At 36.7% G+C, this 288358-nt stretch overlaps 4 protein-coding genes and 1 pseudogene across 19 annotated transcripts in view; 3 read left to right on the top strand and 2 right to left on the bottom strand.

The window, feature by feature from the left end:
- MAML2 (mastermind like transcriptional coactivator 2) overlaps positions 1-58422 on the top strand; it is a 340384-nt gene extending 281962 nt beyond the window's left edge. The window contains exons 3-5 of one of the 2 annotated variants that reach the window (XM_019737545.3): positions 46343-46546; positions 51852-51963; positions 55033-58422. In XM_019737545.3, coding sequence (XP_019593104.3) covers positions 46343-46546; positions 51852-51963; positions 55033-56048 — 1332 coding nt within the window. In that variant the 3' untranslated portion in view covers positions 56049-58422. The remainder of the gene's footprint in view (positions 1-46342; positions 46547-51851; positions 51964-55032) is intronic. The other variant, XM_074335573.2, reaches the window with a different exon arrangement.
- Positions 58423-77010: 18588 nt separating this feature from the next.
- MTMR2 (myotubularin related protein 2) lies at positions 77011-173311 on the top strand. 6 transcript variants are annotated; one of them, XM_088791499.1, is made up of 18 exons: positions 78183-78283; positions 86615-86653; positions 87588-87658; positions 117327-117429; positions 132051-132122; positions 133464-133539; positions 138172-138266; positions 138427-138537; positions 140552-140653; positions 141645-141728; positions 149421-149570; positions 150252-150440; positions 158027-158212; positions 160892-161098; positions 165359-165451; positions 168658-168771; positions 170569-170745; positions 171645-173311. In XM_088791499.1, exons 5-18 carry the CDS (start codon positions 132099-132101, stop codon positions 171804-171806), a joined length of 1770 nt encoding a protein of 589 aa, XP_088647625.1. In that variant the 5' UTR covers positions 78183-78283; positions 86615-86653; positions 87588-87658; positions 117327-117429; positions 132051-132098; the 3' UTR covers positions 171807-173311. The 6 variants fall into 6 exon arrangements, with proteins under 6 accessions (XP_088647622.1, XP_088647623.1, XP_088647626.1 ...); XM_088791501.1 differs by lacking the exon at positions 86615-86653 and having other exon boundaries at positions 78053-78283; positions 132051-132127; XM_088791498.1 differs by lacking the exon at positions 86615-86653 and having other exon boundaries at positions 78145-78283.
- LOC109450335 (U2 small nuclear ribonucleoprotein B''-like) lies at positions 142115-143051 on the bottom strand (annotated as a pseudogene).
- Positions 173312-176997: 3686 nt separating the features above from the next.
- On the bottom strand, positions 176998-222576 carry CEP57 (centrosomal protein 57). 4 transcript variants are annotated; one of them, XM_074335581.2, is made up of 11 exons: positions 222538-222576; positions 208642-208798; positions 197123-197302; positions 196644-196765; positions 192466-192582; positions 191782-191859; positions 188912-189019; positions 188323-188400; positions 182228-182466; positions 181243-181387; positions 176998-179694 (listed from the first exon to the last, which is right to left on the bottom strand). In XM_074335581.2, the coding sequence occupies exons 2-11, from the start codon at positions 208760-208762 to the stop codon at positions 179461-179463; spliced, it is 1422 nt and encodes a 473-aa protein (XP_074191682.2). In that variant the 5' UTR covers positions 208763-208798; positions 222538-222576; the 3' UTR covers positions 176998-179460. The 4 variants fall into 4 exon arrangements, with proteins under 4 accessions (XP_074191682.2, XP_019593092.2, XP_074191681.2 ...); XM_019737533.3 differs by lacking the exon at positions 222538-222576 and adding an exon at positions 221810-222062; XM_074335580.2 differs by lacking the exon at positions 222538-222576 and adding an exon at positions 221447-221774.
- FAM76B (family with sequence similarity 76 member B) lies at positions 222552-242483 on the top strand. 7 transcript variants are annotated; one of them, XR_012497421.2, is made up of 12 exons: positions 222554-223177; positions 223570-223695; positions 224006-224070; positions 224960-225014; positions 226210-226365; positions 228059-228258; positions 230954-231001; positions 231183-231263; positions 231915-232050; positions 235307-235408; positions 239024-239147; positions 239853-242483. XR_012497421.2 is itself a non-coding variant. In XM_019737536.3 (11 exons), exons 1-11 carry the CDS (start codon positions 223091-223093, stop codon positions 239940-239942), a joined length of 1143 nt encoding a protein of 380 aa, XP_019593095.1. In that variant the 5' UTR covers positions 222557-223090; the 3' UTR covers positions 239943-242483. The 7 variants fall into 7 exon arrangements, 6 of the variants coding, with proteins under 6 accessions (XP_019593100.1, XP_019593099.1, XP_019593095.1 ...); XM_019737536.3 differs by lacking the exon at positions 239024-239147 and having other exon boundaries at positions 222557-223177; positions 231918-232050; XM_019737535.3 differs by lacking the exon at positions 239024-239147 and having other exon boundaries at positions 222558-223177.
- The last annotated feature ends 45875 nt before the right edge of the window (positions 242484-288358 follow it).

Raw genomic sequence — 288358 nt, forward strand, 5'->3', positions numbered from 1 at the left:
TAAAATCACTTATAGAATCCTTTCTTTGAGTGCTTCTCCTGGAAATCTTCTCTTCCTATTAGGATCATTTATTACGTGTCTTCCTACTCCTTTCAACTGGGAATTCCTAGAAAGAAAACACTCGGCCTTAGTCACTTCTGTAACACCATGATTGCTTCGCACAGTGTGTGTATATAATCATTGCCCTAAAATATTATTTCTTCCTTGAATTATTCAACCAGATATTCTATTGTCCATTTAGTTTTACTTGTTGTTTTAACCAGAGGACATTAACAGGGATTTCTCACTGATTGTGGTCTTCCTCTGATGGGAAAACTGTTATCATAAATGCAAATTACTTTGCCATCTGTGTGTAGCATACATTCCGGAATTTTTTCCCTTTATAGGGGAAAACCAGGTTTCCCACCATTAAATGACCATTAAAGTACATTTGGCAACCCTTGTAGCTCTTGCTCCATAATCCAGATGGCAAAGTTTTCTTCTCATCTCCACTGGAAGGATTTTATAAGGTTTCTTTATGTTGCTCCTTCTTTTCAAGTACTTTTCTATTCCTTGACAGAGGGGTTGGACCTTTTGCTTGGACCTCCCTGTCCGTACTCTCTGGTCATCGTGCTGATTCTGAGAGGAAGCCTGTTTTACTATTAATAGTTAGAACCCAAATCCATTTGCTAATGTATCTGATCTTTTGTGTTTCTGCTTGTCAAATGACATCAGTCTCAGTTGTCGCTCCTTCCCTCCCTAGGTTGATATGTAAGTAGAGTACTAAGCTAGCCAATCTAAGAAAAAGGTGGTGCTCTTCATGTGTGCCTCAGTGGACCTCGTCCTAAATTCAAGTCTGTACCTGGATTATGGAATGTTAAGAATTGACTGGTAATCAGCACAATATTAGTGAGGGTTTGATTCTGCTCTACAACATTGGGCAAATTAGATGGAGAACAGGTTTCACAGTGATGCCAACCTGAATTAAATATAAAAAGGTAGGATGGGGGCCAATGGTGAAGGACTTGGATTTTTAGGCTAAAGGTTTTGGACTTTAACCAGTAGGGAACCAGACGGGATTTTAACTAGAGAGTGACATGATTAGGTATGAGTTGGAGAAAGGTCATTCTGACGTCAGTGTGGAATACCAGTGGGGATCTATAGTCAGCTTAGGAGGCCAAAGCAGTAGTCCATGTGAATAGCGAGGGGGACCCAATGAGGGAAGACAATGGAAACTGAGAGGAGGAAGGATAGGCTTGATAGACCCTTCAGAAATAGATGGATGGGTCTTCTGCTCCTATTCCCTCGTCACTTACTCCTACTCCTTTGGCCTCCTCCCTGTTTCTCACACATTGGACACAGTCTTGCCTCATGAATGTTCTTACGGACTAAACCGCTCTTCCTTCAGGTTATCATGGCTCACCGCCTTAGATCCTTTAAATCTTTGCTTGAATATCCCCTTCTTAATGAGCCCTACCCTGATCAACTATTAAAAAACCCATATCCCCACCAAAAGACACGTATCCGAATGTTCACAGTAGCACTATTTACAGTAGCCAACAACTATAACAACTATAAAATATCCACATGCCCATCAACAATTGACAGGATAAAACGTGGTATATACCACACTGGAATATATTATACAGAAATCAGAATGAACAATTAACCTACAACAACCATGTATGCAATAACATGCATGAATCTCGTAAACATAATGCTGCAGGAAAAACAGGCTAATGAAAACATATATAATAAACAATTCCATTTATATAAACGTACGAAAACAGCCAACACTAAGCTTTGTTATTTGAAGTAAAGATAATGGTTACCTCTGGCAGGGGCGTCAGTTACTATGAGAGCATAAGGAGTGCTTCTAGGCTGCTGATAATATTTGGCTGTTTGTTTGTTTTTGTTTTTGTTTTTGTTTTTTGTTCTACATGCTGGTTACATGGCATCTATTCAGTGTGAGAAAATTCAGGGTAGTACGTTAATGATATGTGTCCTTTTCTATACATATATTATATTTCAATAAAAAGTTTGAAAATGCAGCCCTTCCCCTCAGATTACTCATTTCCCTCACTCCATTCTTCCCCCAGTACTTACCACTTTCTAATATGCATATGCTATCATTATAATGTTCATCACATTCTTTCCCCGTTAGAGTGCAAGTTCCATGAATGCAGGGATTTTTATGTTGTGTTCACTGAAGTATACCTGGCACATAATAGATAATAGAATGAATTTTCGAACCAGTAAAACATGAATAGAAAAGGCCAGACTCAAAGGTACAAGTGGAACCCTTCTTTGAGGACCAGCATTGCTTTGACAGTTGCTCTTTCCTAAGCATGGTGGATGGGCTGCTGGCCATGAGGTTGTGACAGTCTCTTTCCCATGCCTGTCTCAAGGCTACTTCTCAAGGCTACTTCTGCACCTTTAATGAAGGCTTTTTCTTATCCTGGACTATTTTATCCCATTTGTCCATGTCAGAAACCTTCCCATCTTCAAAGCCAAGCTCAAATGTCGTCTTTTTGATAAAGCCTTTTTTTAGCAACTTGAACCTAAATTCCACTACGTCCTTACTTTTACTTTTTTATGGTACTCTTAGAGAACTGGGTTTGTTTTTTTGTTTTTGTTTTTTTTGACATTCAATATTATTTTATATTAATTTCAGGTGTACAGCATAGTGGTTAGACGTATATAATTTAGAAGTGATCTCCCTGACTAGCCTAGAATCCACTTGGCACTATAGATAGTTATTACCATATTATTGACTCTATTCCCTATGCTTTACTTTACATCCCCATGACTATTTTGTAATTACCAATTTATACTTCTTAATCCCTTCTCCTTTTTCACCTCACTCCCCAACCCCTCTCTGATCTATCACCTCAATAAATCTAGTACTCATTTGACACCATACATAGTTATTACAATGTTATTGACTGTATACCTTATGCTATACCATACATCCCCATGACTACTTTGTAACAACAAGTTGGTACTTCTTAATCCCTTCCCTTTTTTTCACCTACTCCCCCAACCATCAAAACGTTCTCTGTATCTCTGAGTCTGTTTCTGCTTTGTTTATTTGTTCATTTTGTTCTTTAGACTGCATATGTAAGTGAAATTACATTGCATTTGTCTTTCTCGGTCTGACATACTTCACTCAGCACAATACCCTCCAGGTCCAGCCATGCCACTGCAGATGGCAAGAACCCATTCTTTTCCATGGCTGAGCAATATTTCGTTGCATATATGTATCTCCTACTCTTTATCCATTCATCCATTGACAGACACCCCGGCTGCCTCTACATCTTGGCCTTTGTAAGCAATGCTGCAATGAACATATGGATGCACACATCTCCTTGAAGTAGCGTTTTGGGTTTCTTTGGATAAATTCCCAGAAGTAGGATTACTGGGTCCTTCTTTGTCTTTTGTTATAGCCTTTGTTTTAAAGTCTATTTCATCTGATATAATTACTACTGCCTGTTTTTTTGTTTTGTTTTGTTTTTGTTTTTTCATTTTCATTTTCATAAAATATCTTTTCCCATGTCTTTACTTTAGTCTGTGTCTTTCAATCTGCAATGAGTCTCTTGTAGGCAGCATATGTAAGGGTCTTGTTTTCTTATCCATTCAGCCACCCTATCTTTTGACGGGAACATTTAATCCATTTACATTTAAAGTAATTATTAATAGATATGTAGTTATTGCCATCGTATTATTCATATTTTTTATTTTTTTTAATCCTAAAATCCCTCTAAGATTACTTGTAATATTGGTTTGGTGGTGATGAACTCCTTTAGGTTTTTCTTGTCTGGAAAGCTCTGTATCTTTGTCATTTGATTCTAAACGATAGCTTTGCTGGGTAGAGTAATCTTGGTCATAGTCCTTGCTTTACATCACTTTGAATATTTCATGTCAATCCCTTCTGGCCTGCAAAGTTTCTGTTGTGCTGTTCAGCTGACAGTCTTATGGGAGCTCCTTGCAGGTAAGTAACTGCTTTTCTCTTGGTGTTTTTAAGATTCTGTCTTTGTCCTTAACCTTTGGCATTTCAATTATGATTTGTGTTGGTGTGGAACTTTCTGGGTTCATCTTGTTTGGGACTCTCTGTGCTTTCTGGGCTTGTATGTCTATTTCTTTCCCCAGGTTAGGAAAGTTTTCAGTCATTTTTACTTCAAATAAGTTCTTAGTTCCTTGCTTTATCACTTTTCCTTCCTTAAACCCTCCTCATTTTTTTAGGATTCTTTGTTCTTTTTGATGTTCTGTTTGGGTGTTTTCTGCTACCTTATTTTCTAAATCATTGATTTGATCCTCTGCTTCATCTAACTATTATTTCTGCCCTCTAAAGTAGCCTTCATTTCAGTTATTGTGTTATTTCTGACTGGTAATTTTTATGTTTTCTATTTCCATTTTTATGTTTCCTCTCTGTTTGTTGAAGTTCTCCCAGCAATCAGTGAGCATCCTTACAACCAGTGTTTCGAACTCTGTGTCTGGTAGATTGCTGTCTCAATGTTCTTTAGTTATTTTTCTGGAACTTTGTTCTGTTCTTTTATTTGGGACATGTTTCTTTGTCTTTCCACTTTGGCTATCTCCCTGTGTTTGTTTCTATGTATTAAGTAGGGCTGTTATGTCTCCCAGTCTTAGTACAGTGGCCTTATGTAGTAGCTGTCCTGTAGGACCAGTGGCACAATCTCCCTGGTCACCAGAGCCAGGAGCTCTAGGTGTGTCCCTTGTGTTCCCTCCTGTTAGTTGAGCCTTGTTTGCTGTTTGCACATCAATAGGAGGTATTGATCCTCAGGTTGGTTGGTTGTGAGAATTGGCCATTACTACAGTGGAGGAGCTGTGGTCCAGGGGCTGACCCTGCAGATCAGGATTTGCCCTAGTAGGGCTGTAGTGCCTGTCCAGCCTGCCCTTTGGTTGTGCTGTGAATTGGTGGATGGCTGATGCTCTGTCTCGGTCTAAAGCTGGCCACCAGGAATGACAAGCCCAGGGTCTCCTGGGAGGGGCCCTGCCACAGGCCAAATTCAGTCACAGCCTGTGCCCTGCCTGGAGCCACCTGACATGAGCCACAAAGCAATACACAGATGGCCACCACTCATGCTGGGCTTAGAGGTGCCTCACAAGGCCCAGTCGTTAACTGAGACTTTCTGTGGCTTGTGCTGGGCTTAGGGCTTCTCAGTAAGAGGTACAGGACACACCAATGCCAGATGCTACTTATTTGGATTTTGTGAACCTTTGAGAGATTTTTAGGAAAGTCTGCAGCACGTGCAGACTACAGACTGTTTGTATGGAAAATCCACTCGAGGCGGGTTGGGTGTGCCCAAAAGTTGGATGGGTGATGTCTCAGGGAATCACTGGGGCAGAACAAACAATGTTTGCCAGGTTGATGGAGACACAGATAAGGCAGCTGCATGACTATGCATGCCAGGAAGGGGGAGGGCTTAACAAAGAAACAATGGCTTTTGCCAACTCCTGCCTCTAGGAGAAAACTACCCCTTCAGCCCTCACCCTGCAGCCAAACAATTCACTTTATCCCATATGTCCTGGGCACCTTTTGAGCTGCTTCCCCAGCACTGAAGCTCATAGGGAGTGAGTCCTTCAGCAAGTAAGTCTGTGTGCAGGCCCTTTAAGAGGAGCGTCTGGAACTGCAGCCCTCCATCCCACTCAACCACAATCCTCACTGATTTTCACAACCAGAAGTTACGAGGACTTCTCTTCCCAGCACAGGGATTCTGGGCTGGGAAGCCTGGGTGTGGGTCTGGGACCTTGTGCTCCTCCATATAGGGATGTCTGCAGCCAAGATGTCCCTTCTGAATTTTTACGGTCACACACAGGTGTGGCACCAGCCTGTTCCATGTCTCTGCCCTTCCTACCAGTCTCGAGGTGGCTTCTTCTGTATGTCCTCAGTTTTAACTAGACTTCAGGTAATTCTCAGTGATGGTTGTTTGGTAGTTTAATTGTAATTTTGATATGGTCACGAGAGGAGGAAAGCACAGCATTTACCTCCTCTGCCATCTTGACCTAATTGTTTTTATTCATTCGTTCATTCAACAAATAATTACTGAGCACCTATTTAGTGCCAAGTACTATTTTAAGTGCTGGAAATACAAGGTTGAATAAAATGAACATGTCTCTCATGGGACTATATTCCAGTAAGGTAAATAGACAATAAACTAATAAATAAATGCATATGTAAAATTATTTTGGGTGCTTTGAAAGAAATTAAGCAATATAAAAATTAGAGAGAGGTGGGGTGCTAATTTACATAAGTTATGAGGGAAGACTTCTCCATATTGACACACTGGAGGAGAGACCCAGATGAAGTAAAGAACTGAACTATGAGGAAGAGGGAACAGCAAATGCAAATGCCCTGTAGTAAGAGCAAGTTTGTATGTGAGTCTGTGTGAATTCCTCAGGACAGGTCTTATGACCTAGCACTCTGTTTTGGATAAAGAAAGTTCTGAGTGAATTTATTCAAGATTTAGTCATTTTTAAATCCATTTCATATTTTTCTTTGAATAAACATTCCTACAAAGTATCCAATACAGTATATCCCAAACTGAATACTGAATTATGCAATATCTAGTTCCAACACACACACATACAGAGAGAGAGAGAGAGAGAGAGAGAGAGAGAGAGAGAGAGAGAGAGAGAGAGTTCTGTGGCCAAATAAGCATAAAAAACACTGAAGATTCATAATGTATACCAATATAATATAGGTGTTGCTAAGTCTCACAGGAAAAAAAAACTATTTAATTCATTATTTTCTAATCTCTGTTTCCCAATGGAACACCTATTACTAATGCATAAGACACTAGAATTCCATAGAATTTAGTTTGGAATATGTTGTCTCAGATTCCTTCATTTTATATTAAGTACATGTTTATTAAATCCCCAATATTTATCTGATGGTTTCATAATTTTACAAATAAAAAATGGATACCAGAATATAGCAATGTTATTCTAATTATGGTAAAAGAACATGGATTTTCAACATTCCCTTTACTTAGTGTTAATATAATCCATATTTTCACAGCCCTACCCTGCCTACTTTTAACCTACATCTAGTGATGTTTTCTTTACACTGTTAACCAGGCTGTCTTTTGGGATATTTGGTCACTTTCAAGATTGGGAGTTAAAATATCAAGGGGCAAGTTTGTAAACCTTGAAATAAACAAAGAGTAGTCAAGAATATAGAAACAAGGCTCAGGATGCCCAGTGAGAGAGAAGTCCTGGGTGGTAACGTACATCCAGGCTCTGAGGATGAACTGTCTTTGAATACAGATCCTGGGAGAAAACATCCAGGGCATTCCTCACTCTGACTTCTGTGTATTTTTGGTCTCTTCCCCCTTTGCATGTCTACTGTGAATTGGCCTGCGGTAGATGACTGGTGACAGCCTTAAAACTCAAAAGTTCTAGTATAAATCTATGTTTCTTTTCTCCCTGATTGCAGACCTCTTTAAGTATGTATTGATTTTCCATGGTCACTAGCCAGCTCTAGATACATGCTTCAGTAACAAGACTAAATCTGCAAATAGATAGCAAATAAAGTTGTAGCCATCTTACATCTGTGCATGAGCGTGTTTGTCTCAAAACCATGTGTGTGTATGCAAGAAGGAGAGAAAGAGAGTGAGAGAGCAAAAGAAACCACCTGGACTTTTGGACAAGTTTAGCCAAAATCTTGTAGCCACTGGTAATTTTGAAAAGCAGAAAAGAGCGTTTATTCTTATTTTATTGTGGGTGTGGCATTTAGCTTTACAGATTTAAAGGCAGCAAGGAAATTGCAAAGCCAGAGGTTTTTCTGAGGCATTAGTTGCTGTGCAGAAAAACAAGCCAAAGTTTTGCTTGTGGGCAGAAGCATCCCAGAATGCATCTGGTGACTGGGCAGAAAGTAAGAGCTGGCAGGAGCCCAGGTGCATTGGCTCCCAGCTATAGCTCAGGAACAACCTAGGCGGTGTTCTCAGACTCGGATCGAATTTCCAAGATGGATCAGATTCAAAATTATCTGCTCGGCTTTCACTTATCTAAGATGGTGCTCCAAGTCTAGGATTACAGTCGTCTTCTGAACTGGAAATGGAGGATGGAGGGAGAAAACCCTCTGGTGTTTGTAAATACCACAATAGGTGTTTTTACCTTATTTAAATAGGCAGCAGGACACCTGGATGTTAGAAATGTACTGCTATTCCCAGAGAATTCAGGACAGTAAATTTGGGGTTAACAATTTTCAGGGTTTTATATCATTGCATCTGGACTCCAGAGTTATTTTTACAATGGAAATTCTTGGTTAAATTTCTAATTTTAAGTAGTTATGTGACTCAACATGTTCTTGAATTTTGAGACCTAATTTCCCTAATCATCAGCCAAATGGAAAAGAGATAATGCTAGCCTAAGAGTCACAATTTATCTCTATTTATCATCCTGTTGGGTACACCTGAAATCTTGTTTTCCGTGCCTAGTGCTTTCTTATCCTTCATTACAACTGTGACTGTGGTGGTGACCAGGCCAGTCTCAGGCGTTGTGAGTCAGGGATGGTTATTGTGCGCTCTGTGCTACCATATTCCTGCACAAACTAGTGCTAAAAATGTTTAAGGTGAATGAATGCTAAATCACTCCTAGTTGTGAGAGGAAAAAAGCTCTCCAGAGTGAACTGAAAGTGCTGTTCTGGCCCCAATTAAAACCTCAGGCTTACTGTCTTGTTTCTATGACCCTGTACTATAGACGGGATTATCTTAAACCCCACTTTTTTGTGTGTATAATGTCATTCTGGTGGTTGTAAAGCCACTCATTAGATGACGGATTTTCTGTTTGTCATCTGCCTGCTTTACTATAGAACCACACATGCAGCACCTCAGAGAAGTAGCTGTATTTTCCTCAAAATTCCAATTTAGTTACATAGAATATTGTGATAAAGTAAAAAAAAAAAATCTTCATTCAGTATTTTTTTTCACATATTCCCTATTTTGAAGGTCCAGCACACTTTTAGACCTTTATCATGTTTGCTCCCGGGAGCCACACTGAGAACGATATATTATAATCCTTAGTCCATAGATGCTGAACCTACAGACCAGAGACGTTACATAATACAACTTGCCCAAGTTCCCACGGTTGGAGTCAGAACTAGACCACAGGTCTTCTGAGACAATGTTTGGTTTCAGGGAACAGAAATCTCCTCAACCTCTCTTTAATAAAAGGAGATTTCCTGGATGGATACAGTGGAGTCTTCGAGAACCCACTGTTGGGAGAATACTGAGGTTCAAGAAAATGAAGAAGTTGCGGCAGGCGTCATCCTCTCTGTCTCTGTATGTCTCCCTTTCTGGGATCTCATAGTCTCTTCATTCTTTCCTCTGCATGGATCTTAGTTTCTTTGGCCCAGTAACTTCAGCCTGCATGGGGCTGTGGGTTACTATAATATCAGTTCTTACACCAGTGACTTCACAGGTTCAGGAGCCCACAACTGACGGACTCAGCCTCTCTGTCTTCCATAGAATCCACACTCTCAAAAAACAGGAATTTGATTGTTCTAGACAGAGCAGAGTGTTCCAAAAGAAAGTGTTGCAAGAAAATAATGAGCATGCCTGAAACATGCTACTTTTTAAATATATTCTATTTAAGAATTTTAAAAATCTGAATTATTTATACTTGCCTTAAAATAGCCTTCTTTCAGTGTAATTCTGTTTATTTTTCACATCCCTCCCTCTGAGGATGGTAAGCTTACCTTTTCTTGACCTATCTCACTCTTGCCTTGATTGCTTCTTTATAAGCTAACACGCAATTCTAAGATTCCAGTGTTTTTTTCTGTGTGGTAGTTATGCAAACTATTTTCCTTTCTTAGCAATTAAATTCCAATTCCATTTCCTTCAGGTAGCTTTCCATATTACCCAGTGATGATATGAGTCTGTCCTTAATTCCAGCCCCTTTGCATTTGAGGATGCTCAGGTCATTCAAACAAGCAGAGGTCCTTTTAATCTTTTAAACTGAACCTCACAGACACTCTGACATGGTCCCGTTTATAATCCAGGGCGTATATTGAAAGCCATGTGGTTAGAATAAGTGGGATCCAGAGCAAAAGCAACCAGCTCTATATGATCAAACAAATGACTTTGATCTCCTGATATGCCAACTAGACCAACATCTGACCTCAAATTCACAATGGATGGTCTGAGGCCGTGCACCTATTCTTTCCCTTAGACTATCTCTTTAAAATTTCTCATCATGCCTAAACTATTACGAATACTCAAAGTATCAGGAATAATTTTAACATAAGGCATTCCGGGCAGAACTTGAAAAGTTTCAGGACTTTTCTTTTTTATTACTTTTCTACTTCCACAAAGCCTTTTTGCATTAAATGAGAAGGAGGTTTATGGTCAGCTGATGAAATCACTTTTAATTAAATGGTTTAATAAATAACAAATGTTTTTATCAAAGTTTTAAACTAGAAGAAATTACACACACACACACACACACACACACACACACACACACACACACACACACACACAACATCAAAGTATTTGACCAACTGCCCTAGCTGGCAGTCTGTGCTGTTTTAGAAGGACTTAAACGACAAGGAGATAGAGGTCAGAGTCTCTGCTTCCTGATCTAGTATGTTAGTCATCAGATACAAAGTATAAAACCCTGGCTTTAAAAGTGTTCATTATGTTATTAAATATCCGTATGAGACCTAGTCCCTGTAGGCCACCTAAAGGACTAGGATGTTTGAGGAGTTGAACTATTTAACTGTAATTATAACAATTAAAACCTTATAAACTGCTTCAGATAAAATAGTCTCAATGCTTCCATTTAGTCTACTTTAAGAAAAATAGTTATAAGGAGCATTGCTCTTTCCCCAAAGAGATTAAAATTCAGGGATTGGCCAACAGTAGAGGGAGATAAGAATAAAAGGGAAGAAAAGATTTGCCTTAAAACCCTTTATAAAGTGTTTTTATTTTCATGCTTAACAAATGAAGCCTTCATCATCTTTGCTTCTGGGAACAGTTTCAAGCCTAAGAAACACAGTTGGAAACTTGCCGTGTTGCAGCCCATCCCCAGTTAGTCATTCCAACTGGATCCAAATCGAGTATCTCCGTTCCAAGAGTTCTCCGAAAAAGGCTCATGATAAGAGATGAAACCTGGCCAATGTAACCTGGAGGGCTGCACATTCACCCTCTGCCACCAGGTTTTCCAAAAAGTGGCCCAGGGTACACCTTCCTTCTCTTCAATGAGCTCTTTCACCAGACCACAGCTTTGCCCCCAGTAGGCCATTTCTCCACTGATGCACCATCTTTATACATATATATATATATATATATATATATATATATATATATATACATGTATGTGTGTGTGTGTATGTGAATATATGTATATATATATATATATATATATATATATATATATATACACACACACACACACACACACACACACACACACACAAACATAATCATAACCCCCCTGGAATCCTTTCATTCAATATTGATTCAAAAAGCATTTCTTGAGCATTTACAGGGCACCAAGTCCCGTGCAAGACTATGAATGTACAATTCCTGTCTTCAAAGAACTCAGTCTTTAAGGACTCATAGACCTGTAGCTATTACCTAAGTACAAATTGATTAATTTACTTATGAAACATTTTTATAGCACTCCTGCCAGGCATTTTAATGAGCAATATGGTGGATACAAGTAGGACATAGTTCTTTATTGTCTCGAACTTACAATCTAAAGGAGATAAAACATAGAGAAAGAACTACAATATAAGGTAGTGCATGGTGAGTGTAGAAATAGTTAGTAGATTTAATTGTCCCCAGGGCAGATTATGGTTGGAAACCAGCTTGGATACAAGGTAAAGGTGATAAGTACCAGGAAAAGGAATTTGAATGAATTATGAGCAGCAGCCACCTTGGGAGATTACCCTGTTATATCCCTTGCCATGTTAAGAAAAAAAAAGTTTTAAAGCATATATTATTTTTTTTACTTTAGAAGTAAACTAAAAATGTACATAATTTTGAAGGGAGCGTCCCCCCATTTAAAAAATTAAGTTATAATCTGCATACTATAAAGTTCACCTTTTTAGTGCATAGTTTCCCACGTTTTGATGAATTTATAGCCATTTCACTGCAATACAATCTATTAATAGGACGTTTTCATCACCCTGAGAAATTCCGATGTGTTCCTTTATGATCAACTCCCTCCAGCTCCGTCCTGCCAACTACTGGTCTGTTTTTTTATCCTTATACCATGTTTCCCCGATTATAAGACTGGGTCTTATATTAAGTTTTGTTCCAAAAGATGCATTTGGGCTTATGTTCAGGGGATGTCATCATGAAAAATCATGCTAGAACTTATTTTCTGGTTAGGTCTTATTTTCAGGGAAACACAGTAGTATTCTTATGTAGAATGTTGTAGAAATAAAATCAGACAGTATGTAGCCTTTTGCATCCGGTTTCTTTCACTTAGCATGGTGCATTTGAGAATCATCCATCATAGTTGTAAGTACCAATAGTTCATTCCTTTTCAGTGCTTAGTAAGTATTACAATGTATGAATGTATCACAGTTTATCCATTCATCAGATGAGGGACATTTTGGTTGTTTCCAATTTGGTTTTTGTGAGAACATGCATTTTTATTTCACTTGGGTAAATACTTAAGAGTAGGATTGTTGGGACATATGGTAAGTGTATGTTTAATTTTATAAGAATCTGCCAAACCTTTTTCCAAAAAGTTTTCCAACATGGCTGTGCCATCTTCTTTCCTGCCCTCAGTATTCGAGTGTTCTAGTTGTTTTCACATTCTAGCCAGGACTTGATCCCAGTCATTCTTAATCTGAGGAAATTTAAGACCATGGAGTGGTCTTAAATTTCAGGTGGAGAGATAACATCTCCCCATCTTGGCCCATTGGTATGCAAAGAGCTATGCAATTTCACACATAAATCAAGCAACTGGAATTTATTAGACACTCTGCCTGTGTTATTAAACACATACCCAAAGTATGCCAGGCACTGTGGGCATGCACAAAGAGCATCAAACTGAATCCTTTGATCCAATGAAGCTTTAGTCTACATTTTCCCAAGCTATAATCTGAGAAAAACTCTATGAAATGTTTTGGTTATCAAATATGTTAAAGAACCCTGCTTTCTGGAAATTAACAACTCACCTTAGCATATCAATAACTTTGAGATGTGTTGTAATACAGAAATTAGTTTAGTTCGTTTTTTCACCATCTCCCAAATTTACACAGCCATGGATTTTTTTTCAACAGAATAACTTTTTAAATTTCATGAACCCATTTCTCTTTAGCATAGTTTAAAAACACTAGTTTATAGTGTTATTTGAGAAAGAACACACACACACACACAACTATAAAATGGGGATAATAATACCTATCTGATAGGTTCTTATGAGGATTCAATGAGATGAAATATATAAAAGTATCTTTTCCAAGGCCTAATATTCACTAGAAGTCCATTAAAACAAAGTAAATTTGGGGAAAGAGAGGGAAGAAACATTACAAAGTGTAATATAGAAAAATTGTACCAATTTTTTGAGCACTTATTCATACCAGGCATTAAATCTTCATAGTAATCTTAGGAAATAGAGGTGCTACTATTGTCCCCAAGTGACAGAACGGTCCAGTCCAGAATTCAAACCGACATCCGGATGACTCTGAAGTAAACTCTTCTTAACCTTTACGTGTACCTCCTGTCTCAAGAGCAGGAGTGCTCTAGGGGTTCAGAAGAAGAAGGCAGGGGATACGTGAACCTTTCTTCATCCACCCTGATGTCAAGGATGGGAGTCAGTATCACTCAAAGTGACATGTGTAGAGTCACTGGCACCACCGCCTTTGGAGTCTTGATGTATCATTGTTTCCTGGCTCTATGTTCGCACCAAAGAAGCAGTGAAATTGCCCTTGCAAATTTTCCTGCCTGTGAGGCAGGCTTTAAGTGGAGTCCTGGCAGTTCTCTGTCAGGTCAACCATCTTTACTTTCCTCTGGAACAGGGCCACTGTGGAGCACTCAGTAAGACTTGAATGACCTCCTTCATCTCTAGAGCTTGAGTTTTAAGCTATTCTATCAGGTGGAAATTCAGCTGAAATTCTATGTGTGCACATGCCATGATGTAGAGAGGTAATTGTGTTTCCCTTTTGGATAGACAGTTGTCACAGAAACGTTTATTATATATTTGATTCTTTCCCCATGGGTTTTTAAGGGTATGACTCTCATATGACATTTTCCTTATATTTTTTCATGTATTTCTGGACTCTGTTCTATTTTGTTGGTCTTTTCAAAAGCTACTCCACATTGTTTAAATTACGATGGCTTATAAGTCATCACATACCTGGTAGAGTAATTCCCTCTATTTTATCTTTCTTTCTTTTCTCTTTTTCTCAGAAATATAGTAGTAGTTTTTGAACTTGTAACCTTGCGTATGAATTTTAGAGTATATGTAAAAATCAATTTGCAGCAGAGTAGTTTCTTGCAAACACAATATTTTGCGGTCCACCAACATACAAAATGAATACACCTGCAGCTCTACTTGACGTGGGATGGAGTCTCTGGGAGCGACCTTTAGGCCTTTCTTTCAGCCCCTGAATAAACCTTTTATTCACCAAATTTCTAAGGTAATCACTGAACATAGAAAGTAAGAATTTTAAGCCAGTCAATGACTAATGGTGCTGAGCCCGTGGAGAAAATAAGGTCATAGGAGAAAATGGGGAAACAGATCAGGTTGTTACATGTTAACCCAACCCATTTTTGAGAATTTTCCCTAGTACTGTCCTTGACCAAGATCCAATAATTGGGAAACTACATTATCTAGGTAATCTTCTCTAACAGTTGTTCACAGACTAGAATAGTTTTTCCTTAATTATGACTCATTTCAGAAACTGGAAAAATATTGGTCTCCCACATAGGTGTAGAATCCCTCTGAGACAGCAAACAACTAGAAACCTGGTAATGGTCCTTGGAAGACAGGCTAGTAGAATTTTTACCTTGTAAAAATCTCCCAGATCACGGTCCATCCCTATCAGAGAACTATTACCACACAATCAAGATGAGCATCAGTTAAAAGGTAATTTCCTGAAGCAGTCTCATGTGGAACAAATTGAAAATCCACAGTCCTTCAAGAAAGATTTTTTTCTTCATTACTTGATCTTTTAAAAAAAATTGTTTCACTCTTCACTTCCCTAGCAGATGTTGCAAATTTCAGAAACAGGCAGGGACCTTCAGATTGAAATGAAAAATGGATCCTCTTAAAAAAGTAAAATTCAGTTCAAAATGTTTAGAATATAATAAGTGGGGCCTAGGAAGTGTATACCTCTGATTTTGAGGATTTTCTTTCTATGTTATTCAGATGCCATAAATCTGGAAAAGAGCAACATTGCCCTGAATGTGATGAATAACATTTTGATAACCTTTCTTAAAAAACAAAATTGCCCATGTGTTGGGAATATATGAAAATTGTATGCTACTGTTGTTAAGATCTGGCAAATTATTATTATGTGTTTAAGGACTGGTAGGTTCAGTAAAAGATGCAGCAGTTCTACAAATTCTGTGCATGTGTTACATTTTACTCTGCCGTTTTGTTAAACCACGTAATTCTTTCTTGACTGTTCCTTTCTCCACTCTGACTCTATTTCCTAGATATCAAACTTTGCTGAGTTTTAATGTTCTTTTTGATAAGAAAAGAACTTATCACATACATGGTCTTTAATTATTCATCCTACAAATAGTCATTGAGTGCCTATTGTGTGCCACTTCGTGACCACTGAGAATATAGGAGTAAACAAGACAGTTAGAGGCTCTCGTGGAGTTTAAAGTTGATAGGAATTGATAGACAGTTAAGTCAATGGGGAGAAAGCATGATAAATGTCATGGTCAGAGACATTTAGGGCACACTATCAGGGGACCTAACCTAACCGTGGGGTCAGGAAGACCCTCCCCAGAGAAAGTGGTGTTTAAACTGTCCTTTGAAGGATGAAGAGGAATTAGCCAAGTACAGAAAAGAGGACAACTGGTAAAATGTTTATAAAAGAGAAAGGAAGAGTCCTTCAGGCAGAGAAAACAACATGTGCACAGATGCTAAGTGAAAGCATCTCTGTTTTAAGGGAGTAAATATATGAGTAAAAATTTTTATTTTTAAAACTTTCCAGAGCAAAGTATTAAATACTTGTCTCAATATGTGTACTCCATTTGTGTATATTTCCCCCTACATTTGGTCAAATAATAAATGCAAAGATGTGCAGATGGCTAGACATTATCGGTGCGTTGTTTATATATGAGTCCATTCATACAAAATGAAGAACAATGAATAAGAATGCACTGTGCTCCCTTTACCTTTGTAGTTCTGCCTTTGCCACCTGATGAGCTCCCAGGCCTCCTCTAAGACTCAGCGTATCATCTCCTCTAGAAGGGTTCCTTCCTAGGTCCTTCTTCCTCAGGTCTGAGGTTCACACCTCTCCTCTGTGGTCACACCGCACCCGGTTCTCACCTCTGTCGGAGCACTTTTCACGCTATGTGTATTTCCCAGCTTATCCCATGTTCAACTTTGAGCTCCTTATAGTTGAAGACAAGTATAAGGGAAAAAGAGGGACCCTGGAGTCAGAGAGACCTAAGTGGAAACCAAGCTCAGCCACATGCTGTGTAACCTTGATAAATTACTTAACTTCTTTGAGACTCAGCTTATTCATCTGTAGAATTGAGATAATAATGATATATACATTTTAGAGTTATTTTTCATATTAGAAAGTAATGTATGTGAAGTGCTTCACACAGTGACTAGCTTTAATAGCACTCTATAAAAATGTGTTGAATGAATGAATGAATGAATGAATGAATGAATGAATAAGAAAATGTGAGGTTTGTCCACAGGATTGTTTGTTCAGAGTTCCCTTTAGACTGTAGCCAATTCAGTGATCAGAGTCCCAGGTGCTCAATCCTGGGCATTGTCACCTTAGCCTTCAAACAGGTACTGATTAGATCAGCCTTTGCTCCTTCCCAAAGAGTCCAGCTTCTCGTGTTACCCCATGTAACTTCCAAACCCAGACTTCCAGCTTCCTGTACTTCTTGTACATAGAAGAGAAAACTTCCTACAGTGCTGTCCATTCAGTTTTTCACTTAGTTATCCAGTCATGAAACATTTGCTAAGTACCTACTATGTGTCAAGGACTGTGATAGATGTTAGTGGTATGATGGAGATTTGAATAAATGTTGTACATATGTATTTATTAGCCAGGATGCTAAACAAATGCATTGTGCATGATGGCTTTTTTCCCCATGGCCACCCTAGGACCATCTCAGCCCTTCCTCATGTTGTACCTTTTGTGCTCCCAAATCATTTCTCCTTTTCCTCTCTTCAACTAGATGTAAATATAAAAATAGTCTTAATACCCTGTTCAATTTTAGCTGTGTGTGCTGAACACACAAATGTCAAAATGAAGCTCTGTAGATGAGGATACATAAAAGATGAAGACTTATAGCTTCCGGCTTTGCTGGATGCTACTGACCATAGGAACCACTCCTGAAGGAAGAAGGGAGGGTTGGGTGTGTCTAGCCCACATGTATCATCTCAGCACATGAGAAGCTGATGCTCTTAGTGCTGTTGCTAAGAGGGTGAGAGACAGCTAAGATGATGGCCAAGGACCCGAGTCAAATGGAACTGTTGTCTCTCTTGGTTGGTGGATATGACTTCAGCTAACAGAGGATATTGACATTTTAGGCTTGTTTCATAGCCTACCTTATGCTTTTACTCAAAATGAGGAGCCACTTATCTTTTCATTCAGCAGACATTTATTGAGGGCCTGCATGTACACTGCTGACTAAAGTATAATTCCTCTCCTTTAGAGACATTTGGTCTAATGGGAGGTGAGGAGACTGATGAATGAACAAATAACCGTACAGTATCAGACGGTGGTTAAGAGCACGAGTCTTGGGGTTAGCCCTGCATTTGAAAGCAGTTAATTACTTGCAATCCAACTGGTGATAGTTACTCAACCTCTCTGAGCCAGTTTCCTTATCTATAAAATGGGGATAACAACCGTATTACCTTAGAAAACATTTTATTGAAGAGTCAACGAGATTATCTATGTACAATGCTTCTCATGGTGCCTGGAGCATTGTAAGTCCCCTATAAATGTCAGCTGGGGGTTGTTTGTTCTTTGTTTTTATGGTGGTTGTTATCAGAGACTGGAACAGAGTCTGGAACAGAGTGCTGGGGAACATTGAGGGAATGTGACCAATCTGACCTAAGCAAAGGTTTCCCAAGGTGGCTTCAGAGCTGTGTACTGAGGGCTGAGTAAGAGGTGAGCAGAGGAAGGCCATTCTAGGCCTCTAGAATAACATGTCCAAAGCCAGAGTCATGAAAATATTGGAACAATTCAGAGAACTATTCATGGCAGTTCTATAAGGTGAATGGATGAGAGTGGCCAAACATTAGACACAGGCTGGGGAGATACAGCTGCCATAGAAAATGGTTGGAAATTTACTCTATAATCAATAGGAAGCCAGGGGACATCTTCTAATTATTCCTTTTGGCTCTGCCGACCACCAAACTACTCAACAGGCTGACATGGACTTTAGCAATGTGTGTGTGTGTATCTGCATCCCGAAAAGGTATAAAAAATATGCTGTGAGGAAAATAGAAAAATTCAGTAATAGTAATAGCTAACATTTGTTTGAACTTTATGAAGGACAGAGAACTTTCATATACGCTATCTGTGTTAAATCTTATGATATCCCTGTGACTCGGCATTACTAAGATTTCAAGTTCATATAGAGGGAATTGAGGTTCAGAGAAGTTGGGCAACTTTTACAAGATCACACAAGTAGGAAGTAGACAAGTTGAGGCCATAAACCCATCTAACTCCAATCCCGGGCGCTTTGTAGAAATGACCTTCTCTACTCTGGCAACTCTTTCATGGTCAATCTAAATTTTGATTCCCTGAGTAATAACTCTTGTCTGTTAAAAAACAGATCTACCATCACTGCTTTGGTTCTCTAAAATACTACTGAAATCTCCTTTAAGCATCTTTTCCCTAGTCTTTCCTTCAACTATTTTGTGCCTTTGCTATCTGGATTTTCCATTTTTATGATCATCCTATATCTTAACTTTCTCCAAGCCTAGACAACCATTTAATTAATCTATCACTTTACTGCATGAGACTTATCTATTTTAAAGGTGATTCTGGCCTTATTCAGCAAAACTGCCTCTTGTCACTACCTCCTGTTAAAAGCACCTCATCTTAATAGCTTGACTTTTTCCACACCTTCCCTACTTTCTCCCTGTGCTTTCTTACCCTCTGCCTTAATGTTCTGTTTGCTCTAAGCCTGAAAATGTTTGGGCTGTGAAACAACTTGTGTAAGAAAAACCCACAGGTGGAAGGGCCTTGTAATGAATGGCCATCCTGGTGTTTCCAGGGCCTCTCATGAGAACTTATGGAGTCTGTCTGCATTTCCCTGATAGCCCCAAAGATCCCACTCCCACAGATGGGACATCACATGTGGCAGTGTGGTCCTGCTGTACTCTAGATCCCACATTCCACATCAGTCTTCTAACTAGCTGGGTGATCCAGGCTCCATTCTGGGGAGCCTTGCCCATTGCTAATGCCTGGCTACTGGGCAGCTGGCAAAGCTTCGGTATCTGTGGGGACTGTGCTGGAAAGGCAATGAGGCAAGGCTGGGCTTGGCAAGTGGGTGCACTGGGAATTAATGTAAGAGAAAGGAGTTCCTCCAGAAGCCTCAAAACTGTCCAGCAACAACGTATGCAAACAAGGGCTCCATCATATGGCAACAGTACCATCTGTAGCCTATCCCCTGGTACACCTGCCCACCACAACTACCAACCAGGAGGGGCAGCAATGTGGTTGGACTTCCCTGATTGAGGAGGATCAGTCAGTAGCATGATTAGCTGAATGTCCTTCCCGGGACAGTCTGTCCTGCCCCCCGCCCACCCCCACAGAGGTGCTTCATCCTATTCTGACTGGTTCTCCAGGACTTCCTGCCCCTAAACTCTCTTCCTTACAGAATCTTGCTTCAGCTCTGCATACCTCACTCACTTTTAAGATTCAGCTGATGCCTACTGGTCCAGTTCATCTGCCTGTCTGTTCTATCCTCATCACCATAACACCACCTTACATGAATAAAGCTCTCTACAGTAGGCTGAGTGCTTCCGCAAACATTCTGTTATGTGAACCTTACAAACCCCCTCTCAGCCTTGTTATGGGCCACATTAAAGACATGCTATTAGCATTATTTTACGCTTGAACAGATAGGCTCAGAGAGGTTAACTGATCCTTCTAAGGTCTCACAACTAGTCAATGGCACAGCTGGCACTTAAACCATTTTTTTTTTTTTTTATACTTTAAATCTTGTGTTCTTTCTTTTATAAATATTTACAGGAGCAGACAGACAGGGACAGTGAGAGTGGACAAAATCCAACAACTATCACATATATGCTTATAGGGCCAAGTGACCTGTTCAAACCAGCTCCCCAGCATCCTTCTCTATCCTCCCCGCCAGGCGAAAGACTAATCCTTCTAAACGCCCTCTGCTCTCTGTTTGCTACCTTAATCCCTAAGATCCCATCTGTTGTGTCTCTGGACACAAATACACATGGCCCATTAAACTATAGTGATTCAGGGAAGGATGAAAATTGCAGAAAACTGGGACAAAATTCATTGATTGTAACAGGGCAGGCATTGGGGTTTGGGGACAGATTCAGGACAACGGCTAGCCTTGGAGATCATTGTGACAGACAGAACACAGTGACAGCTAACTGGTGGGAATACCGTTATGTATTCAGCAAAATGAAATTCAACTGTGTCTTCAGGGTGCTCTGACTTATAGAAAGATCATGTGGAATGGACAACAGGAGCCATGACATAGATGGAAGAAAACAGACAGGGTGAGCTGGAGAGGTGATTCGGGCTCAGAAGCATTATCACGATGCCGGTATGGCAAGAGCAAGATAGTACCTCTCATCCTAGAGCATCTGTCGTCCTGGAGAGTCTGGACTTACAGAGACCGGAACCTAGTCACAGACACATGACAGGGCTCCTCCCAACAGAACCAGCTTCAAGGTGTGAATTTGGTCTCAGGAACACAGGCAAAGCCTATTGTCAGAACCAGAGACTTGGTTCAGGGCCATACATGAAACCCAACTTCGAAGGGAAGAAGGATGCTGGGTCTGGGAACAGGCAGGACCTAGCATCCCTCAGTTTGGGACATTACCCTCATAACATGTATTGATCAGAGTAGGTGAGGTTATGCTGCAGTAACAAATACCACCAAAATCTCAATGCCTAAAACACAAACTTTTATTTCTTATGCTATATGTCCATAGTGGGGGCAGGGAGATCTGTTCATCATAGCCATTTGGGACTAAGGGTGATGGAGCAGCCACCACTCTGAGCATTGCTGGTTGCTGTACCAGAGAGAAAAGAGAGAGTGCTCAAGGGTCTCTTGTTAGCAAATAAATTCTTAGCCAGAGAGTAACACATTCCTTCAGCTCACCACTCATTGGCCAGAGCTAATCACATGTTCCCCAAGGAGGCCAGGAAGTACAATCCTGCCACAGGCCCAGTAGTCGGAGAGCTGCAAACATTCATTGAGCAGCCCACAATGAGGCTTTGATGTGTTGGATTAACAATGGATTATAACTTTAACCTTATGAAATTAAAGACACCAGCTACAGAAGTCTGGAAAACATAGACTTCCATTTGTTTAAACAAATGTTTATCGATCACTGCTATGTGTGATGGCCCTGGATACAGTGGTGACCAGCTACAATTCTTCCTTCAAAGAGTGCCCAGTCTAATGGGGAAGAAAAACCCACACTGTGTGACAAAAGCTTCAATAAGAAGTAGCCCTGGATTCTATGGAAGCACATGTGAGAAGTGACTGATCTAGGCTGAGGGCTGGGGAGATGAGTTTAAGGAAATCTTCTATGTTTACAGAGAATGTGTGATCGAAAAATATGGTGAATGTTTAAATTTAAAAAAATTATTACAGTAAAAGACACGTTGCCATTAATCCCCTCAAAATACTCCCCTTCACTTTGAACACACTTATCCCATTGTTCTTGCCACTTTCTGAAGCAGTTCTGGAAGTCCTCTTTCGTGAGTGTCTTTACTTCATCCTCCATCATGACAACACTCCATGTCACACATCACTTCTGGTACAGCAATTTCTGTCAGATAAGAACATTACGGTGTGTCCTCATCTGCGTTATTCACCGGATCTGGCACACTGCGACTTCTGGCTCTTCCCCAAAGTCAAAATGACCATGAAAGGTAAATGTTTTGAATCAATTCAGGATATCGAGGCAACCCTGACAGGGCAACTAAAGACGCTTTTTTTTTTTTAAGTGAGGAGGATTAATGGCAATGTGTCTTTTATTGTAATAATTTTTTTTAAATTAAAAATTCACCGTATTTTTGAACACACCTCGTATAACTCTGCTCACTAAAACACACACACACACACACACACACACACACACACACACACACACACACCACAAAAGAAAATCCCTAGCATGAGAATCTGTCCTGTGTTCATTGTAGCATAGTTGTCTACCGCATTCAGACCAAGCTTCATTAGAGGAGAGCTTCTAGTTTTAGCCTTTAAAGTCTCGCTCTAGACTTCGGGTGACTTGAAGGTAACATAATTTGTAAAGGAGTAACAGTCTCTCTCTTTCTACTGACAAATTTCTCTCCCATAACCTCTGCCACTGAGACCTCAAATTCCTATTTCATCGACTTTTCTGGTTAGCACATAAAATATGCCTGTGAAGCTATAAACATTTTCTGAAAGCAGACATACAATAAATCCCTGCCATCTTAGTTTACAGTAAACTTTAGTATCCATTTAGCTTTCAGTCACCTGGCATACTCAGGGTATGGCCTGTGGGCCAGCAGCGTCAGAATCACTCGGGAGCTTATTAAAATGCAAAACCTCAGTGTCTCAGTACTGCCCCCACCCAAACACTTACTAAATAAGATGTTGCCTTTTAACAGGATCCCAAAGTGATTCATGTACACATTAAAGTTTGGAAAGTACTGACCCAGCTGAGAACAAGAGAAATTGACCATAAGACAGATTTTTTATATCAAAAAGGGAACTTTTATAAATCTGAGGCACGTGATCCTAGCGGGGAAGGCAAGTATGGCTTCGACCTCAGAAGAAAGCAGAGGGTACAGAGTCCTGTGCAGAAGGCTGGAGCTTAAGAAAAATGAGAATCTGATGGAAGGGAGGGAAAAACATAGCAGGAAAAGAGAGTTTTGAAGGCACACTTTGCCCTCACGGGTTTTGCTTAGAGAGGGTCCCAGGAATTATGTTGGCCTTTGTTGGAGTTTAGAAGTGAAGTAAGGGTTTAAAAGGTCTCTTCTCAGTTGCTCCTCCTTTTCTCCCTGCTAAATCTGTGCGCAAAACTGCGCCATCTAAAGGGGAGTTCATACTCCCCTTTACTGACTTGTACCTCCAACATTGACCATGTGGAGAGTGGATCCATAGACTGAAAGCTCTCCATAGCCTCATTAAATGGCACTTAACAACTGAATAGCATAAACTGCAGAACTGGGAGACTCCGAGCGACAACCGAAGTCTGTGCTATTGAGTCATAAATGTGGTGGGAAATTTATAAACTGGCAGCTGGGCTTTTTTATTGAATAAAAGTTTCATCCAAAATGGGCTACCACATACAATCACATCCTTCCAATAGTAGGGTCTTCTACATTTGACATATTCCCTCAGCTGTGCTGTTTCAGTAGCTTGTCAACCCACTCTTCACTGCCACGTGTCTGGTTTTACAGCTACATTATTATTACTATTCTTGTAGTTGTTGTTAGCCTTTTGCTGCTGAAGTAGCTGTAATGGGCAATTTAATTGTGTTGTTATAGGACACGGAAAGTTGAGTTACCTTAGCCCAAATAAAAGTTGATATGCCAGGAGTTGTATCTGAACTGAGTGAACAACTAATACTTTCCATAACATTTTTCCATAATGTGGCTATAACTATATTCAAAAACTTGTTTGTAATTTTTGGAGCACATCCAACAGTCATTTCCACCCAGAAGACCTCAAGTTAAAGCCAGTATATTTCTGTTGCAAAGGTATTAGAGACCAAACTCTATAGATATTATATTCAAAATAATTGCTATGATCAGGATGATAACTAAAGACTATCATTAGTACTATTACAATGTCACTACTAATACTTACTAGTACTGTTTTTTGCTATATAAGCAAAACCAATATACTAAACTATATATATACCTATATATGTATGTATATAGTATGTATAAAATGAAGCAGATAAAATAAGGATGAGTTTACATTATACGGCATTTGCCATTTTCCCTTAAGTTATTTTCATAAGCATGCAAACCTAGACAAACAAAAAACCTCCACATTCCCTCTGCTGCCTCTCCAGTTTTCTGCCCTCCTTTTCAGCAATACTTCTTGAAAAAGTTCTCAAAAAAATAACTTGACCCTCACTTCTCTTCTTATTCGATCCTGAACCCATTCCAGTCAGGTTTTTGTCTCTAGATTTCCAATGAAGTATCTCTTGTCAAAACCATCAGTTGTCTATTTCAATGGTCAATTCCCAACTCTCATCTCACATGACTTATCAGCAGCATTGAATCCGTTGATCACTCTCTTCTCCTTGACACCCTTTCTTGGCTTGGCCTTCAGGACACAAATTTCTCATGGTTCTTGGTCTCTTTTATTGGTTTCTTTTTCATCTACCAGACTTCTAAACAATGGAGTGCCTGGGTTCAGTCTTTGGATCTCTTCTTTTCTTCCTCTACACGCACTCCCTAGGTGAGAACATCCAAATTCATGGCTTTAAATATCTATTGTATGCTGACAACTCCCACATTTATATTTTCATCCTGGATCTGTCTCCTGAACACCAGACTCATATATCAAGTCGCCTACCTGACAGCTACACTTGGATGCGTTAAGCATGTCAACCTGGACAGACCCCAAGATAAATTCTTTATCTCCAAACCCCACCCACTCCCCTCAAAACCAAAAACAAAACAAAACTGTTTGTCTTACAGTCTTCCCCATCTCAGAAAATGGTAACTCGATACTTCCCTCTCCTCAGGCCAAAAATACTATGGTTGCCCTTGCTGCCTTTCTTTCTTTCTCATTCTATATCCAGTCCATTGGTTAATTTTATTGGTTCTGCCTTTGAGTCTATCTGGAATCCAGCCACTTCCCACTGCCACCACCCTGGTCCAAACCACTATCTCTCTCCTAAATTATTCCTATTACCTTCCTTACTGGTCTTCCTTCCCATACAAACTATTCACTACTGAGCTGACAGAGTGATCTTTAAAACATAAATCAGATCATGTCACTCCTCTGCTCAAAATCCTCTAATGCATTTTCATATCACTTAGAGTAAAAGTTCAAATTCTGAAAATCACATCCAAGGTCCTACAGGATCACCCCACCCCCACCACTCTTCCCTCTTTTTCTGCACTAGCCACATCAGTCTGCTCGCCATCTTTCAGACATACCTAACGTGCTGCCACCTCAAGACTTAAGGAATTTCAGGACTTGGAATTCCTCCAGATATCCCTTCACTTCCTTCAGGTCAAATGTCATCTTATCCTAGATCACCTTATGCACTCCAACCCACACCTCCAGCACATGCTATACTCCAGTCCCACTTTCTCATTTTTTATAGCACACATCACCATGTGATACATTATTTGTTCATATGTTCATTATCTGTCTTCCTACACCAAAATATCTGCTTAATGAGACTCAGGACTCTGTTTCATTTACTGCTGCAACCCTAGTGCATGACACAGTAGGAACTCAAAATATATTTTTTGAATGGAAGGTAGGAAGGAAGGAAGATATCATTGATGGCTTTGACAAGAGATACTTCATTGACAATCCAGTGACAAAAACCTGAGTGGAAGGGGTTCAAGATCGAATGAAAGAGAAGAAATGAGGGTCAGATGTTTTGGAGAACTTTGTGGGAGGGAGGGAGGGAAACCCAGTCTTAAAATCTTAGAGTGTGTTTCAGTTTTTAAGATTTCATTTAAATGCAATTTTAAAGAAATTGAGGGTTGCATCAACCAAGGCACACCTGTCCGTTCAAACTGGATTCGAATTCACAATTTACTAACTGAAGGGATATTGCACAATTTGGTTAATTTCTCTAAAAGCATCATTTTTCTTATTTATGAAATGGAAGAAATAGTAAGATATACCTTGAAAGACTGTTGTAAAGATTAAACAGAGTAATATCTTTAAATTGTTTATAATATGCCTCATACTTAGAAAGGCCTCAATACGTGTTGATTATTATTGTTATCATTACTGGTTACTCCTCATATATTTCATATTACTAAATTATTTTTTAAAGTTACTACATCTTAGTATTATTTTCAGAAGTCGTAAATTTTATATAGTTCCCATATATCACAAGAAAAGACAACTAGAAATATTTCACTGGTTCTTTCTACCCCCCACGTGGTTTTATTTTAGCTATTTAAACAAGTATTTTTCATAGAACTTTTGACTGTTATTCCTGTGTTTTCTGTCTTGTGTTCTAATCTGAAAGCATTCTAAATAAAAAGTTCAGTCTTTTTTTTCTTTTTCAGGATATTAACAGTGTATAGTGTAACGCCTGTTTTCTTTGTGTTTCTAAAGCCAGCTTCTAAAGCCATAATTCCAGACAAATGTAACTTAGAAGAGCATTCTGGGTATTGTACCTAAATGGACACAAGGAGCCCTCTATTTCCAAAAGCACTTGCAAAATATTATCAGAGTTAACTTACATTCCCACAATTAATGTTCTTCCTAGAATCTGAACATCTTTGCCAAGTAGGATGGTTCATGCTCCTTTCAAACTTGGGGCGGGGGAGATTCAACGCATCAGCGGGAATAAGGTGTAAGAGGCCAGGTGGAGGAGCATCGTATCCATCCGCGTCCTGAATCTGGGGCAGGTGGTAATTTGAGGATCTGATCCTCAGAGAACTTCCTGCTGCTGAGAGGAGCAGGATGGTCAGGAAGGCTGCCTGATCTCCAGCTTTTATTTTCTATTCGTTGTCTCCCGTCTCCTTCACTTTCTTGCTCTCTGCTACCTCCCAACATGAGCTCTCCCCATTCCCCCCACCCCAGTACAAGTAGTCAGTGTCTGTTCTCATGAATAGCCAGAGAGCAGTTCCAGATTCAGGTAATAAATTGAACTACAAGATTGCATTGAATGAAACCATCTAAGTCTGTCTACATAGACACGGAGACCCAATCTGAAGTGCTGATAAGAGCTGAGTGTTGAGGCCAGTCAGTTTAAGGGAAGATTAAGTTTTGAGGAAAAGGACTAGAATCCAGCTGATGACGTACTTAAAGGCAGTCCCAAATGCCATTTTTATGTGCATTTCCTAGGGAGGGACTGCCTTCCTTAACCTCCTTTGTTAAGGCTCTGGAAGCCACAGATGTGTGGTCTCTGATGTATACCTCTCCTGAAATTACGTTCTTTCATTTAAACTGCAATGATGTGAGAAATTAAATAATAATTGTAATAGTCACCAATATTAACTGAGCCTTGTTGATAAGAAGAACTCCATATGCCTTATCTCCTTTAATTTGTATATTCATGGTCTCTATTTCACTAATGAGAAAAACAGAGATCTGAAGACTTCAGTTACTTGCTCAGGATTTAAACTCAAATCTGTGTAAGTGCAACATCTGTATTCTTAACAACTATGCCATAATGCCCACAGAAAACTAACTTATTTTTCACTTCACTTTGATTATATCTTTCCTGTGGTATAAATAATTTGTACACATTTTGATATACATGGTTCGTAGCTAATCTGCTTCCCTGAATTGCCTTTTTGTGTTCTTAGCACTTTCATTTTATTGTTCTTGGCTTTTTCACATTTATTGTTTCAGCTCAGTAGAAAACATGTCTGCAGCTTCATGCTTTTATTTTAGACAGCTGGAGTACAGTGTTTACAAAATGCTTTTTACATATATTATCTCATATACTACACTGTCAATTAAGCATCATATTACTTTTACAGATGAGAAAACTAGAGTTCAAAAAAATGAAACAACTTACTCAATGTCGTATTACAACTGTATCAAATGCAGGCCCCATATCTCCAAATTCTATACTTGTTGTATTAGATTACATTGCCTCCTATTTCTATATTATACCAATAGTATATATTTATCATGGCTTTATAACAAATGCTCTGGCTGAATTAGTTCTGTATTATTTCTAATGGTTGGTATTATAGCAGGGCTCTGAAGTCAAAATGCCTGAGTTAGAATTTTGGCTCCATCGCTTACTATCTGGATGAATTATTTACCATCTCTAAATGTCATTTCTCTCACCTGTAAAATGGGGACAACAGGGCCTATCTTAAAAGGTTGTTAGAGTTGTGAAATGTGACCATGCATAAAGCATCCAGCATAGGGACTGATGCCTAGTGAGTTCCCAACATATGATCGTAATTATTGTTATTTATGGATAATAACTCCAATAGGCATGTATTGGAATTTCTTTGAGACTTACATACCTCATGATTTAGAAATTACTCTAATGTTCCATGCCATCTACACATAGTTTTAGAATCCCTTAACTTGCAATTGATTTAGATCTTGCCCTAAGACTTTGACATAAGCCCCCAAATGTTATAAGCTTAGCTTCTAATTGGAAAAAGAGTAAGGATAAGCAGACCACTTCAAGCCAAATACGGCGTTTTAAAAGTAAATTTGTGAGAAATGAAGTCAATTTTCCCTAACTTACATAGAACCAGCTAGAGAAGATTACTGTAAGTTGAGTTGAGTTAAAATATTCTGATTGGTTGGTGTATAAGTATATAGTCTAAGACCATCTCACACCCTGAAAGTTTTCCTCTGTCGTTCCTCATTGCTTTCCTTCACCGTTCAGAGTTCACTGTTTTAAATGTTGATTCCAGGAGGCTCCAGTTAAAAGATGTTCGTTTTCTGTATGGGTTTTCTAACAGGCTGCTTTGATCTTAACATGAGTCAACGACCATTATGTCACCCTTGTCACATACATTTGTGTGAGGAGCTTAGTTACCAATAATAAGGTGGTCTTTTTGTTTGTAGAATGTCGTTGTCATTTCCCTTTCCTTAGTGAATATAACTCAGTTTAAAGAAAGTACAGCAGTACACTAAAATGCTGAGTGTACCAGGAAAACTGCATAGTTCATATTTTGTGATTAAATTTTATGCTTTAGTTTTTGTATCGTAGACATACTTGTAAAATCTTCTACTTGAACAACTGGAGACTTGCCATTACTTAATTTTGACCAGTGTAAAATGAGCTTTCTTTTTAGAGGATTCTTTTTAGATATAAAGAATCCTTAGAGTTATCTCATGTTGTTTGTTGTTAGATGTGATGTTTGCTTTTGGAAAAACAATGGATTTGTTGTTAACGTATCAGACTTCCCATATAACTTTTTTGTTGTTATTTCCATTATCCGTTGCCCCTCACCTCCTAGAAATCGGTCTCATAGCTACTCTTCCCTCTTCACCTGACCTCCTAATTCACAGGTGACAAGGTTATCATCAGTGGTATTAACCATGATGAAAAAGAAAAAATTAGAACCTTCGAGTCAGTCTGTTAAAGTGAATGGCATCCAGCATATACCATTGCAGGACCAGCTAAGATAAAATGTACCTAGTCAAGTAATTAACAACACTCAAGAAAGAGGAGCATTGAATAAAATAATGACAATGTTAGTTAACATGACAACCCCCTTGCTTTGTGACACAGAATTATTTGAAAGAGCTTCTGAAAATATTTTTAGAGCTTGTCAAAGCACTGTGCTTTGTGAACATAGAAGCTTTTTTAATGTAGAAACAGTAGTGAAGGTATCTTATGTTCGTAGCACAGCTAAATTATATCAACTTATCATTGTGTTGCTTAAGGAAGCAAACAGATTTCAAAGATTTATTCTAGAAAACAGTGTTTAATCAATTTCTTATACTGTCTTTGAACATAATCTAGTAAGCAGATGTGGAGTTAACAGCTTATTATGTTCTCATTCCCTATATCCATTCAGAGTCTGCCAGGCTCAGAATAAAAGTCAAGACATGTGCACATAGAAGCTCTGTAGATGTTTGTAGCATTTGAAATTAAAATAGTGAGAAGGCTGCCTGGCTGTCCCTTCAGCCATGGCACAGTGGAGCACAGAGACAGGAAATATGCCAGACTGCCTCTGCAGGAGGCTGCTGAGAACACGTGCAGCAAGGAACAAGGAACTGCTTAATGATTAATCACTGTCAACCTTTGTTCTCGTTAAAGACTTGATTGTTGGACAAGGCTTGTAATGAGGGACTGTTTTGGTGTCTGTTGCTATGAGATTTTGTTCGCTGATCCTCAGTTGATGTAAGCCGCTGTTCCCTTTTTGCCCAAGTCCGATGACCTCAGTGAACATGCTCAAACAGCGCCTGCTAGTGGTGCTTTCAGAAGACGCTGGGGACATTCTGTTTTCCAAATGTTACTACGGGCCAAAATAGAGAACAGATATCCAAGGGTTTGGCTCTGCTGAATTTTGGCATATGAGATGTTAGGGGCGAAAAACAAAAGTTTGATAATAAAAGAAGTAGATAGATGTAGATTTTAAGATAGTAATGATATAAAGACCCTCGCCCAACCACACATACGCACATACACACAAACGCCTTTTCTTTTTTGGCAAACACAGATATTCAGAATTCAAAATGTAAAGATGTGTTACCATTTCTCCTGCCTTCTATAAATAAATTATTAAATTGTGTTTTGCAAACTAAATGCTTAACTACCAAACCATGTGAGAGGCTGAAGTGTGTTTTGGGTTGACATTTTCTTAGCGTAAAGGCTAAGAAAAAAAAAATACCACTTATTCTGTCATCATTTAGTTGGCTTATGGTCTTTTATGTAATCATTTTTGAATCTTTATTTTACTGCCATAAAAGATCAATGGAACATTTTAAAGGAGGAAAAAACACTATTTGAAATGAAAAACACTATTCTGGGTTGATGTGACCTTAAAGACTCTACAATTCTTATAAACATCGTTGCATCATTATTAAAATATATGCTTTGTGAAAGTGTTTAAAAATATAGAATAACTAAAACTGCTGGTGATATTCTCAAATTATACCTACTTCCCCAGCCCCCAGCCAAAAATATTTCTCTCTGACAAATAAAGCCTACTATAGTTTTTTTGATGTATATGTAAAGCAACTTTATTCTGGTTTATATCATATGTAACTATTTGGTTCAAAATATTATGTGTCCCTATTCTTGTCTCCTTTTTATTCCCTGTTCCTCTTAACTCATCCACAATGTAATCAGGGAAGTTGAGTAGGGACTGTTTGGACCTCCAGCAATCTAAAATGTGGCCTTTGTCGGCATCCTATACCCCTACCTAGTCTACAGGTAACTATGAATGTTCCTCTGATATCAGAACCAATCCTGTATAACTTAGAGACCTGCCTCTTCCAGAGTGTCCCCTACATGTAAAGGTAGGAAGGGACCTGGGAAAGGCCAGTTGATCTGCCCCTGCATCTCCCAGTAGATTTGCTCTAAATCCTCCCAAACAGGAACTCCAGTTTTTCATTTAAATCTCTAAATACCATGTTTCCCCGAAAACAAGACCTAGCCGGACAATCAGCTCTAATGCATCTTTTGGAGCAAAAATTAATATAAGACCTGATCTTATTTTACTATAATATAAAACTGGGTCTTTAATATAATATAATATAAATATACTGGGTCTTATATTAATTTTTGCTCCAAAAGATGCATTAGAGCTAATTGTCTGCCTAGGTCTTATTTTCGGGGAAACACGGTAGAAATCCTGTTTGTTTAGCAAAATGGTCACAACATATAACCCATAAACACTTCAATTTTCATAGTCTCGCCTGTATGTTTATATGTGTCCATGTGTAGTTAAATATATAGAATGTGAATTTTCTCTGACCACAATATTTATCTTTTGAAGTTACAGTGGGGAACTATCCTAAATTAAGACAGAAATCAGGACATTTACGATGATCATGGTAATTATAAGTGGTTTGCTCATTTAAGACATATTACAGTTTGCAGTAAGTAGATCGTCCCCAAAGCTACAAATTGTTCTTGATTCTAAGGACCCTCTAAGGAATAACTTTCAATAAGCTGTGCTTTATAAATCTTGGTAGGTCTGATTGTTTTTTTATCCTTGACCATAGATATCAACATTAAGGAATACTTGACCATTTTGTAAGGTAGATCCTTAGACAGATGTCCTTGGACAATATTTCTAGTAGCTAGCATAAAATCCTGGGGGGTAAAACATAAAAATAAATCACTCTCTATACAATGCTGTGAATTATTATTTGCATTTAAATAGAAATACTACAGCCTTCCTTTACTGTAATGGATGCTTACAGGTAAATTACCATGCTTTTCATGGCTTCCCTAAGAAGTGAAGGGACCATATATCAAATGTCCGTGTTGTTTTTCTTCTACCCTCTACAAACCAATGTAGTAGGAAGTACTCAAATTAGTTCCACTAATGTTAAATTTGACTGAAAGTTATTCACCACATACCAATAGTCTCTTTGATGTTTTATAAGTAATAATATAAATAAATTACTAAAATACACTATTTTATCCAGATTTGTTGCTTTTCCTCTAAAAATAGTGACCATACCACTTTCTTTTATGACCAAGGACCAGGTGAAATCCAAAGATTAATATCTTCTTGGTAGGGAAAGCTATAGCAGGGGATTTGAATGAATGGTATATTACCTGCAAGGAAACCACGGACCCAGCTGCCCAAAAAATAATTAAGGTAAAGAAAATGTGAGAGAAAACTATTCAGATTTGACTGAGAGGTGAAGGAAAAGTTGCAGCACTGGGGTGTAGAAGGGCTGCTGTGTGAAAAAGGCCATCGTCTGTATTAGGTGATAGATATTTCTTTTAAAAGAACTGTATTGTCTTTCCTTTCTTATGAACTGTGTAGCTCGTCAGTTCCTCATTGACATAACGTCTAACAATGTTTTTAAAGAGCTCAAAATACTTCAGCTTAATTCATGCTCAAAATATTTATTAACCATATTTCTAAAGTGGACTACTAAAGCTTTCCCAATACCTTCATGAAAGGAACTTTTTAAAAATGATGCTAGAATCTCAGTGGTGTCAAACACAGCTGTGTCTAAATGGAGAAAGCTCAAGTCAGGACCTGGCAAAGATTAGATAAATATGATGAACTTTGAAAAATACTCCTGGCACACAGGCCAGAGTATGCATGTGACTTGCCATGTCTGCATGCACTGAGTTGCAGTCCTTTCTTTTTCCCAAATAAATCATTTTTGGTGACAAAAAAAAAAAAAAAAAGATAAACTTCAATTAAAAATCTGTCATGTAAATCATGTTCTTGGATCAGATAATCAAGCTATGTCTTACTAATACCAAAACAACTTATTAATTCAGTTAACTTAGTTAAACAACTTTTTCAAGCCAATTATTTGGTAATATGGAGGCAAAGAAAATAGTTGACTGGTTTTAAGTTTCTGTGATTTTCAATGTTGTGGCATTTTACAAACTTGGCCCGAGTTCTGTTAAGTTTACGAACAAGCTAGACATTTTAAAAATTATTTTCATGTTGTTTTTTTTTTTCTTATGTGGATGGCTAGATAACAATATTTTCAAATTATAAAGGGAATCCAATTGGCTCAGGTTTAGTCACAGTTTTGATTTAAATATGTGGAAATGCTCAGATACATAGTAAATGAACTGTTATTTGGATGCAGCCAGCAGCTGAAGAGCTGTTGCAGTCCCAGATGTACACCCTTTTGTTAAAAAGTACCACATGGATCTGGAAAGTACAAAACAATGTAAACATCGGTCACTGTACATATATCCGTCTCCCTTCATGCATTCTCTCCTGATCAGCAGTTAGGAACATAAGCCACAAATGTTTACCCAATTGAAAAATCACTGGACAGTTATGTTCAAATCAAGAATCTGTTTCCAGTTACAAGAAACAGAATCCAGTACAATCAACCTACCCAAATTGTTGAGAAAAAAAAAAAGGTTGAAAGTTCACATAACTCTGTATGTGCTAAATTTAAGTTCAAGGTTTTAATTATAAGCAAAAAAACTTGTATAGTTTCCTGAATTCACAAATAATAATAAATATTCCCAGGTAAGGCACTTTATATGATACTTAATATTGATAGTTGTCATTTCACTGAAAATTTTTGATATACATGTTACTTTCTTAATAACACCTAACTAATTACAAATCATGTTATAAATTAAGTTTATCTGATTTTCATGTAATTACTTATTCATTATTTATTTAACAACAAATATGTACTAGTATCTATTTTATGCCAGGCTTATGTGTGGTAGTGGGGATATATAGATGAATAAAACAATCCAATCTTAAAGCAATAATAGTGTAGTAAGAGAAAATATACACGTAAATAAATAAATAATTGATCTATTCTATAACAAAGATAAATACAAGATATGATTGGGACTCAGGTAATTCCAGTCACCTATGTGGGACAGGTGCCAAGAAAGACCTCATTCTGAATTCTCTGTTCAGATGAATTAATGAAAAGAGTTAGCTTGTGAAGTCCAAGTTATACTAGAAATCCTTGTAGATGAAAAAGAAGTCTTAAAAAGTGGTTGCATCTAAAAATAATTTTGACTCTTTTCCATCTTGTAATTCCAAACAAACAGCAACAGAGAAGCTAAAATACTTGTGTGTGTGTGTGCGTGTGTGTGTGTGTGTGTGTGTGAAACATCCCTAATCTTATTACTAAACAGAGTTAATAAAAACAAAAACAAAAAATAGGTACTTCTTTCTAGACTCATAGTCATAAAGAAACAGCAGATTTGGTCATCATGGTACAGCTGATTTGATCAATGTAGACAGACAAGGTACTCAGACCCAATAAAGTTGACCTTCCTCATTCTTCTCTGTGGTAGGCTTTTCATTTAACATTATCGTTTTTCTTAAACACTATTTTGGTGCTCTGCAGATCAAAACATGTTTGTATAGTTTGCATAAATAAGATTGGGTAAATAACCTGATTTTCTGGGAATTGATCCAAGTGAAACCTCTAATCTTTGAAGTTCATCCCTTAGTGATTCTTAGGGAGAACTTAGTTTTTTTTGAAGTCCCCCTGAAGTATTTAGTGGCTTGCTTTGCTAATCCAAGAGCGACTTCAGGGCTACATTTAACAGAGAACAGATGGCTCCTTTTTTACTGTCCTTTGCGGTCATTATAATAATACATTCAAAAATAGCTAATCATGTCACATTAGAGTAGATGGACACATTTGACGATATTGACCACAGTCACTTTACTGTATCAGTGCATCTAGATTTCCATGTCTGTTAGACAACCTGCAACAACCCAGATATTTTCTCATTTCTCATAAGAGGAAATATGTCAGAATGTGTAAGCTACTTTGTAGGTTGATACATTTTGTGTATTTTAGTGAAAAATGATATTCAAAACAGAAAAGTTACCTCTAGCAAAACACTTTATAGATTTTTTTTTTTTACAGAATCAGGAAAAAAATACAGATCTTTTTACACCATCAGTTTAGAAAACTCAGATGTTATTAGCAAAGCAATATGGTTCTACATTGTGCCTTTCACTCTGAAGTACATGAACAGGTCCAGAATTCAGTTTAATACATTTTCCCAACATTTCCATCCACAAATCTCAATTTACTTACCTCAGTCACTTCAAAAAAAGATAACCCGTTTGATTCTCCACAGCCCACACCCAAACCTGAATGTACTTCTTGTTCATTATGGTGGCAAAACCACTGCATATCATTGTTGTTAAGTTGCATTTTAGAGAAAAAAATTCTAATTATTTCATCACAGTGGTACTTATTGTTAATTTGATTCAATAAAAATGGCATTTCAACTATTCTAGCATTAGAATGGAATTTAGAGATTATAATCTAACTTCTAGATCTTAAAATTGGAGAAAGTAAGGCCTGGAGAGGTTAAAAGAGAAGACTGCAAAATTAACAAGATTCACAGGTCACATGAAACAGATTCCTAGAAGAATTAATGAAATATTGTCATAGTGTATAAGTAAGAAGTAAAAATTGTCAAAGAAAATAGCAGTTTAAAATAAATGTTCACTTTTGTGCTTCCTGTAAGCCAGAAATTGCCACATATTTACCAATATAATCTTATTTAGGCCATATTACAATCATATGAGGAAGACACTATTATTTACCCCTTACTAGATAAGAAACTGAGGCAGAGAGACCTTTATAACTTGACCAAGAACAATTAGTAAGTTATGGAGGAAATATTTAAACCCCAGCATTCTGGCTGCAAAGGCTACATTTGTTATCATGATAGTATTTTGCTGTGAGACAGCACATGAGATATGTGAAAATTTTCTTAGATTTCCCACTTCTCTATCTTAAAGAAATAAGGTAAAAGCAGTCTATAAAATTTTTATTAAAGTGAAATTCTAGCATCAAAATTCCATATTGATATATTTTATTAATTTCCAAAGAAAAAAATCGTGTATTCTTTCCAAGGTATTAGAAGCCACTTGTGGGAATCAATTTTTTTTTTTTTAAATTCTAAATATTTGGACATCATTTTGATTTAAGAAACAACCGTTTAAAAGAGATTTCCTTCCTTTTTGAACCATGTTATCATTTATCCTTTCTCCATTACTACTTGTTTATTGGATAGCCTTCAGTTTTTATGAGAACAGAAAATGTTGATAATTTATCTCATCTAAAACTATACCTTCCAAACATTTCTAGAGGAAGGAATAGCACAATTTTAGGATATAAAACTGGTTCTTAATTTATGTCCCTTTACTGAAATAAATGTTTTTGTAAGGAGGAGTTATAAGCCTAATATAGTGGTACATACCAAAGGGAGAAGGGATGAATAGCAATACAATTTATAGAATAAACTTAAAGGATAGAATTACTCTTCAACACAATTTCCTAATCTTGTTTTAGTTGTGTAGTGATAATGCTTAACGATTGCTAAGTTCAAGTAACTGAGCACATCTCTAGTTAATTACATATTGTCATTTTATTGCTGGTATTATTATAAACACCATGCTATCTCCCTATCAGATTGATGATCATAATTTGTACAGAGGGTGCCAGAAAAAATGTATACACATTTTAAGAAAAGAAAAAACTATTAAAATTGTAATACTCAATATATACCAACAACAAAAGTTGAATACAAGTCACTGTCTTGGCCACTGCAAATAAAGCTGCAGTGAACATCAGAGCATATATATCTTTACAGATAAATGTTTTCAGATATTTTGAGTAGATACCCAGGAGAGGGTCATATGGTAATTCTATTCATAATTTTTTGAGGAACCTCCACACTGCCTTCCATAGCGGCTGCACCAGTCTGCATTCCCACCAGCAGTGTATGAGGATTCCTTTTTCTCCACAGCCTCTCCAACACTTGTTACTATTTGTCTTGCTGATGATAGCCATTCTGACTGGGGTGAGGTGATCTCTCTTTGTGGTTTTTATTTGCATTTCCCTGATAGCTAGTAAAATTGAGCATTTTTTCACATGAAAAAGAGAAATTTCTTAACCTCTATCTCCTCATCTTTAAAATGGGAATAATAGTTAAAACAGAATTATTATGGAAATTAAATGAGAAAATAAATGTCAAGCCTTCAACACATGGCCTGGTACACAGCTCTCAAAAAATAATAAGCATTAGTAGAAATTACACTCCAACTGTGTGCCTTCCAAGACAGACACATCACCATCATCATCGTCATCGTCATCATCTCTGTCATCACTCACCACTAACCCTTCCTTCCTAAAGCATCTTTATGCCATGAGCCCTTCTCAGGTAGCACACCCATAAAAGCAGCACTGGAGTTGACAATGTTGCTCGACCTTTGCCTTTCTCTTCTCTATTGGCTTTCCAGTTGCCTTTGAAAAGAGCTAGCATTTTCACCCTCTGTGCCTTGCAGCAGGAAGTTCTGTCCCCTTTTCTGCTTCAAACTGCTTCTTCATGTATGCATGTATTTTTTTATATAAGAAACATTTATGGAGAGTCCACTGTACCCTGGGAGTGTCATGATAAACATCCAGCCTTAAGCATTTATAATGAGTGATAGATATAAGCAAACAAACAACTGTGATACAGGGTGACAAATACTACCTCATGGACCAATCTGAGATGTTATGGAAGCACAGAAAAGGGGCGTTGAACAGCCTTGGGAGGTCAGAGAAGACTTCCTGAAAAACGAGCTGAGCCTAGAAACGTTGGGAGGGGTAGAGGAAGCATGTCCCAGGCAGAGAGGATGTGAGCATATGCAAAAATATGGAGAGGAGAAAGAGCTCTGTGAATTTGGAGAGTTGCAGGTAGTTTGATATCACTATAGTATAGAGTGAACAAAGAATGTGTTGACAGATGATGAGACTGGAGAAAGATCCAGAAGCCAGATCATGGAGAGACTTGATATACCATTCTTGGGAGTTAGAGCTTGATGTCAAAGTTAATGAGGAGCCATGGATGGTCTTAAGCTGGGACTGCAGTACAGAGGATATACCCAAGGTGAAATCATTTCATTATTTTCATAAACACCAACCTTTGAGGAGAGGGGTTAGAGTTCTGAGGTCTATGGAGGAATGGTCTGTGGATGTTTACAAAATTTATAAACTCCCTGAAAATGTAGCCAAAATTGTTACTTGTATGTGTACTTGAGGGGATGGGAAAAGAAACACAATGCAAAGATTTGTGAAATCCTCAAAAGTCACTGTTATCCGAAGGACAGTTTGAAACCATTGCTCTTGGGACAGAAAGCTAAAAGCTTACTTACAGAACAGAAATTTCAGGTCTGCCACAAAGAGCCCTTCTAACGTTGAAGAGCTTCTCTTTTGAGAAAAATTTCTCATTCCTTCCCCTGAGTTACCAAGCTCTTCCCACTCCACCCTGACCCACTGACGTTTTGTTCCTGGCCACTCTCCCACCTAAATGCTGCTTCCTCGCCCATGGAACTGTTCTTCTATGCCAACCCATAATAAGTGTCCACCCCAGAGACTAAGAATAGATGCAGTGTCCTGGTGAGTTGAAAATTAGGTAACATCTGAAGGAGAAACTCTACAGTGACTACAAAACTCATTCTAATCATTTGAACCAAACAGATTATAAAAATATGATCAGGGTTTCCTTGCAGCGTGGAGGAGAAGGTTCTGAGCAAGCAAAGAAAAATGCCCTATTAAATAGAAGAAAAAAGCAGCTACTCTTCATAATTGCAAAGGACAAAGAAAAAATACGAATCCAAATACATTATCCTGTGTTTGCAGGGTCCAGCTTTCAGCATCTCCCCTCCACCACCCATCACCGCCAACAAGCCAGTTCTATCAGACAAGCCACATTTCTCTCAAGCAGATTTTATTCCATTCATTTCTCCTTCGTATGTTTTCCTGGATTTTGATATGTGTTCATCTTATAGTTAGGTTTGTGACCTTGTGCGAGTCAATTCCTTAACTTTTCTAGGCAGTGTCTTCATCTGTGAAATAAAGTTGGATGAAAGATCTCTAAGTTGCTTTTCAGTGGCTGCTTATGTGTAATGGTGGCTGGAGTGAAAGGCTAATATACACAGATCTTGTGATAGATATTTCTTATTTCCAACTTGCCAGTTCTTCCAAGGATGCTGGGTTCTTTCTCTAAGGCATTTTATCAATTTAATGTAAGAAAGACCAAAGTACTTAGCATTACTTAGCTAGTACAGCCAAAAAGAGCAAGGGTCAGCAATATTTTTCCTTAAAGGACCAGGTGTAAATATTTTAGGCTTTGTGGGCCATAAGATCTCTGTCACAGCTATTCGATTCTGTTGTTATAGTGTAGCCACAGGCGATATGTAAATGAATATGTATGGTTATGTTCCAATAAAATTTTATTTACCCCCAAAGGTGGCAAGCTGGATTTGACCAGTCATATCATAGTTTACTAACCCTTGAAATAAAAGACTAGCAACCTGAGATAGCAGTGTTTTATCCCTCCAGTGTTCTTGTTTAAAAATTGTTTCCTGGATGATTTCCTGATAGTTGTTTCGTTGTCATTCTTGTTTGTGTCAAACAAGAACTGTTCCATTATTTTAGCCGCCCACAGCCACCTCACTATCCATGCCCCAAATAAATAACTTAAGTGGGTCTGCCAGCTTGTAGGGAGTCTGAAACAGTCAAGGCAACTTGTTTCTCAGACATAGAGATAAATAAATGGCTTCATAAGTAGACAGTTCAGAAGATGAATAGCCTGGAGAAACAGTTGAGCAGTTAGTTCACTGAAACAGAGAAAGAAGAGGAAAAGAAGGAAAGAGAGAAGGGGGAAAAAGAAAGATTGATTGAATAGCAAACCAGTTTGTGAGATCTACTGTACAAACTTGCCCAGCTGGGTACTTTATCTTGAATTTGTTTTGCAAATTGCAGATGCCTAGCTCTGGAAGCCAAGAAAAAGAAAGGGCAGTCATCCCATGCCAAAACACTCTCATGGATCCCAAGTTACTTCATTTTTGTGGGGAAAAAAAATCATTATATATCCCCCTTCTAAAATAAGTGAAGAGAAACAAAGAGCCATTTTAACCAGATGCCCAGAAGATAAATATTTTTTAGATTTTTTTTTTAGTAATAAAAGAACAATACCTGCCTGATAACTTTGCTTGCTTTGTGAAACTTACTGTGTCACTGATCAGCCCACAGAAATGCTTTCACAGTAAAACTGACCGAATTCAATGAGTCTTAATATTTCAACACACTTCAATGAAACCAGGAACATTTTTGTTTGCTGCTTCAGGACATGTCTTATTGGACTCCATTCTACCATTTGCTCAAATCAGGCCTGCTCAACAGAGCCCTTGTCGTCCATTAAAATGAAAGAAAGCGGTAATCCCAGCATTTTTAATTTACATTTTTTCAAAAAGATCTCTCACATATTGACCATGATTTACAGATAAAATTGAGACATTTTATCAAAAAGTAAGACCCAAGGACCAGGCCTATACTCTGGTGTTTATTTATTGAGATTTGCAAGATTTTCTTTATGCATACTGTTTCTTTAAATATTTATTCCTGAAATTTTTTAAAAAAGAGGGAATTGGTGAATTTGCTATTATGGCTAGAATAGTGGGGTTGATTTCTAATTTTTAAACTTGGACATTTTTTCAAAAGGACTTCAAACTGGCTTTAAGAGCAATATAGGTAATAACAGGGAGGACAAATAATTTGTCCTCTAATGGAAAGGGGTGTTTCTATGAAAGGATTCAAGTATTCCCTGAATTTTTTGTCAGGTTTTGTAAACATAGTTTGCAATCTTCTTGTGTTAGTACTTCATATGGTGATCCAAGGACACCATATTAAGTAAGCAAAGTGAAATATTTGGGAAGGCATTCTTTTATCATATTTTCCATACACTAAAACATGCGTCCAGCTTCCTATAAACATCAATCAACCTTACACACTGCCTCTTACTAGTTAATAAGCTTCAATTGCCTCCAGCTAAAAAGTTTGGTCATCATATGCCTGATTTACCAGTTGGTCTCCTAACATCCTTGAGACCATTCTGGAAGATAAATTTCCCATCAATAGTCCAGTTGGAAAACTTGAAAGTATAGACAACCTGTGGAGTACACACATACACACACTTACATAGATGTGAAAAGTTATAAGTGCATATTAAATGTAAATTTATATTAAATCTCAGGATGATAGGACCAGATGCCTATTTTGTAGATTAGCATCTAATACTATAATTTTATTGATAGAAGAAAAAAAAAAACCATACACACATAAAACGAAAGATCATTCAAGTTCATGATTTGAACCAGTTGTGTGGCTATTATTTGCTGCCAAATCAATATTTAACTCCAGTTTCTCTAGAAAACTGTGTTTTTTTAATTGTATAAAAGACTACATCAATGGAAATACTTAATTCATTCACAATCACACACACACACACACACACACACACACACACACACAGAGACACACACACACACAGACACACACACAGATGTGCCATTTTTACCATGACCTCCACGAGCTCTTGAGTGGTAAATGAGTATTGAGGGAAAAGCAGATGAATTCTATTAAATCAAGTTAGACATGGGCTCAGTTTAAGGCAAAGAATGAGGCTGAATATGGAAATCAAAGCCAACACATAGGAGCATATTCTTCTTTCAAAATATTTTATGTACTAAAGTTTGCACAACATCTTGGCAATGACAGCAAGACTGGGTAAGGAGATCTTTCGTGTTTCATAGCTAACATAGGGCAAAAAACCGTAGCAGCAGCCAAATACTAATTCAGTCATGAATTGAAAGAATGTGTATGGTAGAGTACATGGTAAGGCCCAGGGGCCAGAAGTTACAAGGTTTAAAAAATCTACAAAATTCCAAAAGGGAGCTTATCTCTTATTTTTACATCTTTTGGTATTGTGAAGGAATGAAACTAGAGTTAGCACACTCCATCTGTTTGATTAGAGAAAGAAAGAGATATAGTTACATTTTCTTGGCACACAGATCGTTTATAAATCTTAGAGGAGTGTGGTTTTCCAGATTTCACTGGAAATTATTTTGATGAAGTTTGCTAATTCTGCCAACATTAAGCACTCTTCTTTCTCTTCATTTCCCCCCTTTCTAAATACTTTTTTAACCTCTGAAAAATAGAAAACAGCCTAGCACATAGTAGATATTCAGTAAAATCTATCGAATTCTTCAATGGATGCCTGGGTGACTAGACGGAGCATGAAGAGATCTGGGTTTTAATTCTAAGGCTTGAGTAGGCCTAGCATACCACCTAATGGAAATTATTATGCATTACTTTTTACTGAATTAACTTTGAGTGCCTATGTGGGGAAAAGATGTGTGTTTCTTAGATTCCCAGGTAAACTATAAGCCAGAGATCATAAATCCAAATGCCTGCATAGGCCAAGCAGTAATAGAAAGGAGAAAAGTGGGTGGGTATAATGAAATAGGGAATAGTGTAGACGGTGGCCAACCGGAGAGCAGGAGGGCCAACCTGTACTGAAAACATGAGGGAGCCAAACACACTACAACCTGCAGTGTGCTTACAGCATAAGCTCCTTCACAGAGAGATTTGTTTCTAACCATCTCTATCATATACAGAAGAATACAAAAATCAGTAAATAAGAAAAATATTAATTGCTAAAATTTATCAAGCACCTACTAAGTGCCTGGAACTGTTCTCAGTTTATCTGGTCTAATTTTATGTCATTAATAGAATTAGCTCCATCTTACAAATGAGGAAATTAAGGCACACTATTTAGTAAATGTATATTGGCTGCTCTATTAATAAATAATTGGATATTAAGAAACAAAAAAAACAGCACAGCAAAGAATAAAGTATCAGCGCCCCGAGCTTAGCCCCTAACCCAATGAACAAAGCACACTCCAAAAAACAGTTCATCAGAGAATGACACTCAACTCATCTTCTGCCATCTCCAGGTAGGAGGATGGAGGTAATTCCCTGAGTCCACAGGTAGCTTGCGTTCTACAACATAACTGAGCCCACTACATTTCTGCTAGAGCTGACATGTAAAACAGCTTTCTGTGATTTGCAAGGCCTGTCTTCCTTGCTTCACAGCAAACAAACAGACTATTGCTCCTTTGTGTTGAAATAACTTTAACAATTATGAGCAGCTATCGTTTATTAAGTGCTTACTAGGTGCTAAATATTTGGGGCATTGCATTATTTCCTCTCATTCTCACTGGAACACTGTGGAGTCAGTACTGTTGTTCCCATTTTATAGATAAGGAAATTGAGGTTGGAGAAGGTGAATTAGCTTCTCCCAGATCACACAGCTAATAAGAGCCAGAACTGGGATATGAATGATGTCAGACCTATCTCCAGAGCTCATGGTCTTACCCACTGCGTGGCCATGCAAAGAAGGATGAAAAGAAAAATGGATTTAATTTTTCTACGTATGTTTGTCAACCGTATTTTTAAAACACAAAGTCTTCTTTTGACACAGTCTTGAACTAAACTCCAAATTATATCATAGAAAAGAGCAGACTATTTCTATTTGGGTAGAAATAGAGAGTGGAGGGCCAATCACTGCCTCCAATATATTCTCTCTCACCTTGAATTCTCCAATATCACTTCTGGGTGTCTTTACACTTTTCTGACCCCACCTCTTTCTCCCTGTCACGGGCTCTGCTTGCCTCTCATTAGTGTGGGTGGACCAAAAATTCAACACTCAATCCTCCATGTATTTCCTTCTCCATTTTCCCTCCAAGAGCAGTCAACTCACAGCTCTTCATCTGCCATTCTATTAATGACGCTTCTCTCCAGGCCCACACGCTGAGTGGCTTATAGGAGATGAGGGATGAAATCTTTCCCCAAAGCCATGATGGATTGAAAGTTGAAAGAAGTGACTGGACATACAGGGTGCAGATGTGCTAGAGGATGGTTCCTTTAAGCTGCTCAGAGGATGGACCTCTCTCAGAGATGGCCCTAATTATTTTTAACTGATGAAGACGACCACCCCCCTCCCAGGCTCCACACCCCTGCCCTTCTCCCCATCAAACTCCCTTCCACATGCCTGATTGAGGGTGCTCACCCCTGAGGGGAGTGCTCAATAAATATTTGGTTCATGGACAGATGGATTGCACAGGTTTAAAGTAGGAAAATCTTTTTCCTCAAAGCTTCTCATTTCAGCTGATAGATAATTAGAATATGGTGACCAAGAACTGGCGTTCTGGAGTTAGACTTGACTTCAAATCCTCCTCCACAACTTATCTCTATGTGATCTCTCTGAGCTGAGGTTTCGCATTTGCAAAATTGAGATGATGATGTTAGTTCTTGCTCATTGTTTTGTTAAGAGGAGTAAATGAGATAAATCACGTAAAGCGCTGAACACAGTGACTGGCCTATAATAGGCCTCAGTACATGGTCACCTTAAGAGTATTTTGTATCTCTTTGCTTTTGAGGCAGTTGGTGAGCTCTGTAGCCAGGGTTTATTAAAGCAAGGCCATGCTTCCTACATCCCCAGACTTTGAATTGGTGACTTTTTTTTTTTTTTTTTTTTTTTTTTTTTTTTAAACTCAGCACATAACTAAAGAAAGAGAAAGACATAAAAGGGAAAAGACTTTCTACAAACGGAGTACCTACTACTCCTTGTCAGGCATCATGAGAGTTTGCTTTATCTTTTTAATCTCTTGTAACCTCCAGTTGGGAAACAAGAGTTGGATTTTATTGCTGCCATATATCCAGTGTTTCTCAAAGAGCATCCTCTGGGCCAATGAGCATTAGAATCACCTGAGCAGGTACCTGATCTACAGCCTCAGAATTTCTGGAGCAAGGCCAGAGCATCTGCTTCCCAAATGAATATCAACAAAATGTGAAGATCTTTGGCTTAGTCCTTGTCTCATACTATAATCTAAAACGGGGTTCTGTATTTTCTTGTTCATGTTAAGTATGTAATTTTTTCCTTAATCAGAGGATGAATTCTCCAAGGTGAGGATGATGTTTTCTAGTTTTCTTGTAACCCCAACAGTGTACGACGGCTCAATCCAAAATACATCGTTGGGAATTAATGAAAATATTTGGCTGGGTTTAGCTTTCTGTCCTGCAGGGTCCTGACCTGGCAATGCCTAAAGATTGGTAGAGACTTCAAATTAGAATGGCAATTCACTAATACCCAATATTATTTAATACACAATGTGAGTTTTTAATCAATACTTTCTCATTGTCACTTGGTTGGGTGTTCTACTGATTAAGCGTTGAGAGTTTTGACTTAATGACCAGGAGACAAAATTAACAAGTCTCTGAAAAGTGAAGCCCCTTTCAAGTTTCCAAGTGTTGGTAAAGCAGAAATCACAGGCCTTCCTGCCTTATCATGGAAAGCTAAGCCCCTTCTGTTCCAACTGGTTATTCAAATTTTAAATACATGAATTGAAACCTAATTTTCATTGCAGGATTAGCAGTGGTATATGCTAACTTTAGGGAAAAGGAAGAATTTATTACTTGATGAAGTGTTTGTTCCTGAGCAATAAAGAGGTTTGCCATATGTTTTTATGGTAGTTTTCTTTGAGGTTCCATAAACGCCTTCTGGAATGTGGAGGTACCACCATCAGAGTAATATGGGAGCTTTCCCAGTGCCCTAATATCATTAACCCAGCTGCTTTGGTTGCTGTGATATGCAATTATTGCTTCTACACTTGAAAAGCAATTCTCTGATCTCCAAGCCATTAACCACGTTTGATCTTAACAAGATGAAAAATGTTCGGAATCTAAGCTTATGATCTTTATGCTACATTTTTCTTCTTTTAATTCACAGTAGCTCTCCCCCCACCCCACCTCTTTTTCTTCTTTAGGATCAACACTCTGTGGTAGGCCAGAACACAGGCCCCAGTCCAAGTCCCAACCCCTGCTCAAATCCAAACACTGGAAGTGGTTACATGAACTCACAGCCATCACTGTTGAATCAGCAACTGATGGGAAAGAAACAGACTCTACAGAGGCAGATCATGGAGCAGAAACAGCAACTTCTCCTCCAGCAGCAGATGCTGGTTGATGCGGTAAAACTTTGTCCTAATTTCTACTGCATGTACCTGTTGAGCCAACAGAGGGAGTTCATTATCTTCCATTTCCATATACTACCCTTTTCTCTGTGTCTACTTACACGACCACAACAAGATGTCCTGGCTGTCAGACAAGCTAGCGCTATGCATATGAAGTGCTGCAGGGAAAAACAAAGAGAAGAAAGACTTGATTTACCAGCTGCTGGACAGTTGGAATGCACAGCAACTCAGCTCACTAACCCTGCCCAGCCCAGGAATGTTTAGAACCACCAACATGGGCATTTGAATCAGGCCAAAGAAACCAGCCTTGTTCCGTAGCCCTGAGGGACAGAAATTGTGGACAGAACTCTAATCAATTCAAATCCAAATTGATTTTGGAGATAAAAGAGTTCTAAAAGCAGTTTTAAAAGCCAGCATGGAGTTTCAAAACTTAAGATTTGGCTTTCGAAGGAAAGCATTGCCGAACGGGGGATGTTTTTTAAGAAAATTAAAAATAATATTTCCCACTTTCATCATATCAAAGTGGCCTTAAGGAAAGGCAAGGCTGTTATTTCTTACACGTTACCCAAGCATTAACCTGCTTCAGTGTTCATCTGTTCGTTTCTGTATTCTCAGACATACTCATATACTCAACAACTGATCTAAACCCTTCCCACTTCCTAAGACCAAGTCCCAATCTCCAAGTTTCATTCTCTCACTTTGAACTACAGAGGTGCCAAAAAAATGTATTTTAAGTAAGGAAAAAAAACTATTAAAATTGTAATACTGTATACTGATAACAAAAGATGAACACAAGTCACGTTTGACTTCTGCAATTACAAGAGGTGCTCAATGTGGTTACCATCAGTGTCCAGACATTTCTGATTATGGCGAACTACTGCTTGAGCAATGTTCACCAAAGTGTCCACTTGTATACATTTTTTGGCACCCCTGGTATTTGGCCAAGTGAAAGAAGAAAGGGACTCAGTTAACCATTTCCAGGTTGGCAGAGCCAAGGTACACAGAAAAGAGAAAAGCAAAACAAAAAATGTTATACTCAAGAACCTTTGAGGTAAGAGTGAGAAATCTAGGGTGTGGTCAGCTGTATAGCCCATTCAGTAAATATTAATTTGCAATGGGAATACAGCCACAAACAAGTCACACCCTATTTTAGTCCTTAAGGAGCTTACAGCCCGCTGAGCACGGCAAATAAATAGGCAATTATAATGCATGTAATTAAGGGCTATGATGTGGGAACTACTACGGTAGAAATGGTTCCAGAGAGAAATTTCTATTTACTGAGTATCTGAAGGTGAAGGAGGAGATGAGGGGTGAAGAGCGGGAGCTGTATTTACAGCCAGAAGAACCAGCGTGTTCAAAGACTCAGAGACAAGAAAGTACACTGCATCTTACCTCAACTGAGGCCTAGAATGTGCGTAAAGATAGGGAAGTGATAGGCAAGGAGCCCAGAGATGACAGGCCAGAAGACAGAGCTTAAGAAATCAGAATGTACATTCTCTGAAACTCAGTGGAGAGGACGTTAAGGATTTTAAACAAGGAAGCACTAGATTCAGATTTGTATTATAATTAAGGTATAAACATAGTAAGGGAAAATGTAATGAAGGAAAGGATAAAATCCAGCCTGGAGAGATTGGTGATAGTCTCCCAGAGCAGGTAAAACTTGACTCTGATTTGAAGGACGGTAGGGCTCTGATGAATAGAGTATATGAGGTGAGGTCCACTATTCCAGGTGGAAGGTGATCCAGAAACCTACACGTGCAGCCTCTGCGTCTATTTGTTGGTTAGTTTGAGATTGTATCATAAAATATTTAATACATAATGAAAAGTGTACATAATAATATAACAATTTTCTTTTAAAATAACACATGGAATAAGTTTAGAGTCCAGAGCATATGCGAAGATATAGAAATAAATTTATTTCTTGAATAAACAATAGTTAGAAATAAAGTTATGGGTGACCTTGAATACTGCCCTAAGGTATAAGGTGTAGAGGAACAACTGACTGAGTCATAAAGTGACACATCTGATTTCTTCTATAAATCAGTTTTGAAAACCCCAGTTTTCTCACCCACTCCTTTCCTTTTTTTGATCCTCATAAACGAAATAGTTTAGAAACAAGGACAATAGAAGAGAAAAATGTGCAATCTAAGATTGACTTACTGGTTACACTGTCATTATTCCCATCACTATTACTAATTTTTTGATTAAAACATGCAGAGTTTGAATTTCTGGATTTTCAGTTCTGATTAAAAGGCAAGGGAACATTCCATGAGGGTCCTGTCCTGACATTGGCCTAATGCCTATTGGGCCCCAGTTAAGTCACCCCTGGGATAGGTGCAAAGGGCAGTGGCAGAAGCTGTGAGAGATGAATGAGAATGAGGCTGCCGTTTCTGTGATTTTCACAAACCATTCACTTCTCTTTGTTTGGGCACCATTGAGGGTACCCGAGCTTTTTAGCATATCCAGGAAGAAACAGTCTTTGATGCCACTTTACATTAGCATATGCTTTGTAGTCATTTGCAGTCAGTTGGCAAAGCCAGATAAGCACCTAAATGGAGACATTTTCTCACGAACGTGTGTTATCCTTAATCTCTATTACTCTCCCACCAATGAAGCACAAGGAGAGATGAGTAGTACTTATTACCATGGGCATCATAATTACCAATACGTTGTGTGCACCTACTATGTGCCAGGAACCATGCTGAGCTTTTACAGAATTAAAGGATTAAACCTTACAATAAGAGGATGAGGGAGGTCCGAGAATTGGCCACATTTCACATTTTGATATGGTGAAACTGAAGCAGGACAGGTAAGTGTAATAGAAGATTATCTCTGTATTAGGCTTTCAGGTCCAAGATATTTGGTTATCATGAGACATGAGTTGACAAGTTAAATTTCATGTTACACAGAAGTAATCTCAGGGATGCCTGTGAGTTTACACTTACATAGAATGGGAATATTGTTCTCTGGCAAATGAAGCAGTGTCCATTCAGTATTGGAGGCTGGTCTTTGCTACTCTTCAGCATGAATAAAAAGTCAATAACTAAATTAACTATACATAAAACTAAGTCCAGATTTGAAATCTAGTATAATGGGAAACCAGGGGCCTTATTATTCTCTCTCTCTCTCTGTCTCTCTCTGTCTCTCTGTCTCTCTCTCTGTCTCTCTCTCTGTCTCTCTCTCTCTCTCTCTCTCTCTCTCTCACACACACACACACACCACACACCATACATACATGAATCCTGTTTTCTTCAATATAAACAGCAGAAATACTTAATGACATCAGAAAAAATATTAAATGCTTTTGAAAAAAAGAAGATTTCAGGAAGTCCCATGCTTGGCATAAAAGTCAAAACTGTCAGCTTGCACAATAGTTTACAAGAGGAATGGTTGAACATAGCCACATTTGGGTTCATAGAACATCTCAAGCTGTTTCTTAAACATTTAGGGTTTGGGTGAAACCAAAGAGTTTTACCAACCACTTTTTCCCTTAATTTGTAAACCCATATTTAAAAGAAATGCAATCCATATGTTTCTGATTCATTTACACTTAGCTCATCAAAATTGTGCTTTATATGAATTACTTGATGCCCCCAAAATCCCTCTGAGTCTTTCAAGTTTTTTTTTTCCTTAGAAACAAGAATTTGATTTTGGTTTGTTGTTGTTTTAAGGCTGTCCCCCCCTCATAATAGATTTATTTTAGTTAGAAAGTTTGGAATTTAATGGGAAATTGAGAAATACATGGTTTAAGTGGGTTCTAAGTTAGGCAGCCCACATTTGGCTTCCATCTAATTTACCCATCTATCTATCCATGACAAGGTTTTCTTTTCTATTTATTGACTTTTCTATCATTAGATTGTTCCCCATCTACCTATGCCAATTATTTTTATCTTTGAAAACAGAGGTTGCTTCAGGGTGCATACAAGGTTGCAGTGAAGCAATTCTAAAAACTCCCTGATCCATGCTAAGAAAGAAAAGAGGCAGCCCCTGATGTCCAGAACTGATATGACTCTCCCAGCCAGGTCATTTTGTTCTCTGGTGGTCATAAGCAGTGTTACAGAATACCAACCTCAGCCAGGGTTACTCTGAGACCTTGATAAAGTGAGACAAAGTAAGGCCACTTCATAATTTTGTCTTAAAACAGACACAAAGTCACCATGCAACCCACAAAATACCCAAATCCCCACTCTTTTATTCAATGCTTGACAGCTTCTTCATTACTCAATTACAGAATCGACCTCAGTTTCTGACAGCTTACAATCTAGAACAAATCCTCATTTCTTTAGACCCTCCCTAACTCACCCAATCAAAGCCCAAATCCTGTCATCGCTTTTTTCTAACACACTCATTCTGAGACACCCGATGACCCCCCCCCAGTTGTGCATTTTTCCTCCCTGCAATGAGTAATAAACCTAACAGGTGTGTTCTGCTAGTCTTTGGCCTTGACAATACAAAGAGAATGTCCCTATTTCCTCTCTTAGCTCCCTAGGAACCTACTTGAAAGATCGATCTAAAGGTGGGTGATTCCAGAAGGAAGAAAAAAAGGGAGCCAGGGAAATTTCTGTTCTTTGAGAACAGGGCACAGAGAAACAGTGTGGCAAAGGGGCCCTTGAATTGTATGGCAGGAAAGAGCCTGAGTTTTTGACTCAGGATTTGGTTTCTGTGCTACCACTGTGTGATCCTAGGCAAGTTACTTAGCCTTGAGGAATCTTCCACTTCCTCATTTATGAAGTGGGAATAATTATACCTTCCCTCCCTTCAAAGGCTCTTTCTGAGGGGGAAAAATGAGATCATATGCATATAGTGCCCATACCAGAACCTGATAGGTTATCTCCTGACCTCTCCTATTTAGGGTTACCAGATTTAGCAAATAAAAATACAGAATGCTCAAGTGTCCTGTATTTTATCTGGAAATCCTACTCCTAGGCCTCTTATACTTCGTGGGACCAGAATTATATATAGGTTTACCAGAGCGTACCAGATGTGCTACAAAATAAAACTAGAACTCTCATCTCAAAAATCACAGAAATTTAGTCCCCACAGAAATCTAATTGCAAAACAAAGAATATCAGACCCAAAACACATGTTGAATTTTAAGAAGTAGAAACTACACGTCCATGCAGGAAGTTTGTTAACATGGAAAGAATTTGTCTCTGAATTAAGACTACTAAATAAGGTCTTTACTTCGCAGCTATGAATGAGAAATTGTTCTTGTATTCTTATATTTTTGAATAACACTATAAATTTTTACAAGTGAGAAAGTAACAATGCCATTGAATATGTTTTAATTTCTGTTTTCAAGGAGAAAATTGCTCCACAAGATCAGCTAAACAGACATTTGACAAGGCCACCCCCCGATTATAAAGACCAAAGAAGAAATGTGGGTAATATGCAGCCAACTCCTCAGTATTCTGGTAAGTGTTCTTAAAAATTAATAGAAATTATAAGTGTGGGAAGAAGAAAACTATTCAGGTTTTAATATTTCCCCCTTTCCCCATCTCATAATTAATTGTAACATCTTTCTTAGACTGCTTCTCTAGCTTCCATATAACTTTCAGATCAAGACCAAACTTGAATATTTTTAGTCTTCTCATCAGTTCCTGCTCAGTCTTGTCCCAGATTCACATAATTTCACTGCTTCAAAAAATGTTAAATATTTTCTAACTGCTAGGTTCAACCATTCTCCTCCCAAGACAGTGTATAGTAAGCAGACATTCTTTTCTGAGTTACATTTATAACTTGCATAAAGCCCAATCTTTTTATATCCAATCCCAAGGATTCTTTTATATGAATAGGCAAAGAGAAGGCTAGTTTGGTGGCTCTACCATGTTGTTGGGGATCAGGCTTCTTTTGTCTCTCTGCTCCACCTTCTTTAGCATGTAGCTTCCATCCTTAGGGTTGATTGTGTCTATATCTCCAGCTTTCATATCCATATTCCATAGGAAGATGGAAGAAGGGACAAGTAACATGACCTCCCAAATGCTCAGATACCATATTTTTTGCTTTTTTCTTTTTAATTTATTGTGGTAACGTTAGTTAATCATATTATATAAATCTCAGGTGTACAATATTATAATTCATTATCTGTGTACTCGATCGTGTGCCCACCACCAAAAGTCTAATTTCCTTCTGTTACCATATATTTGACCCCCTTTACCCAATTTGCCTATTCCCATCTCTCTTCCCCTCTCATAACCACCATTTTGTTGTCTATATCTATGAGTTTGCTGTTTTTGTTGTTGTTGTGAAGTACGTTTGTTACTTTTTTGTTTTATGTTCCACATATGAGCAAAATCATACAGTTTTTGTTCTTTTCCATTTGTCTTATTTCACTTAGCATAATACTCTCAAGAGCTCACCATGTGTTGCAAATGGCAATTTTCATCTTTTTTTGAATGAGTAGTATTCCATTGTGTGTGTGTGTGTACACATATGTAATATATGCAATTATAATTACATATATATATAATATTTTGGCTATTGTAAATAATGCTGTCATAAACATGAATCAGATTCTCTTTTGAAAGTAGGTTTCTTGGACTCGCATCTAATAACTTCTACCTGTAGCCAAAATTTATTCATATTGACTGCCCCCTCACCTCCCCCCCACCCCCCGCCCCAGCAACAAGGAAGTTTGGGAGATTTGGTTTTTCAGCTGGAAACATTGCTGCAAAATCATGGCTCTGTCTCTAAGGATGACAAGCAGGTTGGTTATTTGGTGGACACTAGAGTGTCTTCCACTGTGCATGCAGGCACAGTTCCCAAAGGGAAGGGTCCTCAGCATCGAGCTGCTGACCCCCAAGTGGGTAAGAATCGCTGCCCTAGAACCTTGTACTTCCTGTGTCTTTTGAGAATGAAGTAAGCAAGAAGCACACTACATCTCTTTATTATTTTTTATCTTAATCTCAATACAATAATAATCACTTGGCCCAGATGTTAATATGACAAATGATGTACGAAAAGCACTTGAACAATTTCTACCACATATTAGGAGCTTTTAAATAGTGATTGCAAATAGTGATCTTTACGGAAATTCTGTCTACTCCGGTTCTTTAAAAATGCTACTCTCCTCATAAAACTTCTCAGTGCATATTGTTAAAATAGAGGGCACCTCAAGGGAAATTGTTTTTAAAGCCTCTACATTTTTTTCCATGGCATTTTCATAGTTGTAAATTCCCTTCTCATGAAACCTTCAGATACCAAGATGATGTTGCTTAACTTCATGAGCAGTCTGTGAACTCTGACTTATTGTTCAAGTTTCTCTACCCTGACTCGGATTCTTCTTCATCAAATACTCACTGCTGTACACAGTACAGGGCCCTGCCCTAAGCCTGGAGACACAAGAGACTGCTCCTAACTTCAAGGGATATGGAGGCTAGTTGGGGACATATTTTAAAACAAATAGCAAGGCCTTCAGTCTTTCAGATTGTGTACCATGCTCCCTATCCTCAAGCAGTAAGGGATACACTGGGTTACAATTGCAGCCATGCTCTCCTCAGACATTACCCTTGTGATATTTGTATGTGTCTAGTTCTGTGTTTCTCAGTATCTCTGGCTCTCTAGGCTTCCTTGCCTCTCTTCAGGGAGAGCACTTCAAAAGAGTATCTTTCTCCAAGTTATATCTGTGCTTCAATCCCTCATTCATTCATTCATCTATTCATACATTCAATATCAATTGAATACCTACTTTGTACCATCTACTAGACTCGGAGAATGTGACAGTGAACAAAACAGGTAAAAATTCTTTCCCACAAGGAATTTATCATCCAGCAGTCACTTTTAAAAAACTATTTCTGGCATTTCATTTTTGGCTCTCAAGATGTCTTCCCATGATGCTTTAACCTTCCATGCCAGGAAGATGTCAATGTGCTGATTAATCACTCTCTGATGTGTGGAGCCTGTCAGTACAGCAGCCCATGATTGGATGGCCCCACATCCAATCACGTATTGGCAGGCATCAATGTGACTGGCAGGCACTTTGAGGCTCCATGGATTTCCCAATATAAAAGCTAAGTGCTAAATGAAAACTTCAAAGAGCAAATGCTACTGGAGAGAACAGGCTTGAATAACAGGGAAAGCTTAATGAAGGAGCTTGGACCTCGGCCTGAGCCTTAAAGAAAAGATAGTGTTCAGCGAGGCAAGAAGGGCCTCAGAGGAGAGGGAAATGGCACGAGCACAGGTAGCTCCTGGTGTGTGGATAACAATGGAATAGTAACTATAGCTCCTAGAGCAAGAGGCTTTTCATGTGGAAATAATCACTGGAGCATGGATTACAGTGAATTCCAGATGTTTAAAGAGATGGGAATTTACCATTTGGACACTGGAGCCACTCATGGCAGCTTCCTGAATAGGAATGATGCAGATGAAGAATTGGACATAATTTTCAAGGCCATAGGTTGAGTTTTGATATGTTATTGCAAAGTGCTATAAAAGAGGAGATAACCTACTGCTATGAACTAATATAATTATCTTCTTTTCCTTAGGTGGCTCATCAACAGTGAGTTTAAACTCTAACCAGACTTTGGCAAACCCAGTTTCAACACACACCATTTTAACTCCAAATTCCAGCCTTATGTCTACTTCCCACGGAACAAGAATGCCATCGTTATCCACAGCAGTTCAGAACCTAGGGATGTATGGAAATCTGCCTTGCAATCAACCTGGCACATACAGCGTCACTTCAGGAATGAATCAACTGACCCAACAGAGAAACCCAAACCAATTGATAGCAAATCAAAACAGCCCTCTAATGCCACGGCCACCTACCCTAGGGCCAAATGGTAATAATAACGTGGCCACTTTTGGAGCAGGACCTGTTGGCAATTCACAACAACTGAGACCAAATTTAACCCATAGTATGGCAAGCATGCCAGCACAGAGAACATCAAACATAATGATCACATCGAACACAACAGCACCCAACTGGGCCTCTCAAGAAGCAGCAACCAAACAGCAGGAAGCCCTGAAGTCCACAGGAGTCCGCTTCCCTACAGGTACACCGACAGCCTATACTCCAAACCAGTCATTGCAACAGGCAGTAGGTAGCCAGCAATTTCCCCAGAGGGCAGTGGCCCCTCCTAATCAGTTAACACCAGCACTGCAAATGAGACCCATGAATCAGATGGGCCAGACATTGAATGGACAAACCATGGGTCCACTCAGAAGTCTGAATCTCAGACCCACTCAGCTAAGCACACAGATTTTGCCTAATTTAAACCAGTCAGGAACAGGGTTGAATCAGTCGAGGACAGGCATAAGCCAGCCACCATCCCTGACACCGGGCAATTTTCCTTCACCCAACCAAAGTTCCAGGGCTTTTCAAGGAACTGACCACGGCAGTGACTTAGCTTTTGACTTTCTCAGCCAGCAGACTGATAACATGGGCCCTGCCCTAAACAGTGATGCTGATTTCATTGATTCTTTATTGAAGACAGAGCCTGGCAATGATGACTGGATGAAAGACATCAATCTTGATGAAATCTTGGGGAACAACTCCTAAAGGAGAAAAGGGAGACAGTTCACCCACTCCAGCACTAAAAGGCAGTATTTTACAAGGACTCTGGAAAGGCCCACGGTTGACTTTTAGTTGGACGACATGAAGATACCTTGGCTTAAAAATGGAAAGCAGAAAGTAACTGTAGTGGTGAACATTTTGGTCCAAATGCTTGTTTTAAATCTCAAACCTGAAAGCAAAACATTGGGATCACTTTTCCCTGTCTAAACTTCAGGACACAGTATCCAGTTTATCCAAACATAACTGTGATGTTGATGTGTAATTAGCTGTGTAAAATAGGCTTCCCAAGCTTCTTTTCTCCCTGAAAGGAAAGCTTTAGGACTTTTAGCTTGTTTAAACCCTATGTCATGCAGAGGTATTAGTTCCAAGCAACAAGCAACAAATTCCTTAATTTGCTCTCATAGATATAAGTGTGGTTTAATCTTTCTACTATGTCTTTTCATTTAGTTTCCCTGAAACGTTCAGGGTAGATTGAAATGTGATAAGTTTGTTTGGAGTAACCAAACAGTATCCTAAGTAACGAAAAGCCAGAGAACCTAGAGAACATCCAGTGGTTATAGAATTTCTTCCCCAGCCTCACCCCTCACTTTTTCAGTTTTCCCACATATCCTGTATTTCAGTAAGAGGCTGTGTCTAGGGATGAAACATGAATGCAGAGCTATCCAACTTTATTGGTTTCCACAAGCAATTTCTGAATCCATTTTCAAGTCCTAGATACAATCACGACCTGTCCGAATCATACTAAAATATTAGTGCACACGTGTCTGCATCAGACTTCACTATTTAAAAAAGAAAACACCCATTGAGCATTAGTATAAAGGAGATTTATTTGGCCACACATAACCTGGGGTGTTGCTTATTGTGATGGTACCTGCTGGTTAGTTCCCAAGCTGAGTGAAACTGAGCCTGGTTGTCCCTGATTATTTTGATGTCTAGAGACTGATTTGTAAGAAGAGGAAGTTTGGAGACCTAAAACTGAGATTAGAAAGTATCATGTTTTGGTTGGAGATAAGAAGCAAAAGATCAGGACCGGGGATGGCAGGTAGGTGTGGATACAAATCTATTTTGTAGGGTTTGAAGGAAAGCAGTACTGAGAGAGAACACTGCTCTTACTTGGACATATTATTTGGGTAAACGGCTAAGTAGAGTGTGATCTGTTAGTAGCAGTCTACGCATTCTTCTGTCCCTAGTGTGATGAATCATTGCCACATGCTGGATGGACCCTTCATATCCAGGTTTTCTCCCTCAGGGCTCAGTACTGTATCAAAGAACGAGTTTTGTTGAGTCATGTAATGTCAGTGCCCACAAACAGATCATCTGTAAAATGGGGAAGCTTTGTGCTGATTTGGGAAGGATGTAAAATATCACTATCATCTTCCCTATTACAGAGGAACACAGGTTATCTTCAGCCTTTTTAGTTATTATATCATATATACACACATATTCAATTATCAAATGTAATTTAACTGACGTCATTTAATAACTAAATCTTTAAGTATCTGTTCTTAAAAAGAACACATTTTGACAGTTCTGCAAAGCCTGCTCCCAATCTTTCAAATGTCTAGAAGCGCTCTCTTTTACATGATACCAACATCACTGGCCCAGAATCTTTTCTGTGCTAGGTTGTAAATACAAATGAATGACTTGTTTTGTAAACTTTTGTAAAGAATATTTTGGTAGAAATACTTAAAACATATTCTTTGGGTTATATTTATACATATGTGAAATAAATATACTATCAAAAGGTTATATTTTATACAAAAAGTAAATTGTTACCTTTTGTATGCTAATATACAAAGTTTTGTATAATACGATGGTTTATTTTTAGCTCTACACTCAATCCGGAGGTGGTCAAGTGGGAACTTTTAAAAACTATCAAGAGGCTTGTTAGACAAATTTATATTCTGAAACCTCAATAAGAAAGCATTCCAGGTTTCAATCCTTTCCTTTTACTTCACTCCCAGACTCTTTTTTAAACGCATAGTTCTTGTGTCTTGTTTGATTATTCTGCTGTGCACATTGTATTGGTCCTTGTTGCATGTGGTCTACTGTGTGTTTTCCCATTTTATGAAACAGCGTTTCTCCATGCAAAAAAATTAAGGAAAAATTATGTACATATAAACACGTTTATTTTATGGCTCCTCCATGTTACTGTATATATCTGCCAGCACGTCCCAGTTACACTCCCGTGATTCAGCTTATTTTTATCCTAACATAAATAGTATGTTTTGTAGTAGCTATCAAATTTAAGAGATAAAGCAATCAGAATGTTTGGATTTTCTTCTATCTTAATGTGAATTTCATAATTAATGTCTATTTATTCAGCTATTCATTAAAACACAGGATTCTTTGGAAAAAATGGTGTAGTCTATAGTTTCTGTTTTTTGGCAGCCTATTACCAAAGATGACGTAATTTTCCTGAAAGCTGAGATAATGACAATTTGATAGACCTATGTAGCCAAAACGTTATTATTTAACACTTAAAAGCTATTGGAATACAATCTCCCATTTATAGAAGTACCAGACTACTTAATTGTTGGCATTGTTTATCATTCTGACAATATTATAAAGGAGGTAGAAGTAATTTTTCTTTTTTTTAATTCAAAGACTAGAAAGCAATTTAAGCAAATAACTCATTCTTGGCTTCGTGTTAAGCCCAATGAAGATAAAGAACTGCTCTAAGTGAATGCACTAATATTACTTGCATTACTGTAACTGTACCCATAACTGTAAAGATTTCAATTTGTAAAACAAATATTTTGTATTGTGTGTAATTTCATGTGTTAAAAAAATAGTTAAAAAACATTCAGAAGTGGTTCTCTTGTATGAAATCATACTTTCAGTCACCAACTATATTGCTGCTACATCACAGAAAGTTCTGAGAACTATTAAGAGCGACGGGCAAATTTTCACTCTGGGAAGCTTCCAATACTAGTGACACTGATGTCTCATTTTAGGGTTCTTTAGTTCACTTAGAAAGTTTGTATTAAGATCCTGTACACATACCACCTAGTAAATACTGGAGAAATATTCTAATTCTCAGGCTTGTGGGCCTTTGCCTGGCCTGCTGTGTGGGACTTGGGCAGACAGGCTGAGTGAACACAGGGCCAGGTAAACACAGCCTCACCGAGTATATTTATACAGTTCTTTTTGAGGAGGTTGAGAGAAAGATGAGACTTTGTAGGAGGCAAGGGGAGCCATTCTAACCAAATGTTCTTGCTCCACTGTTGAAATATATTGCCAGAGTTTCATTGTCCCTTTCCTTTCCTGCAAAAAGGTGTGTGACATTATCCTTTTAATAGCGTTATTAATGAAGCAATAATAAAATTGACATTTTATATAGTCCCTGTCCAATGACTCTGGATGGTTGGATAATAAATAAAGTCAACATCAATAGAAATAAAAAAAATACAAATTAAGAGAAAGAAATATGCAATTCTAAAATTATCTGTGAATCCCATTTGTACCCAGACAGTAGACCTGAGAGAAGAAACGAAAGACTAAAAGTGAGTGGAAACAATGGAAAACAGCTCAGCTTCTCCCTACTCTGTGGTTGTTAAAGGCAGTTCAAATTCTTAAGTTTTCTCCACTGTGTCCATTTTATATCTCTGTAACTGTTTCCTCACCCAAAACTGAGGTTTTGGAGCTGAAATAGCTCTCCATTCCTTTCCAATTCTAAAACTGCAATTGATTTTTTTTTTTTTTTTACAAAGTGCAAAATTAACCAAAAAGACTCAGTGGCATCATTTTAAAAATAAATATCTTAACCTTTTGAAAATTTTCATACGGGCTGTCAACTTTATTTAACAAAGCAACCATACCTTTCAAAATTAAATCATATGAAAATGAGATTTCATCGCAAGTAGGCCAGAACTAGACAGACAAATAGAAAGACAATGCTGATGTAGATGCCCACTGACTTAATACAAATCAAATCCTGAGGATCAAAAGCTAGAATATGATATTAAATGGTCATTTTCCCTATGAGATCGTAGAATTTCATAAAGAAAATATTTGCCTACCAGGGAGGAGAAAAACTAATACTTTGAGTAGCACATTAATGAACTTCTGAGAGTTATAAATGATAGTGTGGCATCTTTTAAATATATTTCCTAAGTTCCTACAATAGACAAAGTACAGGTAGTACCCTAATATCAACTTCACTGACAACAACAACATTTTTAAAACCTAATGCTGTTATCCCTGACATGCATGCAGTAATAAAAAAGGGGGCTTTTGTTTGTTTATATAAATAGCATTTTAAGTTTCGTTTTTACCAAATTTAAGTCATCTTTAGCTCCAGGCTGTGCATGAATATACCGACACTTTTTATAATACTTAGGGATCATTCAGCAACACAGAGGGAGAAAGAATAATATATGAAAGAAGCTTTTCTATAGGATTCTTTCAGCAACAGGAAAGAAAGGGGGACGGGAGAAAGAAAGAAGGAAAAAAAACATGTCTCAAATAGGCTTAGAGAAAGGAATTTACTGGTTAACATGACTAAAAAGTTTAGGAGCTAGTTCTGGGATTGGGCACTGAATCGAGAGGCTCAACAAAGTCATCAAGCGTTGCTTCTTTTCTGTCTCTCCCCTTTGCTTCCCTGTGTCTTAACTCCATTCTCAGGCAGGCCCTTCTCTCATGGTGGCAAGATGATTGGTAGAAGTGCCAGACTTACATCCCCACAACTCCAAGTCCAGTGAATGCTTCCCTTTCAAAAGATACAACTTTGCACCTCAAAGGCTTTGATTAGCGCCTTTGCCCATCCCTGGACAGTCATTTTGGCCAGGGAGGTGCAGTGTTTGATTGGCCAGGTCTGAGTCAAAAGCCTATCCCTGAAGGGAGGGGTAATGTCAATACCACCAAACCCTGTGGACGGAGAGTGGGACAGTGGTGATGTCCAGAAGGAGGAGCAAGTTGCTATAGTCAGAAAGAAAGGGAGGAAGGGAGGAGAGAGAAAGGGAAGAAAACCACAGGTGTCTACTATGGTGTTTCTAACTATTTCCTTTCACATGTACTGTTTTTCCCATATTTTCAATTTCGAAACCTCACTATAATACAACTACATTCACCTCCTCCCTATAAAGAGGCAATCCAAATCTCACGTATTTCCTACATCCACCTTCTGGTCCAGCACATGTATGTGAGGTAAGCTCTTTTCTGCTAGGTCAAGATGAACAGCAATCTAAGCCCAAAAGATGTTTATCCATGCCCAACGAGTCCAAATGGAGAGAGAACAGGATAATGGTAATAAGAGTTCTATTTGGAAGAGAAACTAACATGTAGATCACATTCTTCTGAACAAGAACAATAAAGACTATTCTGCCTCTGAACATTCAAACCAGTGGCCAGGGGAGGAGAAACATTAAAAACTCCTCTCCTTCCTCAAGATGCATGCCAGTTGCATTTTGCAATCGGAATATTCACCCTTTCCTCAGGGTGTATATTACATGAAGTGCAAGGGGAAAGCTCAGGCAATCACACATCTCTCATATCCCAATCATATCTCCTGCTATGATTCCCATCTGTTTGACTCAGTGTGCAATAACTTTAGCTTAAAAATGAAAACTCAGCTTTTCAAAAAGTATCACTGAGTTCTAGTCAGGGAAACAAAAACCACTTCAAACAGCCCAAGTGTCAGAGAGACTTCAATGCAAAGAGTTGGTTACGCAGGTGATGAGCGAGCTGAGAAACCAAATAGGGGTTGGTGAGGCCATCCAGAGATAAGCAAAAACAGGAAGCCACTCCCACTCCCACGACAGAAGGACAAAAATACAAGAGGCCAAGGAACACTAAGCAGATGCTGCAACATTAGCTGACCTGTCCGGTAAGAGCTGGATCCATGAGGAGTTTCAGCTGCTAACGAAGATGCCACTTATAACAGAGAAGGAGGAGAAGGGACACAGTTCACCCCTCCTGTCTTCTTTCACTCTCTAGGTAGTGCATTCATTGGCTGAACTCAGTTGGACCTAGCTCACCCAGAAGGCTGAGAATATAACCTGGAGCATTACAGACCAGACCCGAAAAGGGCAATGAATAAATCTGCCAATAAGCAAGCCCAGGTCTGACACAATATGCTTGCAGGTTTCTGGACTCAGCCATCTTGGATTGCTGAGCTGGAGCAAAGGGCAGCTTTCTTAGCAAAGCCTGATCTTCCTTCTCTACTTTCAGATACACTAATTTCAGTCTAAATGTGTCTATTTCTTATGGAACCACATCTATTAGGAAACTGTTCAGCTGCAAGTAATTGAAACCTCAATTAATGGTGGTTTTTAAAAAGTTTTTTTTAAATATTTCATTGATTCTTAGAAACACATTTTTCAGTTTCTTATCTGTAACATTAGGTTGTCATTTACAATTGATGTGAAAAGAATGCATTGTATTATTGTATAATTGCCAGCATTTTGTTTTCTTTCTTAGTGGTATGTAGAATAATGATGTGTCTCACAGTCAAGGGCATCTGAGATTACATAAAATGCAGTATTCGTCTCATGCAAAAGGGGTCTGAGGCAGGCAGTCCTAACCTAGTGTGCAGTAGTCCAAAAAGGCTGTTAGGTACCCCGGCTATTTCCATCTGTCATGTCTGCCATGTGGAAGCAGAGAACTCTTTTTCATTCTTGTCACCTCAGCCTCAGGTCTATGTTCCAAGCTGAAAAATGAAAACAAAAAATTATGAAGGACAAAAAATGTTGTCCATAGCAAATCTTTATCTTTCATTTGGGAATGGTCACCCTACCCAAAGACTTATAAATACACTTTGTTAACCAAGACTGTGTCATGACCTTTCAGATCTTCAAGACAGGTGAGGTGTCAAGTACTCAGAGTTATACCCTCTAGAGGATGGCAAGGGAGTGAGCGGGTGGTTGGAAATGATGGTAAATAAAAGTATAAAGACATGGAAACGGGATAATGTGAAACAATAAACAACCTGAGTGCTTAGGAAAATAAAGGCAAGGGGGAGAGAGATTTTTTTTTTTATTTAAAGACATGAATAGGAATGAGAAACATAAATTCAAGATGTTGATTAATTTGAGGGAATATAGAGAAATGTGAATGTGAAGATGTACCAAAGAGACTTAAATTATGTTGTTTTCTAAGCTGGATGGAGACTACATGGTTGTTATATTTTAAAATGTTTTTTTGTATATCTGAAATAGACTATTAGAAATGAAAAGAAAGCTAAGTTAAATTACACATAAGTAAACAAATCATCATGAATGAGAAACAGCATAAGCAACAGATAGCAGAAGACCCAGACATTGGAAATAACAGACACATATAAATTACCTAGGTTTAAAATATTTTAAAAAATAAATATAAGCTTAGAAATATCAGCATGAATTGAATACTGTTCCTAGTGAACGGAGAATAAACAATCTTTTTAAGCATATTGATGAAAATTAATAACATTATATGCCGTAAGATAGCCTCATTAAATTTCAAAAGATCAGTATTATATTGACCACGTTCACCATTCACAATTCACTTGTTAGAAGTAAAATTTAAAAGATAGCTTGGAAAACTCCATTCACTTGGAAATTTAAAAATAAAAACTCATCTAAACAACTCATGGGTCAATGAAAAAACTAATAAAATATAGAAAATACTTATAAACAATAATAAACTATGTATGCTGCTTAAGAAGCTCTTTGAGAGAAATACATATATATTTATTTGTAATTTGTGTATTTGATATATTTCATAGTAAATAATTTTTAAATACTGTCAAATTAGGTATGTGAAAGACAGAAGGGGGATTGCAATCAACCAATCGATTATTAAGTACAAGGATTTTGTCCTCAGTTTGCTTTGCAAGTGTTTTAACATTTCATTCCATTTTAATGAAATCAGAATTTGAAATCATAGAAGATGCATTATGTATGTGATTCACACAAGAAAGACTTCAGAGACCTCCCATTAGCAAAACCATACCAAAAAGAAAGGCCTTGGTCCTAACATCAAAAGATTTATGCACAAAGGTACTTTATAAACTATAAATTAAAATGTTTAAATTTTATGTTTCAACTCAAAACATTTAATTTATGTATATTTATATGTATATAGTGTATCTATGTATACATTATACACATATATATCATTCTCTGTTTAATCCAATTTTATCTTCTTTCTTAAATTAATTGACAAGCTACCAGTTCTAATCACATCATATAAGAGGACATCTACTCTATTCAACATTAAGGAAATGAAATAAAGATCGTAATGAGTATAGGGCTTTATTTGGGAACTAATGGTGGTGAGGATAGAATGGCACAGAAGTTATATATGTTTGAAAAATAAGCTTGGTCCTTAACATTAATTTCGAAGAAAATATTTTAAAATATTAAGGAAGATTACCTCCAATATGAATGAATATAACATAAATAATCTTCAAAGTAGTTTTTTACTCATTACCCATTCATATACTAACTTGGAAGCAACATGTCACTTTTCAAAGCGCTGAAGAAAAAGTTAGTATATATGTAGAGAGAGAGAGAGAGATATAAACCTCATTTATATAAAATGTGCATCTCCATTTATATAATTCTGCCTTTCAACACTTATTGGAAAAATAGAAGATTATTCTACATCTGGTCTTTTGGATAAAGTTAGCCAGGAATTTTTGTTAATCTTTGGGGTGATCAGAGGTTTGAAGGATGTCTTAATCCTGCTCTGAGTGTGTCAAAGTAGATGTCTTTGTTCATTTCACAAAACCAAATAAGAGTGTTGTGAGGATTACATTTTGACAATTCAATCCAGATGACTACTTTATTATGGAAAAATATTCTCCATTCCTTATGTAATTCAGAAAGTATATTCATAGAGGAGGCATGATAGCTGCACTATAATACAGTTGCAAATATTAAAATTAAAGGTTATGAGAAGAAACACAGCTGTTAAAGGGCAGTGACTGAGTGAATTCATTTCACTGTTACATGTCTAAGATGATGTGGATTATTCAAGATTTTTTTCCAAAACTCCTTTCAAAGGCTCTCAGTTTAGCATTTCAAAGGTAGTGGATAATATCTGAAAAAACAAGTTTCACTCTTTCTAAATACAATAGTAATAGAGTTTGAAAGCTAAATATTCAAAGGCTTATAAAATAATGATACCAGGGAGTTCTGAATGTCATTGTGTGCACAGATGTCTCAGTTGGTGCATGAAATATTGCCATGCTTCATTGTAGTTTTTCTTTCTTGAAGTTATTTTCACTTACACAGTGACATAAGCTCTCTTTATGACAGAGTAAAAACTGATAATCTCCAAAAACAATGGGTAAAAGTTCTGATCTCCAAATTTAACTGACCCTAGATGTGAATTGTTAAACAAATAAAATGTTGCATATGTGTATTTATTTGCTTGTATTTAAAAATTCAAAACACGTCAAGGTATATTTCATTTCAGAGAAGTACGTGCCAACTATTTTAAGTTTTAAAGTTAAAACATGTGGTGCTCTAGTCACAAAGTCCAGGTTTGAAAAAGAAAATTCATTTAACTATTATTTTCCCCATGATAGGATGCTTCTCTTCCCATTGCAATATAAAGTCAGAGCTACTTTATGAATACTTCCCATTAGTCCTTTAGTAACACAATTGGATGCAAAAACTGCAGAGATGTTGTTAGAGAACTAGATTTCCCACCTCTGTATAGTTCTTTCTCTTGAAACTGTGCTTCCCAAAGTGTACTTCAAGAACTACTAGTTAGGGGCTTTGCAACATACAGTCAAACAGAGGATTTTCATTATTAAATTAGGTTAGAAAGTACTAGAATGCATTCTTAGACATATATAAGAGAAACTGGTATTTTGAAATATTTCTCTAGAAAACAAAACTCTTATTTTTAAAACTGGAGTTTCATAAATTTATTTGACCTTTTTCACATAACCCCAATTGATATCCTATGGTATGGTTTGGCAGATGCTGTCTTATGTAATTTAACCTAAGTGTATTCAGGCTGGCCTTTAAAAAAAAAAAAATTCATTTCTACAACATGCAAACATTGATATATTTGTATTTGCAGTGAAAAAATACTTGGTACATTATAGTTAATGAAAGCCTAACATTTTACTGGTTTCCATTCAAGATCAGCACCTGTCATTACAGAGATTATGTTTGTTTGCTTTGCCTGACTCAAGTGGTACAAAGACTAAAGAAGTTTGAGGAGCATCGTCTCACAATATGGGATACTTTTCAGGTAATAATGGTATAGCAAACTAAAGTTTTCAAGTGAGCGGGCCAGACTGAGGGAAATGACCTGACTTTTTAACTGTTTTGAAAGAATTTGGAGGCGCATACACTGATAGCTGTAGTTTAAAACAACTGCATTTGAGGCTCAAGGCATAAAACAGGGTAAGGGAATATTGGTCTGTGTTCTGAGGGTATTAGTCTAAGGAATCTTTGAGGAAACCTTGGGAGGACAAAAATAGGTGAGATTTTTCTAGACATTATATCTACTTTTGTTTGAAACCTCTGATTACCTTTTTAACTGTTAGTGCTGATTTATTATCCCTTTTTTAACTTATATGTTTTTTACTTCTTGATCAGCTCTGCCTAAAATCATTATTAAATTAGGTTAGAAAGTACTAGAATGCATTCTTAGACATATATAACAGAAATTGGTATTTTGAAATATTGGTGGTACATTCATGCCATTTCAGCCTGTTTTATTTTTTTCACTATTTCATCTTTCAGTCCTCTGCAATTACTTTGCTGTCTATATATCAATAATTCTTCATCTTTCTTTGTTTTTCTTTCCATTTTATTTTGTATATCTTATTTTATCATCTAAATGTATTGTTTCTAGTCTCTACTTTTACATTTTTCTTTTATATTGCTTAGTAAATGTTTTTAAAATTATTTTACCTTGCATCATGTTTTTACTGAGTGTGTTATACTTTATTTCTTACTTCTCTCTGCTCTTGAAACTTATTAAATGTCAAGCAACTGATATAAGGGAGGAAGCTGTTTATTCATATAAATAAGAAATCAAACACTCATTAACTGGGTCATAACTATATGAACATCAGAGAACTGTAAGAGTGAGGGATTGACATACTGTTTACTCTGTTGCAATGCCCTTCCTTCCTTTCCTTACCTGGCTGACTCATACATCTCAAGTTCATATCATCTCCTCCAAGAAGCCCCCCTAGATCCTTAAGTTGAGCTAATTATCCCTATTCAATGCTCCCAAAGGACCTGTACTTGTTTCTGATCATGTCACCCATTTTTATTTTAAAAATTATTGTAAGAAACAGTAATATAAAATAAGCTACTGCACTTATTACAAAAGTGCTATTGAGAATGTTGTTTTATACCCTTTATATAAAATTTCAGTGAGATATTTCTTATATAATTCAATGGTATAGAAAGGTTGTGTTCTGTGAAAAACTCATATGATTCTTCCTTTCTGATAATGAGAATAATATAACTGATTATGTGTTTTAATTTTTTATATAGCTGCAAGGAGGCTTAGTGTGAAATCTAAGGTTCTTTCATGGGAAACTTTTAACGTTCTTTTAAGATTCTTTTTTTCTCAGTCCTTTTTTAAAAATCTTTTTGTTTCAATTTCATGTATCTTTTGTAATAAGCTACCTCAAAACCTTTGTGGAAAAGGTAGGGCTTTGATACTTATAAAAATAAAATGTAGATGAAGAAGGCAATGATCCAGTGAATTCCTTTATTCCAGAGTAAACATGAATTATTAAGTCAAAATCCCTGATCTCTTTTTAGTTTTTTTGTTTTTGAAGTCAATTGCATCAGTTTAGACTTGTTTGAATATTTCTAATGAATCTGGTTTCAGTAAGGGATGAATCGATTACACTTGAAATTGTATTCCTAAGGTTTAATTACAGAGATTCAGCCCAGTGTACCTCGTCCTGAAAGCAACACTTCACAATTAACCTCCTTCCAAGTTGTTTGCACTCATCTCTTTTTTCCCCTCAATTTCCCTATGCAAGTTTCCTTTATGTAAATTTTGTTGACCTGGGAATATATATATAAATTTTCCACATTTTGAAACTCTAGCCCTGAAATGCCAGGACAGGAGACATATTTTGTTGGTGTTTCTTCTCCACCATTAAATTACTCCTAAGCATGTCACTGGTTTTTGTTACTTTGCTTTTCAATTAAAAAAAAAAATCAGTATTTAAGTCCTTCAGATTATATGAATAACAGTTAAAAACGTAGTATTGTGATGATAGAACCCAAGCTTTGAAATTTAGACACAAAGATTTGAAGATCTCTATTTTGATAATACAGAATGCTGTTAGTTTTGCACCTTTGTTGTACTGCACAGATGCTGTTTCTTGAATTATAGGGATATTATAAATCATGAATAATGTGAAAGCATTACAATAAATGAACATGCATTTTTAGAACTTAACCTAATGATGGACAGATTGCCTGGAAAGGGAAAAAATACAAACATATTCTGCCAAGAGAACATATTCTTCGGGATGTCCTCACTCACCCAAAACATTGTTGGCAGTAGATACCATTTTCCCTTGTGATTAGGTGCTGTTCTCACGAGCACTCTCAAATCAGATCAAGAATTTTCTTGGAGGCAGCTATGAGACATATTCATTCATTCAAACATATTTATTGTAAGAAACCCTTTGTACCAAGCACTCTTCTAAAAGCTTAGAACACATCAGTGGCAAAACCAACAAGGATCTTAGCTGCAGGTGACAGATAATAGATATATAAATATGTAAAGTATATGACAAGCAGAAGGTGATAAATGGTATGAAAAAAAAACCAGAAGAGAATAAGGGAGATATGAGTGCAGGGGGCATATGTGAAGTTTTAAATATTCAAGGTAGGCCCCGAGAAGGAGACATTTGAGCAAAAATTTGAAGGCAGTGCTAGAACTTTAATATTAGGATAGAAAAGTTGTAAGCAAAGATATGTCAAGATCATCTGGCTGTGACAAGGGAGAAAATAGCAAAATAACTTCTTTGACTCAATTTCATCTTCAATTCTGAATGTTTCAAAGTGATTGCAGTCCTAGGTAAAGACAAGTAGGTTTTTTATTAGTTTTCAGCCCAAAACCCAAACTTCATTTAAGGTCAAGGAGAGGCGATTGTCTCATATAACACTTCGGTTATCATGAGTTGGAGCAGAAATGCAGTAGGTGACCTTGAAAGTATAAGCAACTCCCACTACATAAGTGTGATGTACATTAGACACCCAACATTAGACACTGAAAACAGGTACCAAAGCTTGACAGTTCATACAACACTTTCCAGGAGATTCAATAACAATATATCAAGATGTAATCTCTTCCAGGACAAATTCATCCTTCCCAAGATGCCAGAAATCTTTTATCTGCTTCCCGATGCCTGAGGTAATATATCAGACAGTCATGAAAATGTCATGAATGTGAAAGTAATTTTAATGAATTGAAGAAGGAGGACATGTCCACAGATGTATAGTTTAGGAATTGTGATCAAACTGAGACAATTTAACTTCTTCAATGTAAAAGTGACAATTGCTAGATTAAATCACAATCATAGAAATCATATTAGCTGAAAATATGAGATCAATAGATTCAAACAGATTTTTAAAAAATGTTAGTTTAGTCTGTTGATTTAGTCAGCTACTTTAATCTGTTGATTTTAACATGTCCCCAAATCACTAGAAAAAAACTAGATGCTGGGGGGGGGGGGTCTTCAATCACAGCCAAAATTTCAGCAATTCTCAGTCCTTCTTTGGTCTGAACTATGCTGCATGTCTCTTTATCCTTTTAATGAATTACACAGAGAACTACCATTTGTAGAACACGTATAACGAGCCAGGTACCGTACTAGATGTTTTTACAGATATCATTTCACTTCTCACATTCTGATATGTTTGTGTATGTAGTTATGTGCATATAATACAGGAAGATGGGGGAAGAGAAGGAATGTTAGCTACATTTCACAGGAACTCAGAGATGACTGCTCTAACTTCACATACAGCAGAAGTATTACAGCGAAGATTCTACACAGGGTTTCTAACTCTATTAAGCCATCTGCTATTCAACAAAGGCCACTATGATAATTACTATTTATATTGCATTTTATTATTTACAAAAGTACATTCATATTTTATTTGATTATATCAAGACCTGAGATCATTCTAATTTCTTAATTTTCTTCAAAATTATCAGTCTATGGTATTATAACTTTGCAAACTCTGCAAAATACACTAAAGCCACATGCCTATCTTTTGTGTATAAACTTTCATAAACTACATTTAAATGATATGATGAATTCATTACACTTGCCTCTCTCTCATGAGGAAAGAGACTGCACTTTGTTTCTGAGTTTGACTACTGTAGTTCCTCATATAAGTACCTCATATAAGTGGAATCATACAGTATTTGTCTTTTTGTGATTGGTTCATTTAGCTTAATATCCTCAGGGTTCATCTATGTTGCAGCATTGACAGAATTCCCTTTCTTTCAAAGTTTAAATAATATTTCATTTTATACACACACACACACACACACACACACACACACACACACACACACGAGGTTGGACAATTAAGTTTGCGAACTCATCCTAGAAAACGTGCTACATACCTCATTGCTGAATATCACTATGATCACCTTTGAAGTACTCCCCTTGGAAGCTATGCACCGATGCCAGCATCTAGTCCACCCTTCAAACCAATTTTGAAACTTTTTCTGGAATGGCCATCAGAGCTGTCATTGTATGTATTACTCTTGATGTCCTGAATGTCATCAGAATGTCTTCCTTTCAATATTTCCTTTACCTTTGAGTAAAGAAAGAAATCATTGGGGGCCAGATCAGGTGAGTAGGGAAGGTGTTCCAATACAGTGATTTGTTTACTGGCTAAAAACTCCCTCACAGACAGTGCCCTGTGAGCTGGTGCATTGTTGCAATGCAAGAGCCATGAATGGTTGGTGAAAAGTTCAGGTCATTTTCGTGTAACTTTCACGCAGCCTCTTCAGCACTTCCAAATAGCAAACTTGGTTAACTGTTTGTCCAGTTGGTACAAATTCATAATGAATAATCCCTCGGATATCAAAAAAGGTTAGCAACATCATTGCAACAAGTTCATGAACTTAATTGTCAGACTTTGTACAATACACTCTCTGCTCTTTACAATATTAAATACTAAGAATGATTAGAGATTCGTGGTCTGACAATTAAATTTGCGAACATGTTGCAAAAATGTGGCTAACCTTTTTTGACATCAGAGAGATTATTCATTACAAAGTTGTACCAGCCATACAAACAGTTAACCAAATTTATTATTTGGAAGTGCTGAAAAGGCTGCATGAAAAAGTTAGTCTATCTGAACTTTTCACCTACAATTCATGGCTCTTGCATCACGACAATGCACCAGCTCAAATGGCACTGTCTGTGAAGGAGTTTTTAGCTAGTAAACAAATAACTGCATTGGAACACCCTCACTACTCACCCCCAATGACTTCTTTCTTTACCCGAAGATAAAGGCAATATTAAAAGGAAGACATTTTAATGACATTTAGGGCATCAAGGGTAATACAACCACAGCTCTGATGGCCATTCCAGAAAAAGTTACAAAATGGCTTTGAGGGGTGGACTAGGTGCTGGCGTCAGTGCATAGCTTCCCAAGGGGAGTACTTCGAAGGTGACCATAATGATATTCAGCAATGAGGTATGTAGTACTTTTTCTAAGATGAATTTTCAAACTCAGTTGTCTGACATCATACTTATAAGATTTTGCAGGCATATTATATCATTGCAATAGATTTGTGAAATGTAGCTTTCTTGGAAAAAATGTACAGATTGAAGTGATTTACTTAAGCATAATAGCATAATTTGCCAATCCTATTTGCTTCCTAGAAAGCTGAAGGAGGGTCATTAATTATATGGTGAGTTTTAGGGGACTTACAGAGTACAGAGAAATTTAACCAAGAAGCTTATAGAAGTATACTACGTATAGCAAAGGGAATTTTATTGTCAATCCTCAATGATCATTTAACTCATTGTTGTGAGAATTTCATGAATTATTCATGAAGAATTACAGCATAGTGATTAAGGAGCTAGGCATCAGAATTAAGTAGACCTAAACTCTACTTCCTATTCTGCTTCATGTAACCTTGGGATATTTAAACTTTCAGAACTTCCGAAATTTTTTCATCTATAAAATACAGATGGTAATAATAATAATAATAATAACTTAACAATAAGATTGCTTAGAATTCATGTTGAATCACTCACAAAAAAGAGAAAATTAGGAATTACATAGTCCCATTTACAATGAACCCTTGACAACTTTTATGCTCTAATTATATATAACTATACATATGCATTACAAACTCCACCAGAAAAATGTTGTAGTTTTTGCTTTAAATGGTCATATGTATTTGAAAGAAATTAAGGGGTAAAATAGTTCTTAATAATTACCCAGATAGTCCTTATTCTTATCTTCACCTTGAATGGCCGTGTTTCCTTTAGTATCATTTCTCTTTAGCCTGAAGAATTTTCTTTAGCATATCTTGTAGTGTGTGTCTGCTGGCAAGATTTTCTTTTAATTGTCCTTCATCTAAAAATGTTTTTATTTCACCATCATTTTTGAAGGATGTTTTTGTTATATATATATGTTATATATATATGTTATTATATACAGAGGGTGCCAAAAAAGTATACACATTTTAAGAAAGGAAAAAACTGTATTAAATTGTAATACTCAAGATATACCAATAATAAAAGATGAATCAAGTCATGTTTGACTTCTGTTGTTACAGGAGGTGCTCAAAGTGGTTACCATCAGCATCCAGACACTTCTGTTCACGGCAAACTACTGCTTGAGCAATGCTGACCAAAGTGTCCACTTGTATACAGCTTTTTGGCACCCCAGTATACATACATAGTTTGACTTGTTTTTTTAAAGCACTTTTAAAGATGTTCTAGGTTCTAGTGTTTTCTATCATCCATACTATCCACTGGGGAACCTGTAATCTTTAGAGTTATGGTTCCCTTATGTGTGATATGTTATTTTATTCTAGCTGCTTTTTAAGATTTTATGTTTGGTTTTAATTATGATGTGCCTAGGCATGACTTTCTTTGTATTTACCTTTTTTGTGCTTATTGAGCATCTTGAGTCTGTAAATTTATGTTGTGACCCAGTTTGGTGTTTTTGGCTATAATTTCATTAGTTTTTGCTGCCTAATTTTTTCTACTTCTTCTGGGACTCCAATTATATGTATATTGCTTTTGATATCGTTTTACATGTCCCTCATGCTATTAATTTTTTTTGTCCTTTTTTTCTTTTTCCTGTTAGAAATTTCTATTATCTTCAAGTTTTTGACATTTTTCTGTTAAATTCATTCTACCATTTGTCCCAGCCAGTCAATCTTTTTATTTCCGATATTGCATTTTTCCTAAAATTTCTATTTGGATCATTTTAATGTGTTTGATTCCTCTGCTGAGTTTTACTACGTTTTCATTGACTACAGTGTATTTCCTTTACTTCAATGAATGTGTCAGCTGCTTTAAAGTCATTGTCTGATAATTCCCATATCTGTATCATCTAGAACTTAGCCTCTCTTTATTTTTCCCTTTGAGAATGGGTCCCATTTCCTGGGTACTTTTTACATCAAGTAATTCTGAATTGTCTTTGGCATTATGAACATTGTTTTGTAATCTCTGGATTCTGTTTTACTCCACTGCAAAGTGTTGATACTTTCGTTTAGCAGGAAATTAATGTGGCTTGAAACAAACTGAAAATTTGTCTTGTGTGGTAACTGCTCAAATCTTACTTTAGTTCTTATACCTGGAAGAGTGCAAAAATATTCTACCTTTTTTAAAAATCTGAGTTACTTCCATTATGCATTTATGCTATTCAAATTGAATTAGGACGTAGCCAGAGATTGTCTGAGTTTATATATAGAGTTTGAGTTCCTCTCTCCAGTTTTCCTTTTCAGAATTCCAGTCTCATTCTCCAGCTTCTCTGGGCTCCCTTCTCTCAATTCCTCAGGCCAGAAAGATAGCAGGCTTTCTGTGTGAGTTTTTGCTGTCCTGCACTGCACCACAATTTTACTATCTATAGGTCGAAGCCACCAAAATGGGCAACTCACTGTGTTGCTCACTTCCTTCATGTTTTGACTCTGCCTGCTTCTGTTAACTCTCTTTACCCCTCAGGTAGTTATTTACTTATTTTTTTTTTTTTTTTTTGTCTAGAGTTTACAGTTGTTATCTGTGGAAAGATCAGTCTGTTAGGAGTTTACTCCTTCATACTAAAACTCTCCAAACTACTCAAAAAATTAAATTTGGAGATAGAAATAATTAATTACAAGAATTATGTAAGCCTGATCTTGCCAAGGATGTTTTCAGCATACACATTTTAAGAAAAGCAGAAGTAGGGGCCAGCCCGGTGGCTAAGGCGGTTAGAGCTCCATGCTCCTAACTCCGAAGGCTGCTGGTTCGATTCTCACATGGGCCAGTGGGCTCTCAACCACAAGGTTGCCAGTTCAACTACTCAAGTCCCGCAAGGGATGGTGGGCTCCACCCCCTGCGACTAAGATTGAACACAGCACCTTGAGCTGAGCTGCCTCCCGGATGGCTCAGTTGGTTGGAGCACGGGCTCTCAACCACAAGGTTGCCAGTTCAATTCCTCGAGTCCTGCAAGGGATGGTGGGCAGCGCCCCCTGCAATTAAAATTGAACACGACACCTTGAGCTGAGCTGCTGCTGAGCTCCGGAATGGCTCAGTTGGTTGGAGCGCATCCTTTCAACCACAAGGTTGCTGGTTTGACTCCTGCAAGGGATGGTGGGCTGTGCCCCCTGCAACTAGAAAACGGCAACTGGACCTGGAGCTGAGCTGCGCCCGGCACAACTAAGACTGAAAGGACAACAACTTGAAGTTGAATGGCACCCTCCACAACTAAGATTGAAAGGACAACAACTTGACTTGGAAAAAAGGCCTGGAAGTACACACTGTTCCCCAATAAAGTCCTGTTCCCCTTCCCCCCCACCAAAAAAAATACAGAATGTGAAAAATATTCCTCACATACATTTAAAAAAAAAAAAAAAAGCAGAAGTATCCTTCTACTTGTTCATTCATAACCCACCATTTACCATCTCAAAAGAGGTTTATTTCCATATTCTAATTAGATCATCTAATAAGATGCCCCAACCAGTGCCTATACACGAATTGTTTCCTTGACCATGATGAGATGAGGACAGAATAGAGAATACACGTTTGAAACTTTCATGCAACTTTTACAGAATGTTTTTGTCTGTTAAATATAAGAAAAAAAATTTGGCCTTTTATTTTGCATGCCTTGGTTTTTCTTAAACTTCATTTTCCAAGTCGTTAATTTTTCTTATATTAAAAAAAACCACATTGGTAGGTGATGGTTTGGAAATTAAAAACAAAACACTAGTTCTTCCCATACATAATTTGAGAAACACTGGTCTAGATTTCAAGTAAGAAAAATAACTTTGGGAAGTTCTCAAGTTAACCATTCAATAGGTGAGATAAGGAACTGTAATTTGATTACAGCAATAGTTCCTGAATGACCTGGATAGGCTAAAATGTTCTTTTAAAAGATGAGAAAACCGAGGCACAAAAAGTCCTAATCAAGTTGATTTCTCTTGGAGACAGATATATATATATATATATATATATATATTGCATAGCAGCCAGCATGTCAGAAAACAAATTCAGCACTACTTGAACTTTCAGCTGAGATTCAAGTATTCTTTCTTGTTCAATCTAAGAAGTTGCTTTCTTACCATTTAGTTTAGAAGTAGTAAGTTCAGAGAAGAACAAATAATAATAGTAACGAACCCATTTACTGAAAGCCTACTGTGCAACCAACTCTGTATAGTGAAAAACAACCCACTATGTATTTTTATTTCCATTTTAGAGATGAGAAAACTGAGTCTGGAGAAGCAACTTATTAAAAAATCATAGACAAGTAAGTAACCAAAGCAGGAGTGCAATTCAGATTTGTCTGATTCAAAAGTCTCTACACTTAATGTTATTGTTCTTTTATTAATTTGAAGATAGACATATACACAAATTACTACATCATTAGGCAGATGGTTTCAAGTGCTCTATTAATACAGTGCTAGAAATGAACTGGGTAGTAGGGAGTACATGGGTCTCCCATTCAAGGGATTTATCAGTCTTCACCAAGTTAGTTTCGAAAATCTGTCAAAGCACCAAGTGACAGTGAGTCAGCATTTTGGAAGGCAGGTAGGGATGGGGAAGCAATAAGCAAATTCTTTTATGAATCACTGTAGATGTTTATGCTGGTTAAGTGTTTCTGATTATATACTTGCTGTCTTTGCCTATTAGAGGAGAAGAGTACAGTTAAGGTCTCTTTAAAAATTGTAGAAATAAAAAACATTGGTTGCCATCCTGTTCTTGCCAAGCTGAAGAATAGAACAGAAAGGCTAAGCCTTTTGTGCTTAAATACATATTAAGTCATTTTAATAGGTTCTCTAGCTTATCTTGAACACAATGAGACTCGGTCGTTCTTTTGGGGAGTATACTTTCAAGTTAGTATTTCATTGGCCAAATACTTTAAGATTTTCTTAAAAACATCAGTTGTCAGTATAAATTAAATCTAGTTTAAATCAACACAATTCTATTTATCCTAGTAAGGGTTTTATTTTTTTTAAATATTTTTTTACAGAAATAATTTTTGTACATTTATAAATCTTACATGAGGTGATTTGAATTTAGTCTCAATCAGAAAAATTCCTTTATGGTATCCTCTCTACATCCTTCCTGTGTCCTCTGTAACAGAAAATTACCAGCAGAAGCATTTCCCCTTCACCCAGTTCCTGTTCTCTTATCACAATTCCATCCTTTCCCCTCCCTTCCTGCTGTACAGGGGAATTTGAGAGGGCAGGGATAAAGTGCTAAAAGTTTGCCCTCTATCCAACACCACCACATCTAATAGTGTATGTGTCTAATCCTTTTGCATATTTACCAGTTCCCTCCCCGTTTCCTCTTCCACACCTCTGTGTGTACAATGGGTTAATGCCAAAGTGCTTTCCTCCTACAGACGCTGGCAGACTGTGCAAACTTCAATCCAAGTGACAGCACTGAACATTTCAGCTTCTTTTCTCGTGCCCTTTGTACAATGCTGAGCCACGGGTGGAATGGGAATAGAATGATGAACACTATTTATTTTTTCCTGTTTGTCCTACACTTTCCCCATTACCGTTCCCATACCCATCTCTTCTGACTTCCTTGCCACCCTTCCTCTATCGTCCCCTCCTACAGGTACTCCTGTTGAAGTTGGGTTAGAAATTGTTTATCTACTTTAGTCCATTCCATCCTAGCAACCCTTGTGAAGTGGGTGGTAATCCTAACAGCTAACATTTCAGTGCTTACTATGTGCCAAGCATTGTTTTAACCATTTTACATGTACTAACCCATGTAATCTGTGAAGCTATTGTTCTTTTTATTTTACAGAAAAAGAAGCTGATGTTCAATGCCGTGGGTTACAACGCAAGAAACTGGCAGAGGCAGGATTTGAATGCATGCCTGACTGGCTCTAAAGCAGCCTTTAATCATTATTTAATTACTTACTCATTATTTCCAGCCACCAATCTGGTGAGCATTTTGCCATCTCATGGCTCCTATCCTCGTCCTTTACCTGCTTTTACTTCTCTTCCTCCCTTTCTAAGCTCCGCTCCCCCTCCCACGTCTTGTCTGCCCTTCATCTACCGTTCGCCCACATTTCTTTATTAGGATGTCCTCCCTCTCACTTTCCTTGACCTTCACATTCCTGTCTCAATTAGCACCGGACTTCAGATCCTTCTCGTTTCGTGAGCCCCTCGTAGCGAGTACTCCCTTACTCCTTATTTCCACAACTCCCCCTCCTTCCACAGGCTCTTCGTCCCTGCCGTCTCACCGGCCCGCTCACCCCGGTGCCCAGAGGCCGCGCGGGGACACCCGCCAGCGCCGCGCGCGGGGTCGGCGTCTGAGGGGCGCCGCGGGGTCCTCGGCTCCCCTGCAGCCCCCGGCGCGGTGCAGTCTGGGGGAACATGGCCGCTTCCGGTGTCGCTCTCGGGCCGGCGCTGGCCTGACTGCGGCCCCTGCCCGGCGTACTCCGCCCTCCGCTCCTCCCGCCCGGCAGCGCGGAGGTCGCTTCGGCCTTTTCCTCCCGCTGCCCCCGCCGCGCCATGGAGAAGAGCTCGAGCTGCGAGAGCCTCGACTCCCAGCCGGCGGCAGCACGGCCGCCCAGCGTGGATTCCCTGTCCAGGTAACCTGGACACCCAGGGCCCCGCCCAGCGCCCGAAGGGGATGCGAGGGGCCGGGACCCGCGCGATGCTGCCCCAAACTCGCGGACTCCGGTTCTCCGAGGCTGCGCCGGAATTCCTTCCCTGGGAGTTGGGATCCACTGCTTCCTCCCCGTCTGGGGCTGAGAGGCTGGGGCAAAGGAGGTGGAAACTTACTGCTTCTTCATCGCCTCTTCTACCTTTTGGACTGCGATCTAGTTTTATGCCCGGTTGATGTAGCCCCAGTTCATTACTGTCCTGATCTCTCATTTCCTCTCCAATCATTTTTTTAGACAGCCCTACCCCCTCTCCCATTTCCTCCCTCCCTTTCTCTCTATACGACTCTTTCCTCAACTATCCTCCAGTCTTTCTTCCGTTCGTGCTGATGTCTTTGGTTTTTGGATTCTTGCCCAAGCCTTTTCCTCTCTTTCATCACTTCTCTTCCTTATCTCTTTCACGATTTCCCCTACACTCTAACCCCCCAACTTTGCTTGAAAATGTAAACAAAAATGCCCACTGTGCTTCTCGTTGCTAAATCTTCCAGCTGAAAGTCATTATCTAGGAATCTAAGTAGTCCTCATCCCTGAGTGAATAGTTTTCTTCCTTCTTGGCTTACCGGTTCTGCAGGTTATTTCTCTTCTACCTGATGATTTTTTTTCCCCCTGTAATTTTGAGGACTTAGTATGCATCTTTGCAGAGAGTTGTTGTGAGTATTAACTGGACATGTTTTAGATGCAGTTTTTTCCTTTGGTTTTAACATAGTGATTTAAAATTTTGTGAAATAATAGGAGACCTGTATTTGTTATATAGCCACAATGAAATCAGGTTTTATTCCATTGAGAAATAGTCTAGTTGTTATTAGAGACTTATTAAACTGCTGTGTGAAAGCACACACAATTTTCATTTTTTCCCCTGAGTAAATTGAAGTTGCAATGCCTCCTTTGATTCATTTTGGACTCCGCTAAATATGAGTGATACTACCTTTTTTTTTTTCTATTGCTGTTCAGGACCTCATACGGAAATCATTAGCTGATGCCAGTATTCTAAATTAGATTCCATTCCTGTATACACCTGCCCATCCGTTTTTCGGAGTCTTTAACAAGCACAGTATAATCGTTGGTTTAATTGTCTTCTCTAACAGGCTATAAGCTACTTAAGGACAAGGACCATATCTTACTCAGCTTCATAGCTCCCAGCAGTTAACAGAGAGACCCTTCACGTCAGAGGTGCTTAAAAAATGTTTTGTTTTGTTTTGAATTTGTATATTGAATTGTCCAAGAGAAGAATTTTTCATTGTTCGATTATTGTGCTTTTGTTTCGGGTATTTTGTGAAATTTAGAAAGGTGAGGATTTACATACTCAGCTATAAAATCATTCAGAAAACAGATTGGAAAATTAGGATTTTATGGGAAAGTTACAAATGACAACTATGGTTCGGAATAGAATGTAAAGACAACCAGTGAGGCAACTGATGAGTAATCTCATCCAAGCCAGAAGATTTAGAACCACAGGAGGCAGCATAGTCTGTTAGAAAGAGGAAAGAACTGGAAGTCAGGAAAGTACAGGGCTCAGGTAGCTGCCGTGTTTCCCCCAAAATAAGACCGGGACTTATATTAACTTTTGCTTCAGAAGACGCATTAGGGCTTATGTTCAGGGGATGTCATCCTGAAAAATCATGCTAGGGCTTGCTTTCCGTTCTTGTTCCGGGAAACAAAGTATTTGTCCTGTTATCATGTAACCTTTCTAGTCCAGTTAAAATAAGGTGGTTGGTCTAGCAAACCTGTGAAGTCCTTTGGAACTCTAAAATTCTATCATTCTTTATTTTAATGATAATACCAAGATGAATGTGTTCTTATCAATTATTCTTATCATTCTTATCAATTACGAATGCATTCTTATCAAATATTCCCTTTACAAATAACCTTTGTTACAGATTTTTAAAATTACACTAAATAAATGTTTGTTATTGTAAATTATTGTACCTAATTGTGCCATTGAAGCACATTTATTTCCTAAAGATAAAAAAGCCCAGCAGTTGTAGTTAAAGTTTACATATCTCTTTTAACTTCTTAATAAAAAATTATGTTACTGACATAAGAACTTGAGAAAATTAAGAACTCCTTGAAAAAATTTTGACTATAGTATGTTAGCCTCATCCTCGCTGAACAAAAATATAACTATGACTTTACTTTCCACAGAAGAATGCCAGTTTTCATTCCTCTCCTCTAGGAAGGTAGAAAAATAACATTTACTGAATGTTTACTGTGTAGAATTCACCCCTGCTAAATTCTTTGATGTTTTTTAGTTCATGAATCATTACATCTGTTGGTGGCACGCTCTTTAATCAACGGTATAGAATAGCTGCATTGTAGTAGATACTTGTCAGGAAGCTTGTATTTAAACTGAATCTAGGCTAACAATCACAGGTGATTTTAATACACAAGCAGGGTGGACAACCATGGTTATACGGTAATAGCTGTGTTAAGTGGCTATCCAGATTGTTTTTACTTCTGTTAGCCTATGATTAAGCAAAATATTGATGTTTGAACTATATTATTTCAACTTTTTGCAGAATTATTGCCTTAAATTGTAGTTTATGCTTTCTGTTTTATTCAGTTAGAAAATTTTTAATTTCACATTTTTAGTTAAGAAATTGCCTTTTGAATTTGTTTTGATGTCTCCTGCAAAATAATAGTTAATGATACTGTTCAATGTGTTACAGATTACCTTTTTTTTTAATTAAAGTTTATTGGGGTGATAATTGTTAGTAAAGTTACATAGATTTCAGGTGTACAATTCTGTATCACATCATCTATAAATCACATTGTGTGTTCACCACCCCAGATTATCTTTTACACACTAGATTTACATAAATTTCTGCTGAGTTTAGCTCCAAGGAAAATTGTTTATGCGAAAAATTATGGATGTTTCCTATTTGTTTGAAAATGGAAACTGTGTACCTGCATCTTTCCTTCAGTTTAGCAAAAAGACGTCAGTCAGATTTGTAACTGAAGTTTAATTTCTTCAAGTACTTCTATTAGATTAATTCAGTTTAAATACCATATTATGTTTAAATGTGTTAATTTGTAAGATGTTTTACACCCTTCTGGGATGTATATAAATCTGAAAAATAATACAGTAACTCATCTGGTTGCCCATTGTTTTATGTTTTTGTTCTTTTAAATGACACACTTCATTGAAGTTGGATGACTGGCTGTTATGGGCTCTGTAGTTCACACTAAACGTTATATTGAATCTTGATGTATATAGTCATCTCGGACTTGCTTTTGCCTCTAGCTTTGCTTTCTAGGTCATCACAGGCCAGTTGCCTTTGGTCACAAAAGAACAATTTCATCCTTTATGTGATATCCAGATAGCAGTTTCCTAATCAGCTATATTTACGTCATCTTGCATCCGTAAAAAGAAAGTAATTTTCTTTGGTGAGTCCTGCTTGGTATTGCCCTGCTTCAGTGAGCTGTTCTGCAGCTCTTGCCCTGCTGTTTTTATTGTCCATTTTTCAACATGTCCAGCCCCACCGAGAGAGTTGTGAAAAAATTGATTTCAGCACAATGGTAACCTGGCTGTATTCCATAATTTTATTCCTGTTGGTCTGTCTCTGATTCTTGACATATCAAGTATGACTTACGCAGGATATAGATATTATAATACTGTAGGCTATATGTGATAGCTGTGGTAGGCCTGAGCCTCAGAATTGTTTACGTTACATAGCAGAATTGGACACTATATATTGGTATTCTGCTTTCTTAGTCTGGTACATTTTTCAGTTTGTACACTTATAAAATGTACTGCTTGAGTGGATTTCTTTGATTACTTCTTGCTATGCATTATCAGATGCTAATACAGCTGATTCTTGAACGACTGTGTGGGTCCACGTATATGTGGAATTTTTTCAATAAATACCTTGATTGTTTTTGATCTGTAGTTGGGAGTCCACGGATGCGGAGAACTGACTGTATGCATTGATCTACACCATTTTATATGGGGGACTTGAGCATCTGTGGATTCTGATATCCACCAGGGTTTCTGGAACCAATCTTCCACAGATACTGACGGACAACTCCGTTTTTGGGGAGTCAAAGGTTATTTGCAGATTTTTGATTGCATGAGTGTTGGTGCTCTAACATCCGCATTGTTTAAGGGTCAACTGTATATCTAATGCCAAATAGCTGCTCAGTGAACATTTGAATAAAAAAACGTTGACTAAATGTTCACTACTTTTCTTATTTGTTTCCACTCAAAAGATTGAAAAGGGTTTCCTTCTGTTGAATTTGTCCTGTAAACTTCAGGTTCAAGCTGGTTATTGTTGCATAAAGCCTCTTGATACCCTGAGCTGATTTTATTGGCTGCATGTATCTAGTCCTATATATCTTCATGATACTATGTTTCCTTAGCCTACCTGCTTTTTCATCTGCTACTCTTGATTATTTTGTTCTCTTTCTCTAATTTGTCATTCATTTTTATTTGATGTATTTCTTTCATCCTTTATATATCCGCTTGCTGTAGTTATGCTTGCACCACTTGTTTGTCTCAGATTATTTTGGTTTATCAGTTGATTTCTAGTTTATAAATTCATTAGCATTTATTTACATTTACATATTATTTTCATATTTACATTTAACTTAGATAAGAAATATCAAAGGGGAGATACACATAATATCCTAAAAAGGACATTTTTAAATGGCATGTCTTCCTTAAAATTATCATCATTTGAAAACAGCAAATCCTGGATTTCTGTTACCATGAAATCCAGGATTTGCTGTTTCCATGAATTTTGGTATTATTTATAGCCTGAAGAGGTAGAATAGATTTTAAGATGTCTAAAACATTTGGTTGTAAGGTCTCATCTCTAGTTTCAGCTTCAAGGTCACTTAGAGATCTGTTGGTAGGAAATGTGCTTTTGGGTTGTTTTTCCAGTAGCAGTGATGGATTTGTGTCCAATCACACATTCTTACATTTCCCTTGTGACTCTTGGCATGTCTTCTGAGGCAGCTGACCGAGATTAGTGGTAGAAACCATAGCTACAGAACAAAATGAAGCTAACAGGTTGAGCTTCCAACCTTGGCCTTATTAATAAACACCTTGCGTCAGACACTGAACAGATCGGTAGCCTAACAATTACTTACTTGGATTTCGTTATTCCAGGGCTCTCAAAGAACTTTAAAGTTTTGTAAGATAAGATCCAATATTACTTTGAACTAATAAGTAATTGTGGTGTAGATTATTTGAAAGAACATTTAAAGAGATTAGTTACTAATCAGAAGTATACAAGTAAATATTGAAGCTGAGATTGGGTTTCAGATGTATTTTCTTCTTCTCTCCTTATGCTGTCATCAGTAGTCTTCTATTAATGTAGAGCAGTAGTTCCCAGACCAGTAACATCAGCATCCCTTGGGAATTTGTTAAAAATAAAGATGCCCTGGTCCGACCTCAGATCTAACTGAATCAACACGTTTGGGGGTGGAGCCCCCAGTTTGTGTTTTAGCAGGCCCTCCAGGTGACCCTGATCCATGCTACAGTTTGAGAACCACTGCCTTAGATCTTTTACTAGTTGTTGCCTAGTAACTCCATCAATATTAGTTGAAATGGACTAAGCTAAGGTCTGTGTTAGAGCTGCTGTTAGTATAAGCCTATTACTTGAGAGCATTTTTGTTAAAATATTGACTGAAGTAGTGGAAGGTGAAAGTTATCTCTTGTGTCTGATTTTTAGGAAATTTCCTGAGATCTGTTCTTCTCAGCCATGAGTAACACAAATGAAGAATAAATGTTTTAGGCTATTTAAAAAAAAAAAATCATTAGGTGGGATACATTAGTGGTAACATGCATTTTTAAAAAGTGTTATAAAGAAGTAATTCAGGCTATAAAGCCTGGATTATGCCCAAGGGAAGGAAATAACCCAGATACAGATGTCCAGAAAGTAGTAAGTTTGTTTTGGAAACCTGCCAGCTTAGGGCTATTGTGTTCAGAATCACCATGGCCAAGGTTGCTTGTGATTCAGGAGCTAGCTGGTCAGTGGAAATTCTCTAGATTTTAGTATAGGATGTTTTCTCCTTTTAAGGAAATTAGTTTTGAGTAGATAAAGCATTTGCTATCTTTGTGCCTGTTGTATTCTTTAGTTAAATCACTGGATAGGATTAAAAACTATTGAGGGATGATAGTCAAGGATTGGCAGTGATTTTAAAAGCCTGCTTTCCACAGGGAGTCAGGTTAAAAATGGAACTACAAAAAAAAGAGAAAAGATTGGTGCAAGGCTATTAAAGGAACTAGAGAAGATTCCCTCTTAATGAAAATAATAACTTCAATTCCCTTTCCTGTAACTTTATTACACAGAACTAATTGTGCTTATCCCTCTTAATGTGTTTCTATATATGTACCCACATTGTCATCACTATAGACCTCTAATGAGCAAGCTTCATAATTCTTCCCCTGCTTAAGTACAACGTACCCACGGCAGTAATCACTGATGAATTTTCATTCTTTTAAAAACTCATACTGGATGTGATTAACTCTTGAGTTCATTAAATACTCTTTAGTCTATATTAAATAAGGGCTGATGCTATGTTTTCAATACAATAAAAATTAACTTTTAAAATATGTTTTAATCTGTAGACTTCCAAAAACGTAAATACTGATACTTGGAGAACTCTCCTTTCTTCTTTATTTTACTTTTTTAAATTAGAGTTTAGGTTTAGCAGATTATACCGTGTTTCCCCAAAAATAAGACCCGGTCTTCTATTAATTTTTGCTCCACATTAGGGCATATTTTTCAGGGGATGTCTTGTTTTTTTCATGTACAACAATCTACATTTATTCAAGTACAGTTATGTCATCTTCTTCTGCAACATAGTCATTACGTACTAAATGCGTCCATCTGGCTGACCATCTTAACTGGGACTTATTTTTGAGGAAGGTCTTATTTTCGGAGAAACATGGTAACAGAAAATCCAGGTTAACTGTGGCTTAAAATAGAGATCATTTTATTTTATTTTTCATGCATAAAATTCCCCAAATAGTCAATATTGATTTGATACAGTGGATCTGAAGTATCAAGGACACAGACTCTTTCTAACTTAATGTATCTTACCTTACATTCCAATGTTACCTCATGAACCAAAATTGCTGTTGGAGCTCCAACCATTGCATCTTCATTCTAGTCAAAAGGAAGGAGGAAGGGAAGAAGAAAGTCATGTTTTCTCTCTTTAAAGGATACTTTGTTGAAGTCTGGTGTAGTCTTTGGCCAGAACATGGTCCCATGGCCATACCTAGCCACAAAGGAGGCCCTGTAGGACATGTAGTCTCTTCTGGAATGCCATGTGCTGAGTTAAGAGTTGGAAGTTCTGTGTCTAAGAAATAGGAGAGACTGGGTATTGGAGATAATCAGCAACTTCTCCCATGGCATACAAATGAGTCATTTTGAAGCAAGGAAGACATTTTCCAGTTGAAGTCTACCATACTTCACTTAATGCCAGAGACATTCTTAGACTTGCAAATGCAATAACCAAAATAGAAAATAAATTGAAAGAGAGAAATGCTATATTATAGCAGACCAAAAAAGAATCGTATTTTGGAACACTCAAAACTCTGAGTGTTTTAACTTTTTACCTTTCTTTTTTTTTAATATTATCTTGGACCAAATTTTTCTGATCCTAATCTTGGATACATAAATTAAAAGGAACACATGTGTTAACGACTAGATCTATTCCTAGAACACGTATTAATTGCTAGATTAATTAGGTGAAAGGCAAGTAGAAATCAAATGAAGAATGAGCAACCAGGCTATTTCCTTTTTTATTTCACCTGAAGAGACCAAGGAATGGCATGGTAGGTAGAGTGGTGGTGATGAGAATGATGGCTTACATTGCTTACTCCTCTGCGGTTTGGTGTTCGTTTCCAGGCCATGTATCCATGTGTTTTATTTCCCCCAAGGATATTGCATCAGGTTCTACTTAAGTATTTTCTCTAATTTTAATTATAAAGGTTTGGTCTTCAGAAGGGAAATAAAGCTGGTCATTTTGGACCATGTTCATTAGCTTTTGCCAATATTTTGTGTTCGTTTCTATATCTTTGACCTAAACATTTGATTGAAAATTCAGAGAAATCAGTGTTTCATGCATTTTTGTGTCACCTAACAGACATATTAATATTTTAAGCATGTAGTGTCAAACCTGAGGCGTTTAATCATTTGGGAGTGAGTAGAAGAGGGTAGAGAAGTGTCTGCATCAGTACAGCATCATTCATCAGGCTCAGAGGGTTTGACAGGCATGAGTCACAAATATATACATCTCCTTTCTTCACAGAATTGCCTTCCTGATAACTGCAAGTGAGCAGTTGTTCAGGTAAGACTTTGTCAGGCGCTTGTACATTATTAGCAAACGGGTAACAACTTGGGCTGATGATAGGCTAGTGATCACAAGCCTTGATTTTCTTGAGCTGAGCCCAGATGCGTCTAGCACACTTCAAAAACAAGATTTTATATGATACAAAGGTCCTGTTACTGGTATTGGATAATATTCTTCAATTATGACCAAAGGCAATACCTAAAAATATAAACACCCGAGATAAGCTTTACTTTTCAAGTAGTACACAGTTGTAATTAATTAATAGTATTAATATTAATAGTCACAATAATAATAGAAATAATAGCTCTTAATATTTATTGAGTGCTTGCTATATGCTGGGCATAGTGCTGAATCCCGTAATATGCATTTTCTTATCTGATCCTCATAACTGTATAAAATAAACTATTATTGTTTCCATTTCACAGATGAGAAAACTGAAGATTAGGGTGTGCGGTTTAACATTTGAACCCAAGTCTGTTTAACTCCAGGGTCTCTGTGCTTTAGAGAACTGATCATACCTGAAGATCTGGTGCCCCAGGTCCAGGCCAGTACTTGGCAGAGGGCAGTCCCAGGGCAGGTTGATTGGGAGTGACAAGGAAATGAGTTTCCTTGACCGCTGCACTGCTGAGGGGAGAAGAATAAGGTACCCAAAACATTAGTGAGTTCAGAGTGGCCACATTGGAGAGAATTTTCTGTAACTTTGAATGCTTTTTTCTTCCCACAGAAAATAGGCTGATTTTTTTTCTTTGCTTGATGATTAAGAGGATAGTTTCAGATTTTCATTCAAAAGAAGCAAGTAAACGTGATGTCAAAGTCTCCTCCCACCCCTACCCTCCCTTCCCTACAGGATTTGCAGAGTAATTTTGAATACTTTATTATAGGGTTCCTTAAATATCTGAATTCCCCTAAGTTCCTTTGTGTTTGTTTACAGTTAATGTGTTAAGAGCCATTGACATTTGAAGATCATCAGAAGTGAAGATAAAACATCTCAAATATTATAATGTAAGTGAATGGGAAAATGGAAATAAAAAATGGACAAAGGTTAATATTGACAACAGTATTTCTGGAATCCATTATTACCCCAAATGAAATTTATGCACATGAGTAACCAGTTTAACTTCAAACTTTAGTCCCAATTCTAAGTCCCAGTCCTTAAAATTCTGTGTTGTTTTCTACCTGGGAAAGCAGTGACTAAGTTTTAGTCATCGGTAATTTTTCCATTAGAATTCTTTGGCTTTTGTGTACTGTTATTTTCCTTTTCCTCTTTAGTACTTTGCAGTTTGACAAGGGCTTATGCTGTATTTAAAATTGTATGTGTATAAAAAAAAAATATGTGTGTAGAGACAGGTCCTTGCTTTCCAGCTGCTGAGGTATGTTTTACCCAGTTTTAATTTTATTACTATTTTTTTGTATGTTTCTTAGTCAAAAATATGGCCAGTTAGCTACCTGGCCTCCTCCCTTCCTTCCCTTCTTTTATTATCCCTTCCTTCCTTCCTTCTTTCCGTCTCTTTCTTCCTCTCTGCAAATATTTGTTTAGCATCTACTATGTCTGCACATTATTCTAGACCTAGAATTCCTCAGACCTTGGCGCTAAAACAAATCATGTTATCTTTTCATATAGTTAAGGGCACTAGAGATCATTTAATGTGACTAGGACTTGTATTGTCCTCAAATGTGGCTGGGGATCACCTGCACATTTTAGTCACCTGTGGTGCTTTGTGAACATTCAGCTTCCTAGGTTCCAGCCCAGACATTTCTGAATCACTGAGCGTGGGTTCAAAAACCTTCACTTAAAATGAAAACCACTGATCCAGATACTTTTGAATTCTAGTCCAACTCTGTAAGTTTGTAGATGGGGGAACAGACCTAGAGAAGTTTAATATTATAACTTACCCAAAGGCACAATAAATGTTAGGCCAGGAAAGGTTGGTATTGTCTCTTCCAAAGTCACAGAGCTATTTAGTGCTAGAAGTGATCCCCGCACACCCAGTTCTAGATTTCACTAAGTCACATAGTCGTTTTTGTTGGGCCTGACAGCTTCACTGTGTACATATAAAATCATAACTAATCTACCACTGTTCCTCCCTCCCCAAAAAAGAAAAGTAACAAAAAGCACATACTGGTTATGTGCATGAAAAACATGGACTGTTTCTTCATCTTTAGTCAAATATGTAACTGATTCTGATTTTGAAATCATTGGGTGGAAAATAAAACACCTGGTAGTCCAGGGAGAGGAAAAACACCTTTTCTTTTTCCCTATGGCATTATCTGTACTTGGCCTTTATGTTTTATGCTTCTGAGAAGGAGGGATCTGATAACATTTTTTGAATGATGGTAGCCTGCATAGTGCTTTGCAAATAGATGCTCGGTAGACTGTGGTATGAACAGTATGTAGTATGAAAACATAGGTAGTATGAAAAATCCTTTTTTTCCTTTGGATTCTATAAGATAGTATTAGGAGTGATTTTATTTGCTTGGTATAGAATCTGATGCTTTATATACCAAGCCAGAGACCTTAAATCATTGAAGTTATTGTATATTTTTAATATGACACTGTTGTGGTTTATATTCACAATATTTCTGAGGGACTGAAATATTCTAAAGTATTTTCTGAACTGTAAGAGTCTGAATTACATTTGGAAGGTCAAAAAAAGGTGTGAATTGATTTTGGTATCATGTATATTTTATATTGTATTGTGTATAGTGTATTGATAGTTATTGAATTGTAACTTTACATTAGTAAATGTAGTTATCCAATTTTTTTTAAATATTCTATAATTCTGAAGTTTACTAGTGAGTGTAACTATAAAATGCAATTACCCAATTTTGTAGCTATTTTGGGATATGTCTTAATTGTAAGATTTTTAAAAAGTGACATTTTAAAAATCACTCATTTCTAATAAGTTTATTATATTTTGTAATTATAAATTTTCTATCCGTTAATTTTTTTAAAAATAATTTTCGTAACCACAGACTCAAAATCCTAAATATAATAGATCTAAAAAGGAACCTTATCTTTAGGTGTCTAATTCCTTCAGTTTTTATGTTGAGCACTAAAGTTAGGTGCTTGCCTAGGAGTGGAAGGTTTATGAATATTAAAATATAGTTGTGAACAATAACATTTATTGTTTTTCTATAATGATAGTGTAGAATGCTTTGAAAATTGTAGTGTCACAGAAATATAATGTGTTATGATTACTGCTGTGGGTTTGTGATTTAATTGAAAATGTTTATTATTGTTTAATTTAAAATCGGAAAGAAAAAGCATATGCTTGTCACTTGGTTTGTTCTCTTATTTCTAGTGACTGAGATTTTACTGAGTCTCCTTTAAGCACATGGTACTAGAATAGATACTTTGCAGGTTGCCAAAAGTTCTCTCACTGTGCTAATCCAATCCAGATTGTCCCTAACATACTCTGAATTACACAAAATACTCAGGATGATACTTCTATATTGGAAGCGTTCTGTCAGCAGTTTTCTAAGAAAAAAATGATTAATGAATGAATAAATGAATGTATTATTTGTCAATGTAATCTAATAGTAAACACATTTTAGTGTAGTTTTTATATAGTTACAAAGCTGTTTCACCTCCATCATCTCAGTTATTGCTCATAACAGCCCTGTGAGATAGGTCCTCAGTGGACAGTTGAGTAACTGAAGCTCAGAGAAGTGACACGATTGGCCAGTGTCCCCTGCTCGAGGGGGTGGAACTGGAACTTGGACTAAATGCCGTGCTGTTTCCACTGCTCAACATAAATTATAACATGGAAGTTTTGAAGCTTCATAGGGTATATTTTGCTATTTCAAAGGAATTCTAAATATTGGAAAATTGATGACAGGTTCATTTTGTTCAGCCAGGCTAATTATTCAGTGCATACTTCTTTTTAGAAGTCTGATGATTTTTGCTACTCTAAAAATACTTACAAGAGATGCAGATATCTTTTAGATAAAAGACTCATTCTCAGCATGACTACCAGTGTGTGCTGCCTAAAATTATTTGAGTATTTAAATGTTTAAAAGAGTATTGATTATAGTCTTTAGAAGTACACGGTCTGTAGAACTATATAAACTCAGAAAATATATAATACTGTGTGATATGATACAGCACAGTGTAGTGAAAAGTCTTGATTCTTTCTTACCCTGTTTCCCAGAGAATAAGACCTAATTGACCCATCAGCTCTAATGCGTCTTTTGGAGCAAAAATTAATATAAGACCCAGTATTATATTATATTAGACCTGGTATTACATTATATTATATTATATTATATTATATTATACCCGGTCTTGTATTAAAATAAGACTGGGTCTTATATTAATTTTTGCTGCAAAAGATGCATAAAGCTCATGGTCTGGCTAGATCTTAATTTCGGGTAAACATGATAGTCTAGGTTCTTTTGTTCTGAGTCTACTTCTTAACTATGAGTCTGGATTAGTCACTTGCTTTCTCTGAGCCCGATGCCCTTATCTAGAAAAAGGGTAAAATGATGTCTGCTGTCCCATCTTTACAGGATTGTTGTGAGACCTAAACATAATGATTGATGATGATGACAATAATTGAAAAAAATAGCTAACAGCTATGTAGTGTGGACCATGTGGCACTGTTTTATGTATTTTACACATGTTAATTTAAATTCTATTATTGTCATAGGAATAAATCTTATACCTGTGAGGTATTAGAATTATCTTTATCACCACTTTATAGATGAGGAAACTTAGACACAGAGCGTTTAAAGTAACTTCCTCAAGGTCACACAGGATGGCTGAACCAGAATTTACCACTAGGCAATCTCGCCCCAGAGTTGGTAACACGTGTGGAAGATAATGTGTATGAGAACACTTGTGGCATTTGTAAAGGACCACGATTAAAAGTATTAGTACTTTAAAAATTTCTTTAAAAGAGACATTTTCTTCATCCTTATTATACACATGCAGATAAAAGACAAAAACAAGCAAGAAAATAGTGTTTTTTTATGATTTATGATTTTCAACAACTAATCTGGTAAATAGTGAATAGTATTCAAAATTGTGAAGGGATTAATAACTGAATGATGCCAGTACTTAGATTTTTAACTTAACCTTTCCAGGCTAGAAGGAGAAAGAAATATTGAATGCTCTTTTTTCCTACTGAATGTTTTAACTTAGTGACTACAAAACAACACAAAATAACTGTGTTAACTTCATTTATATGATTTCAAGTTTATGCAGAAAAGTTATGTCTCATTACATTGAAGGGGGAGTAACCAATTAATAGTAATAATTAGTTTTGCTCTGGCTGCAAAAAACAAAAGTATCTATCTAGATAGCCTGAAGAATGGATATGTGACTTTCTCATTTTCATAATGAATTCAGATTTGCATGACGGGATGAGAAAATGAAATGTGAGGTCATTTATCAAGGCATGAATTCCCCATCTGTTTTCTGTGTTTGTTTGGGTAAAAGTGTTTGTTGAGCAAGTATTTACTGAATAGGTCAACTCCCCTCTTTTAGTGTTGTCTCTGACCTCATATTTCAATTTGTGATGGAAGTGTTTGTTTCTAAAATAAAATGCAATTTCAGAGTAGTGTGCTTTGAGCTCTAATGATCTGACCAATTTTTAATTTAGTATCACATTTTCTTATTTAAACTGATACATAAATAACTTTTCCCCTCTAGGCTACTTATGAATCCATATGAGATTTCATTTTAGCTTTTATCTGAAATTGAATCAGAGATTTTTTGAAGGCGTTCTGAGAAACTCTCTTAAGAGATGGCTGAAGGTGTTGTGATTAATTGCTGGGACTCAAGTTCCCTCCTCCTCTCTGGTTCTTACAGCATCCTTCACGGACACACTCATTTTGGTGAGGATACTTTGGATTTTACCTGTTTTATCTACTTATATTTCCAGATAAGATCTTTGAAGAAGCAATACTCTGGAGAAAAAGAAAAGACACATGTGAACCATTTCCTATACAACCTGTTTTTTCAGACTTGCTGTTGCATTACCAGATAATATGCCCTGACTTTTAGTTTGGGAAATGTAATTGATAGACCTGATATTAAACTAATACAAATTAAACTGTACCCAAGGTCACGTGTACTGTAGAACCTTGGGGTTTTCCAGACTAAGTGCCAACATGATCCAGCTGTCCCAGATCTCAAATCCCCTTTGTCTGAAGAATACAAAATGTAATCTCTCCTCTCTGTCCATCAGATGCCATGATGATAAGATCATTTATGCCATCTCTTTTATACTTTAGATTGGTTATGTTTAAAAATTCAGTCTTCTGGTGTAGCGTTTTTAAAAATAATTATAAGCTGTAAATTAATTTGTTTTGGGGAGTTTTCTATTTTGGCGATCCGGCGAATAGTCTTGACAATAAGTCTTTTGTGTCCCAAATGCTTTATACACACTACAGGCCTTTTATTACTTTTTTAAATAAAATTTTCAACAGAATGACTAATAGCGCGTGCACAGTGCTTATGACACTTAGTCCATTGTGCGAGTATTGAGAGCAAAATTTGCATTCCTAGAACACTTCTTCACAGTCAGAATACAGAGCACATTCTTTTAATGTTTTTGGGCAAACGTGCTATGTATGTGCTTAGGACACTACTTACAAGAGAGCGCTTTTTAAAAAGAACCTTTTTTTCCCCCATGGAATACTGAAGAAAAATTAAGTTGGCAGTAGGAGTGAAGCGGTTTACATAAGGCAAGTGATTTAGATCTTATTATAATGATGGTGGTCAGTAATGATTGTAAATCAAAGAAATGCAGCCTCTCCCAAGTCCTCTGGAGGCGTTTGTTCACCAGAATGTGAAAAGATAGGTCACTTCTTTCCAGACTGTTTTGATATAAGAGTGTCTAATGCTGGTATGTTTGTCTGTATCTCTAATTTTCGGAAATACTTTTTCACTTTTGCTAGAAATGTTTATTGGATTTTGAAATATGTGAGAAGTAAGAGGAATGTAAATATATTTATGACATCTGTTAGTGCTTGGATTTTATTTTTCTGTTCATTACTGTGAAATACCTCCAAGTATTAGTGTGGTTGATAATAAAGTCACGATAATTCCATTAACCATCCAGCAAATGAGCAGAGCCAGAGGGCGTCAATACTTTGCTAATGGTTACATTGAAAAATACTGGTGATGAAATTGGTTTTGTGATTGAAGCTTAGGGTGGGTGTTCTGCTTGAATATTCTAAGATATAGGCACCCCTGTGTTCACTGCAGCACTATTTACAATAGCAAAGGTATGGAAACAACCTAAGTGCCCATCAGTAGATGATTGGATAAAGAAGGTATCACATATATTACACACACACACACACACACACACACACACACACACACACACAGTGGAATATTACTCTGCCATAGAAAGTGAAATCTTACTATTTTCAACAACATGGATGGACTTAGAGGGTATTATGCTAAGTGAAATAAGTCAGACTGAGAAAGACAATTACCTAAAAAGACAAGAATCTAAAGAACAAAATAAATCCAAAACAGACTCATACCTACAGAGAACAAACTGATGGCTGCCAGATGGAAGAGGGGTTGTGGGGCTGGATGAAAAACGTAAAGGGATTAGGGAGTACAAATTGGTAGTTACAAATAGTCACGAGGATGTAAAGTATAGCATAGGGAATAAAAAAAAGTTACATAGGATGTGTGCCGGTACGTGTGTGAGGCTGTGTGTGTACGTGTGTAATATGTATATTTTTAAACCTTTTGTCCCTGATTTTTATACTTTGTATTACGTGATTCATCCATTAACTTTTTTTAAGTTTAAAAGTTTATATTCAGTTGTCAGATGAGGACATTTTATGTACAGATTTAAGTGAGAAGTACTTTTAGGGCCAAGTGCTTTGCTTCATTTTAATTTAATTTAACTAGTGGATTTCTTCTAAAAAGGAGACCTTTATTTGTGATAATCATCCTGTTTTCCCTTCTGAAAAGGGTCCTCTTGTATTTCCACAGTGCTATTTTATTTGTTGAACACTTTCTACCAGTTAAGTATTTAGCACTAATTACATTCTATAGATTATGCTTTTTGATCCTTATTACAGTCTTATATGGTGTCATTATTGTATAGGGAAGAATTTAGAGAGATTAAGTAACTTGCTTGAGTTATTATTTGCTGAATGGTGAATCCAAGTCTCTGTGACCCTAAAGCTCATGTTTCTGCCACTATGCACTTCTGTTTTTTGTGTTTACTTCTGAGTTTCCGTTGCATTGTTTACATCTCTTCATTCCCACACGGCATTATTATGAGATACTTACATAGTCAGCACCATCATTGGACTATAAGTCCCTTGAAGACAATGGATCTTTTTTCAGTTCTATCGCTAGTATGTAATACATTGATAATATTAGTAAATGTCTGTGGAAGAGAGGGCAGGGTATGAAAAAAGATTTAGGAAGTACCTACTCCCCAAGTGGAGGGGAAGCGTGAGAAGAGCAGAAGGGAATGTGACTGAGAGGATTTTTAGTTGGAGATAAGAGATTCTTCGTCTCCATCCTTCCAAGGCAACTGAGGGGCACTTTAAGGCCTGGGAGTATTTGAAGATGATAAGTGAACCCCAGTTATGTGTAAACAGATTTCTCTGCCTTTACGGCATTAACAGGAATGTTTGTAAGCTCAATAATATTGAGGCAAGAAGTACTTCTGTAGTAGGTACCAACGTTCCTTTGTTTAGACATAATTTTTCTAATTTGCAAGTTTTTAGCTTGATTAATTCTCAGGAATAAGTATAACTAAATAAATCTAACTGAAACAAAAAATAATAGAAAAGTGGACAGACTTTATCTTATTAAATTATACTATTATGAAGAGCATATAGAGTAATTCCTACCCCCTACCAATAATTTGTTTGTATATCTGTTCACCTAAAATACTACACTTTGAAATAGAACTTTTGAAACCAAAAGGGTGGAACATTGCTCTCAGGAATAGTGTAGCATAGGAAAAAGACATTCTGTGATAATAACAGCAGGCCAGTAAGTGTGTGGGAATGACTAAGAGATGATGGGATTTCTGTTTCAATCTTGTGGAAAGAAAACTGTCACTGGCTGAGATGGGGCAGCGCTTTTTAAAAGAAAAGTTTGGCTAGTGCTGTCCTATATTATGCCTTTCTTACTATAAACCTAAGTTCTGTTCTTTCATATGTATGTCTGTGTAGGTTCATTTGGTTATTTTGTGGAACCAGAAGTTAACATTTAAATGATATCGACTTGATTCTTTTTAATTAGGAATAAAGAGAATAATATAGTTTAGGGTAGAATCAGGAGTCAGTTAAAGAGGGGAATTATAGTGAGAGTGACTTTCCATTTACAGGGGCCATGGCTCTGCAAAGTTATAAATAAATGCGTTTGTGAATGTAAATTGTTTATATTCTCATATAATCTTTAACAGCTCTTCATAAGGGTTGATAATCAAAAGTTAGTACATTAGAATAGAATTGCAGTTTTACTCTGAGAAGTATTTAAAAAAATATTTATGTAACATTTGCTTCTTTTTTTTAATTTTATTGGGGAATATTGGGCAACAGTGTGTTTCTCCAGGGCCCATCAGCTCCAAGTCGTTGGACTTCAATCTAGTTGTGGAGGGCACAGCTCAGCTCCAAGTCCAGTTGCCATTTTCAATCTCTAGTTGCAGGGGGCACAGCCCACCATCCCATGCGAGAATTGAACCAGCAACCTTGTTGAGCACTCGTGCTCTAACCAACTGAGCCATCTGCCACCCTCTAAGAGGTTATTTTGAGCCTCTTGGGAAAAGGAGTCTATAACTGAATAAGTATAAAGAATAATTGATGTTATTAAAAAGAGTATTCCACCGTTAGATTTCGATCAGTTTTGTTGCTTTTGAGAAAATATTTTTATAACAATTTCATTAATTTCTAAATATGTTTATAATTTTATTTTGACATAACACACTTAACTAAAATGAATAAAGAGGGCAGGAATTATGTTTTACCTACCCTTGAGGTATTATGATTGTTTTTGTTTCAGAGTACACTTAACTATCCATTCTGAATCTTATCAATTACTGGCAGGTTATCCAAGGCCTAGGAATTTTTTGTGTATTTATGGCTTAGATATTTGAACTTTAGTGGGTTTTTTTGTACCTCCATTAAAGGATTTATAGAAACAGAAGGGAATTATAATTTAATTTTATTTCTTAGTAACAACTCTGATTAAAAATTTGGGCAGAAAAGTACCCATACCAAGTAAAAAGGAGAACAAAATTTCATAATATTGTAGCTGTGCGAAGCCCTTTTTTGGGGGAAAGTTTATGTAGTATAGCTAAGAAATATTGAAGGACAAGTCTTTGAATTACATTTTCAAATGGGACAGTAGTTTGTTTTTGTGTATGCAGTGTGTGTGTGTGTGTGTGTGTGGCGAAAAGTTGGGGGCATTTTGACTGTCAAGAGATGAAAGTGATATTAAAAATAGTAAATGCCAGTTTAGCAAATACTTCCTATACTTAGAACTGTAACCCTTCAATTCATTTGTGAGCCTAGAATTTTATGTCTGTACTCTGAATTATACAATCTTAACTTTGAACTTGAACATCATCCTTTATAGCATGTCCACCCCTCAAGTCTTCCGTATGACTTTAATGTCATCGTTGAATTGAATTCTTTGAATGTCATTGAATGTCATCATTCACAAAGCCCTCATTTCCTCAACACTTCCTGCTCCATTTTAGGGACCACTCTCATGATAAAAGGTCTTGGACATAGGAGGTGACCCATTTTGTAGCCTGTAATTAAATGGAATATGGATAACGGAGAAGGATTACTTGGTTTGGAATCATAGCTGTGTTTTTAAACTAAACATGTGTTGGGAAAAAAATTATTTTTGGTGGTGGGGGGTGCAGGACTTGGGAGGAGGTGGCCTTTAATGATTAAACCAGATACTATGGAAAGGCTATAATTTAATTTGAATAGTAATATCACAATTTAAGAAATCTTTACTGTTTGAAATTTCTTGGTGCAACTTATGAAACTAAGAGCCATTTAAAAAAGTGTGTTTGGACCATGAACCTGTGAATCTTTATATGTCATCTTTTCATTTGTGTGTCCAAATTTTATCCAATTTGGCTCTTGTCAGAAACGAGATGATGTGATTTTTTTTTTGACATTTTATGAATTTTCCATGTCTTTTTTTTAAATTTGATAATGTCAAATATTTCTTTGATGTTTTCCCTATAAATTAGTTATTCCTCTAAATTATTTTAATATAAATAGATCTGACCTACTGTTTTATTTCTGTTAATATTATGAACGTGTTGTAAATACTAACTTCTAAAGAGTTCTGATTTTTATTTGGGGACTTTTCTTGGTAAATAAGCATTTATTGAGTTTATTAATTTTACCAAACTAGAAAACATAAACTTGCTTGAAATCATTAGTAATTTTTTGCTGCGAAAGTGCTGAGGGGGACATATATCCAGGAACTCATCTAGGAGGGAGTGGTGTCACCTTACAAGGTCTTTCTGAGAAGATGTCTTATTCCTTAGATAGCCCCGTACATATTTGTTTTTGCTTTAAACTTAAATAATTTTCCACATTTATCACATATGAGTTGCAGGATACTGGCCCTTCCCCCCACTGTTATGTAAGTGTTTATAGATAAAAGAATTTTACACTTTAGACAGCATTTTCATATTATTTTCACTTGGTCTTTATAACTGCCCAGTGAGATAATAAGAGCAAGTGTTTTTATCCTCACTTTGTAATATAAAATTGACGCTAAATGACTTTCCCTGATTTATGAGACCTAATTTTTCTTTCTCTTCTCGTAGCTTAAACTTACATGTCCTGGTTGGCGTGGGAGAGTAGTTTGTCTATGTGTTAGTATTTGCCAGAGTGTCCATTGCATTGTTTTGTCAAGATGTTTTTAGTATGGTTATATATAACAGTCCACTATTAACGCTTAACTGTAGAAAATCTTTTTTGGTCATGAAATAAAATAATACACAGCATTTACCATGAAAACAGGAAGGATCTGTGTTTCTAACAATGCTTTAATAGTTAGAACTGGTTGCTAGAGGGGAAATACGAAATTTCTTTTTCTACAGGTTATTTTGTTTGCTTGTCTTGTTTTAAATGAATTGTATAAATTTTCTGTGGCAGAGATGATCTGATTATGGATGATTTAGCCCCTTGGTTCTGTAAGGATCAAGTTGTTAGAGTTGTTTACATCGTTTTGGTGTTTCTGTTTGTCAGGTAATGTGCTAAACTCTGCATTTATTATTTAATTTTTTATAACTATGTGAACTGCTTCTGGCATATGGTAAGCACTCAGTAATTCACTAAATGGAGGAGTCAGAAAATAAGTAAAACAAAAAGTATGTCAGATGGAAATCAATACTCTAGGAAAAATAAAGGAGGGAGTGACTAGAGAATGGGTTTGGAGTGGTTTGCAATTTTAAATAAAATGGCCAGGGAAATTCTCACTCAGAAGGCAAAGTTTGAGCAAAGAAGCTGGAGGAAGTGAAGGGAAAACAGGGAAATATTTGTGAGAAGAGAGTTACAGATATAGAAAACCAACGGTATAAAATAGTTCTTGAAGTGGAAACTTGTCTGGTGTGTTTGAGGCACCGGGAGGAGTCCTGTGTGGTTTAAGGGAGCAAAAGGGAGAATGGAAGGTGAGATCAGGGAGGCAGGCCATTTTAGGCCATTTTAAGGACGTTGGCTTTTATTTCGTGTGAGATGGGAAGGTAATGGAAGGCTTTTTGCAGACGAGTGACTACATCAGATGTTTGAAAAGGATGACTGGCTGCTGTGTAAAGAACAGAGTGGGATGCAGACGCATAGAGATTGGTTTATAAGCAATTGGAATCATCCAGGAGGGAGATTGTAGTGGTGGCTGAAGAGGAAGAGAGAAGTGGTTGGATGCGGGATATGTTTTGTAGGTGCAGCCAACAGGGTCTCTGACTGATCAAACATGTTGTGTAATAGAAGCTTCAAAGGTGACTCCAAAGTTTTTGGCCCAAGAAAGTTTAGAAGGATAGCATTACCGTTTACTAAGATGGTAGAGCTGGTTTCAGGAAGAAGAGCAGGAGTTTGGTTTAAGCATGTTAGACATCCACCTGGAGGTGTTAAATAAATAAATTGTTGGAATCTGGAATTCAGGAAAGAAGTCTGGGATAGCGCGATAAATTTGGGTTCATCAAGTTAAAGATGTTCCAGCTGAGATTATTAAGGAGGGGCGGTATACATAATAAAGATAAGGGGTTCAAGGCTAGAGAGTTCAGGGGTACTCCAGTGTTACTATGTTAAGAAGATGAGAAGCAGTCATTACAGGAGACCTGAGCGAAAGAGTGGCTAGTGACTAGTGAGGTACCCCTAAGAGTATGGGGTTTTGGAAGCCAGGGGTAGGAAGTGTTTCAAAGAGAAACTATGTCAAATGCTGCTCATAGATGAGGATTAAGTGTTGACGATTAAGTTTAGCAACATGGAAGTTCTTAATGACCTTGATGAAAGCATTTTTGCTGGTCTGATGCAAGTGGGTCCAAGAGAGAATGAGAGGTGAAGAACTGGAAGCAGTGAGCACACACATCTCTTTCAAGGGGTTTGGTTATATAAATAAGCTCAGAGAAATGAGCTGGTATTTGGAGAGATTAAATTGAGAGAAATAATAGCAGGTTTCGATGTTGGTTGGAATGATAGAGTAGAGAGGGAAAATTTTATGATGTAGGAACCAGAGGGAAGAACTGCTGGAGAGATTTTCTTGTGTAGATGACAAGAGATGAAGTTTAGTGGAAGAGCTGGCTTTAAATGGGAGTGTGGACGATTTCTAGAAGAATGGAAAAGTGTATGAACTAGGGAAATGTGGTGTGATTGCTGGCGTGTTAAGGGCCTAGTTGAAGTAAGTGATCGTGAATTCAGAATAAGTCTAGGCCATATGGGTGTGTTTCTCTCAAGACTATTCAACTATGTCGATGCGGGTCTGGAGTGGGCAGAGTTGGCTTTAACTAGCATTTGGGTGTTGCCAGGTAAGTATGATGAGGCAAGCAAGCACAAGGGACTGATTGTAATGATAGGCCATGGAATTTAATAAGTTGGGGAAAGAGAGAAGTGAGGATATAAAATAGTGAGAGACAATGAAAGGTAGTAGAACCTTGGAGATCTTGGTGGGATTGAGCAATTAAAGATGTTGGCTGGTGTACTAACGAGAATGAGCTGGTAGTCAGACAGTAGAATGTTTGAAATGTAAATTAAGGAGGGCTTACAGTTCATTGGTAATGCCAGTGTTTAGGAGATGGTCATGATTTGAGGCAGAGCAGAGGACAAGGTCATTGGAGCCGAGGAGGTCAAGGAGCTGAGAGGCCAGGGTGTTGGCTGCTCATTTATATGGATATTGAAATCATTAAGCATTCTGCCAGTTGTATTAATATTAGAAAGAATGATGGCGAACCTGCAGCAAATTCTTCAAAGAATGAGGGCAGAGACTTAGAGATTGGGAGATGACTTTACAGAGGGGTAGTAGGTAGTATAGTTTGAGGACATGAGATTGAATGCTTGGGGCTTTTAGAACCAAAAAGCAAGACTATCTGAAGAGTGGTTATGAGGAACAAGGTCCAATTTCCAGACTCAGTGGTTGGAGAGGGGTATAAGAGAAAATGAGGGCTTATTTTTCCATTTGAAAGACATGTAGGGAGAGCAGTGTCTTCAGGGAAAAACCAAGCTTTAGGTAGAGAAAAAGGTAAAGAGACCATTTAAGAGACGAGAGAGTAGAGGAAATTTTGCTGATGATGACCTTGAACTCCAGAAGCACAGTAGTTTGGGGGTGGGGGATGGTGAATATCAGATGGGATCAGAAGAGGGGTTAGCGTCTGGTAGTTCTGACTTCTGGGAACTGTTGAAAAGAGAGAGAAAGGGTGTAATGAAGTCAGTCCTTACTGTTTTTAAGTTGGAGTGTGGTGAGACTGTGAGTGTTGAGGGAGAGGTGAGGGGAGGTCCTGTAAGGTCACTCACAGTTTCGGGGTCTCCTCTTCACTTTTGCCAGTGGTGTTGGGGGGGAGGGTGTTGGGGAGAGATGGAGAGAGAGTCATACTCCTCCAGAGCACTTGGATTCTGATGTCCTTTCTTCTGCTGTTGGAGGCTGGGTGCTGGGAGGGAATGAGTGGTCTTGATTGGAACACAAGGAGCTGAATAAATGACCATTTATATGAGGTAGATCTTGTCATCTCCGTTTTATACATAAAGAAACTGAGACTCAGAGAGGTAGAACATCCTCCCCAAGGTCACATGGCTCTGAGTAGTGGAGTAAAAGAAAATGAAGTCGGCTTAAACAGTGACATAGCTGAGGAGTCAAGGACCGGTAACATTCTCTGAGGTATCAGGTAGTCATTAGAGCCTTAACTTCATTTACTTACAGATCCTACAACATCACTTGGATTCATACTGAATTCTAAATGGGGGGTTTAATTAACAATCCAGTCTTCTCATATAGAATGTATTCTTTGTGTTTGTTGTCCAGAAACTTTTTTAAAATCATAGGAAACAAGCCTAAATGTCCTGCTTGCTGGTAGTCCTATCCTTAACGCATGTCTAAATCCAGTTCAGCTTTATCTTCTCCAGGGACTATTCCCTAATTGTTCTCAACTGAACTTGATACGCATTCAGTGAGTTTATGTGCTAGAAGTATTGGTGTGTGTGTAGGTGCAGGCACCGCGTTCATGTGGGTCATCTCCCCACTTAGATAAGAAGCAGCCTGAGGGTATTTCTCCTTTTGATTCTTCACTCCCTGTCAGCAGCAACGTGATTTGGTCAGAAGGGACCTGCTTATGTAGCTGGCTCTACCACTAATGTGATACTCTGTTTCACACCATTCACTTCATTTCTCTGGGCTGTACTTTATTTGTAAATGAGGGAGCTTCACTAGAATGATCTCAGAAGTCCTTGACTTCTAAATGAATTATATAATCTATAATTCACTGACTGGCTGTTACCATAGTTGGGTAACTAATGCCTATGCTTGCATTTGAAAGGAACAATTTAGAAATGTTACTTGGTGTAATTCTAGTAACTTACCGTACAGCTTAGTGGCATTATAAGGTGTGGGCTGTCGTCGAGCAGGATCAGAGTGAGAAGCAGGGCTGGAGAGAGAAGACCCATGGTACTGCCGTACTAGCAAGTATTTGTCAATACTTGGGACTGAGAAGATTAAAGATGTGTTTGAAAATCATTTGCACAGAAGTGATAGCTGAAGCTGTGGGAGAGAGACTCAATACTAAGTACAGAGAAACTGAGTTTCAGGGAGAGAGACTGAGTACAGAGAACAGAGCTTTTAAGAGAATCTATATTTAGAGGGCAACTGGAAGAAAAGAACTAGAGAGGGAGAAAGTATAAAGAAAACCAGTAAATTTTAATGACAGCGGAAGTTTAGAGAGAAAAGAATCCCAAGAAGGAGGCAGTGAGAGTAGTAAACATTGCAGAGAGGTTAAGGAGGGCAAGAACTGAGAGAAAAGAACCCTGGATTTGTTCCTGACAAACCCAGAAAACAGTATGACATCCAGAAAACAGTATCAATATAGTAATTGTAATTGAAGGTAGATTTCAGTATGTGTTATTAATGATCCTGACATAGATTAGCAATTCACATTGAGTTCCTCCTAAATGTCCAGTGTGCGCGCATGCGCGCGCACACACACACACACACACACACACACACACATCCTCCCAGAGGAGACTGGATGGTACAGGATGAAGAGCACAAGAGGAAGGACTGACCTGGAACCTGAGAAGGGGCATGCCATTATCTAAGACAGAAATAACGAGTGGGTTTGGACGTAGATAAATACACTGAGAGCAGCAAGAGGTTGAGGCAGTCCGTGCCTCATCACCTCAGGTTTTTTTCATTCATATCAGATCACTGTTTGTAAAACATGGTATAGACTGTGTTGATATAATAATTGGTTTAACATCTTATCAATAAATCCATTAGATTTTTCTCTTATTTCCCTTGACTGCTCTGTAGCTCCCTACATACTGTTGGCTCCCTATTTTGAAACATTTTTCTTGGCTTTCACTAAATGTTGCTCATGATTTTTCCATCTCTCTGACCATTTTTTACTACACGTCCACCTCCAGTCTCTATTTTATGAAAATGAATATGGTTCCATGCAGTAAATCTCACTTCTCTTCTTGCTTCATCCTGTTCCGGGGCTACATGATTCAGTCCTATAGATTTAGCTGTCACCTAGCTATAACCTCTCCAGGGAATGTCAAAACTGGTACAGGTTTGTATTTCTGCTTACTTGATGAACACATCCACGGGGATATTTTGCAAGAACCTCAAATTCAACAATATTAAAATCTATTGCATATTTCAACAGACCCATTCAAACTTGTTTTCTTCTGTATTTCCTATCTTTGTCATTATGTGGCCTATTTCAATTGTCGGTTAAGTGACCTAATGCAATAACCTATTAACTAATCTAACTTCCTCTAGAATTTTCCCCCAAATCGATTCTCTGTAACTCCAGCAGAATATATAACACTTCTGCTCAGAAATGTTTGATGGCTTCCTGTTGCCTACAGAATAAAATCTAAACTCTTATCATGGTACCCAGGTTTCTTCATAGAACATAGATCAGCCTTTCTTTCCTCCACCCCTGCTGTGATCCACAAAGCCCAGTCATGTTAGTTTCCCCAAGAAATCTACTTACGCTCTTCTCTGTCTGGAATGTTTTCGCTCTTCCACTGTACCTTGAAATCCTACTAATAGGCCAGTGTCCATAAAAAATAACACCTCTTTGAAGTCTGAATCCCGCAGTATAATTTGAACAAGTATGAATCCAATCTTTCCCAGTCACATCCAATCTTTTCCTCTTCTATCCTCCTATGGTAGTTTTTAAACCACGCATAGCATTCATCACAGTCAGATTTGTAGATAGTTAAATAGGAGTTGGCCTCTCCCATGAGGCTGTAATTTGGGAACAGATTGAATATTGCTGTATCACATGTATCTTCACAGAGCCATTCATCTGACACAGAGTAAGCAGTAAATCAGCATTGCTTGAGTGAATGAGTGAATGAACGAACCAACGAATGAATGATCAAGTAAAATCTAAAATCCTTTGGCCTAGTAGTACATGGGGTGCTGCACGTTTCCCTGTGAATGCCTTGATGCCACCTCAGTCTTAAAAATTCCAAGATAGAGCCAGTCAGCTCCTCAAACTACCTGCTTTCCTTTGTTGCCGTCTGATTTGGCACACTGGTTTCTCAGTCAACAAGACTTGGGATCATAGCATACTTTGTCCCTGCTTTCCCTTTCTTATCCTGTCAAGCCAGTTGCCAAGTTCTATTGATTGAATCTCCAGTGTCCCTTGCATCCACTCCTATTTCATTGTTACTGCAAGTTTAAGCCCTACTTCTGATTTGAGGAGGTCATCTAATAGTTTCTTAACAGATTTCTTGCTTTTATCATGCATTCTTTGACCTATTGTTAAAATAATCCTCCTAAAACACAAAAACTTTGAGTACTTCTGATTGTGTGTTAAAAGTACCCTGTACTCCAACCAAAATGGTATACCTGTTGCAATAGTTTTAATATGCCCTGAATTTTCCACTTTTTTCCCCCATGCTGTTCATTTGCTTAGTGAAATTGTTGAGAAGGTATTGAACCTCTTCTATATTCTGGCTAACCTCAATCATCATCTCTTTCTCAAAATCTTTCTTAAGCCTGTAAATTAAAGTTGTATATGAACTTTTCAATTTTCAAAACTTTATTTTTCTGTCATTCATTTTTAATATTCTACATTGTGTTGTGTTTTTCGTGTATTCTGTTAAGTACGTAGGAGTGAACGCTCACTAGAGGCAGCAATCCTGTGTTAATTATTTATCTCTGTTTCTCTAGGAGTTCCTAGAACAGTAGTGTCTTGCATATAGTAGGTTTTCAAGAGTATTAGTTAAATTAAACTGAGATTATGGGGTAACTAAAATAATATGCTAGTGAAGGGAGATGAGAATTGATAGTGTCATAGCTGAGAAAAGACCGTTCTCTTTACAATCAGGTCATTAGTAATTATAGAAAGAGCCATTTCAGGAGATTGATAGAAGCAGAAGCGAGATTGTGAGGGATTAAGCAGCGAGTGGGTACTGAGGAAATGGAGCCAGTGAGGATAGACAGTTTGCTGTGAGGTGGAAGATGGCTAAACTCTTAAGAAATGGAACATGGCCTGCAGACTTGGAAAGAGCCTTGTGAAGGAAAACCACATGTAGTGTTTGAAAGAAAAATGAGTGTGCTGTCTGAAATGCAAGTGCCAAGTTTACGCCAAGTCATGTGTTTTCGTTTTTCACCTTGGCAGAGGAGAAGTACTCCAAATGAGTCAGGCCACTGTAGCTAATAATGAGTTCCAGTGTACTGAGGTCACAAGGTTAGAGTAAGTGTGCAAATCATAGACTACGGAGCCTTGTAAACAACCCTGTCGGGCATGGGAAAGGATCATTCATGTTCACGAGTCAGTTGAGTTTATATTCCTATGTCCCAGTTCAATCTGATGAAATTGTTTAGAGAGAAGAGTTACTGAGCCAGCCATGTGTATTTTTTCAGGGGAGTGGTCTCACCCCGTAATTATTACAGGTATGTTCTGAAATGTAAGACATTTGAAATTGAATCATTACTTAGCTAAATTAGAATATTTTTCAAATGTGTTTTAAAAGATGGATGTAGTTTCTGGTAAAATCACTTACTATGAAAGCAATGAAAATATTTAAAGAAATTGTGTCTTATATTTCTTGATAGGATGTCGTTCATATTTATCTATAAGCAGGGGTGTTGTATTTTCACAGTGATAGCCCAGAGCTCCTGAAATAAGTGTAGCTGTTGGATTTAATTTCCCTTTGACTTTATTGTGCACAAATATTCTCTTAAAGAAACACAATATTGGAATATTTCTATTTAGTCTTTGAGTCTTCATATTCAAGACTAAAGTGATTATCTAATTAGAAAGTATATAAGCACAAACACACACATACACATATACTTTTTGGACAGTTAGTTTAATTTTTCACTGTTTATATACTGTATGAGTATCACAGACGGTAGAACACTCGTTGCAGAAGCCCTCGACTGCGTGAGAACTAAAAGGGCAGGGCTCTGAACCTTAAAGCCCCTGACATTGAAGGCAATTCAGGGAATAGCTGTCCTGAGATTCTCAAGTAGGTATATGACCACCAAAAACCTAACCACTAAAATAGTGTAATTGTTACTTTTCCCAGGTAATGAAGCTGTAAAGGCCCATGGGGATTAAGTCACTTGGCCCAGGGTACTGCTGTTAGTAACTAGATAGGACTGAAAACCTGGTTTTTCAATTCCCAACTACTGCTTCTTTAACCATTCCAGTGGAAATAACAGATTCCAACCAATCGTTTAAGGATTATTTGTCATTCACTCAAGACAGTCTCTTTAAAGAAACGTTTTCAGCAGTGTGATAAGAACTTTTTAAATGAAAATGGGATACTATATATGGTATGTAAAATAATGTATACACAGTAACTCAAGAAGGAAAGTAAGACTTTCTGTATATCGTCCTTTACTCTCGTTGTGCCCCTCTGCCTCTCCTAAGTTTCTTTTTCATTTTGTCTTAGATGTTCTAGTTGTGGCCTCTGATGAATTTGATTAGAATAATCCATCTTTTGATCATTCATGCTTTCACTCATTAATTCAATAAATATTTCCATGCTAGGCCCTAGGAATAGAATGGTGAGCACAATTGACAATGGTTTCTTCCTTCTTAAAGTTTGTAGTCTTAGGGGACATAGACATTAATGAAACGATTGCAAAGAACTGTAAGAACAGACTTTGGCAAGTGGAAAGAATGAAAAGCGGAAAGTGCTGTGAGAGCAACTACTAGAGAAACTGGTCTGGAGCATCTGGTCACATTTCCCGAAAAAGCTGATGTTTCAGTTGAGAACTTAAGAAGTTTGGCAGAACCATGCTCCCTGCAGAGGGGCCAGCTTATTTCAGGATCTCCTAGAAGACCAGTGTGATTTGACTGAGGAGAGAGACATGCACAAGAGGAAGCTGGAGAAGGAGGCAGGGAGCAGCCCATACAGTGACCTGAGGCTATGCTAAGGTTGGAGCAGTGGGGAACCAGTGAAAATGGGAAATAAAAGTTATATTTAATATGAAAGAAAAAAGGGAGGGAGAAAGGAAAAATTTACATTTTTTTCATGGAAATTACTTTGTGCAATTAGAATATCTTATCAAGTTGGGGTAAACAGTTTTGGGAAATGCAGTTCTGAGGAAAACAAAAATAGACTGAATGTTCAGTTTCTACTCACAGTTTTCTTAGAGAAAGGTTATTTATGTAGTATGTATTTTTTTACAAACTGGATCTGGACAATGCAGGCTCTGGCTCTATCACTGCTAGTTGCGTGACCTTGGGCAAGTTTACTCAATATCTCTTTCTAGATTTCTTTCTTTAAATTTTTTATTGAATATTGGGGAACAGCATGTTTCTCCAAGGCCCATCACCCCGAAGTCGTTGTCCTTCAATCTAAATCTAGTTGTGGAGGGCGCAGCTCAGCTCCAAGTCCAGTTGCCATTTTCAATCTTTAGTTGCAGGGGACACAGCCCACCATCCCATGCGGGAATTGAACCAGCAACCTTGTGGTTGAGAGCTCGTGCTTTAACCAGCTGAGCCACCCCTCCGGAAGCTCAGCGGCAACTCATTGTCTTCAATCTAGTTGTGGAGGGTGCAGCTCACTGGCCCATGTGGGAATTGAACCAGCAGCCCTGTTGTTCAGAGCTCGTTCTCTAACCAACTGAGCCATCCGGTTGCCCCCTCTTTCTAGACCTCTTAAAGTTGTTCTCAAGAAATTGATAGAAAAACCCAGGGCCACCCATTTATTATTTATTAATCCCATTTATTATTTGATGATGTCAGAACTATAACCCAGGCCACTTGTATTTTAGTCCAGTGATATTTCCATCCTGTACCATTGCTTTTAAGACTGCTGCTTGTCAAACCTTGGTAGCTGAGTTCAAATGAATGCATGGAGGGTTCTTAAAATTACTAGTAGTATTTGTTTTCTTCTTTCTAGATTCTATTATTATATTTTTAGTTTTTTTAAACAAATTTTCAGGTGCATCCAAGAAAGAAGTGTACAATAAACCTCTGATTACCCAGTACCCCGATTCAACTGTTACCAAGAATTTATCACACTTTATCTTTTTTCCTGTTTTTGATTAACTATTTTGAAGCAAATCATATCCTTTCATTCCTACATCATTGCACATTTCTAAAAAATACGGATATTTCCTCACATAATCACAGCTGATAAAATTAGGTACAGTTCTTTTTTGTTATCTAATTCTCATTCATACCAAATTCCCCCAATTCTCAAAAAAAAAAAAAAAAAAAAAAAAAAAATCTCCGTATAGTTGATTTTAAAAAAAAAATCAGGATTCAAAGTCATATATTACATGTAGTTATGTCTCTTAAGCCTCTTAATTTAGAGCAGTTTCCTCCACTTTTACTTTTTATGTCATTGTCTATTTGCAGACTTTTCCGATAGACCATCCAGCATTCTGGATTGGTTCTGGATTGTGGTTTCACTTGTTCTTCTGTATTTGTGCTATCGAATAATTAGCCATTAGCCACATATGATTGTTGAGCACTTGAAGTGTGGCTAGTCGGAACTGAGATATGCTGTAAGTATAAAATCCACACCAGACAGTATAAAATAAAGAATACAAAGTTTCTCATTAATAACTTTTTATATTAACTGCATGTTGAAACAGAGAAAGGTTGTTATTGATGACATAATTAGGTCTCCTCTTCCAGTGAGACTTTCCTGTCCTTTTTAATATATTTTTTAGAAGTTTCAAGTTTTTTTTGTATAGAAAGAAAATAATTTTAAAGTATCAATTTCAAATTGGAAATCTTTCACTTCAAAACCAAGAGAAACTCCTTTGATGATGTTCATCTTCTAGGACTATTAGTCAGCTCAGGTTTGCTTCCAAAATCCTATAGAATGGGTGACAAGAGAAATTTATTTCTCACAATCTGGAGGCTGGGAAGTCCAGGATCAAGGTGCCGGCTAATGTGGTTCCGGGTGAGGGCTCTTTGACGGGCTTGCAGGTGGCCGCCTTCTCATTATGTCCTCATGGGCCTTTCCTCAGTGCATGCCGGCCTTCTCTGTCTCTTCCTCTTCTTACAAAGCCACTAATCTTATCAGATTAGGCCCCCACGCTTTTGACTTCATTTAACCATAATTACCTCCTAAAAGCCCTATCTCCAATTACTATCACATTGGGGATTAGAGCTTCAACATAACATTTTTTTTTTGGGGGGGGGGGGCGGAGGGCACCATTTAATTCATAGCAATGGCAGACTTAATTTTTAAATGTTGTCACACTGACAACACAAATGCTTCTATACTGGGACTAATACTCATTTTTATAATACTTGGTTAAGATAATACTGTCCAAGGCATAATTTTTTATTTTGTAAACACAGGTTTTTAATTGTAGTTCTTGATGTTTTATTCCTTTCAGTAAATCTTTGGTTACAGTCACTTTGGGACATTTGTATTCCCATTTGTAATATGTCACAGCTGAAAGTAGTATTAATGAGAGGTGAAATAGCAGCTTTGCCATTATAATTTTATTCATGCAGCTAATCTGACTTGGAGGATAATATGTGTGCAATAATTAACACTCAGTTGATATTCTTTTTTAGACACTTTACATGTTTTATTGAGAGCAAGGTGGGAATATGATCTGTGATAAATCATCTTGAAATAGTATACAATAAGAAAAATAGAGGAGGAACTTGTAGATGAATAAACACAATAAAGTGTTACAGGTATTGTGACAGAAATACAGAAAGTGTACAGTAAGGAAAGAAGGCGTCACACCTATTAGATGGGTAGTGGCAGAGGGCATGGAAGACATTACAGACAAAATCAGCAGGGGTAGCATAGGACAGAGGCATGAAATGCTAGAGGGAATCTACAAGCCCTTCCCAATGGCTTCAGATGAGTAAGAGCTACAGCCAGTTATGTAGAACAAGAGCCAGATTGTGGAAGACTTCAAGTGTTATGCCAAGGAGTTTTGGCTCGATTCTGTAGGCAATGAGGAATCACTATAGATTTAAGCAGGGGAATGATGTGATCAGATCTGTTTTTGAAAACTCACTGTGGTGTTGGTTTGGGATGATTCTTGGATGAGTAGGAGAAAGGAGACAGGTAATTTGCGGTAGTCCAGGGAAGAGGTGTTCCGACAGTAAAAATTAGGATAGAAAAAGTGATGCATTCAAGAGATTAGAGGGAAGTAGACTCTACAGGACTTTCGATTGATGGGATGTGATGGGCTTGCTGAGCACTGCCTTGGGCTTCGCTGATGTTTCTAACCATGAGTCTTAAGTGGCCCCTGTGTGAAGATTTCCTTCATTAGTAGCCAAGGTTTAGCACCGGAGAAGGTGAATGTTACATTGATCCAAATTTAGGATTCGCTGGGCAGTGGTCGCCAGTGGATAAGGATATAAGTACACTGAAGTTTTACCGAGAGAATATAAAGTGTTACACTATATATTCCAGGTTAGATAGGATGGGAAGTGAAGGCGGAAGAGGAGAGCAATAAAGTGTGACAGTAAAGTGAGGGGTTGAAGGATGCCTTGTCTCTGCTAGGTTGAAGATTAGATGGGAGGTAAATTAAGAAAGTGAGATGTTTGGAAAGGGTAGCATGTGTGGTCAGACATTGGTTACTTTGAGTTTAAAAGTACAGAGGGTGAGTCATTCCCAGAAGCAATAAAATCCAGGGTATGACGACAGAAGCGCCTTGCTAATGTGGGAATGTGGATGAGGTATATAGGAATTGCGGAATTTTGAGGTAGATTGTTGCATGTTTATCCTTTTGGACATATAAATTCCCTTGATGATGACAGCGTTGGAGTAGAAAGAAGCTTTGGGGAAGAAAGTGAGCCAGTTGGAAAAGTCCTTAGTGAGTGAGGAGTAATTAGAGGTAAGTGCGTGACAGACAGTTACAGGGAGACTGTGTACCCAAATGCTATGCATCTCAGCAAGAAGGCTTTTATATATGGAGATGGAAAAGTATACTAGTGTACAAGCATTAGAGAGGAGCTGGGGAAATGCTGGTTTCATCTTTGGGCTCTGAGAGAAAGAGTCTTCTCTAGGGAAGTGAATTCCTGGAAGAAGGTGTCAGTTGAGGCGAAGAGGTGGAGGGGAGAATTCTGTTGAAGATGTGAGGGAGTTTATTCACCATAGAATAAGGGTTCCAGTATGCAGGTTAGGAAGAGTTAATAGCTGAAGGAAGACTTGGACAGGGAAAATGGATGGAGGAAACACATAGTCAGAGTAGAAGGTCTCGCATTTTTGGAGAGTGGCTCGGGATAACCAGGATAACAGGAACGTTCGGATTGACTTTGGTGAAGTTTATGGTTCTAGGAACACTGAGGGCCGAAGTGGTATTGGTTACTTAATGAAGTTAGCAGACTGCAGTCTGCTCCGAGTTCAAATGTCTTGCCGATTACAAGATTCTTATTATCTAGCAGTTTATAATTTAAAAAGGAGGTGGCCATGTAATTAAAAAGCTCTAGTCTAATGTGGAAAGTGGAAAGTGCAATTGTAGAGTGTAGACAGAAGTCAGTGACAGTGCAGAGGAAGCTGAGTTTAGTTCTAGCTGAAAGGCCTCGGGGAGACTTCTTAGAAAAGCTAGCTTTTTGACTGGGTCTTAAAGAGTAGGTAGGATTTTAATTAATAGATTGGGGTAAAGGGGCATTCTGTTTTGGAATGGCATGAACAAAAGTATGAATTCACGGAAATACAGAACTTGTGTGTGGAACACTTCATGAAAGGTAAACAGAGAGAGCTTGAGCTCAAGATGAGCAAGGGAGAAATGGGAAAGAGCAGTGGAAATTAGATTATATTGTACCAGCAGCCCATGGCGATCAGAAACATGTAAAGAGCCCGTATGACAGAAGAAAAAATAACTACTGAAAATAGAGCTCTGTATTCTAGATGTCCATGCCCACCTTCAGTGTGAGTAGCCACGGAGGGCAGCACTTCTTGTTTATGCCAGGAGAGCTCTCGATAGGGGTGTGTGTGTGTGTGTGTGCGCGTGTGTGTCTGCCTGCCATAATCGCAAGGACAGTACTATGATATAACCCTGACCCTGTTCCTTCTAGCCTCTCATTGCTTGCCTGGAGTGTAAAACCTTTTGTAAACTGGTTATAGTGAAGTACACATTAGTGCTTCTTCAAATACAACATTGTGAATCACAGTATCTACCCATGTTTATGCATGAGTGAAGAGAGAAGGCGGTAATTAAAGGCGGTTTGCCACACTTTTATTTGTAAGACTGATTCTTTGAATTTGAGATTGCAAAGTATTAGTTGCAGAACTTGGTTTTGTTTATTTGATTTTTCTTAGATTTATTTACTTTGGCTCTAAAGAACTACTTGGTTTCTTAGTCATGCTTGCTGTAATATTCTGTCAATATTATTTTTTTTAAGTAATATACTACTCTCTCTTAATTCCAAATTGTCTTTTATTGCCTTTAAGAGTTTTATCTGTTCTCCCAGAAGGTCACATGCATAAAAAGTAGTGTTACTCATTTGAACTTGCCCAAAATATACTTTATGAGGTATTAATTGCTGTATCACTTAGAATTGTGTCTGGTTACACAGAATATAAAACACCATTACAGTGATTTTAAAAATTCAACTCCATTTATTTTATGTAACAAAAATTTCCTTAGTGCAGTTGTTGGTGTGGATTTGGCTGTTCAGTGATATGAGGACTTTGTGTTCTGCCTAGTGTTGGCTCCCTGTCCTGAGCAAGCCAGCATGTCGGTCATGCTTACACGATGGCTGCAGTGTTTCTAAGTTCTATATTCTTGTTCCAGGCAAAAGAAAGTGGGAAAGGTTTAGGGCTACCCAGCTGTTTCTGCTCCCCTTTATTAAGAAAAGATTCCAAAACCATCAGCAGACTTCCTTTTATATCCCATTGACCAAAATTGTGTCACATGGTTCTCTGGCCACAAGGGAGCCAAAAGCAAGCATGTCATCTTGGGCTGTGCACAGACTATCCTGATCAAAGTCACGGAAGAAAGAGGTACAAATTATCTATCGATCGATATAGATATATAGATATGTGTGTGTGTGTGTGTGTGTGTGTGTGTGTGTACGGAGTAGGCAGCAAACACTATCTCAAAGTATGGTGCCTAAAGTTTGTTTTACTTGTTATTTTAACGCAGATAGCATTTAATTAATTAGAAGTTGGTTACAACAATAAAAGGGAAAGAAATAAAACATTCTGCACCTCTTAATTTCTCTTTCCTTACATTGTAAAACTAGATAATAGGGTTTTTTATGACTGCTCTTTTGTATAATATAGGTTATTGGATATAAACATAGAACAATCAAAGTCATACTTTGAAATAGTTAATAAAAAAAGAGATGTTTACGTTTGAAAAAGTATTTATTGTTCCCACTGGAATACCATTTTCATCCACTTAAGTGAACTTCTTTTGGGAGAAATGATTTTCATATTTTATAAATATGTAAAAACATTTGTAGATGGCATGATATTATATATGGAAAACTCTCAAGACTAACAAAAAGCTGTTAAAACTAATAAACAAATTCAGGAAATTTGAAGGATACAAAATCAACATGAAGAAATCATGATGAAGAAAATGCATTTCTATATGCTAACAATAAAGTCTCCAAAATAGACATTAAAAAAAGAATTCCATTGCAGTCACATCAAATAGAGTGAAATATTTAGGAATAAATTCAACCTAGGAGGTTAAAGACCTGTACAAGGAAAATTATAAAACAATCATGGAAGAAATTGAAGGAAGACTCAATCAATAGAAAGTTATCCCATGTTAATGGATTGGAAGAATTAATCTTGTTAAAATGTCCATGCTACCCAAAGTCATCTACAGATACAGTGCATTCTTTATGAAAATTTCAATGGCATTTTGTACAGATAGAAAAACAATCCTAAAAACAGTATGGAACCACAAAAAACCCCAAATAGCTAAAACAATCTTGAGCACAAAGAACAAGACTGTAAGTATCATACTTCCTAACTTCAAACTGTATCACAAAGCTATAGTTATCAAAGCAGTATGGTATTGGCAGGAAAAAAACAGACCCATAGACCAGTGGAATAGAATAGAGAGCCCAGAAATAAGACTACACGTATGTGGTCAACTTATCTTTGAACAGGGTGTCACAAATACACAGTGGGGAGAAGATAGATCTTGAATAAATGGTGTTTGTAAAAGGATATCTGCATGCAAAAGAATGAAATTGGACCCTTATGTTACACCATACACAAGAATAAACTCAAAATGGATTAAACATTTAAATGTAAGACCTGAATCTGTGTAACTCCTGCAGGAAATCTTCTTGGCATTGGTCTTGAGAATGTTTTTTTGGATTTGATACCACTAGCATAGGTAATGTAAGCAAAATAAACTAGCAGGATTATAGCGAACTAAAAAGTGTTTTCACAACAGAGGAAACAATCAACAAAATGAAAAAGTGCCCTTCAGAATGGGAGAGTATATTTTCAAACTATATATCTGATAAGGGAGAAAAGAGGAGATATTGATCAAAAGGGACAAGTTTTCAGATATAAAGTGAATAAGTTTTGGGGACCTAATTAATGTATGGTAAAGCATGGTGACCATAGTTAGTAATGCTGTATCCTTCACTTGAAATCGCCAAGAGAGTGGATCTCAAATTCTCTCAATACACACAGACACACACACACACACACACACACTCACTCACACACTCACATAGTCACACTCACACACTCACACTCACATGATGACTACCATGTTCCCCGAAAATAAGACTGGGTCTTATATTAAATTTTGCTCCAAAAGACGCACTAGGACGTATTTTCAGGGGATGTCTTATTTTTTCATGTACAACAATCTACATTTATTCAAATACAGTCATATCATCTTCCTCTGGAACATCGTCATAATGTACTAAATGCGTCCCTCTGGCTGAAGATGTCAACTGGGGCTATTTTCGGAGTAGGTCATATTTTCGGGGAAACAGTCTGCAAGGTGTTGGATGTTTTAATTAGCTGGATTGTGGTAATTATTTCACAATGTATACATATATCAAAATACCATGTTGTAGACCTTATATATACTTTTTATTTATTAATCATACTTTAATAAGCTGAATAATACCAAAAATGAAGTGACAATTCCTTTTGGTGGAAATGATTTTCACATTGTATAAATAATAGTTTTTGTTATAGGCAGGTTTATGGTGGACAAATTTTAAAATGAAAATGTTCTTTAGTATCACAACATCCAGATGGATTATTTCATCAAAATCCAATTAAAAAATTTTGATGTTTGGTGTGAGGAAGACTTTTGATATATTGGGAATGAAGCTTTAGAAAAACATATATTTTAATCTTTAATTCAAAGTGGCCGAGATTTTTTCCACCATTGATTTAACTTAAGTAATTTTAACTTTCTTTTACTGATAAAAGGAAATGATGTAAATAATTCAGTTTGTGACATAGTTATATTGACACTGTGGGGTTTTTTTGTTTTTTGTTTTTGTCACTGTTTTTGAATTTAACATGATACATATTAACAGTATACACAGGCACTGAAGTAGATTTTGTGGAACATAAAGACATAATCTTCCCTCTTGGGGTACTTGAAATTTAGTTGGTGAGACAAAATATATACTTGAGATCAATAAACAATAAAAGGCAGTATGTGATCAGGTATCAAAAGTTCTACAGGAATTTAAGAGAATAAAAGTAGAGAGTGAGGTGGAAGAAGTGGGTGTTTAAGATAGGCTTGTTTAAAGTATAGAATTTGATTTGGTGGGAAAGTACAAGGTATAAACACATCTTTCCATCTTTATCTTCTGCTCTTGTGTTCATCCAGCCCTGTTGAACTATTTGTAGTTTCTCAAATGTTCTGTGCCCTTTGATAATTCTGTACCTTTGCACTGCTTTGTGTTTGTTTGATTTTGGAATCCTTTACTTGTTTGTCAGCCAGTCTTTCAAGACTCAATTGAGACGTCGCCTCTGTGAAGTTTTCTCTGAAATTTCTGGGTGGGGAGTTAGTTGCTTCGTTTACTTTTCTCCCGTAGTGCATGTTTCTCTCTCTCTCTCTCTCTCTCTCTCTCATTCTCTCTCTCTCTCTCTCTCTCTCTCTCTCTCTCTCTCTCTCTCTCTCTCTCTCTCCCCCTCTCTCTCTCTCTCTCTCTCTCATCAGAGTCATTATTGCATTGCACCATTTATTTACTTGGCTGTCCCTGCCACACACTTGTGAGCTTCACGAACATGAGGATTATGTCACTTTTATCTTAAATCATAGTGTCTGGTGTAATGGTTTTGCACCCTGGACCACTCAGTGAATGTTCATTGGATGAATGATTGGATGAGTTGGATAAAAACAATTAGCCGGGAATGTATTCATGAGTTCTGGGGATGTCGCCAGAGTGAGAATGGATAATAAAAACACTTAACCCTGCAGGAATAGAGAGTTGATGATTTATCAGTATTTGGAGATAAGACTGAATAGGATAGGACTAGTTGACAATGGAAGTTTTAATAAATAATGGAGTTATAGTTAAAGAGTCTGAAATTTGTTTTTTAAAACCCCCATTTTTCAAACATACCATGCTTTTGTATCTTGTAGTGCATCTACTTCTCATTCAGAGAATTCAGTGCATACAAAATCAGCTTCTGTTGTATCGTCGGATTCCATTTCAACTGCAGACAACTTTTCTCCTGATTTGAGGGTATGTATACTGTTTCCTAAGTTCTGATGAAGTATTTTCTGTTTGCTTTTTGTGGCCAACACTATCAATATAACCTTTAACTAAGTAAGCGGGAGCTATTGATGGAATATTCTCAAAGACTGCGCTTAGTTTTTATAAAATATCCCAGAACAAGCAAACAAATTTGGGATTGTTATTAATTTGTAAGAGAAACATGTGTAATTCATCTGTAAGTTTGATAACTTTTAAGTTGCTTGCCAAAAGATAATTAATGAATTTCATTGTGGCCTAAAAGATTTTCGTGATTACTCCCATAGTGATAGCTAACATTTATCAAGTATTTACCATGTGCCAAGCATTGTTTTAAGTGCTGTGATGAAATATATCTCTTGTAATATTTCTACCAATTCTGTGAAGTAGAGACTATTACCATCACCATTCTACAGATGATAGTCACTCATAGATTAGTAACATGTCCCAGATCGCATAGCTAATACATTCTATTGCTAGTATTCTGGCTCATGCAGCCAAGTTCTGGAGCTGAGTCACTTAAATAATGTGCTGTAGTTGCTACACATCTCATTATAGTTTGTAAGTATTGCTCTATTAAAGGTCTTGTTGCTATGAAATTAACCACATCAGCAATATCCTATTGGTACATTTTTGGATTCATTTGCTTTTCTACAATTGCGTGTCTATGAAAGATGGAGAAAATTCATTTCATGTGTGGTGCTAACCCTTAAACCTTACCTCAGAATCTTTTTATTCTGCTCAAGTGGCTGCATTCTCAGTGGTTACACTTTCACAATTTTAATTAAAGCATTGTTTTCATTAATGAAGTTGTTTACAGTTAAGCATATATTGAGAATATCTTTTTGGTGTGTTTCATTTTTAAAACATAATCCAACAAATACATGTAAGTAGACAGGTTAGCAACATCTGTAAAGGCTTCTAGTATTTGTCATTACCTTTTGTGAAGTATCATAAAATACTAGATTGGGTATAGCATGACTTTAAGCATCACTGAAAATGGTAAAGATTTATCTGGATATATGGTTTGCTAATTATGAATATATGTTTTGCTAATGATTTGCAGAATATCATTAGCTATTATCTTGAAGCTTTTTTCACAATAAAATACTCTTTTTCCCCTCCTTCTCCTTGTGCTGTACTCTGTGGAGGGATGAGCTGTGCATAGCTCACACTCAGGAGTGGGGATTTATGCTCTACCTTATTGAGAGTGGAGCATCTATATACATTTTCTTGTAACTTTTCTGCATGGGAGATTTGTCTCTTCTCTCTCATGCATGCAATTGCTTATTTAGATCAGTTTAGACCCCTGGATATTTATTTTATATTTTGGATTACAATCCACTACTACTTTGTTGCTCCTCATACCGTTCCAGCTCCAGATCTCCAAATTGGGACTTTTTAAGTCAGATCTTATGTTCTTCCTACATACCGCCATCATTGTGGTGTTTTGGTTTGGGATTTTTTTTTTTTCCTCCCCTCTCTTAATACTCTTCTTTACTTTCTGGCAGTACAAAATGTTCCAGACTCATCTTGTACCAGTTCTAGAATCATCCATCCATTTCTCATGTACTCTAAGTTTCTTATATTGGAGGATGGTATTTGAAACCGAGATCTGGGTACTTGCTTTCTTTTTTCTTTTCTTTCTTTTTTTTAAACCAAAAAACGAAAAGGTAACAAAGTACCTTTATTTTCCTTCTGAAGCAAAAGATCATTTGCATGCTTTCTATTTGGAGATAATATTGTGGGTAGGGTGATCATATATGCAAGTTTGTCCAGAGTAAACTTATTTTATGCCTGTTGTTCCTTCAGGTTTACTATTAGATATAAAAATAGCCTAAATTGTTGACTGTCTTAGCACTAGGGTCCCAAGGGAATCTGTTGAATTTATTTTATACATCAGCTCCATGACTGCAGGAATTATCCTCGTTAGTGCCATATTAATTTAGCATCTTTTACACCTTTATGGGGCCCTCAGAAAATTTTTATTAGATGAAATGTGTTAAATGTTAAATTAGGGAGAAGATAGTTTGGGGCAACAAAGGTTAATTGTACTTTCCATAGTAATGTACTTAAAGGGGCACAGGAGAAAAGGAAACTAACATTAGGCTTCCTGTTGCCTGTTTTCTCATTTTTAAAGATATCTTTGATTGTTAGATATATCTTTGCTTGAATCATAGTCTTTTTTTCTTGTGGGTGGGAGATGAATAACATTACCTTAAATGTTATGAAAAATGCAGGGGTGGCTGGTTAGCTATGTTGGTTAGAGGGTGGTGCTAATAACACTAAGGTTGCCAGTTCGATCCCTCCATGGGCTACTGTGAACAGCGTCCGCCTTAAAAAAAAAAAAAAAAAAAATTTCAAATATAAATTGCTCTTTTCAGGAGGAAGGATGTGCTTCTAATAACTGAAAAAATATCTAGTCTGCTACTGTGATAAACATTTATACATAACTCATCTCATTTAACTTTCACAACAATCCTGTGAGACAGATTTTATTACCTCATTTAACCCATGACAGACCTGATATTCAGAAGACCTGATATTAATTAAACCATGGGCTTAGAGGCACACAGCTAGGGGTTGCCCTTATTTGGTCATATTCCTGTATAGCATGTTACCCTGAAAGACTGTCTTTCCATGATTTTGCTGTTAAGTTTTTTCAATTGTGAAGTGAGATTTTCTTAATTAACAAGAATATCTTTAATACATTTTTGAGGTGCAAATAGCAGTTTTAAATATAACTTCTTTAATAAATGAGAATTGCTTTTTCTAAATATTCAGAAAAGAGAGGCTTTGCAATAAAATTTTATCTTCCCCTCCTCAATTTTGTTAATTGATGATATTTTGCTTTTAGTATTTATACCTTTAGCCGCCATAAAATTGTAGTGTTCTAGTTAATTATAGATAGAACTAACCACAGACAGCTATGTGTTACTTTTTGACTGACCATGGTTTGGCTGTGTGTGTGAGATGAGGGGCATGGTTTTGAAAAACCATCCTTCACAGATTTGGTTAACCTCTAGGCTTTGAGTTCTCCCTATAGCCTCGTGTTTATCCCTGCCCTACGCCTCAACGTTTTATAAGTTCCTTTAGTAACAACAGAAAACTCAATACATTGAAAAGCTAATCCAATTTCATTGAAAATGTTAAATTGTATAAATTTTCTGCTACCCATGCCATGCAGTGACACTTTCCAGAAAGGATAGTGTCTTAGTAGATTAACAGCTCAATGTGAAAGCTTCTGTTAAGGATTTCTTATGCAAACAAAATTTGTTGTGTCTGCAACCAGTAAAGCAGAAAGGAAAATCAGTGGGAGTAGGGAGCTATTCTAGATATCTTAAACTTGTATTTTTCCAAATGGAATTCTATTTGTATTACTTTTCACCTTGTTAGCCTTATTTCCACCTTGTTGTGGAAAAAGTTATATACAGATATAATCCAGCAGACATATTTTCTGAAAAATTGAGCACAAATTACAGCTTGGTAAATTGGATCATGCTACATCAGTGACATAATTGTGGAGTGTTTTTCTTTGCTTCATTTGCTCTTCACGTGGCAGTGAAACCTTTTTACTTTCATTTAAAAATCTTTAAAAAAAAAGAATCCTTTCATATAGAGGTTTTTTTTGGGGGAGTTTATATTGTTGGAAGATTTTTTATTAGTTTCAGGTGTACAAAACAACATAATGATTAGATACTTATACACCTCACAAGGTGATAGCCTTAAGCAGTCTACGTACTACCCATATGACACCTTACACAGCTCTTTCAATACCATTGACTATATTCCCTGTGCTGTTCTTTACATCCCGTGACTATATATTTATATATTTAATTATAGTTGACATTCAATATTATTTTATATTACTTTGAAGTGTACAGCCATACAGAGTTTTTAATGATGCAAATTGTTATTTTTTAATTGGCAATTTTAAACATTAGGCTTTCTTTAATAAGAACATATTTTTAAAGTTTGACATTTGGTGGAACTGAGAACCTAGGGAACTTGTGTCTGGATGGTTTATTTGCTGACGAACAATAAATTCCATGAAATTTTAAATTCATAAATTCCAGAATTTTAAAATTCAAATGCATAGCTCTATTAATTTATAAAGTGTAATTTGTATGACATTGGGCTTTAATTAAAGTATGTTTTCTAAATGGTGGTGATTAAAAGATAAATTAAGTCAAACTATGTAGTATTTCCTTTCCATTGTGACGCTTACGAAATGGCACTTAAACCAAGGTATTAAAATGGAATTGTATTTTATATCTTTTTTCTTTTTATTTTAGAAGGTCTGTTTGATCTCAGAATATATATATTATAATTTATATATAGATATATATATATAGTATATGAGATAAAAGTTACAATATTTTGGATTTTGTTCTTAACCATTTACCCTTATTTTGAAATATTTAATAAGCTTAATCAAGTAAATGTGATTATCCCTTCAAAATTTGTGTTACATTATTCATATTTTCTTTATGAACCAAAGACCAGAGGATTATTTCTTATCTAGAGTATGTCCATGAATGTAATATTGACATGTTCTGAAAGTGTGCACATCTAGTCAGAATGAGTTAAGGCTCATAGAGCAGATATTAGGTAGACAGTGAACAGTGTCTGTTACACATAACTGTTTCAATAGCCAAAGGAAAAATGACTGAAGTTGGCACTTATTCATGATCAACACCAACATCTCTCATAACTTCAACTCTTAAGAACCTAGAAACTGAAAAAGCATACAGCTTTAGCCAGATAGAGGATATCTATCAAAACTCTACAGTAAAGCCTCATGCTTAATGTGGAAATGTTAGAAGCATTTCCTTTAAACTTAGAAACACAATGATTACTATCACCACTTTTATTCAACATTAGCTAGAAGTCCTAGCCAGTAAAATGTGAAAACAATAGATAAGAAATGAAAGGAAAAAACAAAACTTTTATTATTTACAAATGATTGTCTATATAGGAAATTTAAGAAAAATCTATATGCAAATTGTTTCTGGAAACAAGATAACTTTAAAAAGATAAATCATATTTCTGTACCATAGCAAAAATGTTTAGGCAGTGTGATTTTAGAAAGATTCCAGTAATAAAAGCAATGAATTTACATTATTTGGGATAAGTCTAATAAAAGATATGCAAGAACTTTTTGGTGAAAGTTATATATTTTATTAAAGAACATAACAATATCTAAGTAGATGAGTAGACAGAATAGCCTGGAGATGTCGTGTATTTTTAGTATATCTGTTAATTCAATGTAATTTCAAACCAAATTTGAAAGTTTGTCTTGCAGAACTTGGGAAGCTGATCATAAAACCTATATGGAAAGATAAAAGATCAAGATTACCTAAGAGGGAAAATGAAGAGGGGAGATTTACTTAATCAGATATAAAGCTAAAGTAATTAGAACAGGAATAGATCAGTGACAGTTTAGGAACAGAATGATATTTGCTGGAACTTGTATGTGACAGAGATGATATAACAAATCAGTAGGGAAAGAATAAACAATTTTGTAATCACTGTTGTGTTAGCCATGTTGAAACCAAAAAAGAAGTTTGGTTCCTAATTCACACATACACAAAAATTGAATTCATTGGTTTAAAAACTAAAATTTCAAAAATCAAAATTTTTAAATTTTAGAAGAAAATAAAATATTACGTGTGTCAGGAAGGAATTTTTAAATACGACCCCAAAATATTAACCGTAAAAAGAAAAGGTTGTTTTTATTGTGAACTAAAAAATAAACAGGTTTTATAAAAAAATTTTTTAAAAGTTTTATTGTGCTAACATAGTGAGTAAGGACCTCCTCTTGTTTATTTGATTACTGTTCATCCGCCCTCTCTCAAATTAAGCGCTACAAAGCCAGGAACCTTCGTTATATTCCTAGTGCATTGAATAGTGCCTGAATGAGTGTGACATCAAAGCTATTTTGTACTTGTAGTCAGTTATATCCTCAAGCTCCATGGGGCACTGGGAACATTTGCCCTCCTATTTGCTGTATTTAATTGGTGGAAAAGTTTGAGGAGCACTCCTAAGTGACTGAAACTTGAAACCACTTGCCAGCTACATTTGGGAAATTAAAGAGGGAAATTCTGTGTTTTATTCATAGTTCCAGATTAAATCTGTGCATTTATTCACTAATTCACTGCACTTTCTTGAAATTTCCTGACTGTTCTAGGAAAAAAGGGTCCAGAAAGATTGGTCTCTGCCAGCATGAAGCTTAGAGTAGTGGGAAAGAGGTTAGCAAGTCAGTTATATTGTATGATAGATACTATGATGAAATATCTATACCTGGGAGCAGAGAGACTTCTAAAGCCGTCTACGCTATAAGTAAGGTGCTACTACCTTTGAAAATACTTACAAGAAAATATTTGGAGGCCATTTACAAAAACAAGAGTTTAAAGAAAAACTATTGAGAAAAAAAGAATATTACTGTAAGCCCCTTGAGGGCAGACATATCTGTCTTGTTTACTATTGTATCCTTAGAGCTTATTCTCAAATGTAGAAGGTGCCCAGGAAAAGTTTGTTGGCTGAATCAGTGGAAGAGAATGAGAAATACTAAGTTATTTTCCCTTTTATCAAATGTCGTATCTTTGGAAAAATGCCCGTTTCCCCTTTTACTTTCCATTCTTAATTGTCCCCTATTTCTTATGTCTGATAGTCGTGCCTTTCTCTTGCTCAGCTAATGCATTTACCAGGCTTCTCTTCCTCTGACATCACTTTCATAATGTGATAGCCCTGTTTAAAAATTCTTCAAGAGGACCTCTGTTTCTTATAGTAGAAAGTGCAGACTTCTAAGCGTTGTGTTTAGGGTTTTTCATGTTTGGTCCCATCACCACTATCACACTGTATCTGCAACTGTTCCCAAACCCTCTCTAGTTAGGGTTTCTTCTCATAGTCCCTTAAACATAATGTGCTCATTCCCACTTCCACTCATGCTGACTCACACATCTGGAATATACTTCCTTTGCTCTTCAGTGAAACAAATCATGGCCAGCCTGTTAATCATAGACTACTTAGCCCCATCTCTGACCCTTCTAGCCTATTATGATATTATAAAATAAATAAAATTCTTTTGTGAGATATTTAGATAAAAGTCTTGAGAGAGGGTACAATGTTGAAAAAAACTTAGAAGAAAGTATATGAGGAAAATTTGGAAGAAAGTAAGCAGTCACTAATTTATCTTCTTCATCAAAGGGCCACCAAAATCCATTTGAAAATGTTCACAGTTGCCTCGTTTCCATTCTTAATCGGGAAATGACTTCAGTCTAAACTCTCATGATTTCCATTTTACTAAAACTTTTCTCTTCAAAGTTACCATTAACTAACTCTCCTTTGTAAAATTTTGTCTTTTATAATAACATTGAGAGTTTTTTTGTTTTTGTTTTGTTTTTTTTTTTTTTTTACTATAAAACTCTCAAAGTAATAAAAAATTTATGGCAAATAGAAATAGGAATAAGGAAAAAGTTAAATTACCAGTACTTCTACTACTTTATTACTCTCTTAGTATTTGGTATACAGAAACTCTTTCTTAAAAATTTCTACTTAGAACTTTTATAATTATAAGGTTGTGTATCAGAGTAATGACACATGTAAAGGGTTGATTTGAAAAAATATATATGTGGATATAATGTGTTAAAGCTGCTTGAATGTTGCAGATAAGGAGGGGAGATGAGTCTAAAATGCTGACTACAGGTTTCACACCTGGCTACAATTTATGGTTCACTTCTTTTCTATCTGACGGCCCCTCCTTTCTGTACTTTGCTGTTCTTCAGCTAAACGAGGTGACGCTAAAGTGTCTTTCATCCGTGACTCCCTAATCCCCCTTGTCCCTTTTTCCTTCTGGTCCTTCTTTCTCATGGCTTCAGCCATCATCTCTTTATGGATGATTCCCACATCTTCATCTCTGGTCCTGATCTCTTTCTCAGCCCCTGATCCATCATATCAGTTGCTTGCGATACAGTTACACGAGGATGCTGTCATGTCATGATCGTAGTCTCAGTACAGTCATACATCTGTTCAAGTTCAACAAGGTGTATGGCGCCTTGGAAAAGCGCTTAATTTCTGCAAGGGTCAATTACGCCACTTATAAATGGGAACAAGAACACTACTCTCCCAGGGGTATTATGAGCACTAAATGAATAATGGTCTTTTGAAAACAGTGCATTAACTGGGCCAGTTCATCATGACATTTTCCTTGGTTTGAGGCGAAATGAAAGTAATTGAGACTATTTTATCTATCTACCTGTCTACTTTTCTTTTGGTTTTGGCAGATACTCTGTTATGAGCCATGCTTTATTGGGAAGGACTGTTCTTTATCCCAAGACTATATCATTCTAATTTTGGGTTTTAAAAATCTTCTTTCTTTTATGAAATGATGTTGCTAATAGATGGTAGTTGTCCTGTGATTATTTTAATGTTCTCAGTTATTAAAAAAAAAATTAAAAAGCTGCAGCGCTATGTTATTTCCTCCTCATCCCCACAGTTTCTTCTGTTTACATCTTGTATTAGTGTGGTACATTTGTTATAATTGAACCAATATAATACATGATTATTAATTAAAATCCATAGTTTTTACATTAGAGTTTACTTTTTGTCTTGTACATTCTGTGGGTTTTAACAAATGTATAATGACATGTTTCCACCGTTACCATGTCATACAGAATAGTTTCGCTGCCCTAAAATCCTCTGTGCTTCACTGATTTGTCTCCCTCCCTCTCTCTGAACCCCTGGCAACCACTGATCTTTTTACTGTCTCCATAGTTTTGCCTTTTCCGAAATATCAGAGTTGGAATCATCGAATACATAGCCAGATTGGCTTCTTTCACTTAGCAATACACTTTTAAGATTTCGCCATATCTTTTTGTTGCTTGATAGCTCATGTCTTTTTCATCACTGAACAATATTCCTTTGTATGGATGTACCTACCCCAGTTTGTTTATTCATTCACCTACTGAAGGACTTTTGGTTACTTCCAAGTTCTGGCAGTTATGAACAGCTTGCATTTTAAGATTCAAATTTGAAAGTTTTCTTGATATTAGGTGTATTCATTTCCTAGGGCTTCGGTAACAGAGTACTGCCAACTGGATGGCTTAAAACAACAGAAATTTATTCTCGCACAGTTCTGGAGTGTGATATTGTGATATAATAGGAAATACATATTTTGGTCTCCATCCTTAGCTCCTGGCCAGAGCTCCTTCCTAAAACCTTTGTAATTTCTTAAGTGATAAGAGCCACAGGAGCATCGTGTTATATTTGATTTTTGCCGGTGGCTCCTGAAGCACTTCCAGAGTGATAAAAGTGAAAGGAGTATCTCTTGTTATTTGTAACACCCCCCTTTAAACCACAGGTGAGTTTGTGTTAACGAGGTGACTTTTGGAAAGCCCCTAAGGACAGGGCTGGTTGTCAGGGGAACCACCCTTGTGATTAGAGGTTTGGGACTCTCAGCTCCCCTCGCATCCCCCTGGTGGGGATGGGTGCTGGAGGTTAAGTTGCTCAATAATGGCCAATGATTTAATCAATCATGTCTAAGTAGTGAAGCCTTTATAAAAACACCCAAACTGAAGAATTTTGGAGAGCTTCCGGATGGGTGAACACTTTGAGGTGCTGGGAGGGTGATGTCCCCAGAGAGGGCTTGGAATTTCCATACACCCTCCTGCCCCATACTTTGTGCTATACAGCTCTTCCATCTAGCTGTTTCTGAGTTGTATTTATTATGATAAACTGGTAAATGTAGGAAAGTTTCTGAGTTTTGTGAGCCATACTAGCAATTTATTGAATCTGAGGAGGGGTTGTGGGAACCCCTGATTGTTGGATGGTTGGTCAGAAGTACAGGTGACAGTCTGGGACTTGAGATTAGTATTTGAAGTGGGGAGCAGTCCTGTGGAACTGAGCCCTTAACTACCGTGTTTCCCCGAAAATAAGACCTAGCCAAACCATCAGCTCTAATGCGTCTTTTGGGTCAAAAATTAATATAAGGCCCGATCTCATTTTACTTTAAGACCAGGTCTTATACTAATTTTTGCTCCAAAAGATGCATTAGAGCTGATGGTCCGGCTAGGTCTTATTTTCGGGAAAACATGGTACGTGGGGTCTGTACAAATTCTGGGTGTTACTGTAGGATACCCAATTGGTGTCTGCCATGAACTGGAGAATTGCTTGGTGTGGAAAAACCCACACGTCTGGTATCAAAAGTATTGAGAGTAGAGTGTAGAAAAACAGTATTTTTTCTTTCAGGAGGCTAGTAATCTAAAATCAAAGTGTTGGCAGGGTTTGTACCTTCTGAGGACTCTGAAGGAGAATCTGTGCCACACCTCTGTGGAGGTGTAAAACACAACTTTCCTCCCACCTTCAAAGTTCTTTTAGCTGGGCTAATAGTAAAATTTAACAGAGACAGATTAACAGGAGAAAATATCTGAAGTTTATTTTATGGATGTACCAGGGTGCCAAAAAAACTGTATACACATGACTTGTATTCATCTTTTATTATCGGTATATATTGAGTATAACAATTTTAATACAGTTGTTTCCTTTCTTAAAATGTGAACACGTTTTTTTGGCACTCTCTGTACACTCGGAGTGTCCTAAGAATGAGAACCAGAGAGCCATCGGGCAGTTAAAGTTTATGTGCAGTTCTGGAGCCAAGGGGCCAGGGTGGTGGGGGTGGTTGTAGTGTGGACTTCAAAAGGCCGGAAGGTGATTCACAGGGAGATGAAACAGCAAGTGTTTGGTAAGTAAATGTTTGCTGGGCCATCTTTAACAATGGGACGCAGAGAGGACTTTGAACAGAAGGGCCTTGCTAGAGCCCTCTCTGTCTGTCACACATCAGCTCATATTAAACTATAGTTACCTGTGATGAGATCTCCCTTCCTGGAACAGGTCTCTGTCTAAATTCCTTTAGGCAGGTAAGGGGGGTGGCGGGATCAAAGGTTCTTTCTGAGTCTTTTGTTCGTTAATAACTAGCATGAAACAGTCTCCCAAAAGGCATATTTCGGGGTGGCAAACTCTGCTTCCCTGACCTCCATCCTAACTGCTGGTGAAGGTCAACAGTCCTTGATTTTTCTTGGTTTGTGGATCCACCTCTTTACATGGCATTCTCCCAGTATCTCTGTGTCTTCACAGGGCTGTCTTCTTTTAAGGACAACAGTCATGTTGGATTAGGGGTCCTTATCTTAGCTAATTATATCTGCAATGACCCTATTTCCAGATCAGGTCGCATTCTGAGGTACTGTCAGTTAGGACTGCAACCTATCTTTATTGGGTGAGGGGGCGGGGGCAGAGGGGGCTGCACAATTCAACCCATAGCATGAAGTGATGCTTTCCAGATTACTCCTCTTTAGATACTCATCCTTTTTCGTTGTTGTCGAATTTGTGATGTTATCCATCTCTTGCTAATTGTTATTTCAGCTGAAAAGCATATCCATACAAGGTCTGATCCTGTCATTGGCTGTGTTATAAAAAGAACAAGCTTCCTTGTGTCCGAACTGAGATGTGGTACTTTTTTCAAATATATAACCTGTAAGATCCATCCCAGACGCCAGTCTCTGGCTCTCCCCTGTTCAGATTTTTGTCTGTATGGTTCATTTGCCTACTTTGTGGCTTCTCACTTGTGGAAGAAAAAGGGGTTCTATGGAAAAGAACTTCGCAGGACCATCTGATTATGAATTCCTAACAGGACACTGTCATGGTGGGTAGTCACGCACTAGGCATATCACTTCTTTCTTTAGTAAAAGGCTTATCGTTGCCTTAAGCAAGCCCTGGCTGTTGTTTGTGCACATCTAGGTTAACACACCTTTCAAATTCCCCCTTTCTAACCCCTCCTTCTAAAGCGTGAGAGCATGCATGTAAACTTAACTATCCTGTAATCTGATTCCTGCTTTGCTTTCTCCACCTTCGTGTAATCTTCCTTACCCTGCCTCCTTAATTTTAAAAGCATGAAAGAAGCTGCGAAACTGTTATTCTCTGGAGCATTTGAGAGCTTGCTCCCGGGCATATGTTGTCAGTTTGGCTCATAAACTCTTATAAAGCTTCTTTAAGAGTTTGGACATTTTTTTACATCAACACAGTCAAGTTGTTTAAAAAATAGACTATAGTAAAATTGATGTAAACATACTCTTTAATAGAATTGTTCAGTGGAAAATAAATTCATTATTTTTTCCTTTACAGTTTTAGTACGTAAAGAAACTGTGGGGGATAGTTCATAACTTCTGCAGGTTCGTTTTTCCCTTTCAAGTGATTTTAATTTAGTGTTTTGCAGATTTCAGAAAAATTCTTTCCTGTTTTTCTGTCATCTGACATTTCATGTGAAAACTGACCCATAAACTTGCCAACTTCCAGATCATCATTATAGACAAGGTTTCTGAAGTCCCTTTATAGTAATTTCCTGATCAGATAGAGAGGAAGAGAAGGCAGGTAAGTTAAAGTCACATGGAAAGTTACTGAGCAGTTTGGAAATAGTTTGATAAAGAGGGCTTGGAAGACAATGGGGGAATACATCGTTGGGGAAAGAGCAAAACTGAACTGATTATATTTTAGGAATGAAAAAATAATTATACATTTGCGTGTGTGGTTTTTTTTTTTCTTTTTCCACCAGTAAGATTTTAGTGTGGTCAATAGACTTTTCTTGATAATAAGAAAAGGGTTAAATATTTATTAAATACTATCAAAGAGTAGACCTTAGATAATCTTATCTATTGATATAGCCAGAGCTCCTAAGTGGCAGAGATCTAATGTATCTGATAGGACACAGATTGGATAGCCATTTAGTAACATTATTTTGGCCCAGTAAGAGAAAAGTATTTTATATATTCCAGGGGATTTCTCCAGGAGGGGATTTCTCTCCTCCTCTCATATCTGAGAGTTATATAACTTTTTCTCCACTAAAGATATTTCCATGTGACTGCAGAAAAACCTAATGAATCAGTGTGGATTTGCTGTCTTGGTTCCCCACTCTTTTTCATTCTTTTTTCTTTGTTCTCCTATGACTGGGTTGTTTCAGAATTCCTATCCTATAACGCACTGTTTCTGTCTTCTGCCTATTCTATTCTGATGTTGATGCTCTCTCTTGCATTCTTCCTTTCAGTCATTGAATTCTTCAGCTCCTGAATTTCTGTTTGGTTCTTTTTTATGATTTCTATCTCTGTTTATTTCTGATTTTGTTCATGTATTGTTTTTCTGATTTCATTAAATTGTCTTGATTTTCTTGTAGCTCATTGAATTTCCTCAAAACATCTATTTTTTAAATGCTTTATTGGGTAAACCACAGATCTCTGTTTCTTTGGGTTCAGTTATTAGGGGATTATTATGATCCTTTGGTAATGTCATGTTTCCTTGATTCTTCGTGTTCCCTATAGTTTTGCATTGTTGTTTTTGGCATTTGAAGTAGCTGTCATCTCCTCTAATTTTTTTTAGCTGCCTTCAGGTGAGAGATTATTTTTGTTGGTTCTGCTTATTTTCTGGAGCTTTCTCTGACCTCGTATGGATACACCTGCTCCACACTTCTTTGTTCTTTTTTAAGCTGTGTGTCTTCTCTCCGTCTTACAATGGACCAAACCAGCTGCTGGTAACCTCTCTTTCGTTGTCCCAAAGGTGGCACTACAGCTCATGATTGTGGTTTTTCTCTTGTCCTCAGACCCTGGCTTTTCTGCACACACTCTCCATCTACCTGGGCTTGTTTCCACCATTGCCTTCTGGAATGTATACCAGGAGGTAGCCACAGAGTGGGGAAGGTGTGGGTTTGGCTTTTGGGGAATTGGGGGTTCTCATGGGTTAGATGAGGGGATCTTTGGGTGAGGTTTTCCCGACAGCTTATGGGTGGTCTTCCTGCTGGACTCTGGAACACAGAGAACTGCATCCCTTTAATGCTCTCTGATCGTCTTAACTGGCTGTTTCCCCAACACCTTCATGCCCCCACTCGTGGAGCCTTGCTTTGATGCTCTGGGTGCTGTGGGTGAGAGATGAGTTTCTTTAGCAGCACCCCCACAGTAGTGGTGGTAGCTGGGTGCTCACTCACTGCGCCCCCTTTCCCCTACAGGAGGGATCCCCAACCTCCTCTTCCTCTAAGTTGTGCCGCCTTGGGGGGAAAGGTGATGCTGGCAAAGTTTCTCTTACCCACTCTAATGCATCCACATTTGTGTATTTATTTTGCTCCAGTGGAGTGTTGGAACGTCTCCTTTAGAAACCTGGATTTCTATTAAGTCTTTCTCATCCATGAGTATCTGCTCATGTCAGTGTTTTCCAGGTGCCATAGCCCAGAGGGGTTGGAGTCAGTTCACAGGCTCCTGCTGGTTCCACAGCCCGTACCAGGTTCTGTCTGCCTGTGATGCACAGTGGGTGACACTCCTCCTGGGTCCCTTGGCATATGATGCTGGATTCCAGAGCTCCCACGGAAGCACTTTTATTCATGGATAGATGTTAAATTTCAAGACTTAGAGAGATTTATGGTTCTCTTTATGACATGCTGTCTCAAATATTAATCCCTCTGTATTTTTATAGTGTCCCTCAGATTATATTTATGTCATTATAGAGATATTATGTTTATTGCCATTAGATTAATGCCATTCAGACATTTATAAGGTGTCATTAAAACCTGTGTATTTTAGAGGAGAGGAACAAAGCACCATGTGAACAAGCCATTGTGAGAAGAGACAATGAAAACTTCTGTTGATGCTTCTGTTAAGTGAATAATAATTATTTCTTACATTTTAATAGTACCTTGCAAATCCCTTTATGATTCAGCTATCTCATTTCATACTCACAAACCTGTAAGGTGGATATTAATATTAATATAAATGATGAAACTAAGATTCAGAGAGGTTGGTATGGTGGAACTAAATGTTTTTTTATTTATTTTTTGGCTGGCGGGTAGTTGGGGTGGGGAAGGAACATTTTCAGTTGGATGTATGGAACTAGAGTCCAGGAATAATCTTTGCTGGCAATGTAGATTGAAGTGAGGTCATCAGGAAGGGAGTAAAGTTAGAAATAGACAAACCTCTGAGGAACAGGGAAGGTTAGGGAAAGGGAATATAAAGATCATTGAAAAAGAATGGTCAGAGAAGGGAGTTTAGCAGGCAAATGCAGATAGTGTCAAATGTAGCTAAGAGATAAAAATGAAGACTGAAATGTCCATTGTCTTTAATAATGTGGAGGTTATTGGGGAGAACGTGGGTTCCCTGGAAGGGGTTGGTTAGCTGGCAAAGCCAGATTGCAGAAAGTTGAGGAATGGATGGGAGGGGAAGAATCAGAGACAGTGAAGTTTATTGTTTGGCAGTGAAAAGGGTAGAGTGGGTAGGCTTTGGGTAGCTAGGGGGATGTATTTAGCATATAATGTGTGTGTGTGTGTGTGCGCACGCGCACGCGCTCTGGGTTGTGTCAATCCATTAGAAAACCAGGTATCTAGATGTTTCCATTCTTGGAATCCAGTGTAGCACCCTTCATAAGGTAACTTCTCAATAACAGTTGTTGATCATGATTTTAATTAATTTAATCTCTTTTTCAACAAGATTCTTTATCAACATCCAAATTCTCTAAACATTAAATCTACAGAAAATCTTGATTTTATCTGAGTTCAAATGCACTAAGGGCCTTAGGCATGGCTTAATGGAAAGAAAATGGGCTTTGTAATCCACTAAAACTGTAATTCAAATCTGGATTCTGACACTTTTTAGCTATGTGATCCTGAACAAGTTGTCACTTTTGGCCTCACTTTCCGCATCTAGGAAGAGGATAGTAACACCTACCGTTATAAGACTGTTGTAGGATTTGGTGACAAAATGTTTCAAGTGTTTTGTATATAATATGTTGTACAAAGTTGACACTCAGAAAATGCTATGTAGAAGAAACAGCATGTTATACATTCCAGCACTGAAGGTTTTATAATTTGATTTAAAGTAGCATGTGTAATATAATATAACTTTACGTAAGAACAAGCATACTTAGTTGAAATTTGAGCGAAAAATTAACGTCTGAGTAAAAAATGTTTCTTTTCTTGCCCCCTCCTCCCTTTTCTAATCCAGGTCCTGAGGGAGTCTAACAAATTAGCAGAAATGGAAGAACCACCCTTGCTTCCAGGAGAAAATATTAAAGACATGGGTCTGTAATGGTATTTTTTGTTGAATTTCCTTCTTCTTCCTGACTGCACTGACTATTCAGTACCCTCAGTATGCAGAGAACAGGCTCACTGTCCAGGACAGCTGCTGTCTGGCAGCACTCACCACGGTCAGCCTTCCCAGCAGTTAGTGTGTTCTCTCAGCCGAGGTTTAGACCTGTTTGGTTTGTACTTGGACTGCTGGGAAACATGCAAATCAAATTATATCCTGTTGCTTCTCTGCTTTGCTTTACTTTCGTTGAAAGCAGGTAGCTTTTTTTTTCTTTCTTTCTTTTTTTTTTAACTGTTGCTGAATTCTGGGAAAGAAAATTTTGTTATTTTGAATTACCACAGTAAGATATTGGGTTGCCTAAATAAAAAACATTGAATTCTCACTTTGTACAAGTAATTTTTCTTCGAACACATTCTCTCTTTTCTCTTCCTTTTTTCCTCCCCTGACTAAACACAGGCCAGTTTTTGGGTGGAAAGAATTCATTCCGTTGCAAAGCAAGCTGTTTGCAATGTAGGTGCCTTTCTTTGTCCAGCCTAAGGACTAAGTGTTAACTTATTGTATGGACTGGAAACTAGAAACAAGCATTCGAGCTCTTTTTTGTCCTCATGCTTTTACTTTAAAACACCCAGAGCTTTGGAGAAATAAGTGATTTTTTAGGAGAATAAAGTAAATGGTTTCTTAGCCAAAGTAAACACTACCTTTCATTTTATTATCAATCAGCATTTTAAAAGGACTTAGTAAATGCTTAATTTTCCCTGGCCAGGTGTCATTTCTTTGTGTAAAACCGTGCAAGCCAAAGGGGGAGCTGCCCCCAAATGGGTTGTTCTTGCTTACAGTACCTTTAGTTCTTTCACACTTAGCATATTTGTCTCTTCTTGCTCTTGACTCCTGATTGAATACCCCACATTTTCTTCCCTCCCCACCACCCCCCGTCTCTTGTACACCCTAAGCTCTTGTTCTGCTGAACTGCTTACTGAGTTAGGTGTATAGTATCGCACTGAATATTCTGCAATAGCAACAGTTATCATTATTGAGTGCTTACTGTCTCATGTTATCATCCTCACAGTAATCTTCTGAGAACGTTATTAATCCCGTTTAGTAGATGAGGAGACTAAAGCATAGGGAGATTCCCTAGGTAGTCAAGTTACAGCTAGCATTGTGACAGTTTTTCCTCTTCTGAACCTAAAGCACATGCTATGTCCACTATGATAAATGACCTTATCAACCACTTTCCTTTTACCACTTAGACTCTTTTGTTGGCTCCTCTTACTTGAATAGCATGACTTCATCCATGACCCATTTCCCTTTTTCCTCCTATGTGCTGTTTTTGTTTTACCATATCTAAATGAGTAGCTTTGCCTACCATATATTTACTAATGACTCCAAATTTATTCCTAGTGTGAACCTCTGTCCTAATGCGTATAAACAAATGCCTGTATCTTAGACACATGTCTGTGGCTATCTTATAGATAGTCCTTATAGCCAACACCTCCAAACTGAAATCATCACCTTCGTCCCTAAATTTACTCCTTTACTTTTGTTATCTCCCTCAGTTAACATTAGAAACAGATGTCCATTCAGTCAAGAAAGAAATCTGGGAGTCATACTAGACTGCTTTTCTCTGAACTCTGACATTCAATCATCGAAGGAGTCAATCTCTAAGAATTTCTTGAATTTATCTTTCCTCTCAATTTTCAGAAGCCCTAGGTATCATATTTATGTGCATCGAATTTCAGTTACCTATGAGAAACTTCCAGTGGAGATATCTAGGAAAGATATTTTAGGCTTAGGAGAGTGGTCAGGGTTGGAAGTCCATATTTTGGAATCACTAGAAATAGATATTAGTTGAAAAATGAGAGGAGGAAAACAACCCCGATATCATGTTGAGTGAGAAGAGGTCCAAGAATATAGCTTTGTTAAACATTTTACAATTACATGGTAAAAGAGGAACCAGGGAGGGAAATTGAGGAGTGGAGATTGTGGTACAATATAAATTACAGAGAGCCGTGCTATATACTTACCTTTGTCCAAAGAGGCACTTTACTTTCCTACTTCTGTATATTGGATGAGGTTCTTTCTCTGCAGGGAGTGCTGTCTCACCATCTCCACCCGTCTAAAGAACACCAGCTGTTGGGGCACAACTCCCATGCCCATGTTCCTTGAACCTTCTCTGATCCCACAGCTGAATGGACTTGCCCTTCTCTGTATCACTTAGAGTATGCTTTTGTGTGTCTCTTTTTGCACAGATTGCATGCCATCATATATTACATTTATTTGTGTCTATTTTGTATCCTTATAGATATGTACGTGTATTGATTGTCAAGGTCATTTTAGTCTACCTCACAGAAACTATTATGGATTCTTCCTCTGTGAACTCAGTGAAAATTTGAGAGAATTAGTAAATCTAAGCTCTTTTGGTACCACTAGGCAGTATTGGTATTGCAAAATTTAGAGGAATACCTAATACAGTAAATGAAATATTCTGATTCAACATCATCTATATAGACTTGCTTATTGTGCAAAAATTAAATTTAGTGTAAAGTACAGGGCTAGAGGAACCTTGAATATATTCATTCATGTAGAAAAGATGTTTGATTTTTAGTTGGCCTAATGTAAATCTGTGGCTTAGCTGTTTTTAAAAAGTTAAAGTAGTTGATGTTGGGAACAGCAACAGAATGCACCAGGGGAGTAACAGCCTCAGAGTATTGTGGCCTGGGCACATCAGCCGTCGGGGAAGCGCACACACTGCGCATTTCAGCCTTTGACACAGCAGACAGACTGCTACGTCAGTGGCATGCCGAGGTGCAGAGATTTGAATTTGTAGTCAGAGAACTGCATTCAGGTGTTCATCTTAGCAGTTACTGGTTCTGAAAACACTAGGCAATTTGTTTTACTTCTCTGAGCCGTGGTAGTCTCATCTAAAAATTGTAGGTAATTGTAGGTCTATGTTCGAGGGTTTTCATGAAGGTAGAAGGAGGTGCAAGTACTCTGTAAACTCTGAAGAAGTGCTAGGCCATCAGTGCTGGTTGTAGCTACTGTGATTTGCTCTGGGAAGGTGCCTAGTCACAGTTGCCCTCTTACTTGGTGCAAAACCTGCTAAGTGTAAATTCTCTCTTCAGAGTGACTTAGCTGCCACCAGCTTGAGGAAAAAAGGTAAAGGGGACAGAACAAAGCAGAACCTAATGATGATAATAGTAACATAGGTATAAACCATTATATTTGTATAGTACTTGCAATTTTGGGACCATTTTCATTGTATTAGCTCTTGATTTTAGGGTAAAGGGGAAGGTGTAATAAAAACATTGAACTAAAAGGGACATAACCCGTAATAGAATATAGAATAATAAGGTTCATTTCCTTGTGTAAGAAAACTGGCTCTGGAAGGAATCCAGAAATGATTTTAGGAACATTGAATAAAGCTAGTTCCTAGTTGAAGTAAAAATTCATAATGGCAAGAAAATGTATTCAAGGCAAGTTTGTGTACATATGATGATTGGTTTATTTAATTTACAACCTCCCCTCTAAATGAAACATGCATTGGAAACAATGATTTAAACAATATAGCTCATACTTGAGCATTAGAAGATCAGTCTCATTTCAAATTCCATGCAAAGCAGTCAGTCCTTCAAAGTGATGAATAAAAAGCAAAGTCAGGAAGTTGTAATACCCTATTAAACATATTTCATGTCCCTCACTTTTCCCAGAAACCCCTTGAGAGGTTCTTAGAAATTTGTTGCTCCTAATTGAGCTTTACTTCCTTGGTACAATGAAGATACTCCTTTATGTGCTGGTTTGCTATAATAAATACATTGCAGGGATTTATGAATCTTTTAAGATAAAAAAATTGATATTGTGCATTATGAACTTTACCATATTAAATATTATTTTGAACTAATGGTAGCTGAGTTATCCTGCTTAATTAACTCATGTTTTAAAGAGCAGAATGCTGTGTAGATTCATCATTTGTCATTTAATAAAACGGTGCTTGTGATTATTTCTGTAAAGTTGGACTTCAGTTGCTGGGTCTGGAATATTGTATCCTCTTATACTATTATTTTTCTAAGAAATTATATTTCCTATGCACTTCATTTCCCCTATAATATTTTCCCCATAAATGTAATTCGATCAGAAGTTTCTGGTGTTACATGTTTCGGGTGTTGTATTTTTAGGAGTATGTTGACAGACTAGACATGGCCAGAGAAGACCAGCAGATTGGTGAGGTGATCTAGAAAATAGGATAAGATGACTGGTGACTATGCCATGAGACATTTACTGTTGTTAACCACCATTACCACCACCCCTCCACCCACGACTCCAACTACCACACCTATTTTATCCAACAGGGATGGTGGCTATCTTTGTCTCCTGGTCTGTCTCAGGGTGCAGGGCGAGCCCCCGCCTCTTCAGTCCTCTCCATTTAGTCTACATTCCTTCCCCAGATTACTGCATGGTTGGAAGTTTGGATTTGGCTTCTGAGTTCTCTTTGTATCACTAATTCCATTAGTTTTGAGCATAAGTTAGAGAAGCAATCAGAATTCTGTTAAATTTTATTTGTGAAAAGATGAGAGTGCAGTTTTTAATAGTGCACAACACATAGTAAATTGTGGATTCTTTGCCTTTTCAGCCAAAGATGTAACTTATATATGTCCATTCACTGGTGCTGTACGAGGAACTCTGACTGTTACGAATTACAGGTTATATTTCAAAAGCATGGAACGGGTAAGACTTGTTGGATTCGATTTTTATATGTACCATCTGTGTTGTTTGAAGGCAGTTTTGTTCATTTTTATTAAAGCATTTCTAATTAAGATTTTTCTCAGCTATAATTGTACAGTATCAGTTGCTCAAGTTTTGTTTTTTTTTTCTTTCCTTTCTTTAGGATCCCCCATTTGTTTTAGATGCTTCTCTTGGTGTGATAAGCAGAGTAGAAAAAATTGGTGGTGCTTCTAGTCGAGGTGAAAATTCTTATGGACTAGAAACTGTGTGCAAGGTAAATGTCATAATATTTGTGCTGTTATATTTGGTTTGCAAAGTTTCCTGTTAATTAGAGCCTGTGTTTAGACACTGGTTTCCAAAGTATCAAATGGATTTCATACTAGGAATGTCATTCTAGTAAAAGAAAACATTTAGGAGTAATAGAAAGGTAATCTATCATGAATTAGACTTGAATTCTTTTGGACCCAATAAAAAGTACTTTCACATTCATTTCATGGTGAGCCTCATAAAAATCCTGAAATAGACATGATAGACATTATTCCCTTTAATTTACAAATTAGAAACAAGGATCTGTGAGCAGTTAAAGCATGGCACTTTGTAGTGGAAGACTGGTTATGTCATTCATCGTCACCTATCTTTCCTCTTTGGTTCTCATAAATTTTCTGCTTCTGAAACAATCGTGGGGAAAATTTGATATTATAGACCTTCCCTGTTTTCTTATCTAACTCGCATTCTTTAACTACATTGAAACTTGAATGACATTTAGATTTTTACAATTTTAACATTCAGTCACAGATGTTTAATACCATGTGCCACTCTGCAGGGCACTGTTCTCCCGGTTATGGCCTAATTAACACCTCTGTGCACATCTCAATTCTAGATCACCTTTCCCTTTCTTGTGGTCTTCTGTTGGTACCGAAAGTAAAATCAATAGTACATGCATAACTTTCAAGATACTTTGTTGATCTTAGAGGTTTTGTGAGTCTGTTAAAGCTAATGACTTAGTAATTACTGTTTTGCCTTTCCATTGTAGTCAGAAGGTCTCTAAGAGTGTAATAACTGCCAGCCATGTGTCAAGCACTTTGTCTCCTGATCACTTTTCTGTAGTGTAATAGTAAATAGAGCATACAATATAAGAGAAAATGAAAGAGGGTGACTTTGAAATCTTGATCATTTTAAGTGTAATGTTTTTCATGGAACCAAGACCATTAACAAACAGACATTTGTAGGGGCTTCTGCTGTGATAGTTTTAACGAACTCTGTCGTTAACAGAGTGCTTAATGAGTATCTCTACTAGTTATAAAGATATTTACGGAAGAAAGACAAGGTATCAGCTTAAGTTCCCACATGTTTGTTTTAAGGGATGGTAGAGCTAGCATAATTCTGGATAAAATTTGTAGTAAAATGTTGTATTTATTCATGTACCGTAGGTACATTATAGTAGTGTGTCTCTGTGTTTGATTTGCAGAATGGGGTATATAATAAAGTTATTTTGAATTTTGCCTAGATTAAAACACTTAAATGAAGTCTTGAAATTATTCTTAATTCCCATTTTTTTCTTAGTGCTGTTAAGATGTCAGTAAACCAGAATTAACCTGAGCACAGAAAATTGCTGGAAGACAAATAATAGAGGCAACCTTGTTGTTTAGATCTGAGTGTAGAGCCTGGATGATACCAACCAAACTGTTCCGAGCTTATGTGCCGAGAGATGCTTGAAGAACTTTGACATGGAGTGGAGGAAGACCTTTAGGCAGACTTTGGTTTAGCCAGAGACTTACAAAGAGAAGATCCAATGGAATTGAGTCTTGGGAAGGGATCATAAGAAGGAAAACAATCACCAGGCCTAATGGGAACAAAGACACTTATGAAATATAACAACAGTTGATCAGGTTTTTAATAGGGAAATTCATGACAGGAAATGTGCCTTCTTTCATAGGGAAAGGATATACACTGATAGTGTGTATCAGTCCTGATATTAAGCTTCAGATACAGTATGTCTAATCTCCGTGGCCCTCTTTCACTGACTGACCTTGTGTATATAAGCAGAGGTAAATTTTCTGTCCTCTGAATTCTGCCATGTCTTAGAGTGCCTTGTGTTTCTTTTTATTTCTCTCAATAAGAATTTGTAATTTCCCTTCTTTCAGGAGATATTGTCTGATTTATTTTTGTATCCCACATTCACATATCTTAACATTTTAAAAGATAGTTTCAAGTTACCTTATTTGTTTTTTAAATGAAAAGGGAACAAAAAATGATAAATAGCCAAATTGATCCTAAATCTTTTCTAGGATATTCGAAATTTACGGTTTGCTCATAAACCTGAGGGGCGAACGAGAAGATCCATATTTGAGAATCTAATGAAATATGCATTTCCTGTGTCTAATAACCTGGTAAGATGATTCTTATCTTTGAAAAATCTGTATTATAATTATTGATGTAGTGTAAAGAAACATGTCTAGGATATCTAGAATATCTACATTTACAATTCTTCTTTCCCATTTAACCAGATGTATAATTTAGGTTTTAACCTAATCTCTCTAACCAATTTTTTTAGATATAAAATGAGGGAGCAGGACGAGCTGTTTTCTGAGGCCCATTCCTGTGTACTGACATTCATAATTATATGATGTTTTTTATCCAGGTTGTTTCCATGATGAAAACTGTATGTGGTCTTCATTAGAATTTGGAGAACTGACATTTAAGTCTAGCAATTTTACGAGGGTAGGGTGAGCAGATACTTAACTGAGTTCCTACAATGTGTTATTAATAGTATTAGACCCCTCATTTATGTTATATAATCTAACTTCCATAGTAGCCATATGGTGGTAAACATTATTTATCCCTACTTTAAAGTTGAAACCAGAAGCAGGTAACTAATTAATTCAAGGGCATAGCTAGTAAGGAGTAAAATTTGGAATCAGTACTCTAGTTTGAATGTTTTTCATCATAGTAGTTCCCACCATTCTGTCTATATAAATTAGTTTTTTGTGTTTTTTTTTGTACATACATTGCATGCCAAAAAATAAAAAGTTAACTCAGTGTGTTTTAGAAAATATAGCATAAACTTCAAAGCTGCTTAACTCCCGATATTGGTTATGTCAAAATAATTATATTAGAAGACATCTTTTTTATGTAATGTTTTTCATTAGAAGTAAACCTAAAACGGATACCAGCTATATCTGAAAGAAGTATGGTGATGTTACCTTTTGATAAATCTTGGTGGTGGGCCTCTGTGCTTTCCTGTATGTTTGAAAAAAACACCAATACAGAGTATCCTGTCAGATAAATAAGTGAAAGCTTTGGGTATGATAAGGATGCTTTTCTGATTCATTACCTCCTTAAAAGTCTTTTTAGCTATTAACTCTGTTTATTTTTTTATAGCCTCTTTTTGCTTTTGAATACAAAGAAGTATTCCCTGAAAATGGGTGGAAGCTCTATGACCCTCTTTTAGAGTACAGGAGGCAGGTATGTACTTTTTCCTTTCAATTTTAATATTCTGTATTCTTTTTATTTTAATGAAAATTTCATGGGTAGAAGTAAACAGCTTTGTAAGTTATGTAGTTTTTGTTGTTGTTGTTTTCTTAATAAAGGGTAGGCCCGATTTCTTGGCTGCCTTTCAGTTTCTGTAAAATACTTCTCAGACTGTGCCAATGATCTTTAATGAATCTTTACTTATCTAAGAGTTTACAAGTAAATCAGTTTATTTAAAAAATGTTTAGTAATTCTTTAAAAATATAAATAGAAGTTTATTGTACAAAATTAAGGCCTTCATATTTCATAGTTCATTAAGGCTAAAAAGGAAGACTAGGTTATTTTTTAAAACCTGCACAGAAATTTCACTTTCACTTCCCCTCACCCCCAACTATTAAAATGGTCTGACCAAATGTTATCAAAACAAACACTGTAAAGAACACCAAGTCCTTTAAAAACAACTATCCCAAATGTTATTTCTTAGCATAGGCGATCTTCATGGCATGGGATGGTGTGATCTTAAATCCTTCAAATATATGGTGATGAAAGGAGAACACACTTTGGGTGGTGAGCATACACTGTGATATATAGATGATGTCTTATAGGAATGTACACTTGAAACCTGTGTGATTTTACTAACCATTGTCACCCCAATAAATTTAAGTTTAAAAAAAAAGAGAGAAAAAAGAAAATAAAAATCCTTGTAAAGCAACCCTGGCAGTTCTCGCCTGTCCATCCATCATTTTCAAATCCAACCCATGCAATGTCATGCCTCCCAGGTACCAAACGTACTTCCTTAAAACCAGGGAAGTGATTAAACAGCATGGGTAACTTCATCTCTTTAGTCTCTTCTGGTAAATTATTAAGCAATAAAATATAGTTTGGAGGGTAATCAGGGACCTGAGGATTTGGTGTTGCATTTCCTTGGGTATTAGCTGAATTTGGTGTTCCCTGGCCAGGCTTTTTATTTGCCGTCATTGCTGTTTGTTTCCGCAGTTTTGGCTTTTTTCTTGTTCTCTTTGTCAGCAAAAGTGCCACGTGTTTTAAATATTCTATCAGGATCTGGCTTTGTATACTGGGTTCGCATTGGTTTACCATGAAATGGAAATCCCTGTAACTGTCTCAGTGCATCTGTGGATGAGTCCAGTAGTTTAACTATAACAAAGGCCCCTCATCTTCACTGTCTTTAAAGCCGCAGTATCTACCACATGGCCAGCCTGAGAAAACAGGGCATATAGGGATCTCTCTTCAATTATTCTTTTAAATTTTGTCATTCATATCTTTGATATAAATTATATGATTTGGTCTGATACCCATGGTTTGGGGTAAACTGTTCAAATAGCCTCAGACCGGCACCGTGTCCCATAAGCTAAAAAATATTTAATTTTAAAATAAAAATAAATGGTAAATACATTTATGTTTTAGTATTCTTATATGCCATTCAACATTATTCACTCAGATTTTTCTCTTTTGGGTAGCCTATAATTTGATTCTGAAAAAAATTTCTGATAGTTCTGTTTATAACTTATTTTCATATAAAATTTAGAAAGTTTTCCATCTTCACAGAAGACACACTTCTACATAAAATGTTAACAAATCAAACCTGATAATACGTACAAGAGGTAATATATCATGACTAAGATGGGTTGGTTTAATATTAGAAAACCTGCTAATGTGATTTAACTCACCACAGTAGAGCTTAAAGGAAATCTGTGTTACAGCATATCATTTCCCTATTCTTCCTCAGTACATTACTTCCCAGAATCCCTATACTGCGGTATTTAAACTATACCTAAAATAGTCTTTATTTTTAAGTTTGCACGTGTTCACTGTACTTTCATGAGAATTTAATTTCTCACACATTGATTGTTTTTTGGTAATCATTAGATTGATATCCAAATTATTCTAGAATTCAGTTATGAAATCATTAAGCTGATTTTTATATTTAGATTTCAAATACTGCGTTTAAATTATAGCTTCTAATTTACTTAGTTTTGTTTCACAAAGCCAAGAAAAGTGAAAAAAAAAAAATATCACTAGAGAACTAATAGTATCTAAATGGTTTGAAAGTGAGTTTCTGCACAGTCACGTGTGAAGTAAAATTTTAAATTCCTCTTTCAGTTATAAAGCCATCAGCTGGCAAAATATGAAGAATGCAAAATAAATTGATCAACTAAAAACTGAGTCTACAAGTGACATTGCAAGATTTTTGCTAACCCAAATACCCAGTATCAAAATTAGATGGGGAAGCAACCATAAAATCTAACAAATGTCTTTAGAATTGTAAAAATGAGGACTATTTTGGGGGTATCTGGGCAAAAATTGCTATGTGTTTTAGTAGCATTTAACATAGAACTTTGAAAAGCAGATGAGATACCTGTGCCCTGAGAAAAGAAATAAATTATCATTTAAAAGAAAAAAAAAGTTAAAGAGTAAATGAGCAGCTGTACCCATACAGAAAGAGAATTATGAGATTAGGAAATGTGGCAGTCAGAATAGAGCATTGAATTTCACCTTAAATGATATAGCTGCTTTATGGGCTTTGACTTATTAGAGCAATTTGTTGACTTTTTTCAGAAGAGTTAGACATTTTTTCTGGCTCTTGAGTCAACCAAGCAAAGTCTAGTGGAGAGGATACAGTTTTTTGTAGTTAGAAGCCTCAACTTATTAAAATACCTTTTAAGTTCATTATAGAAGAAAATGAAGATCATCTCTTAATGTAAACTTTAAGACTAAAGATAAAGCATTAGAGTATTCTTTTTTCTTCTTTAAATAATTTTTTTTTATTTCTCAATTACAGTGGATGTACAATATTATATTAATTTCAGGGTACAACATAGTGATTAGACATTTATATGAATTATGAAGTGATCACCCTGATAAATCTAGTACCCATTTGACATCCTACATAGTTAATGTAATATTATTGACTATATTCCTCATGCTATACTTTACATCCCCATGACTATTTTGTAGCAACCAATTTATATTTCTTAATCCCTTCCCTTTTTTCATCCACCCCCTCAACCTCCCTCCCATCTGGCAATTTTTAAACGTTCTCTGTATCTATGAGTTTCTTTTTGTTTTGATTGTTTACATTGTTCTTTAGATTCTACACATAAGTGAAATGGTATGGTATTTGTCTTTCTCTGTCTGACTTACTCCACTCAACATAATACCCTCTAGGTCCGTTCATGATGCACAGGCTAAGATTGCATTCTTTTTATGGCTGAGTAATATTCCATTATATACATGTACCAACTCTTCTTTATTCATTCACCCATTGGTGGACACCCAGGCTGCCTCCAAATCTTGGCTATTGTAAATAACGCTGCACTGGACATAGGATGCACACATCCCCTCGAAGTAGTGTGTTGGATTTCTTCAGATAAATACCCTGAGGTGGGATTACTGGATCCTTCTTTGTCTCCTGTTATAGCCTGTGCTTTAAAATTTGTTTTGTCTGGTATAACTATTGCTACCCCAGCTTTTTTGGTTTATTTGTTTTCATTTTCATGAACTGTCTTTTTCCATCCCTTTACTTTCAATCTGTGTCTGTCTTTGGATCTGAAGTCTCTTATAGGCAGCATATGTAAGGGTCTTGCTTTCTTATCCATTCAACACCCTGTCTTTTGATTGGAGCATTTAATCCATTTACATTGAAAGTATTTGTTGATAGATATATAGTGATTGCCATTTTATTCATATTCTTCATCTTCCTGTTAAAGAGGTCTCTTTAATATTTATTGTAGTACTGGTTTGGTGGAAATGAACTCCTTTAGCTTTTTCTTGTCAGGGAAGCTCTTTGTGTGTCCTTCAATTCTAAATGATAGCTTTGCTGGGTAGAGTAATCTTAGTTGTAGGTCCTTGCTTTTCATCATTTTGAACATTGCATGCCAATCCCTTCTGGCCTGCAAAATTTCTGTTGAGAAATCAGCTGACAGTTTATGGCAACTCCCTTGTAGGTAACTAACTGCTTTCTCTTGCTGCCTTTAAAATTCTGTCTTTGTCTTTAACCATTGGCATTTTAATTATAATGTGTCTTGCTGTTGACCACTTTGGGTTCATCTTGTTTGGGACTCTCTGTGCTTCCTGGGTTTGTATTCTATTTTCTTTTCCAGGTTAGGGAAATTTTCCATCATTATTTCTTCAAATAGGTTTTTAATTCCTTGCTCTCTCTTTCCTCCTTCTGGTACCCCTAGATGCGAATGTTGGTATACTTGCTGTTGTACTGGAAGCCTGTTAAACTATCATCTTTTTTTTTTTTTTCATTCTCTTTTCTTTTTGCTGTTCTGATTGGGTGTTTTCTGCTACCTTATCTTCTAAATTACTGACCCTGCTTCATCTGTTGTTGATTTTCCTTAATGTATTCTCTATTTTAGTTATTGTCTTCTTTATTTCTGACTGGTTCTTTTTTATGTTTTCTATCTCTATTTTTATGTTAACTATCTCTTTGTTGAAGTTCTCACTGAGATCATTGAATATCCTTATAACCAGAATTTTAAACTCTGCATCTAGTAGATTGCTTGTCTCCATGTTGTTTAGTTCTTTTTTTGAGCTTTGTTCTGTTCTTTCATTTGGTACATGTTTAGCTATCTCTTCATTTTGGCTGCCTCCCTATGTTTATCGCTATGTGTTACGTAGAGCTGCTACATCTCCCAGTCTTAGTAGAGTGGCCTTATGTAGTAGGTGTCCTGTGGAGCCCAGGGGTACAGTCTCCCTTGTCACCTGAGCCGGGTGCTCTAGGAGTGTCCCCTGTGTGGGTTGTGTGTGGCCTCCTGTTGTAGTTGAGCCTTAGTTGCTGTTTGCACGTCAATAGGAGGGATTAATCCTCAGGCTGATTGGTTAGAAGGACTGGCCTTGACTATAGGGGAGGAGCTGTTGTGCAGGGGCTGACCCAGTGGAGCACGATCTGCTTTAGCAGGGCTCTGGTGCCTGTGCAGTCTGCCCTTTGGGTGTGTCATTTGTGGTGTTTGGGTGGTGCTCTGGTGTTATCTGAAGTTGGCCACCGGGTGTGTTGGTTCTGGGGCCTCTTGGGAGGGGCTCTGGTGCAGGCCAGTTTCAGTCGTTACCTTTGCCCTACAGAGGCCACTTAGTATGAGTTACAAACTGTTTTGCAGATGGTTGTCACTTATGCTGAGATTGTAGGTACCCGGGAGACGCTAAACTGTTAACCAAGGCCAGCTGTTGCTAGTGCCAGGTTTGGAGCTTAGCAAGAGGTACAGGCTATGCCAAGACCAGATGCTGCTTGTTTCGGGTTTGTGAACCTTTGAGAGATTTTAAGAAAGACAATAGCATGAGCCAAGATAGGTCATTTGTATGGAAAAACCACTAAAAAGGGCTTGGGTGGGCCTGCAAGTAGGGTGGGGCTGAGTCTCAGGGAGTCACTAAGGCAGGGTGAACTGTGTGAGCCAGGTTGATGGAGACTCAGGTATGGTGCCTCCTGAGTCTATAAGCTGGACTAGCCAAAGAACAATGGTTCCTGCCAGTGTTTCTATCTGGGAGGACACTGCCCCTCCAGCCCTAGCCCTGAAGCCAGACAATTCAGTTCTTCCCCACATGTCCCCCAATGCCCCCCAAGCTACTGCCCCAGCACCAGAACCCAGAGCAAGTGAGTCCGTCACCAAGTAAGTCCTCATAGAGGTCCTTTAAGAGGAATGGCTGGAACTCCAGTTGCCCTTCGTCTCACTCAACCATAATCTCTGCTCGTTTTCACAGACAGAAGTTATGGGGACTTCTCTTCCCAGCACTTGAACCCTGGGCCTGGTGTAAGGCTGGGACCCCTCGTTCCTCAGGGGGTAGCTCCGTAGCTGAGATGTCCCTCCTGATTTTTGACAACCACATGTCTGTGTGGGGCCAGCCCATTCCGTGTCTCTGCCCCTCCTAACAGTCTTGACTTGGCTTGTTCTGTATATCTTTTCTTGTAGGACTTCTGTCCAGGTAGACTTCAGGTGGTTCTCGATGATGGTTGTTGTGTAGTTTAGTTGTAATTTTGATGTGTTGTGAGAGGAGGCAAGCACAGCGTTTACCTACTCTGCCATCTTCACTGGAAATCCCTCCTTTTCATTATTATTTTGTTCTAGGTGAAGTTAGTTATAGTAGTTAAAATGTTTATGCTAGTATAAAAGAAGCAGCTGGACATTGTACGTAATCCATTTCAGTCTCAGTGATGTTCTCCTAATAATCAATGGCAGGATTCTTGGTAAATTATAGTTTCTGCATTTGATCTTCATTTTCATAGTTTCTGCTTCTTAGCAAATAGGTCTGGAAGCCATGTTTTTGGGCCTTATTTTATTGGTCTCTGCCTTCCCTGGGCTCCAGTGGAGGTACAGCAACTGGAGAGGGGGGCATCAGGGACATACAGGGAAAGACTGAACCATGTTGCTGCAGGACAAGGACTAGCGGGACAGTTGCTGTTTTCCCCGTATGGAGTCCTCCGTGCAGCCGGCAGACTGGCACCATCCTTCCTGTGTTGAACCCTCCCCCATGCCCATGGCCAAATCTGTATTCTTTTTTTTATTGAAAAAAATTGTGGGTGGTATTACTTGCACGCTGTATAAAATTGGAAAGGTACAAAGGGTATATTGAAAGGTAGGTATCCCTTCTAGGCCGTTCTTGTCTCCCACCCATCCCAGTTCCTCTCCCTTTAGGAAATATTATTACTGGTTTCGTATATATCTTTTCAGAGATTTTATGCCTACAAAGCTTGTGTATGTATGTACATTATTTTTTAAAGTGGATGATAGCATACTATGCACACTATTTGTGCCTTTTTAATTTAGTGTGTGTGTGTGTGTGTGTGTGTGTGTGTGTGTGTGTAAAGAGGCTGCTGGCACAGTGCCCTGCACATAGTAAGTACTCAATAAGTGTGTTTTTACTGTAATTTGATTTCTTTTGATTCTGTCTTTTTTTTGTGATAATATGAGTGTCAGGGGTCATAAAATTTTTAAAATACATATTTTAATTCCAACCATTTAATATAATGGCTTTATTTTCTATAGAACAACGGATGGAAAAATCTAAGTGTCTTATTAGGTGATTATATGTAGTAGTACACTAGTTATAAATATAGCAAATATTGAAGGACCGACGAGAGCTTAATAATCGATGTGTTACTAAAAAGATGTGTTAAGTATTTCTCTTGCCTCTTTTTGGCTTTGCCTTCTATCACTCCCTTGCTTTTCTAATATGTTTTATATTAGCAATATTTCATTAGTATTATAATGTAGAGTGAAAAATTCACTTTAGGCAAGTAAGTGATAAAAATGTATATAGCATTCCAGTGGACACTTGCTGCCTGTGCTCTGAATTTCTTTGTATAGATGGATGGCAGCAAACTCAATCAGCGAACGAAACTGAATGAAACTGTTCATTTTGAAGACAGGGAACATTTGCAGTCTCGCTGTTTCCTTCCTTCCTATTGGATATGTAGCACAGACCCAGCACTTGATCAGTATTTAATGATTTAATAAATCTATTAACATAAAACCAAATGCCAAAAAGAACACAGATCCCTACATTAGAATGCCATCCTAGTAGCCTGGTCACCACAGGCAGACAATAACTATTCCAACAACTTAAGAGGTGGATAGCGGGGCGGAGAGATTGAATAAGATGCTTCTATTCTGATGTCTTGTAATATTTCAGTTAGGTGGTAATTTGTGTTATGTTTTATTTCACATATAGGGAATTCCAAATGAAAGCTGGAGAATAACAAAGATAAATGAACGATACGAGCTTTGTGATACATACCCTGCCCTTTTGGTTGTGCCAGCAAATATTCCTGATGAAGAATTAAAGAGAGTGGCCTCCTTCAGATCAAGGGGCCGTATCCCGGTAAGTATGAAGCTGTGATGAGACGTAGTCAAAGCTTTTATACTCTGCATAATGCTGAGGTTAACAAATGGGAGAATGGATGCAGGATAAACATAACTACAGCATCAGGTCTTTTATGGGATGGTAAAGAATGAGTTATATAATACACTTTTAAAACGGGGGGAAAGACTTAAAGATATTTCAGGAGAGTCTGACATGGGTATTGGAGAAGTACACAGAATTGCATGATTCTTAACTTGAAAATAAAGCTGGCTCTGTATATTATTCACTATTTCTTTATCTTACTATATACATTCTTTAGTCGTGGTGATACGTGCTCTTTTCCTTTAAATCCTAGAAAGAAAACTACAAAATCATGAATTACTGTGTTCTAGAAAGATCAACTCAAATAATTTTAGGTCCAAAATTCATAGGTTCTGAAGACTTTATAGTTGGGCAATTTTGTGGATATATTAATAAAACTTTAAACGTGGGGCTTACCTAGTAAAGAATTAAACCAGGTTTTCTATATGCCAGAGTTGGCTAGAAAGAATGGTGATGATATTTCACAGCAGCTTCATATGTTCTTTCATAGCTAGGCTTTGGATCCAGTTAGAAAGCAGAGTTTTATAGAGTAATGTTTTTGAGAAGAATTATAAACAGAAGGAGATAAAGGGTGTGTCACCATTTTCCCCCATTCAGGTTTTATCGTGGATTCACCCTGAAAGTCAAGCCACCATCACTCGATGTAGCCAGCCCATGGTAGGAGTGAGTGGGAAGCGAAGCAAAGAAGATGAAAAATACCTTCAAGCTATCATGGACTCCAATGCCCAGTCTCATAAAATATTTATATTCGATGCCCGGCCAAGTGTTAATGCTGTTGCCAATAAGGTGAGGTTGTCTTTCAGTCACTAAGATAACAGTTTCATGAATCAGCAGTTTGGCAGAAGCCACACGCTGTATAGTAGAAAAAGATCAGTTTTTCCAGTGATAAAGATGTTGATTCTCATCCTGGCTCTCCTGCTTGCTGGTATGACTTTGAGTTAGTTATTTAATCTTTTTAGACCTTAATTTGCTCACTTGTAAAACGAGAATAATAATAGCTAACAGGGTTGTTTTAAGGGAAAAAAAATCATCTAATAAAAAGAATGCATAACTCTATGCTACATAATGAGTAGGTGTTCAGCAGTTATTAGTTTCTCCCCTCTCCAAACTTGATGACTGAGTTTCTGACTAACAAGTCAGCGCAGCGTTGCTATAGGAAGGAAGCCTGAAGCCGTGTTCTCAGTGACCAGTGCCGCCCTCTTCTGGCAGCCAGCCAGCTGTACAAGGTATTCAGACTGAAGACTTGCAGTTAGCTGGAGCAGTAGCCCTCATTTCTGCTACAGAAAAAATACTTGTGTTGCGGAAATAGAAATTTTGATCCAGTTGAAAAAATCTACCATAGAAAAAGGAGATAGAAGAGATACAACTTAGCTTTTAAAAATTACCTGTTTTTTTTTTTTTTTTACTCCCAATAAGCCATGTATATATATTATAGAAGAATTAGCTAATGCAGAGAAGCCAAAAAGAAGAAAATATTATAAAAACCCTCTTCATCCTGTGACTAAGAGAGAAACATCATTAAACTTTGGTTATACTCCCATATCTATGTGTATATGTATGCACATATATTTGAAACATGGGATAATTGTAACTTTAAAAAAAAATGAACACTGTCTTTCTTTGCCAATAAAAATTCATCTATAACATTATTTTAATGGTAGAATAATAACGAATAACACCAACTGTTTTTGGATATTTAGTGTATTTCTGGGTTTTTTGCTTTTATTAAAAATGCTGGGGCTGATCATTCTTTTCATTAAATTGTGGCACATGTACCTGATTATTTCCATCCTGTTTAACATTTTGAGGGCATTGTGAGTTCCAGTTCTTCCCCATTAAACTGTACATATCCCTTCTTAAAGGAGCAATGAGATAATGTGGATGTGAAGCCTGTAGCCCAGCTGCTGGCATATATTTTTCCAGTAATTACCTGTTCCCCTCCCTAAATTTTAACAGGAATGAGATTAACAGGAATGAGATTGATGATATTTTCTAGGATGAGAGAAGAATATAAGGCAGAAAATGGGCAAAATGTTATATTCCTCATCTTTTAAAAATCATTTTCGCATATATTTCATTATGGAAATCCCTTCTTTTAAAAATTCCAAAATATTTTATTTGTTGGGAATTTTTTTGTTACAAAATATGTAGTAGACAATATAAAAAACTAGGAAGGCATAGAAAAAGTAAAGAAAGTAAGAATCAATCATAATCATTAATATTTTGATACATTTTCCTCCACTGTTTCTTCTGTGCATTTAAATATTGGTTATTTTGTTTCATTGTTTTTCCTCTTGACATCATAAGAATTATTTCTTTTCCGAAAATAGTCTTGAAAAATAGTACTCATCGTATAGCTGTATCATTATTCATTTAATCATTCTTCTGATATTGGGCATTTAAATATTTAGTACTTTAAATATGACTGAAATAGATAACTTTTTGGCATCTTCAATTATTTCCTTAAAATAGTTTCCTACATATACAATTACTATATCAAAAATTTAAATGTGTATTTTAAAAACTTTATTGCATATTGGAAATAGTCTTCAGAAAGCTTGATTAATTTTACAGCCTGACATCTTTTCTCCCATTTTTTTGAGATATAATTGACATTTAGTATTGTATAAATTTAAGGTATACAACATAATGATTTGATACACATATGTATAGAAATGATTACCACAATAAGTCTCTTTAACATCCATCACCTCACGTAGTTCCCAATTTTTTTTTTTCCTTGTGATGAGAACTTTTAAGGTCCACTGTCTTAGCAACTTTCAAATATACAATAAAGTGTTATTTACTCTATTCACCATGCTGTACATTTGATCTCCAGAACTTATTCATCTTATAACTGGAAGTTTGTACCTTTTGACTACCTTTGCCCAATTCCCCCACTTACCCCCCTTTTTTAAATTTGCAGAGTATATATACTTGTTGCAACAAATATTTTTTACCTGCGTAGTAAGAACATTTTTATAGCTTAACTCATATGAATATGACAGATGCACTTGCAACCATGACCCATGTCAAGAATGAATACTTTGCCAGCCACTAAGTCTTCTGTGTGTGCCCCACCCGAAGCACATCCACTTTCTACTAAAAGTAACCACTATCCTAACTTTTATCGTAATCATCTTGCATTGCTTTATACTTTCATTACTGACGCATACATCCCTAGATGCTGTAGTTTGGTCTTGCCTTTTTAAATACTGTGTTTGATATGTCTCTTCAGTCTCTCTTAGTCTGCAGTCTTCCTCTTGCTTAGCTCTTTCTTTTATGTATCTTTTATCTGTAGGTTATCCATAGTCCAGATTTTGCTGATTAAATTATGCTGTGGTTCAACTTTCTTCTGTCCTCTGTTTTCTTCACATAAATTCAGAGATTTATTGAGATTCAGGTGCAATATTTTAGCAAGGCTATAAGGATGTATCAGGAGGCAAATAATTTCTGGCTGATTCTCCTTTTTGGGATGTTAGCAGCTGTTGATGCTTAGTGCCTAAATACATTAATTCACTGGGAGTGCAAAATGGTGGTATTCTAATCTCATGATTTCATTTTCAGCTATTAGCTGAAACACTACAAAGAAACACTTTCTGTTATCTGTTGGTTAACCAGCAGTTCAGTTCATATTAATACAAGCTAGAATAAATTCTTAATTCTTCTTATTTACCAGTTTTTCCGATAATGAATTTACTTCTATCATCCCACAAAGGTGACTAATTTTTTTAAGTGTCATTATGAATACATTATTTAAACTTAGTCAACATTTTTTAATCCACTGCAGAAAATGTTTTTTCAGAGTTATAATTTTCCTTCTTGGGGAGGCTTTGCAAGTTATATCCTGAGTTCTTTTGACATAACCACAGTAATCTTTGCTTTTGGGTATGACAGGATATACTCGTCAGGAAATCTTGTACATTTCCTGCCCTAGACTTGAAATAGCCATTTCTCCAAAAAAGTTCTGGTTTGTGTTAGGAAATGGTATTTCAAAAACCATAATCTGAGTGCTAAGGATACTTACTTGCCTCTGGGTTGGTCCTGCTTCTAGGTCTTTTCAGGGGATAGAGGTAGGAAATACTTATATATTTTTAAAGATACAGTACCTCGTGGTTCATAATGGTGCTTTCAATTTAAATTCAGTGCTAAAGTTTTTAACAACTTGATCTAAGTTACATGTGTATCTCCTTTCTTCCACACCAGGAATCCTGGTTCTGAGGACACAGGATGATAACATTAGTATGTTCCGTAATTACTCATTTGCCTTATGCTACCCCAGTCTCAGAATAACAATACTGCCATCACCAGTACAGTTACTGAAAAGTTAATTGTTTTTGCATTTCCCCCCTGCATCCTCCCCATTTAAAAAATACATTTATTATATTTACATTATATGTATTTACATTATTATATTATCATTAGAGCATATAGTCATATAATACCCTTTACATAGCTCTTTTGTACACATACGCTCCCTTTTACCTCTGACTTCTACAACTAGCTATATGTTTCGTACTTATGAGGTTGGACAATTAAGTTTGCGAACTCATCCTGGAAAAAGTGCTATAATACACACCTCATTGCTGAATATCACTGTGGTCACCTTCCAAGTACTCCCCTTGAGAAGCTGTGCACCGATGCCTAGCTTTTTCTGGAATGGCCATCAGAGCTGTCATCGTATTACCCTTGATGTCCTGAGTGTCATCCAAATGTCTTCCTTTCAATATTTCCTTTATCTTCAGGTAAAGAAAGAAGTCATTGGGGGCTAGATCAGGTGAGTAGGGAGGGTATTCCAATACAGTTATTTGTTTACTGGCTAAAAATTCCCTCACAGACAGTGCCGTGTGAGCCAGTGCATTGTCGTGATGCAAGAGCCATGAATGGTTGGCGAAAAGTTCAGGTCGTCTAACTTCTTCACGCAGCCTTTTCAGTACTTTCAAACAGTAAAGTTGGTTAACTGTTTGTCAGTTGGTACAAATTCATAATGAATAATCCTTCTGATATCAAAAAAGGTTAGCAACATCATTGCAGCAAGTTCACAAACTTAATTGTCCGACCCTGGGTATGGATGTCTTTTTAGGCACTTTTTTGGGGTCTAAGGTTCTCTTGTAAATATTTCAGCAAGGGCTCATGGGAACAATATTCATGAGTATTTGCAGCTGGTAGCAACTTATGTTCTTTATATTTGGAAATCACTTTTGCTGGACATAAAACCCTTGGTTTACATTTGATTTTCTTGAGTATCTTAAATATGTTGCTTATATTCTTTTGGCATAAAATTTCAAAGTCTGATGACAAACTAGATTTATTTTCCTTCTAAGTAACTCTTTTTACTTGGATGTCCAAAGGATTTTTTCCCCCCTTTTTCTTTGAAGTCATTATTTTGCCAGAATATATGTCTTTATGTTGTGTATTCTGGGTCTGTATTCCCAGGTATGCATGTGTGTTATTTTAATTTATAATTTCCTTTTTTTTTTTTTTTTAATTTCTTGAACAGTTTATTTAATAATGGTTCTTAGTAGTTGTCCTGTTTCCTTGTTTTGGCTTTCTTCTTCAGGACTCCTATTTTTCCTACGTTGGCTCTTCTTTGCCTATCTTCATCATTTGTCACTTTCTCTTGAATCCTTTTTATGTCTTTCTAATTTCATTATGGTTTTAAATATTTTCCATTTCACTGTCTATTCCTTTTATATCTGTTGTATTTACGTGTGTTTGTGTTCCTTCTAATTTAGTCTTCTCTTCTGATGTTTTTTCTTTTATTTCTAATTTGTTCCCAAGTTCTTTCACTTTACTTTTGAATTTTTCTGAGTTTTTGTTTTTCATGCCTGTTTTATCATTTTCAATGTCATCTGTAGCTTGCTTGAAAAGAAGATTTCAGGTTTGTGAGGCATTGTCTGTATGGATGCGGTTCATCTTCTTTTTAGTATAGTTTGTATGGGATTCGACCTTGATGCTCTTCTGTTACCATTTTTTGGTGAAAATAGTTTTCCTGAGCTTTTACAAGGATGCATGGTCGGTTAGAAAGTGTGGCTCAAAAGTTAGGCACACCCAGAAGTTAGAAGAGCTAATTTACTGAGCTGCCTCTTTTATGGTTTCAGGTAGCACTATGAGGGCTTACTTTCTGAGATTTCCTGGCTCTGTTCTGTCTTTCCCACCCTGCACTCAACACCCATACCCACCCTAGCCTTCCCCACTTCTATTTTTTATTTGAAACTGTTCTTCCTTTGTCTTTTTATCTGGCCCTTCTCTTCCTTTGTCACTGATGCCTCTGTCCTGCTCAGTTTTGATTATGTGCTTAGCAGAAGGGATCCCTGGCTGGTCAGTTAGGAGAGTTCCTAAGGGTTAGACTGCTTTGTCCCTTTAGATGTATTGTAGACCCTTTAGACTCATCAGCTGTTAGAATAGATAGAACCTTCCTGTTTCAGCTGTGCTTCTTAGATCCCTCTGTTGTGCTTTCCTGTAGTTCTGGAAGAAAAAAGCCAAAGCAAGGAAGCGGAACAGACGGTTCTGCAGTCCATCCTATATCCGTTACAGTTTTTCCTTGGTATCTAGGGGAAGATTGGTTGCAGGACCTCCCACCCCCCGAAACCAAAATCCGCTAATGCTCAAGTCCCTTAAATAAAATGGCATAGTATTTACATATAACTTATGTATATCCTCGAATATACTTTAAATCGTTTCTAGATTACTTATAATACCTAATACAATGTAAATACTATATAAATAGCTTTTCTGTGTTGTTTAGGAAACAATGTATATGTTCAGTACAGACACAACCATCCTAGGACAAACTACATAGTACATGTCAGCCACAATGTAATAATTTTTTTCCCCTGAATATTTTCGATCTGAGGTTGGTTCAGTCCATGGATGTGGAACCTGCGAATATGAAGGGCTGACTGCACTTCCTTCTCTTTGTTTCCACGCATTCACTGATAGCATCCAGATCTCTGGCTGTTGGTGGTTTGGCGGTTTGATGGAATGCTTTGTACCCTAGTTCTGTTTTAAATGTTTTTTGTGTGTTTTTGGTTTTATTATATTATCTGGTTGCTCTATTTAAAAAACAAACAAACCAATTTTATTGAAATATAATTCACATGTCATAAAATGCACTCTTAAATTATATATTTTTGTTTTTTAATATAGTCACAAAGTTGTACAACATCATTTATTATATTCTCAAAATTATACAACTGATTCCAGAGCATTTTATTCTGCATGGTTTTGTGAAAAGTTCTATATAGTTGCAACCACTGCCATCTTTCTAGAATTTGTTGTAACTAATTTGAATTGCAAGTCCCTCTACCCCTGACCTGTCCTAGTCCCACTCTCCAGAAGTAATCCTTGTTAACAGGTACCCACTGAAACACTATTAATTTTTGTTCCTGTGCCAATCTTGAATCCAAACTATTTCTCAGACTATCAGTGTCAAAAAGGAAGCTTGAATTTCTGTTCTTTGGGTAATTTGTTGTTGGTTGTAAGTTGGTGAGTTTCACTGTTTTCAAAGGTGTGAATCATGTGATCACTTACTTTTATATAACTGCAGTTGACTGTTCAATATTTTTCTAATTTTCCCAGTAGTGCTCTCAGAAGCATGATTTTATACCTATGGTAGGTAGAAGATAGAAGAATATTTTATTCATAAAATAAAGATTTTAGTATTATGTGCCGCTGAAGTGAGCACCATAAAATAAAGATTAATCCAGAAAAATTAAGTTCTCCTTTCCAGCCATAGCTTATTTTGAATACCAAATATTTCTCATTCTGTTCATTAGATGTAGATTTAAGTCTTTGAAGATAGTCGATAGTAATATACGATAGTATTTTGTGCTTTTATATTCTTTTTATTTAAAAATAATTGTATGGTTAAAAGCAAGTCATTATGATTGCAAAACATTTTGTAAATATTAACATTAAACTGAGGTGATGAGGAAGGGAGATGGAGCAGCATGGGCTAGTGGTAAACTAGACAGATGTAGTTATGCACGTGGATCTTACCAGTCTGGTGCTTTCAGTCTTCTGTAATAAGTTGTTTGGATAGGACTTGAATAAGGGTAGGGAAATTTAGTGCTTTGAAACGTTTAACTACCTTCATACGAATATATGTTACTACATTTAATTTTTTTAATAGCCACATAAGCAGGTTAGTGTGAGAGTATATGTTCCTGTTTTATAAAGAAACATGTGGTAGAGAGTGGTGGTTTTAAGTTGCCCTGAGCCATCCACATTTTCCCATGAATTTTCTTGTTCATCAGTAATATCTATCATCTTTCATGCTATTGGATAGTTTATGACACTTTTTCATGGATGTCAACATACAGTGGATGTGCATTCATTTATGATTTCCTGTGATTTGTGCTTTTTTTCAGGCAAAGGGTGGAGGTTATGAAAGTGAAGATGCCTATCAAAATGCAGAACTAGTTTTTCTAGATATCCACAATATTCATGTTATGAGAGAGTCATTACGAAAACTTAAGGAGATTGTGTACCCCAACATCGAGGAGGCCCACTGGTTGTCTAACTTGGAATCTACTCACTGGCTAGAGCATATTAAGGTGGGTATATGTTGCTATTACCTTATACTATTACTTGTATAGAACATCAGACAAGAACTTTCTCTGCCCCTTTGTCTATATTGGCTCTTACAATGGAAATCAAGCCGAAGGTAGTTTTCTGAACAGGGAAACCTTGTTTGATAACTGCTTTGATAATTAGAACTATTTCTAAGTTTTGGTGCTTGACTGAATTAGTTTCCTATATTGTGCATTTGGTTCTGTTGTGTTCCTTTCTTTCCTTCTCTTTCCCATCCTGTCTGAATTCTATCCATCCTATAGGTCCCAGTTCATATTTCATTCATTCCATGAATTCTTACCAGATTGCATCCATTTCCATTTTTCTCTGAAGTTTTCACTTTTTCCATTTAATTAGGTACTACCTTGCATCTCATTTAATTACTTTTGTGTGTCAGCCAACGTATATTGCTAATTCATGGAAATGAGGACTGGATAAATTATAAATCATATTTCTTTTTTGTCCCCTCAGGAGTTAGGGCAGCACTATCTGTGTGAATAATAGACACCCAATAAATATTTGTTGCATGACTGGTGAAGTAAAAACCATTCTAGTCAGAGAAAAGTTGAGTGAAGGATACCATATGAATGGTAAACGATTTGGAGACTGCCATGTGAACACTAATTTGCCTAACATTTTTTTTTTTTTTTTTTTTCCTAACATGTTAATATAGTGTTTGAAGCACCAAATGTTATTTCAGTTACTATAGTTACACATATTTTCAGATATGGTCTGAATGTCAGTAACATAGCTTACCAAAATATAGACTTCTATAACCTAATATATATTATTATGAAATAAAGGGAAATGAGATTTTTCATGTTAAAAGGAGCAGACTTGTACTCACATTAAAATCTCTAAAATTCAAGAGAAGGCTAAATTGACTTAATGAGAATTATAGACTGTTTTTATTATTGTTTCTCTTCTAGAACCTTACAAATTTAAATGTAGTGAAGTGTAAACATTCCTCAGAGAGCATGTTCGTGTGGCCCTTTCATTACATGCTGCGTAACTAGGACAACCATAAAATTTGCTTTGGAGTGAACATAAATTGTAGCATTCACTTCTGTAAATTCCAGGTCATTTCGCTAGCAGGTACAGCATTCTCTCCAAAAAGCTGGCGGTAACAAAAACAAGTTTACTTAAAGGTACAGGAGGTACGGTTGTGCCTGGACTGCCTTCTCCTCTGGTCCTCAGACTGCAAGCGTACGGTACCCCCTGACTTTCTTCAGATCTCTGCTCAGACGGGCCCTTCTCAGAGGGGCCTTCCCCAACCACTCCATACAAAGTAACAGTTCTCCCAGCACCCCCTACACCTTGTGGTGTTTGTTCCGTTACTGCCCCCTGACATGGTACGTGTTGCCTTGTTTATCTGCAACTGGCTGGCCTTGCTAGCCAGAATGTAAACCTCATTAAGCTACCACTTTGTTCTGTTCACTGCGCTGTCTCTGTCACCTAGAGCAGTGCCTGCCACATAGTAAGGGACTCCATCAATGTGTACTTTGTAAATGAACGAATTAAAATGACCGCTTCACATAACTCTTCCTGGTCAGTCTTAGCTTTCCAACTGTTCTAATCCTTTGGGTCAGTGATTTGTAAATCTGGATATGTGTTTGAATTGTGGGTGGAAGTTATTTAAAATAGTGAGTTAGGATTAGTGGAGAATTGGGCCCAGGCACTTTAGGGAAAAACATGCTCACAAATGACTGACGCATAGTCAAGACAGAGATTGTTTCAGAGCACCCCATTTCCAGAATATGCTTGTAGTTAATTATGAGCAAAAGTTAGTCATGAGATTCTCTAATCTAGCCAATAAATCTATATTCCTTCATTCTGATCTATGTTTGTGGAATCATACTGTTCTTGAAGTGTGATCTGGTCACTGCAGAGAAGAGGGCTATATTGTCCATTTTAAAGGATATCATAGTTTTATGTTTCTTTTTTGGTTACAACTAATTCTGTCTAGTTTTAACTCAACATCAACTTCAGAAAAGGTGAATTATTTTTGCAAAGAGTCTGCATATTTCAAAAAATAACTGAAATTATCTTAGATACCAGTTACATTGGCATGGCGGTATATTGATCTGATGAGAATTTTTCATTCATATTGATACAGAAAAGTAGCTCATTCCACAGTTTTATGCTGTGCTTTCTGAATGCTATGTGATGTATATAAAAACAATAGAATAAATGCTGCAAAGGCTATAGAATATTTTAAAGGAGATCAATTTTATTGTTTTTATACATATTCTAATTGGGTTAAGCAAGCATTTTTAAAGTAACAGATAAGACTTCAGTTGGGAAATTATTTTTATTTAAATGGATGATGTTGGAATAAAGATTCTTAGAATCAGATCATTTTAGAACTTAATCCTTTTTATCTCTTACTCGTGTTGTTCATTTGTTTAGAACCCAAAGGCACCTTTCATTTAGATATTTCATGGTGCAGCTTAATAGGAGTTTGCATGTATGAGGTTTTTCTAGTTTTAGAAGCAAAACTTACATACTGTCTACCATTTAAAAAATTATTTTTAGGAAGGGACCAATGTTTTTTCTCTACATGTTATTGAGACAGTCATCCCTAACAAACCCTATGAGTAGATTTTGAAGAAGGAAGCATTTCATTTTTTTAAACTTTCATTAAAACAAAATCTGGTTTGCAGCTTATTCTGGCAGGGGCTCTCAGGATTGCTGACAGAGTGGAGTCGGGAAAGACGTCTGTGGTGGTGCATTGCAGTGATGGCTGGGACCGCACCGCTCAGCTCACTTCCCTCGCCATGCTCATGCTGGATGGGTACTACCGGACCATCCGAGGATTTGAAGTCTTGGTGGAAAAAGAATGGCTGAGCTTCGGACATCGATTTCAGCTTGTGAGTAAAGACCTTGATTTGATGTAGTCCATGCATCACACATGAGGCATGTGAAGATAATGCCTTGTATTTCTTAGATGTTTACCTAAAATTGATCATTTATTCTAGACGGGTACACTTCTCAAAAGAACTTTTTTGTTGGTTTTGGAAAGCATTAGGCTATCCTGTCACGGCTCTGCAGTCTGGAGCCGGGGCTATTTGTCAGGCATCTGTCTCTTTTGAGATTTCTACCAGGAAACATCAGATATCATTCCATGATTTCCACGGGTGTCTTCACCTGCCAGTGACAGTTGAGATTAGCATGAATGATTCTGGAATTACAAGGCTGCTAGCTTTTCCTGTAGACTTAAAAAACGATGTGAGTGGCTTAATTATTATTCTCAATTTCAAGAAGCCCTACAAAGTAGCATTTCTCATACAGGATCAATATCTTTAAAAACCAAACGAACAACAAAAAAGCCAGACTGGGGCCAACAGAAATAACAGAAAAAATTAAAATTTAACTGAGAGTTGGGAATAAAACTTTTCTGTTATCCTTTAGTGCTAACACTGTAATGACCATGTATGTGCAAAGTGTCACAGTTAATTGCATGGAAATGACAGATTGCTGTGCCCTCTTTATGTTTCAGAATGTATGTTGATGTCGGTTTGAAAGACATCAGAGTCCAGGCATTCATTGCTGAATGTCTTCTATGGTGTCCCCAGAATGATTTAATTTCTTCATTAACACCTCCAGCAATAAACAGCAAATTTCTTCCTGAGCTATCTCACTTCAGAAAGTCTACCTACTAGAAACTTCTTCCTCATAGTAAACTAAAGTTTCTTCCCATTTTCCTACTTCCCCTTTGGAGACAGGAAGAACAAATGTTATCCATATAAGATAACCCTTCAAATACTTGAAAGCAGCGGTTGGCCCAGGTCGTTCATAATCTTCAGTTCTTCTGGCTCACCATCCATTTTCTGCAGTCTTTTCTCACTCGAATCTCCCTAAGCATCCCAGTTGTCCTCTGGACTTTGGTCAGGGCTTGTCTAAGTGGTACACAGATCTAATCATAATTCTTAAAATAGAGGAATGGGGTTGTTATGTCCCTTTTAAAGAAAACCACTCTTTCACATTTGCTTTTTTGTTACATCATACTTTGGATTCATGTAGCTTTTAATTAAAGAAACATTCAAGTAGCGTTTAGCTGTGTTTCTGCTAAACTACATTGGAATCAGAAAACTTGGTTTTCATGTATTGCCCATCTGTGTTAGTTGTAATCATAGAGTTAGAATGAAGAGGGGGAATATCTTCCCAGGAAGGCGGGGCAGGGTGAGCAAATTTGTAGATGGGCTTGGGTGGCAAGGATAGAGTTGAGAGAGGGACAGGTTTAGAGAATGCGGGAGGCGGGAGTTAGAGTGGACGAGGCCTTGAAGCCTCCGAGAGCATGGTCCGCGGCAGCGTTTTCCCAGATTAGCCAAAAGGCTTTCTGGAGGATGTTTGCCCAGATGCTGTCTCTAGTTTAACCTTTAGTATCCAATAGTTACCAGGGAATGTGAGTAGTATTTATAAATAACTTGAAAGAAACAGACATTTAAAGGTAGTCTGCTCTTTTGAACTTGAGCTGTTAAATAAAATTGGGCATCTGGAGTATCTAGTCAGATGACTCACATTTTTCAATGCACTATAAAATGCATTTATCATGAAAAGACATTTAAAAAACCCCAAAAAACTTACTTCAAAGAAGAAAGCTTTAGTCAGCCAAAGCTGCACGTGTTCATATAAATGTGACCAAAATCATAAACATTTCAGGCTGTTTTAAAGTTGCTATGGATTCCTAAGTTGCTAATTCTGGTTATCTACTCCATGTTTTAAACCCCTATGTTATATGAAAGCAGAATTTGACAGTTAAAGGACATCTGGTCAAGAAGGTATGCTCACGTGGTTAATATTGGGTAACAATTCTCAAACTTTTTGATTTCAAGACCTCTTTACATTCTTGACAATTATTGATGACCCCAAAAACTTTGTTTACGTGGTGAACATCTATTAATATTTACTATATTCGAAATTAAACCTAAAATTATTTAAATATTTATTAATTAAAAATAATAAATCTATTTGCCTTAGTCTGTTTGGGCTGCTATAACAGTACCACAGACTGGGTGGCTTATAAACAACAGGAATTTATTTCTTATAGTTTTGAAGGCGGGAAGTCCTGATCAGGGAGCTAGCGTAGGCAGGTTCTGGCGAAGGCTCTTCTGGGTTGACTGTTGACTTCTCACTGTGTCCTCCTCAGTGGAAGGGGGCCAGGGAGCTCTGCGGGGTTATTCTTTGGATAAGTGCACTAACCCCATTCATGGGTGGAACCCCCATGACCTTGGTAGCTCCCATAGACTTGTCTTCCTCATGCCATCACGTTAGGAGTTCAACATAGGAATTTTGAGGGGACAGAAACATTCAGACCATAGGACTATTATAAACATAAGTAACATTTTTAAGAAAAACAACCATATTTTCCAAAAGAAAACAAGGTTTCATGAGAAGACTGGCTTTGTTTTACATTTTGGGGACACATTTCTTTTATGCCAGCTTAATAGAAGATAGCTGAATTTCATATCACTTCTGCATTCAATCTGTTGCAATATGTACTGTTGGTTGAAGTATATGAGGAAAATTTGACCACATACAGATATATAGTTGGAAAGCAAAGAATATTTTAATAGCATTTTCAGAGAACTTTGATATTATGCCAAAACTTAACAAATGGTAGTTGCTTAGAGGTTAAATGTAATGTGAAATCCAAAACTAAATCAGTGAGTTTTTGTTTGTTCCATTAAATTCCATTGGTTTCTCTTGCACTTTGAATAGATCTCTTATCTATGCATGATTTTGTAACATCATGTGTTGGTTATTTGGAAAATACTGGCTTTTACTGAGTTATACACCTCTTCCAACGTTAATGTATTTTATTATATAATATCATAAAACCACATTTGTTAATATCACCACTGATTTTTATCAAAAAAGTCTTTAAATATTATCAAGCTTATATGGCAGATAAAAGTTTTCCAAAAATGTAATTTTTACTCCAAAGCTTGAACTTTATCATTGGCAACAAATACCATCCATTGTTTTCCTTGAAGTGACACAATCACTGTGTTCACTTTCAAAAAAAATGCCTGCAAGATATTCAATCTTAATAATCATAGTTTACATACCAGTTATTCTTTTTAAGACAAAATGATGTTCCACGAAAGTGGCTTTTCCTACCATCCTACTTAAGTTTACAGATGCACGTGTTGTGTGTTTCCCATTTTGTTATACAGAATATTAAAAAATTTACTCAAGGGGAGAGATTTAATAAAGTTAGTCATTTTTATTGCTTCATCAAGGAAATTGGCTTGAAAGAGATTGGCCTTTTTCCACTTTCTTTTACTTAACTGCGAGTATGTGGCCAGACAGAATGTAACCACTAATGCAGTTTGAGTCCAATGCCTTGCTTGGTTCCTCCCAAGGTACCAGAAATTTTATCCTTCATCACTTTTGCACCATTAGTGCAAACAACAATGCATTGAAAAAGGCAAAATGTTATATTTATTAGGAAAATAGTTTTGACCTCGGAGCTCCCTGCCTAGTGTATGGACCATACTTTTTTTAGAATCACTGCTTCAGGATACGGAGTAGGGGTCTGTTCGGTCATCCGGGGTGAAGGTCCTCAGAGGAGAACAAAACTAAGAAAGTGGTTGAGTGTATGCTTGGAGGGCCGAAGTGAAGCTTTTTTTTAAAAAAGGTCTACAAAGGTTTGTGCTAATATGATTGTTCTTGATAAGGACAGATTGGAGCTAAGATACAATGGGTGTCCCCTTCAGGCACTGGCCGAGGTGTTCAAGGAGAATGGTACTTCCTGAGGCAGCTGTACAAGTAACTTAATATTCAGGGGAAAGTGCGTTCTCCAGGAGACAGATCGGGGCTCTCCACGCTTCACTGCTCCCATCTTCCGTTATCAACCTTTTAGGATCTGGGTGTCATTTATCAAACAAAGTTGTAGTTCCTATTACAAGCACCTCACGTTAAAAAGTAATGTGGTGGTTTGTGCATCAAAATGTTATTAGAAAATTCATAGGTAGGGTTATGGGTGATTGCTATTTTCTTTAAAAAATTTCTGAAGTTTTAAACATACTGAGCAACTATTACTTTTATTGGAAGATAAAATTATTTCCATTAAAAAATGAAAACTCTGACAAAGTTCATATATTATTTAACTCTCTTTGCTTCAGAGACTTGGCCATGGAGATAAGAACCATGCAGACGCAGACAGATCACCTGTTTTTCTTCAGTTTGTCGACTGTGTGTGGCAAATGACAAGACAGGTAACGTATGTGTGTATCTATTCTTCCATCTCCTTAAAGTTGTTCTGCCAGAGTTGGGTCACTGATTATTCTACATTTCATATAAAATGAAAATTCTTATAAGATTTCTAAGTAATAGAACTAACTATTGCCTAGTTATCACATTATGAATTAAATTAAGAAATAGTATTTGGAGGTAATGTGAAACACTTGACAATTTGATTCCGTAAGATTTCAACAAGTGGCCCTGATAATAACCTGAGAGGTTTCCTCCTTTGTTGTGGCCAAGTATTTAAATAATGGCTGTATATTCACCCAGAAGCTCATCTATGTATTGCTAAAGAGGTAAAGAAATGAAGAAATAGGCTAGGTTACTCAAGCAAAATAAAATCCCAATTTAAATAATTTTAATGGAAAAATGGGTTTAGATGAAATTATGGCAAGGTAGGTATGTAATAGGTTCCGTTATTTTTTTACTTCTTACCAACTTTCTAACAAACTGGTATAAAATGTTAGTGTAAATGGATTTAGTCTTTTGGGAAGATACCAGAGAGTGAAAAACACCTGGCTTATTATGGATCACTTCGTTAATTAGGCAAGGGGTTGGCGTCTTAAAAATACTGAACTCAAGAAAAATCATCTTAAAACTCCAAAGCTGGATACAACTCATTGGTATGTCAGTTAATTATTTATCCAAGGGTTTATGAGACCTCAAATGACTAGGAGCTTGGTTTGGTTTTACACAAACTGCCACATGAACGTAAGGTCGGGCAATTGCTGGCTCTGCTTCACTTTGGGATCACATTTTAAGAAAATAACTATTTAATTCATTAACAGAAAACAAATGGTGATCCTCAGGTGAAATACCTCAATTATACTGTACATTTAATAATTTGTTTTTCCCCCATAAGTATTCAGTTTGGGTGGATTCATTTGAAACCTGCGGGGTTAAATGAAGTATTGTGGAAGATACGGCTACAGGGTGAGGAGGCTGGTGTGTTCACACACATACTACAAATATGCATACAGTTCAGTTTTCTTCCGGCCATTTAGGCCCTTGGTGTGTCGTGAGAGGGGAGACATTACATTCTCATTTTCATCATGTTTGTTACTACTTGTAGTAGGTTTGAATTTTTCCTTAGGAATTGTCTTTGAGGTAGTGTATCCGCTATGCCAGTCCTTACCAAGGCCTTTTTTGGGTATTTGACCCAAAACAATAGGACACACTTTTGACCATTACTGTATTCGATTTTTAAATAACATTTCACTGTTGCCATAAATCCAGTATGCCACAGCAACGACTTAGAAAGTAGTTTGGAACCATGACCCCCCATGGTTGGCTACGTGAAATGCTTTCCATCGGGAACACCTGGAAGGAGGCAACATGTGTGAATAGTTCTGGTATGTTTGTTAGGAAACAAATCACATTTACCAGTTGTTTACATAGCAGAGTATATGACAAATACACTTCTCCCTTAGTAATTGTGTTAACTTTTTATATGCTATATATCTAAAAGCAGTTTAACTCCAGTTATGAGCTTAAGTTACTGAATAATAGAAAATCAACTTAATCTTGTGTTTCTCAGATAGAACTTTAAATATATTACAGTGATGTCTTTTAGACATCTAGTTATGTTTTTCTGTATATTTTCTTCCTGAACATAGATTAGTCACAGTGTTTATTGGCAATCATCACTTTTATAAATAATTGCATGTTTGTGCAGAGACTTAAATAGCACATTTGTCAAAATGGGACCAATTATGTTGCAATTAGCTAGACTCCCCTCTCCTCCTACCTTCGCCCTCATCCCCATCCTCTCACTCCTGGGATCTGGATCAGTTGATGAAGGGCCTTTCAGATTTTAAACATGTGAGGAGAACAGAATATTCCTCCGGTGCCTAAGATTTTAAAAGCAATACCGGCAGTTAATGCTCTGCTATTATAGTCTTGTTGTGGGGACATGCCCACTGATTAAATTCTCTTCTTATAACTGAGCTGTTTTGCCAAGAAGATGAAAAACTAATCACAGGCTCAGGTCTTTTGGGTTGCTGTGTAAGGAGTCAGTGCATTCATTCTGGCTAATAAATAAGGCTGTTAAGGGTACATGACAACATAGAAGATGGGACTTACTTTGTAAATGAATACATGGGATTTAACAAAGTTTCTTACAATTGATTGGCTTTTTATTGGCAGCTGCCCGATCACCTGCTTCATTCAGCTTCACAGCCACAACAATTATGCAAGGCATGGTAGTTACGCTTCATTGTTTGAGAAATTTGCCACATTACTTTGCTTAGGGCTTCCTAAATTTTAGGAAAAGTCAAGGTAAAGCTGTTTTCAGCCCCATCCCTGTTTTCCTAAACTATTGGGTAGGGATCATTGGAAGCAATATTTCTTTCCCAAATCTGCAATCCAGATATTCATGGAATTCCTTTTTACAGCTGTATAATTGGTACAACCTTACATAGAAGCTTTGGAATTTTAAAATATTACATTGACAGGATGTTTAATCCTTTGCCTTCCTGGGATCTGTAATTCGTCCTTGATAAGTTCCCCACAAATTGCATTATTTGATTGTTTGTGTAATATGAAGACATCCTGAAGGCATCCTCCTAGGTTAAGGAGAAGGTGGATTTTATTTTTTGTTAGAAAGAGGCTGCCCAGGTACTGATTGCAAGATACTCTAGTTTAACTGATGTTCCTTGAAAAAATAAGTAAGTGGGCTTTTAAATGATATGCACGTCTGCCCTGGGTATTTATTTTTGTGCACTGATGGTATTTTCTGGAGACATTGATGCTGGGTTTTTTGGTGTATATAATTCCTAAAAACAGTGTTTTAAAAAAAAAAAATTAAAGAAAAGTCTTACTATGTTATTTATGTTCATTTTTGCCAGAGAAGGGCTAAAATTGCCAAAATTGCCCAGGTCAAAAACCCATCAGCCTGCAGATTTAGGGCTAGCAGCGACAGGGAGACAGAAACATCAGGTCAGACCATTCAAAGTCTTGCTCATAAGAAAGGGAGGTTTTGGAAGAAATTGTCTCAGAAAAGTGGTAAAGTGATTTTTCAACAGAAAACCAAGCAGATAATGCCATAATGGCTTAGAAATATATAGTTTTGCATATTGTTTAGCCTAATTTTAAGAAGTATTATAAAGGATCTACCCATATACAGGATAGTGTGATTGAAAAGTCTTGTAATTTTGTATTTGTGCTGTTCGATTTGCAGTTTCCTACAGCATTTGAATTCAATGAATATTTTCTCATTACCATTTTGGACCACCTATATAGCTGTTTATTCGGAACATTCCTCTGTAACAGTGAACAGCAGAGAGGAAAAGAGGTAAAATATAACACCACCCCCCCACGCCCAGTCTACTCCCAATACGCACTTTCCCTACTAGAGTGCATTTTGTGATGGATTTCAACAGTTGTTCATTTGCGTGATTTATTTGGCCATATTTTATTTTATATGCTGTAATATGATTGCTTATTTCCATATGTCTAAACCTGATTTATTTTAAACTACCTCTGTCACAAGGCTGAAGATGCCAGCTAGCTGTCAGGTGAGTTTATGGGTGGGAAGTAGTATCTGCTGAAGTGAACTTAAGTGTGTCTCAGGGGCACAGTGTACCTGTTACTCCTTGCAGGATGGAAATCCTTCAACACAGGTGCAGAAAAATATAACTAGTAAAAAATACGCATTTGAGTAAACTGACAGCTTAAATCCCATAATATATTCTGCCTACATGACCCATTTTTTTAATTGTAAAATACTATAAAACATTCAAACACTGAAAAAATACTATGTAGAAAGTTAAAGTTTGTTACCCCAACTTGGAGAGATATCACTATCAAGCGGTTGGTATTTACAAGAAACCGTGTAAGGATTACATTCATTCAAATTTTACTTCTGTTTTCCTCAAAATGCTTTCTTATGTGTGAAGTTATTAATCACCTTGATTGGTGTCTCCGTCTGCATCCGCTTTCATTCTGAAAAACGTGGCTACACAATAGTTTATCCACGCTTTCCTATGAAGCACAGTGGCAGTGCTTGCTGTGGAGCCAGGCTGCCTGGGTTCAAACCTTGATCTGATCTGTCACTTACTGTGTGACCCTGGGCAAGTTAATTTCTGCTTCTGTAAAACAGGGATAATAGCACTTACTGTTGTGAGGATTCAGTAAACCATACAAACACTACAATAACTGCCATGTAGTAAGTGCTTCCTAGACTGTAAGTTCCTTGAAGGCAGATAGTAAATTTCTTCATTCACCATTATATGTTCAGTGTCTAGCACACAGTAGTTCCATGCATAGTAGACACTCAAGAATGACTGAATATTAGATAATTAAGAATAGCTAAGTTCCAAAGATACTTTCATTTTTTTGAGTGCCTGGAATGGGACTTACTATATCTTGATTTAAATTTTTTTTCACCAATGTGTAATTTGCATTCCTTTAAGCTGACTCTTTTAAAGTATGTAATTTAGTGATTTTTGATATATCTATGAGTTGTACAACCATCACCACTATTTTCAGAACATCGAAAAGAAATCCTGTATCTGTTAGTAGTTACTCCCCATTCTCTCCTGCCAGCCCCGGCAAACACTATTCTGTCTCTATGGATTTGCCTCTTTTGGACATTTCATATAAATGCACTCATTCAAGATGTGGCCTTAGTGTTCGTTTCTTTCCCTTGGCATAATGCTTTCAAGGTTCAATTTGTGACATGAATTAATACTGCATTCCTTTTTATGGTTGAGTATTCCCATTGTATAGATAAAATTATTTTACCCACTTATCAGTTAGTGGACTTTTGGGTTGTTTGTACTTTTTGGCAATTAGGAGTAATGCTGCTTTGAACATCTGTGTATAGATTTTTGTGGGCATGTTTTAAAGCTCTCTTGGGTATATACCTAAGAGTGGAATTGCTGGTATGGTACCACTAGGTTTAACTTTTTGAGGAACTGTACTGGTTTCCAATAGCCTCTGATTTTAATGTAAGTGGGGCTTCACTGAAGTGTCAGTTGTCTCCCTCTAAAGAGACTTTAGTGATCAAAATATATCTCTTTACAACTTTCTTCTAAAGTATAAATAGCTTAAGTGATGGAGACTCTTAACCTATTTTTCCTTCTTACAGAATCTTCCTAGAAGGACTGTGTCACTGTGGTCTTACATAAATAGCCAGCTGGAAGAATTCACTAATCCTCTCTATGGGAGCTACTGCAATCACGTCCTTTATCCAGTAGCCAGCATGCGCCACCTAGAGCTCTGGGTGGGATATTACATAAGGTGGAATCCACGGATGAAACCACAGGTATATGCTGGACAATACACGGTGGGAGTTTTCATCCATGCCACTGTATAAAATATCTTTCTCCCCTTTAAAGCAACTAGAAAAGTTATCTGCATATTTAAATTTTTCCCGTTAATAGTTATAATTGTGTAGTAGAAAAAGTACAGGGCAGTGGGGTAGGGCGGTGGGAGGGCGGGGGAAACGTGGCGATAATCAGTGTACTTGGTTCTTATGCTGACTTTCTTATGGCTTCGCACAATCACTTGTTTTGTCTTTTCTTCCCTCCTCTGTAAAATGAGGGTGTTGGACGGGGTAACTTCTAGAGGTCTCATTTTAATAGGTTGGACAAAATAGCTTTAGGAAAGTTTAAAACCGAACAAAATTCTGGTCCATTTTGAAATAAGGAATATTTACTACTTAGAACTGTTTGACTGAAAATCTACAACTAAATGATAGGAAATCTTTGAGTATTTATTGGCCTTTATATTGTCTTGTTACTAAAATATTTGTTGCATTTGGAAAAGTACCAGTTGCAGGATGTTCTGTGGAAATACTTGGGGGCACGAGGAAAGCCAGTGAGAGACCAGTGGTGTCACTAGAGTCCTTGAAATTAATTTTCACTGATGTGCTACCAAGGTGGGTTTGGCCCCATGGCTGAATAAAAAACACACTTGGCGACATTTAGGTAAAGAACTACTGTGTTTCCCCGAAAAACAAGACCTAACCAGAAAATGAACCCATGCATGATTTTTCAGTATGACATCCCCTGAACATAAGCCCTAATGCGTTTTTTGGAGCAGAAATTAATATAAGACCCAATCTTATTTTCAGGGAAACACGGAGTATACCAGAATGATTTGACTTTGGGTTTATTTAGGATTGCCGACGTGGAATAATTTTATGGTGTTTTGCTGTTGTAGGAGCCCATTCACAGCAGATACAAAGAACTTCTTGCTAAACGAGCAGAGCTTCAGAAAAAAGTAGAGGAACTACAGAGAGAGATTTCCAACCGGTCAACCTCATCCTCAGAGAGAGCCAGTTCTCCTGCACAGTGTGTCACTCCTGTCCAAACTGTTGTATGAAAGGACTGTTAGATGGAGCCATCGTCGCCATGAACTCTTGATTACAATGGCAGCTTAACCGAAAGTCTTTTGAATTTACAACCCATCTGTGAGAGATATTCAGTTGCTTATTTATTTTAAGTCTCTCTAGGATGAGTGCAGAACTCTAGCAGTACAGGTGGCTTAAGTGAAATAACCCCATATGTAATTACATGACTATAACGTGTCACCCAAAGAATATTAAAATGCTGCAATCCTGGATCCACAGTGGGAATAAGTTTCTAGTTTCAAAAGCAAAATGCTATCTCAGAAATTTTGGTGTCTGGTAAAATCAAAATACAAACCACTTCAAAAATGTACCTCTTGATGGAAGAGAGCTCATTGCAGAGGGTGCATCAGTTGTCAAACCAACACTGAATTCTGTGGCATTATATGTATGTGGCCTCAGTGTCATGACAGATGAAGAATCATTTGATACTCCTTTTCCCATCATGGGTTTTTCTTTTTTTTTATTTACTTTTATTACAACACCTACATTCTTCATATATGATAAGGCAAAGTCTTGAGTATAGTATGATGTAGTAGTTGAAATTTACTGCTGTTATTTATGTACTTATTTAAGATGTATTATTAGATACCTGTACAAAATCACACCTGATAGATGTGCTTGTGGGGAGGATGGAGGAAAAAGGAGTAAGCTGTCCAGGATTTCAAAGAATTCCACCTCTTTCAGATTAATTTCCATTTTTCCAATTACTAGAAACATGAAACATTTTAAAAACTCATCTACCCTACTTTAGATTTGTTGGTGTGTCAGAACACAAGTTAATTGGTAAGTTTTGAGGCAATATTTTAAACAGTTTACTAGGAGTGACTTTTTTTCTGAAGTCTGTGTAAACTGCTTATGGTGAGCACTATGCTCAGATTTTACATGAAATATTTTACTACTGCTCTCCTTTGCAAATTCTGTTAATTCCACTGAATAATTTACCAAAGAATTTACTGCATGTAAAAACATATTCCGGTCTCATTGCCAGTAAGGGAAACCCGGCCTCACCGTTCACCTGCTGCAGTCAGAATTCAGTGCTGGTATAAACACAGTCCCCGGTGTCTGTTTTATTCTACACAAGAGCCATATGTTATGTACTGTAACAAAGGAGTTTCTTGCCCCTTGGGCCTTTAATTAAAATTTCCACTGACTTTTAAACTTTGTCCTTAGCCTAAGTTATTTGCTTTAAGCTTCTTTTGCAGAAATGTTACTTGGAATTTTATTAAGGAAATAGGTGTCTGCTAGCATCTACTCCAACATGAAATGTTCAGTTTGACCCTATTTTCCCTTGAATACACAAATCCAACAATACTAAAAAATACAGTATTTTTTTCATTAATTTACTTATAGTCTGAACCTTAGTCCTGCTTCTTGGTACCAAAATGATTTGGTAATTGCGTGAAATTTGTTGTAAGAATTTATAACGGTATTTAAGTAGCCAGTCTACCAATATTAAAGCCAATATTTTATAAATCCATTCTCTGCTGTCCATTCTACCATTTTCCTTATTTAGCCTTTATCATCTTGGTCTGGTACCACACAAAAGAATGTAGGTGACTGAGAAGATAAATAATTTAACATTTCCATTCTGAACGCCTTCACATCTATTTTAAATTCCATTCAAAAGCCAGAGCAATCTAATGCACAGATCTATCACATCTCTTTTTAAAACCTTCCAGTAGCTTCTTTTCACCTCTGCAGGAGTCCCTGAAGTGGAGACAGTTAAGATAATTCATTGGTGGCGATGTCGGCATCAGGACGCCATGAGTTATTCCTTTCCTCTCTGCCCTGACTTAACTAATTGGACATCCATAACCAAACCAAAGTGCCTCTGCACTGCACACCGGGACCCCCAAAAGATCATCAGTACATCCGAAAGTCAGTGAATTTGACCCAGGAGGCGGCTACAGAGACAAGCGAGTTGCAGTGGTGGCGACGATGTAGCAAACTAGCAAACTCGCCGGCAGAGGAAGTGCAGGGTGAGAGGGGTTCAAGTCCACCGAGCTGCGTGCACTGTAGCTAGAGGGTCCCACTGCTCTTCAGCATCAGATTTCCGAGACCTCTGTGACTAGAGGGAGGGAAAGGACAGGGAAGAGAAGGCAGACAGAGAACTGAAGGAACATGTTTCCTCCTGTCGGCCCCAGGATTCCAGCAAAAAGTCTGCTGCTGGACCTCTAGGACTTGGCCACTTGAGGAGCCCCCTAATGGGCTTTGAGCACACCTAAAGCCCCATGTGCTAAGCACACACCCCCTTCCACTCTCCTGCCAGCCTTTTTATTAAAGATGCTTTTTATTTTTATTTTTTTTAAGGAGGGCGCAGCTGACAGTGGCCCATGTGGGGATCGAGCCGGCAAACGTAGTGTTATTAACACTAAGCTCTAACCATCTGAGCTAACCGGCCACGCCCTAAAGCCACCTTTTTAATGCACCCATTCCCAACTTCAGCAGAGTCAGCTCCAGTAAGAGACACCAAAAATGTATGCGATAACTCCACCTTCTGGAAAACAAAACACTTTTAATTGCCAATGTATTGAAATTTAGAACAAAGTAATCAAAGCCTTACCTAAATAGAAAAGGTGTTCACTACCTCAAAGGTGGCAGCAGAAGCATGTTAAAAATCACGGTAATGATGGATCACAAAGAAAAAAATTCTCCAGCAACTACACCCAAAGATAGAATATTGTGGTCCAACTGATAAAGAATTCAAAATAGCTCTTATGATGAAATTCAGCAAGCTACAAGAAAACTCTGACAATTCAATGAACTCAGTAATGAAATTAAAGAACAGGAGTACTTTACAAAAAGACTGAAATTCTAAAGAAAACCAAACCTGGAAGTGATGAACTCAATAAATGAGATGAATACACTAGAAAGCATTACAAATAGAACAGAACAGAACAAGCGAGCTGGAGGATAAGAATTTAGAAATTATTAGGGTGAAAAAGGACATAGAACTGAAAATTTTAAAAAGTGAAACCCTACAAGAATCATGAGATTCCATTAAAAAAGCCAATATGAGATTATGGGTATACCAGAAAGAGAGGAAGCAGCGGAGTGTTAAAGAAAGAATAACAGAACTACCCAAACCTGGGGAAGGAACTGGACAGACAAGTGCAAGAAGCTAATGAACACCTGATTATTTCAGTGCATAAAGACCTTTCCCAAGACATAATGAAATTGTCAAAAGTCAAAGAATTTTAAAGGCAGCAAGGAATAAAAGACAGTAACCTACAAAGGGACTTCCATTAGGCCATCAGCAGATTTCTCAGCAGAAACTACAGCCTCGGAGAGTGGAAGACATATTCAAAGTATTAAAAGATATAAATTGCTAGCCAAGAATATTGTCTGGCAAAATTATCCTTCACATATGGAGTAGAAATAAAGGTTTTCCCAAAGAGTGAGAGAGTTCACCACCATTAAACATGACTTATAAGAAATGCTGAAAGGTCTTCAAGCTGAAATGAAAAGACAGAAGTACACAAAACTCTTACTAAGATGACAGAATTTGAAAATTATAACTATTTTAGAATAGTATGCTAAACAATTATGGCATAAAGGTAAAGAGCATTAAACATAACTACACTACAATTTGCTAACAAATGCACAGACTCAAGTTAATTTGTGACATCAAAAATATAAAAAGGGAAAAAGAGGATTAAAGCTTTATAGGTAAATTAAGATAAATTGCTATCAGCATAAAATGGACTATTTTATGTATGAAATATTTTATGTAAACCTTATGGTAAGCACAAAGAAAAACTCTAGAGCAGAGACATGAGACATGAAAAACCACCAATTTACAAAAGTAGACCAAAACCGAAGGAAAAAGAAACAATAGAGAGACAAAATAACCAGAAGGCAAAATCTGAAACGGCAGTAGTAAGTCCTTATATATCAATAATCACCCTAAATGTAAATGGAATTCACCAATCAAAAGGCACAGAGGGGATGGATGGATAAAAAAAACAAGACCCAAATATATGCTGCCTACAGGAGACTCATTTCAGATATAAAGGCTAAAAGTAAAGGAGTAGAAGATGATATTTCAAGCAAGTGAAAGAAAGAAAAAAAAGCAGGCATAGCTATACTTCCATCAGTCAAAATAGACTTCAAGCCAAAGCTGGTGAAACAGGCAAAGAAAATTATATAATGATAAAAGGGTCAATACATCAAAACAAAATAATCATACAAATATACACTCTGAACACCTGAGCACCACACATATTAAGCAAATATTAATGTATTAAAGGAGAAATAGACAGACGATAATAGTAGGGGACTCCAGTACTCCCCTATCACCAATGGAAAGATCAGCCAGACAAGAAATCTACAAGAAAATACTACAAGGAATTAAAACATACTTTAGAACAACATTCCACCAAACAGCAGCATATAGTTTTCTCAAGTGCACAAGGGACCATTCTCCAGGAGAGATCATACGATAGGACACAAAATAAATCAGCAAATGTAAAGAGACTGAAATCATACCAACCACAATTGTAAGCAACTAGAAATCAAGAAGGAAAGTGAGAAGATCTACAAATACATCGAAACTAAACAACATACTTCAACACAACCAATGGGTCAAAGAAATCAATAAGGAAATAAAAAATTACCTCAAAATGGAAATACACCACATCAAATCCTGTGAATGAAGGAGGTAAAAGCAGGTGTAGCAATAAACACATTAAGAAATTAGATCTCATAAACAACCTAACAACTACAAGAACAAATTAAGCCCAAAGTCAGCAGAAGGAAGGAAATAAAGATCGGAGTGGAAATAAATGAAAGAGACCAGAAACGTTAAGGGTCAATGAAAGAAGGGTTCATTGAAAAGATAAATAAAATTGACAAACCTTTAGCTAGACTAAGAAGATTCAAAATTAGAAATGAAAACAGGAGACATTACAACTGATACTACAGAAATATGTAGGATCGTAAGATAGTACCATCAATTATAGGCCAACAAATCACATAACCTAGGAAAAATGGAGACATTTCTAGGAACACAAAACCTACCAAGACTGAATCAGGAATAGAAAATCTGAATAGACCAATAACAAGAGGTTGAATCAGTAATCAAACAACTCCCAATACAGGAAACTCAAAAGATTCTGCACAGCAAAAGAAAAACAAAACAAAAATACAGCCTACACAATGGGAGAAAATTTTTGCAAACCATGTATTGGGTAAGCAGTTAACACCCAGAATACAACTTAAAAACCCCAAACAATCTGATTTTTAAAAGGGCAGAAGAATTTAAAAGACATTTTCCCAAAGAAGAGAGCCAGTTGTGTGTTTCATAACTTTATAAATATCTATGAATACTGGTTGTACAGGTGTACTTTTTCCTTTATGATCAGGGATATAAAATTTAGAGACTTGTACACAGTTAAGTTGAAGCTCCTTAGGAGTCTCCTGTGACTTGTCTGCTTCCCTTTTTATTCTTACCTGCATACCTCAACTTTCATCTACCAGTACTACTCAGCTAGTCACAATTCCCTGTACACTGCAGATTCCTGCCTTTGCTTTGTTCATTTCACCTTGTTCACCGGAACAGTTCTCTAGCGTTCAGGCATCATTTCCTCCAGGTTTTCCTGTTCCATCAGTACCTTCTCTGCCATGCTGCGGCTTCCTCTGTGCTCCCATAACAGTGCACATGCTATCGCCACTGTGCTCACCATATTGAAATGAAGTCCGGTATCTACCTCCTGCCTGTGAGCACACGTTTCTTCCTCAGCTTGGTGTTCATGTTGGCGTTTTACACGTAGAACATCCTTGTACTGGAAATGCACTGCGATCAAGCTGCCATACAACGGAACTGGATGGATGACAAGATAATCCTCGGCTGTAAGCGCTCCGATAAGGGAAGCAGTGTCCTCTCGTTTTCAGTTCTCACCTGAGGGTATCAAAAGCTGGAGTGGATATTTCAGTTTGACGCCTGAGGAGAGGGGTAGCTTTTACCAACATTAAACCACTCTTCTAATTAGGACTTGGAGCCACTATAATGCAAGTGAGGTTTACAAAATTTAATGACCTGAAATTCAAACACAGAGATAACAAAAGTTTTAATAGTTGAAAAGGTGGTTGAGACACCAAGAAACATTTTCCATGTCACAAAGCAGTGAGTGATTTCTTGGATCTATAGCCTCACTGCCATGAATTTGATGAAGATACAAACCCGCTCATCAGAAAATTGTACATGCAAGCAAAAGTTTACATACAATTTCAGAAGAGTCACAAATACCCCCAAATCTAAAGCCCCTAAAACAAGAACTCTGTAGGAAAATCATTCAGTAAGAGGCCTAATAAGCTTAGTGCCCAGATAGCCACTACAATTCATGCTGGTTATCTAGATAAAATCCTAGAACTCTTTCAATCCCAGGGAGGCATAAAAAGGAATCTTTAGTATGTGGCTGATGAGTTTTTCAGTATCTTAAGAGTAGCTTATCACACACCAGGAGATAATTCGATCTTGTAGGGTTTAGTTTCTATGTAAGCATGAGAAAAGCAAGTAAATTACGAAATACCAGATATTCTTATTGTTTCTCATAATATGCTAATGTTCTGTTTAGAAATGCATTTTTTGCAGAGATTACAACAAATAAAGCCTTTATTAACAGGCTGTTACGGAAAATTGCAGTGTTTCCTTAAAAAAGCTGCTTTATTGATTTAAGTGGCAAATTTATAAAAAGGTAACATGTCTTGATCTATTCAAAATTATGATTTACATTAACATAATGACAATTGCACGTGTACAGTTAATACTGCACACATACTGTACACCAAAAGTAAATATCCAAGGGGTCTTCTTAGATTTAAGATTAAAACCCATAATGCATTGAACTCAATAGCATGATTACAAACATGTACTATTTAAAAATAAATGTATATGCTTTACCACACCACCCCTTCTCCCTTCATTCCAAAACCTCATTTACTTCATTAACAATTTGTTTACACTTTAAAAATGCTTTTATATCTTTACAGTTAATTGACTAAAAATGAATGCCTGGGTCTTTTAAAAAAAAACGTTAACAGTGGATTAAAAATCAATAGAAGTGTATTTAATACTGAGTGATGTGTGAAATGTCAAAAAGCAAAACAAAACAATCCTCTTAAATATGTATAAATATTTAAATATAGAAAACCTCCATCAAGTTAAAAATAAAGTCTATTTAATGGTTGTACTGTAAAGGAGAAATGGGCAATTCATGCCAGAGAAGATTAAAAAATGAGACGTTTCAAGCAAACACCGCCTCTGGACAGCCTCATATTTGGAGAATTTAAACCTAATTTTAATTTTACTTAAAGAACTATTTTAAAAAATCACGCCCACAAGTAAAAAATTGGTCATTTGTTTACAAAGCACAATATTTCAGTACAGCAAATTCATCTCAAACAAACAGTAGGTGTGGCTTCATAGCTTTTCAAACTCCCCTGATTTCCATTTAGATGGTTTAACATGTAGTCGTGATGGGTAACACAGGAAGCCTGTGTAATGAAGCCTGGGCCCCTTAAAACCTGGTAATTCCAACATAAGAGTATGAGACCTGGCAAGTAAATTGTCAACATCTGATTGATGAGGTACAAATTATCTAAATAAAATTTATGACCTGGTACCAGTCAGTAATCCCAACACAAATTATTGCTTTGTAATGAACTCTGTATGGTTTGCATGTCCTTCAATAACTGAAGATTTTTCCTGCTTTTTTCTCCAGGTCTGGGTTTGGCAAAATCCTTTTTATTTGTGGTCCCTGTGATTCCAGAAGAACGGCTGCTGCTGTTTCCTTCTTCATCAAGAGTCTTTTTGGTGGTTCTTAATTCCCTCTTCTGCTTCTCTGTCTTCTGTTTCTCCAACTATACCAAATAAGCAAGGCATAGAAAAAGGAGAATTTAATGAAAACATTCTCTTCTGACAACCAGTACTTTATTCTCATACTAACTAAAATGCAAATAATGTATTCTATTTTTTTGAGACTTCAAAAATCTGTTGTACTACTAATCATTTACTACTCAGTGCTTAAAATATATAGTGACATACAAGGAAGTCTGGTGCTGTATCAGAAGTTAAGGCATGTGGTCCAAGTGCAGAATAGGTAAATGAGAAGCACGGGGGTTTGGGGGAAGGTCTCAAGGAGGAGGCAAAAAACCTGACACAGGAAATGAAAGATAGGAAAGATTTAGGAGATGAAGGACAGGAGAAAGAAAGGCATTCTAGAAACTAGTCTGAGCAGGCACAAAAGTATGTTTCAGACAGACGAAGAGATGTAGTGGTAGTGTATTAATACTATGAAAAGGGTTTTTATTTTGTTATTTCACTATTATTTAAATAAATTCATTTATTTAAATAATTATTATAAATTAAGAATAATTTATTAAAATAGAGGAGCTTTATTTTCACTTTAGCTGCAGGCTAAAATAAACTGCTGCTGGCATGTTGGTGTTCCACCGGAGAGAATAAAGTCTAATGTACAAGAAACAAATCTGACCATTACTCCTACAGGAATCATTTGCTTGTCATTTCTTTTTTTGAAAAATGAATTGTCTCATCTATAAAATGAAATAATATATACGTACTTGACAAGCCTTCCATGAAAATTAAGTTTTAAGATGACATTTTCAAAGCACCTTGCAACCAATTAATGCCAGCGGAACCTGTGCTGCTCTGTCTTCTCCAGTGGTAACCCACCATCCTCTTCCTCCAAGTGAGATCCAGCAGCAAGTCGCCCTGACATTTCTACTTCCAAAACACACCCCAAATCCGTCTCTTCTCCCCAGCTGCAGTCACCGTCTGAGGTCAGCTTAAAAGGCCCAGCTGGTCCCTCAGCTTCCCTGCCCCATCCCCACACCCTCCCAGGGCTCACAGTAATCTCTTGAATACATGCATCATTATGTTTCTTTCCACATGAAAACCCTGGAAGTGTGACTTCCCGCTGAACTTAGTAGATACTAAATAGATGGTTGTTTTATTCATTTACTATAATTAGTAACAAATGTAACTAATGATTTTTTCACATATTTATATCTGACTCCTTTAGAAATGAGACTTTCTAGGTTCTGTTAAAGACTTGGGTAAACTTAGAATCATTTAAACTCCTCACAGAAGTTAAAAGTTCATTGATATAAAGGTAGGAATATTAAATATATTCAGTATTTGAAGGACGTATCGAAGATGATAAAATCTATTCTAAGAGACTGCAAGACAGTTGTCTTATTTCCTAGTCCACTTAACACGAATTCTTAGTATTTAATAAACTGAATTAACAAGTGTCTAAAGAAAGACTTCCTGTAGCTCCCTATCTATGATACACTTACAATGCCATCAATATATTGACTAAAAGGGTGTTTTTGTTGCTGTTGTTATTTTCTAATCATTAGAAACACGTGAAGAAAAACTTGAGTTACCTGGGCTTGATATTTTCGAACTTTAGTTATTTGATTGGCTTTTGCCTCCATCCTTCCCACTAATGCCTCCAGTTCACACTCTAAACTGTCTTTCAGTTCAACAGTTGGTGATTCTTGTACAAGCTTTGCAAGCTGCTGATGATCACTATATAAAAAACAGAAGTAGGGCTTGGTTACGTTTCCTATGATTCGTGGTTAGGCCCATACATCTCACTCATCATGGGACCACTGCTCTGTGCATTAAAAAAAGACTCATTTTTTTTTTTTAATACACCAACACATTTTCAAATTAACAGTGACAGTTTAAAATTCCAAGAAAGGCACTGAAGGCAAATGCCAAAAGTTCTTAATTTCAAAGAGTTAATTATATTTCCAAACCGCCCCCCACAAGAGTATTAACGCATCTAGAAAGGAAAATCTAGAGAAGGACCTTGGTTCAGCAAACACTCACATCCTAACATACCAGTTAACACTTTGGAAGCGGGCATTTTCCCGCCAAATCGCGTCGTAACGCGGGGCTTTTTTGACATTTTCTCGCCAAAATTAGACTTTCCGTAAAATATTCATATCTTTCGATCTATTTTATATTTTTCTATGAAACTTTCAGTGTTTTAGTTTAAAAAGAGGTCTCTATTTATTTACTTTGCAAAATTTCTGCCGGTTCCAACTAGAGGCGATATGACGAGTTTACTCGTTTCCCGCAAAAAATGTGTTAAGTTTAGCGTAATGTATATATCAAGCTTCCAAACAAGGAAATAAAACTTAAATGTAAACCTTGGTCTTCAAAACAGTTAACAATATTAGAAAGGGAGAGATTTCACCCAGAAGAGTTGTATTTGTTAATGTCCTAGTAACTTGCTCAGTGGTTGGCGCAATGATTATGCTCAACAAATATTTGTTGAACAAAGATTGGTAAAGTCATCAAGAAGTTAAAACAAGATTTTACAACTACATTAAAAAAAAAAAAAAATCACCGAAAACTCACAAACTCATTTGCCCAAACTCATCTTGTAACGTCTGTAAGACTTCTGACAACTCTTCATTAATGCTGCTCGAGGAGGGAGGCGATGCTGACTTCTTAGTCCTGCCGCTTCGGGAAGGTACTTGCTTCGTCAAAGGAACGCTGCTGACGACTCGATCATTGCACAAGGCTTTACTATGCTGCTTCATCAGGTGCAAGACGTGCTGCACGTTGGCTACCACAGCATGGCTGGGGCTGGTGGACTGAAGAAAAATGAAGAGAACGAATTGAAGCCACATCCTCTAAATCTGTTCTTTTTACTCCCTAAACTGGGTGAAAAGACTTCCCACACCCCCGAGAAAGCCTGACCTAAGTCTCCTACTCTGGAGTAAATCAATTACCAAGTCCCATGTATTTAGCATTTGAAGTATCTCCACTAGGCCTTTGATACGCCACCCTGCTGTCAGTCACCTGGTTTATGTCCTCGCCTCTATGAGCCACAGGAAGAACATCCTAATTGGTCTGTCTGCTCCCAGCCTCTTCAGTCTCCAACTCCACAGTGCTATCACTTATCTTCTGAACATATTATTCTGATCAAGCTGTTCTCCTAATTGGCCTCCTCTGATGGGAAGCCCACTCATTTCAAACTCCTCAGCACAGAAAATTAGGCCTTAATACTGAGCTGCAGTTTATACTCCCTGACCTCATGTCCCATCTCCTAATTTCTCTCCATTACTTCTTTTGTGTGACAACTTTTATACCATTCTTTAAAACCCAGTTCAAGTCTATAATATTAAGACTTCCTTAAAACCTCCAGGTAATTAGTGTTCATTCACAGATCACCTATGGCATTTTTCTCTATCATAGTATTTATCACAATATATTGTAATTGTGTTTGTGTGTATCAGCTATTAAACAATGTGTGGTAGGAAATGTTATTGTATTGATTTCTCTATCCTGGAATAGTAAGAAGCACTTTATTAACAACAGGAAATATTAACAACAGGAAAAACTTGGTAGCCTTCTTGAAGTTTGTGTTTCGAACACTAAACAATAATCTCAATGTGCCATTTCAATTCATAAACAGATGGCTGTTCTAACTCAGCTCCAGAAGAATCATCTAAACAGCATATTTAAAATGCAGATTCCCAGGCAGCACTCCAGACTCAGTGTGAGGTCAGGGGTTGGAACGGTGTATTTTTAAGTCTGCCAAATTGATTCTGATCAGCCAGGTTTGGAAACCACTATGCTAAGCTAAACAGATACTCTTTTTATCCTAGTTTCTACTGTTAGGTAGTAAACTGATTCCAGCAATACACTGTTGTATACACCACATCAAAGTGGGGTTTATTCCAGCAGTGCCAGGCTAATTCAATATTTGAAAATCAATCAATTTAATCCAGCATCTCAGTAGGGTAAAAAAGAAAACTCATATAATCATATAATTTGATGAAGAAGAGCACTGAAAAAGTCAAACAGCCATTCAGCGCATTAACACTCAGCAAATAGGAACAGAGGGGTATTTCCTCACGTTGATAAAGAGACTGACTGAGAACCTACCCCTGATGCCGCACTGACTGGTGAAAAGACCGAAAGCCTTCCCCTTAAGATCTGCAAACAGGCCAGGATGTCCACTCTCATCTATATACTAGCAATGATCATGTAGAAACAATTAAAACTGAATACAATTTACAATGACTCAAAAAATATTTGAGTATAAATCTAATAAAACAGATATGGGACTAATATGTTGAAAAACATAAAACACTGATAAAAGAAATCAAACAGCTAAATGAATGAGAGAGATACTATCCTCATGAGCTGGCAGACTCAACGAGGATGTCAGTTCTCCCCAAATTAATCTACAGGTATAATACAATTCCCATGAAAATCCCAGTAAGATTTTTTTTAAGCTAGAGACAAGTTTATTTTAAAATTCATATGGAGAGGCAAAGAAACTAGAAAAGCTAAAACAATTCTGAAAAAGAATAAAATAGGATGAATCACTCTCCCCAATGATAAGACTTTATATAGAGCTACAGCAATTGAGGCAGTGTGGTATTGGCAAAGACGTATCATCTACCAATGGAACAAAAAAAAATTTTGACCCAGTAAGAGGCTTACTGTATACAAAAATTATTTAAAGTGGGTCACAGATTTAAATGTAAAACAAACTACAAAACACAGATGAAATTCAGTGAAAATCTACACAACAGTCTAGGCAAAGAGTTCTTCGACATGACTCCAAAAACATGATCCATAAAAGCAAAAATATAAATTAACTAGTTTGTCAAAATGAAAGCTTCTGCTCTGTGAAAGAGTCTGTTAAGAGGATGAAATGAGGACAACATAATAAAGGAGCGGGTCCAAGATGCAGATTAGGAAAACGCTATACTTACTCCATCCCGGGATCACACCAAAATTACAAATGAATTATAGAACAATCCACCTCAAGAATCATCTGGAGACTAGCTGAGCAGAACCCCTATAACTAAGGATATAAAGAAGAGGCCACACTGAGACTGACCACACACACACACACACACACACACACGGATGGAAAGCTAAGCTACCAATTGGGATAATATATTTGCAAACCACTTATCTAATAACATGCCTTGTATCTAAAATACAGAAAGAACTGTGAAAACCTAACAGTAAAAAAAAAAAAAAATCCAATTAAAAAAGGGCAAAATATATAAATAGACGTTTTACTACAGGATATGCAGCTGGCAAATAAGCACATGAAAAGAAGCTCAAATATTATTAGTCATTAGGGTAACAGAAATTAAAACCACAGTGAGGTATCATAACATACTAAAATAAAAAGTGACAATACTAAATGCTGGGGAGAATGTGGAAAAATTGCATCTTTCATACACTGCTACTGGGAATGTGAAACGATACAGCCAGTCAAAACTAGCTGGACAGTTTTCTTTAAAAACTAAATATACCCTTACAATACAATTCGGCAATCAAACTCCTGGTTATTTACCCCCGAGAAATGAAACCATATGACACACAAAAACCTATACACGAAATGTCATACTGGTTTTATTTGTAAACATCAAAAAGTGGAAACAACCCAAATGTCCTTTAATGGGTGAATGAATGGTTCAACTGTGGTACGTTCACACCACGGACTACTACTCAGCAAGAGAAAGAACTATGGATACACACAATAATTTGATAGGTCTCAAGAGAGTTATGCTGAGCGAAAAACTCAATCTCAAAGGGTCACATACTGCACGATTCCATTATACAGCATTTTTGAAATGGCAAAATTGCAGATATGGTGTAGGGGTGGTTACACAAATCTATGTGATACAATTGCATTGGCCGGGAGCTGCGTGCACCCACGTCCATGTAAAGCTAGGGAAATCTGAGGAAGGTCTGTGGATTGTACCAATGTTCATCTTCTGGTTTTAATACCACATTGTAGTTATGTACTCTGTTACTATTGGGGTAAACTGGGTGAAGGGTATACACGGCCTTTCTGTATTCTCTCTGCAGCATCATATGACTCCATAGTCATTTCAAAATGAAAAAGTTAATCCACGTTTTTATCAAGATAATTTAAATTCAACTACAACTAAATAATTTAGGTACACATACTCCCCTGCACGTATGCCATCATCAATAAAACCTTGATTATCAAAAACCAAATTCATCTGTCTCATTAACAACTTTAAACAGTGATATACATGGTATTTGTTTTAAAGTGCAAAAATATGCGTTGAATATGGGGAATCACTATATCACTCATAATTTCTATTCATTATACTTCTGCTCTGTGAGTTTGTTAAGAGGATGAAAAGAGGACAATGTAATAAAGGAGACGGTACAAGATGGTGGATTAGGTAAATGTTATACATACACTTTCTTTTATTTATACATATACTTTCAATAAGCAGTATAGTTTTTGAAATCTTTTCCTATTATTTTCCTGATTGTAATTGTTAATGTAATTTTATGTCTGCTGAATCTAGTAATAAATTGGGATTTCTACTTTATATCTTTTTAATTTCATTTTTCTAATAATTCATTTTTATTGCATTTTACAAATGATTTTGTCTATGACAACATACAATTAAAAATAAAAACTGGTCTTTCACAATAGATAGTTTGAGAAACACTGAGCTAAGGTGACAGCACATTCTTAAGCATTTGAATAATATTTCACAAAGAATACAAAAAACTTCAAAAGAGGAACTCAAGTTGAAAAGTCCTGTGTTTGAACGTGTCCTGTTCAATCTTCGTATTAATGAGAATTAGCAACAATAATTAAATTTGAAGATAACAGAAACATAATGGAAAACTGAAAAGAATTCTAACCTAATGTGGGACTGGGTGAATCTATTCCTATAGAGCTTCACTTGATTAAAAATTCCGTATATAAAAAAAAAAATCAATTCCACAAGTAAAGAACCTACAGAGGCCAGTGCAAAGATTCAGTAAGACTTGTAACTTCAGCTGACTTCAGTTATCGATGAGTGAAAGGAAGGGATGGTGTGGCTTTCCCCGTAACATTAATGTGATGCTAGGCTGAGCTAACAGATTATCCAGAACATGACAAAGACTATTCTGTGCTAGTCACACCACATTTAGAAAGCTATATTCAATTTAGGAAGGAAGAGAGTGATGAGGCAGTAAAGAAACTCATAAAGCACATCTTATGATGAAGAGCTGAAGGAAAGGTAATATTTATTTATAACCTAGAATAGAATAAGATGAGAAAAAGATAAAGCTATCTTCAAAAGTTTTAAATTTTATAATAGTCGAGGGTTCATTTATATGTTCTATGTGAATCCTTAAGAATAAAAAAAAGACCAATGAGTAGAATTTCTAGGACAGATTTCAACTCACTTAAGAACTTTCAAATAAAGCTGTCAAAGAAATGTGATGGGCTTTCTAAGGTATAATGGTGTCTCATCAGTAGATGTATTTGAACAGAGTATACAACCATTACCTGGGATGTTTATATAATGAAAACAATGGACAGGGAACTACTGTATTAGGTGGGTTCCAAATCGACCTGAACATTAGACTGGGAGCAGGGAAGAGTGGAAAAATACTTTCTAGGCCCCACAGCTCAAAAATTCGATTTAGTAGGATTGTGGTCGGGGTTTGTAATCTGCTTTTTCAAGTGCATAGTGAGTCTGATGAAGCCGGTCAACCCTTAAGAACCTCTATTTCCAACCTAACTCAAAGATTCTATGGTAAAACAAAAGAGCCTGGTAAAAGACAAAGGAAATAACATAGGGGAAAACATGGTCTGCAATCCAACAAGAGGATTAATTTAGGGTAAAGGACAGCACAGAGCCAACGGCAACACTTTTTTCCAAGTGATTTGTGCCTCACACATCTACAAAAGGCAAGTGGAAAAGCTAGGAAATAGTTCATTCCTTAAGCTTTCACTGAGAATTTACTGTGGGGTTAAAGTTAAATAAATAAGTATGACAGATAAAATTAAAATTTACTCCCCAAGCCCCTCAAACTCACTGGGTCTTCAAGGCATCTATACAAGAAACAAACCAGCAACACAAACAGTTAATCAAAAAGCGGTATAAACTAACACAGTATCGAGTACTTATTAGAAATTACTTAGTACTTGCTGGTACTTGACAAAATTAATCACCTCTGCATTTAAGCTCTAAAGGAACATAAAATTCAAGTCTATGCCTGACTGCTTCTTGGAGAATGAGTCCTGTGAGTAATATGGATGTGAGGACAAACAGTATGTGATTTCTATTTATTTAAATATCTATATTTAAATATAAATCAACAGGATTGACACTGAAAATTCAGTGCTAAAATACACGATTTCCTGTTTCCTTGGCCCTTATCTGCAACCACATCTTCTCCAAACCAGGGTCTCTGGCATTTGTTCCCATCTTCCCTTCCACAAATACTTTATTTGCTTTAAAGTAACCCCTAGTCTCCTCCCTGCTCCCCAATCTCATAATATCTTCCTCCATTTCATTCTCACATCACTATGATCAACATTGGTAATGGAGCAGAAAAATGTTTCCACCATTTATAGGTATACAGGCAGATGGGTGGATTTAGTACAAAGATCTAAGTTGTATTTAAAAAAAATCCAGATTCAACCAACTCACCTTTCCAGCTACAAATGGCATATCACCCAAGCATAATCTATAATGTGGTCGTGCAGCAAAATAGTTCCTAGGACCTTTCTGAATGGAAAGGAAAGAAAAACAATTTTACGCACATGACAATAACAGCTAACTGTCCATGACTACCCTGAAACTTCAGCTTAGTGCTGTGCTACTACTTGCCTTATCTATATTGGCACTATGGTCTCAAGCTCCTACTAATACTTGTCAACATGCATCCCAGCCTAGGAAAGAAGAAAATGGTACCTGACAAAACAGCAGTTAAAGTCTAGAAAAAGTGAGTGTGTGTGTGTGTAAAAAGATTTTAACAGCAAAAGGTAATTAATGCAATACTGATTAATAACTAACATTTGTTCAGTGTTTTATAATTCTAAGATGCTTTCATATATATTATTTCACTACCAGAGGAAAAATTTAGAAGCAGATATTACTTATCTCCATCTTCCAATGAGAAACTGAGAATGAGAAATTTACTCATCCAAGCCTGTGTTATCACATGATTTACGAGGGTTTTTCACATAAATTATGCCCAGTAATAATCAGCATTCTGACTTATTAGTTGTTTTCATACCTTTTCTGGTGGTTTTGACTTCTTTTTTTTAATTCTTCTTGTACTAGGAACACAAGGAGTTGCCTTATCTTCAAAGATAAGTCTATTTGTTTCTAGACCAATCTGCAACTAGAAAAAAATATGAGCCTAAAGTTAATGCTGTAGAAATAAAGCTATGATTCAAATTTGAGATTCACCATGTAAAAGCCTACAAAAACCTACAGTAGTATATACCTGAAAAACACGTCATAGCTGTGTAACTATGTCTTGAACTAATCCGTCAACATTTGTCAAACATTTTAAATCAGTATCAGTCTCTCATTTTATCTTGAAGTGTTGTGTTACAATTTGTCCTTTCTTTAGCCTGGAACGCTCCATTATTTGTAGTTGCTTCATAAATTATACTTAATGAGTTAAATGCACTATATCAAACTGCAAACTGATACTTCAATATTTTTTTTCACACATAGAATCAACAACAGTGCCAGACACGAAGCAGCTGGAGAGCAAAACACATTTCTTTTTATTTAAAAAACTCATACATTTACAATGTAAGAAAAAGAAACTGGAAATTTATGTCCAAAAGAACTGGAAGGTGTATCAACAAATGCTATCAAGTCCCTTTCTCTAGAAGCTTAGTAACTACATGCATTTAAAAATAATTTCACATCTACGTGGTAGAAATTCCACAAGCAATTATTAAGGACTTCAAACAAGGACTGCTGTTTTGTCTAAGCCAACTTTGAACGTTCCTTAAACACCCATGCACGTGCGCATTTACACACACACAGACACACAAACACATACATACAACCGACAAGTGCGTCTATTAGTCTAGAATTGTGGTTTTCAAACCTGCCTGTGTATGAAAGTCTATGAGAAAAAGTCAGATTGTCAGGCTCCTTTACAGACCTCATGATTTTGAATGGTCCAGGTTGGGGAAATTTGTATTTAAAAGCATTTTAAAGTTCCCTGGGAAATTATGATGGAGCTGGAACAAACACTCAGAATCAATGGATTAGTTGAAAGAAATACTGAGGTCGTTCATCACTAACACTTCCCACAGTGACTGCACTCTCTGGGGAAAGAATCTATCTAGTGACAAAGGAATACAGGGATCTCTAGTCACAGGAGCGTCTACATCCCCCCACATCTAACAATGCTTTATACATAGTAAATTGAATAAATACAATTCAATGAACATGAAATTACTATTCTGGAAGACCTAAGATGCCAGTGAGTTTAAACAGTATACAAAAGGACAATTTTTTTCTAGCTTATTTACTTCTCCCTAATAGCTGTTATATATTTGTGAGGCAGATTTTTAACATTTTAAAGTGTTTTCATTATCTTTCTCTCTTGTTTGAACTCTCCAACACTAAGACATAAAATGAAGATCACTTTATCAATGATAAAATCCAAGCCCTGAATGGTTACTATCTTGCCCAAGGCTACACAAATTAGGGTTAGCTAGACTTGGAGCCATTTATCCCTGGCCATTGTTCTTCCACTACAATAGTGTTCACTATCAGAACTCAAAACCTTTACTGGTATTATCAGTAATAATAACTGACTGGATCTCTACTTTATTCCTGCTAAATGAAAAAGAAAACAAAAACACCATAAAATCATTTTTAAAATTAATAATGAACCTGTTTAATTTTGTATTTCATGTACAACAGAACTCACCACCACAAAGTATATAAAGAACAACCTGTAAGTTTCATGTTACAAGTGAGGAAATGAAAACACAGTGAAGTGGAATGGGCAGAGAAACCAAGTAATTTCAAAATTCGTTGGTAGTCACAAATAAAGCCACATGGCTATATCACTCAGAACACATTGAGGGAAAGACATATATCAGGGAAAAACATATATGAGGGAAAACACACTGAGGGAAAACCAAATCTATCAGAAAGTAAACATTTGAGAAAGAAAATATATTACGTTTAATAGAAAGACAGTATGTTAAGTCAACGAATTCTGGGAAGCATGGGAACTAAAAAACAAAGATAATAGAATGTTTCTAGTCCTGCGAGCACATTTATGAAGTGACCTCTGGCCACAGCTGGAACTGCAAAGCCTCCACTCCTTATTGTTTTAGAATAAGGACCTATTTCTTGTGTTAATATTACCAGAAAAGATACAAATGTTATAAAACTTAAAGACTGGAAGCGGGAGGGCAATATCCGTGAAGTATTTGAAAAATATGCTTATAAGGGGAGAGTCTTCAGTTACAAACAGAAGTCTTTTATTGAGCCTGTAAGACTTATTGGGTACAGAGGTGTTGCTATAAACGCAGTTCTGGTCGGTAATATATAAACTTGATGTTTTTGAGAATTCACACTGCCTCTCCTATACTACCTAGTGGCCACCGCATAGGATAAAAACCAAGACGAGACTGAGCAAAGCTCATTTTCCTAATATGGTAGGTTTCTGTGAATTAGTACGGGTCACTAGATATTGGAGTAGCCCACTACCTCAACTTCTGTCCTGATGTTTTGACGCCGCCAAGGAAAGGGAAGCACCTGTAAGCAGGATACTGAATGATGGCTTTCCCATAGTGACCCATGTTTTACATGATTATGTATTAACCTTATTATGTATACTTTGATAAAATATACTCTGATATTTTTCAGTTTATTAATTTTTTTAAAAAAATGCTGATTGAAATCCCACAATTTGAAAAATTCTAAAGAATTGCTCAGCTTTTATTCTGTTTGTAAAAAAGTTTATAATTTTCCATCTTAAGCTACCTCTAAGAATTTACAAATTGGACCATTCCAAATTCTAAAGTATAAATAATCTAAGAAGCCCACAGTTAATCATCTATCTATATATAAAGAGTATTACAAAATATGATGAGCCTAATTGCTCACATTTCAACTTACCTCAGCTGCCTTAGCTTGCATACGTTTCCTTTCCTGTTCTTCTTCATGAAGTTTTGCTTCCAACTCTTGCATTTTTTTCTAGTGATAAAAACATTAAAAGCAGTAACAGTAAATAAAAAAGAGTCTTATTGTCTATTTGAAAAATTTTAATATAGCAACAGAGGAATATGTGTAAATTTTTAACATAGTAAATATAAGCTTGTTAATTCACTCTAGTAATGGCTCTGGGCTTGCCAGTGTGCATGCCATCCCTTGTCATTTGTTATTAGTCATCTATGAGGTAGTTGAACAGAACTATGGGTAAAAATCTATGGCTGAAGAACACAGCTCTGTATGAAGGCACATAGGTCACACAGAAGCTCAATCTGGAACTTTAGTTTTCCAAGCGAATCAATTTAAAACTAAAATTAGGTCACAGAACAACTTAACCAAGTGATACAAGCCTGAGGGATACTAAAAAAAAACCATTTAATCTTCCAACACTTTTGAAGAGAACTCCTCATGTACATCAAGATTTTAAAATGTGAACATTCTCCCCAAATTAAATTTCTTCCTTTAAAAATACCTATATGTTTCTTTGCTACAAGGTCACTTTTCTTCCTATAAATATTAAGTATTATAAAATGATCAATTTTGAAAAGAACCAATATTATGCATTGATAAGTAAAAAATATATTCACTGACTTCTGCAAGGGCCTGCATTGCAGTAAGTTTATTATATTCCTGCTCAAGAAGGTCCAATTTTTCAAGCTGGCTCTGAACATGTGTCTGATCATGTTGTCGTTCTCTTTCTAGGGAAACCTGTGGAACAATATTAAATACAGAATGATAAATCAAATGATTTAAAAAAAAACAAACCCTGGAAGACAACTAGCACTGAGTGTAACTAAGAATACACTATATGCTAATTTTTCTAGCCTTTCATAAAACTACTTAGACACTGCAGAGGAATTCTAGGAAAACAATATTAAGATGAAACCACAAGAACATCAATGAACACAAGTGGACTCCTGTTCTTACTATATACTACTATAACATTTAGTTCTATTACAGTGAGACTATCAATCATACTTTGAGATAGCAGGGATTTACTGGACATATAGGTTACGCATATATACTCATACACACATTCTCTCTCTCTCTCTCTCCTCCCCCCGCTCCCAATTAGTCTGGTTCTCTTAAATAATCTTTTAATTAACGCGATAATTATGGTTTTGGTATCCATTATTTACATTTCCTCTGAATTACATGTAGAACATCCATTATTTTCCTTTTTTTCAGGTGTAGGGTTAAGGATTTAAAAAGACTTCCACCTATCAGTTTTAAGAACTGAAAATCACAGGGTAAATCTAAGACAAGAAGTGGAAATATGCTAAATTGAGGTTTATTGGTAGAACTCCAAGTATATAAACTTGTAAAGAGTGTATCTCCACATACAAGTCTACAGTAATGAGTAACATACAATGACAATAATTTTTTCTGGAATCTGTGTGAACTCCTAATTCCCTCCTATCCACCACAGTGGACAGTTCACTGCCCTTAAAAGAATACATTAAAAGTTGGCAAAAACCGTATTTTATTTCCAGTACTGGAACCATTCTTATTAAACTATATATTTAAAATTTACTGAAGAAATGGGCCTATAATTCCAAGTCATCTTTTATATACAGTCAGGCACCACTAACGACAGGAATACATCCTGAGAAATGCATCGTTAAGCGACATCATCGCAGAATGGACTTGCACACACCTAGGCGGTGTAGCCCACTACACATCTAGGCTGTATGCTGCAGCCTATTGCGCCTAGGTTACAAGCCTGTAAATCATGTTACTGTACAAAACAACACAAGATTAAATAAGCACAAGAGAAAATGATGCAATCGAGAGATGCAGTAAATATGGGATGTATGAGGCTGCTGCCAGCATAACACAGCATCCATGTTTTACAGCAAATTTTTCTTTTTCGTAACTAGGAGTACAATCGAAAATAACAATAAAAAGTAAATACATAAACCAGTAGCATTTATTATCAATTTCAAGTATAATGTACTGTACATAACTGTCTGTGCTATTTTATATGACTGGGTGTGCAGGGCGTTTGTTTACACCAGCACCATCACAAACACGAGTAATGATTGCACTATGGCGTTACAACAACTACATACTAGGTAATAGACAATTTTCAACTCCATTATTATCTCATGAGAGCACCATCGTATACGCAGTCTATAGCTGACCAAAACGTCTTTAAGAAGCACGTGACTGTATGTCTAACAGATACACAGGCATTCCTCGGCAATACTGCAGGTTTGCTTCATACTATAGCAATAAAGTGAATATTGCAATAAAGCGAATCACATTTTATTGCTAAAAACTGCTATCAATCATCTGAGCTCTGGGCAAATCGTAATCTTTTTACTGGTGAAAGATCTTCCCTTCAATTTGTAAAATAGACAGTATCTGTGAAACTCAATAAAATGAAACACAATAAAACAAGGTATGCCTACCTATATTAGTCAAAACATCTTACTGATGTCTTATAAATGCTTTCTAACCTGTGAACTGGAATATCTCAATGAAGAGAATTATTCCATTACTGTATACAATGTTTTACATTTCCAATCATGTGACAGATATGAAAGAAAAATCTCCAGATGTGAAAAAAGATAAAGGAACTCAAAAGCAAGTGAAGTGATGCTAAAGCAAAATATCACATGAGGCAGTACTAGAGCCTTGATGTACAAAATATAGCAGAAATATGACGAAAAATCTCAGGCAATGTATCATCTGGATGATGCAAGAACCCCAGCCAATAAATTAACATAAATCTGGACCAGAACCAGTGAAAACCATCAAGCACCAGCAAAGCAAATCCACAACTGCCTCTTAAGGCTGCAACACAACTTAGAAAGTATGGAAAAATCCATGACAAAGGTGGTAAGAATATACAATGGGGAAGACAGTCTCTTCATTAATACTGTTGGGAAAACTGGATGATAAAGGGAAAAAAGTTGAACTGAAGACTTTCTGATACCATATAAAAAATAAACTCAAAATCAATTGAAGACTTAAATATAAGGCCTGAAACCATACAACTCCTAGAAGTAAAAATGGGCAGTAAACTCTCTGACATTGGTCTTAGGAATATTTTTTGGGCTATGTCTCCTTAGGAAAGGGCAACAACAACAAAATAAGCAGTAAGACTATATCAAATTAAAAATCTTTTGCACAGCAAAGGAAACCATCAACATAATAAAAAGGCAACCTACTGAATGGGAGAAGATATTTGCAAAGTATATATTCGCTAAAGGTTAATATCCAAAATATGTAAAGAAGCCATACAATTTTGAAAACACAATCCTATTTTAAGAAAGGGCAAAGGACCAAAATAAACATTTCTCCAAAGAAGACATACAGATGGTCAAGAGACACATGAAAAGATGCTCAACATCACTAATCATTAGGGAAATGCAAATGAAAACCAGTGACAGATTACCTCACATCTCTCAGAACAGTGTATCTATCAAAAAAGACAACATACAGCGAGGATGTGGAGAAACAGGAATGTTCGTGCAATTGCAAATTGGTGCAGCTACTATGGAAAACAGTATTGAAGTACCTTAAAAAATTAAATAGAACTACATACCACACAGAAATTCCACTTCTGGGTATTTATCCAAAGAAATCAAAAACAATTTGAAAAGATATATGCACCCTCATGTTCACTGCTGCTTTATTTACAACAGCCAAGATACGAAAACACCTAGGTGTCCATCGAAAGATGAATGGATAAAGAAGATGTGACAGACACACACACACAAATATGGAATATTATTCAGCTATAAAAAAGAATGAAATCTCTCCATTTGTCACAACATGGATGAATCTAAAGGGTATTACGCCGAGTGAAATAAGTCAGATTAGAGAAGACAAATACTGTATGATTTCACTCACATATGGAATTAAAAAAAAAATCAAAAAAAAAAAAAAAATCGCCAAACAGAAACAGAGTCATAGACATAAAGAACAAACTGATGGTTGCCAGAGGGGAGAGAGTAAGAGGAGGATGAAAAAGGTGAAGGGGATTAAAAGATACAAAATTCTAGTTATAAAGTAAGTACCGGGATGTACTATAAAACATAGAGAATATAGTCAATATCGTAATAAGCGTATGGTGACAGATGATTCCTAGATTTATTGTGGTGATTTTTTAAGATATATACATGTCTAATCACTATGCTGTACACCTGAAACTAATATAATACTGTACGTTAACTACACTTAAATTAAAAAAAAGACAGTGTTTTCAAAGTCTAAAGAACCTTACACTTTCTCAAAGTATAAAGACTCAAATGTTACTAGGGTCTTCAAATAAATTCAAGAGGCACATAATATGATTTTTTGTATCTTTTATAATGTAGACTCAAAGAATATGATGAGAAAAGATCACACAACTAACTGTACAGTATTTTCCCAATTTAAGTAAAACTCTACCAAATACAGCAATAATCATGAAGACGACCAATCAAATCTTCAGACACCATAAAAGATCCCAAGTAATTTCCGTCTTGGGCTGTTATACTGTTCAAAAGCATAAGCTACCATAGTGTATGTGTATGTGTGTGTGTGGGTGATCCAAAAAGGAAACCCCTCTTTATAGCTATGCTGAAAAGAACAAATTACATTTTTTTCTCAGAGCTTACACTAGCTTTTCAATATGAACTACTGGTGCTGTCAGTGGTTACTTTAAGATAAAAGGAGAAATGATTATTATAATAACACCATTAGTTCTCGCTGAGAAAAAAGGTCTAATTTTCCCCATAACCAACTGTTCTTGAGAATGAATCTGTGAGGTACCATACCTGTTTCTCCAAGACAGACGTCCTTTCCTTTTCTGCATGCTTTATCATACTACGCATGTATTCCAATTGTTTTTCTAAAAGATTACATTTATTTTCTGCAGCTAACAACTGAGATGTCAGTTCTAAAAAGAATACATATGAAAAGCAGAAATTAGCTCACTCACAGAAGTTTGAACAAGCTGTTATAAGGAACTAAACCTACTGTGTATACAATAAATACTTAACCAGTAGCCCCAGAAGCCTTTTCAGGTGACCTAAGGTGTTCTCTATAGGTATGCTAGTCTAATGTGCTTTGAATTTAGTCAGGAAACATAATTCATGACACCAGCACTCGCTCCTCCAACTGCACCCCAGTATAATACAATTTTGTAGTGCCTGATGACACTGACCACCAGAAAATGCTATACTGTGCAATTTTAAGAGTAATTTTATAATACCTATTTTGATGGTGTTTCATTTCCTTCATAATTTAAACAAACCTTGATTGTGCTTTGATTCCTCATTTTTTGAATTCTCCCTTTCTTGTATCTGTTCATCCAATACTTTCTTATATTCAGTTGTTTCTCTAGACAAGGTTTTCACACTTTCTTCTGCCTGAATCCTTTCAAGTTCTAAGCGTCGAATCTTATCCTGAAGATTCTTCAGAGCAGAAAATATGGCTGCCAAATACAAACATGGGTACTATAAGATAACAAGACATATGGGGGAAAGTTCACTGAGAAAGAATAATCTTATCTAAATAAAAAATAAAAGTGATAGATGGGTTCAGTGGAGGATCACTCTTTGGGAATAAAACGTTAATTATTATCACATAATTGTTTTTTAAAAAATCCATTTAAAGACATCTTTTGAGTTTCTGAAACATGCCAAGTACTCAAGTAAAAACCACATTACTGTGGTCCAAATATTTCCAAGATTTTATAAAATGATAAACATATTTAGCAACTCATAAATTTTTATAAATATATGAAGTTCATATACAAAGTTCAAATAACTGACCCAAAGTACATTAACTATCACTCTTCTGTTTCATCAGCAGGATCCCATGCAGAATTCAAACGCAGAGTTAACAGTCAAGCACAAGAGGGACCATTTTTTAATCTCCGTTTTTTTATCATTTATGAAAAAAAAAATCTAAGAACACTTCAACTGCCCCCCACCCAAGTTTCTGATTATAAAAGTAATAGGTATTCACTGTAGAAGGCACAGGAAAATACAACGAAGACAACTAATAATCCAACTACTGAGAGATAATGACGGTCATTTGTAATTATTTCTCCCAATCTTTTACTATAAGCATAAAATAAATTGAGATAAAAATTTAAGATTTGTTTTTCACTCTAGCTTGTGAAACGGTGAGCATTCCCTCATGCTGTCTTAAAAGGTGATTTCCTTACCACCAATAAGTAAAAATTGAAAAAATTAAGTTACTAGGTCAAAGGATATTCACATTTTAAAGGCTCCTGAAAAAGAGTCAAGTACCTTCACAAAGGGTTGAACCAATTTATAATTTCATCAGAAGGATGTCTTTGCCAACACAGACCATTATTAATTACAGTATCTCTGTCATTCTGAATAAGAAACACATGCTACTTCTGGATATTTTACTTTGCATTTCTATTAGAAGTTTAAATATTTTTTGTAGATATTATTGGTCAATTTCCTTTCCTTAGTGAATTTCTTTCCCCATTTTTCTACAAGAAAAACTCCCTCCTCCATTTTGTTTTTAATTCTACAGATATTTTTCATATAGTTATATCTGATGTACAGATATTTTTTGATGTATAGATAGTTTTCAGTTATATCTAACAATCTTTGCCATCAAGTTCTTTGTTTATATACACAGAACATTCTTCTGTAACCTCAAGATTAAACATTGTATTTTTCTTTATTATACTTAGTTTCATACATTGTTACATTTAATTCTTTAAGTCAAATAAAAGGTATTTTTGTATTAAAGAAATTTAAATGGCAACTTTATCATATACTAAGTTCACACATATACCTATACATAGATACAATTAATAGTTACACACATGCCCAAGACAGTTTCAGGACTTTATTTATTCTGATTTCATTAATATTATGCTAATATTTCAGTTACTAAAATGTTATAAACTTCAATAGTGCCAGTCTCTCACAGTATATAAATCTTCAAAACATTTCAAAATTGTTCTTACCAATTAAATATTCAGAATCATTTTGACTAACATTGATTTAAATGAAACATCATGTAAACTATATAATACATAGGAAGAACTGCCATCTTTTAAAAATCGAGCCTTCTAACTCAAAACGAGGCACTCTCCCATTTATTACTATAATTCATTCATTCACCAAACTTTTCAGTGCCTAAAATGTGACAGACCCAAATAGGAGATTGACACATTTCCTAATATAGCCAGCTTATTCTTGCTTGTATGCAATGAGACTAAATTAATTAGAAAGAGCACAGACATGAAACACAGACACACACACACACACACACACACACACACACACACACACTCCGACCTACCTACAAATCTGAAAAATCAACTGACGACTAAGAATATGAAAAGAGCCCAGATATAAGATTAGTATTCAAAGTAACAATAATTCTCTGATATACCTGGAATAATCAGATAAATGTAATAGGAAAATAGAAATTAACAAGTAACTTTTAATATCAATTGAGGTTTTTGTAACCTCTTTTGAACCACTGAGGAATATTTACTAAAAACTTTGTAATTCCAAAATTTCTTGTATTCCTTCATCAAATTATACCAACTTAGTATATGATTTTGTTAGTATTCTACTTATATTTATAGTTATTATTGCAACTGGCTGGAACACTCAATTTTTGTTCTCTATGTCAGCAACTGTGGTATGAGAAGGCATACTACGTAGATTAACAAAAATACGGGGTGCGGTATACGTTTTCCTTTTCTGTATTCCAGAATGGCTTACAATACCATGGAGATTATCCAAATGCTTCTCAAAATTTATTCCCTAATATTTGGGGCTTGAAATTTTAACAATTATACTCAAATGTATTGCTAGAGAACTGAACATCACAGTTGTCCTATAAACACCTACTAGACTGTCCTTTTTTCTAATTTTCTGACTAATAGATTTATGTTCTTTCCTTAGAATCTTAGTATTTCTTTAGGATCTTTCTTAGAAGATCCTTAGAATCTTCAGCATTTTTATTTCACAGGCCAAGCATTAGTTCTTTTTCCCACTTTCCTTAGTTTTTAACAAACTTGAATTAATGCTTAACCATTTTTTCCAGTTTTGAGAAATAATTGACATACATCACTGTTTAAGATGTACAGCATAATGGTCTGATTTGCATTTATTATGAAATGATTACCACAACAGGTTTAGTTAATGTTCATTATCTCATATAGATACAATAAAAAGAAAAAAATAATTTCCCCTTGTGATGAGAACTCTTAAGATCTACTCTATTAACGGCTTTCCTACACAGTAAGCCCTCACTTAACATCGAGAGGTTTTGCAACTTTAAGGGAAAGGACATACAGAGAAACCAATTTTACCACAGGCTAATTGATATAAACAAGAGTTCTAAGTTTCTACGGCACCTCATCAATGTTATAACAAAAGAACTTTGAATGAAATGACATTATATGAGGCCTACTGTATATTATATAGCAACGTTAACTATAGTTAAATTATTTTCATTCTTTTCTTGCTCAATAACGAAAGTATTTACGAGTATATTAATTTCCTTCCAAATACTGCAATCCACAATTTAAAGTATGTTTCACTGGTTTCTTTTGCAAAATAATTATTGAATAAATGCACATTAAGTAGAATTTAGAATAAAATAGGAATCAAAAGGAAAAACATGACACCCATAATCCTATCATCTATGCATAACAATAAATATTTTGCTGAAATCCTTTTGCATTTTTCTATACTTTTATATGTTAGTGGAATACCCGCTACTATTTCACATCACACTTATTTACATTAGTAATTATTCTGTGTCAACAGATGCATTTCTAGAATTCCATCCTTATATACATTGTGTCTATGAACTTCTGTTCCATTAATACCTAGTTCTGTACCAGTTGCACATTTCCTATTTTTATAGCTCTGTAATTTGTTATTAGTTGACAGAGGCCAACCTACACATAGAGCAAACACTTCTATTAAAAGAAAAACATGTAGTTTTCACACATGACTCTTTTTAAATACAATTCACAATACTAAGAGTTTCTACTTAGTGACACTGTACAGCTCTATTTATTCGTCTTCCTGTACACAACTCAGTGAGCACACAGGACATAGATTGATTTATCAGAGGTCACTTTTGTATCCACAGCCTCTTTCCTAGGCCAGGGGCTTGAGCTATTCCAGTTCCCTTTGTCCAATTACAGTCATTACAGTTTTTAAAGGAAGCACTACTCCAGAAGCTACCTCACTTAGGTCTAAAAGTTTTGTTCTCCGTCCCTACCTAAATTTAAAATCCCAACTTCTCCCCGACTGTACCCCAATACCTAAGGCTTATTTATACCCAATACCAAGACGCCTAGTAGTGTCCCTGAGGCTTTTGGCTTTAGTTCCCTCCTTACTGCTTAGGTTTTACATTCATTTTATTTCTGGCATTTGGGTATTGCCCTTTGTTTTTAAGGTAGGTATTATTCATTGTTATTTATTATTATATGAAACTGCTATTTGTGTATGACAGTATGACACTATTGTTTAATATTGCCATACATCTTTTTTTTTTTTAATATTCCTAATATGTCTTTGTCAACTTTTTAACCCGTGTCACTCGGTTTCATGTTTGGCTTAAAAAGCATAAATTGTCTTTCCTTTTGAGTTGTTTAACATAATCACATTTGTCATCATAGCTGATGTCATCCTATTTTTTATCATTGTATTTTATGCTTTCTAATTTTGTCTCCTTGACTTTTTCTTTATTATTATATTTCCTATATGAAGTATAGCATACATCTTCGGAACTGTTTACCTGGCTTACACACCTTTTCCTGGGAATTTCCTCCTTACCTCAACATTGCTGTAACTACAATATACATATAAACCAGTGAAACATACTTTACATTATGGATTGCAGTATTTGGAAGGAAATTAATATACTCTTAAATACTTTATTGAGCAAACATATATATATATATGTTTATGTTTATGTTCTTTTAGTACTCTCTCACAAAACTGGTCAAAGCTGATTGACCCACAGGGGGCACCCAACTAAAGCTCAGACAAAGGATCTATCTGGGGACTTTTTGGACTTTTGTCTAAGAAGTTGAAGCCAGATTAGTTCGACTTAAAACTCACGATGTTAGTAGCTGTTTCCTGATGTGTAGAGAAGCTGGTCTGTGGCTAGAAGAAAAAAAAAGAGATGGAGAGAAAGTGCTGGGCCATGTTTGAGTCCCTGGCTACTAATATTTTTAAAGCCCACACGTGTATCTGCCTTCCTGTTCTTGGTTATTCAATCCTACATTGCATGTTTGTAAACCAAAAAGATTCCTCTCTGCCAAAGCTAGTTCAGATTGGGAGTTTCTATCCACCAACAGCTAAGTTTTTATTAACTCTACTTTGTTTTCTAAGCTTTTATTAAATAAATCTAGTAACATAAAGATACAAAATGACTTTATTCTACCAATGGTTTATATTTAAAAATATATAAACACATATATCCCTGAAAGCATTTTCTATGTCAAAATGAAATTTTATATAAAAGTTCATATAGAAATATGGCAAACTTTTACTTCATCCCCTTATTTCCTAGTTTTTTAATTGGAGATTTTGGGGTCCAGATAATTAAATAATTTACATTATATATTTTAAGAGTTATATTTGGCATAGTTTCTTAGTTTTATAAATATTTATTTTTCATATTAACATGCCTGCTTTCTTAAATTAAAAAACATACTTGGTGACCAAGTGATAGACCTTAAGCTTTCTTTTTCTCCCTGTGAAAAGTATGCAAGTGAACTCTTTGCTTTTTCTTTCCTTCTATTGCCCTCACATCTATGAGGTCATGTACTACTGTGCTATTTATGTGTAAGTTACCACACTACCTAGAAAGATCAAGTGAAAAATACTACACAGAAATGAACAATGAAAAGATACTATGCAGAAATGAACAAAATGAAAAGATTAGAAGATTTTCACTTTCCTACGGTGGGGAGAGATACTGTGGGAAATATACCAGGGGTGCTAAAAAAATGTATATATGACTTGTATTCATCTTTTGGTATCGGTATATGTTGAGTATTACAATTTTAATAGTTTTCTCCTTTCTTAAAGTGTGTATACATTTTTTGGCACTATCTGTATTTCTAAAAGAAGCAAACTCAAACAGACAGAAAACAGTGATATACTAAAACATAATAATACTTTATGTGTTAGTTTTATTTTTACAAATAGACTTTTCACAGTAAACACTAGATTTAAACTTTTATACTCATTACCCACAATATTCCTGAACATAAATGTTCAAAATCAAATACATTTGGTTAGTTGAGTATGGGAGTGTAGAGTGTAAAACGCCTCCGGAAAACTTAGGGTCTATAAAGATAGGCAGTTTCCCTTAAACTTCACTTAATCATCCCTAAAATATGAGCTCCTTGGGGAAAGAGAAAAACCTATGATTCATAATTGAAACTCCAATGCTATGCCCTGTGTGTGGCACATAGTTGGCATTCAGATGTTTGAATAAACATGTATCTAGGAAAGTCTCCATATAAATGTTAAATACCAATGAGAACAGTTGGCTGAAATCCTTTTCTAACTCTTGACGTAGTAAAATTAAACCTTATCTTAGTAATTCATCCTTTGCCTAACACAGTAAGTGGTTCCGTTACTTTACAACTCGGTGACCTTTAAAAAATCCCAATGCCCAGGACATACTCCATCCCAATTGAAAAAAAAAAAAAAAAGGTCCAAGAACATTTGGAATGAAAGTCAGAAATCCAAGAAGATCCTCAGGTAATTCTAACAAGGAAAGCTTGGAAACTTTCTGGTGACATCTAGAAGCACTAAAAGAATGGAAGACTTTCTATCCACTTCTCAAACTCAGTTTGTCATTCATTCAGAAGACTGAGGCACTTAAGAGTCCATTTAAACTAGCAGACCTCAATGCTAACTTGTTAATAGAAATATTCAACAACCAATTTCTTTATCACTAATGTATTAGCACAGGTTTGTTGCAAATTAAGGAAGGAAAAAAACCAAACCAAAACAAAAAAACACCAGATCACCAGGCCAGGTTTTCGATTTCCCTAGTATCTGTCTGTCTTGATAGTTGTCTACCCTTCTTACTATTCCCACTTTTTAGCTCACCGTTTAAATGGTTATTTTCCAGAAATTTTATCTCCCTCTATTTTCTCTTTGGAGAAACCCTCCACACTCATAGGACTTCATCCACTATTAGATCCCTGATGATGCCTGAGTTCATTAGTGCAATGCTCTCGTTTACACTTCATTTTTATCTCATTCGCTTAACTTAAAGGCACCTCAAATTCAACATAACTCAAATTATATTATCTTTCCTTGAAACGCTCTATTTTTCGTGTAACCTGTCTTAATCACATCATCATTTACCCACAATAGACACCTTGGATTCAAAGGTTTCTCCATCTTCTTCATTGCCCGTATCAAAGTATGCATACATTTCTCAGTTTTATTTTCTGACCCAACTGACATTGCTTCAATTTAGACTAATTCTGACTTAAATTTCAGTTCAACAAATATTTATGGAGCACATATGTGTCTGTAGACACTGCAAGGTAAATGAGAATATAAGGTTAATTAAGAGAGTCCTTGTCTTTGAGGAGCTACTGTCTAGATCCTAGAACAGAAGCTGCCATCTACACTCTTCCTACACCTGGTGAAAACTATTTACATGAATGAAGCACTCCTCCGGATGTACTCATATCCTTTATTACACTGGTTCTCAAAGTGTGGGGCATGGGCCCATGGGGAGGTGGGGTTCACGCGACCTCTACCAGAGTCCGTGAAAACAATACTATTTTCATACTACTACTAATATATTATTTGCTCTTTTAACTGTTTTGACATTTGCAATGATGACGCAAAAACAATGTTGTGTAAAACAGCTAATTTTAGCCCAAACCAAAACAGTGGCACTAAACTATAATTTTGGGCTTTGTACTCTTCACTGCTACACATTCCCAGCAAGAAAAAACAAAGCCACTAGTTTGTTGTTCTTGATGAAGCAGTAAAAGTTATTAACTCTCAAAACTTGAGTACACACCTATTTAATACTGTGGCAAAATGGGAAGGACGCATCCATAAAGTACATACCAAAGAAAAATGATCTTGATGAAAAGCAGTTATTCTAATGTTTACATTGTGAGTGGAACTAAAACCATTTCCTTTACAGGAACACCATTTTTATTTGAAAGAATTTTGATAAACTATAGCTATTCAGACTTAGATACTTAGCAGTCATTTTCTCAAAAATTAATGAATGACATGAGGCCATCACCTCAAAGATCTGATAGTAATTGTTGCCAATGATAAAATTCAGGTGAAACTTAGAATTCAAAATAAATGTCATCTGTGTTGTGAGCTTTATAGTTTCTCAATACAAAGATTTTTTTGCTATTGAGATCATTGATATTAACAAATGTAATTTATAAATACTATATATGCCAAATTTTATCAAATTTTGAAAGTATCCATAATACAATAAAACTCATGCATGGGTAAAAGGCATTCAAAGTCCCAAACAAACAGATTTCAATGTAATCATATGTCAAAAAAAAAAAGTTTACACAGCAGGCCTGAACCTTGGCTAAGTTATGGGAACTTGGCTTTGGAATGTTCCCCATGTTACCAATTGATAAGATTATTTTGTAAGCCTAGGATACCAAATCCTGCTTCATAAGTTTGCCTATGTTTGTGTAAACAATGTGTTTTATGGTGAATACCAGCTCCAAATAAAAGTCCTAATCTGAGCCTTAAGAGGGCTTTCCTGGGCAGAAACACTGCGCACATATACAGTTCATTGTTGGAAGGAAGAAGTTTGTTTCTGTGTGACCTCCACGAGGGAGAACTTTAGAAGCCTGCATCTAGATTTCTCCAGATTCCACTGTAACGAATCACTGCCGTAATAGAACCACTTCTGAATCTTGCCTTTAGTTAATCTTCAAACATGTAGGTGGTCCTTAAATCCTGGAGTGCAAAAAATTCACTGATGTCTTCAGATTCCATATTGCAACTAAATTTTAAGAAACTACTATTTGCCAAGTTTTGGTGTAGTATCCAAAAATATCCACAAATAGTTAGAAAGGCTATTAAATATTACTCCTTTTTCAACTATGTATCTCTGTAAGGTCAGATTTTTTTTCACATACGTAAAATCAAAACAACTTACCACTACAAACGGAATGCAAAAGTAGACATGAGAATCAAGCTCTCTTCTATTAAGTCAGAAATACAACGTTACTCTTGTATTATATGTTTTGTTGTCAAATAAAACAATCTCACTCTTTGTACTGTATTTTTTTTAATTTGGAAAATAGTTACTCTTCATCGAAATATTTATGTAAACATACATATAAACATGTAATGGGTTTATTAGGGTATCCTGCACCAAAAAATTTGAGAATCAATGTTTTCGGAAAACTGATGGGCAGTAAAATGTTATCAGTACCTAACACAATAGCTGTAACTTGACTTCTCTGACTGGTCACAATAATGCTGAGCTTTCTACAGGTGTGACACAAATATGTGATAGATGCGAGTATGCTAAGATATTTTCTTTGTCAGCTCTGAGGGGTGACCAAGAGCAAAGGGCTCTAAAGACATTAATACATTTTTGAAGGTAGTAATAATTTCCAATTTCTCATTCATTTCTAACTAGTGTTCAAATTGAATATGAGAATTATAAGCAACAGTTTAATTATCTCTTTCTATGGCATTAGTCAAATTATATTTTCAAGGTGATTATCAGATACCGTGTTTCCCAAAAATAAGACTCGGTCTTAATACATTAAGGTTTGCTCCAAAAGAGACATTAGGGCTTATGTTCAGGGGATGTCATCCTGAAAAGTCATGCTAGGTCTTATTTTCTGGTTAGGTCTTATTTTTGGGGGAACAGCAGCAATGTGAAATGGTATTTTATCAATGAAAATATATTAAACTGTAACTAATCTAAAGAATAACAAGTGTCCCCTCATCCAAAGCATTAGTGAGAAAAAAGCATTTACTGTGTGTAAAAAAGAAAAGTTTATCATAGGAGTATATATTCAAAATAAGACTTCATTCATTCAATAAATATTTGAAGGTTCACTGAACGAACAGGGAAAAAGTGGAAAAGGAAAAACGGTTTGATATTACACTTGTTAAAGTAATCACTTTTGAGATATTTCTTCATCTATAAATTTTGAATATACCTACCTTATACAATTTTTTTCTGTGAAGACTAAATGAAATGTATTTGCTATATCTGGAATGCTACTGCACTTCAGTTTGTTTTTCCTTTTTTAGTTGTGTTTAATCAATAGTTATTTGACAATTATATTTACTAACAATTCTTTAGACAAAAGAAGTGTTATATTTTAGCCACATATAGGATTAAACAGGGGTTTGTAAATTAGTTTAGGAATATTTTTATTTCAACTGGGAAATGCATTGAAAATATCTTAAGATTAATCTCAGGATGACAGTGTTTTATAAACCGTGGGCTGATTGTTTAGTAAAATATTAGGTAGATAATAATATCCAAGTAGAGTTACTCATGTAAATCCTAGCCCAAAATGGGGCCTCAAAAGTGTTTCTGAAATAAATTTCACCAGAAGTCTGGTGTCTTTCAAGAATTTCAATATTAGATATTCAATTTCCTAACCAGAAACTTAGTTACAAGATATTGTGTCTCAAAGATGATGACAAAGAAAATGCTAATTAACTTAATGGTTAATAAAACAATTAAGTGCTACTCATGAGAATACAGTAGTTAATGATTTTGGCGATTTTGTAAAATAACAGAAGTTGCATAACATTCAAACAATTTAACATAGGTCAAAAAACCAAAAGACAAATAACTAAGCCCATAGTGGAGTAAAAATCAGTTAAGTTTTAGTAATATTAAAAAAAAAAAAAAAAAAAAAAAGGCACAAAATAAAATAACCAAGCAACTAAGTTCTAACAGAAACACAGGTCCAAGAATTAGATATTAATCCTTCTATTACAACATTACGTCTAGTTCTATCTTTACATCTATGTAAAGAAACTTTTTTAAAAGTTCAGAGAAAAGCAAATTACTAAAGAATAAGAAAAATTAAACAGGGCAGATTTATTCACAAAGCAGAGCCAGCAAGTTTAGCCCAGTGTTAGCAACAAAGCTAAATTCTACTTGAGTGTCACTAGTGGTTTTAAGGAATATTAGAGAAGGGGAAAGGAGATGAAAAAATATTGTGCAAGACAGTAAATATGCTTCTTTAATCTTTTCAGAGCATGGTGTTTTTGGTAAGGCAAGTAAAACCTAGCTTATGAAAAATGTAAGACTTGTCATGTAAACCATGGAGAAGTGTTGAAACTTTAAAGTGGGAAGATGATGGGTACCAGAAATGGTAGGACTATTGTTACCGGGGGACGAGAGGGAAACGTGGGTCGGGAGATTAGTTAGGAGTGTATTACTATTATTTATGCAGTAGATGACGAGAGCCTGAACCACGGCAATTAGAAGGAAGGGACAAGCAGAACCAATAACTTTTGAGGATACTTCAGAAGCAAAACCCTAAATCGGGTTCCTGACTAATGGCTGAGGTGACAGAGCAGTCCTTGATGACAAAATGGATTTTTATTTTAGCCTTGATGATTTGGTGGATGACAGACCCTCCAAAAGGCGTAATATTTACAGGAGGTTAAAAACAGGAAGGGGGAAGTACACTTTCCTCCTCTAATTTTAGAATAAATAGAAGACACAATTAAGAGATTTTAAGCAGTGAGTAAACACACACAAAAAAACACCTATTTTGCTAAGCTTTATTACCTCTGCTGTTGCTTTCCGGATAGGCAAGTGTAGGCTTACTTGGGGAGCGTCGTAGATCACTATTAAGGAAAGGCTTATCAGGTGGATATACTACATATGGAGATGAGGAATGGCGAACCATACTTCCTTTAGACCTTGATGATTCGGCTAGGTTGTTCTGAAAAATAAAAATACAGAAATTACCTTTCAAAATTTTAAATGCAAACAGTACATAAATATGTATATATGTACTCGTATGTATGTTCATGACTGAGAATTGGACTGCTCTTATGTTCCACTGACAGAGACAACAGAAAAAAAAGAGAGACCATATACAAAAGAATTCAGCCATTATTTTAAAATAATAAAACTTTTAAAGTGTTTCTTATTTGTCGAAGTATAGCCATATGCCAGACATTACAAAAAGGAAATAATGTTCACACTTTGAACCTGCACAGAAATACTTAAATATGGTACTCACAATGAATTTAATATTTTATTTAAAAAATGTATACTATAAAATATACATTCAGAAAAATGTTCTTTTTTACAGTATCAGAAACTGCTACAAAATGCCTGAAATAATTTATCCGTAATCAACTAAATACTTACTGAATATTTATCAAATGTCCAAAACTCTGTAGTACCCACAGAAAGAAAAAAGGCATAGTCCCTGCCTCAAAAAATTTACACTTAGTTGGGGTGGAGTGGAGAGGGAAGAAAACAGAAAACATTAAAGCTTATCAAACAACTAAATATAAATCTTTATTTACACCCACACACCGTCTTGAATGGGATTGTGTTCACTGTGGGATTACGCTCCACATGACAGTTTTCAGTGCGCAGGATGCTAACTGGGGGGCTGTTTGTTGTAGGTGGCTTCCTGTTGGGAGGCAGACCGAGAGCGGGGGAAGAAATGGAACAACTGAAAGCTAAGATGAAGATATGACTGCTAACTGCTCAAAATTCTCAGGCATCCATTTTTCTTATTCAAGTAGCCACAGCAAACTAGGTTTTCAACTCCTACCTTTGGAGAACTATATTTATAAAGCACCAGAATGATCTGTGTCCAGAAAAGTACAAAATAACCACATTGCATCTAAATCTTATTAAAAATCGAAGACTATTTCTGTGTTCAAAACCATGCAATTTTCCAGTTGATTTACGAAAGCAAATACAAAACATATATTATGACTATAAAAACTGAAGGAGAAGGCAAAGAGCTTGGAAGTCTCAAAAGTGGTACTCAAATGATTCAATGCTAGGTCTCCGGTGAAATGGGTGTTCATGTGCAACAGGGACTAATAATTGACATTTTTCAAACTTTTTGGCAAACTGACATCAGTTTTGTAGGTGGATGGAATATGGGGTGAGTTTTCTATTCTTAATATATATATGGAGGTTATCTTAAAATGTGTATACATTTTTTTGGGCACCCTCTGTATAATACTGCCAAAGCTCTTGCAAAGCACCATGAGTTACCACATTACAACCATTAAATATGGTTCTTCACAGAGAACTTTTAAGTCATACAAACTACTAGAATCCTATCACGTAACAACTACCGTACAAACAATGGTTAGGAAATAGCAATGTATTTATGAACATAAACAACCTGCAAATTCACTTATGATTTTCAAAATTTTTATTAGAATTACTGAACATTACACAGATATTAGAAGAACTGTGCATACGTAATTTACGGAAAACAAATTTTTATTAAATTTACTGCCTCCCAACTCTTACAAAACTATCAGTACAAGATTTGTCAAAATAAATTGCCACATATATGTCATCAAAATACCACCTGAGTTGGGCCAGCAGACAAACTATTCAGTCTTTTTATATAAAAATGCACGTTATAATGAGTTTTTTTTTTTTTTTTTTTTAGAAAAGGAATTCTAAATATATTCCATTTTCTATGTTAGGCAATTCATTTTAAATGTCAGGGTTTAAGCAATGAAAGTCATTGTTACTATGAATGTGTTGGGTCCGTGTCCTTATTTGCCTCCAGCAGTTTGAAGCAAAGAATAGAAGAATATTTAAATCAACCAAAAGCAAAAGATAGAAAATAAAATGGCTTTGCATAAATTATTTATAAGAACTAATGTGAAAATAAATAAAACAGAAATGCAAAACTGAAAACTCTTAATTATATACACACACACAAATGTGTCGATTAAAACTAGTAAACAATAACGTGGTATACACATAAAATATTATCCAGCCTTTAAAAGGAGGGAAATCCCATCACATGCTACATAATGGATGAACCTTGAGGACATTATGCTTAGTGAAATAAACACATCACAAAAAGACAAATATTTTATGATTCCTCTTACATGAAGTCTTTCAAGTAGTCAAATTCATAGAAACAGAAAGTAGAATCCTGGTTACCAGAGGTTGGGGAGAGGTTGCAAAGGGTTGTTTTTTAATGGATATAGTTTCATTTCTGGAGATCTCTTTCACAACAATGTGAATATATTTAATACTATTGAATTGTACCCTTAAAAATGGTTAAGATAGTAAAGTTTAGGTAAACACCTAAGACTAATAGAAAAAAATATTAATTTTTAATAGCCAGAGAAAACAGAGAAAAAGGCATAAACGTTAGGGATTAGAAAACTAGTATTTGTTTAAGAGTTGGGAAGAACCACAGAAACACTCTCCGTTTTACAAAAGAGGAAAAGGAAGATTAAAAAAGCTGCCTCACCTACCTCTCATCATCCCTCTCCGCCCCACAGCCTCACCCCCTGTACAATAACATTCATTCTGGGATTAACTGAACAACAACTAGTTCTCAAGAGAACCCACAACCTACTTACACCATTCTTATACGCTCTGCCTTCCCTGCCCTGAAACAAGGAATGAGCTTTGTAATACATAACGAACCTGTTTCCATTTACCCACTCAAAGTTTTGGTTCCTACTAAAACCCCTCTCCCGTCTGATGCCATCTATCTCTCCCTCCCTTCCAGATCTTTCACATTGCCATTAATGACCAAAAAAACAACAACAAAAAAACCCTTTTCTTAACTTTAGGACTCCCCACCTTCCCCCTCCCAGCTCCCTCCTCATTTCTCAACTTTTATAACAAAGTCCCTCAAAATAATTAAAATTGCTGCCACTTCTTAATCACCTCTCCAACCAGACTTGAGTCATCACTTCAGAGAAACAGCTCCCAAGCTCACCAATAACTTCACATTGCCGAATTCAGTGACCTCCCAGAAGCATGTGATACAGCAGATCACTTCATCCCAACACTTTCTTTAGTGGATGGACCACCACACTCTTGTTTTCCTCCTACCACACAGGCCCCTTTCTCAGAATCTCCTCAGCTCCCTTCTTCCTCCTTCTACATGCTGGAGTTCTCCAAAGGTTCGTCTTTCCACCTCTTCTCTTTTTCACCTTGTACATGGATTCTTTTGATGACCTCACCTACTCTCAGGGCTTTGGAAACCCTCTATCTGCGGATAACTTTCAAGTTTAAACACAGAATCCAGAGTTCTCCCTCTTGGACTCTATACTCAAATCGACCTTCCCACTCGTTATCTCCACTGAGATGTCAATGCGGGCACCTCAAACTTAACATGTTTATAACCGAATTCTTGAATCTACTCCCCAAACCTGCTCCTCTCCCAGCAGACCACAGTAACTAGCACCACCATTTACCCAGCTGCTCAGGCCAAAACCCTTGGAAGGAGTCATTTCTCCATACATCCCACATCCAATCTTTCAGGAAACCTTGTTGGGTGTCTGTCTTCAGAACATAGCAAGAAATTCTCTAACGTCTCATCAAGCCCACGACTAATTCCCTGGTTCACAGCACTGTGCTCTTTTGTCTGAACTACCACATGCGCCCCCAACCACTCTTGTCCACATCCCTTTCTCTTCTCCAAATAGTAATTGTTATGATTTTTTAAAAACATAAATTAATTCAAGTAATACCCCCTAATCGAAACTTTCCAACGGCTTTCCATCACAGAATAAAATCCAAAACTCTTGTCATGGCTTATAAAGCCCAAATAATCTGACCCAGGCTGACCCTGACCTCATTCCCTACTTCTCCCCCCCACCCCCACAACCACTGCTTCCCAGCCACACTAACTTTTGGACTTCTAAAATGCACAGTACACTCCATTTCCATTTGCTATGTTTACTCTCCCTGCAAAGCTCCTTTCCTCGTGCTATTCAGTAATTTATTCAAAAGTCTGTCAGTGAGGCTTTTCCTGGTTACCCTAGCTAAAGTAGGATTCACTCCTAAGAGGAGATTCCTCACTCTTTTTTAAAAACATTTATCTCTATCTGATATAGTTATTAATTGTATGCCCTCTGGAATAAAAAAAACATATTTAGTTTCTGTTCCTGGTTCTTGGCAGAGATTCAAAAATTCTTGGAGTTTAAGTGATAGGAGAATGTTTTTATTATGCTCATAACGGGCCCCCTAGTTTTAAGATGAGGGGTGGTAGCCATAAAAACCAACCAGGTGATTAAAGAGTAATTTCAGCACCACACTCTGACCTCAGTAAGAGGGGAGAGGGGCTAGAGATTGAGTTGTCACCAGTGGCCAATGATTTAACCAAGCACACCTACATAATGAAACCTCCATGAAAACTCTCGCACAATGAGAATCCGGGAGCATCTAGATTGGTCGTGGAAGCCCCTATGTGTTGTTCCCTTTACCTACATTGTACCCTATGTGTTTCTGCCATTTATCTGTCCTTGAATTGTGTTTTTTTTTGTTTTTTTATTTTTTATTAAAAAGCTGTAATCATAAGCATAGTGCTTCCCTGAGTTCTGAGAGTGACTCTAGCAAATTATTAAATGTGAAGAGGGAGAGTCATGGAACGCCTTAATTTACAGCTGGCTGAGCAGAAGTGTAGGTATCTGGGAACATCTGGGACTTCCAGCTGTGAAGGTCAGTCTTGTGGCACCCCTTAACCTATGGGGTCCGCACTATCTCCAGGTAGTTAGTATCGGAAGTGAACTGAATCGTAGGACACCCAGTTGGCGTAGGAAACTGATTATTGGGGATGACTGTTTTTCCAACATAGTCATCTAATAGAGTTCTAATAAAGACACATAAATGTGATAAATATGCTTAAATCTGTTAAATAAATTAGTTATATAATTCCCCGGCAAAACAGAAAAACTGCCCATTGTTTATAAAACTGAATTATCCTATTTAATACAGTTACTGTAATTCATTGAAAGACAATAAAACTTTTGGTTTCTTCTACATCCAACAACAAACAACACGGATGTCATAGGAAGGTGGTGTGTATAAGAGCTAACAGCAGACTTGAAACCACTGTCTTTAGAAATGTCTGCTTGCAAGGTTGGTTCTTGGCTAGTATCTGGGAACTTGAATTTTGAGAAGGTTCCAACTACTATCACCATGCGTATTAGGGGTCCCCCAAACCAGCCCCAGGTTCACTGATTTGCTAGAAGGACTGACAGGACTCAGCATATAGTTATACTCATGGCTGTAATTAATTACAGCGAAAGGACACAGAGCGAAATCAGCAAAAGGAAAAGAAGCATGGGGTGAAGTAAGAGAAGGGGCAGGCTGTCAAAATTCCTCTCCAGGTGCACTCCTTCAGGATATGCTTAATTCTTCCTCCAGCAACTAATGACAACTTGTGTCAAGTGTCATCTGCCCAGAAAGCTCATTAGACTTAGTGGCCAAGGTTTTCACCGGGGGCTAGTCACATTCCTGACTCCCCAAACGAAAGCAGGTGTATGTAACCCACATTGTACACACAGTGTACGCGCACAGTAAGTGACTCTTGCCATTTAGGCTTAAATCTTATGTATAACTGTAGGAAATTGCTTACTATTAAGTTCACAGGTGCCAACCAAGAGCCAACCTTGCAAACAGGCCTTTCTAAAGATGGTAGTCAGTTAGGATGATGGAAAATCTCAAGTGAATTCTTGCCCTCGATGCCATATCAGCCATCTCATCATAAGCACCCGGAAACTTTGGGAAGGCAAAGGAGCTTCCAAGCAAAATGTTTATGCTATTCCGCCCTTATACATACTAAATAAAAACAACCCATAAACCTCAAATTTGCATTGGACTTAACAATTTACACTTCCATTATCTGGGTTGATCCTCACCACAAATCCTGACAGGTAAGAAAGCACCTCCACTTTATAGCTCAGGAAGACATACTGGGATTTACTTTCAGAACACTGCATATGGTATCTTAGATTTGTTAGCGCATTGTTTTTTCTAAGCATATTTACACATTCCCCTTTAATTATCACAAGAACCCTGTGAAGTAAGCATAGCAAACATTGTCCCCATTTTGTAGTTGAAAAACAGAGGCTAAGAAAACTTAATCTGTTTGCTTAAAATCTCATAGCTACTAAGAAACCCAAGTCCAACTCTTAATCAAGTACTACTGCCATGACCCCAAGCATTCAATAAATATTTTTCCAACTAAAATGATATGATTCTAGGAAAAACTTTTAGGATTAAAGGCTAAATATTTAATCTGACCACCTTCTTTCCCGGTAGCTTTGGTTGTTAGGGCAAATATTATACTTAGGAACACTTATAATTCAAATATTTAATTCAAATATTTAACATTTCTGTGTATAACACTGTGTTAAGTATAAAGTATGTTTAAAAATGTGCGTTATTTGCCTTTTCAAATGGAGTGCGCAACATGGCTAGAAAAAAATCAGGTACATAAAAGTTTAAATACAATTATATAAACCATACCCAACTATACAGAAAATATGAAACAGTGGGGTTTATTCCAGGTATGGAAGACTAGAAACTGAAAACATCTTTTAAATGCAATCCATCCTATTAAAGTGAAAATCCGTATGATCAACAAATATAAAAAAGAAAAAAAATCAGTATTTAGCCATTATTAAAGAATTATTTTCTTATAATAAAATTTATAACAAGCCATGGCAACATATTTAATGGTGCACATTTCTTTTAAATTCAGGAACAAGGTAAAGATATTTACGACTTCTAGTCAATGCTGTGCTGCATTTCCTAGACTGCACATTGAGACAATGGACAGAAATAAGAGATGTCAAGATTGAAAAGGAAGAATCCAAACGTCACAGATTATAATCGTTAAGTAGAAAACACCAAAGAATCCTCAACTATTAGAGTTTAGAAAAGTTGCTAAATAAAATTAATATGAAAGAATAATCCTATATACCAGTTAGAAAATGCAACTTATGAAAAAATATTTTAAAAACTACAAATAAATTTAATAAACGATGTCCAAGACCCAAAATTATAAAACTTCACTGAAAAATGTTAAAGTTCCAAAAAACTGGAATGACATAATATGTCCAGGTAGAAGGCTCAATATCCTAAAGACATCAGTTATTCCTAACTTTCAATAGAAATTCCAATAGCAAATTCTAGAATTTCTAATGAGGAACAATAAAGGACCAAGAATAGCTAACATTTCTGTTGAGGAACAAGGAAGAGTTACCCTCTGAGACAAATAAAAAGGAGACTCATTACGACAAGGAGAGACAGACAAATGCAACAACGGAACGAAGAGCCTAGTGACAGATCCATCACACACGGAAATTAATATAGATAGCTAAAATTGCAAACCATTACGGAAAGGATGAGTTTTCAAACAGTACTGCTAGAATAATTGTGGATTGTAAATAAAAACATTAAACTGGATCCCTATCTTGCAGCACACAAATTAATTTCAAGCAAACTAAGGAATTAAAAGGCCCCAACTTTAAAATTTGTAGATAAAAATATAGAATGCCATAGAATACCATCAAAACCTTGGCTGTAAGTAATAATTTCTTAACCAAAAAGCAATTATGACAAAGAGAAAAGACTAAAATTTATTACATTAAAATTAATAATTCCTATTAATTTAAAGGTCTTATAAAAAGACAAGCCAAAGCGTATTTTGAATACTCTTAACAGACAAGGATTAACATCCAAAATATATAAAGAATGACTACAAATCAGTAAGAAAACCAATTGCAAACAGGCAAAAGACAAGAACAGGCATTTCACAGAAGGAAAAACACAAAAGACTAGTAAAGTTTGGGGGGGGGGGGCAGGTGCATCTTCACCAATGATCACGGGGGCACAAATGAGAACAAGAACAGGGTATCATTTCACTCTCCTCTTAGCAAAAATTTAAAAGTGAGACGATGCTACTTGTTAGAGAGGATATAAAGTGGACTCTTGGTGGGAATGTACATTGGTTTAATTGCTTTGCAAAACAATTCATCTATTATCAAATACAGCCAAAGATGCACATACTCTACAACTCAGAAATTTCATGCACAGGTATATTTGCTGAATTTGCTATTTTTTCTCTCTCTCTCCTCTTTTAGAAAAAAATTATGTGTCCTGAGTCACTAAACATATTCCACACTCACTACTGAGCTGTAACAGCCCAACAGGCAGTTTGAAAAATCACTGCCCCAGACCCGTCCCTTTCCACCTTCTTGGACTTGTGACTCCTTTACACTCTTAAATATTACTGAAGACCCCAAAGAGCTTTTGCTTATGTGGTTATATCTATTGATATTTATCATATTAAAAATTAAACTGAGAAAATTTAAAGATATTTACTAACTTAAAAATAATAAACCCAAGATGTTACAATTTTTGAATGAAAAATAACTGTCATCCAAAAAACACTGAGTGAAAAGAATGGCATTATTTTACATTCCTGCAAATCTCTTAAAAGGGTGTTGGATTCTTATATTTGCTTCTGCATTCACTGTTAGACATACTGTTTCTGTTGATGTATGTGAGGAAAATCTGGTCTCTCACAAAGTGGTTGGGTAAGGAAGGACATTACAGACCGTCCTGAGAAGGTCTCAGGGAACCCCAAAGGTCTTCAAAACGCTCTTTGAGAACTGCTGCTCTAGGAAAACTTTTGCAAGTATGCAACTTACAGGGATGATCACAAGATTGTTTATAATAGCTGGCAAACAAACTAATGAACAACAAATCCTAAAAACCCAAAACCCATCAAGATACCATACTGTACAGTGTGAACAAAGGGACTACATAACAAACCTGACAAGCTACTGGTGGCCACTTGGCAGGCCTGACAAGCTCAGTGACCAAAAGTAACCACACAGGATGGTCTGATCATAAATTCCTAACTGGGCAGGCTTTGGCAGGCAATCACGTCGCAGGACTACAGCTTCCTTAGCAAAGGTCAATCATTATCTTAAGTGAATTCTGTCCACTGTTCTCATGCATCTAGGATAACACACCTTTGAGATGTCAGAGTAATTTTTTCTTCGACCCCTCAAGGCACAGGAAGAGGCACCACAGCACAAGACCACAGAACCCCTCATTATCTTGTTCCCAGCAAACCATCTCTATGTACTGTAAATGTTAATTTTTATCCTGTATCCATCAATGTAAAAGTATGTTTCTCCATTTTGCTTTTTATTCAATCCTAGAGATTTCCCTGCTTTGCTGTCTCCCACCTCCTTAATCTACAACCAATGGATTTCGTGTAACCGTCCTTACATCTCCTTTGATTCTAATGTACGGGATAAGCTGCAAAACTGCCATTCTCCGGAGCATGATTTCAATCCATATTGAGATTTTGCTTCCAGACATGTCCTCAAAATTTTGCCTCAAATAAACTCTTATAAAACTTTTCTATAGGCTGGACATTCTTTCGTGGGTAACAGAAATATAAAAGTTACTTTGGAGCCGACCCGGTGGCTCAGGCGGTTAGAGCTCCATGCTCCTAACTCCGAAGGCTGCCAGTTTGATTCCCACATGGGCCAGTGGGCTCTCAACCACAAGGTTGCCAGTTCAACTCCTCGAGTCCCTCAAGGATTGGTGGGCTCCACCTCCTGCAACTAAGATTGAACACGCACCTTGAGCTGAGCTGCCGCTGAGCTCCCGAATGGCTCAGTTGGTTGGAGCGCGTTTGGTTGGAGCGCGGGTTCTTAACAACAAGATTGCTGGTTCGACTCCCACAAGGGATCGCGGGCCGTGCCCCCTACAACTAGCAATGGCAACTGGACATGAAGCTGGAGCTGCACCCTCCACAACTAAGACTGAAAAGACAACTTGACTTGGGGAAAAAAAAAAAGTCCTGGAAGTACACTGTTCCCCAAAAAAGTCCTGTTCCCCTTCCCCAATAAAATCTTTAAAAAAAAAAAAAGTAACTTTGACTTAACCTTTCTGGGCCTTATTTTGCTCATTCAAACATGGAAATACTAATGCCAACCTCATAAAATTATTGAGGATTAAATGAATCAATATATGAAAAGTATTTAAAATGATTGCCAGGTAATACTAATAAGTATTAATATTATGCATTATTATAATCTCAAAATGTATGGTGGTGTATGTGAAAGCAAGGTGCAAACAGGGGCATGAAAGTATTCATTGTATTATCAAAAATAAATTTTTATATGTTCGATGGTTTAATGTTATAAACTCTATGAAATATTCATAAAACATTTTAAAGAGAAATAGGGAACAGGTTGATTAAAGGGCTTGGCTAAAAAGCCAGGGAGACCAATTAGAAGATTAGCTCATTAAGTCCAAAGAGTCCTAGGTGTTGATCATGGTTACTAGGAAAATAAAAAAGGACAGAAAAGACATTCTTCTGTTTGCAAGACTATGCGGCCTGCAATTGTATTTAATATCCTATGCCCTATCTTTTTCTGCTACTCTCCACTAATCAGTTGCTACATACTGTTCACTCAACAAATGTTACTGTTACCCACTGTTGCTACCCTTGCAGTGAAAGATTACTTAAAAGCACAATTCAAATGTATCACCCATTTCCATGTTGTTCATATTTGAGGTTTATATGGTAGCTGCTCCCTGAAGTCTGTTACTTCGAATCTACCTGTTAAAAAATCCTTGCCTGGTAAAAGCATCTCTATTTACTATAGCTAGCTCCATGCTGGACTTATTAAAGTTGAGTAAGTATGAAATGTTAATGTTCACAACCCTAAAATCTGACTATGAATACTCTTCTGAGTTCATGTTGTAGTTTTAAAAGCTCTTTGTGTTGTCATATTTTATGGTCATCTGTTTATTAAGCCAAAGTGCTTTGCAAATTCTGTTGGAAATGCCAGCCTTGTTTCTCACAAGACAGCTGGTGTCTAAGCAGGGCTATTTCTTATACACTGATAAACTAAATTTAGTCATTTTTGTTTTGAGACATAGTGACTTACAAATTAGATATTTTGATGTAGCAGGTCAAGTTAATTAAGAAGGTTGGTTATGCTTTCATTTGTAAATGGTCCTAGATAGTCAACATATTCTTGACATTTAGAATCCACTTAAAGCTGAGCTTAACATATAAAAATATGTATGCTTTTCTATTACACACATTGTAGGATTTCTGACCAGGTTACCTTAAAGACTACGTAAGGGTTGACCACATCTCAGTACCACTGCTCAGCTCCATAGTCTCAGCAGAGTGCAGTTCAATTCAACATTTACAGGCATACCTCATTTCCTTGTGCTTCACTTTATTGCACTTCATAGATGGTGCGTTATTTTTCACAAACTGAAAGCAAGACCCTCCCCCAGCAAAAAGATTACTACTTGCTTCATTGCCATGGTCTGGAACCAAAGCAGCAATATCTCTGATGTATGCCTGTATAAGAGTATTCCTTGCTCAGTCTCCCAGTGCTACGTTTTGAGGGCAGTGAAAAGCCCTCTTCTCCCAATGAAGTTTCATTAACCAAGACTCTTTATAATCTCATCTACTTACGGACACTTGTTCCTAACAGTCTAATGGTTCCTCTTTTATCTTCTTTTACTGGTCTATTTCCTGATTGAACTCCATGTGCTTCATACTTTCTCAACCTTTCCTGACCTCTCTGCAAACGTGTTACCCCCCTTTCTGCTGAAACCCTGAAGGTTATTTCTAGCCTATTATCACAAATCCTCACAATAGCCACCAAAAACTGAAACTGAAGAAAAACGTATCTTTATCAAGGTGACTCTGCTCTCTCTTAATGTTCCCTAAACTGCTCCCCCATTTGCTTCTATGATATAACTTACCCTGATAGCCTCCTGCTTCTTTCACTATCCTTTTTTCCCATCTTGTACAATTCATCTAATACAACCCCACTCACATATTACCTCTACTCATCCCAAATTATTTCAAGTTTACCTACTGTCTTGGCACATACGTCACATGCCTGTGGTGTTCTTCCCTTTTCTGTTCTTGTGACAAGCATTTACACTACCTTCACCATCCAGCTAGCTCCATATTCCCTTCTAGGAAACTGTCCCTAGCACACCCAAGCACTGCTAGTCACTCTCGCCTACGTTATTCCAGTATGGTAGCATTTATCAACCTCCACTGTGTAAAAATCTAATTGCGTGTAGTTTCTCATCAGTGCGTTGCCCTTTCAAGCAGGGACTCCATCCTATTCATCTGTGTAATCTTGGAGCCTTAAAAGCATGCCAGGCACTTGACATTTACTAATCAGGAGATAATGGCTCCAAAGTAGGGTTCCTCACATTGACTGCCAATCTACAGTATTCCCAATGCTGCGGTAACCAAAACGCCAAGTGTTCGACACTCCAACTCGACAAATATTAGTGACTTACCTGGCTAGTGGCCCTTGCAGAGGCAAAAACAATTAAGATCAGCTCCCCCCTGTCGCTTCCCTAAAACGACATTTACATGTTGCAGTCCTAAGGTGGGAGGTGGGAAGCAAGCGTTCTGGGTCAGGTAAGCACAGAACAACGTTAATGGCAGGGTGGGAGGAGGCACAATAATCAGCTTAAGCAGGACTAATATGCACTCGAGACTGCAGACTATTCAACAGCTGCCAACGAAGCCGACCAGCGCTCCTACCTGGTCTCGGCGAGATTCCAAGAAGGGCCGTTACACCCACGTGACCAAAGGAGCAATGTTTTCGCTACCCAGGGTGTGGGTACAGTCATCCCGGCGGGTCCTGGCAATGTTCGGTAACATGGGCTGCCAGGCCGAAAGGTGCAAGGGATATGTGAGTGAAAGATGGGCCAGGCCTGTTTCAAAAGAAGGCTGCAACCTCCACAGAGGAGCAGTGGACGCCAGAGCAGCATGGGGCGCTCTAGGCGCCCCCGCCGTTTCCCAGGGTGGGATGAGACGCTGGGCTGAGAGCGCTCTGAAGGGTGAGAAAACGCAGAGAGGCGCCAGCACCGAGCTGGGCCTATTCGAACGTCAACCGCTTCTTACCGAGAACTGAGACCCTGAAGTCGCAGACACCGACGCTGCCGCCATCTTCCTTCTTGCCCAGCACACCTCCGCAGCCCCGGGCGGTCCGGGTTCTCGTGCTCTTCTTCCAGGTTCGACAGCCGCCCACCAGGGGCGACCTTTAGCCGAGCCCCTGGTGGAAGGGGCTGCGATGCTGGTGCAAGGTGTAGAAACCCCCGCCACACTCCCACGCAGGGACGCCCTCCCTCCCGCCCTGCTCAGAGCGCACACGGAAAGGGCAACACGTCCTAATGGACGTTCTGAATAGCCAATCAAGAAAGCGGACGTCTTCCGGTAGTCGGAGCGAATCCGGCTCTTCCCTCGGTGACGTCACAAGGTAGCGCGTAGCCGCGATCGCGGAGGCCGGTAACGCTGTGGGCTACTAGACGGCTCAGAGGAGCTTCTACGGCGGGGCCGGTGTTCTCCGGCCGGAAACGTGGGCCAGGGGTTGTGTTGGTCTCCAGGGGTAATTGAATCGAACGGTTGATGTAGAATTAAAGCGAATGCGAAATTCAAACACTCCATCAGTTCCCTTGGACCAAACGCCAAGGAGAGCGTGAGCTTGACTCGGGGACGCCTCTCCAGGTGAAGTACCTACCTTTTGACCCGTAGCAAGTAGAATGGGGGAGGAGGGGGGCTGAAAGATTTGGTCCAATACAGATCAAGTGAAAAGCAGTTGAGGCAGAGAGTGAATCTTCGCGAACACTTACCCAATTGGATTGGGAAACGCTCACGCAGACCCGACACTGGCTACTAGAAACAGCCGTGACCCAGACCTTGGGCGGGGCGAGTTTAAAGCGGCTTTCGCGCGCTGAGGGCGGCGGGCTGCTATTGGCCAGCGACTTCCTCCCTTTGTGGGCGCTCCCTGCGTAGCCGGGGTTAGGGGTTGGGAGGAGCGTCCGAGTGACGCGTAACCTCCCCAGCTAATCAGGAATGGGGGAGGCCGAGAAGGAAGCGGATCCGCTGCCGCGCAGCTGAACTGCAGCGAACTACCCGCTTCGTCTCCCTCCGCCGCTATCGGGGCCTAAGCGGGAGCGGCTGGGACGGCGTCACTGGGTGGGCTGGGGCGGAAGTGGAGGCGGAGGGAGACGGCGGCGTCCACAGGGCCTTGGGCTCTCGCGGCAAGGCCCTGGTGGGCGCGCGGCAGGGGGAGGGGGAGGAGGAGGAGCCCGCGGCCCGGGCGGCGGCGGCGGCGGCGCCCGAGTTCTCCGTAGGGCCCCGCCTCGGAGCGGGCGGCGGTGGAGGAGGAGACTGAGGAGCAGGATGGCGGCCTCGGCCCTGTACGCCTGCACCAAATGTACCCAGCGCTATCCCTTCGAGGAGCTCTCCCAGGGACAGCAGCTCTGCAAGGTCCGTGGGCGCTGGGCGGCGGGCGGGCGGGGTTTCCTCGGCCATAGCCTGAGGGAGCTGGGTGCCCGCTGCACTGCAGTCTCGCTCTCTTTGCCGGCGCCTTGGGGGTTTGGAGCCCTCGCTCCCTCCGGGGGATCCCTTTATTGGATGACCTGGGCATCAGCTGGGAAAGGCCCCTGAGAGAAGACAGAATCCTGCCCTCTTCCTGGAGGCCCAGGAGTGGGCCGGGCCCCAGCAACATTCAGGGGTCTCAGGGGTGGGGCTGAGTGAGGCAGCCACCTGTCTATGCCGCAGAGACCCTGGGGTGGAGATGTTTTCATCTGGGTTTTTTGCCTGGTCTGTCCTCTCCTTCCACCGGGAGGCAGGGGACGATTTTTGCACTTTCTTGCTAGGAACCTGAAGCAGCAAAGCTGATGGCATCCTTCTTCCCTGCCCAGGAAAGCGAAGCGACTGGCTTGGGAACAGAATGCTCTATGATTTGGAGCTCCTCCCATCCCATTAAAGCCGGGATGCTGTCTGTGAGCAACGGTGCAAAATAATAAGTAGTTTCACATTTAACCAATCCTTGAAATCGGCCTTGACAGCTTTCTTAATTTATCTGTAGCATACCCTCCCCCATGTAATAAAGACAAAGACACCTATGCCTCCTCTAAGGAATTACGCTGTAATTGGCCACTTATATGATAAATCACCCAATTGTTTACATTGGGGGGGGCAGATTTTATTAATGTTTTAGACGTTTGACTAGGTTAGGTAACAATTTTCTACCAGAAAAGTGAAATTTGGGACTTTGAGATAGATACTGACTAATTCATTGTCTTATTACAGGAATGTCGGATTGCGCATCCTATTGTAAAATGTACTTACTGCAGATCTGAATTTCAACAAGAGAGGTTTGTACACTGAACCGTTTTTGATTGTTAAAGACAAAGTAGTATCTGTAGGGAATACTTGGGGGTTGTAACTCCATACTTGTATTAGAGTGTGTGTTTTTTAATGGTTTAGCATCTTAAATTTTATGCTGTAAACCTTTTAGACATAGGAGAGAGAATGTTGACAAAGGAATTAATGGTTATTTTCGACCTAGGCTTCAGTTTGCACATGAGAAAAGAATAAATTATTGTGTGGAAAGTGTATAGCCTTGCTAATGAAAAATTCAGACATTTCAGAAATAAGTAGGTACTATAAGCACATTAAAGTAAAAAAAAAAAAAAAGAAAAAAAAAGAAAAGAAAAGAAAGGCACATTAATGCTGACATAGACCTGAGGAAAGGTTACTCATAACTTGTTACCAGTGGAAGAACGGCACATACTTTTTTTTAATAGGATGATTCCTGTTAGAGAACTAGAGCACATACGGAGAGTAACCTAAGAACAACAGTTTCTTCATAAGTTGGTGTAGGGACCATAGCAGTACTATGATGCCTACTGGAGAAGGCTCAGTGGAAGGTTAGGTAAGCACTGATATGTAATACTGTGCATAAGTAGTGGCAAGTGTGAAGATTTTGGAACAAGCTAGAAAACATTAGGATTCTTTTGTTTACCAAAAAATACACAACAAAAATGTATAGAAACATTTACCTTAAAGGAAGAAGAATGAATTTGAATAACATAACAACCCTAAAAGGATCCTATGTTTGTATTTTTAAAAACTCTTTGGTTTATATTAGAGTAAGTTTTAAGTACTACTAAAGCAAATAGTACTCTGCTTTAGTTGAGCATTTTTCTGATTACTTCAGAAAGCCACATAAATTTGATCACCTATATACCATTTCCTTTTCAGCAAAACTAATACAATTTGTAAGAAGTGTGCTCAAAATGTGAAGCAGTTTGGCACTGTAAGTATGTCATATATTTTCATGTGTTGTTACTGGTCAATTAATAATTTTCACAAAGATGAACCTTTAAAATATATGTATAGCTATGTTCTTAAATACTTCAACATATCAAAATATTTCAGGAAAGAAATTTTCTGTAGATAGTCTGATGAGAAGATGACAATTAAAAACAGTCATGTGCCTATTTTATACATATTGAAAGTCAGTGTAAAATTTGTGATTTTATTCTTTAAAGATTCAAATATAGCAAATTACTGATTATGGAGAAGCACCTTACCCATAAAATTTGCATAATCATACTTTTCTCCCTTCAGACACTCCATTAATTTTTATATAGCAGCACAATTCAGGCATTTATTCACAAAAGTCATGACATTCTAGTATAAATTCTTTTCTTACATGTGTATTATAGTCATTACTAGTATATTATAGTCATGTTTAGTCAAAGTACTGGCCTTAAGGCTCTATGAAATCCTGAACTGTCTTTTGAATATCAAAGAAAATCAAGGTATGTTTATTATAGTTTATGTTGAATGTGCTTATGCCAATTTTTTAAAGTTGAAAATTCACCTAAAGTATATATCCCTTGTATCATCTGTACCTGTATATGATAAAAGTTGTTAAACATTTTTTGAATAAATGACGTAACTAAGTAGGATATTGTATTAGTAGAGATTTGTTCCCCCAAATAACTGCATATATGAAAATTTCCTATCAATGCATACCTTTATTTTTTCTTCTTTAAGACCCTTTTCACATGTAGCTTTTTCATTATATAACATACTATGTGAATCATAAATGTTACTCATGACCTTTTTTAACTATTCAATAGAGAAACAAAAAGTTTCATGCCTAGGAATAAATTTTACTAAGCGAATAGAAACACGATAGATTTTATTGATTATGGCAACAGCAGGTCCTCAAATGTTGTTTCTCGTTATGACACTGATGCGATGTCATATGATGAGATGTCATAGGAACTTAACTCTTGTTACCCTACAGTAGAATTGGTTTCATTATGCATTGTTTCGTTTAGTCGCAGAACCTGTCGAGGACCTTAAGTGAGGACTTACTGATTTGACACAAATTTTGTTACCTATTCATTTCCTTAATTAACCTAGAAATCTACTTTATATAGCAAATTTTTAATATTTTCAAATGTCTCTGTTAAAGAAAACATGTATTTGTTTTTCAGCCTAAGCCTTGTCAATACTGTAACATAATTGCAGCATTTATTGGTACAAAGTGTCAGCGTTGTACAAATTCAGAAAAAAAATATGGACCACCTCAGACCTGTGAACAGTGCAAGCAACAATGCGCTTTTGATCGGAAGGAGGAAGGAAGAAGGAAGGTATGCTTAATTTATGTTATGACATATTCTGGAAATGAAATAAAACAGCAAATAAATTGGAAGTTATTATAATTAATACACTATTGAGACTTGATGTATTCTTTGGGTCCCTGAAAGCTGGTAGTTAGATGAAAGTGCAGGAGCAGTGCATTTTCTCCTTGTTTGCATCATACATAGATTCATGTTGATCATTTGAGATCATTGTACTTTAAAAAACATTCCGTGATGGCTATTCTGTACTACTTGGTTATACAACAGTTGGTTTGGGAGAATTGCTAACTTTTAAATGCTTTCAGCTACTTACCCTTTTCCTGGTTACTTGAAGTTGCTGGTGTGAAAAAAATATAGCTCATTAACAGGATTCAAAGTTACTCTTGGGCCTTTTGATTTGGGGCTCATGTTTTAAACCATTGTTTTCCTCTACCTACAGTGACTTAAAAAGCATGTGTATGCATGTGGTATTCCTCTGCTGATCAGCATTCACCTCCTGTTGTCTCTCAGTTTCAGTTGATTTGCAGGATGACTCTCTTTGAGGGGCTCCCCTAGATCCCCCCACAGCGATATATGTATCTTAGTTGTAAGAAATTTCCCTCAGCACTTCTTGTATGAACAAATAGAAGATAGAAATTGGTGAAGAAGTTTCATTTTCTGTGCCCGTGACATGTACAGTTGATTCTCGTTGTTTGTAGTAGTTATGTTCTATAAAGTTGCTGCAAATACTGAATTAGTGAATACTTCCTAAGGGCAATACAGGATTGGGTTCGTGCCACTTGGTCACAACAGGGTGATTAATACATAATCTTGTTTTGTGTGTGTTTCTGTTTAAAGACACCTTACTTGATGCATATTGTTGAGAGATTAACAGTTGTAATGCAAACAGCAGTATAACTATGCCTGAAGGAAGCTTACGTATCACATATTTTCTACATAAAGTACATCACAGCCTTCTTGTGCTTTGGAACACTATATACATCACTTCAATCCACCTGGAGACCATTTTAAACAGTGAAATCACTGATAAGCACAAAATGCAAAAACCATGCACTAAATAGATGATGAGGATTTGTTTAGGGTATGAGAGATGAAGGAAGAGGACAGCAGAGCATCACCTTGTTTGACCTGAGCAGGGAGGGTTTGCCATTCGGCTACACAAATTTTTTGCTGCTCTATATATGTGCATGAATGGTCACGAAAGCACTGCAAGTTCATTTAGGGGTTACAGATAAATTTTAGCAAGTAGGTGATGAATTTAGAAATGGGAAATCTGCAAATAATGAGAATTGACTGTAGATGTCATTCGAGCTCTCCTTTTTTCTATAAAGTAACCGTTTTTACTGTAGTGGAAAATATTTTCTCATTTTATTAATTACACAGTGATTTAAGAATTCAGTCTAGTGATTCCATAGATTTCTTTGAACTATATCAATTTATGCTTATTCTCCAAATAATAAAACAAGTTTCTCCAAATTAAAAAATGCCTCAAAACTAATGGAAGTCCACATACCATCCTCATCAATTTTATGATCCTCCAAACAAGCATTTTCCCAAGTTTCAGAAAAGTCTAGTTTTACTTCACCTTTTCAACTGTGTGTGTGTTTGAGATAGAGAAATATAGCTAGAAGCACTTACCTGGTTTCACCTATGGCCAGTTTACAGGTACATTTAATCTAATAAAAATATTTTCTTTTAAAAGGTTGATGGAAAGTTATTATGCTGGCTCTGTACTTTATCATATAAGAGAGTTTTACAGAAGACAAAAGAACAAAGGAAGAGCCTCGGATCTTCACATTCAAATTCATCTTCTTCATCTCTTACTGAGAAAGACCAGCATCATTCAAAACATCATCACCACCATCATCACCATCACCATCGTCACAGCAGTAGTCATCACAAGTAAGTACTCTGAAATCATGTTTTCTAAAATCCTCCCAGGCATTTTAATGCCATATATTGGGATTTAACTGTTTCACAAATCCTAGCTAGTGCTAGTCTAGTTTCCATTGTACATGATCAGCTTCGAGAGTGTCTAGGGCTTTTCCCCACTTTATTCAGTGTATACAATTACACACGTAGAGTGTATTTAGCTGTATACCATAATAATAAAGATAGGACATTTAGGGAATTATAAAATTGCATTATGAAGTAAAAATATAAGTACATCAGAGTTAATTAAATACTTTATTTCCATTATCAAAAGCCTCATTATTTTTTTGTTTAAATAATTGCTAGGGTTTTACTTGTAAAAATTACATTTACCTCAGGTATCATTAATTTACTTTAGTTAAAACAAAATTAGACCAGCGACTAGGAAATGTTCGTACATTCGGTGTCTTTGAGAACAGATTGTAACACTATCATTTGTGACTGTGATAGAAACATTCTAAATCTTGAAGGTTCTCAAAGTGTGAGACATAATCTTTTTAACTAGTGGTGCTTTGCTGGTTTTTTTGTTTATTTTTATTTATTTTTTTAAACAGGCAGGAACTCTTCAAATATAAACAACTGCTTGTTTTTTTAAAGTGCCTTGTGGTGGCTGAGTTATATATTAGTAACATCTTAACCCTTTATGTGTATAGTATAAAGGTTTTTAAGTGTGGTTTTAGTCTTCAAGGGAAAATCAAGCATATTAAAACACAAACTAAAATGGAGAACACAGGAACATGGTACATACTGATTTTCAGAATTCACTGTTTTTTCCCAAATTTCTCTATAAGTCTTTAAAGTTCTAGATAGGTAAAACATTATTTACAAAACAGTGATGTCTACCACAGTTAGGAACACAGCAGTTTTTTTTTAAGAATATAATGTGGTTCTGTCTAATAAAGATTTGAGTCTAAACTGTAGGTAAGCACATATTAAATTATGGGCTGTTTTTGAGGCACCAATGTTTACTTCAGGAGCAGTTTTTCCACGTGCCTTATTGTGTTGTGCTTTCTGGATATAACAGTGGTAGACTGCATAGTGACTTTTAATCTTGCTATTTTGAAAAAGTTTTGTGGTCTTTATATCAGAGTATCCCAAGGAGCAAAGGAATATAAATTGTCCTTGTTTTTGCTTCTTGTTTTAATAAAAAATATGACAAAATAACTATGCGGCTAGCCTGCTCCTAAGACTCAGCTGTTACATATAAATTTGTCTTGGTATGATGTGAAAGGACTCATTCAGTATGTTTATAAAAATCAAATTCTGTGACAGGTACTTAATTTTTTAAGACAGGTTTCAAAAGTAAAGGGAAAGAGGATGGTATTGACATTTTTTCACTTTTGATTATTTAAGAAATACAAATACTTTTAAAAAAAATAAAATGAATATTTTAAAAGAAATAAAATGGCAGCTGAATTCGTAAGGAGGGTTGCCATTCATTGCCACAAGTAAGGAAAAATTAAGGTTCATAGAATTACAGAATTCCCCAACTTTGTGTTTATTTAGAGGTGATTTTTAAGAACATGGTCTGTTTTTTAGTTTTGCTTAAAAAAAAACTACAGCTAAAATAATAGTAAATTTTACACAGACAGGTATACGTATTTCTCATTGTGTATATGCTAGCACTGTAATAAGTGCTTTTACATACGTAATTCATTTCATCCTTATATCCTTTTAAGGTATGCATTATACCTGTTTTATAGGTGAGGGAACTGAGGCTCAGAAATTGTAATTAACTTGTAAAAGACCTTACAACCCAGGTTCTCTAATATCTCTTATATTATATAAATACACAGTGTCTACATAGGAGATGTTCTATACATATTGAGTCAATAAACTAGGGCTTAATGAAGAATTGGCTAATGTGCAAACACAGTGGAAAAATTTGTAGGATTCATAGTGCATTATAAGGGGGTTATATTACTAGTATGGCATGATGGAAGAGAAGTGGTATAGTATTAATTGTAAACAAAAGTTAAATCAGTTATTACTGTGAAATTTCCCAATATTGTCAGCATGACTTCTTCAGAGTATTGACTAAAGAAAGATCTAGAGACTTTGGAGAGAGGTCTTAAGGAAACTAGGAAAGAAACACAGAAATTAAGGTATTTCCTCTTTCAACCTGACACATTATTCTGAGGAATTTGAGTTACTCCAAAGGAAGAATCTTCGTGTAGGATTATTAGGAAGACCTTGACTCAAAAGATAGAACATCTTCTATCTGAAATAGTAAGGGCAGCCTAGGTACAATGATGCTCAGACTTTGTGATTATAGAACCCTGTTGTGGTGGTTTTCATGGTCATACACCCCAACCCTTCATATGATATTTAATTGAATTATGGAAGTGCTGATTAAAATCAAATTTAGTCCCTATCATTGTACCTTTCTTGAAGAATTTAAGATGGCTACATAGTAGTCATCTGATTAGAATTTATCTTATTAGAATGTGATGTTTTATATATATATATATATATATGTATATATATATATATACACACACACATATATATAAGCTTAGTCTGAAAACTTAATTGAATGTGTTTTTCTCTGAACAAAGGATTATAATAAATATACGAATTTGATTTCATTGGGAAGAATGCTGTTATGTGTAGATGTATTAAATAAATATTGTTTGTTATTAAATGTCATTTATATATTTTTCAGAATCAGCAGTCTGAGTCCAGAACAAGAGCAGGGACTGTGGAAACAGAGGTAAGTAAATATTTACTGAAGTATTTCGAAAAATATTTTTTAAATGTGACATCCCTTTAACCATGTTAGGCTTTTAAAAAATCAGTGATGTTTGGTAATATTTTAGGGGAAGAGAATTAACTTATCACTTGGTGCCTCAGCCCTTTTTACTCTAATTATTCTTATTAATGTTTGGTTTCAGCCATAAATCCTCTGCAGCAATTCAGAATGAAACTCCAAAGAAAAAGCCCAAATTGGAATCTAAGCCATCTAATGGAGATAGGTAAAAATGAATTCCTTTAGTGAAAATTCAACTTAGTTGAACAGTTATGGTTGATTGCCAGTTATTATTAGGTAAAAGAATAGAAACATGTGTCTTCTACATTGACTTTGAGTCATTCAGAAGAATAAACATAATCAGTTAAAAAATTTTAACTTAATTTTGGCAATAAGAAAGTGGCACTGCACTGTTTTTCTATTTGGGGAATAAATTTGGGTTTTGAAAAAAGGAAAACATCTGAATAGAGAACGTTCTTTTTATCTTAATTATTCTTCAATGAAACACAAATCTAATTGTGATGTTTTAAATTGACCTGCTTGGAAAATGCTTTTAGATTTAAGGTATTATGAGCGAGCGTGACTTTGTTTTAGTTCATTAGCCAAGTTTGCTGATGTTACTGTACAAATTGGCTGCCTATTGCTTTACACTAGAAGTATTGACCCCCTAAAAGCTAATACTGAATTATATTTCTGCAGGTGTATGTAATGTGTGCCATTAGTAAGGTAATTTGCCAGTTGCATCCATTTCTGTCAGGTACATATTTTTTTGCATTAGCCTTAAGGATGTTTGTGGAATTGTCTAATTTATGCAATTTGAACACCTGATACTTTTCCTTCTACTTCACTTAACTGTGTTTTACTTTTTTCTTTTTAGTAGCTCTATAAATCAGTCAGCAGATAGTGGGGGAACAGACAATTTTGTCCTTATAAGTCAACTGAAAGAAGAAGTGATGTCACTTAAACGTCTCTTACAGCAGAGAGACCAGACCATTTTAGAAAAAGATAAAAAGGTAAGAACATGGTTCGCTGAAGCCTGGTAAGATTTACATATTGACTCTTTACTGATAATTGCAAATTTTATTAAACTTTAATAATTTGGTAATGTTTGTTGTGCATAGTTCTTAAAGATACATTATAAAAGCCCAAATTGGACCCTAAGCTGTCTAATGAAGATAAATAAAATAATCTTTCAGAATTTTTGTTCTAAGAATTGAGAGCTAATTAGAATTGTAATTTCTGAAAATTAGTTTTCACTAAGCCTGTAATTTAAAATAGGTGTAATATTCTATTACAATTTTTTTTAATTAAAAAATTTTTAAAAGTTAGAATAGGTCTAATGTCTTAATTTGAAAACGAAATGTAAAGAGAATATTTTGTGAATTCTTGTGATTTAAGAAAGTAATTGAATATAGTTTTTGATATACCAGTCGTATTCATTTCAATTCAGATTAAATAACTGGTGAAAAGTGATGCTATGGAAATTTTTTTGTGTTTTAGTCAGTGATTAGCATTAGGAGTCTAAGGTTATTTTGTAGGAACTAAGTGAGTTTATTGGGATTTTGTTTGATTTTGTTTATAGGTTAGATCAAGAGGAATATCAAATATTTTGTCTATTTAATGAAAAGTTCTAACTTTCTGTATGAACTTGCTCAGAATGCTTTCGCCTCTTTAGGCCTCAGTTTTCTCATTTTAAAAATGAGAGTATTAATACCATCTTATGGGATAGTTGTTATGATTAAATGAAAATGTAGAGTACTTACTGTGTTTCCACAAAAATAAGACCTAGCCGGACCATCAGCTCTAATGTGTCTTTTGGAGCAAAAATTAATATAAAACCGGGTCTAAATAAGACGTATTAATTTTTGCTCCAAAAGACGCACTAGAGCTGATGGTCCGGCTAGGTCTTATTTTTGGGGAAACACGGTACTACAGCTCCTAGCATGTATAAGTACTTATAGTTCCAATTACTAACGCTTAGTCATCTTTGAGGGTAGAATCTACTTTTGTACTTGTTTTATGACCCTAGGCTATCTAGTTTGGTCTGTTTCAAACATCTTAATGCAGTAGGAAAAGTCTTTTTAAAATTATAAACAACATATGATTATAAATACATACGTATATGAATTATCTGTTTCTGAGTATCCATAGTAGCGCTTCTGTCTAACCTGGCTTTTACAATTCTGCTCTGGCATTCAACAACGTTTTTTCTTTTCTTTTTTTACATTTCTATTTTTATATATATATATTTTTTTTATTAAGTTTATTAGGGTGACATTGGTTATTAAAATTATACAGGTTTCAAGTGTGCAATTGTATAATACATTATATATTGCATTGTGTGCTCACCACCCAGAGTCAGTTCTCCCTCCATCACCATATACTTGAACTCTTCTTTTCCCTCTTCTACCACCTCCATCCCCCCTTACCCTCTGGTAACCACTAAACTGTTGTCTGTGTCTATGAATTTTTGTTAGTTTGTCTACATTGAACAACTTTTATGTTACATTTTCCCACAGCTTGATCATTAAGTGTATCTAAAGTTCTTTTAACACATTTGTGCCTTTAAGCAAATTCAGTCTAGAAAATTTAGTATTGACATAAGATACTAGTAAAAATAAGATAGTTATAAGTATCTTATTTTTAATGGTTATTTTTGAGTGACTGCAGGATACTTTAAGTTGATGAGCTTTGTGAAAATCTGTTTTATACACAGAAATTTAGAGACATTTCTGTTGCAGAAAGACAGCTATATCTGTATCAATCTAGATAAAAGTTGAATAAAATGGTAAGTTAACTATAACAGTGATTCCAAAACCAAGTAGTAATGAGTTGTGGGATTTTCTTTTACTTTTAAGATATTTTTCCTTTTCCTAGCATAATTATTCTATATTAGTGCACTTAGTTGAGTTTTCTACTTTTGTTAGTGTTCCTTTTTTCTTAAAAAACACTAATGGGGATGGGGCAATTAGCAGTGTTATAAGGAAAGTAATAATTGTAAGCCTAAAATGGCTACATATTTGCAGTTTTTTCTTATAATGTAAATCTAAGACAACCAAGTTATTTTCTTGAATTTATTTCACTTTATTTAGTGATTTTTAGAGCCAGCTACATACTAGATCATGAGGATACAAAGATGAATAAGTAAACAGTCCTTCCAGAAATTCATAATCTGGAAGCAACTCACAGTATAGTAATGCGAAAATGATTATCTTAGCTGGTTAGATGCGAATTGACTTTTGGCACAGGAATTCTTTTGTGATATGGGAAAGAGAATTCATTTATTCTTTGAATTTGACAAAAGCAAGGACTTTTATTCAGAAAATAAGAATGTAAGACACCATGACTTCCTTTCTTTTTTCTGTTGTACATATTTCAGTTTATTTCAGTTCACTAACTACTGGGTAATTACAAAAAAGAACTGCAAACCTTTAAAGCTTACATAATAAAAACCATTTAAAAGTAACCAGAAGCTGGGTTCTAATAATGAAATTATATAATACGAACTTCTTAGTGTAAAGTCATGAGATTTTATATTTTCCTTGTTATTGATATTTATGAAAAGTTGTCATGTAGCGTTTGCTTCCTCAAATTACTTTTTCTTATATTTGTCTAATTTAGCCCAAATTTTAAAGTAACGCCTTTTCCTTTCTTGTTCCATATTAATTATACTTCTGTGGTTTGGTCTCCACTTTTACCTCAAATCTTAGTTGGAATTGGATACATCATTCTGGACATATATTTTCAAATGAAAGCAATATAGCTCTTGTTTCATGGACCGTTCCTCTTTGTACTTTCCCCACGTGAAACGTTTTCTTTTAATCACAAAGATTATTTTAATAAACCAGTTTTATTGTTCATTTATAATACAAAGTCCATTTTAATTGAAGCATTTCCAAGGTATTAGCCATTAAGCTTTCCTGTTGGCATACCAGTTGCCAAACTCCACCCAGTGAAGCCACCTTTAAATAGAAACAAAAAGGCAACTTCCCCAATGTTTTACAGATGGTTCATTATTATCTTAACCTTAAAATTATACTAGAGCGAAATAGGTAGAATTCATCATTTCACAAAAATTCTAGATAAGTTATAAAACTCAGGAAACTGCTGATAACATTTTCCCCTTTTCTGATGAATTGTGAGTTTATTTTAAATGATGTGTTTGTATATGTGCATATACATATACATATACACACACACACACACACACACACAAACACATATACATATATATGTTGGGTTTTTTTATTGTTGTTTTTAATCACTCAGTTAACTGAACTAAAGGCAGACTTTCAGTACCAAGAATCGAACTTGAGAACAAAGATGAACAGTATGGAAAAAGCTCACAAAGAAACTGTGGAACAACTTCAGGTAAATGACATTATTTATATAAACTGTTAGTCAAGAAAGGCTAAACTTTGTTAATAGTATTCATTGTCTTAGATTAGTATTTTTATCCCTTTTTTATGCATATTTGATACATTTTCAGCTTTGATTTACAGGCTTAGTTTTTAATCCTGCTCCTATGAAAAGTTATTGCTTAAAATCACTTGATAGAGGAATTCAGTATAATTAATTCTAAAAACTTTTCCCTAAATTTCAAATGAGGTTTTCAGAGGAGAGGGTATCATTACAGTATGTTCAGTTGATCATCAAATGAAAAGCAAAAAATTAAAAATCAGATTCGTGAAACTGAGGTCTTTAGTACATTGTGCAGTCATTCTTCTTATTTCCTCCCAGATGATGGGAAAGGAGATGGGTGTACAAACCACTTCTCAGGGACCTCAGGTAGATGAAATTTATGCTGCATGAAGTGATGCAGCATCTAGGTCAATGGTCAATCTCAGAGTGCTGTCAAGTGTATATACTCAGAAGGATGTCAATAGAGGGAGCAACTGAATGGTGAAGCCAAGAGTTACCAGTTACAAAGAGAGTACTATCTGATGTCTGGCATGCAGAGATGAGAACATGCAATGGGGATATAGATTTATTTCCTTATTTAAGCTTTTTCTCACCTAGGTTTCCTAAATTTAGAAATGAGACCATACTGAATTACCTGTTCTATTGATTTATACATTCTGACATTTGTAGAATCAATCTTTGGGTAAAAGGGTTTTCAGAAGTTTTAAAAGTGTAGAAGATGCCAGCACACAAGACTTTCGACTTGATGGGAGAGTGTAAGTTGGAAGGAAGGAATTAATAGTGCCCTGGTTGGTTGGTTAATTTGTTTGTTTTTAACAATGTAACACCAAGAGATATTTGATATTGCTATCTTTTGGTTTTGTATTCTTCATAGTTCTTTGAAAGTAGCTTAAGTTGAATAAGATTGTAAAGTGGATATAGGAACCTGTTGAAATTTGATGTACAGGTTGCCTTCCATTAACACTGACCTTACTATTACAAAGAATTTTGAAGAGAAAACCTTGAATAGAACTTGGCATATAGTAGGCATTCAAATGATTTGTTGAATGAGTGGTGATTTATGGAAATGGCCATCTGCCTTCTGTCCTGAGAGATTGCTCATATCATTTTGGACTTCTTACACACTGTTATCATCCACCAGCAAGTATTAGTTTTATGATATTCTTGTTTTTCTCATTCAGTTATTAATGCTGAATGATTACTTGGTAACAAAATCTTCTGTATGATGATCTCTGGTGTAATGTGGTGTAAACCAAAACTCGGGAGTAAATCCAGAATAAAGTGGTGGAAAAACTGTGAGCAGTGCTTAAATATGGTAACACTTAGTACTTCTCAGTGTTGGAAAAGCAGTTTGTTTTATTTTGTAGTTGAAAGTACAGGGGAACCTCTTTGACGTCTAGCCTGATTTACGTCTAGCCTCTGACGTCTAGCCTGATTGACCTTAAGCCTACGTTCTCTTGGTTGGTAGCTGAAGTTTCGTATGATAGAATATTAACTAATAGAGTGTGATATTTTCAATACGATTTTATGTAGGCTGTCTTATTTGCGCCTTAAAATAACTGAGGTATATGTCAGAAGTGACATAGAAACCTGCATCTTCTGACTCTGATTTGACTATACTTTCTCCTGTTCCACCTTTTCCCACCACTTCAGGTTACTTAGGTTTTCTGTTTCATCCATCCTTGTTAACATTCTGTCACAGTTAAGTACCTTCTTTGAAATCCCACTCCCTTTAGTAACTATGTACTGGTAGGTGAGTAAACATAGTTAACTGCTTTTCTTATCTTTTTGTGATAAGAAACTAAGTCCTATACCAGGAAAGTTACCTTGCTCTAATAGCTCTCAAAACATTTTTAACTACCACGCCTGGAGAAAAAAAACACTGAGCGTCACAAGAAAAAATTGTGCAGAATACCAAAAAAACAAACAAACCCAAAACAAACAAACAAAAAACAACCCAAATAACCTAAAATATCGAGAATATCAAATAAAACAATTTACCTTTCCTTTAGGAGGTAAGTTGATAAAAGGGGGAAAGGCTGCAAACATTTGAGTGCCTACTATGTACAAGCCGCTGTGTTAAGCTAAGTTTTTTATATTTTTGATTCGTTCTTTCAACTCCTGTTGTAGGTAGTGAAGTTTCCGTTTACAGATGAGAAAATAGACTCCAGGTTACAAAGCAGATAAATGGCAGAGCCAGGATTCAAAGCAGCGTCTGTATGATTCTTAATCCAGATATTCTTTCCTTTATGCCAATGTTTCTAAACATTTTTAACTTGCTTGAGTGTTTTTAAATAATAATGGATTTTTCAAGGTGTGTAATAAGTAATATTAGTATACAAATTTTAAATGTATTTGTAGTTAAATATTGTATTACAAAATATATTTTTATTGTACCTATATTAGAATAGGCAGAATTGGGCTTGTCTCCATTTAACAACTGATGCACTGTTTATTTTTCTTAAACGCTTTTTTCTTACATAATTTATTAGCAGACAAATTTATTAGTGACATGAGTAGGAGACCAAATATATAAATGCAGATTGAAAATTAGCTGTTAAAGAATTAAAAGGAAAAATTGCTTTCAACACCTAATGTTTGAATTCTGGTATTTCATACTTAGGATATGAAAATTATAAACTCCTTTGTTTTATTGATCAAGAAGAAACTAATTTGAAGGTTAACTTTTTAATGATTTGGTATGTCAGTATAAATGTTTCTATATAAATGTAACTTACAGATATTCCTTTTTATGCCCTTCATTAATTTGTTATTTTAAAATTTGTTCTTAAAATACATTTTTTTAGCCAGTAAGTCTACTATAGTTACAAATTAAATAATCTGTAGCTAACAGTAAAAAGAAAACAATTCAAAACTACCACATTGACTAGGACTGGTCAGGTGAATAATAACCTAATCGATAAAGAGTGTGTTCACTTGACTTCCATTAACTGCCAGGCATTCTCATTGATTTGACCCCTGAGTTTCTCAAGCTGTTTGGTTTTAAAGGGAAAATAAAATCATTTTAAATTCTTGATGGTTTTCTAAATTTGAAATTGAATTAGAAACTCTTACTTACCGCCTTAATTATTTAATAATTGTGAACACAGAAATGCTGCTGCTAATCATGCAGTCAAACATAAAAAATGATTTGCAAATATAAGATCGCTTTAAGAATATTTGCATTTTGGAGATCATAGGTTATGCATTAGGGAGAGTTTGAGTGAAGATGACTGGGAGAGTAAAAGTACAAAGCCTGGAAAGGTTTCTATTTCATGAAGCTGCTTTAAGATGGTATACACAGAAGGCAGGGTGTTAATTTGCCATACAAAGGCTAAAATTAGAGTAGAAGATAAAGCACGGGGGTTAAAAAAAAGTATCTAGATAATAAAAAATCTTGAGACCTGTGAAAGAAAATTGTTTTCAAACATAAGCCAGAGGATATCTTTTAAAATTTTGTTATTTAGGGCAGTGCTCAGATTTTTGGCTCAAAAACTTCAAAAGTGTTTGATTATTAATGTCCTTACATAGTATATGGAGGGTTCTTATTATCTGTTTCCACAGTTAAGAGATTGCGTAGGGAAACAAAGGCAGTGAAAATATGAAAGTATTCTGAATACTGAAGGGTCCCTACTTCCAAATTCCTCCTCACTAAACACTAGTGATTGTCACAGCACATCGGCTTAAGGTCAGTGTCTTTCAATGGTGGATGGTACATTTGAATAAAGTGCAAATTCAGTTCAGGTAGATGACAAAGTGCAATTGTGAATCTGAAAAGAAATTTCAGCCTTTCATGAAACTAAAAACAATGGAGATATAAAATCATTGTTCTGCTCAAATTTGATCAAAGCTAGTACCAAATGACTGTATGACAATTAAAGGAGCAAAAATAAGATCAGAAAGGGCGGTGCTGATGGGTACTTCAAAAAAACCTTTAGATACCAGTCCCTGTGGCAAAGTGAAAAAAAACAATATTTTTGCAAAAAGGACTTTTTACACTTGTTCTAAAAATAAGTGAACATCAAATAAAAGATTGTACAGTTTGTAGGGAACTATTTCTCCTAAATCATCACTTGAGTCGTTTGGTCTCATTTATTATAAAATAAAACTTACTTTCATGGTTTTCATCTCCTGTTTTTAGGATAAAGAGCCAAAAATTCTATCCCTATTTAAAATTTTGACCCTCTTTTAAGCAGATTCACTTTAAGTTGCCTTCTTAATAACCGATTATAAAGAGATGAACCTAAATATACTTTTTCATTTAATTCTGTTAGTGTTTCAATGAAATCTTGGTCTGTAAGTGAAAAGAACAGCATTAGACAAGTAGTATTCTTCAGCATGACTTAATAATATTTCAAACATTTTTAACCTTAAATGTTTCTGTCTCCCACAGGCCAAAAACAGAGAACTACTCAAACAGGTTGCAGCATTGTCAAAGGGCAAAAAGTTTGACAAAAGTGGAAGCATACTAACATCCCCTTGAGAAAGTTATTAATTTAGTGTTTCTGCTGAAAATGTAAATTTGAAAAAAATTCTGTGAAGCCCTTAAATTCTGTGTAGTGGAAGAATATTTTTGCACACCAAATGAATTGGCGTGTTTCCTATTCACTTTTGTAACTGATGATATACAGCATTTTTTTAAGTTGTAAAACATTCAAATAAAACTTCAACTGGTTTGAAGTAACTTTTTAATTATTTGATATCAAGGAACTTTTTTGCCAGCAATAGTATTAAACAGTTGTTAAGGAGTGCATGAATAGTGCTCTTTATGAAATGTAACATGCAATAATAGAGTAGTCAGAGCAGCAGGGTTTTGTTTTGTTTTCTGTTTCACACTATGCTAGTACAGATAAACAGTTTTCAGTTTAGAAATACAAAAACTTTTAAATAAGGAAAGTGGTGAACACTGGTTTTTTTGGTAATTGTTTTCACTTTGCATCAACATAAATTTAGGAGAGAATCATGGTGCTTTATTAAATGAACTTCAGAGGATATGTAAATATGTTTTTAAAAATTAGATCATTAACATTAGTATACTAGTATTTTCATTATTGGTATAGGAATTAATGTTTATTGTACAGTATCCAAGGTAAAATGTGTTTTGTTTTGTAAAAAAACTACTGTAGATTTTTACTTACAAGTGCCTTTTTGCCACCTAATGTTTTTATTTATAGGAATGCTGATCTTTTGTATATAAAGCTTGTTTTAAAATCATGTTTAATAAATGTTTGTATATAAATGCATATGTACAGAGCCTATTTCAGAAGGAAATCAAAGTTGCTAGTAAAATGTGTGAGGTTGCATTAAGAACTGAAAATGCATATAGACTTTAGATGATTTTTGTGGTTTGTTTCTGTGTGATGCGGGAAGCTGTTGATCATTGAATTATGTCAAAATACTTCCCCAAAGATTTAATTTTAAATCACTTCTGATAGAGTATATTTTTTATGTGATACAGCTTCATGTTCATATTTTGTAAGTTACATGTTTTGCTTTATTTTTCTTTTATAAAAATTTTAAAAATTTATAATTTTTCTGCAGTGGTCCATATATCTGCTTTCCCTATAATATGTCATTAAGTTAATATTTATGTACACCATACTTAATTTGTAAGTTTTAAAGCAAATCTGAAAAAAAATTAAATAACTTTTAAATCAATCTGTGACTATCTTTGAATAAATTGGAATCTATTGTAAGATTCAGGTACTATTTATAAGAAAATTATATCAGAGTCTTTAAAATTGTCTATAAAAGGTTAAAATAGGGTGGGATAGGTTATGGGAAGTTATTGACTAATTATATTTTGATCCATTGGTTTTCAGTCTAATGGAATTAATTGATCTCCTGCTTAGTAACTGCCAGTTCAGACTTTTAGTTTAACTTTAAAACATCAGGCATTGCTAGATATACTGGATAGAGTGGAAGAGTTCTTTCCCTTAGAAATTTATGGGCAAGGGTAAATTTGTTTAAAATAAACTTACTAAATTTATCAATTTTGAAGATGTTTTTAAGCAAGCAATGATTATGAATGTCATATCAAAGGTCATCTTTGCTCAGAATACAGGATGATTGTAATAATTGTTTTCAACATGACTCACATTTCAGTAGATTATTCTTATAGTTACTCATTAGAAAGTAATGTCAAATAACTGTCCAATTTGAAAATATGATCTAGGGTAATTTTCAAGTGATAGTGAAAGATTGAGTCAGACTTGGAAAAACTAAGCTAGTTTGTTTTTATGAGATCGTCATGCAATAATCTTCCTAAATTTAGTACTCTCAGCAATGCTAGATAATGCCCTCTTAACACAAATTTTAATTTTTGCAGGATTTGCTAAATTCATAAGATAGTTGTTACCTTTCTTTAAAATTTGTAATGCTTTATATTCTACTTTCATAGTCATTTGTCAATCCACAGTGGTTATTATCATTTTAAAATAAGCTGTGTAATAGTTCTTACACCTTTTTGGAGCTGCTATAATAGAAAGGTGCCCCTTCCCACTTTTTTAGTAAAAGATTAAAAATTGAAAATCAGTCTCAATAATTAAGCTTGTAAATTCAAAGGCTAAAATCTTTTAGGGGGCTTCACAGTATTTAGTCCTAATTACCCTCTTTCCATGACTTTATTTTATAACTTAATTTTTTTGCAGTTGTATAAACTAGCAATTGAGTCCCAGTCCTGGATCTGTAGCGTATTGACACAATGAGCTGATGTTCTTTAAATGTGGACCTGTAAGGAGATACTATGGTGTGCCGTATTGTGCTTATTAGCCTGTTTTCAGCTATTAATTAGCATTTACCAGTGAGGGTCATTTTGGCTCGTTATTTATGTATTAATAGCCTGTGAATATTACAGTCCTTTTTAGATTGTATTGGTCTAAATACGCATTTTTTGCAGTGAACCTGTTAAGCTGTTCACATGTATAGACTATTGAAATACTGTACTTGTACACACCTGACTGTTGACATTTTGTACTTTTTTCTAAATCCAATATTTCACAATAAAAACTTGTCAAAAATTTTGTATTAGTTTTCTATTGCTGTTATAACAAGTTCCTACAAACTGAGTGCCTTAAAACAGCACACATACATTTCCTCACGGTTCTGGCGGCCTGAAGTCCAAAATCAATTTCGGTGGCTAAAGCAGGGTGTTGGCAGGGCTGGCTCCTTTTGGAGGCTTTAGTGGAGACTCCCTCTCCTTGCCTTCTCCAGCTCCTGGAGTTGCATTCCTTGCATTTTGTGGCTCTTTGCCCCTTCCTCCATCTTTCTAGCCAGAAGACCAGCATCTGTAAGTCTCTGCCTCCACCATCCTTGGTTTGTAGTATCTCCCTCTGCTCCCTCGTCTGAGGCCATCATTGGGCTCACCTGGGTGACCGGGATCGTCTCCCCAACTCAGATCCTTGATCACATCTGCAGACGCCTTTTTGTCATATAAGGGAACATATTCCCAGGGTCCAAGGACTCGGACCGAGACCTCTTTGGGACCATTATTTGAATCTACCATAAGCTTCATCTACATTTTCCCTTTAGGAGGCCCTGAAACAACAGATTTGAGATAATGGCTCAGGCCGAACAGAAACTTTATTTTCCTATCTGTTCATTCAGACTGCTTTTATGAAATAGTTATTTTCCTGGGGGAGAAAAAGGTATATAAATCTTTGTTGAGCTATTTCAAAGCAATAGTAAAGCAAATCAAGTAAATACAGTAAAGTTTTCGAAAAGTTTGGAACATGGTAAGAACCACGTTAGGTTGTTGGATAGAAAAAAGTTGAAGACATGATTGTGTAATTTATAGTTTAGTTGGGAAGACAATATACATAAAAACATCTAGAACTTAACTTGGATATTATAAATTGCAATAAAAAGCTAATAACTTTTAGCAAGGGCATTCCAAAAATTGGGAAGGTTAGTCTGTCATTGCTTTCTCAAACTTGAGCATGCATCAGTCACTGGGGTGTGTGTTGGGAGCAGGGGATGCTTGTTAAACACGTTGCTGGGCCTCAGCCAGGTCTGAGTCTTTAAGTCTGAGACAGGGCCCAAGAATTTGCATTTCTAAGCTCCCAGATTGCTGATGGCTTCTGGTCCAGAGCCCACAGTTTGAGAATCAGTGGTATTAAAAAAACAAAGAACAGGGCCTGCCCGGTGGCTCAGGCAGTTGGAGCTCCATGCTCCTAACTCCGAAGGCTGCCGGTTTGATTCCCACATGGGCCAGTGGGCTCTCAACCACAAGGTTGCAGGTTCAACTCCTCGAGTCCCTCAAGGATTGGTGGGCTCCACCCCCTGCAACTAAGCTTGAACACGGCACCTTGAGCTGAGCTGCTGCTGAGCTCCCAGATGACTCAGTTGGTTGGAGTGCATCCTCTAAACCACAAGGTTGCCGGTTCGATCCCTTGAGTCCCAGAAGGGATGGTGGGCTGTGCCCCCTGCAACTAACAACAGCAACTGGACCTGGAGCTGAGCTGCGCCCTCCACAACTAAGACTGAAAGGACAACGACTTGGAAAAAAAAAAGTCCTGGAAGTGCACACTGTTCCCCAATAAAGTCCTGTTTCCCTTCCCCAATAAAAATCTTTAAAAAACAAAAAGCAACAAAAACAAAAACAAAAAGTAAAAGGTTTAAGGGATAAGTGGAAGATACCTCGGAAAGAATTCAGAAAAATTATTTAGGGCCTCATTTTAAAGACAGTTTGGGTAGAGTCTATTAGAGTTTTGAAAAGGAAGTGATGTAAGACCAGATACTTTTACACTAGAAGACTAGAAAATACAGGAATCATTTTCTTCAACTGCTTTATTTTATAGCCAGGGAAACAGAGCAAGAAACTTTAAGTGACTTAAGTTTTGACTTTTATTAAAAAGTCCTCCTGTTTTCCAAAAAGAATTTGGGGGTGGCTTGGTTTAAGTAACTTGTACCTAAATAGTTAGCCACTCAAATAAAAATCAGTTTTAAGGAGGTATGTATGTATGTAGTCATATCAGCCATAACTAAGTGGTTGAGGGTAATGAGAAAAGTCAATTGAATATGACAAGTTTATGGGGAGAGAAAAATCTGAATTCTCAACAATGCCTTGAATATACATGCAGAATTTGTTTTTTAATTAACAAGGAGATGGTAGATGATTTAAACCCAGTGTTTTTCCTTATGTTTAATACTGATATGACTGCATTTGGAAAATGTTAGTCGCCACTTCTCAAGAAAAGTATAATTTGAGAAGTTACACGATTAGAAAGTCAGACTGTATTTTGTATTTTAACAAAAGATTGACTTGTTTCTAAAATAGAGACTAGAAAGACCAACAACTCTAGAAAATAAGGCCAGAGAAATAAATAGATAGTTCACAGGAAAAAGGCAAATGTTTTTAATCTCACTCATAATAAGAAAAAGAGTTTATGGAGTTACCACTTCTCACCTAAAGATTTACAAAATTCCAAATCTGACAACATATTTTATTGACAAGATTTTGGGTAAATAAGCACTTTCATACATTCCTCATGGTCATTGCAAATTAGTCTCTACGCAGGTAAGTTTTGTTTATAATTGGCAAAAATTACATACACAGTTGTGCTTTGACCCAGCAATCCAGTTTCTAGGAATCGAACACAAACACTTAAAAAAATGAAAAGACGCATACATACAAAAGCTATTGCAAAATTATTTGTAATAACAAAAATCAGAACATTGAAGTCAATAAAGGATTGTTTAAAAAACTATGATGTATCTATACAATGGGTACTATGTAGCTATAAAAAATAACAGCTACTACTATTAAGATACATTGCTAACAAAAGCAAACTAGAGAAATGCGTAATAACAAGTTACTGTTTAAAAAAGTTAGGACTACACACACACATACACACACACACAGAGCTTATATTTTAGTTGCTTATATTTTAAAAAATGAAGTTTAATCATAATTTTTTAAAAAGTTACTAATGGGGGGAGGGGAGGAAATAGATTGGAAGGGATAATGTTAGAAGCTAGAGTTCTTTGTACATATGTTTTATTTACTTGACTTTGGAATCATTTAACTATTTTTACAAAATTATAAAACAATATTTTAAAAAATAAATGAAACAAATGTATCTAAATATATATCCAGTTGTTACCATAACACAGAGAACTATTCATATTACTATAAAATGCAATAATTTGTGTCTCCCAAATGGAATATGTCCTAGAGTAAAAAACGAACCGCAAAAATCATCTTACATTGTTTATGGTAATAATATTGCTTGTGGCAGTTTTAGTAGTGTTATTCTGAGGTTGTCGTGTGGGATAAAATTCTGTGGGATAAGGCAAGTGAATAACAATGTGATATTTTAGTTCTATGATTGCATTTGCTGTTTAGGACTGGGATTCTTAGCAAAAGAGAAAGGAGATACCCATAAATATATGTCCAGGAAAATCTGTTCTTAATTAGAATTAGAAGAAATTCAAGATATTTTATCAAAGAAAAACAGACAAATTCATCGGGAAAAGTATGGGATGAGCCTGCAACATTTATGCAAGATAGCAATGAAGCTATCAAGGACTATTTAGTGTGCTCTCAAACGGACTCATGAGCCTAAACATTAGTATAGAAAATAGCACAGTCTGAACAGCAATATAGAAAATAATAACTGCAGTGGTTAAAATATTGACTATGTTTACATACATGACTCCAAAATGATATGAAATAGACAAACACATCATACAAAAACCCAAACACTAATTGATCACCTTTGGGGGGTGCCAGTGAACTAACTCATTCTGAAAATTGGTAAATACAAATTCAATATTTTATACTCACCGAACTGTACCTTTGGTAAGTAGTAGCTGAGGGATAGTTTCTCTTAAAAAACACATTCCAATTAATAAGTGAAAAAGAAATGATAGAATTATAATATCACTAATTTGCAACTTCTAATGAATTAATAGAGATAAAAAGTGTTGGTCAGCTGCTAAAAGTACACAAAAAGACAGACTTCCGGAAAAATGGCGGAGTGAGGTGAGCCTCTGTAAAGCTCCCCTGGAATTTACAAAGAATCGAACAACAAAAACTCCACAAAGGACTCCCTGCACAGCAGACAGGCAAGACGAAGAGGCCCACTACCGACTGAAATCACCTACAGGTGGGAGATTCGCGCGAATGGAGGGAGGAGGAAAGGGAGAAGTGCGCAGAGACGGAGCCGCGCGGGCGGAGGACGCAGACCTAGCTCAGTGCTCTGAGCTCGCTGCTTCCCAGAACTACCGCAGCTGCGGGAGATCGGACTGCTAGGGCTCTGCTTGTGGCCCACGGGGCTGAGGGGACAGCATATAACACGGCTGAACCCAACGCTCACGGCAGAGACCTCGGAGAAAAGACTGAGGGAAAAAGGCTGAAAACGGTAGTTTAAGCCCGCACTGCCGAGCAGAGAACGGAGCCTTAGGCACTGAGACTAGCCGCCCCCTCCCTCCCCTCCCAGAGCTCGCCCCGCCCCCACCTGCCCCGTGCTAGAAGCAAAACAGTAGCAGTGTCAGATCAAAACAACAGAAAATTTGCTATTTTGAGAACTGTGTACCGCAGACACAAATTCACAGCCCAACTAGTTCCGGCAAAGGGGAGAGAGCTGTGGAAGCAGGATCGGCTGTGGTGGTGGTCACCGCCATTGCTCTGGGCCACCTCTCACAACTCACCCCGCCCCTGACCCCACCTATCTGGGCGGATCCCTGCAGGAGTAAACAGAACTGCTGAAACATACGGGCTCTGAATCAGGAGCTGGAAGAGCTTTGGAACATCAAAAGCTCTCCGCATACCCCCCGGGACACTGCGCCCTGTGACCTAGACGAACTATAAATAGAGGAGAAGCCCGTCTCCCAGGGAATCCCCACATTGTGTGAGAAGTTGGAATAGTGCAGAGAAAACAGCACTACCGTGTGGGAGAAGAAAAATAAGTTGCAGTTGGAGAAATAATAAAACATTCTACCAACAAGTACTGGCAAACAAAAGAAAGACCGCTTTCTATCAACCTGTTGCAGAAGTCACTCCTGTAGATGTCTAGGAAGAGAAATAGTAAACCAGTAATCGCCATGAATAACCAAGGCAACAAGATAGCTCAGAAAGAAAGTGAAAAATCTCCAGAGAAGGGACTTAAAGATACAGAAATATGTGACTTAAATGACAGAGAATTCAAGATTGCAGTTCTGAAAAAACTCAACGAGATACAAGAAAACACAGATAGGCAGTTAAATGAACTCAGAAACTCAATCAAAGAACAGTATGAGCATTTTACGAAACAGATTGAAATCTTAAAAAAGAACCAAATAGAATTTCTGGAGATTAAGAACTCAATAGAAGAAATTAAGAATGAAATAACCAGCTTAGGTAGTAGAGTTGACCAGATGGAGGAAAGAATCAGTGACATCGAAGATAGAAACCTGGAAATTAAACAGATAGAAGAAGAAAGAGACTTGAGACTGAAAAGAAATGAAAGAACTCTACAAGAACTTTCTGACTCCATCAGAAAGAGCAATATAAGAATAATGGGCATACCAGAAGGAGAAGAAAGAGAGAAGGGAACAGAGAATATATTCAAACAAATTGTCGATGAGAACTTCCCAAATTTGTGGACAGAACTGGACCCTCGAATCCAAGAAGCAAATAGAACACCTAGTTACCTCAATCCCAACAGGCCTTCTCCAAGGCACATTGTATTGAAGCTGTCTAAAATCAACGACAAAGAAAGAATCCTCAAGGCAGCCAGGGAAAAGAAGACGGTAACATACAAAGGAAAGCCCATTAGATTATCATCAGATTTTTCAGCAGAAACTCTACAAGCCAGGAGGGAGTGGAACCAAATATTCAAACTATTGAAAGAGAGAAATCATGAGCCAAGAATAATATATCCAGCAAAGATATCCTTTAGATATGAAGGAGGAATAAAGACCTTTCCAGACATACAGAAGCTGAGGGAATTTTCTAATACACGACCTGCACTACAAGAAATACTAAAGGAGGCTATTCGACCACCATCAACAGGGACAATTTATGGCAACCAAAACTCAAAAAGGGGGAGAGTAAAGGCCTGAACCGGAATATGGGAATGGAGAAAGTAAGCGTGCTGAAGAAAATGGAATACTCTAAATATCAAACTTTCTTTTACATAAACTTAAGGGTAACCACTCAAAATAAATCCAGAATTGAAATATATACTGAAATAAAAGAAGAAACAGAGGGAAACATCATAGAATACCACCACACAGAAATAATAGACAACAACAAAAAGGCAAAGAAACAATGGAGACACAGCCTTACCAGAAAACTAAAGCTAGAATGACAGGAAATCCTCACATATCAATAATCACCCTAAACGTAAATGGACTGAACTCACCAATAAAAAGGCACAGAGTAGCAGATTGGATCAAAAAACTAAACCCAACCATATGCTGTCTACAAGAGACACATCTCAGCTACAAGGACAAGCATAGACTCAAAGTGAAAGGGTGGAAATTGACACTCCAAGCAAATGGTACCCAGAGAAAATCAGGTGTAGCCATAATGATATCAGATGAAACAGACTTCAAGGTGAAAAAGATAACAAGAGATAAAGATGGACATTTCATAATGGTGAAGGGGACTGTACAACAAGAAGACATAACAGTCATCAATATTTATGCCCCCAATCAGGGAGCACCGAAATACACCAAGCAACTACTAACAGAACTAAAGGGAGAAATTGACCAAAACACAATTATACTAGGGGACTTAAATACATCATTGACAGCTATGGATAGATCATCCAAACAGAAAATAAATAACGAAATAGTAGCCCTAAATGACACATTAGATGAAATGGACATAATTGACATTTATAGAGCACTTCATCCTAAAACATCAGACTATACATTCTTTTCTAGTGTACACGGAACATTCTCAAGGATAGACCATATATTGGGACATAAAATCAGTCTCAACAAATTTAAGAAGATTGAAATCATACCATGCATATTCTCTGATCACAAGGCTTTGAAATTGGATATCAACTGTAAAAAGAAAGCGGGAAAAAACACAAATACATGGAGATTAAACAACATACTTTTAAAGAAGGACTGGGTCAAAGAAGAAATTAGAGAAGAGATCAAAAGATACATAGAAACAAATGACAATGAAAATACATCCTACCAAAATTTTTGGGATGCAGCAAAAGCAGTTTTAAGAGGGAAATTTATCTCATTACAGGCCTATCTCAAGAAACAAGAAAACTCTCAAATAAATAACCTCATGTTACACCTTAAAGAACTAGAAAAAGAAGAACAAGTAAAACCCAAGGTCAGCAGAAGAAAGGAAATAATAAAAATTAGAGCAGAACTAAATGAAATAGAGAACAAAAAGACAATAGAAAAAATTAATGTGACAAAGAGCTGGTTCTTTGAAAAGATTAACAAAATTGACAAACCCTTGGCTAGACTTACTAAGATAAAAAGAGAGAAGACACTGATTAACAAAATCAGAAACGTAAAAGGGGAAGTTATCACGGACACCACAGAAATACAAAGGATCATCCAAGAATACTATGAAGGACTATATGCCACCAAATTCAACAACCTAGAAGAAATGGACAAGTTCTTAGAAACATATAGCCTTCCAAGGCTGAACCATGAAGAAATGGAAAATCTAAACAGACCGATCACCAGTAACGAAATTGAATCAGTCATCCAAAACCTTCCCAAAAGGAAAAGTCCGGGACCAGATGGCTTCACTAGTGAATTCTACCAAACCTTCAAAGAGGATCTAATACCAATTCTGCACAAACTCTTCCAAAAAATTGAAGAAGAGACAGTACTCCCTAACTCATTTTATGAGGCCAACATTACCCTGATACCAAAACCTGGTAAGGACAGCACAAAAAAAGAAAACTACAGACCAATATCTCTAATGAATACTGATGCAAAAATCCTAAATAAAATTCTAGCAAATCGAATACAACAATGCATTAAAAAGATTATTCATCACGACCAAGTGGGGTTCATCCCCGGGGCACAAGGATGGTTCAACATACGCAAATCCATCAATGTGATACATCACATAAACAAAATAAAGGACAAAAATCATATGATTATATCAATTGATGCAGAAAAAGCATTTGACAAGATACAACATCCATTTATGATTAAAACACTTAATAAAATGGGTATAGAAGGAAAATACCTTAACATAATAAAGGCCATATATGACAAACCCTCTGCTAATCTCATAATTAATGGAGAAAAACTGAAGCCCTTTGCTCTACGTTCAGGAACACGACAGGGCTGTCCCCTATCACCTCTGCTTTTCAACATAGTGTTGGAAGTCCTTGCCAGAGCAATCAGGCAAGAGAAAGAAATAAAAGGCATCCAAATTGGGAATGAAGAAGTTAAATTATCACTCTTTGCAGATGACATGATGCTATATATAGAAAACCCTAAAGACTCCACCAAAAAGCTATTAGAAACAATCAACGAATACAGTAAAGTTGCTGGCTACAAAATCAACGCACAAAAGTCCATTGCCTTCCTATATACTAACAATGAAATCTCAGAAAAAGAAATACAAAAAACAATTCCTTTTGCAATTGCAGCAAAAAGAATAAAATACCTAGGAATAAACTTAACCAAGGATGTGAAAGACCTATATGCTGAAAACTATAAGACATTTTTGAAAGAAATTGAAGAAGACACAAAGAAATGGAAAGGCATTCCGTGCTCATGGATTGGAAGAATCAACATAGTTAAAATGGCCATATTACCCAAAGCAATATACAGATTCAATGCAATCCCCATCAAAATCCCAATGGTATATTTTAAAGAAATAGAACAAAAAATCATCAGATTTGTTTGGAACCACAAAAGACCCCGAATAGCCAAAGCAATCTTAAGAAAAAAGAACTATAATGGAGGTATCACACTTCCTGACTTTGGCCTGTACTACAGGGCCACAATAATCAAAACAGCATGGTATTGGCAGAAAAACAGACACATAGACCAATGGAATAGAATTGAGAACCCAGAAATAAAACCACATAAATATGGACAGATAATTTTTGACAAAGAAGCTAAAACCATACAATGGAGCAAAGACAGCCTCTTCAATAAATGGTGCTGGGAGAATTGGATAGCCACGTGCAAAAGAATGAAACTGGACTGCTATTTGTCACCATGTACCAAAGTTAATTCAAAATGGATCAAAGACTTAGGCATAAGACCTGACACAATAAACTGCATAGAAGAAAACATAGGTACTAAACTTATGGACCTTGGGTTCAAAGAGCATTTTATGAACTTGACTCCAAAGGCAATGGAAGTAAAAGCTAAAATAAACGAATGGGACTATATGAAACTTAAAAGTTTCTGCACAGCGAAAGAAACCATTGACAAAATAAAGAGGCCACCAACTGAATGGGAGAAGATTTTTGCAAACAATACCTCCAATAAGGGGCTAGTATCCAGAATATACAAGGAACTCATGCAACTCAACAACAAAAAAACAAACAACCCAATTGAAAAATGGGCAGAGGACTTGAAGAGACATTCCTCCAAAGAGGACATACAAATGGCAAATAAACATATGAAAAAATGCTCAACATCACTAATCATCAGAGAAATGCAAATCAAAACCACAATGAGATATCACCTCACCCCAGTCAGAATGGCAATCATCAACAAGACAAATAGTAACAAATGTTGGAGAGGCTGTGGAGAAAAAGGAACCCTCATACACTGTTGGTGGGAATGCAGACTGGTGCAGCCGTTATGGAAGGCAGTGTGGAGGTTCCTCAAAGAATTACGAATAGAATTGCCGTATGACCCAGCAATCCCTCTCCTGGGTATCTACCCAAAAAATCTGAAAACATTTAGAGATAAAGACACGTGTGCGCCAATGTTCATTGCAGCTTTGTTTACGGTGGCCAAGACATGGAAACAACCAAAATGTCCTTCGATAGATGAATGGATAAAGAAGTTGTGGTATATATACACAATGGAATACTATTCGGCAGTGAGAAAAGATGATATAGGAACATTTGTGACAACATGGATGGATCTTGAGAGAGTAATGCTGAGCGAAACAAGTCAGACAGAAAAAGCAGAGAACCATGTGATTTCACTGATATGTGGTATATAAACCAAAAACAACAAAAGAACAAGACAAACAAATGAGAAACAGAAACTCATAGACACGGACAATAGTTTAGTGGTTGCCAGAGGGTAAGGGGGGTGGGGGGGGGAGGTGAGGGTAAGGGGGATCGAATATATGGTGATGGAAGAACTGACTCTGGGTGATGAACACACAATGGGATTTATAGATGATGTAATACAGAATTGTACACCTGAAATCTATGTAATTTTACTAACAGTTGTCACCCCAATAAATTTAATTAAAAAAAAAAAAAAAAAAAAAAAAAAAAGTACACAAAGAGACACAGCCTTAACTTCACATGCATTCTGATGGAGAAACAAACTTCTACCCATAGAGTAGTTTTGCTAAAAAGGATCAGACCTAAATCTGATCAAGCATTTACCAAATCACAGGAAAGAGAACAGAAGATCATGTTGAATGACACTAAAGGGATGCAATTGCCATGATGGTTTCTTCAATAAATTGCAAGGGGGAAAAAAGTGATGGAGTGACAAGTACTTAGGAGATATCAACCAATCACAATGTGTGGACCTGATTTGGATTTTGAATCAAAGAAGCTTAAAAGTTGAAAAAAACAATTATTATTTATGACACAACCAGAAATTTGAATACTGACTGGTTACTTAATGATATTTAGGAATTATTGTTAACTTTTTAGGGTGATAATAGTATTTTGGCTATGTTTAATTTTTTATTGAGCTATAATTGACATATAACCTATTCATTTCAGATGTACAACATAATGAATCAATATCTGTATACATTGCAAGTATGTTTAATTTTTAAGAGTTCTCCTAGAGACATCTACTAAAATACTTGAAATGAAATGGCATGATGTTTGGTATTTGCTTCAATATAATATAGGGAAGGAAATGGATGGGAATATAAATGAATCAGGGTTGGCTGTGAGTTGTTGATGACTGGAGCTGAGTAATTGGTATATGGCAGTTCATTATACTATTTGGTTCAACTTTGTGTAAGTTGAAGTTTTTAAAATAAAAACTAACACCATCACCACCACCATCATCCCTCCAAATTATAGCTCACCTTAAATAATACGTGCTCACTGAAAACAAAGGATAATATTTAAAAAGTTGAAATAAAGGGGGAGTGACCACCCACAGTTGTACCACCAGGAGACATTTATGTTTCTGTTGCGTACATTTTCTTCTAGTGTCATCTGGGAGTAACGGCTATGAGCATGCCACAATGTAATTTTGATTCCTGTTTCTATCCATTCTTTCTCCCCTCATTTCCATAACAAAAGGAACCCCCACATTATACAAAATTATCTGTAAGAATTTCATAGCCATACATGTGAGGTACTAGAGCCTACTATTCAGGACCACTATTTTTGGAGTCAAATCTGGTTTCAAATCCAGCTTTGTCATTTGCTTGCTAGGTGTTTTGGGGGGTATATTATTATCTCTGAGTCTCAGTTCCCTTATCTATGTCATTAACAATTCATAGAGTTTTAAGGGACTGTTAAATAAGATGAAGTACTAATATGCAAAGTGTTTCACGTACTCTCTGCCACATAATAGATTTACAATATGATTAGGCAATTGTTTCATTTATTTAATCAATGAAAACCTTTCAAGAGAACATGAAGGCTAGCTATGACTTTTCAGCTTTCAAGCATGTCTCTTTGATGGGTCTGATGACAACAGAATATTGGGGTCGATTAATGGCTTCATGTTCATTAGCCATGGAATGAATTTTCTCTTATCAAATAAAACCAAGAGTCCCAATGCATAAAATAGAAGCTGAGATACTTTGGTTGAAGTCAAGGCAAGGATCTTTCATCGGATCCAACACAGCTGATCTTGATGGCTAAAAGTCCTTGATAATGCCACATAATTTAAACATCTCTGTAATTTGACTTATGCCTCAGTTGTTGCTAACTTGGATTAATTGAGAACCTCAATGGGTGTTGTCTAATTGTTCAGGTAATTTCATTTTGGAGGGGTGAATCGAATCTCAGTATCAATCAAATATGTGTTACGTAATATATGACAGCTATTGTACTAGTTGCTATAAAGATCTTCATTTTCAGGAGCTCACAATCTAGAAGAGACAGCCAGATAAATAAGTTATTGCAGAAACTATGAGAAGTTGTATATTCACAAGTAATAACATTAAGAAGAGCGTTACTAAAATGAGACCATTTCATGTAAAGGGAAAAAACTATGTACAAAGGTTCATGACTTTCAGAACATTACATTTGCCTGTTTTTCTCCAACTTGTTTCTCAGTTTCTTTTGCTGGTTAATTCTCATATCCTTTATATTGGATAGTTGGAGTTGCTCAGGACTCAGTCCTTATATCTCATATATATGTATATATGTGTGTATATATGTTTCAGAGTCATTATTGTATAGTGCATGTATATTATAGTATGTATATTGTATATATAGTATATATAGTATATATAGTATATATACATGCATATGTATATATATTCACTTCCTAGATAAGCTCACTAAATACTATCTATGAGATAATGACTCTGAAACTTGTAACTACAGCTTAGACTTCTAAAATAATTTCAAAACTGTATAGCATCTTTATCTGGGTATCTAAAAAGCCTCTCAAATGTGTGTGCTGCTTATCTGCACCCCCAAGTCCAAACAAACCCTGAGCCAGTTCCTCTCGCCGTCTTCCCATCTCAGTTAATGGCCACTCAATTCTAGTTGTTCAGGCTAGAATTCTTGACTTTCTCTGTCTCTCTCTCTGTCTGTCTCTCTCCCCCGCCACCCAACTCCATATCTGTCTTTTCAAAATTTCTGTCAGCTCTAACTTCAAAATATACCTGGATTTTGACCACTTTCCACCGTCTCCATTCCTTACTCTTGTTTCTGTTCCGTGCAGCCTATTCTCAACAGAGAAGCAGAGAGTAATCCTATTAAAAGATGTCATATCGTGTCATCCCTCTATTTCAGTGGTTCTCAACTGGGGGTTATATTGCTTTCCCGGGGACATTGGTAATTAATTGGAGACATTTTTTGATCATCTCAACTGAGGGGGTGAAGAGGGATGGGAGGAGTTGCTACTAACATCAACCAGGTAGCAGCCAGGGATGCTGCTAAATATCCTACAATGCTCACAATGGCCCTGGACAGCAAAGAATTGTGTAGCCCAAAGTGTCAACAGTGCCAAGGTTGAGAGACCCTACTCCACTCAAAACCCTAAAATGACTTTACATCTCAACCCTTACAATAGCCTAAAAAGTTGTGACTTTAATGTAAGTCTTTCTACCATGCTAAAGCTCATATGACCAATCAGTGGAGCAGCTATTGCCCCACTTTTCTTTTTTTAATTCCGTGATTTAAATATTAAAGAGGAACTGAAATGTAGTTCTTACCATTGTTTAAATTTCTAATCATGTCCACTAGGGGGAGTGCTTCACCACTAAATAATACTATACCATCTTCATTTGCTGAGCAGCCGTAGTTCACTGTGAGAATAGCAAGCATTCTCACAGCTACTCTTTTTGACAGAAAGGTGTGTTATACATGGGATAGATAGATAGATAGATAGATAGATAGATAGATAGATAGATAGATAGATAGATAGATAGATAGATAGATAGATAGATAGATAGATAGATAGATAGAGATAGAGAGATATAGAGAGATACACATATGTATATATATATATATATATATATATATATATATATATATACACACATATATATAGTTATAGTTATAAATGGGATAACTTATTTGCAGAAAAAAATTGGTTTTGCACAATTCCAGAATACCTTTCAATTCAGTCAACTGACTAGCTCACAAAAAATGAATTTGAAAATGTTTGTCTTTGGATGGCTTGATTTTGAATTCAGAAGTGTTATTTCTAAAAGAATTTTTCCCAAATATTTCTTCTTTGTTTTTATTTAACTCAAAATAGCTAATAACAAAAACATTAAAAAATACCTCCAACACTTGACTATTCAGTTATTTTTGGTTGATGACACTTGATTTAGCTCTTGTTTCCAACATGTAGTAATACATTTATCATAAATATATCTCTAAAAGTTTGCAGCAGGCTTTAAATTTGTATATTTGTATACTAATCAAATAACATGATGCAGTAATTAGTTTTGAATCTAATTCTCCCACACAGAAGCTTATTAAAACTAATAACCATAAATAGGCTAGTTGTTAATTATTTTCAATGAAATGCCCAAATACAGCACATACATACAGGTTGCATATAAAGGAATTGCTTTAAATATTTCTATCTTGAAACGCTGTGAGCATTCCTTGCTCTCAAAAGCCAGTCCTGCTGATGCAGTAGATACATTTGGTCTTCTCCTTCCACCTATGAGGGAGTTCCTGTGCTCATTATGCTCTGGGGCAACATAATGGGTCAACAGCCCTGAGTCAGGAGCCCACATCTCCATCTAAGCTGTGTCTCCAAGAGGGGCTTGGCACAGACACTGCAGTATTGAGCTTGTCTATGTTAACAGCAGCCCTGGAGTCTGGGGTTGTACAGAGTACAATATGCAGCCTGTGCAGCCATGCTTGATGGCTGAGCCTGGGGGTACCCACCGGGCAGGAATGGTGTGCTCTGAGTCAAGCCACCGCATGCACTGGATGGCTAGTAAATGATCATTTCTTTATAGGTTTTGCTTATTTTTAAACATTTATGGGGCATGGATTTTTCTTTGAGAGGGTTCTCAAGTCCCCCCTTATTCATTAATAATGGGACAGATCTGTCAGGGTATCGGGAACTCATACGGGCTGCCCATTCAGTGTCTATTAAAAGCCCCTCGTTTTATATTCTTAATTGTCAGTGAAGCTAGAAAAATCATTTGTCCTTTGCCCATGGGACAACCAACCAAACCACTAGCTACCTCTAGTCAAGATGGGATTTGTGAATTTTCTTTGTTGAATAAAACCCCTTCCTTTTTTTTTTTTTTGAGTGAATGGCCAACATAATTGAGATACTGGCCCAAATGTATTACATGCACTAGCATTCTGAATAATGGACCTGGCATGTTTCAAGTTATTTCAGGGTATAGTTTAGAAGATTCCCTGAAAATGAATAAATGGAAGTAGAAATAATGACGAGGTAGAATAGGTGTGAGGAGGTCATCTGAGAAGCGTGGAGTATAGCTGGAAGGAAAGTGGGGCATTAGGAAAAGTGGAGTTCAGCTAGCAATCAACAAATACCAAAGGCCAGTATAATTACTGCATCTGACTTTTATTTATATTAAAATGACTTTATACAAGCCTGACTTGGTCTGGGTGATGGCATAACCATCCTACAGCAGGGTGTCTTTATACTCAAACTAATAGCCAACATTAGTAATTGGTAAACATATATAGGAAGTAATGCATATGAATATTCACATCTGCATTCTTATTACTTCATATCATTTTCAAATTATCTTTTTTCTAATATGAATTTTATTAATACAAGCTGAAGATTTAAAAATGGCTGCAAGAATTCAGATACTTCTTTCAGAAAGCATTCTCAAATACCTCTCAAAAGGAATCAAAGGTGTTTTACGTGATGTTTTCTTTACATCACCTTGAGATTTCCTTCAACATAGCAGTACTGACCAAATAGAAGCCACGGGGCAGACTTCTGATGTCATTGGCTGCCTGCTCCTATGGTTACCAAGATGGGCCCATGATTCCTGATTATCCATGTCAGTGAAGTGGCCTGATTTCTAGGCTATAAATATCTGTATGGCTGTACAGAGTAGAGGGAGAAAAGGGTATTTATCAATATTTAGTCTCTCCTTTGTGTAAAGAAACATGGGGATGCTGTGATATAAATTATTTTTAAAACATGAAGCACTACACATTTTCTGTGTTCTCTAAATAACTGTGATCTCAATCTATCTGTCCCGAAGTACTAGTGTAAGAAAACATTTTGGGAGCATTTGAAAAGGAATGCAAAAACAAACATTTCAATTAGGAATAAGGCTATGAACTCAGCTTGTGCATACAGATAATTTGTAATAGGATATGGAATTGAAAGTCATGATTTGGACAATGAGCTACAATTGATAGTAGATACCAAAGTGAAATGGACCACCCTCCGAAACTTGCAAAAAGGAGGTAACCTTTTCTTAAACCCCTCACCAGGATACAATTCTTAAACCCCTCACCAACACTGAGGGTCTAAAAAGGTTGAACGTGGTACATAGGAAAAGATTTGTTTGGAGAGAGCGAACTGTAAGACCTTTCTCTCCATCCAAGATTAACTCCATAAAAAAAGAGAATCTTCAATGCTTTCACTTGAAGAGCTTGATGTGTTCCCGCCACTGGGGGAACAAAATGGACTGGTGGAAAGTCTAAACTCTAGCGGACATGGCTGGCTTGTCTAGCTTCTCTGATGGTACCAGCAAAGGAAACGTTGCTGCGTCGAGATAGATTTCCATTTTCAGGGATTATTGGGTCAAAGATGTGTGAGAAATGTTTCCAATTGTGGGAAATGTGATTCAGCCAGTCAGGAGGTGTTCCACATTTTGCCCAAGAGGAGTGCTTTGGGTTGGTAGGAGACGATCAGTGAGGGGATTCCAGCCAAGAGTCTTCACCAAATAGTCGAGAGAAAAACCTGGGCGTCAAGGAGCAACAACAAGCCATAGGAAAGTATCTTACCCATGTCGTGGAAAGCACAATGAAAAGATCCCAGTGGCTGGAGGGGTCTAGCCTGAGCCTCAAGAAAGTCTGGCAACTTCCAACTCTATCTCAAAAGAACTCATGAAAGCACCATCTCTGCCACAGCCGCTTGTCCCATCACAAGAGAAGAAATGACTCTAAACATTTGCCAAATCCAGAGAATGAAACCATCTTCTAATAACATCATAAAGTAAAAACTCCCACTCTGCTTACTGTTCTTGCATGAACCTCTTTGATACTAGCTGGTTAGAAACACTGGCAAGCTGGCCACAGAGGACAAATGTTAAATGCGGGGAGAGAAGAATTGTGACCTCTCTACCCACTGCACATGGCTGGTCCACAGCAGTCCTCAGTTGGGCAAGAGAAGACATCTTAACTTTAAACTTTAAGGTTTTAATATGTAGTTGTGATAGCTGTCTTCAGAAATTAGCCCCATGAATCATACTTCCCAGTATTCACACCCTTGTGTAGTTCCCTCCTACAATGAATCTGGGATGGCCCTGTGTCTCCCTTTAACCAATATAATGCAAAGGAAGTGATGCTTGTGCCAGTTCTAGCCTAAGCCTTAAGAAAGTCTGGCAACTTCCAACTCTATGCTCTTGGGGAGTCCTTCATACACGAAGGCCAGGTATGCTGCTGAACAGATCACGTGAAAAGGCCACCTGGAGAGGAAAAGTCTGAGACTATGTGGAGAGGAAAGGAGACCAGCTGTCCCGCTTAAGTTCAAGGCCAATCTTAGTTCAACTACAGTTATACCCAATTTCCCCCAGTTATCTTGTAGCAAGTCCTAATCATATCATTTCTAACCCCTTATTACATTATCTCATTTAAAAGTTATAATTTCTTAACATTATCAATTATTTGTGTGCAAATTTTCCTAATAGATCATTTCTGTCTGTTAAAATTAAGATCTGTATGAGATCATACATTGCATTTACGACTCCTAAATCTCTGTTCATCTCTGACTTCTCCTCCCACACCCCACACCTCAGGGATTGGAATCTTAAAGCAGCTGATGGTGGGACAGCCATTACTTTGGGTCCAACAACCCAAACTGAGCTCCAGTGAGCTAAGAGGACATGCTCCCATCTACTGGGGCTCAGCATTTAGACATGGGAAGATCAGCACAAACAAATACTACATGACCAGTGAACCAAAGCTGCTGATATAAATAAGTAAAAATTTGAACAGAAAAATAATAAAGAACACTACATGGAGAGGATAGTCATTGCGAAGACTGGATTAGTGGCCTGGGAGCATAACCACAAGAAATATCTATAAAAGGCAAGGTAGAAATGATGAGAAAATATATTAAAATTTTCTTGTGAGATAGATTCAACAGTCATGCCATGCAAAGCAATAATAATTTTAAAAGGTGTTTTAAAAGAAAAAAAAGGTAAAAAATCAGATGGATTAGAGACAGGAATTATAGTAGAAATCATCGTAGAGCTATGAAAGACTCGAGTCTATATATATTGGAAAGAATCTACGAGTTTTCAGTAGTATTAATTTTTTTTTTAAAGTCTATCCTGGTAAAATTTCTGTGTTCTAAGACTAAAGAGAAAAATCTTATAAGTTTTCAGACCGGAAAAAAACAGGTTTCCCGCAAATTAAAAGAAATTAGACCTCATCTGTAACAATAGAAGCGGCAGTGAACTAACATCCCACAAACTTACAGTAGCAGACTTCTACTCAGGAATCGCACACTAGCCAAGTAGCATTCTCCTGTCAAGATGAAAGAAATTAAATTGTGGATGTGCTAGTAATCAGAGTCTACATTATCCAGGTTCTCCATATAAGGAAACTATTCTAGAAATGATACTAAACAAAGGAACTAGAAAATATGTCAGTATGGAGGTGTGGAGAGGAAACTGCAGTGGTCAATGAAGCTTGCAAGATACATTTGTCTTTAAATCTAAACAGATAACATTAGCCTGGGGTTTTTAAATATCAGGAAGTGATAAATGTGGACTCTTGAAAAAGAAAGAACTACCAAGATTTTAACTATCTCAGGAAAATCTAAGAGTTGGAGAAAGGAAAGAGGACTAACATAATTCCATTCCCAAAGTGTCATGGTAAGTAAAGCAGGCAGCAGATGAGAGAAGGGAGAAATGAGCATATTTTAAAAGGTTGATCTTATTGGAATCAGGAGAAAATGAAAAAAATAGAATCCCTGGGGTGAGAGAAATTGATGGTACATTTTCTTCAAATGAGATAGAAAAAATATGAGTGTGATTGTAAGCGCAGGAAAGGGAAGGTAGCCATTTATGAAATGAAAGGCAGGTAGAACTTATACAATATCAGGGAAAAAACTGGACTGAAAGCAGCTTGATCAAACCAGTAAAAATAATGAAAAGGAAACGTCATGTAGGAAATAACTACAGGAAGGGAGAAATGGCAAGTGATTGCAGCGAAGGGGAAGCCACAAAGAAGACTGTGCTATAAGAATCTAGCATGAATATAATTGTGTTTACATATACCGTGTTTCCCCAAAAATAAGACCTAGCGGAACCATCAGCTATAATGCATCTTTTGGAGCAAAAGTTAATATAAGACTTGGTATTATTATATTATATTATATTATATTATATTATATTATATTATATTATATTATATTATATTATATTATATTACATTACATTATACCCGGTCTTATATTATTTTAAAATAAGACCAGGTCTTATATTAATTTTTGCTCCAAAAGACGCATTAGAACTGATGGTCAGGCTAGGTTTTATTTTCGGGGAAACAGGGTACATAAAAAATTTGGTTGGTATGTACATTTAAAAATGAGCTACCACTCAAGAGCTTTTTCTTTTTATGAAGAAAACCCCTTCAACTTTGTGTAAATAAAGATGATTGTGCACTTAACATAACAATAATAAAGATAAACTTTAGCAAGGATATACAAAATAAAAGTAGAATAACAACTTATATATAGTGAACTGCAGAGAAAACAATTTGGGGAAGCAATTTCTTCTGGTCACTAAAGTTTAAGTTAAAAAATTTAAACTAGTTTTTGATGAAAAGCCCCGCCCTCCGCCACCAAAAAAACCATAACACTTTCTGGCATTCTTACATGGTGATTGTAGGAAAGAATTTAACTTTTCCTTAATTCAAAGACAAGAAACCTCCCATCGGACTTAGCAGAGCATTGCATACAGAGGCGACAAGATGTGATGGTTAAGAACTGAGGCTTTAGAGTTAAATCCTGGCTCAAACTCAAAATGTGTCACTACCTGGCTGTGCAACACTGGGTGAATTATTTAACCTCTCTGAGCTTCAGCTTGGTCATTGTTAAAATGGAGGTCAATCACATGTTTGTTAAGTATAAATAAAGCATCTAAGATACTGATGCCATTGCCTGGCACATAGTAAGTGCTCAGTAAATGGGCTATTATTATTTCCTATACATGCAATAGGATAGGACAACTGGAACTTGCTCATTTGAAAAAGTCCTTACTATCCACTTGCTTTTTAATTATTTGTCTCTTTCAAATAAAGACAAGGGGTATCCAATAGAAACTCAGCCTAACTTCCAGAGCTGAGTTTCTATTAAATCAATTTTGAGTCAAAGTCTGTTGTGATGTATGGAAAGGAATTTGAGATGAGATGTCTGGGCACCTTGAGGAGATATTTTTTTCTTTTTTGCCTCTCACTTTTCCCCCCTCACCTTCAAAGTGCTGTAATAATATTTCTATAACTATCAATTCCCAGGGCTGGAAGGATCAAATACCTAAGATCATGATTATGAAAATCCCTATGCACCATGAATTGCCATCAAATATTGTTGTTATTACAGACCACGTAGCAAACTCTTCCTTGCCAGCTGAGCTGAGCCGAGTCTACTGGGACTCTGTCTGAATTCTGCCATGTGCTAGGAAAATGCCAAAGTTCACAAGTTTAGATGCCCTTTCACTGAATGTCCCTCTAGACTGCAAGTTCTCAGTAAGGGACAGAGACATCTAAAATGGCTGCCCTAGTGTCACAAAGTCCTTCTGGTGCTCTTCACATAACAGATTCCTTTCTTCTTCCAGGCACTGATACCCTCAGAGTGCTATTGCCTGCTGCCTAGTGTGGTGTCAAAGTCAGCTGCATCTCGAATCCCCACAACTGTCTCCTTCGTTAGGTCTCTAGCATGTGCTACTCTCTAACTGTTCCTTTTGTTTGTTTGTTTTTTGTCTTGGACTTTTTCCTTTTCTTGTTCTTCCTCTCTAGTATTTTTGGTTTTGCTATTTTTGCTTTCTTACATTTGCTTTGTTTTGTTTCAGTTGTGCTCTGCTAATAAGTAGCTTGACTTTCCAGGCCATCAGAGACCTATAAAGGTGCGTTTTGCGCTTTTAATATCCCAACCAGCCAGCCAACAGAGGTAACTCAATAAATGTCACATTGTGAGAAAAGATGATCCTGGGGATAACTGACAAAATCCAGATTTGGGAAAATCTATCATGTGCCAAATTATTTTGTGATTATTTTGTTGAGTCCATGGGCCCACATGGCACCTTGTAGCTGGGAAAGGGTTTTTCTTAAAGGAAATGTATGTTTCCACTTTTAATCACCTGGGGATAAGTGGTAAACCAAAGTCTAGGGGAGGGAGGGCTTTGTCTCCTTTCTGGGGCTCCAAATCAGTTGGGCATGGCTTCCGAGGAAGGGGAAGATAGGCAGCTCTGGGAGTATGAATGAGCTGCACCAGCAACAAGAACAACAGGTAAGGAGAGACAAGTGCAAACAAATAAGTGCTTTCCCAAGGCACAGGCAGGACCGCAACAATAAGCGCAGGGCAGCAGGGAGAGCCCTGAGTCTCCAGGGCTCCTGTTTAACTCCCACTCAGCCCAAAGCCACAAAAGGTAGTCCAATAGATATAAGAAAACATCTCTAGAAAGACTGGAGTTCTTACTAACCAAGTGGCACCTTGGTTTCCATACCTTGCCAATGGGGAGATGTTTGCACTTGAAGCCAGTCCAATGCTCCATTCCTGGTGCAATTTGTTCAGCAGCTGTAGACCAGAGGCTTGCAGGCTGTGCTCCACAGAAGCTGCAGGAGCCTGCAGACACAACAAAAATTCATCTAAAACATTTCAGGAGCTAATAAAAAGTAAGGAGCACATTCATGTACCTATAACAAATGTTAACACTTGGGGGGCCCTATAAGTTAGGATTCTGATTTCAAGGAATAGAAACCAACCCTAACTAACTAAAGCAAAAATGGAGAGTTTTATTTGAAGGGCCCAGGACCCTGCCATAGACCAAGGGCTGGAATGCAGCCAGGTCTCAGGAAAGAACTGAAACCAGGTACCAACAGGACTCCCTATTTCTCATCGGTGTGTGCTTCTTCATTCTTTTCTCTGAAGACCTGCTGTCTACACTCCTCAGGCCTTGTAGCTAAAAATAACTCCCCTACACACCTCTGGGTGTGTCTATCTGCAGAGACTGACTCAACTTTCAGTTCCAAATGCTTAGGACAGAGAATCCAATTGGCTAACTTGAGCCAGGTAGCAACTGCAGAGCCAATCAACCAAGGCCAAGGACACAGAATCATGCAGTTTAAGCATGGCTACCAGGAGCCTATTCCTATTGGCGAGGGGGGTCTCTGTCCCTGTGTGTACAGGGACCACAGTTATGTGCTGACTTCTGATATCCAGTTTAACTTGCTTTTGTGCAAACTTTGGAATAAAAGTTTTCTGACAGCTTTTGTATTTGTACTATAAAAAATGCATGAGGCAGGAGGTTTGTAGGCCTACCTCAGTGACTTATTAGTTCAGCTGGCTGCACATGTCCCCTTCTAAAGCTGTATAAGCAAGTACATTACAGCACCCACATATGCTGTGCTCAATTCTATGTTAGGTAACACTTAGGTGCTTCCACTAGATGAGTGGTATGTTCATGGAGAAACAGCCAGTTTTAAGAAACATAAGAATGGGTAACATGTTGTGATCCAATTATATTAAGATAGGTTTAGCATTTGGGAGTTTATGGGGCTTTCTGTCTGACTTTTAATAAGCTGAATCAGCTCAATTTTACAATGCAGTCTTTCAGTATTTTCCAGCTTCCAAATGCAGATAAATATCAACAATAAAAGGGAACCTTAAAGTTTGAGTTCTACATGCAAAACAAAATGCATATAGCCATTTGAAAACAGCCACAGTATCGCAAAGCAGCCACAAGATTCTGGAGTTAAATTGCCTGAGTTCCACATGGAGCTTTACCACTGACAATCCAAGAAAGCTTGGGTATATTCTTGACTTTCTGTGCCTCAGTTTCTTCATCTATAAAATGGATATAACATAATTTTCAAGGGATGTTGAAGGATTAAATGGGACAACACTTAGCAAGGTGCTGAAAACAACACCTAGCAAGGTAACTGCTCAATAAAAATCAGTTGTGATAATTATCAGCTCCTGACTCTGGTAGAGATCACTATTCGAGTTGACCTCCTTCAGCCAGGTCGGGATATGTTCAGTGCTGGCGCTCCATCTATTCTTGCTTATTCACTGGTATCGCATCATCTAGTTTTATCTTTTGGAAATTTACCAATGACTTTTCTACATTGATGTCCTCCTTCCCGTTCTCTGCTCTTTTAGGAATTTATCCCCTTCTTTGTTTATTGTCATGTCAATGGGTTTTCAGGGAAAAGGGGAGGGAAACGTGTGGTCCATTTACAGTCCTGAACAGAAGTCTTTCTGAGATTTTAAAAGACATTGTTGGATATCTGACAATGTGCTACTTAAAAAATTGTCCCACCAAATAATTCCAAACTGAATACTTACCAATGACAAAATGCGAACAGTGTTAGGTATTGTTAGGAGTCAACTTTGAATAAAAAGGATTTCTTACGGCCCTGCTTTCAGGCTTTTGAATCAATTATACTGAAGAGTATCAGAAGACTGCTGGGAAATCTGTTAAAAACATTATGGATTGCAACTACTTTTCCTATGAAGTAGAAGTTTTTCAATATTCTGCAAACCAATAAAAATAAAGAAGTAAATTAAACACTGAAGGTGATATAACACACCAACTGCTACCCATGATTTCTATAAACCTTGATTTTTATCTAAACAAAACCATTATCATTGGTGACCTTCTACGTAAATATTGGCAACTTTCCATTTTTATTAAACTTGATGCATTGACCACATAGGTTTGTATCTTTTCCTTCTAAGATCTTATTAAAACTAAAGAAATTTAAAAGATATCGACCCAGGAAGAAAATGATAATTTACTGGATGTAGGAGTTTGGTACATTCTGGGGAGACAGAAAAGGGATGGAGAAGTGATGACTGCTGTAGCAAAGTCAAGTCTGAAGAAAGGAAAACTTACTAGTAGTGAGCTTGTCACCCCACAGAGACCTTAAAAGTCTCAGAACGTGGAGGTGTCAGGCACCGGAAGTTGGGAATGAGGCCCAGGACTGAAAATAAGAAGACTGCCTGGAAGTCTGCAACAAACAAAAGAAAACTTGAGCTCAGGACTCAGCAATGTAAAGCATCGTGGATGGCTAGGACGAGAGGCAGGTCAGAAAGCAGGCACTGAGAGCCCACATTCAGAAAACAAGACCAGCCCTCCAGCAACTTTCCCTCTCCTGATTCTAGGAGATCAGATACCTGAGAATGAATAAAACAAGATACACAAAAATAGAGAAAAGGGGGAGGAAACCACAGCAGATGTGATATGCCAACAAATACTCTAGAAGAGAGAAAAGTGGTGGATTCCAACTTAGCCAAGTGAAAATGACTCAAAAGTAAGTGCTTATGAAGAGGATGCCAACAGTGAGTCTTTACTCTGCAGGACCCAGGAAATACTAAGGAAATAGAGGCAGGGTGAGGAGGGGCTTAATGAAGGAAGATTGATTGGCATGAAGACTATTTGAACCCTTCTCCCACCCCTATAAAGCCAGGCATCTGGAGGTTTATTGTCCAAAAACATGGAACCAAGACACTCTGGGCTTAGTGATCACTAACAAATAGAGCCTGGGGTCAGAGTGCGTCACTTCCCTAGAAATGCGGATTACATGAAATTATGCATAATGATAAGATCTCTCAGCCCATTTCTTTAGCTGGGCTTGCAAATCATGGACACACAGTGTATTGCACCGAGGCAGGAGTTTGGCATTTAGGGATTGTGATACTTTGATAACCTGATCAAAGCACAGGAAGCTCTCCCTAGAAAATGCGTATGTGCACACATCCAAAAATGTGAAGACAATTTCAAGGATGGAGAGGTTCACTGTCATGGATGTCAGATTAGGCATTACTGCTCTATGAAGAACGTGCTTGTTAGTCACTTATATTTCTCCTTTATTTGCTATCATTACTCAGCCATCTAACGGAGTTCTGGCTTCTTCCCTCCTGTAATTAATTACATCATACCTGCTTTTTTATTTTTCTCCTCTCTGATAATCTGAGCATTGAGCAGGAGAATATCCTCACTCAGTGTTAAATCAGCAGTTCCTCACAGGCCCCACAGGTAGCTATTTTGTTTTGTGACGATTAATTTATTGCTCCCTGTACGTCTTTACAATGTTTCCAGTTCAAAACTGTCTCCATTTTGAGAAGCTCTGATATATTGACCATAATATACTAGTGAAACAGACCTCTCTGCGTAGATTTTCTCATAGCATAGAGAAATACTCGGTGGTCATTTTGTGTTGAGGACACAGAGATAAGAAGTTAAGGAGGCTGAGGTGGTTGGATTTGTAGGTCAGTGAACTATTGAGTAGGGAGCCATGCCGACAAGGAGTTCCAGAAACTTGCATAGAGGTCCACTTGAGTCTGTTACTGAATACTAAGCTATCCATCCAGGCAGAGCATGAAAACACCTCACAGCCAAGCAGGAAACTACTAGGGAATGGAAAACTAAGCAATTTTCAGAGATCATACTCAACTGAAGTCTATTTGATCATACTCAACTGAAGTCTATTTGAAGTCTACTAGTCAAAGTAGTGAGGTCTCATTGGACATTAAATAGGGACCCAGAAGGTTCACACTTAGTAGTACAGGCTAGATTAACCCTAGAGTAAAGGCTGCTCTAGACAGTCCTAAAAGTTTTTAAAACAAACCTCCAAAAGATCAAGCTGATTCACAAGTCATTTAATTGCCTGCCCAAACAAACTGAAGCACACTTTAATGAGAGACAAAAATATCTGGGAATTCAAAGTGTGACAATCACAATTATAAGCATCTTATGAAAAATTATTAGACATATAAAGAAATGGTAAAATGTGACCCATAACTAGGAAAAAATAAATCACTAGTAACAAATCTAGAAATGACATAGAAGATGGAATCAACATATAACAACTTTAAAATTACTACAACAAATATACGCAAGGAATGAAAAGAAAACATTAAGTTGGTGAGAAGACAAGTAAAAAATATTTTTATAAAGGCAAAGGGAATTTCCAGGAATGAAAAATCAGTATCTAAAATGACCATATTGCAGGATGAATGCAATAAAAGATTAGATACCACAGAAGAAGAGATCAGTGAAGTTGAAGATATAGGAATAAAAACTATACAAATGGAAGCGAAGAAAATAGACTAAAATAAATGAATAGAGCCTCAGCAATCTTTGACACAATTTCAAATACTTAACATATATACAACTGGAATCCAAGAAGAAAGGAAGGGGGTAGAAAAAAATATTTGATGAAATAAAGGAAGAGCATTTCCAAATTTGATAAAATCCATAAAATTATAAATCCAAGAAACTCAACAAGTCCCAACCAAAATCAACAATTGCATAAACAATAGACAAAAAACCTACTCAGGCATATCTTAATCAAATATCTGAAGATCAGTGTTAGAGAGAAGATCCGAAAACAGCCAGAGGAAAAGAAAATATCGTATTATATAAAAGGGAGCAAAGAATAATGTCAGACTTCTTATCAGGAACAATACAAACCAGTAAATTATTGAAAAACAGATTTAAACTATTGTAAAAAGAAAACAATTCCGTTAACCTAGAACTCTATTTTAAGCATAAATATCCTTTAAAAGTGAAGATAAGAAAGACTTATCCAAACAAACATAAACAGCACATAGCAAGCTTGTGGATTTAAACCCAACTGCATCAACAATTCATGAATACATGAATTAGAACATATGTGTAGCCCTATATTTATAGAAGATATTGCATTAAAATTAAAAGATTCTCAACAAAGAAAACTAACTACAGATTTGCTAGATTGCTTCATTAGTGAATATTGTCAAATTGGTGTTTTACTTAAGGCCTTTAGTTCATTTACATTAAAAAAAGCAGTCGTCAACTCTATGATACCTGAAAGAACCTACTTTAAATATTAAAACCTAGTTAAAAGTAAAAGAATGAAAAAAAAAAAAAAAACAAGAAAAAACCAATCAAAAGAAACATAGAGTGGCTGTATTATAGTAGACAGAACAAGGAATGTTATTAGGATAAAAAGGACATTATAATCTAGGCTTCCACTTTAAGAAGGTGCCATTGGACACTATGGAGGAAATGAACCCCAAAATAAACAGGAGGAAAGAAATAATAAAGATAAGAACAGAAAATAATTAAATAGAAAAGTGGACTAACAAAGAAAATCAATAAAACCAAAAGCTGATTCTTAGAAAAGATCAATAAAATTGATAAGCCTCTAGCCAGGACGATCCAAAAAAAAAAAAAAAAGATACAACTTACAAATATTAAGAGTAAAAGAGAACTTATCACTATAGAAATTGCAGCATTAAAAGGAAAATAAAGTATTATGAACAACTTCATACAGAAACATTTGACAATTTTGATGAAATAAACATTTCTTGAAAAAGCACAAATTACTAAAACTAACATAAGTAAAAACAATATGCGAATAGCCCTATATTTATAGGAGATATTGCATTAGAAATTAAAAGATTTTCAACAAAGAAACTTACAGATTTGCTAGATTGCTTCGTTAGTGAATTCCATCAAACATTTATGCAATAAGTAACACAAACATTTTTGGAAAACAGCAAAGGAGGAAATACTTCTTAACTCATTTTTTGAGGCCAGCCTTACTCCAATAACAAACCAGCCTAAGACATTACAAAAGAATTATTGATGCATGTCCCTCATGAACATTGAAACAAAATTATACTACAATTTATCAGCAAATGGAATCCAGCAATACATTATAAAAATAATACTAAATGAACAAGTAAGATTTATCCAAGGAATGCAAAGTTGGTTTACATTTAATAATCAATTAATATCAATCACCATATCAACAGAATAAAGAAGGAAACAAAATGAATTTCATTAGATGCAGAAAAAGCATTGGACAATATTCAACACATATTCATGGTAAAAAAGCTCAGCAAACTAGGAATAGAAGGAAACCTTCTGACCTGATAAAGGGCATCAACCAAAAATAAATACATAAATAAATAAATAAATAAATAAATAAAATTTCAGCTAACATTATACTTAATGGTGAAAGACTCAATGTAACACTGGCAACAGAACAAGGAGGTGTTCTTACCTCTTCTGTTCAACACGGCACCTGTCCTAGCACATAGTCCTACTCCAGGCAATAAAACCAGACAAAGAAAAAAAGCATACAAATTAGAAAGGAAGAAGTAATACTGCCTTTATTCACATATGACGTGATCATATATGTACAAAAACCCTAAGGAATCTACAAGAAATTTACTAGAATTAACAGGTGGATTTAGGAAAGTCACAGGATATAAGGTAGTATACAAAAACAATTGTACTTTGATATATTATCAATGAACCACAGGAACATACAATAAAAAAGTGATTCAATTTTGAATAGCACAATAGACACAAAGGAATTAGGGATAAATTTAACAGGGATATTGAGATTGCACACTACAAGACTTGAAAACTACAAAATCTTGCTAAGAGAAATAAAAGGACACATAAATAAATGGTAAGGTATACCATATGCATGAATTGGAAGATTCCACATTGTTAAAATATCAATTCTCCCTGACTTGACATAGAATTTCACCTCAACCACAGAATGACTTTTTTGGGGTCGATATTGTCAAGTGGATTCTGCAATTTAGATAGAACTACAAAGGATCTAGAGTAGTCAAAACAGCTTTGAAAAAGAATATTGAAGGAGTTACACTACTTGCTTTCAAGACTTACAAAATCCATGATAATTAAGATAGTGTGGTATTGGTGTAAGGATAGATACACAGATCAATAGAACAGAAGCTTGTGTGTGTGTGTGTGTGTGTGTGTGTGCATGTGTATTTGTACTGAATTGCTTTTGCACCAAGTCTTTTTAATAAATAATGCTTGAACAACTGGGTATCAATTTAGAAAAAAATGAACATCACACTTTACTTCACATTCTTCTCATGTAGTAAATAGGCCTAAATGTAAATGCTTAAACTATAACATTTTTTGAAGAAAAATATGAGAAAATCTTTGCAACTTTGTGTTGGCACAGATTTCTTAGGAACACGTAAAGCATAAAATATGAAGAAAAAAATTGAAGAACTAAACTTTATCATAATTAAAATTTTCTGGTCTTCATAAGATACCATTAAGAAAATGAAAAGGCAAGCATAGGAGAAAATATTTTCAAAACATACATCTGACAAAGGACTTGTATCCTGAACATATAAAACCCTCTTAGAATTCAATAATAAGAAGATAAAAAACAAACAAACAAACAAACAAAAAAACACTCAAGTAGAAAAGGAAGATATATCAAGATATACCAAGGAAGATATACAAAAGGTCAATATACACATGAAAAGATGCTCAGCATCACTGATTATCAGAGAATGAAAATGAAAACACAATAAGATACAATCACAAATTTAGAATTTAAAATTTTTAAAATTGACAATATCAAATATGGGCAAGAATGTGAAGTAACTGGAATTTGTGTAAATTACTTATGAGAATATGAAATGATAAACACTTTGGAAAACAGTCTGGCAGAGTCTTACAAAGTTAAACACAAAATTACAATAAAACCAGGAATTGTGCCTAGGAATTTACCCAAGAGAAATGAAAGCATATGTCTACATGAAAAATTGTTCATGAATGTTCATAAAAGCTTTGTTCATAATAGCCCCAAACTGCAAACAATTCAAATGTCCATTAACAGGTGAATGAACACAGAAATTATAGTATATCCATACACTGGAATACTACTTAGCTATAAAAAGGAATAAACTACTGAAACAAATAACAGCATGGATAGCTCCCCAAAACATGTTGAATAAAACAAAATACACAAAAGCGAATTTATATAAAATTTTAGTAAAGGCAAAGTTCATCTATAGTGGTAGATCAGTGTTTGCTTGGGGGTTGGGGTGGTGATAATTTACTACCAAGGGGCACAAGAGAAATTTTGGGGATGATGGAAATGTACTGATGATGGTGGTAGTTATACAGGTGTATACATTTGTCAAATTCCAGTAAACTAAACACTTAAAAATAGGAGCACATATATAACTTATACCTAAAGTCAATTTTTAAAAAGCATTTTTATTGGCAAAAAAAGGCCACTATGAAGCATGATTCCTTGGGATGACCACACAATACCCAACTAGGATAGGAATATAGCTCCCTTGGTAGAGCTGTGGAGGTTTTGCATGACTAGAATTTATCAAGGGCTCTGGGTGGTGGAAGGTGTGAGTGAGAGATTCCAAGGATAGAGAAAAGGGAAGGCCAAGGGCACAAGTCGGCCATGTTTTTACTGATGTCCTCAACCAGATGCTACTTCTACTAGGTCCCAGAGAGATCTGAGTAGAGGGCAAGGCCATACAAATATATACTGTTCCTTGCCAGGCTTTTGTTCCCTCGTGCTGCATTAGTGAGAAGTGAATTCCAAGAGATGCCCAAAGGGAACAGAGCATTAAAAGAGGGCAATTTACATGGGAGCAAGTGCTCATAAACTTGTTACTGCTTTACTCCCAGTCCTTTACACAGTAATGGCCCAGGCTTACACAGTGTTTACTGTGTTCCAGACATTTGATAATAGATAGGTAGGTAGATAGATAGAAAGAAAGAAAGAAAGAAAGAAAGAAAGAAAGAAAGAAAGAAAGAAAGAAAGAAAGAAAGAAAGAAAGAAAAAAGAAAGAAAGATAGATATAGAAATGCAGATAAGTAGATAGACATAGATGTAGATATATAAAGTTTATTTACTCCTCATGACAACCCTCATGCCTGATAGTTTAGTAAGACACAGAGAAGCTAACTAACTTGCCCAAAGTCACACAGCTCTAAGAAGCAGATCCAAGATTTAAACCCATATAGTATAATCTAACAAGTGCTTTCAATTGTTACATTATTCTACCAGTTACACTCTGAAGTTATGAGCACTTCAGAATTACTCCTCACAGGTAGAATCAAGCAAAGAGAGCTCTCACCTACACCTTCAGATTGAGAAGTGTAAAAAAAAATTTCTCTCTCTCTCTCTCTCTCTCTCTCTCTCTCTCTCTCTCTCTCTCTCTCTCTCTCTCCTTTGCTGAAGGTAACTGCTGAGGGTCATTTATTTGATTTTTTGTTTAACAAATATATGTAGAGTGACCTCTATGTGTCTGATATTATGCCCATTACTGGGATTCAGAAATAAATAAGACGATCAATCCTTGCTTTCAAAGGACTCGACGTTCCTCCGAGAAGACTTGGTAAATGGCATATAGTGCAAATGAGAGTTTGGAACACCTGCCACACTGGTGTACACCAGGTATTGAGGCAGCACTTCTTGTATCCATATTATCAGAAGACTGTCTGCACTTGACTAACGAAAGGTCACACCTGGGCATCCCTGGAGGTCCTCTTAGTTTTACCATTAAGCAATCTCAAGCCATAAAATGATTAGGGTTGGCACACTCTTAGAGGATTAATGTTCTAACAACTTGGGTGATTTTGCTCAGCTTGGCTATTGAGGATAACATATTGTGAATTTACTGACTTCATTTGTGACCAGATTCCTCTGCAGGGTAATTGCAAGTGAATGGAAATGGCTATTTATGTATTCGCAGACATTAGATGTTACTTTCATCTCTGATTTCGTTGGATGATGAGTCAAAACATCCTGAGATCATTGCCTGCGGGCGGCACTTTGCATGTTCAATTAACTAAGGCCTGTGCGTGGTACTGGTCATGAAAAGGGAGATGGTGAAGGGAAGCGGTACCGCTAGAGTTCAGAAATGACTCACCAGCCAAATGGGGGTGTATTTCTGAATTGCATCTCCTATTCCTAGGGTTTGATGGCCACTAGGCGTGTGTGTGGCCCTTAGCTATATTCACAATCCTTTGGAGTGTTGCCTAAAGTGTTTGCATGGATGTTAAGAATAATCTTAAAACCCACAAAAAAAGAGTTTATGGTGAAATACATTTAGGAAACATTTCCTGTATTGAACAAAGTCCAATGCATTTCTTTAGTGCAGGGTATTTTAGAGCCCTGAATACATACATAAGCATTGAAAATTTCTAAGAGAGGGAGGAAATAATATTTAAATGTGTATAACAAAGGCAACATTTATTGAGTGCCTATATACTATTTATTATATTAAATACATAGATTACTTCATAGTTTTTATATAATTTTACATAGATTACTTCGTGTAATCCATATAACTATTCTATGATGTATCTATTATCTGGACTCATGGCCCTGAGGTCTGGAGTGTTTAAAAAACTTTACTAAGGTTATAATGAGCAAGTGGCTTTACTGGGATTTGAACTCAAAGAATTTTGACTGCAGAACCCATACTCTGCAATGACCACAATGCTTCATTTTCTTGCCTTTTCATTTTTTATTTTTTTCCAAGAGTATCTTTCTTAAGCAGAATCGCACAGATCACACTTTGAGAAGGGTATTTCTAGGATAAAAATATCAGGTCACACTGGGACGTGCCCCAGCTCAGGGTCAGCACATTAGTGATACAGTGGAGACAAAGACACAGACAGGTTAGACGTTTTCCAACTCACCCTAGCCTGATCCTGTTCCCTGGAGTACAAATAAATTCACGACTCCTGGACTTCTGAATGAGAGCTGACGCCCCATTTTCCTGAGCATTGGAAGTGCCTTGTGCTTATCTAGGTCATTCTTCACATTTCCATTCAAGCATCACAAAGACCCTGACAGTATTATTTCCTTACGCTCACTCACTTTGGAGCCAGGCTCTGTGCTAGCTGTGACATTCAGAGCTGATTCAAGCATAGATGTAGGAATCTAACTGAGATGTAGAGCTGGCTTTGTTGGTAAGGCTGACTGGAGACTGTATTTAGAAATGGCATTTCCAATGGGCCACTAAGACTTTATTCCTGAATTAGGCAGACTGACCCACCCAGGCCCGGGAAGAGCAGTATAACCTCTTTATTCTCCAGCTTACCCTATACACTTACCCCACAGCCATGACAAAGAATAGGGCCTCTTGAGGGTGGCCTAGGCCTGAAAGGGCAGGGCTGAGTCAAGTATGTGTGTTTTCTTCTCCCTCATTTCCCGCTAAAATAAGGAGCATGGAGAGGGAGCTTAGAGAGGCATTAGGAGTCCCTCCTAGGTTTTTCTCTTCTGCGGAGAAAAATAGGCTTTCCTGCTCCTCTCTGGCTGGAAACAAGTAGGATTCTCCTAGCCTGGCTGTTAGTGACAGGAGATAAAACAGCTAACCACATATAGTGTCTCAAAGAGCTCAGAGTCCCGTGGAAGAGCTGGACAGACAAACAGACAAATGAAACATTGTGACATAAAGTAAAATACATATGAGCAGGGGATAAAGCAGAAGGTTATAGAGAGATATAGTCCCAATTTCAACCACATAAGTGAAATTTAAAGTTTTTATTCACTCTGTCAGGGTTACATTTTCATGTATTCGTGTCCTTCCTTCCTTCCTTCCTTCCTTCCTTCCTTCCTTCCTTCCTTCCTTCCTTCCTTCCTTCCTTCCTTTACTCATTCATGGGACATATATTGAGTACTAATGGTGTATTGAGCCCTGCAGATACAACGCTGAATAAGAGGGAGCCAGAAACACTGCCACCTTCGTTTAAAAAAAAAGATTCACTTTATTTGATTAAGTTACTGTGTGTGAATTTATTACCAACCATTGGTTTACCGTTATGTGGAAAGTCCTCAAGGTAATGCCACATGGGGTAAGTTTCGGCTGGAGAAGATATGTAGTTCAGGGTGGAGTTACCATCCGAGGGCCATACACTGGAAGGGAGGAAAAGAAGGAAAGTACAGTAAGAAATGGGTTAAGAAACAGAAATAAATCATGGAGGGACTCCCTCCCAGTCTTCACTTGCTTCATAATTTTGCCCAGAGTCAGTACGTTTTTTATTAAAATAGGCTAGTACCTATCCCATGGAAGTTCAAATGAGGCCCACGGAATCAAACGGAAGTCTTACAATCGAATGGGTAAGACACTGAGAGTGGTTGGACAATTCTAAAGTCAAAGGACATGAACTGGTAATTATTCTATTTGCAAAGGGAAAATGGAAAGATTGAGGACTGGAAGATGAGAAGCCACTGTATTTTGCCATATGTACTGCGCTCCCGTATATAATACGCACCCTCATTTTTGGCCCAAACTTTCAGAGAAAGAAAATCTTTCGTTTTAATTTTTTAATTCAAATTTTTATTTGTTTACATTTAGGTACTTGTTTTTTGTATTATAAAGGAATTTTAGCATTTATTTTTTAACAAGATATTTTATGTACCGGTAACAAACTTATGATATTAATGCATCATAGAAGGACAAGAACCCTTTGTCATTGCAAGTTCGTCGTAAGTTCAACAAAACCGATTATTGCATTCCAGTGTATTGTTTTGCATATGGATATTGTTATTGATTTCTAGAGTTACACTTTTAACTCATAAGCATAAATAAATTAAAAACACACGTGTGTGTGTATGTATATATGTATATATACGGAATTAGTACTACCCATGTATAATGTACATCCTTATTTTTCCCTCACAAATTTGGGCCAAAAAGTGAGCATTATACGTGGCAAAATACAGTAAATTAGATCTGATGAAATATAATGGATATAGAAACCAAGGTATCCTAATATATGCTGTTCCACGAAATCAAATCTGAAAATTGAAAGAGTAAAAATGACGATGTAAAATTCCATTATATGCTTGAAAGGAAAGGGAAAAAAGTGTCAGTTACTGGTGTGAAACTTAGTTCTAGAGGAAAGAATGTGTGTCTTCACAGAATCCTCATTTTTTTGAATGCTGACTGTTGAGAAGACAGGAGAAATGTCTACCCCTCTCCCTTCCTCAAAATCAGTAGTGTTGATCCTGCTGACTCTGCTCTACACTTCATTTCATAATCCATAACAGTTATCACTTAGCACATTATATAATTTACCTCTTTATTATATTGCTTATTTATTGTCTGTCTCCCCCACTGAAATATAAACTCACAAGGGCAGGGATCTTTGTTTATTTCTTAATTGTGTCCCCAGTGCCTAGCAGAGTGCACTTGTGGCAACTGTAGGCCTTTAAATACTTGTTGCATGATGTTGCATTCTGTGCCAAGTTCTTCCAAGGGGCTAAAATGGAGGCAGTTTTATGAAAAAAAGAAAAAGTCGTTTAGGAAGAAAAGGATCTTTTGAAAGGAGAGTGGGTTGAAATAGATCATTCGTGGGTTCTGAATTAGAGAGGAAGTTAAACAATAGAACTGAAACAAGAACTTAGTGATTTGGTTAGACAAAATGCTTCCCAGGATTATTTAAGTAAGAAAACTGCTGCAAGAAGCTTGGACTTACAAAACTGATTTTTTCCCCATCCCTCTGTCAATTATTTTAATATAAAAATGTCCAGGTGATCTTCATTTCTTCTTCAGATTATTCAGTCCACGGTTATGTGGAAAATCCTTGCTTCGCTTGTTTAATGGCCTCCCAGATCCAGGTGAGCTCTGCACATCTGGAATATTTAGGGCTGTAAAGATTCAGTGACACAGCTGGGTGCCATAAAGGAGTGTGACAGGTCCTCCTTCAGCTGCTGCAATGGAGAAGGCACTGAAAATTGTCTGTGTTTTTCCTTCTCTAATCCTGTAGCTGTTTTCTCTTCTGAAGACTGAGTTAATTATACAGTGGCTATTTTAAGTTACTTCTGACTACATAATGTTTGTGTTCTTTGTTTTTTTCATCCGATGAAAGGAAAACTCATTCTTGGGTCCCTGAGATAAAAAAGAAAACACCAATAGCCAACAACTGTGCAATAATGGTCACCCACATTATTTCATTAAATCACCACAATGAGACCGTGGAGTGGTGCCATCACTGTAGCTATTTTATTTCAAATGACCTGAGGCTCAGAGTTGCCAAGCTGTTTGTCCAAAAATATACAGCTAAGAAAGTACCAAGGGTGGTACTCAGACCCATCCATGTCTTGGAACTTAAAATGCTCAGCACTCTCTACTGCTCTAAAGTTATCATAGTCCTTAGGCAACGATGGCCTAATTGTCAGTCTTGTCATAACATTGTACCTTAAGTCTAAATTATAGACATAAGAAGTATACAAACCCTTGATCTTTAGGGGCACAATCTTTTTTCAGACTATTTTTTTTTTATTGTTGAAAGAACTTTACAATGTCAAAAAGAAGGAAAAGAAACTTTATCTTTGATTTTATATACTGGTTTCATTGCTCTAAAAATATACAAATCTATGAGATTAATATCGAAATTAGATCTGAACTATTACTCTTAGTCTTTTTTATTTTCTATGCTACAACTGGGGTAGCCAGAAATGACATGGAAACTTCTGATCTTTTCTCACCTCACTACCACCAATCTCTACGCCATAAGAGGCCAAGAGAAAATGATGGGATCCAACAAGACCCCCACTTTTCAAGCTCTGCTTGAGTAGTGATGTATTTTAATAATGTCTTACCATTACGTAGTCCTTCCTCCCTCCCTCTCTCCTTCCCTCCCTCCCTCCTTCCTTTTCTTGCTTCCTTCCTTCTGTTTCTTCTTTCATTTAGCAATTATTTATGAGTGCCTACTTAAGTGTCAGGCACTGTTCTAGGCAATGGTGACACAGTAATAAATAAAAGGGTGAAAAGTGCTATGGGAAAATCTAGAGCTAGTGAGAGTGTAAGGGTGGGTAGAGGATGGGAGGGATTGGTTAGGGTAGAGCTCATTGAGGTGACTTTTGGCAAAGACTTGAGGAAGTGAAAGAATGAGCCATTAGATACCTAGAGGAAGAGCATTCTAGGTAAAGCGAATAGCAAGAGCAAGGGCCAGGCGGCAAGAGTTGCCTTATAAAAAGTTAAAGATACATTTAGCCCATGACCCAGTAATTCCACTTCTAGGTATTCAAAAGAAATGAAAACATACGTTCCCACAAAGACTGCACATTAATGTTCATATCAGCCAAAAATGTAAACCGTCCCTGATATCCACCAGGAGGAGAATGGGTAAATTAATTGTGGTGTATTTGGACAATGGATACAATAGAGTACTAGCCATCAATAAACTATGAATACATACCACAATAGGAATGGATCTCGAAAACATTGGGTCGAGTCAAAGAAGCCAGACGCAAAAGAATAGACACTATTTGATTCTGTTTATATTAAGTCTAAGAACACGTAAAAGTAATCTATGGTGACAGAAATTAAAGCAGTGGTTGCCTATAGAGATGGTAAGAATTGACTAGGAAAAAACCTGCGGAAACTTTCTGAGGAGATAGAAGTAATCTAGATCTTGATTTGGGTGCTGGTTACATGTATGTATATAACTGTCACAATCTTATGAACTGTACACCAAGATTTACACATTTTATTATGTGCAAATTATACTTCAACTAAACAAATAATGTGCCTGGAGTGTTTGCTGAGGTAAAACAGGAAAACAGGTTATTTGGTGTGAAGTGAGCAAGGAGAACTACAGCAGAAGATGAGGCAAAAAAAATGAGGCGAAAGATATAATAGGGGATAAAAAAACTCATCATGAAAGGCCTGCCAATCTATTGTAAGACCTCTGGCTTTTATTTTGGATGAAATCGGGGCCCTTTGCAAGATTTTGAGCAAAGGCATGAAATGATCTGTTCCATGTTTTAATAGGCTCACTCTGGTTGCTGTGTTACGAAAGACTGTGAGAAGCAAGGCAGCCCCATTAGAACACCATGGCAGTGACCTGGGCTAGAACTAATGATGCCTTGGATGAGGGGTCAGCAGCGGACATGATAAGAAAAATTTGGATTCCAGATACATTTTGAAAGTAGGGATGACAGAATTTGTGGAAAGATTAGCTGTGGGGTTAGAGAGGAAGAAAGAAATAGCAGTGATTCCGAATTCTGCCTTGAGCAACTGGAAAGACGGAGTTGCTGTTAGATGAGATGGGGGAAGACTCCAGGGGAAGCCAGCTTTGTGCACATGCTCAGTTTGAGATGCCTATTGAACATCCAAGTAGAGATGGTGTGTAGGGAGTGGGGTCTTGGGAGTTTTTAATGTATAAATGTTATTGAAAGCCACCAGGCTAGGTGAGATCAAGGAGGAATCAGTGTGAATAGATAAAAGAGTTTCAAGGATATGTGGAAGTCAGCTACCCTAAAGGGATTGCTGGCCTGCCCATGTTAGGCAGAAAAGGAGAAGTCACATACAGGGAAGGGTTGGAAACTTCATCATGCATCAATACAGAAGAGAAGTTTCTTCTCCCTTTCCTTCCTCCCTGTCTGAGCATCAGAGGAGGATGAGAGGCAGGATGGGGAGGGATAAAGAGGAGAAAAGTCAACTCCCCTATTCTCCTCCCTCTCCTCTCATGCTTCTAGAGTCATAAGTTTAGCCTACGTTAGGGTGAAGAGAAACAGGACTTCGGATCAAATTTGAGATTGAAGATAACTGGATGGTACTTGGTTTTAAAAATCCAAAATGTGACTGTTCTAATAACTGAAAGTGTTATAAAGTGAAAATTATGGAGCCACAGTGAGATACCTAAGGCTGCCTGCTACCCAGCCTGGAAAATGGTATGGGGGTGTTCAACAGAGCATAGCTAGTACCAGTTACTGGAGAATAAAAATAACCTCTTAATGTTTATATTCTGTGAGTTGACAGCTCACAAAGCTGGGTATGTTGGTATATGATACTATGAGATCTGTAAGAGAGACAGCTCCGGGCATTAATTTGCTCACCTAAAATACACATAGGTTGGGGAGTATGATAATCTACAAGATCATTTCCAAATCTCAAATTCTATCATTTGATTTGAAGCACTTGCGATCAGTCATAGCACAGTGGCTGGTGCTAAGCCAACATTTTGCTGAATAGTATTTTTTTTTTCCTTTGCAACTACACTTGTGATAACAGTATTTGACCATCTGAGTTTCAGTGACACTAAAGTGCTTTTAAACCCAGTTATGAAGAGACTTCTAAGATTCTTCTTTTAGGGCAAGCATTACCAATAATAAGGAGTAATGTAATTTCTATCTATATGCAGAGCGAGCACATCAATGAAATTTCAGTTTATGCAGACACCTGCTTTACTGGGTTTAATGAGAATCTAAAACTATGAACAAATGTCCTGTGTGGAGATAAACACACTGATGGATTTGTTTGACACAAAGAGTGCCTAACATTAAGGAACACATCCTTCCAACTCCTGTTTTGGCCTTTTTAAGCCCTCAAACAGCTATTTCCCAACAAACTTAATGATGGACGTGTTCCAGAAATGCTGCCTGTAATGCTTCCACATTAGTGTAGAAATCAGCTAAGGATGCAGAATGCAAAGCAGTGCTTTTACCATACAAAATTTGCTCTAATTTTCCTTTTGGGAAAAACCTTGCATTTGAAACACTGGTTTTGAGCAAATTTGAGGACCGTTTTGCAACTATACAAATACTGAATGTTAAACAACAACTAGTAGTCATGGCATTGGTGCAACTGCGTATGTTATAAAAGGAAAGCTACCTGAAATTGACTCTTGGAATTCATTGCTATTTTGAACAAACTTTTTTCCTGAAATGTAAAGGATTAATACAATTACCATAAATAAGATTTAGAGAAAGGTAGGTGTGTCATTCCAATGGGAAAAATCACCTAGTAAGATCTTATCTGATATGCTCAGTACAGTACTGATACAGACTTATAAGTTGACTGAGGTGTTCATAGAGATAGAGGGATCAAATATAGAAAAGGTGCACCATATTCTTTTTTTTTTAAATTTTCATTTTGTAGAAACTGATGTGAAGCTGTCAACTTTAAGCAGTAATAAAATAGTAGGCTAAGATGTTAATTTCAGTAAAATTTTTAAAATGTTATAAAAGTATAAGTTTAATAGTTATTTTGCAGAATATTAAGAGGTTGTGATAGTTGCCTGACTGTGTTGCATATTTTTTAAAACTTTTATTTCTGTATATATATAGTTTAAAAATTCTAGAAATGCTGTTGTTTTTGGAAACAAAGAAATGTGGGTATTATATATGTGTATGACATGTGTAAATTTATATGTGTGTGTGATTAGTAGTACACATAAAGAGAGAAAAATATAAAATATGACATACATACATATATGAGCAATTACTATGTGTAAGTTCTTTACAAGTTTCCTCCGAGTAAGTTGTGAAATCAGTGATAGCTGTACTTTACAAATGAGAAAATTGAGGCTCAACATATCAAGAAAACTGTTTATAGTCATGCAGCTAATTAATGGCAGATAAAGTTTGATTCTTAGTCTATTTAATTTTAAAACCATACTCTTTTCTCTCTGCTATGTTATCCCTTTTCTGCAAACCTCCTAAAGAGGCAATACAAACTTTAAAAAAGAAAGGAAGGAAGGAAGGAAGGATGGAAGGAAGGAAAGAAGGAAGGAAGGAAGGAAGGAAAAGAAAGAAAGGAAGAAAGAAAGAAAGAGATGATTATAAGCTTTACAAATGAATTCACTCTATAATTTCTTTCAGTGGTCAGTGTTTGAAATACCATTTGTCTTTATATGCAATTCATTGCAGCATATAGACTTTTTAGGAATGTGAGCATTACATAATCTGAGGCATATCTTTTAAAATCAATGCAATAGATGTGTCTGGCCTTCAAAAGATCTTTGTTGCTGTATTCCATATGTATTACTTCCTGATATCTCGACTAATATTATGAGTAGAATCCTCTACCAAGAATGGAAATGACACTGAAAGGACCCCATGTATGTGAGGGTGTCATCATAAACAGCAAAGGTTTATTGAGCTCCCACAGTGTGTCAGAAAGTGTTCAGGCACAGGCAGACAAAACAGGCACAATGTACAAAACAACTTCTCCACCATCAAGCACCATGAAATAGCATGGTTCAGAGGCAATACTCAGAACTCTAGAGATATGGAGGGAAGACAGATTTAGTGATGTATGTACCATGTTTCCCAAGTCACACTAAGTAAGAGGTAAAAATCACAGAAGCAGTACAAATATATTATTTCTTTGGCCCTGCTTCATTCATTCCAGACTCCTTTAAAGTCTTTACTGATTAGTTCTGAGTTATCTTTAGAGAGTGTTTCACTACAATATGCACACCCAAACGCCATCATTTTATTTCTTTCCAGCCCCAGCTTTGCTGTCAGTGGTAAGTTCTGCTGCCAAATTTCCCGGTGCCAAATAACAGATGCTGCCACCCAGGGTGCTTGCCTTGGCTCCCCGCTGCCTCCCAACCCCTGCTCTCCTCAGTACCAAAGCTATATCATTGTGCCAAGGCCACTGATGGGAGCAGCTTTGGTTCAGAAACCGCATGTTGTGTTCTCCACTGGTCTGTGGAGAAATCCTCCCTCCCTCTTCTGTATCACACCCCTAGTGTATGTGTAACTCATGTCCTCAGGCTTCTCCAGTCTGAGTAGGAATAAAATCACATTAGCCTAATGCCCAGAATTTGCTGGCTCTTCTGCCTTCATTTATAAAACTACAGGAGCTTACCAGTCCCCACCCTTGCCTGAGTCTCTCTACTTAAGTGTGGGAATCCTTAGACAGCATATCTGTGCATGCAGAAACAGGTCTGTTCAGATTTTTTCTACCCACTGAGTCCTCTGTAAAACTGTCTTTTCTCTATTCCAGACTCTACCCTTTCCTTCAGACAAAAAGAAAGCCTCCCTGCAAATAATGCTTTAAAAGAGTCTTGGTTATGATGAGACTCAGACACGCGATCTTGAATTCTGAGGCGGCACAGTGTCCTTGTAATAAATTTCCATTTTTTACTTAAGCAGCGCTAAGTTAGTGTTTGTCACTTCCAACGAAAAGAATCTTGACGGACATAAATGTGGAAGGAAGGTGTGGTCTTTTCATCACTGACCATATTTTGTTCTGAATTATTCCAGTCCTTCAGAATTTCCCATATTATCTAAAAACACTCCATCACTCATTACATGTTGCAGAGTGAGGCTCGCTCAGACTTACCGATGTTAAGGGCTCAACTTGTTTTTTTTTTTTTTTATGTGATTTGTTGTCAACATCAATTCATTGAATAGATTTCTGGGTAATTTAATTTTCTTCCAATATTGCAAAGTTTAACATTTGTTGTCTCATTACTTTGTGTATAAATACTTAAGTTGAAAAATGTTCTTTTTATAAACAATTCTCACTGCAGCTGCATTGCAAATAATACAGACTTCATAGTCAGGAGACCTGCAGTTTGGTCCTGGGTCCATCACTTATTTGCTGTATGACTTTAATTCAGTCCCTTGATATCTGAAATTATTTCATCACCTATAAAATACACAAGTGATGTAATGTTATGAAAAGGTATTGAAAAATATGAAGCCTGTAAAATGTAAGGTATTAATAATAAAAATAGTAAACAAAAGGACATTGAAAGTTCTCTTAGTTTCTTGATAGAAGATAGGTATACAACGTTTTCTTATTGGAACCCTATTCATAATACTTTTGGAAGTACTATAAGCAAAATATTTCAAATGGTATTTAAGCTAAAACTGGGAGAGAAATGATGACGTATTTGAATGAATAAAGCTTTTTGATAGGATAAAATATATATAAGAATGAGATAAAAATATGTATTGCCATCAGAATCTTCTTTGTAGTACTTTTAGTGTTTGATATGGGTGATATAACATTCTCTAGATATACTTACCATCAACCTAGCTAAATAGTTGTTCACTCAAGCAGGTTTTAGGATGGGGAGAGGAGAGGCAGGGTTAGTGTTTAATCCTGTGTTTGCTTCAGGGCTGGTGAAGATGTTAAGATACCCACTTCTTCAATAAGTGCTAGAAATCATCACCTGAATTAGACTAATATTAAGATTAACCAGGCAATGGATTTGGGACTTAAATATACTTGTATGAATTCTGATGACTGTTCACCCCAAGGACATCCTCTTATTTGAAGTTCCAAGTATTTCTCCTTCCATTACTATCCTATAACATTGTTTCCAGCATTATTTTACACACAGTTATTTGTATGTTTGTCGAGCTCTTAGGTTCAGTCACAGCAGCCTTGGTAATACTAATGATGTAGGGGACGAGTCCCTAAATGATGTAGGATGATTTTCATATATGAGGCCCCATTAGGGGATTTTTCTCCTGTGAGTGCCAGGATCCTCTTGTGAAACTGAAGAATGGAAACACAGACCAAGGAGCGGCAAGGAGTTGTAAAAGGGGACAGTTTATTAAAAAGCAAAGAAATGCAGGGGGGGGAGGGGATTCACAAATGGGATGCCCTGTGTGGGGCAAAGGCTCTTATTCTTATATCTTCTCTTGCCTGTTTGAAGAAGGGAACTGACGCCTTCTAATGAAATTCGTCTACCACGTTTGTTATGTTTGCCCTTCCTGAGGGGATTAACAAAATAACCCACTCCTATCTATCAGACCTGCTCCATTTGGACCAAAAGGAATTTTATGATTAACCTCAAGGCGCTGTTACATTTTGTCCTGGAGCGAAGGAGTTATTTCAAAACCTGAAGTTTTAGGCTATGGCTGTCTTCTGTTTATTCTACCAGGGACCTCCCTGTCTACCTAACAACGTGCTAACTAACCTGTCTCACTAATACAATACAATATTACACATATTGAATTATGACTACTAAATATCCAATACATAAAAAAATCTCAAAAGTGACCTTTTATACATTTAATATAATTTAACATGCATTTGTTTTTATCGAGTCAATTAATGTAAATAGATATTCTACTAAATATATTACACTGTAGCTGCTAGCTTTTATTTTTATTCAACAGAACTACATGCATTCTGTCTGAAGTGTCAAAGATTCTGAATTAGTGATATACAAATTAATGAGATAACACCTCCTAGATTTTAAGTTCAAATGTATTCTCTAGTTTTTTCTTTCTCTATAGCATATTTCTTGCTTCTAGAAATAAATTGGATGAAGCTTCCTTTCTCTCCTGCAAGATAAATTGAGTTTCCTTGTGTGAAAGCAAAGTAAGTAGAAAAATAATTTTTTTTCCATCTTGGGCAGCTCTGTTGAGTTATAGCATCATTGCACAGCAGGCTTTTACAGATAAAGAAGTCAGGTGTGAAGAGACAAGAGTTCTCAAGGAGAGAGAGGCACATTTGGGGAGAAAGGGGAAACTATATCTAGGAAGCCTGTGATTTGCGATCTCCCTGAGGAAAAGGGAGAAGAGTGTTGCAGTAAAACATGGTCTAGGCTAAGGGAGCAGACGTGTGAAATTCCACGTAAGGCCCTGAAAGTAGACACTGAATATGCTTGGCAACTGACACAATCACATTTAATCTGCATGCCAACTCTGAAGGGTAGGTATTACTATCTAAATTTTACTGGTGACGGAGTTGTAGCTCAGAGAATTGAAATGACTAATAAGAGACATAATGCGGAATTTGATTGCACATTTTCTGATTCTAATAGATCTAGTCATGTCCTGCCCAGCCCCGCCTTCCATAGAGTCCCCTTTGTCATCAACAAAGTACTTGCTGGGGTTAAAAATCAGCCTGTGGCTGTGAGGCCCAGAGTATAGGATGTGATGCTTCTCCCTTTGGGACCAATCTCAGGACATCTCTACAGCCTCTGCAACCATTAGACTTTGTAAGATCCTCAAAACACACACGTGCTCACTCTCTATTTGAGTATTTGCTGAATGTCCTTGCTTCAGATCAGACCATAAACTTCCCATAGGTATGGGCCAGCTTTGTTTTCTCGCTGCTTCATATGCTGTGTGGCCCCGTACAATGCAAGAAGATAGCAACATTTGCTCCACGTAGAATGAATAATTTAAAAAAGATTTTTATTAAAATAAAGCTAACATACATCATTATATTAGTGTGCAGAGCATATAAAATATATTATATATGGTGGATTGAGGTTTGCAAAACAAGTTGTTCACTGGTAGGGACGTGAGCTAGGAATATGTGCTCATGTGCGAGACTGATAAGAGTGAAGTAAAAAACATGTTTTTGTGTGAAACTGAGCATAACAAAATTGAGTGATAAACACATTCACCAAAACAACTTCTGGTTATCACCTAAGAAGTAAACAAGTCCAAGGAAAAGAGGATAAAGGCAGAACGCCAGAGCAAGCCATTAGTAGTCCGACTGGGCACTCTGGCGAGATGCAAGCCAGGATACTCCAGGACTCTCCGAAGTTCTTCCTTGCAAGATCAGCTTGCCTCAGACCCATCGTGGGCCCAATCGTCTCTCCCAGACCAGGGACCTTCTCCTTCTCGATTGACTCTGGGACTTCGTTCGTTATTAAATTCTATTCTATTCTGTATAACCTTCTGTGTTTACCAGAGCATTGGCCTCTGGAGGGACATTGATTCCCAAATAAAGCTGTGTTTCTCACTCTATCTGAACATGTGTGTCAGGACTTTGTTTCCCTCTCATGTCACGAGCACCACTCAGGGACATAGGGCCCTGCTAAGGGGTTAATGTCCCCTTAACTTTCAGAAAGAGACTGAAATGTGGCAACTGCCCTTTCAGGCATTCGCAACAATTAATTTCAGGGGTACACCATAGTTATTCAACATTTATATACTTACAGAAGTGACCACCATGATAAGTCCAGCAACCATCTGACACCCTACTCTGATATTACAATATTATTGACTATATTCCTTATGCTGTACATTACATCCCCGTGACTTATTTGTTTTATGCCTGGAAATTTGAACCTCTTATTCCCCTTCACCTTTCCCCTCCTTTTTAATTTTTCAATTATAGTTCACATTCAATATTATTTTATATTAATTTCAGGTGTACAGCATAATGGCTAGACATTTGTATAGT

The sequence above is a fragment of the Rhinolophus sinicus genome, chromosome 14 (genome assembly GCF_057876585.1).
Source record: "Rhinolophus sinicus isolate RSI-liver-muscle chromosome 14, RSI-T2T, whole genome shotgun sequence".
Lineage (NCBI taxonomy): Eukaryota > Metazoa > Chordata > Mammalia > Chiroptera > Rhinolophidae > Rhinolophus > Rhinolophus sinicus.

Coding starts and splice junctions, on each gene's coding strand:
- FAM76B (XM_019737535.3), top strand. CDS start 223,091: ATGGCGGCCTCGGCCCTGTACGCCTGCACCAAATGTACCCAGCGCTAT. Junction 223,178..223,569: donor AGGGACAGCAGCTCTGCAAG/GTCCGTGGGCGC, acceptor CTTTCTTGCTAG/GAACCTGAAGCAGCAAAGCT. Junction 228,259..230,953: donor CACAGCAGTAGTCATCACAA/GTAAGTACTCTG, acceptor TATATTTTTCAG/AATCAGCAGTCTGAGTCCAG.
- CEP57 (XM_019737533.3), bottom strand. CDS start 221,854: ATGGCGGCAGCGTCGGTGTCTGCGACTTCAGGGTCTCAGTTCTCG. Junction 182,467..188,322: donor TGCCATTTGTAGCTGGAAAG/GTGAGTTGGTTG, acceptor ATTTTTCTTCAG/TCCACCAGCCCCAGCCATGC. Junction 181,388..182,227: donor GAGTTTGGGCAAATGAGTTT/GTGAGTTTTCGG, acceptor TTTTTTATATAG/TGATCATCAGCAGCTTGCAA.
- MTMR2 (XM_088791496.1), top strand. CDS start 77,771: ATGTCCTCCCTCTCACTTTCCTTGACCTTCACATTCCTGTCTCAATTA. Junction 78,284..133,463: donor AGCGTGGATTCCCTGTCCAG/GTAACCTGGACA, acceptor TTTCTAATCCAG/GTCCTGAGGGAGTCTAACAA. Junction 150,441..158,026: donor TTAATGCTGTTGCCAATAAG/GTGAGGTTGTCT, acceptor GCTTTTTTTCAG/GCAAAGGGTGGAGGTTATGA.